The sequence below is a fragment of the Corvus moneduloides genome, chromosome 13, assembly GCF_009650955.1.
Source record: "Corvus moneduloides isolate bCorMon1 chromosome 13, bCorMon1.pri, whole genome shotgun sequence".
NCBI lineage: Eukaryota > Metazoa > Chordata > Aves > Passeriformes > Corvidae > Corvus > Corvus moneduloides.
This window is the reverse complement of record NC_045488.1, coordinates 18,116,801-18,405,158: the sequence shown is the minus strand read 5'-3', so window position 1 is coordinate 18,405,158 and position 288,358 is coordinate 18,116,801. Positions and strand designations below refer to the sequence as shown.

At 43.4% G+C, this 288,358-nt stretch overlaps 2 protein-coding genes and 1 long non-coding RNA gene across 10 annotated transcripts; 2 read left to right on the top strand and 1 right to left on the bottom strand.

The window, feature by feature from the left end:
• Positions 1-123,732: 123,732 nt before the first annotated feature.
• Positions 123,733-163,263, bottom strand: HMG20A (high mobility group 20A). Of its 4 annotated transcripts, none has more exons than XM_032122672.1 (11): positions 163,161-163,263; positions 161,228-161,345; positions 142,252-142,344; positions 140,014-140,161; positions 138,466-138,681; positions 135,241-135,373; positions 134,835-134,866; positions 130,618-130,693; positions 129,558-129,773; positions 128,782-128,925; positions 123,733-126,490 (listed from the first exon to the last, which is right to left on the bottom strand). In XM_032122672.1, exons 3-10 carry the CDS (start codon positions 142,338-142,340, stop codon positions 128,789-128,791), a joined length of 1,047 nt encoding a protein of 348 aa, XP_031978563.1. In that variant the 5' UTR covers positions 142,341-142,344; positions 161,228-161,345; positions 163,161-163,263; the 3' UTR covers positions 123,733-126,490; positions 128,782-128,788. The 4 variants fall into 4 exon arrangements, with proteins under 4 accessions (XP_031978563.1, XP_031978562.1, XP_031978565.1 ...); XM_032122671.1 differs by lacking the exon at positions 163,161-163,263 and adding an exon at positions 162,889-162,992; XM_032122674.1 differs by lacking the exon at positions 161,228-161,345 and having other exon boundaries at positions 163,161-163,248.
• Positions 163,264-163,414: 151 nt separating this feature from the next.
• PEAK1 (pseudopodium enriched atypical kinase 1) lies at positions 163,415-273,679 on the top strand. 5 transcript variants are annotated; one of them, XM_032122511.1, is made up of 9 exons: positions 163,415-163,568; positions 166,111-166,310; positions 211,246-211,394; positions 228,214-228,304; positions 237,763-241,025; positions 247,325-247,441; positions 249,264-249,463; positions 256,680-257,428; positions 266,322-273,679. In XM_032122511.1, exons 5-9 carry the CDS (start codon positions 237,868-237,870, stop codon positions 267,474-267,476), a joined length of 5,379 nt encoding a protein of 1,792 aa, XP_031978402.1. In that variant the 5' UTR covers positions 163,415-163,568; positions 166,111-166,310; positions 211,246-211,394; positions 228,214-228,304; positions 237,763-237,867; the 3' UTR covers positions 267,477-273,679. The 5 variants fall into 5 exon arrangements, with proteins under 5 accessions (XP_031978402.1, XP_031978400.1, XP_031978399.1 ...); XM_032122509.1 differs by lacking the exon at positions 228,214-228,304 and having other exon boundaries at positions 166,111-166,177; positions 266,322-273,674; XM_032122508.1 differs by lacking the exon at positions 228,214-228,304 and having other exon boundaries at positions 266,322-273,674.
• An 8,920-nt stretch (positions 273,680-282,599) lies between these two features.
• On the top strand, positions 282,600-288,133 carry LOC116450274. The gene is made up of 2 exons (XR_004242738.1): positions 282,600-283,066; positions 287,279-288,133. It is a non-coding gene; the product is annotated as an uncharacterized LOC116450274 (long non-coding RNA).
• Positions 288,134-288,358: the final 225 nt, after the last annotated feature.

Here is a 288,358-nt window from a genome sequence, read left to right as displayed (position 1 = left end):
ATGCTCAGGCAGGACCAGCCATGCAGGGTCCCTGCTCTCCCTGGGCAGTGGGGCTGGCATGTGGCATTCATCCAGGCTGAAAATTTGGCAAGAGCAGGCAGGGAGCACCAACTTCCATGTGCAACATGACCACTGACAACCTCTGGCTGCTATTCCAAGTCCACTGAGCTCTTCTTGCCTGTGGAAGGACAAGAACATGACAGCAACATCCTCTCCGTGCTAAACCAGAGGACTCAGAGCAAGGTCACAACAGCCTAAGAGCAGGGTCTGTGTTTTGTACCATCGTCCTGATAACAATCCAGATAATTCTGTAGGGTTTTCAATGACCCATAAAACTATCTCACACCCGAAATGCTCCAACTGAGAGGAAAAATTGCTGATCTAAATACTTTTTTCCTGGAACATGACAGAAACAATTACTCATTTAGGCTTTTATAAAGACTATTGAGTTTGGTAAAATGTCGCCCTAGGGGCAAAATAATGGGGGGAAAAAAGTTTCAAAAACATTTAAAAGCACTACTTTTTTTTTTTTTTTTTTTTTTTAGATAAAGAAACTCTGTTTTTTCTATTTCAGAACAAATCCTTACCCCGAATCTGAGTTTATCTTAAATACAAAGAAACAAACAAAACATTAGGAGAACCTTAACCAAGATGAACAACACCAGAAAGCAAAGTGTTGTAGAACCTTCCATCCCAAGAAAATTTGTCCTTTTATACAGATTCTGGGTGACCAAAGTATTTCAGCAGCTTAAGACATTCCTTACAAAGAAAATCTAATTTCCAGCTGCCTGGAGCCATTATCCCTGCCTGCAATGGGTCTGGTACCGGTCCCTCTCAGAGGGCCAGGGACAGCACCACTGCTCTGGCATGCACTACCCAAGATTCCCCATAAATAAAATCATCGGCATCAGCTCCCGTGTTCATTTCACAGGCGGCTGCTCTGCTGACAGGTTTCACACGCTGCTACTGTGTCTTGTCAGCTTTATACTCTCAGGCCAACGCCAGCTCACCAGCTCTGATGTATATACATAAAAATAAACAGCTCAGAAACCCCAATAAAGTGACAGATAACATAATGGGACCTGGCTTCAGAAAATAAGCTTGTTTATGGAACCTCCGTGCCTCCAAATTTGATTTATGCCACACGGGCTGCCTCTTGGCAAGGGTTTGGGGAGCAGGGCTTGCTCGTGCTCACTTCCCACGGGCAGTGAGGGGACAGTCATTGGTTAAGAGCTGCCTTTAGGGCTCCTGCTCTAAGACTGGCAGCATCAGTGTCGGGAGCAGAGAGCAGAGCTTCCCACAGGATTTGGTTGCTGTGATCTTCCTCCAGCTCCTACAGGTGCTCTGCATTTTTCCCAGAGGCTGCCTCCATCAGGTCCAGTACCTTCCCACCTCAGGGAAGCTCTGCTTATCCTCTCTGACCCTCTTACCTCCCCTCCTTGTGCTTTCTGGGCTTGCCGACGCTGTCTGCAAGATGGAGGTAGCTGGTAAGAGCTCAGGGCTCCAGCAGCTGACAGAGCATATGAAGTTAAACCAGACAGCGCCTAAAGGAGACCATGTGGGCTTCAAAGGGGAGAGCTCCTGATGGCACAAGTAGGTTCTCCTGGTAGCCTCTTTGCTCTGGGCTGCAGATGGTCCTTATTCAATCTCTTTTCTCAAAGAGCTTCCTTGCAAACAGGGATAATCCTTCATTTGATGTTTGCTCCCTTGGATATCGCTGTTCACAGCAAGCACTGGAATTTGTGTTTATTCTTGCCAAGCCATGTTTATTCTTGAGCCGCTTTGATTGTTACAGTGAAGGCTGGGACAGCTCTTTCAGTCAAAGTGCCTGTTTCCAGGGGCCTAATAATGAGAGGCTGTCAGTCTGGAGGCACAAGGGAAAAGATCGCAGCCCCTCCTCTTTCAGCAATCAATCAGCCTCTGCCAGACCCCACGCTTTGCTCTTCTCAGTCTTTGATATGCAGCTGGGACATCCTTCACTCCTGCCTCGAGTGGAGGTGCCAATGGGACGCCAGCCCCAGCACCATTCCTGCAGAGGAGCATGGAGACTCCCAGGAAAAGCCACACAGATGCGGTGTATAAATGCCATGAGACCTGGGGGTTCGGGCAGCCCTGTGCCACATGCCTGGTGTCAGGTGAGCCCAGCAGAACCTGCCTGGTGCAGCTGGACTGCTGGGACATACACACCAGAGCTCCTGGTGATGCCATGATGATTTTTTGCCTTTTCTTTTATACCTTTTTACAACTTCTGTATTCTTAGTGCTTTTTGCCTACATTCTTGGACTTGTCTGTTCAGCTAGGAGACTAAACATTTGAGAAGCTTTGTAGTTAGGGATCAGTGTGCTCCAGACCCCAAGGTCCTCTCCAGAACACATTCTGTAAACTAAGATAGAGCCAGCCAGGGGAAGGTTCGGGGGGGGCAGGGGGGCTCATTCAAGCCTCTCATTGGGGAATCTTTGATAGATGTGCTAATTAGTAAGACCTCTAATGTTATACCAGATCTTTTGGGGTGGGCATTGTGGTGTGCATTTCGGTGCATTCGACCTGGATGTAGTGCACCTAAGGATCCTTAAAATAAATATTAAGGTAAAATCCCTTTTCCCCTTCTAACCATGTTTGACTCTTGATTTTAAGACCAGGGAAAGGCATCACTGGCCCAGCAGAGCATTTCAGAGCAACCCACGGGCACAGAGTTCCCGCTGCAGGGGGTGGGTCATGGTAGTTCACTGCCATGTTCTACCCCACAACTGGTACACCCTGTCACTGCGCTCCTGTCCAGCTCCTAGGCTCCTACATGCAGAGCAAACCCCTGGCTAACTGCTGCCAAGCATGGACCACACCTGGAGAGGAAGAATTCCCCTGCAAGATGCAGGATCACACATACAGATCTGCCACAGCACAGCAAGGGGACCTCTGGCTTGTGTGACAATCACGTGGCTCCCCATCTCCTTGTTCCAATCTCCAGGCCCTCATCCCATTCAGATTTTAATCAAACCTTACATTATTGCTGTCATTTGTCTGGGGCTTACAACTAAGGAGGGCTGTGGGGGAGGCTTCCCCTCAAATTAAATAATTAAAATGTTTTTCTCAGGCTAAATAATTTTAATTTCCCCCCCCAGCAGACCAGTAGCTATAAATATTTAATACATTGCTTGCTTCACTGTATCCAGTGTGTTGCCATTTTAGAAATCATTTTACTGCATGTATGTTTCTTCTTTTAATTACTGTTGCCCAGTATCAGACCACTTCAATAAACAATCAAAGGCAGGGGGGAGATGGGGCAGCCAGGATGCTTCAGGAGAGGTGGGCTGAGCTAACTGCATGGAGAAGTGGGAATGGAAAGAAGGGATGCATCCCGTCCTGGCAGCCACCCTTGCTCCTGCTTGGTGCTGACCCCCACCTCAATGCTACAATCCTGGCAGCTGATTTGGGGTTACTGAAATGTTGCCTCTGGAACAGACACGGTGCTTATCCAGCTCCAGTGCAGAGATCCATCCTGCCAATCCCTCCCTGGCAGGGGCCAGCAGGGAATGCCAGGGGACGGGTGTGAAAGCCGGCCAAGCGTGCACTGATACCTCCCCAGGACGCTCCTCCAGCTGCCGGCAATCTGCGGCTGACGGACTTCCTGAGTTAGGCATCCTATCTCTCCTTTAAAAGCCCTCAATGGATTTATTTTTATTTTCTTCCAGGAATTTCTCTAATTACAAGGATAGCCCGAGCGCTTCTTAACTGTTCTCTGTCCAAACCAGCCACTGATTTCCAGGTAGAAGTGCCCTCCATGCCTGCAGTCATAGGTGAGGTCCTGGTGATGCTGGGTGCAGCAAGGGGGGATATGTGGGAGCAGAGGTCAGAAACCGACCCCCCATGCTATTGGAAGTTGGAAAGCTGGGAGCTCCAGCCCTTCACTGCATGGCCAGATCCTTCTGTCCCCACAGCCACCAGCTCACAGCCCCAGCAGCCTGGCAAGGAGAGAGTTATCAGCTCCCGCAGCCGCCACTGCAGCCAGCCTGGTGAATGGCATTAGCAAAAATGAATAGGAATACAACATGAAGCTAATAGGATCTGAGGGGAGCTCCTTAGACAAGTTGATTTCCAAATTGGACTGACTTTAACCTCACATAAATAAAAATGAACACTTATAAAATATGGTGGAAAAATCCATAAGGGCAGATGAAGGCATTGATGCGTTTTTCTCTCCCTCCTGCACTTGCAGTACAGAGTGGGGCTCTATGTGCTGCTCAGGATCACCCCGAGCCTGCTCCAGATTAGTCCAGGTAGGTTGTGTCTGGGGCCAGACTCGGTCTGCAACAGCAAATGCTGCCCTGAGGTGTACAGGGAGGTTCACCAGCAAGGTTCAGGACCAGGAAAGCTCCCCTGGGCCAGCACCAAGCACAATGGAGCAGACCTCAAGCAAGATGGGGCAGGGGCTCAGCCTGCCTCACATCAGCACTGAGCTGTACAAACCCAGCTTCAATACCCTGGGTGCCAGAAAAGGTCCCTCTCCAGTATCTGGACACTGCTTTTCACTAAATCTGGAAGGACATAACATCTCCACCCAGCCTGCCAAACTCAGCTTGAATTCACCACTGCTTCCGTAACGCATGGCAGCAGGACAGGCACACATCACACAGGCACAAAGCCAGGAGGGTCTCACGAGCTTTCATTTCTTCAGGCAAACACAGCTAAAAAAAGGTCCTGCCCCAAAGGTCTTTAGCCTAAGCAGGTAATGGAAAAACAGCAAGGGAAAACAGGGTCACTGCCTGACAGACAGGTGGTTCCCACACTTGTGCCCAAGCCATTGTCACCAATTTGGGACAGAAGCTGGCAAATGAGGGGTGAAGGGCAGCGACACATTTCTGTGGGGTGCCTCTGGGAGCTCCTCTTGCAGCAAGAGGCACTGGAGCAGAAAGCAGAGAGCTGGGACACAATGGCAAGTGCTGGCAGGGGCTGTCACCGGAGGCTGAGTGACAGTGAGAAACCACGTGTAGAGAGGGACTACGAGGTTAACAGCAAAGAAAGCTGTGAAAGGGCTGGAGAGCAGAGACAGGTAACTGCTGTTTGCCAGCAGGAACCAGCAAAAGCAAGTAAAGCATGGGTGACACGAGCAAAATGACAGGCACAGAAAATGATCCTTGCAGCAGAGCTCTGAACAGGCAGGAGTAGGAGAAGATTGCATTTGTCAAGGCCAGAGAAAAGGATGTTGAAGGAATTGAGCCGTGAGATGATGACACTCTGGATGAGAGTTTTAGCTGTACCTTCGCAACCTGAGGTGAGGGAACGAGGCAGGCCAGCACAGCCCCCTCCACAGGCAACGCTGAACTGGCCATTGGAGCGGGGGAACCCTCAAGTACCCATGGGGTGCTTGCACATGGATGCTGAGATCCCAGTCCAGGCAGAAGATGGGTTCTGGGGAGCCCTTCTGAACCAAATCATCTGCTGGCATTATAAAGGTCTTCAGAAAGACAAGGCAAATGAAGAGATAGACAGAAAACCAGGAAAGACGATCTGGGTTGCCAAGGGAGGGCAGGTCTTCAAGAGGTCTGCAGGATAAGGGAAATGTTTTGCCAGTTTGGAGCTGTTGCCAAGGAGAGCTTATCAGCATCAGGGAAAGCAGGGCACAGGGCCAGCCCTGCGCTGGAACCAGAGGACCAGAAATGGCCAGCAGTCACTGACAGCACATCCAAAAACCTACAGGAATTGGGGGGAAGAGAGGTGTGTGAGAGCTGATGGGGTGTAAGGTAAAAGGGAAACAAAAACAGGCCTGTCTAGGAAGGGAAGATCAAAAGGGAAAGAGGTAGGGAATCCCAATGAATGGAAAAAGTCACTGCATCCCCTCTGGAAGCTCAGCCAAGCCTCCCACAGGGACCAGGTGAGAGGCATCAGGAGCTAAAGCCCTAAACCAGCCAGCTCTGAAATGCTGATTACAGCAGCAGCTCCCCTATAAAAAGAGGTCTGGCATCCTGAATATAATGTGGGCAATAACAAAGAGGAGCAGCCTTAAATATCCATTTCCTCCACATAAATCACACAGTCTGTAACTCTGGCATTACATGCAAATATTTACAGGGCAGAGAATCTACAAAAGATAAACAACTTCTAGGCTGCTTGGGACAGAGACGAGGAGTTCAGAGACAAGCCCCTCTTGCCCAACATAAGCAAGGTTCCTGGAAAAGAGGGATGGGTCCAGGGACTTGGGAAACCAGCTGACACTTGGGGCCACATGCCCCTCTGAAAACACAGGCACTCATTTGGTGCTTGTGAGATCTTTTCTCTGCTGCCACAGGCCAGCTTGAAGCTGGTTGCATGCAGGACCTGATGTTCACAGTGGGCTTTGCTGACAGCCAGGGGGTGACCTCAGCTCCTGCCCAGGAGATAACCTGGAGATGATGGAGGAACCAGGGTCCAGCAGCTGGAGGTCTGTGCTCACCCATGAAAGCCAGGCTTGGTCAACCCACCACCATGCCTATGCCAGCAGGTTTCAGCTGATGGAGAGGGCAAACATCTCAGCTTCACAGGTGTTGCACTGGTTAGGAGTGTCCCTGCCTCCAGCCTCCCTGGCACTACTTGAACACATCTTTGAGAAACACTTCGTTGCCAGACAACACCAACCCCAAGGAACCAGTCTCAAAGCTGTGAGCAGCCCTGGCAGCTGGGAAAACAGGGCTTTCACACAACAGCTGCAGTGTTTCTACGAGAATATAGTGCATGATTCTGGATCCATAAAAAAATGCAAAGCTTTTTGACCCATTTCAGGAGTGAACAAAAACAACAAATCCAGACCCATGTATTAAATCCTCCAAGGTTTCTGTGGCACTGAAATTCAGGCTCAAAGCAACTTTCTAGGAGCAAGGAATTCCCGCTGTGTCCCTCCTCTGCACTCACCGCTCATTATTCTCAGTATGGAAATTTTTCCTAGCATTTCCAGGAGGTGCTTTGAGCTGTTTTCAGCTCAAAACGTTCTGTGCAGTGAATCCAGATTGGACGTGGTAGGCAAGGATAACAGGAGGCTGCAAGCAGGAACAAAAATCCCTCACAACACACATACAGCGTAAAGACTGCTCCAGCCTCAAAGGATTTACCACTTTCAGTCCAGACCTTGCAGCCTTTTTCTGAGCTTTCCTGGTCAAGTTTTATTGAATCTGGCAGTGTGGGCCAGTGCATGATCAGGGCTTTGGGGAGAAACATGTACACCCAGGAGCTCGGGAGCGCTGCAGGACACGGCAGGCGCCCAACTCACCTCTCCTGGAGTGTCGGAGCAGATCAAACACAAACCCACAAGTGGGTTCCTTCTCTGAAAACACTGTCATGGCTGCTCCAGAAACAAAGGATGATTACAAGGGAGGAAGTCTCCTGCTGCCCAGGGGAAATCAGATCGCTGCTTTCATGTTTGGGCTGTTTCCTACCCGTGTGCTGGGAGCCAGCGCCTCCCAAGTCAGTATGGCTGCAGCATGGGATGGATGGCTTGCCCATGGCCCCTCTCAGGGCCTGGACAAGTCCCCGTCCGTAGGGCATGCCATCCTGTAGGACATGAGGTGCAAGAGAAGGACTTAGAGGGGTTTCACAGCAGGCTCAGGCAGGGACAGAGACACAGATGTCCAGGGCAGATTGAGATGAAGGCAAGGGAAATTTTTCATAAAAGCGATGGATTTACCTTTTCTCTTCTCACCTCTCCACCTTAAAATGCAAGTTTCAAATACAAAGACGTACAGGTCATATTTGGAGACAAACTTCAGAAAAAAGAAGTGAAAATGAAAATTTCAGATCTAACTTATTTTCCTGGATGTTTCTAAAATAGAGCACTTTTCACTAAGGCATGAGGCGGCATGCACAAACAAGAAGTAAAATGAAATGACCCCAAACAAATGAAATGGATTTTCATGGTTTGTTTCTTCCTCAGGGTGTGTGTGAGGAGAAAGGGATCACTGTCAGTCTCCCAGAGACATTCTTTTAACTGTTCTACTTCAGACACCACATTGAAAAACTGAATTGTTCAGAGAGCTCTAATTGCAGCTCCGAGGTACCCTTCCCTTCCTTGGTACAGCACCACACTGGGCACAAACTGCTGTTTTTCTACTGCTTTCCCAAGGGATACAGGCTCTACCTAAACCCAGAGATCATCATGTACCTATTGCCAACAGCACGTCACCTTGGGGGAAGAGAGTTTTACAGACAAGTGTGCGCAGGTCTGTACAAGCGCACAGGAACTTAGAGGGATGGGGGGAAGCACAAGAAATAATGAATCCCCCTGCACTCACTAAGTCCAAACAAATAGACTGAACTGGGAGCCTGATTTGCATTGGTTTGATTGAAGATGTAATTTGCTGCTGAATAAATGTGGTTGCATCCAAATCAAACCTTTAGTCCCTCAGACATTATAACTCTTTCCTCTCTTTCCTCGGGCTTTGCCAACGTTTAAAGCTGACCAAGGATGATGTATTACAAGAAGGAATGGACTTAAATAAGAGAAGGACAAGAATAGATTATAAGGAAAGACTTTCCATAAGGAAGAAGGAGACGGTTAAAAACATCTTAGAGGAAAGGTGCCATCACTAGAATGATCCCAGCCAGCCCAGCCCCACATCCCACACAGCATCACCTCAGGATTATGGAGGTAGTAATACACACAGAGCTGGCCCTACATGCCAAGGAGTTGAGGCTCTTTTTCCAGCAGCCTCCTGCTCAGAGCACTTTATATCTACCACAGCTCCCCTTAGTCTGTCCTACAGGTGCCTAGCAGAGTAGGCAGCTCTCCTGGTGCCACCACATCAGCATGGTTGCTCAAAGCAGGGTACATGACATCCTATCCTCAGGGCAGGTGGGAGATGTGCAGGTCTCAGCACACATTGCTAGGATGGGCCTATGATAGAAATGTGAGCCCAAATTTAACGCTATCCAGATTGGGAAGCATTTCCCAGAGCTTTTCAGGAACTTAGAGCCTTGGCCCTACTGCCTCTGTTCCAGTAAAGCCTGGTGAGATTCAGCGCTTTCCTCCTCTGCTTGTATCTCCGTGGCTTATCACAGATGCCCTGCTGCTGGAATTGACACTCAGATGCCTTCCTCAGGCTATCGCTGACTGGGTGAACCTGCTCCCCGTCACACACCCGCTACAAGCTGAGCTCCCTCACTTGTTCTTTCCTCCCAATCCCATATTTATGAGATCACTCCAAGGTCCCTATCAATTGCTCAGGCAGCCTTGGCCACACAGCAGCTATCAGAGCAGTGAGTCAACCTTTCAGGCAGGGAGCGAAGGAGAACCAGGGCCCAGCAAGGACAGATTTACTGGGCAGCAGTGGAGTACGTGGCCCACATCCTCACTAGCCCCATCCCAAGGGACACCACAGTCGTTTTCTCTGCCTGCCCCCAACCCTTCATGCAGCTGTCAGTGCTGAGTAGAGAAAATAGAAGCCAGTACAAAAGAAAGAAGAGTAACAGTACAAAAGATGAAAAACTGGGCATTATAGCCAGGAAGTTACTCACCTGTTACTGAGCAGGTTTTGGCTTTGCCCGGTGCCTGAAGCCCTGGAGACTCACAGCCATGCTATGAACACACACCAGGGACGAGCATCTCCTGGGCATGAATTCTACCCCTGCACAGGCCTCACTGCTCCAACTGCAGCTTCCCAGTGGAATGCATCCCTGGGAAGAGCAAGGATGCTCACAGCCTCAATTTATGTGAGGGAAATCCATCACAAGGCATGAAAGCCTTTCACTGAGGACAATTTGTTGCAGGAGTTATAAACTGAGGTGCTGGGAAGCCAGTTGTCAGGCCAGGAGTGCTGCAGATTGGAAAGGCAGAGAGGACTGCCCCTGCCAAAGGGATGAGAGTTACCTAATGAACACTCACTGGGCAGGTGGGGCTGCAAACAGCATGTCTGGGCATGGGGGAAAGAAGAAGGCAGGAGTGGGCAGCCTCGTCCCTCAGCGCTGTTTGTAGCCTGGAGTCATCACTCAAAAGCAAGGACCATGGTGCAGGCAACACCAAGGCCAGAGGAAGGGAGAGAGGGAAAGATTGATTATCACATAAATCAATCGCCAGGCACTGATTACAAAATAAACCACCAGGGCAAAGGTCAAGTGCTTTGTTATATCACCCAGCCCACAAGATTTATTTACCCCTTGGGCCATCCATTCCTCTTGCCATCTATTACAGGGAGCTGCAGCCTATGGACACAGCCAGCACAGCCCTGCAGGCAGCAGCACAGAGCTTAGAAATCAGATCCAGCTGCCAGGACCAGGCACGTACAGGCACTAATTCTGTAGAACCTACAGAGCCACATCTACAACACTGGGAAAAGTGAAAGCCAAGCAGCCCATCCCTGCTGCAGGCACCAGTGGTGGCTGAGGGTGCTCACCAAGTCCTCTATCACCACCAGCCCCTCTGGAAGCTAATCAGTTCTCCACAGCAGAAAGATCAGAGGGATGTGGTCTCCTCTGGAAAGAGCTACCAGGCCTGGCTGTGGCCACCATGAAGAGACTCCCACGGCCATTGGCCTCAGGGTGCACTTGCCATTTCTTTCTGGGCTCCAGCAAAGACCAAACATTTTGAGAAGACCAGCAACTTCCCAGCAGGCAAGCACGGCCTCACTCCAAATCAGATCTGTACCCAGCCAAGCTTTCCATGCCCACTTTCATCATCTGAGATCTGCATCCTTACAGGGAGAGCTGCAGGGAACATCTCATAGCACTCAACTGGAATTCAGCCTAAAAAACTTTATTTTTTATCCCCCTTCCCTCTCTAACTTTATATTTTAAACACAGGCAGCAATAAGAGAAATTCCTGGGAGTATTGTTCATCTGTTTCCCATAAGCTGCTTGTCACCAACCATGAAAAAATTTTTCAGTCTGGCTCCCAAAATATAAAAACCCTAAAATGGACATTTTTGAGTCCTTCACAGCAACCCAAGGAGAATAACGTCAGAGCCGTATGATGTGTGTGCGTGTGTACTCAGAGGGTGGCAAGAAACCTCCCGGGGAGGAGGCGAGGTGCCAGTCCGTGTGCCGTGGGCAGGGCGCCTTCTCCTGCCTCCGCCCGCACAGCCGGGCACTGCCAGGTGGGCTGTGGGTGCACACAGCCTTGGCCGGGGCATTTCCCCTTAGGGATGTTCCCAAGGCCCCTGAGGCTATCACCCCATCCCCCTGCACTACAGTGCTCTGCCAAAATGGCTGCTGCAGTTGGCACTTGCCTGGGAGTTTATTTTTCTTTCCAAAGTGCTGAATGTTTCGACTCCTATTTTAGCCCATCTGCTGGCAGAGAGTGGAAGCTCCAGCTCACAGGCTCAACCACATGTCCCCACAAGGCACACGGGGGGACACCACCACATGGGGGGGACAGTTAAGGTGATGAATTGCAACACATAAAACTGCAGACTGCTTTGGGTTGGAAAGCACCTTAAGCACAATCTCATTCCAACCCTCTGCCATGCCCAGGGACACCTTTCACTAGACCAGGTTGCTCCAAGCCCTGTCCAGCCTGCCCTTGGACACTTCCATGCTCCAAGCCTGATGCCAGTCAGTGCTGGCACTAGCCAAACCTCAGTGATTTACCCTTGCTGGGCAGAGTCCCCACAGATACCTTCTGCCACAGGGTGGAATTCATCCACCTTTTGTAGGGCGATGGCCCTGCCAGTCCCTGCTCTGCTCCTGCTGATGTCACTCTCACAGGAAACTCAACCACCACTCAACCGTCTCCAGCTTGAAAACACCAGGCACCCTCATTCCCACAAAGCTAAAACTGCCATCTCTGGTTCTCTGAATTGTAAAAACCATCTCTAGTCCTCCAGGACAATCCTATGTCCCAGAAGAATTAGAAAAGCACAAAGGTCCATGGTTATTTCATTGGTCCCTGCTTCCCGGAGGAAAGCAGCACTCCATGGCATAGGAGAAGTCCCAGCAGCGCAGAGATGGGCATCTCTACCAGGAGCTGTGTTGATCTCAGGAATCATGTTTCCCCCTCCATGGCTGGGCTCCTCAGAGGATGGTGCTCATCTCCATTCTCATCCACAACCACCACCTTGACCTCAGTGGGAAGGGTGTTGGAGGTAGCCAGCCCCTCCTGCACTCTTTCAAGGAATCCAACAGCAAAAACATCTTACTCCAAGCACTCATTCCTGGAGGCTTTTGCAAATCCCTTGAAGTCAACAGTATATTACTTTTAGGGCTTGGTATGCCTCTCCTCTCCCTCACGGGTTCTGACCTGCATTGGACATCCATCACTCCTATCACTTGGCCCAGCTCCACATTTTGGACAGCAGTAACAAACTGAGGTCAGAGCAAGGCAGTTATATTCCCAATCCCTCCCTCTGCTCCCTCTTGGCAGATTTAGAAGTTCAGATTTAATCTGAAAGAGGGAAGATGGAGAGGAGCCTCAGCAGCTGCAGTTTCTGTAAATGTCAGGAAAGAAAGGAGATCTTAGCAAGCCTTAATACACTATGCAAATCCTCAGAGCATGACCGTGTGCTACCAGGGCTTTTTAGTCCCCTCCATGGTAATTGGAGAGACAGGGATTAAAAAGAGGAGTTGCCACAGAACTGGCTGGTCCCTCTGGTTTACCAACCATGGTTTAAAGACAATAATGGGACATATAGTCCTCAGGGTCTGGAAAGACCTCCAGGTACAGGTGTTCTCCTAAAGGGCACTGGCCAAAGACTTTTACCTGCATAAGCTATTAGAAAATGTCCAAAGGAGAGCTACAAAGGTGGAGAAGGGTCTAGAAGGGGAAGCCATGAATGGAGTGGCTGAGGTCATTTGGTTTGTTCATCCTGGAGAAAACTGAGGGGAGACCTCATTGGGGTCTGCAGCATCCTCACACGGGGCAGGCACTGATCCCTGCTCTCTGTGACCAGTGACAGAACCAAAGGGAAAGGCTGGAGCTATGCCAGTGGAGGTTTAGGCTGGATAACAGGAAAAAAGGTTCTTCCCCCAGTGGGTGGCTGGCACTGCCCAGGCTCCCCAGGGAATGGGCACAAACCCAAGGCTGCCAGAGCTCCAGGAGCGTTTGGACAATGCTCTGAGGCACAGGGTGGGATTGTTGGGGTGTCTGTGCAGGGCCAGGAGTCAGACTTTGAGGAGCCTTGTGGGTCCCTTCCAACTCAGAATAGGCCTTGATTCCCTACTTTGGAGTATATTTGGTGTATGTGCAGGGGGGTGAGAGATGTGTGCATGCATTTGACTGAAAGTGAAACTGTGCTCCATGGAGACAGGAGGAGGAAGAGGCACTGTGTGGTGTCCAGGTGTGAAGCTCTGTGCTCCTCTTTCTACAACTGCATGTTTACATTGCTTTTTTTCCTTTACATGCTTTTCTTTATAGATCAGGAAAGCTCCATCACTTTCCTTTCCTGTAATGATGTTGACCTGATTAAAATTTTTATTGGATTTTACAAAATAATTTCATACATACTGTTCCCTGGAGCACTGCAGGGTGGAGGGAAGGCGGGGGAGGGAGAAAGAGAGAGGAGAGTATATTAAGAATGAGGTGGAAAAGGAAAATATTTTATTTTACACTGAAATGATGTTTCCTGAATGAATAATAGATTAGAAATCTTTTTTTTTTTTAAATAGTGTTCTTACAAGTGCCCCTGCAACATACAGGCACGAAAAAGTCAGCACTTGAGCATTTTCAACCTATTTCAGTAAAAAAGCTTTGCCTTCCTCCAGCTCCTGACCCTTTCCACCACCTCTCAGCAGTAAGCAAGCCATGATTAAGGGGTTGCCTGCACCTGGGAGACAGGCAGAAGCACAAGGATGGACCCCAACCCTCCTGGATATCCACAGCACTTCCATCAACCAGCCCAGAGCATCCCTCTAGTCTGACTCCTGGTTTGACTTGATGCTTTAATGTAAGACCAAACTATGTGGAAGCACCCCACTATCCCTGTCCTGTGGGGATAATGCTGTGGGGTCACTCCCAGGGACTCCTAAAAGCTTCTCATTGATGAAATCACAGGTCACAAACAGGACGCACACATCAGGCTCCTGTCCCCAGCCTTGGCCAGTGAATGAGCCTGATGTACCTCGGGGAGCTCAGGGAGCAGGGCAGACCATTGGGAAGCCTGAGGCAAACGTGACACTAGTTAAAAAGGAGGGTTTGAAAGCAGTGCTTGTCTTGCTATTTTAGCATTTTACTACTGTTTTCCTTCCTTGCCAAGGCAATGCTCTAGCACTGAGGTTTCAGGCACAGAATTCCCACGAGTCTTTCACTCTGGTCCCAAGAAAGAAATCGGGTCTTCGCTGTATGGGGAATGTCATGAGGATGATTTAGTTACTCAGTTCTATTTTCATATATTTAAATTAGATAGGAAGCCCCTGGCCCAGGCACTCACTGTTGCCTTCCAGAGGACGGCAGGCACTCCTGCCACAGGCAGCTTTGCACTCTAGGTCCCAGTACCACTGGAAAAAAAAAAAAAAAAAAAAAAAAAAAAAAAGGCTTTTCGGGGAACTCAACATTTGCTTCAGTGTCCTTTCAAGAGTACCCCCACAGGGATGGCTTGTTTGGAAATATAGTTTTCCTGGTGGATTCTTATGAAATAAATATTTCAGTGCTGCATCAATGGCTCACCAGAACCCCCCAAGTGGCAATAAGAAGTCTCCAAGCTGAACCTGATGACGGTTTTAGTCTCAGATGACAGCAACAGAGTGAAGTCAAAGCGAGAGATAAAGCATGTTACTCTGCGGGCACTGCTAGTGGCCAGCAGCTGAGACTGTCGGCAAGTCCCTTATTCTCCAGCTGGTTCTCAAGGTCCTATTGCCGGAGGTTTTAAGATTGTCTCGGTAACCCTTAATACGTGTTTTGGAATGAGTCTGCGGGGTGAGGGTTGAATTCTTTCCCAGCACCATATTCCGTAACAAGTGCTGTTTGACATTTCCCCTCAGGCTCTGGTTTTACCCCTGCAGTGACTGTTCTGACAGACTTCAAGTCTGACCACCTCTGCAGCCCCTAAATCCTGCCCTCCTGCTACCTGCCTGCCTGGGACAGGACTGCTGGTTTTACACAGGGAGCAGTGCAAAGTGTCACCTCCCCTCCCCAGAACACAGGCAAAGCTCCTGACCCCCAGCAGTACTGTGGACTACACCTGGGATTTCAGGGTTGGGATTTCACCTGGAATCCACGGTCTGCCCCCATAGCACCATCCCTTCTGCTTCTTCATCTCCCGCTGCGCCACTATCCCAAGGGTAACCATCCATGGGATTTCAGGATCTTTCACCCAGCACACGTGAATCTTGACTTCACCACTCTGTGTTACTCCACTCCCATCTGAGCCCCTCCTGGGCAAGGGCTGGGGGCAGCAAGGGGGGTCACCACAGCCTGGGCAGGCTGTCCCGACCCAGAGACCAGCAGAGCAGAGATCTTGCAGCAGAAAGGGATTTGCAATGTAGTGAATAGCTAACTGATAAATACTACAGTGGAGAAAATTCCAAGCTCTGGATAAAAATGGCTTCTGGCATTAAGCTGTGCCCATCATCCAAGAAATGGAGGGCATCTGTCACCGCTATTATATTGCCCCATACCCAGCACAAACCCCTCATTTGTTCCCCATTGACTTTATTTCAAGTTCCAGACGGTGACAAAGAAAAGAAGAATATAAGGCTTCCCCAAGAGAGAGTGAGCACAGCAATTCCCCAACAGCCCAAGCAGGGCAAGACATGAAATGGCAGCAGCAGGTCCTGCAAGCTGGCAGAGCCAGCTCCTGCCTTGTGCTGCTGCACAGCTGCCTCAGCCCCAGCCCAGGAGGGGACGAGAAATTAGAGACATTAATTTCTACTCTGCGATGGGCAAAAAGACAAGCCCACAGGCTCTAACCAAACCTGAGTCTTTCTGTAACCCAGTAGTCGTTAATCTTTAGAAAGAAGAACTCTCTCCAAATACCCACATTTTCCTCCTCCTGGTTTGTGAGGAGATACAAGGCAGATGCAGCCCCTCTTTGCTGGGTCACCAGATCATGCACAACCCACAGCTCTAGGAATTTCATCCATGATCTGCAGGCTCACTTCCAGTCCTCACAGCTTCACCTCCTCCCATAGGAGCCCCTGGGAAGCCTCCAGGCTTTGAAGCACACATCTGCATATCAGCGGCCTCCATTCAGGCTCCCTGGAGTGCCAGTATCACAGCCAAGGGCAGCCACCAGCTCCCAGACCACTGCCTTGGCTCGTGTCTTGTCCCTAAACCACACATGCAGATGGGTTTAAACACATCAATTGATTTCCTAACCTCACATCTCCCTGGGAGCAGGGGCTGGAGCTGTCACAGCCATGTTACGCATGGCAAACAGGAGAGGCATGAATTTGGGAACGGCTCCCAGACCAGAGAGGAGGGACAGGTCAACATAAGCTCCCACCAACCCTGGCTATTAAAATACATCTTTTTTGGGCATGGATTTGGCAGCCAGTGTGTAAAAGGAGCCTGTAGCCTACACTACAAAACACCATCACCACAAGTAGCATCTCTTGGCCTCCACCGAAGCAGCTGAGCAGTAACTGGGTCCCTCAGCACACAGGGGAGGTTTGTGCTGTTGCTGCTTCACCCTGGAAAACGAGGGCTTTAATCTCCAGGTTTCCCAACTTAGCACCTTGCCAGAACTAGGACTCATTTTTAGTATTAAAAAATAATGCATATTTATCAAACCTAGTCAGGCAGAGGGAGGGGGGAAACAGCTGGCAGCAGCCTCCCTCTCCCCATCTGACATGTGCTTGCCATTTTTCACATTTTCAACAGCTCTCCAGCACTACTCCTTATAATTATGATGAAAAAACCCTCACACTCGGCCATAGTGCCTCACAGCCAAGATGCCAATGTGTTTCCACATAAAAGCCTTGTTGCAAGAAGTCTAAAATTTCTCAGTGTCTCTGCTTTATTCCCATCCTCCCTTACATCATTGTATTCACATGGCGTTCAATTATTTACAAGCATACAAAACACTCCAGCCTGGATTCTCAACTGGTATTAATCAGTGAAATGCCAACTAAATCAACAGAGCTACAAAGACTTGCTCCAGAGAAGGATCTGTCCTGCTGTCCCTGAAGACCCCTTCTTCCCTTCACAGCACACATTGGGAAGAAGAGGATAAAACACAGTTTTAGTAGGTTTTTTTTTCACTCCCTGCATCACACAAACATGTTAATGCCCACACATAGACCGCCTCCCCACTGCTGACCTACTTCCCATTCATGTGCATGTGACACACTCACATGGCATGGCAGTCCCAGGTACTCCTGGAAGCAGCCATCCACACCTTACCCAGAACCCTGTGTCGACACCAGGAGCTCTTCGCACGGGGCAGGCCCCTGGGTGTTAGGATAACACCCTCGACCTTAATGACACATAAGGCTCTCACATCATTCAGCCAAGCCTGGCACTTCCTTGGAGCTAGTGCAGCATCATCTGTCTCCAGCCTGGTTTTTTGGGGCTTTTTCTCCATCCTTTTCAATGGCAACACTTCCAAAGAGGCACACCTTTCCTGGCTGGTGAGAACAGAGGGCTCACAGACAGGATGAGCTCCTTCAGAGATGGTTTAATTTCTAGCTTTACAGCCTCCATCATTTTAATTCAATGAGACCAACAGAGCCCCAGGACAGAGCACAAATCAGAGAGGCCAATACATTGAACAGGCATAGGATATTTCTTCTAAAGCTACGGGACAATCTTTACTCAAATTACATTTTTTAGGAACCCCATAGAAAACTAAGCCTTCCATAAGACCAGGGTGTGCACAAACGATCCTTTGGTAAGTCTCTTTTTCAGGACTTTGTGATCACACAAAAGCAGAAACTGACTTCTGAAAGGCATTTTGTTACTTGAACCTTCACTTTGAATCAGAAAGTGAAGAGTCCACGAAAACATAATATGAACGTAAAGAACAGGTCTGGTCCCTCAAGAGCATTTTTTACAGACTGGAGAATCACGTGTGAAACCCCGGGGCACTGGGCACCTCATTAGAAGACAGGAGATAAATGTACTCCTATTACCCACACGCGTTCACAGTCTGGGGCTTCTCCATTCAAAAGGAGAAGGTCAAGGAATTGCAGGACATGCACACCAGGTTGGGTCTCACTGCACTGAGCACAGCTTACTCATCCCTCGTGTACCACCACCACAGCAGACAGATGTCACAAGGCCTTCATCATGACTGGAATCATAATACCCATGATTCACATGGAACACTTTTTATACAAAGCACCAAGATAAAAATAAAATGAAGAGGGAAAAACTTGACAAGAAACTTGTTTCATTCCCTACAAGATGGATAAACCAAGATGAATGTAAACAGCTCAACTTGACCCAAATATTTTTTCGTTGCTGAGTAACCCCACAAAAAATGTTGTTATCTCACCAGCATCTGGGGAGATTAGATGGTAGGGAATTTTAAACAAACTTTCACTGTCAAGCCTTGTTTGAGGAATTTCAGACTGGACATGAACCTTCAGGACTTGCAGCACCCCAACCCCTTTCAGGAGGGGAAGCATACAGCTGAGGAGCCCAGGAAGCATCTGTTACATCTCCAGCACATGGACATGCTGTTGACATGAAGGTTTACATGAAACATTTGGGTCTACAGCTTTCCAAAACCTTCCAAGGGAAGGACAGGGCTGCTCTGCAAAAGCTCCAAGCAGGAAACACAGGCTCAGGCCATGCCTCCAGCAGGACGTGGGAGCAGTCACAGCAGATGGCTGCGAGCCATTTTGGGTGGCAGCAGGCACCCGCCGAGGGGCTCAGACTTTACAGCCCACACTGGCTGTCATATGTTGTGACAGTGGCTCATCATCACACAGGACCCAATTTATAGCATCCTTCATGGCTGCAAGCACCACACTACCTCACACTGCTCCCCATTAGGACAATCATCTTTCCACCAAGCATCTTTTAGCAGCTAGCTATCTTATTTACTGATTTTTTCATGTTTCTGTAGGTGGAAGGAGATCGTCTGAGAGATTCAGGTATGAGGTGTTAGTCTCATTTGTGCTCTGGAGGACAGGCCTGCTCACTCCTTCACTTTCTCCCAACAAGTAAGTGCTATCTCAACAACACACAGATGCTTCTAGAGATCACCTTGGCCACTGCTAAGCTGTGCAGCATTCCTGCCAAGTGCATCCCAGCAAGCAAGGCTGTGCCTATGACACTGGCAGCTCAGAACAGGGCAGGTGGGAGGTTACAGCTCTGAAAATTGCAGTCCTTCCAGCAATAGCAGGCTTCCTTGGTGAATTTCTCCTGGAGAGACTCAGGCAAATGAGAGCAGCAAGGAAAGAAAGGCCTGGAGGTGGCAGGATGGAAATCAGGCTTCCATCATCCAGGGCTCAGAGGGAGGGGATGCCAGTGGCACCTGGCAACAGGCTGCAATGACATGACATAAATGAGGGGCAGAGCATGAGTGTGCTCCCGTCATACAGCAGCAACATAAACCCCAGGGCTGTGGCATGATGACCCAACGAGCCCCAAAGATGGGCAAAGCAGGATGCCTTCGCCAACCTGAGAGCAGGGCCTTCCACCCTGGGATGGCAAAGTTCTCACAACTCTGTAGGACTCTTCGGGAAGCATGGCAGTCTGCTCAAAATATGTAGCGCCAGTCAGATGCAAGTTCATGGACTGGACTTTCTGCCCTATGAGAGCAATGAATGAGGTCAGTTCACCCCCCTGTCACCAGTAGGAGCAGGGCACCCTGAACCACTGCTCTACATCTCACCCTGGGTCAGCCCAGCCACCAAACTAAAGATTCAGGCAATTTGTTTTGTAAGGGTCCCTAAAATATCAACTCAGCACAAGTATCACGGCTCCCACCAGGGCTCTGAGGGAGGACAGTCATCCACACTTGTGCTAGGCAACTGTGGTTGCATCCCTTAGATTTATGGAGAATCTGGGATATTTTTAACATTTTGTAAAAAACAGCCACTCGGTGTTGGTTATTTTAACTCTGTATAGTCCATTAATTCAGACCAGCCCTACAACTCCATTTGCTGGTGCCCAAGCCTCCAGGGATGGCTCTGGCCCATTCTGCCTCCCAGATCATGGCAGTTGCATTTTATGCCTCAGGTGATGCATCTTCTCAACAGACATGGCCAGGGAGCTTCCTGGAGGAAGCCATTATAGAATTGAACTCACCCAAACAAAAAAATGAACAAACAAACAAAACCCCCACAACAACAACAAGCTGAGATATATGTCAAAGCCTCAATTTTTCTCTCTACTACACCTAGAGTCTGCATCAGACCAAAATGCATCAGCGGGAGCAGACTTTGCTCTTCTTGAGGTGCTGCCTGAGCCTCCACCAGTGCTGGCAGATCTCTGGGCTAGCCCAGAGGCTTCAGTTCACCAAGGAGGTCGGCATAGACCAGTTATCTTATTTAGACTGAATCAACCAGTTCCATAAAGGAAGAGGTACTGGTTACACCAGTGCAGACTGGAGCCTGGGAGCACCATTTTCAGCCCTGGAAAGCAGAGGCTTCTGTCTGCTCAGAGCCTGCTAAAAAGCTTTGTTTTTCTTGCCCTACCTGGCAGCTACACACACAGCCAGCTCCATAATCCCCAGCAAAGCACATCTCAGCTGCAACTTAATCTGAACTTTTACTTCAGCTCTCACCAACAGCTCAAATGAAAATGAAAAACAACTGATAAAAGAAAACCCACAAAATGCAGCAGGTGGTGAGGGGGCCAGAGGCAGGGAATGCGACTGGAAAGAGCAATGCACTGCTAGATCTGCGGTGGCAAACATTAATTGCTTTTTAAGTATTCCAGTGCTTTCCTTCCCCGGTGGCTGGTAACTGCAGAATTTCTGCTCATTCTCCAGTGGCTAAGGAGCAGAGGGAAGCCAAGAGCGTGTCAGCCAAGCAAGCCCAGGGACTGAGCACCCACAAACTGACCCCACAGGGGACAGCAGGAAACTTCAGTGACCCCGAGGCTGCTGACATTTCTTTTGAGCACCATTGCAGGGCAAGTCTACCAGATCACCTCAGCCATCTCTGGGGGAATCTGAATCACTAGTGCTACCTGTGTGAAGACATATCTTGAGTTTCTACTCTATTCAAGTGCACAGTTTGCTCCTGATCAGAGAGATGGGTAGGAAGAAGCATAAACAAGCACAGCCCAGATGTTTTGCTCCAGATTCAGCTACATTTCTGAGGCTCTAAAGAACAAAGGAATGACCTTCTCCTCTGCCCTGCTGCCCCCATACCCTTGGATCCAGTCACTTCCAGCTCCCAGAGGTGGGCCCCACTGCCTGCCAGCACTCCTCGTGCTATCAACAGCCTCCTAACAAAGCCAGCTTTGTGCATCCCTCTGCTGCTTTGTGACCTGGAGAGGCCAGGATTGGTAAAGCAGAGCCACCACCAGGTCCCACATATCAGCTGTATCATCTACAAATGTTCCCATCCCCTCCCTACAACAGTCCTGAGCCAGCAACAGGCTTTAGGTTCAGCCCCTCAAGCCTTCAGCAGATCCCCTCCATGGGAATCTCACCCAGCACCACGCATATGATCCCACAGCAGAAGAGTAAGTAGTAAATAACCTGCCTTGTCTAGACTTTCCTCCAGATGGACAGGAATTGGTGCTGCCATTTCTGCTGGCATTGTCAGGAGTCACTTTCTGGCACTGCAATGTCTTTGATGGGAACTCAGAAGAAAGGGATGAACGAAATCATGCCTCATCCTGCCTTTCCATAGCCAAGCCTCTTCATGAGGGAGGGGAAAAAGCAGCATCTTTAACACAGGAAAAAGGAACTGCTGCTACAGCAGCACAGACAAGCTCGCCTTCCACTTCACACAGTGGGTCAGCACCCAAATGGATGTTGTGGGTGGGATGATCCGAGGGTTGAATGCTGTTGGTGCTCCCAAGCAGACAACCAGGCATGTTGTAAGCAAGAGGGAACTGAATCCCAGACCACTCCTCCAAAGGAAGAGGGAAAAGCAAGTCCCCTGAAGCCTGTGGCAGGGCCACATCTGTGGCCACTGTGCCATCAAGCCACTAGGGTGTGACAAAACACCACCGACGGGACAGAGACAACCACCCACCCCATCACCACGGGGGTGCTGAGGAGCAAAAAGCCATCTGGGGTACAGGAGAGACACTTCAGGGGCAGTGGCCAACAACACAATACACGTATTGCAGAAAGGAAGCTCTTGTACCTTCACACACACTGCCCTGTTTCCACAAAGACCCAATTCCAAGCCCTCCAAAAATCAATGAGATAACAAGGAGATGAGTTGCAGCCAATATGGATTTGTCAAGAGCAAATCACATCACTCCCATCTATCTCCCTCCTCCAAGAGCCTAACAGGCTTTGGGCACTGCACTCCCTGTCAGACACCTCCACTCCAGTAAAGTTTCTGACAGTGCCCAGTGTGCCATTCCCATCAGCAAGGGAAACGTGGTCTTAAGAAAAACAGTGACAGGGCAGGCACAAACCTGCTCAGAGAGCCATGTGTAAAGAGCAGATATCAGCAGTCTCCTCTGCTACAAAGGCATAGCCTATTGACAAACAGGATTTTGTAGGAACCTGTCACACACCTGCCCTCTTCAGAGCTTTCGCTACTGACCTGGATGAAGGAGCAAAAAGGAAACTTATTAAATTCACAGGTAGCATGGAGGTGGGAAGAACTGCAGGTTCTTTTAGAAGACAGGATTAGAAAATGTTGGTATCTCAAGAAATCATCCTCTTTTTTCCAGGGCAGATACAAGGGCCAGATTTTTCTCTCCAGCAGGAATAATCAGCTGTCCAAGAACAAGCGTCCAAATAGAAGAAACAAGTTTTCAGGGTCTTGCTTCACTACTCTTGCACATCAAGGGTTACTGATGCTGTAAGGAACTGAGGCCTCTTGCTCTTAACCCTATGACAGTTCCATGTAGGGTTCAAGGCATGTTGCACTAGGCAGGCATCAGGGATCCCTTCCCCAGCAGCTTGCAAACACAATCAGTATAAAAGCTCAAAGGCCCAGAACAGGATCAGAAAACATGAATTCCCACTCCCAGGCTGCTCTTTATCTCCTGCATCACTGTCACCTCATTGCAACTGGCACGCGGAGCGCCTCTTGCGAGAGCTGCTTTCAGCAGGGAAGGCGTTGCTGTGCCAGCAGCACATCATGCTAATCATGACAGCCAAGCACAGGCTGCATCCAACTGCTGTGCACGCCATACATGTTTCATAAAGTTGTCCCAACTGCCTGCTCAAGCCCTCCCCATAATCAGCTGCACCCAATTCTGCTGGCAAGTGTCCTTCCTCTTCCCCTGTGATAATTCACACCATTTCAACCTGTAGACTCTGCAAGTCTTTTGCAAGACAAGGACTTCCCATCTCCAGTTAGGGTTGCCACTGGAAGCCAGCAAAGCACAACTGCCCCACAAGAATAATGAGCCAGCATTTCCAGATATGGTCTTTTTATGGAAAACCATGGCCAAGCCCTAAATGAGCTACATTTTAAGCCTGAAGGGAAGAGACACTTGCAGCCATTCTTCACATGATCCTTGGGCTTTCCCCTTTGATGGCACATTTGGTTTATCTCATTGTGAGCTGGTGGGGAACTGGACCTTGCAGCCCTGGGAACTTTGATGTTCCAGGTAAATTCATTCACTGCCAGAGTAAGAAAGGAGAGTTTCCAAGTAAGTGACATTTCTTTTCCTTTGGCAGCAATTGCAGGGAAAACTGCAAAGTAGCAGGGGATTGATCTGGCTCCTGGGCAGGTGACTAATGGGAACACAATCCCACAGCTATGGCAAAGGAGTAAATGGCATTGCCCCACACAGCTGCCTTGGTACAGAGACACTTCCCTCACACGTAATGGAGGGAATCCTTGTACCACACTCCCCACCTGTACATCTCCCAGGGACGCATTTTGCCACAGACTCCAAGAACCCAGAAGGGGAAACAAACCCTTGAAATGAAAGGATGAGAATCAGGTCAGGTAAGGGAAGTCAGCATCGCACTTCAGGTTCAGAAGTACCCAGTCAGCTGGCAAAACCCCCTCCACTGGAGCACAGGCTTTTAGCACCCTGTGGAGCATGACTGAATGCAGTCTTATCCCTCCAAAACAAAGTCTGAAACAAAGTGTTGCAGCAAAAATTATACTGAGACCCAGGGTCATCCCAGGGCAAGTCTCTTCATGGTGAGGGTCAAGACAATCCACGTATCAGGAACTTGACCAAATTTAAAGAAAGGTCCAAAGAAGGGACAAAATGGATGAACTGGCTTGTATTTATTACCCACCACAAAAGACAGCAAGAAGATAAAGCCATAAAAGCAGGGCATTAGCACCTCTATGATCAGCATCGATCTGTGAGGACCTGCCATCTCTCTCACCAGTACTTACCGTGATTCCTCTCCTGAAGGATGGGCTGTGCATGTACACATCTGTACACTCTCCTTCAGACTAAAGGCTCATAGCACTGACAACCTTGGCACAGTCAGATGAGGCTCCACAGCCTGCCACTGCATTTTCTCCTTCAGAAGAGACTGGGCATCATTAACATTAACAAAAAGCCTGTGAAGCTTAAAGCAAGATTGTCATCGCTTCTGTCATTCTCAGAGATGCCAACACCACAAGGGTGCCCTAGAATTTACACAAGATCAGCTGGGAACCGAATGGAAGCTACAAGTGATGTAAATTCATCTCAAGAATGGCCCTGAGCACTGGAAGGTAGGGTTAGCGTGCCACTGGCACAGTCAGTTCAGTTCTTGGCTTCCTCACATCCCTTGCTGCCATTAAACTCCATGTCAGAGCACCTGAGATCAACACTATTAACACCAGCATGTCAGCTCATTCCCACCTGAGAACAGCGGTGCAGCCACAGCTATTCATGCCTTTTGCCACCTCTCAGAAAGACCACAGCAATCTGACAGCCCTGAAGTGTGTAAGAAGCTCTATCTGAAATAAGCTCTGGACCCTGAGTGCTCTGTAATCCCATTACCACACTGGGCTGGTCGGTTGCCTCTCAGCTCCAGGAGAAATCTGACTCAAGGCCTTGGCCCTCATGTCCCTGTGGCCTCAGCATCAGAGGCAAGGCTGCTTCCCAGGATGAAGTCAGCATGGAACAACACAGAGTGCCACGGGATGTGGGGGGCTGATCCCATCCATATGCAGCAGAACCTCCTCAGCCCCTGCTGAGCTGTTGCTGCCCAGGGAGCAACCTGCTGCACAGGTTATCTGGTATTTCCGGCTGCAAACAACTGGGTCTCTTTGTACTACCTGGTCTGACAGAAATGCACCATGACACGGATTAAAAGGTAAAATCCTAAAACATGACTTTCCACTGCACGCACTTAACCCCTGGGATGACACTGAAATATCCAGACCCTGACAGATGCAGACACGTTCACTGTCATGCACAACTCAAATATCTCTGATAGACACCCTCAGAGCACAGGAAGCTCTGTCTGCAGCCCACAGTAATGGTGAAGATCTTATAAATTCTCAGTCAGCCTGTTAAGCCACATCAAATTAGCATGGGAGTTGTTTGGTTCCTTTGGAACAGGACTGGGACAGGTTATTCAGAACAGGACAGGTATTAGAGACATAAAAGGGAAAGGTGGGCTCTCCAGTGCAAGCAATGACTATCACAGCATGAAGTGACAGCTATGGTGTCTGTGCCTCTGCTGAGCTCATACAATTCCCCTATGGCTTCACTCCCTCATCTGTAAAGACAAGGATAACTTGGCTCACCTATCAAATTCCTATTTGCATCAGCTAAAAAGAATAGAGGTCTGGTCCCATGAGGTTCTGATTCACTCTGATGAAGGTGCCGTATTCTTTTACGACAAGTTAATGGGAGCTGTGGCACAAAGCAATCCACCTTGTTTGGACGTGCTGGAACAGATGACTTATGAAGAAAGGCAGCCTCAACACCTCACCCTGCAGACTCCCAAACAGTGCTATAGACATTTTCTTTACCTGCCTCTGCCAATTTTCACCATGAGCTGTACTGCTTTATTATCACCTCTCTAAGGCTCCTCCACACTCTCCAAGCTCATCCCAGACTACCTAAACACCAGCCAGGGCAGGCAGAGAGCCATTAGCACTGCGGTGCTGTTATTGCTGCTGCCTGGGCTGGAATTAATGCTGCTCAGCCACGGCGCAGTGAAAATATTGACTTTCCAGCTAATCAAACCAAATTCCATGAAAGCTACAACTTCAAACTTCAAAATAAATCCATCAATGATTCATAAATATTTGAAAGTGCCAGATTGATTGCATCTGGATTACTGCAGCGGAGGGAGCTGAGGTTTGGCTGAGGAGGAGATGAACAAGGCAGCTGCTCAGACCTTGATGTCATGGATCACCCTGCGCTCCCAGGACTGCATGGACCTCCCCAGCCTCAGTCAGGAAGAGCGCTATATCCCAGTGCTGTGTTACCTGTGCTGGTGCAGCCCCACTTCATCCAGAGTGCCCAGCCTGCAGGTAGGATGTACCAATCCAACTGCTGGCAACATGAAGATTAGAAGCCTAATAACCTGGCTGTTTAATTTCTGACTCTGAAATAAAGAAAGTAATATAGATATTCCAACCTCCTCCATCCATTGCCCAACCACTAATGAGGCTGTTGGCATTCCCACAACATGCCAACCTTCAGCTCAGGGAAGCAAGGGGATTTGTTAGCCTGGCCTTCCCTCCACCCAGCCCAGCCCTTCCATCTTCATGCCATTCAGCCAGACAAGGAGGGGTGTTTTATTTTCCCAATAACCTTTCCAAGGGGAACAAATTCCAGGAAATTATGCAAGATACAACAAGTCAAAATGATGTTTTTACTTCATCCCACAGAGAAGCTCCAACTTTTCCCATAAAAAAGAAAATTAATCTGCTATCTAATTCCAACTTGGATGGGGGAAACTTTTTGGAAAGAAACACAATAAAATAGCTTTGGTTGCACTGCAGACAGTCTTTGCTACACAGAAGTTGGTTTGCAAAGCCACTGCAGGCTGCCTTTGTCCTCCAAGTCTCTGGAGCTGCATTTGTACACAAAAGAAGCCAGCACAAAGTCCTTGCCTGTGAAACCATATATCCAGCTCTTGAAATCAAGAGGGGAAACAGAGGCCTACAAATCTTACTCTGAAACACGAAACTCTCCTTCATTAGCAACTGATGTGAGGAGAGAGTCCTTCAGGGCAGGGCAGACAGGTAAGAGAATAGGACCAAGGCAAGTTCAGGGCACTGTGTTCAGCCCCATCTCCTGCGATCACCTCATTCCTCAGTGACTGTCCTGGCAGGAAGCACACTGAAGTCTGACTGACTGAAGTGCTCCTGTGATTTCAGCATTCAGAGTCTCCCCTCCATAATCCTCTCTGTAATCCTGTAAGCTAACACGGTGCAGCTTCCCACTGCAGCCTCTCCCTTGGTGGGAGCACTCACAGCTCCACAGGGTCTGTGGAGAGAGCTGGGCGAGCACGGCCTCTGCACCTGCAAAAGCCTGGTCTTTGTACAAGACAAGCAGTAATCCCCAGAGGCTGGCAGTACTCTGTCTGACGCTCCAAGGGACCCAGCTTTCCCAGGAGCCATGGAAAGGCATGGGCATGAAAACCTTATTTCACCAAGTCAGGTACCTCACATCCATGGTGAGCACACAGAGTGTAGTGCAGACATGCCGATGGCAAGGGCTGTCCCCCACCATAAGGGAGAAATCAAGCTCCCAGAGTCTGCCAGCTGCTTGACCACAGACCCTGACAAGAAGGAAAACATTTCGCTGCCAGCCTTCTCCAATTTCCAATCCCCCCACCAAGCTCAAGATCTGGGCAAAGGGCCTCTCCCTCCCTGGCATTAAACTCCTGGCCAGGGCACCTCAATACTCAGAACACTGCTTGCACTGTTTGATTGCTGGCCGGGTTAAACCACAACACACTGAAATGAGGAAATTAAACCATGCATTTCTTTCTCACCACTGAAAATAAACTGAGGCCCTAAGATAGTGGTTCTAAACACAAGATTAGAAAACATTCCTTGCCCATAAGCTTCCTGGAGCAAGCCTCCCCGCCTTCATTCCAGATAAAGATACCTTTAACACAACTCACTCTACAGCACTGTTGGTTCCTCCCCAAACATCTAAGAATAGTCTCATGCTCTATGTATTTAAAGATTTTTCCCTAATCAGGAAAGAAACAGGATAATCACTTGAAGTAGTTTAGTGAACTAGTTAAGAGTCATGAAAACCTCAACTTTATTTGGCCAGCATGGCACATACCTTGGTCTGACCCTCAGTGCTCATGTAGGGAGTTTGAGGGTAGGGCTGCACCTCAGTTCTGTGCCACTGCAGTGCCAGAGATTGGGGTTCCCATATCATAAACGAGCATCACAACTACCACAATAGCCAGCAAAGCAGCAAACATCCCCATACTGCTCTGCCTGGTTTTCTGCCGCAGCTGCCTTGGCCTGTGACACTGCCTTGTAAGAGACTGCATGAAGAGGAAGAGAAGAGGTCCCTGACAGTCCCCCACAACCAACAGGTCCAGCTGCTTCTCCAGCCCTGCTGCTGCACACGCACATCATTTCTTGCCACCCTCCACATCCTCACTCCCAAGGCTGAAATTGTTTCTTATGAAAATCAGAGGATCTCCAGTTTAAGAATTGATTCCAGTTTAGGTAAAAGCTATTTAAAAAGAAACCTGTCCTTGTGAGTTTGCTCATGGAAATCAATAGCATGCTAGCAGATGTACTAAATATCCCCCAAAGTGCATGTGTCAGTGCATTTCTTCCTTCAGAGATCATTAATGGCTCATGACCAAGGTCAGGAGTCAAGTCTAAGACTCTGCTGCTGATATAGAGGAAGGCATCTTTGCAGGGACACAGGGCACAACCTGCCCAGCTAATAGACTCACAGGAACTCGACTCCCAGACCTCATCCATCCCCTAATTTATAAATAATAAATTGCCATTTTAAAGCTGCTATCTAGGAAGAGTATCCTAAGCCTTTGCCACCCCTTGCAGAGTGCAAACACAACGACAAAACAACCAAAACACACAGCAGATTAAAACAGCCGTAACTAAAATCAGCTTCAAAGCCAGAAAAAAAGCCAAGCACACTACCAAAGTCTTCTGGACGAAGAAAGGTTTTTCGCAGAGAAGGCCTAAAATGGGCAGGCATGGGACCAGCCCCCCCAGCCTCCACAAGGGAGGGCACTCAGTCACCATAGAGACAAAGCACAGGCATGATTGCTCTTGTCCCCACTCTGCAACCTCTGTCTCCTCCGAGGCTCCGGAGCAGATGGCAAGCTGCGAGCAGGGGAAGGAGGATTGGTGAAATGCTGCATGTAAATAAGACAGCCAAACACTTTTGCTGTGCCTCGGCAGCAGCCGAGCAGGGCTATTAAGGGGCTGCTGCAGGCGAGCGGCTCAGCAGCAGTAATGAGCTGGCCACGAGTGACTGATTCCGTGTCAAGGTTGAGCGGTATCGATCAGCTGTGCGGCTGCAGCCCTGCCACTCCGGCAGAGACGCCGGCTAATGGATCGCCTGCAAGGCCACGGCACCAGGGGAAAGCAAGGGAGCACAGCGTCCCAAGAGGGGCCAGGACAGCGCCGGGACTCCGGGCAGGAGCCATCCCAAGAGCTGAGCTTCTGCCTGCTTTCAGAAGCAAATGATGATGTTCCTTTTGTTGCTGTCCTGATAGCCTCAGGAGTATCTTTTCGTCCCAAATTCCTATCTCGGTCTGGAAGCAGGGAACAGAAAAAGATTTACTTTCTTGGAGAGATGTATGATTTGCAGCACAGCAGCCACAGTCCTGTTGGATACTCCTCCCCATGGACAGGGAAGGGAAGGTGAAGAGGCAGATGAACACTGCCATGCTTTGACACAGGACACACTGGGTCCCTGCAGCTGAGACTGTCCCATCACTGCCCCAGCCAAGAAAGAGGTGTTCTTTCAGGAGCCTCACCATGTTTCCCAGGCATTCAGAATATCTGGTACTTTGTTTTTTTCCTTTATACCTGAGGAATTTTTCCATCTTAAAATTATCTCAGGCAAGGAACCTGTGTATCTCCTGGGCTTATCCCCCTCTTTCAAGAGAAGGGAACAGCTCTGCACCTCTCAGAAGGACTGATGCAGCTTCTCAGTGCATGATTGGTACCCAAAGCAGTATCAGTTGGTCCCTCCATACACATGCAAGGCCAAGCCTTCTACACAGCTACATCAGCACACTCCTGCCCAGGGTGAGAGGAGCAGGAACAACATCCACTTGGATTGCATTTTCATTAGCATGACTGCCTTGATGGGTCTGGGATGCAAAGGGCAGCCTAACAGCCCGTGGAGAGCGTCCCTTGGAAGAGAGGAGTATTTCCATTCCTGGTGCTAACTAGTGCACCACACCCCAACTCAGCTTGCAGGGCCTGGGGGTTTGAGATGAAGGGTCTGCCCAGGATCAGTCACTAGGCCGGTCACCAGAGTTATGGATTTCTCTGGGTTTATGCTCTTCCACCTCTCCCTTATACAGCCTAGAAAGGCTAGCAATAGTCACAGTTCAAATACTCTATTTAAAGGCTGCCTCGAGGACTAGAAGTTAATTTTAAAACTAACTGACCTAAGCTCTCTGCCATAGTACCTCAGGAGGAGTCTGGAAGGGTGGGGTTACTGCTAATGCTTGTCTAGAAAGTGTGTGTTTTACCTCCCAGCTCTTATTTCTCATTATTAATGTCAAGGTTTTTTAACAAAATTTGTCTTGGTCAATTAACTCAGACAGGGATGCTTGTAACATTCCAAATAAAGCCAACCACATCCTGCGCTCAGAAAGATGAGTGAGCATGGCTCAGGAAACAAGGGAATGACAAGGGCAAGGCATGACTCACACCTACCCACTCCCACATCCCAGAAAACAACCCACCCCACCAGCCTGGCAAGGGCACTGAGACACCAACAGGCTCCTGCTCTCCCCACAAGAGTTCTCTTTGCTGTCCCACACACCAAGGCTAACAGCTGCCTGTGGCACAGAAGATAAAAAGCCTATTTTGAAGTATATTTACCCGGTGGATCTATCACAATAAAAGCATCACACAGACACTTGCAATGACACTGTTGCACACTAAAAACAGAAAGAGTGATTCCTTTTCATAGGAAGGCGTTACTTGTGCATCAAAATATCTCTTGGTTTGACTTTAATCAAATTCAATTACAGTGCATAGAAATTTAAGGTACAGTCAGACCGACCAGGGCCATGAGGGGCCACCGAGTATCTCTGCAGCTGGGTAAGAATCACACTGGGGAAGCTGGCGCCAATTCCCTTGGCTTTCAGTAGGTACACTCTGCATGGTATTTTTCCCTTGCCTGGATGACCACTCCTGTGGAATTGGAAGGCAGTGACTGGTTGGCACCTAAGAGGGATGCAGGCAGAGCTGTATTAATCCTTGACTGCTGAATGAGTATGCTTCCCTTCCCAAAAACACCCCAGGCTGTTCCCAATCAAAAAACATTGTTTCTGTAGCGAAGCATCCAAGTATTTCCCTAAACTATGTCATATCCAAGAGAAAGGATTAGTTCCAGGGAAACCTGGACAAAAAAGTAATTTAGAACTTCTTCATAGATCTGAAACAAAGTGTTTTGACTATCAGAAATTCATCTGTCAGCTGAAAAAAACCTTTTACCTAACTCCTCTCAAATTTAGGGTGCTCACAGAAGCTGTACTTTCACATAAATAGAAGTCATTGTACAAATAGTGAGGAAGGATTTTTGAAAGCCATCATCTGAACTCGCCACTTTTTCCAGGGAACACATTCACAAGTATATTTTTTGCTACAGGAATTATAACACATGTCATTTCCAACCAGAACATGCACTACCCATCTCAAATCTGAGATATGGACAGAGCAGGCACAAAACCGTGGGTGCCTGGGGCGAGAATCGCCTCCAGCCTCCCCTCAGGCCTTCCTCATCACGTCAACTGCTAATGAAGAGCTCGTAACCACCCATCTTAGGGGAGCAGCCCCCACACGCCACGTGGGCAGGGCAGACTTCACCTCGCCTCAGATTGCCACCTGGAGTGACAGGCACAATGGGACAGGAGAGGGAAGACTCCAGCAAGCATCAAGATCTGCGAGGGATGAGGCTCATGTGGAGAAAAGCAATCTGCTGGTGACCACAATGAGAGCACAGGTAAATGGCTGCTTTAGGCGAGTATTTATTCACACTGCCTCCACAATTTCATATTCCAATCAATGGAACAAGGGCTGCTCTACACATTTTGTTTTTAGGCCAGAGATCACCTAAAAGGTCTCAGTAGACATCAACTCCTGCCAGCCACAGACTAGAAATCCCAGGGCACAAGTCCAGACCATACCACTTTTTGATGCCTTTTCTTGGTCTTAAAATCAAGAGTCATACACGGTTAGAAGGGGAAAAGGGGTTTTACCTTGGTATTTATTTTAAGGATCCTTAGGTGTACACATCTAGGTTATATGCATCGAGATGCACCCCACCGAGTCTATCTCTGTCCACCTCCCCCTCCAACATTGGGTATAACATTATAGGTTATACTAATTAGCATATCTATCAAAGATTCCCCAATGAGAGGCTCAAGTGAGCCCCCCTCCCCAAGGAAGCTTCCCCTGGATGGTTCTATCTTGGTTTACAGAATATGTTCTGGAGAGGACCTTGGGGTCTGGGGCACACTGATCCCTAGCTATGAAGCTTCTAAAATGTTTAGTCTCTTAGCTTGACAAAGAAGTCCAAGAATGTAGGCAAAAAGCACTACGGATACAGAAGTTGTAAAAAGGTATAACAGGGGTATAAAAGAAAAGGCAAAAAATCTTCATGGCATTGTTCTGGCCATGCAAAGCCCACTAAAATTCCCCCCACAACCTCCCTGTTCAATGCCAGCCCCTCCAGCAGCTTGTTCCTGCCCTCATGACAGGTTTGCACAGCTCTCTGTGTTGGTACAGCTACCAGCTTTCAGTGGAACCAAGGGAATCATGTAGGACCTTCTCGAGCCACCTTCACAACAAACCACCACAGGCACACATCCCTGATCAAAACACTTTCGTATGTGCTCCCTGGTTCAGGATTACCAATCCCAGCAGTATTCCATCTTTGCACTGCTCACACCTGCGCAGGCCTGTGCTGACTTCTGGGGTGTCTCTCTGCCACAACACACCTCAGTCAGTCCCTTGCAGGGCCATCTCTGTGACATCCCATCCCAGGAAGCAGCCTGCTCACAACTGAACTGCAAACCACATCAGTTCCATTATCTGCACCAGAACACATGAAAAACCGTAGCTAACAAAATAAATAAATGCCAGTCTCCAGTTCAGGAGTGCAGAAAGATAATTGTTTTGATTTGCAGTACAAACTAGAACCTGAAGGAAAGCAAGACCAGTTTCTTCTACTTAGAATCATAGAGTCCCAGACTGGTTTGGGTTGGAAGAGACCTTCAAGATCATATCATTCCACACACCCTACCACAGGCACCTTCCTCAAGTTGCTCCAAGCCCCATCTGACCTGGCCTTAAACACTTCCAGGGATGGGGCAGCCACAGATTCTCTGGGCAACCTGTGCCATGGCCTCACCAAAATTCTCTCCCTTTTAGCTCACTCAACAGGGATGTGGGAACTACACAGAGCAGAACAGGAGCTGTAGCTGCTGCACAGCTGTGGCAGATAAGCCAAGAAACAGCTGAAGCAGGTTACTGTGCTCATCCAGCAGCCCAAGAAAAGAGTTTTCAGGATACCTTTTCATTAGTGAATCCTGCTTTGGGCTGCACAGCCCACCTGTGCTGGATGGCAGCAGCCAGCTCCCCAAATCCTTCCTCTTGTAACTGAGGGCACAGCATCACATCCCGCCGATGTGATCCATCACAGCCCACCTGACCCAGCACACACAGGCACTGCCTGTGTCTTTCTGCCGGCTGATGCCCAATGCTGCAGATCAGAGGTGGGATCAATACCACACTCCTGCTAAAACCAGTGTTGAGGCCAATGATTTGACACGGACTAGAAACAGAAGTAAAACTGACCTCATCGATTTTCATTTTCCAAGCAAAGGCCACGAGTAAGGAGCAGACTAGCAGTGCCAAGAGCAAAAGACTAATTTGGTGGGGGCTTTCTGTTTTTAATTATTTCACATTTAATATCCATGTTCTTGATCCCACAGAGATTTAAGATTTCTTTGGGCCTACACACTTGCATAAGGTTGTGTGTGCATTTAAACGACTGTAGGATCTAAGCCCAGCTTTTTACTTATCACTAGGTAAGCAAATTTGCTTAATAGGAATTTTAATTTGCCATTATCCATTTAAAAATGTATTTTTTTTCTCTGCTAAATAGTAATAAATTAGCCTAACAGCAATCACTTATATTTCTTTAGCATCTTGGAAGCATCTCAATACATTTTTACCAACCACAGCAGTCCAGTGAAGCTAAATCAACTGCCACATGTAGATCTCGCAGGGCTTGGTTTGAAGATGGGGTCTTTACAGTAGAAAGCTTGGATTTTTCACTATATCACTGAAAAAACATATTTATAATTTCAAGTGGGAGGGAAGATGCACAGGAGCTCCACAAGAGGAGTTTAATCTGGTGAAAGAATAATTCTCTCAGCAGATTTTGTACCCTGCCCACCTACCCACCCTCCCTGCCACCACATATCAGGAAATTCACATACAGCAAGCCCAGCCCTTCCAAGGATGCTGACACAGCCTCCTGCACACCTGGTGCCAGTGCCTGCCCCTGCACCACACCAGATCCATCCCAGCTACAGAGGTGGGCACTTCTCCCAGTGCAGAGATGCAGCAGACTCAGCCCAGGCACAAGAGCCCAGGCCTGCCTGTATCCTTGGTGCTGGTTTCAACAGACAAGGACCAATCCTGAAGAAATCTGTGTTTCACAAGGACTACAAGGTTTTATTTTGAGGCTTGCCTGCTTCCCAAGCTCCCTCCCCAAATGCAGAAGGGTATTATCCCCTGAGAAGAGGCTGGGGAGGTGACAGACACTAACCAGGCAGGCATCTCCAAACTGGAGCCCTAAAATGTCTGTATTTTGGCACTCCTCCTCTCCACCATAACCTGCATGTATCACAACCCATTTCACTCCCAACACTATCCCTGGAGCAACACTACTGCAAAGGCAGGGAGGGGAAAGAACAGCGATGCCTAAAGAGGAATTGAGGCTGATCCAGGGTGGCACAGGAAAAAACATGCTACCACTCCCCAAAACAGCCATGCTGTTGTCCCCTCTCCCCACCAAACTGAGCTGTTCACTTGAGTGCAACTGGATAGTACTGAAGGACCTGGGCAGAAATAGATTTTTTGTTCTGTGGACTGCTGGAGCCAGGGTCATTAGCTATGCACAGCAAGCAGGCAGCAGTCCCTCATTAGCAGGCCACTCGTCGGCTCCAGCCACCTACATTATTGGTTCAAAGGAGTGTGCCCAGCCATTATTGCCCTCTCCAGAAACTCAGCCTAATTGGCTTAGGGAAAGTACAGGTTAAGAGCATGAACGGCTCTGCAGCTAGCACAGTTTTGCCAAGTCATGATTTTATGAGTTCAGGGAACTGCATATCCTCAGGTCCTGGAATCTTCAGCACTACTGACTGCATCACTTTCTGCATCAACTGAAGGGGACAGGATGTTTCTAGTCCTCATGGCTACAGGGGGAAAGAGTGGTCCTTAAATGGCTGCAAACCATATGGAACAAGTTTACAAGTTTTTTCTCTTTATTCTTTGAATTTGCAGGCCATTTCCCAGGGAAGAGTTGGTAATACAGCTTCCACAAACATGGAAAAACAGGCATGCTTGCTCTGAGCCAAGGAAGCAGGCAGCCCCAGAGCCCACTGCCCCAGGCAGTAAAGCTCTCTGTCCCCTGGAGCCACAGCACATGCAGAGCCCCCCAAGGTCACGGAACATCTGTCCCCAGGCACCAGCCAGCACCTGCAGCCCCCAGCCCAAACCCACCAACCCAGCCCTATCTACAGGGCTGGTGTCGTTCCATCCATCATCACAATCCAACTCAAGGGGAGGAATGAGGCCTAGGAGAGCTCCTTCTCCAGCCACAACCGCCACCAAAATACACCTAGCAAAGCATACCTTCAGTTCCTGAGCCATTCCTGCTCAAATGATCAAACATCCATAGTTCTCCTCAGGCTTTTGTAGAGGTTTCTCTCCCCTAAAGCTGAAGCAACACACCAGAACTGTTCCCCCAATTCCTCCCTGCTTACACACCTCTCCCTAGTGCCCAGACTACCTCAGCTCCTCTGGTCAGCAAGGTTTATTACCTCGTTACCAGTTCCAGGTGCTGCAATGCTCACCTGCTGAACCTCCCTGTTGGTGCCACCTGTTTGCAATTACCAGGGATGAGCCGGGGACATTACTGGTGGCCTACCCCTGCCCTGGACTTGCTACCACCTGAAACTTGGGCACTAACACATCTCAGCTACCCACTCCTTTCCAAGCCTCTTGAAATCCTGACTGGATTTCAACGTTGCAGCTCAAATTTACAGAACTGGTGAGGTTTGCCCAGTTTCCTGGAGCCTGTACTCTAGGCAGACACTCGACTTGGTGTTTTTGTTAGGGGTTAGGATTTTTCCTTTTGTTTCTTTCTCTCATGGAATTTTGTCCCATCTGTCGCTAAGAAACCATAACGACCGATACTTAGGAGAGACAAAAGAAGTTGCCACGGGAAGGATGCGGCTGGCTACTCTCTTACCTGAGGGGTTTCTCTTGGAGGGGCAGTGAAATTTGGGCTGGGGAAAAGGGGGCTGGACGCAGCTCCTCGCTCTCTTGCTCTCTCGGCATCGGAGGGGAAGCAGGCTGAGGTCGCTGTGGGGAGAATTTACCACCACTGCGAGGCTCCTTCTCCCACTGCCTTCTCCTACCATGAATGAAGCTCTGCCTGTGGGAGCGGCTGTTGTGCTGGAGCCTTATTAACACCCTGCCTCACTGGGGGGGACCCTTTCACCATCTGCTCAGGTGCCTCAGGGGAAACCCCGGGCCCTTTTCCCCTCCAGGGGAGCCTCTGCTGGCCGTGCTCGGGAGCTGGGCTGCCGCTGCCCAGCCCCGCTGTTTCTCTGCCACTGCTTCGGGCTTTTTGCTACACTTTGGCCACGCACCCCCTGCCTGCCGGGACTCCCCGCGGCTCCTGCCACAGCTGCCGGGTTTCTGCTGCCTCTTGCTTGCTGCCTCTTGCTTGCTGCCCCGGGTGAGCCCGCCCTGCGGTTCCGGTGCTGCTCCAGGGCTCCTGCTGCAGCCCGTTCTCGCCATCCAGCCCGGCCGCCATGAGGGCGTAAGGGTGGCGAAGTCGCGCCACAGCGCCCCCTGCAGGCGCGGGAAGCCTCCCGCCCGGCCGGGAGCCACCAGCGCCCCCGCCGGCTGCGAGCGGAACTGCAGCGAAGGGAAAGGGCCCGAAGGGCGGGGAGGGACGGCCCTGGGCCCGCTGCCCTCGTGCCTTGGTGCTGCCGCGGGTGCTGCTGGTTTGCCTGGTCACACGCACACACACTAGTACAGAACTGTTCCTGCTTTTCACAGAGCTTTGCCTGAAAGCCCCTTAATTTCAACGGTATAATAATTCGGAGGGAAGGGGGCCATATTCTCCATTCCAAGGGAGGTTCCCACCTTCCTTGGCAGACACCTGTCTTTCAAACCAACACAGTGTTAGGGGTTTGTTTGAACCTTCGTAACAACTCCAGGCTGAGCTGATCTGCTGAGAACTCAAGCAGACTGAAATGGATGGGAGAACTAGCACTGTCTAGCTCATCTTGCAGCCTATTTCCTTCTTGCATCATTCTGATAAAATTCCCTGTAAATTGCTAGAAGAAACTTAATGTTTTGCATTGACATATGACGCAGAGGAGTGTTTTTAGGGATTTTTTGATAGCAATGATCACACAAGCTTCCCTTTGCTTCTTGCAATAGCCAATGCCTCACTTTCTAGATAGAGAGCAATTTATAATACAGGCCTTGTCCATCTTTCTACAGCAGATCAGAAATTTTTCATCAACAATTGCTTACCACCAAAATAAAACGATCAATTGTATTCATTTAAATCAACACATCTCAGAAAATACTAATACCACACAGACTGTTCCATAGCCTTTCCACTTAAAAAAAATGAAACAAAGCATTTTAAGCAGTCTAAAACACCTTCTTCAAAATGATTTTTCCAAACAAAATCATTTGGTTGGTATTTTAAAAATACTGGCAAGCTGCAAAGGCTGAAATAGAAATGAAATGTTTAATTTTGGAAGAACATATGCTTCATCAGAATTTTTAACATTCATTTCGGAGTCAAGAGAAAAACTGATGCCACAGACTTTCTTGTCAAAAGGAAAACTCACTTCTTCACTAATCCTAATATTTATCACTTCTGCTCAGTGTTAACAAAATGCAGAAATACTTTTCACTTCCCATGTGAATGAGGGGAGCTCTGTTACACAGCTGCCACACTCCAGCCCAGAGGCAGCTGCACTTCAGCCCTCTGCGAATCCCTCATTCCATGGTAAAGGCTTTGGCTCTGGAGGTGACAGCCCCACGGTGACAGCAGCCCCCTGTCACGACTGGCCAGAGCAGCGAGCAATAGATCAGCGTTGCTGTCACACTGCTGTCAGTGCCTGGCTGTTGGCGGGCAAAGCGATGGATCCGCTGGGGCTGAATTAATTGAATCCCAATCCTACAGGCATCCTCCAGAGACAGGAGCAGGACATAGCTACACATGCCTTTGGCACAGGAGTGCTGCTTTTGTTTGAAAGCACCTCTTTCCCAGAATATGTTTAAAAGTGATTAGCAAATGGCAGGTAAACAAGTGACCAAAGCTTGGTTATGCACTGTAATTCAAATCTGGGGTTAGCACATCTCTGCTCTCCCATCACACACGCTGGAGAGACCAGGGAAAGGGGACACGAAGGCCTGGATGGGTGTGAAGCTGCTCTGCAGTGACAGGGCAAGAGCAAGTAGCAGGAGCACACGTCCTTCCCATCTCCCCTCCAAAATACGGTCCCTGGAATGACCTGGCAAAAGCAGCTCTGGCTGCTGTGCACCACAAGGTTCCTCAGCCTGGAAAAGCACCAATAGGTGATTAGTCCCTGCCTACAGGAGCAGGAGGCACCCACCAATCTCCCACAGCCAGTGCACAGCTGGGGGATGGAGAGGGGGATGCCTCTGCCAGAGGAGATAATAAAATCCATGCCTGATTCTGTACAAGCAGCTCCAGCTTTCTCACCAGACGCAGAGGTAATGAGTTTGCTGTTCATGTCCCAGTGAGCATCAGAGTTGAAAGGCTTTTTGGAAAAGGCGTGTAGAAAGGGGAAAGCTTAAAATGAAGCATGGATAAGAAATCCTTCCCCATCCCTATCATGATCTTGTTGATGATGAAAATGCCAAGTTAATAGAATCATAGAATGGTTTGGGTTGGAAGGGACCTTAAAGATCATCCACTCCCACCCCCTGCCACGGGCAGTGAAACCTTCCACTAGACCAGGTTGCTCCAAGCCCCATCCAATTTGACCTTGAAGGTGTTCCAGGATAGAGGGGTGGGTAAGTGCAATCCCCACCTCCTCTTTCAAGTGCTCCTGCTTCAAAGACGTGTGTTTGAGGTGTGGGCCCTGCAGAAAGGGGCAGCTCCTGCCAGAAAAAGAAGAGCGTACAGTCACCTCATAGTCTAATCAGTCACCTAATATAGACACCTAATAATCAGGTATAGAGTTGACACAACCAGAGTTGACTCACAAGAGCTTGGCATGTACACCACTTTCCTCACACTCCAACAGGGCAGGAAAGGACTGACAGTGTTTGTCTCCTGTGATATTTGCAATTTTCCCTTTTCCTACCACCTCAGAGAAAAGCAAGAGTCATGTTCCAATCCTTACACAACCATCCCCAAGCAGTGCCCATCCCACTGAGACCTGGGCGTTTCTGTCTCTTTTGATAGTGTCTGTATCCCTCAGAAAGACACAAAATGCCCCCAGCACGAAGCAGGCTCTGCAGCAGAGGCAGGAGCTTTGCTCCCAGCAGCTGGTGGCAGACACCAGCCCCTGAAGTTCCGAGCCTGTCTGCAGGCACAGGTACTCACATGCCTCAGAGCAGTGGGGGTCCCCCAAACACCCATGCATCAGCCTGCTCTCGGGGGACGAAAAGCTCCTGAGTCACTGTACAGCCTTTAAACAAGGGCTTTGTGCACTGGGTTATAAAAAGATGGGTAAGAAGTCTTGAAAACACTGATTTTTTTCATCTTTTAGTGAGGTGGCATGGGAAGGGGTGGGGATCGTGTGTCTCAGTGGTGGAGCAATTCATGAGGCCCACGAGCTTCCCTGAAAGGAGGCAAGGCAGCCCTAGAGAGATCAATCGCAATTTTATCTACCCTTTTCAAGTTCTCATTTCTTTTTATCCCATACTGCCAGATAAAAATCTCTGCCGCAAACATGGGTAAGGAGATAGAGCTTTATTATACCATTCCAAAAACATTAGAAGCTGTAGGCTTCACCCTTTTATGAGTTCACTTTGCTGGCACTTCCCTCTCTGCTCCCCCCAAATCTCTTCCCTTTAATATTTTTTCTCTCCAAATCAGAACAACAGGCACAAAACTAATTATGTGATATTTCAGATCCATGTTGTGTTAATGGCACCAGATCGCGTGTGACATTTCCGACTTGTTAGACTATTATTCTCGCTTATTGTTATCTCTGCTGCTCTGAATACAGGCTCAGGGCTTTATATCCCCCCCATGCACCAGGCTCCCCCCTCCCACCCCCCCCCCCCTTCCCTCTCTTGTTCTCATTTATCAGTGTGTGAGGATCTGTGGAATATTAAACTGGCCCATGCTGGATTGCTCACTCTGTTCAGTGTGGGCACTGGTGGAAGGGAAGGTAGAGATGGCAGAGCAGAGAAGGTAGGGAAAAGCAAATGCCAGAAGGGATTTATGGGGAGAAGGCACCATAGCAAGAGTCAGCCGAGGGGAATCACTCTGACTTTAGGCAGAGTTGTGTCGGGCTGTGAGATGTCCTCAGGTGACCTTTCAGCAATGGCTGCCCATCTCACCTGCCTTGTATTCTCCAAGGGTGGGCAGGAATTCATGGGAGACCCTTGTGATGTAGCTTCATCTCCCAAAGGTCTTGCTTGAAGAGACAAAATTGTTCCTTCTGCTTAGACCTGTGGGTGGGGCCTTAGGCAGAGGAGGCAGCAGACTGACCCTGGCCTTGAGCCTCTCAGAGTGACAGCTCATGGGCCATGTCCCACCTACAGCCTCTGCTGCTGACCATAAACCCAGAGAGGGCCTTTAACTCTGGGCATAGAGATGGAGGCTGAGGTCCAGAAGCACCAACAGCCCAGTGAACATCAGCTGCTTTGCAGCTGTAGCACGAGGCAGAACAAATGGCAAGAGCTAATCAAGGGGTGCTGCTGCCACCATACGCCTACCAGGCAAATATCTGCAATGCCACCTCAGAGAATGGACTTCTTAAGGGAATATCACGGTGCAGCTGTTGCCCCTTTAGGGCCAGTTCATGCTCCCAGAGGTCATGGGGAATATGCAATCATTACACATAGTTCTAGCTGCTCCTTCACCTGCCCGAGGAGCTCCCATATCCCGAGGACTGCTGAAGGTATTGGCCCAAATGCTGCCATCCTTTTGTTTCACTTCCTGACTGATTGTGCTCCTGGGTCTCTTTAGTCACACAAACACAGCAGCTGATTTGTCTCCACGCAGCACTCAGTGAGATGGCGGGTGCCAAGTTCTTCCTGCTGATACAGGCAGTGTGATCATGCCAGCACTGGGACTCCGGGAAAAAGACTGAGAGGGTCCTCTTGCCTCCACTCCTGATTGCTGAGGCTTCCTGAGGTGCCACAAATCGCTCTTCCCTCTCCATCCAAATTCCCCCACTCCCTTCCAACCCCACCCTTGCTCCTGCTCCGTATGTGGTGACCCTGTGCTGCCAGGGAGCAGCACTCCAGACAAAGCCCACATGCCTGGCTCCACCCAGTAGGTCCGTGAAACTCCTTTTACCCTGTGAAAGTGCCTCAGGAGAGATCTATATTGGTAACTAAGCCAGGGCCAGAGTGCAGGCTTCAGACATTGTCATGGCCATCCAAGCCAGGACATGTTTCCCTGGCCTGCTCCAGCCAGCACTCTCCCAGAGGATCCTGGACACAGTTCAGGGGATGGCACAAGCCGGGGACTGTCACCAGTGAACTGCATGGGGGAGGCCAAAGCTCAGTTGTATCAGCACAAACCACACCACATCACACCCCCGCAGGACCAGACTGGATCCTGGCTCGTTAACATTTACTAGAATAGATACAGCCTTGGTACAAATGAGCTTTAGAGAGGAGTCTTTGCCAGGAATATAATCTCCAGCTTCGTTCCTCTAGGGCTCAATCCAAGGAGAGTTTGCAATCATGTACTGCTCCCTCTGTGCCAAGGAGCTGGGAGGGGGTGCAATACCAAAACCTGAGCATTTAAGCTAAATTGCTTTGTATAACTGAGTCTCTGTCTTGGTTTAAGCCCCATCCAACTCTAATGCCACCAACACAGCTGGAAGTCACCTGGACTTCTGACCATGGGAACCCTTACAAGAGCCATTAGTGAGGCCACAGACACAGGCAGGGCTCTGTGAGTTGCCAGACAGGACTCAGTTGTCCCTATGAGTTGTCAGCTATTTAGCAGACACACATGGAGACCTGCAATAAACTTCAGCTGGGAATAGGCTGCTTCCAGTAGCATCTGTAGGGATCTGCTGCAGGAACAGCTTGGCAAGCACTGCTCATGGGAACGGTGCTGTGCCACTGCGTTGTGCACTCGGGGGCCCCAGGCAAGCAGCAATTTGTGGGATTTCTGTGCAACAATTCCTGTCCAGAGACACTCTGTCAGCCCTCCTGGTTCATAACTCACTGAAACTCACTCTGAGCTCCAGGTCCATGACTGCATTCTCATGGGCTCTCTATCCCTGTCTTGAAAAGAAGGACTAGGAGAGAAAAAAGAAGACACTGCATGAAAGCTGCCTCACTGCATCCCCAGCCCCTTCACAGTGGGGTCTGTTGCTCTCCTGCTGTAGCCCCTTGCACCCCCTGCCCAAACACCCATCTGTGCTCTCTGCCTGCTCCCAGACCCCTCTGTACCATGCCCTGGTCTCCGTGTCACCGCTTCTCCCTGGAACAGCTGCAGCACAATATGCTCCACAGCTTGTCAAGGGAGATGGGAGAAGGAGCAGCAAGATATAAAAAAATAAAATAAAACACATCTCGCTTAATCCTTTTATCGCTATACTTCTTTCAGTCATTTACAGAGATAATAATCGCCCAGACTCTGCAGGAAGCACTGATGGAAGCAAGCACAGAAATCTCATGGCAGCACACTACTCTCTCATCTGCTGTCACTTGGGTGTGAGGCAAGAAAACAAATCCTTACAGAGAGTCACCCAAGAGCTAGTCCCAGGGGGGCTGGCTAGCAGGTAAGCAGGATCGGGGTCAGCAGGACATGCAAAAGGGAAAAACATGGGAAGCAGAGAAGAATCAGAATCAGAGCTTCTGAAGGAGGGAAAAGGCGAAGAGAGGGAGCAAGCTAAAACAGCACCCTGGTATCAAGGAACAGAGCGAGAGAGGGAAGAGATGATACAGCACACACATCACTTTAAAGCCTGCCAGTAAAATACTGCTTTCCTTGGAGATGGACCAAATGTCAAACCACTGCTCCATGCCAGGGTCTGGAAGCCCTGCCCAGGGCTCCTGCCTGCTCTGTCCCAGGGTATAGGAATGCCCAGAGCAAACTGGATGCCCTGCTGTGCCCCCAGCAGGGACAATGCTCCCCTGGGATGGACCAGGCATCCTGATGGCCACTGGGGTCTCTGCTGCATTCAGCAAGGAAGTGGGAGAGAAAAATGTCCCCCTTGGCAAGGGCAAGAGAATCACAGCAGGTTCCTCCTGAGGGAAGTGGGCTTTGAGCTGGCCTAAAGCCACCCAAACATGGCAGCAGGAAGAGCTCAGAACGTCACCTCTTAGCACGTGGTGACTCAAGTGCTCCCACATAAAATGGCAGCTGTCTCTTCCAGTAAGAGGCTTTAAAGGGCAGTGGATCAAGGTCATTTTTTCCCAAGGTTTAGCCATCTCTTTCCTTTCCCTTCAGATTTGCTAATATGGTACATCAGTCTGCTGGCTCTTCAACACATCTCCTCCAGTCACATCGATTCACACATTGATTTGCTTAAGTGCAGCACCAAATGCTACTCCATTCTTCATGTGTTCTTCCCACCTTGGGGAGTTCCCTAGAAGACCCCAAAGGAGCCTGTCCCTTATGAAGAGCCCCCACCCTCTGGGTGCCAGCCAGGCCTGCGACCTGCAGCACCCAGGAGAAAGGACCCTCCATGCAGGAAACACCAGGTTCCTCTGGGTGTGATTTTTAATTTCCTGCAATACTAAGATCTACAGTGCAACACCAGGAAAGCAAGTTATTATCTGCCTTGGCTTTATCCTGCCATAACCTGTCACCATGGGAAGGCTTAGGGAGCTGTGAGTACAAGGACTGCACATGCTCTGAGGGAAGATCCCTGTATGCAGATCACTGGCTCCTACCCAGGGTTCCCAAGCATTAGCTGGGCTGTGGGGAAGCTGCCTCTGGCTTCTCTCCAAGGGGAAAACCTTCCTGGGAGGGTCAGGCTGAGATTTCCCAGGCAATTCTTGCTGAATGTGTGGGTTTCAGCCTCTTCACTTCCTTCAGGGCCCTTCCACGAGCCCAGTCAACTGCAAGCCTGAGGGGCAGCAGCCCTTCCACATGTCCTGAACAGATCTTTGTGCATCGAGAGTGTTTTCTGAGCAAAAAATGCCAGTGGTTCTTTGTGCCTGTCCCCATAGAGAGAGGCAGTGCCCCAGGAGAGTGACAGGGAAAACAGAGCTGCTTATTCCAACGTGCTCCTACATGGGAGCATTGTCAGTGCTGAGAACATTCCATGGAACCAAAGAACAGCTGAAAACAAAGCAAAAAGCAAATCCCCAGAGAGCAGCTTTCCTGCTCCTGACAAGGACATTCAGTTGATAACCAAACGTCACCTCTGCCTCAACTCTCAGGTCCCTTGGGCTCCTGATTTTATTCCCTAGCTTCGTGAGGAAGCCGTACAGATGGGTTTGGGGAGGAAGTGACAGGGAAAGGCTGCTGTGGCTGGCTCTGTCCCCTGCCTAGCACACTGCCTGCCCTGGCTTTAGGTCCCATGCCAGGGGAGTGACACAGAGCCATGCTGTGTTTCCCCCATGCATTTCCAGGGGACCCCCATAAAATCTGACCTTCATGCTATAAACCTGTGACTGATTGCTGAGTAAGTCATTTCCTCCTGGCTGATTTAGCAGAGACTGTCCACAGAGCTGCAGTTTGTCTGGATTAGAAGAAGAATTCATCAGGCAGCAGCATGGCCCACCTGCCTGTCTCCTCTCATTCCCATTTCCACAGCCATTCCCTGCTCACTGCCCCCAGCAGTCCTGCCCTCTTTCTCCCCAGACAGCCCTGAGCTGTGAGGAGGGGGAGAAGTCAAGCAGGGAAAGAGGTGCTGGGCTGCCTCTGCTCTTTCCCTGTCATGAAGCTCTCAGGGCCAGCTCTGCAGTCGGGGGAATATTATCTCTCCATGCTGCTGTTAAGCTCTTTATGGCATCATTTGACCCTTTCTAACACCCATTGATTTTTGAACTACCCTTTACGGCGACACTTTAGATCCCTTTGGTCTAAATTACTAAGCATCAGTGCCCAGGGCAAAACATGGGAACAAATAAAGCAGTTGGGGAAAGTCCATTCAGTAACTGTGACTTCATTGGTGCTTGTGGGGCCCCTTCTCCCTCCTTTGCTGCCCCTCAGCCACCTCTCTGTGGGCACCCTAGGGATCCTCCTTCCCTCCCTGCCAGCACCCAGAGGCACCTCACCCTGCCACAGCTGTGCTCTGGGAACAGGCAGTAGATGCTGAGCCCACCTGGCTCCATCTCAGATTCGCCAGCTCTGCACTTTCCCCAGGCACTGTCACTCTCAGGTTCTGCCCTTTGCCACCTGTCTCCAAACTCACAATGCCTAAAGTCACATCCAGAGGAAGCTCCTGGCCAAGCCTTGCTAAGGCAGCCTAATAGGGCAACTCAACAAGAGGTGAAGGCTTCTGCTTTTAATTTACTGGAGAAATGACTTCTCATTCCAGATTAATATGTTTTAATTTATTTCTGTTTTCCTGAGCTCAGCCCTGGTCCAGCAGTGACTGTCTCCTTGCCTCATACTTGCTACTTGTCCAAATGAAATACTGAGGTATATTGTCTACTATTATGGTAAAATACACAATATATCACACTGATGCATTCTGTGAGTATGACATAAAAATGACAAATGTGCTCTGGCCAAACACTGAAATGTATTCATCCTGCATTAGTGCAAAATTAATATTAATACGCTAGAAAATGGCTTGGGTGATGAGGGTTTTGTGTCATATTAGAGAGGACACTTCATTCCTTCCTCATTTTTTAGACAGCATCAGCCCTTAGTGCTGACAGGAGCCCCAGGATATCTACCACAGGCATATTTTCACAGAACTCCAGCCAGGACCACAGAGGATGAAATGCTTGGACTCAACGCAAACCTGAGTTCCACAGAACAGATTTAGAAGGCCAAGGTGGTACCAAAATTAAAATGGTCCCAGCCTTCTCTGTGCTGCAGATGCTTCATGATTTATCCCTTGTATATTATCATCTGCTCCCTCAATGTCTTCAGTCACTGACCGTGTCAAAAACCACCATGAGGGAGGAGTAGGATCCATCCCCACGGGTGGTGGGATCAGTTCATCAAATTTGGATTTGGCTGGATTCACCTGCTGAGTGGAAGTCTGTGTCAGATTTTCATAATTACTGCCCTCCTCTATGAGGTGTGGTAGAATAGCTGATGAGTGCAATGCTGAAGATAATAAACTTTACAATAAGGCCATTTAATTATTCCATTGTGTGATTTCCATAACCACAGGCATATCTCTGCAAATTTATTGACCACATACAACAAAATATACCAAGTGAAGAGGAAAAGCAGCAGTTTTAATTTATCAATCATAAAAAATTCTTTCCTCAATTCTCATCTGAATGACTCAAGCCCTTAAAGTGGCTCCAGCTGAGGTCTGTACCCCATGATTAATTGCCCTGCCAGTACCATATACATACATACTATACACATATTATGTAAGTAAGACAAAGTGGGGAGAGGTGAGGGACATTTTCACCTTATCTAACCATATCTTAGGTAATGTTTTCTTACACAATAGCTTAGTTGCTGCATCTTTGCCAGGTTTCCTGGAGTCAACACCCCCCCAAGCCAGACTAACCCAATGTCAGCAGCTGAGTGCAGCTCACCAAGGCTTCATTTGCTGCCAGAGGATGAGCAATTCCAGGGCAGGTCTACCACATCCATTTCTCTCTCTCTGGCCAGGGCTTCAAAGGAAGATGAAACAAATAACTGCTTTGTCATTATGGGTACAAAATTGCAAAACCAGGATGGATCCAGAAACACAGACTTTCAACTCTGGTTCAGTCCCCTGTGCCCCCCTGCCCACAAACCCTCCCTCACAGCCACAAGTTACTGAGCAAAAAAGCCTCCAGAGCAGCCCCAAAGGAACAGTTTGTACCTTGCCTTTCATCTCCAGCACACAGGCCTTTCTACAGCACCATCAATACAGGATGGAGGAGGAATCGTTAGATGTGGCACTTCCATCAATATCTCTGAGAGGAACAGGTGACATGAAAAAAGGTGAACCTGATACCTCTTCAGACTGGAGACAAAGAAATTACAAGGATCTTTTCTTTTCGATGGGTTAGCATTTTGGTTTATATCTATATCTATACCTAATTTATATACCTAGAAATGGAACATCCATTTTTCCTTTGTAAATGGGAAGTGGAGGCTGAAAGCTGCAACCTTTGCCTAGAAGACTAAATGGCCTTTGGAACAGGCTGATAAGTGATAAAAACAACCTGCAAAAGCATGTATCCTTGCATCATTTAAGATGACCTTTGAGAAGGGAGACACAGGAAAAGGGGTAGAAAATGAACAGAGAAAAGGAAAAAATGCTGGGGGAAACAAAATTTTAAAACCAAACATCCACTGCTGGCATTTGAAGCAGCTGCTACTAGAACAAGAAAATAAAAATAAAATGAGATTCGACATTTTATTTCCCCTTATCAAACAATATATCCCAGCTAATGGCAGTAGAATAAAAACTTACCCAATGCAGCCTGCGAGTGAGGCAAGAGAGGAAGAGGGGAGAACAAGGTAGAGGGAGGGGAGAAAGGTTATTATAAATGTGTCAAGCTTGTTTATGGCCCTTTATCAGCAAGTGCAGTGGAAAGAGAGAGGCACCGTTAGCGCATTTTAAAAGTGTTTGGCAGCTTTGTTTGGGAATGTAAATAATCTTTATAGTCAGGAGCATTTATGTTTCATGGAATATGCAGGCACGTGCCGCCTGTGCCGACAGATTTTTGAAGGACCTTCTGACATCCCTGCTGGGCTCTGCCTCCTGGGTCTGCGACATGGGTGCTTCATCTGAAGGTCTGAAACCGCATATGAAGGAAAGGGCTGCTCCGGGAATATAAAAGGATTGAGGGGACGACTTGAAAATCATGGAAAACCTTTCCGTCAAGGTCAGATGCTGGGCTGGTTCACCTCATCCCTGAGCCAGGGGAGTTAGATTCCACTTCTAGTGATGTTGCTACAAATCTGCAGGACAGCAGCTCTGATGCTCCATGCAGAAGACCACAGCTATGCCCAAACTGCAGCCCCCTGGGAGCAGGATGCAGCAGCAGGGGGTCAGTCCAGCAGAGGATCTGGTCACCCCTTGTCCTGCTTCTCCCAGTTTCTACTACAATTAATGTAAGTGATAGGCAAATCACTGCCATTTATTTACATGGAAAATATATTATCAGGAATACCCATGCCCTGAAGGGAGCTGGCATCCCATTTTTCATGGGCAGGAGAGGGAGGGAGAGCCCCGAAGAGCAGCAGTGGCAGAGATAAACCAGGAGACTGCCATGAACACGGAGACAAAGGAGGACACTGTGGTGCCTCTCCCCACTGCTGCGAGGGAGATTCACGCTCCGCAAATTAATTCTGCAGCAGTGTTTAACACATCTTCCTTTGGGGATGAAGGATTTGCCCTGTGTTTCAATGAGACATTCAAAATCACACTCATCACTCTCAGAAATCGCACTCAGTTAAATTGTCACCTCTCAAGCAGTAAAGCATGGCTGCTCAGCCCAGGAGGAGAATGGGGCTGCGGGCCCATGGCAGGGCTGGGCTGGCAGCAGTTGGAAGCAGCAGCACAGGGCCTTGAAACACAAAGTTGAGCAGCTTGAGCCAAGGACTTGAAGTACAGACAGCTCATGGGATGGCCATGGGGCTAGCAGGGAGCTGGGGGATAAAGGGGTAGGTGTGTGGCTGCCAGTACTTGGAGCAGAGGAAAAGAAAAACATCTGGAAAGGGGAAATGGCCAGAGCGCAAGGTTTTCCTTCTTGTGTGGGAAATGCAGACTGGTCAAGCTAAGCCTTCTCTCTGGTCTCATCTTGTATGCTTTCATCTTTTCTGTCTCTTTCCTGCACTTCCTGATAGACAAAAAGATGATAAAATTCAGAGGGAACAAGCAGCTTTGCTGCTCTTGTACATCCTGGACTCCCACAGCCAGCAGAGGAAAAGTGGAACAGACCAGAAGGATCAGCAGATGAAGTGATACCCAAAGACCCAAGTCTACCATGTACCTTGGTGGCCTGCTCCAGTGTCCAGCACACATAAAAAGTGTGAGATGAACAGCCTCAGGAGTGTCTCCTTCAGCACAGAAGGGCAGAGCAGATGCAGTGACAGCACTGGCTGTGCTCTGCTCTTGCTGTAAATCCACTTTGAGCTACAGGGGTGGATCCAAGTCACAAGGCTGGGGTTCTCCACGCCAGTACAACTGGCAGTGGGACAGTAATAAGAGCAATTCCTCATCCACAAGTCTCCAGAACTGCCAGCTGATGAGTGACAACTTCAGTTGCTGCTGACCTGAGGACATCTGATCAAAAATCCAAAAGCCTTTTTTTACCTTCTTATTGATCTTGAGATTATTTACATCTGCTTTATGAAAAGGTATAACTGCATTAAATCGACGATTTGGAAGGTGTGAACCCACTATAAGAGAAAAATGTGGATTTTTAAAAACTCAGCACACCAGCACTTTCCAGGAGGCCCTGGAATACTGTCAAACCTGTGTTCCCCTCCGGATAAGGAGCCAGCAAATTCACTTTTCCATGTGCAGCCAGGTACCTAGAAATCATCATATAAAGGAATTTAAATGTAGATGTGTGATATTTACTGCAAAGCACGACCTGTACACAGACAGGGGAAGGAATGCTTGAGCAGGAGGAGTAAATGACTATCGCAGGCAGAAAACCCACTGCAATTCATGCATCACACAAATGGTTGTGTATATTAAAGCAATGAGGACAAAGGGTATTGATTTAGCACAAGTATCAAGAGTCCCAGGTGCTAAAACCTGAAGAAATACAAACTGTGCTGGGCAGAATAACAACAAAACGAAATGATAAAAGGATATGAGTGTTTGAAAAGACGCGTAGGACGGGCTATAAATTCTAATAATCCATATTTCTCGAAAGCAGCAGCCATTGACTCAAAAACAAAAGAGCAGGCATTGTAATGTAACAAATGTCAGTCGGGATAGCAGCAGGAATTCAATTTGCTCTGGCCATATATCAACTTGAAACTTAATGTAATGGCACATAGTTAAAGCTGCACCCTCACTTAATGGCTATTACCAGTCCTGGGTGGGTTTTCCAGCAAGCATAAAGCAGTGAGTAATTGGCCCCGCTCTGCCTGCATCACTGCTAATGAAAAAAAACATGCTCAAGTCTGGCAGCAGTGGGATAAGGGGAAGGCAGGGAACCCTGGCAGAAGCAGGCGGCACTAGAGCTGCCAAGAGCCTGCTCTGCCAGAATCCCTTGAAAGAGTTTCAGGAGAGACCTCCCAGACTTCAGCTGACCAGCAACTCTTTTGTAGAAGGGTCAGATCCTCAAGGCAGCAGCCTGACATTCTTGTTAGCTTTCTAAGGGAACGGGAAGAAGAGGAGGAGAGACCCTGGCAGTGATCCCTTCCCTAAGCATGGAGTATTTAGGTCTGCTCGGGCAGGGGCTCTGCAGTTGGCCAATTAGAGCCACTGTAATTACTTCTCTTCCGTGACTGACTGCAAACAGTGGAGTTAAACGACAGATTTCCTGCCCCACCGTTACTGTGGCTGCTGGAGTGAAGAAGCAGAAGTGTCAGCATCGCTGAGAATATGCTCTGACCATATGTTAGAGGCAAGAGACACTGAATGGAGGGCAAGGCAGTGGGGAAGAGGGAGGCAGGATGGATGTGGGACAGAAACCTTCGTAGCACAGAACTGTAGAATCACAGAATGGTTTGGGTTGGAAGGGACCTTAAAGACCATCCAATTCCAGCCCCCTGCCATGGTCAGGGACACTTTTCACTAGATCAGGTTGCTCAGAGCTCCATCCAGCCTAGCCTTGAACACTTCATGGGATGGGGCAGCCACAGCTTCTCTGGGGAGCCTGTTCTGGTGCCTCATCACCCTCACAGGGAAGAATTTTTTCCTAATATCTAATTTAAACCTACTCTCTTTTAGTTTTATTCCATTTCCCCTTGTCCTGTCATGCCGGGCTCTCGTAAAAAAGTCCCTCTCCGACTTTTTTTGCAGCTCCTTCAGGTACTGGAAGGCCGCAATTAGGTCACCCCTGAGCCTTCTCTTCAACAACCTCAATTCTCTCAACTTTTTCACATAGCAGAGGTGCTCCATCCCTCTGATCATGTGGAGGCCTCCTCTGGAGTCACTCCAACAAGTCAATGTCCTTCCTGTGCTGGGAATCCCAATGTGAAGCATCCAAAGCAATCAGGGAGGGCAAAGATGTAAAACTGTCCTAATCACCACACTGCAGATAGGCAGGGCTGTTCCCAATAGGCACATTAGACTTAACCAAGAGTAAAGCTTGCAAAATGTTAACTTTCTAGGGATATGCCACTCCAAATTTCAGGACACAATTTTGGAACAATCAAAAATAAATCAGCCCCTGGGAGAAACTCTCTCAGGTTTGTCATTAAGCCTCACATATGGCAGAAAGGGACTCTGGAAGGTCAGTGCTGTGTGAACCTCCCTGCAGCACAAACACAACCAATTTTATTCCGTATCATGAAATATGGAATTGTGGCCTTTGACTTTGCTCTTTCAATGCTTCTCAGGAGGCTATTTAAATACCTTCCACAGCCTTTTATTAAAGCAATAAAGATACTCAGAGCCTGTGACTCAGCTCTGCCTCCTCCCTTACCACGAACCATACCTAGAACTTGCCAAGATGCCCAATGGTGGCACGGATTACCCCAAGTAAAATTTGGCAAGCAGTGTTTTGGGTGGCACAACTGGTTTTCATCATGCCCCAATACCACAAGGTATTGGTTGGGTTTCAGCATAGAAGAGCTGCTGAGCTGTGGGAAGCCTGGCACAGGCTCCCTGGGAACATGAGGTGCCTATTTTGCTGACAATTTCCCAGTTTCTATCCCTGGGTGAGGACACAGCCCAAACACCACACCCCAACGGAGAACAAGGTCAAGCAAGAGCCCAGCTCTCAGTTTACCCGTGCCCTTGGTGTTCAGTGCACACAGGAGGTCAGAAGTAGATTTTGGCATTGACCAGACAGCTGATGAGTGCAAAGGGAGCTCTGGAGGCTGTGTGCTCAGAGGAACCAGACCTTCTGAGTGAGAAGCTGGAAGGGGGAAGGCATGTTGTACAAATCCACATTCCAGATTAAATCTCATCTTTAAGCCCCAAGTTCCGGTAACAGTATCTGTTTTAATGCCCACAGGCCTTGCTTTCCTCAGTAATCTCAGCCATCAGTCTTCCATGACTGACAACGCCAGGAATGAATCTCTTTTGAAGCTGACAAAACTCACTCTGAACTGATTTTCTCTTGAGCTCTGTTTATCCGAGACCGAGACTGAAGAAAGCAGCTCTGAAGCAATCACAGCCTATATTTACCCCCCAGATCTGCACTGATGCAGCAACAGCCACCAAGTGTGGCCAAGGCCAGTCTTGGCAAGTGCAACACCTGCCAGAAGCAGTCCTGTTCATTTTCTGGCCCCCAGGCCCCTTCCCCTCTGGAGGCCAAGGCTGCGTTGACACGTCTTGGCTGATTCCCAAGAGATGTGGGGCAAGCTGCCTGGCAGAGAGGGGACCCCAGCCTGACTCACAACAAAACAGTTGGAAATATTCTGGGCGTCTGTTTACAGCCCCATAAAGATTTTATGCAGTGCATTTAGCCTCATGTCTCTGCATTCATTGTGTTAAATGCTGAACGTTTTACTTTAATACCACAGTGGCTACAAGCAGGAATACTTAACGTCAGTAAATAAGAAGTAATCACATTTTCCCAGTGAATGGATCAAAAATGGCCACTGGGAGTGTTAACCTTCTGAAGTTGAAAGCCAGGAGCTCTTGCTAGGGTTTCCAGCAAACTATAGACCCTGTGGGGCATCTCCAGGAAAAGAAAATAATTAGAAAAATAATGCCATAAATAATAAAGCGTATGCAGCTTTTAATTGAGGAACTGGTCTGTAGACTGGGCATGGTGCACTCATGCCCAAAAGCCAATATTATACATTCAAATGCAGGCAATGGAGGGAAAGAGGGACAGAAGCAGATGGACTAAGACTCTCTGCATTTGTGAGTAAAATCTACCGGAAAAGCACATTAGAGCTCCTTGGAAACTAGAGCATTTCATGGAGAAACACACGCATGCAGAAGAGGGGCTTCTCAAGTGAGCCCAGATTATTACAACAGACTCTCAGGCATGGTTCCTGCAGATCTCTGACTAGCCCTGTCTGGGCTTTGGGCACACTTCTATCTACCTGGGAACTCCAGGCTCCAGCACCAGCTAAATTACCCTGGATGCAATCACTCCTTCCTTGAGGTGGGCACATGGCCAACTCACAGCACCATGCCGCAGCCTTGGGCCTAGATGTCTGCCGTGAGGAAGGGCTCAGTGTCTCACGAGATAACAGCCTCAGTGTGGCAGTAGATTAGCAATATATTAATTATGTTTGAGCTATCGCAAATGAAATGATGCTTAACAAGTCGTCCTGATGAAGAAGGTCAAAATCTAACTGAATATCTCATGGTTTTACCTTAACTCACCTTGCCGTGTTGAAGCTGCCCAGAGAAGCTGTGGCTGCCCCATCCCTGGAAGTGTCCAAGGCCAGGCTGGACAGGGCTTGGAGCAACCTAGTCTAGAGGAAGGGGGTTTGGACAGATGATCTTTAAAGTCCCTCCTATCCAAACCATTCTATGATAGGTTCACATGAGGTAACATTATATTATATTATTTTCTAAACACTCCTCCACTCCCTGCCTTTGAGCTCTCTATTTCAAACTTCTCATGTAAAATTGGCCCTTCCTTGTTTCTCTCCAACATTTTGTTATTATTCTACCAATCAGAAGACCAATTTAACTCATTTGCATCCTAATTTAACCACACTCTCAATCTGTCACTCAACTGTCAGCTGTAATGTTAGGAAACAACACTTCAACACCTTTCACACCACATCACTCCTAAATAAGCTCTCTTAAGTCTGAACTATTGGCTTCTGTTGGTACCTGGTTGCATCACTCTGGTCTAAATCTAGTCCTTGGCCACAGAAAAGACCCCCATAAAGGGGTCTGATCTCCAGGTTACTCTTTCAAGGGCATCGTGGAGCTGATACCAGTGAGCCTGATGCACATTACAACACAACTTCTTGTCCAGCAGACGAGAAGGGTGGGGTAGGCAGAGACAGCACCTAGTAGAAAATAGTACATGTCCCTACCAAAACCATCCTTCCCAGGTTGTTAGATTCTACAAACACAAAGATACTTATACAAAGCTTCTTCAAGGTTCAAGCTATCAGCTCCCCTGAATTGTTCCTGAGAACTTCACTGTGCAGCTCTGGAAGCAAAGACTGACACAGTTGATTTACAGCTATGTTCTACAGCTTCCCCAGTCACAGAGGGGCTGGGAATTAAGCTGTGGCGATAGAAGGTGGGAAGCTCATTTGCTATCTCCATCTCAGTCTTTTTGTCTCTCTTGATAAATTGCCTACAGGAAAATGGCAACTTTGAAGTTGACAGCCAGACACCAGTGCTGTCCCACAACTGGTGGGCCACTGAAGAACATGACAAGATTTTCGATTTCCTTCCGCAATCAGAGAACTTCCAGAAGACCCTTGATGAGAACACCTCAAGTCTACACAATGGTCCACGAGGTCTCTAACTGCTGCTGCTTGCACAACAGCCCCCAGAATACCTTGCGTGTCTCCTTTTGAAGTTGTGACCTGATTACCATAAGCAACGCACTGCAGATGTACCTCTGCAAGCCCAGAAGCACCAGGGGAAATGAATATATTAGTATTTATCATATTAATGCAGATCAAGCTGGGTATTTGTTCTGACATTTCAGTAATAGCTTTTCCTATTTTTTTTTTTAGCAGCAGCTTGTATTTTCTTCTTCTTTAAATAATTCATTGTTACAATAAACTTATTTTAAATTGGGGTCCCTTTTTGACCAAACTAAAACCTTTTTTGGATAGCCAAAGGGGAAAAAAGGTATAAATGAAAACTCCCTCTTTTCTCTCCTCCATTCTTTCACTCCTTTTTTCTCTCTTGTTAAAATCTCTTAATCAAAGTGACAATCTGTCTTTCCCGGGAAGGAAGCTGGCGCCTTTGAACAGTGCTGCTCCGAGAGCTCTGTGCTTTGATGTGGGATTTAACTTCTGCCTTTAGCAATCTCCAGTGTCTGTGCCTCATGCACTGTGCCAGCATGTGCCCATGGTGTGTTTCTGTGTGTCCTTGTGCCCGGACACAGCCTGACCCACCCATGTGGGCAACAAAATTAATAAAATGGGAAGGGGAAACATAGCAAATGCCATGACCACGCAGAAGAGTGATGTGACCCTCATGGAGTTACTACTGAGCACAGCTCAGAGGGTACCTTGTTCTTTGCCTTCCCCCACAGTGACATCATCAAGCACTTCATCTGTTAACATCAGTGCATACAGAACAGCCTGTGACAGGAGGCTGACACCCTGCACAAGGTCAGGTGTGTACTGGGAGCCCCGTTCCCGCAGATAATAGTCCCTGGACCATGGCTACACCCTTCTGGGTGATGGGACACAGTCTGGGATTGTGGTGCTATCATGCTGCTTGCTGTCCTTTCCCTTCCTTTCCTTGGTTGGACTCCAGACTGCCCCTGTTCTAATCACAGTCTCTCTTCTGCTTTGACAATTGTTTCCCTCATCCTTTCTCTAGGCCCTGCTGACCTCAGTCAGCTCTGGGGGACAGCGAGGTTTCTACCTTGTCTCTTCTTTGAGGACACAGCACAATCAGCAGATTTGACCTCAGGAAACACAAGCCCAGGCTTGGGCCAATGGACCACCTCAAGAGCCTGTGCCCACCTTGTTTCCATGGGTCACTACTGCCCTGGTGCCTTGGTCACACATTCTGTTGTGGGATGAATGTCACAGAAAGCAAAACCAGAGCAGAACTACTGACATCTTCCCATTTCACATGAGAGAAACTGCCTATCACATAAGGAAGCACCACTTGCTGCTATGATTTTACAGCACTTATTCATCACATAATTCCCCAAGACCTCCACTCTACTCCTGGCAGGTGCCTTCTGGGATTTCACCCAATCCTTCAGGGATCACCTTTCCCATCAGTGTTGGTACCTTTGTCATCCTTAAGAGAAGTTCTTCACCTGAGTGAATCAGAGCTCTTGGTTTTGTGTACACTGAAGATTTTACAGGTGCTTCTACCTTTCATCCCCAGTGGTTTTCTGTAGCAGCAAGCCAAGTGCACAAATGCTTTACAAAATACTGAACAACACAAACCTCAGAACTACAAATCTCCAAAGCAGCTTCAAGTCAGAGAAAACAAAACCTTGGCAATAACAGAACCCAGCACCGCCTCAAGTTTCTTGTACCAAAAGACAATCCTTAGAGCAAAACTGGCATCCGCTCATAATGCCATCTATCAAGAGTCTGAGGGATTCTGGGAAGTTTAATGTTTCAGGTTTTCCCCACTTTTCTCCTCCTTTAAAAGCTTATACACAAACACACATAGAACTTTCTTCTGCTTTAAGAACAAATACACACAAAGACATATACACAGGAACACATTCATTTTTTCTGGATATTTTCTTTCTTTTATGTGTGTGCCATTCCTCACCTCTTCTCAGTAACAGTGGAATTCTATTGCACATTTCTAGAAGCTGTGGGGATAGCATGGCAGGAAATAAAACTGATTTTCTCCCTACTTGCCTGCTCTGGGAACCTTTGCTAAGCTACTGCAAATTCCTGCACTGCTGGGAAGAGCTCACACCTTGCCCATGGTGACCAAAGAGGAAGATGCCAGAAGAGATCTATCCAATTTCCAGTGTTTGCATTGCAAACAATGGATGATAATCAAGACAGAAAATAATGATAATTACAGAGTAATTGTGCATTTTCAGGCACAATTCCCCAGACCCCATCTAAGCAGTTGCTGCCCCTTTTTGGTTTTTGACAGAGACTCTCTGGCCAATCTGATCTCTGTGCAGGCATGCTTTTCTCATCTCCATGGTACTCTTAGGTTCATCTCCCTCTATTTTGAGAATCTCTGTGTTCTCCTTGGCTTGGATCCTTTCAGTGCCCTCCCAAGGGCATTATCCCATTGAGCATATATTGCTTCCAGAATCTTTTGTTCCCCGACTCCAGATCCCCTTCACTGAATATCTATTCCTGTACATCTTTGATCAGCCAAAACCAAGGGTTATATCCCTTCCATGGAGGAGTGAGGGAACGCAGCAGGTGACAAAAACCAAGGGAGTCTGGAGAGGCCAGTGATGGGCTGCCTACATCCAGGGATTGTGGTAAAGGACACAACATAGGCTTGAGATGGAGACCAAGGACAGACTTCTTGGGGAAGGAGACAGAGAAGGAAGAGACAAAAAGTGAAAAGATAGTGACAGTGAATGGGAAGAACATGAGGAAGATGTTTTACAGTGGACAGGAAGCATTTGTTTCACATGGACCAGGAAGCAGGGAGATCTCCAGGAAGGCTTCCCAGGCATCCATTGTAGCTAAAGCACACACGGGAAATTTCCACCCCCAACTTTTGCAATGTTTGATGTGGGAGGTAAAGTCTGACAGAGGTACAGCTCTGAGATAAAACCTTACCACTTCCCTGTCTGTCCTGACCACTATTGTATGGACAGCTAAGTCCATCCCAACACACTCCCCCTCTAAGCCCCTGCCTTCCGGAGGTACGGAGCATCCATCCGCAGCTCCTCTGAGAACCAGCACGCCTACTGAGACACTCTGTGCAGATGTCTGTGCATGGCTTTGGGAAATGGGGCACAAGATGAGGCTGTGCCGAGTTTTGCTGCCGGTGCCAAGCCCATTCCGCCGGTGCTGTCTCCGGTATCAATGATGCAGCTCTGCCATACAGAGTGTACGTGTGCTGCCCAAGAAAAGAGCCAGGAATAGCATCTCTCTGCAGAATCCCTGTGTCATTTCTAGCAGGCAAGCAAAGCAAAAGGATGGGAGGAGCATTTCCAGGCAAAGAACACCTGTGCAGAGAGCCCTGCCAGTCCAAGGGCACCTCTGTTCCTGCTTGGTGCTGCTCCCTAAATCCGTGCCTGCTGGCTGCAGTCACTGTGCTGCGCTTGCCCTCGTTTCACATGCTTCGTCTCCCTCCTGAGATTTGCCACCAGCTTAATAGAGTGCACGTTGGAGAAGGTCCCCCCGCCCCTACCCTCATGCATACCCAATCAGGCCTCCTGATTATGCAAATTAAATACAGTAACATCATCACTGCCAATACACACCACACACACCTTCCCCCCCTCGCGCTTCTACCCCGCCCCACTCCAGCACAAAAAGGGAGGGGGGTGAAGAAGAGTAACAAACCTTTCATTCATAACCAGAAACATTAATTATATTTATGATGGGCAGTCAACTCCCTGAAGCATTTGCATAATTACTAATGCTAATGGATTCAGAGTGCCTCTCTCCTTCTCGCGGAGGAAATTTAATTGGAAAATGCATAAAAGCATGAGGAGGGAGGAGGGTGCTCTGAGTGGTCTGAAGTGGCACACACAAGGCATAGGAGCTCTCTGGAAATGGAGGAAGAAACCTGGTCACTCCCTCCCGGCTCGTGTGGCCAACCTGCCTTTTCTTCTCTAGCATCACCCCCATTTCTGGGGAGCAGGCAGAGGAGAGATTGAGGCACAGGATTAGACAGCATCCAGGTCAGTCATCTTGATCCCAAGGGGATTATAAAAATAAGATTTAATGAAATTAGGAAATTCTCACCCAGGTGCCTCAAAGACAGCAAGTAATAACACATATCACTTGCTTGGCAGGAGGATTCCTTGTGCCCTCTGGCCCCACAAATCTCCAGTAGCTGTGTCTTTCTCTCTTCCCCTACACATGCTGGTGGCTGCTGAACTTCCCTGAGGCAGAACTTGCTGCTTTCTCCCCAGTGCCTCCAGTTATGCTGGCACAGGCCTCGGCTCCCTTCCCAAGCAAAAGCAACCTCGCAGCAACTGTTGCACAACAGCCAGAGCCAGAACCTCTCCATGCCCTCAAGGAATGTTTTTTCCTCCTTCCTGGCAACCTAATAATGGCTAAAGTAGTGTCAAATCGGGGACTGGGCTACCCTTCTGTGGTCTTCTCAGTCCCCAAACTCACTCCCACAGTTCTCCGGGCCAGCGCATCTCTACAGCCAGGATCTGGGAAGGGGTGAACAAGAGTTCATGTGGCCATGTGTTTGTTCTTCCACCTTTTCCTTGCATTTATTCCCCCTCTCTCTGGAGTTTGGCACTGGGTCTGGATCTGTCCTGCAGTCACACACAGTGCACAGGAGGTCAGCTGTGCACCCACTGCCCTTGCCCTCCTCAAGGGGCTGAGTTCCTGAATGGAGATAAGTTTTGCACTGCACTGCGAGCAGCTGGTGAGGCAGCAGATGGCTGGGAATCTGTAAAAGTTAAAAAAAATTTTTAAAGTGCCACTGTCACAGCCCCAGGTATTGTTCACTTATTCCCAGTGCCACCAGACTCCGAGTGCATATCAAACAGGGTACATGCCCTTGGAATCGTCATCACAGGCAACTGTGCAAAACAGTGACAGAGCCACTCTAATGTCCCCAGCCAGGCGGCTGAAGAGGACACGCTGTGACAATAACAAAGCTCTGCATCATCACAGAGGGACAATCAACCCTTCATCTTGCCCCTTTGCCATCCTTCAGCAGTGGCGCAGCACCCCAAGGGACTGGACACCAGTCATTCCTTTATTGCACTATAAAGCACTGTGCACACCTTTGGCAGTGCATAAATAATGGCAATAATGTGGTCCCTTGAGCAAAGCAGCATTTCATCAGCAAGAAAATTGTACTCTCTCTCTCCCTCTTAACATTCCAGTGGGTACTGCTGGCAGTGCCTTGCGCTGGGAGGGGTTTGCACATCTGCTTTCCTTTGCAACCACCCGTTCAGGGAAGGTCTCGGCTGGTTTTCATCTTTCTCTTGTCAAAAAATTTTGGTTAACTTTTAATACTTGTGAGGACCAGAGCCAGGCAAAAGGCAGCTTTGGCAATGAATCTCTCTAACTCCTGACTTTTCTCAACAGTTACTCCAAGCCTGAGTCCCCATTTTAACACCACCAATAAAACAAAATCCAATTGGCACCCCCACACTCCGGAACCAGTGCCTTAGGCAAGCCTGAGATGGAAAAATGTTTCAACTATCCTTGTCCTCTTTTGTCAGCTCACCAGGGACCTCACTGGAAACCTGCCAAATTCAGTAGAAGCTGCAGGTTTCCAGCACCTCCACAAAACAAATGAACAAAACCCCTCAAGGAGTCCAGCTTATGACATGGACAGCTGAAGGATTGGTGCACACAGAGACAATATTTCTTACTCAGGCATGTTTGAGTGAGTGATTCTTTCTCAGAATATTGTTTTAGCTTTAAGTGATTCAATGATAACAAATTCTGAATTTTACCAGTATACCTTGCTCATTCTAGATCCCCCAAATCCAGGGCAGTTAAACTATTTGCCTTAGGAGAAATCCAAAGTCTAAGCTCTCCGCCTACATTTCCCTTTACTTTGTGGGTTTTTTTGTTTGGGGGTTTTGATTGGGATTTTTTTAATAATGGTACATTTGGATATATAGACATTTTGCCTGGATTACAGAACACTTTGAAATCTGGTGCACATTTGATCCATTTTCCCAATACAGTAGAAATGGACAGAAACCACGGGGTACATTTTCACTCCCTCCAGCTAATCTCAATGCGAAGAGTAGCCCAGCATCACTTCTTTTAGAAAATATCTTTTTTTTATTCATTTATCACTAGAGAAAGGAGAAGATTGAAACAAAGAGAAAAACTGCAAAAAACCCTACTAAGCAGTGTAACTGCTGATTACATCTTGTCTCAGTCAAGAGTTCAACCTGAACATATCTAAAATTTTAGCAAAGTTAATCTACACATTTCCATTGAGAGAAAAACAAAGCTTTTTAATCGTTGTGTGAAGCCTGCACCAGAAACCAGAAATGAGAACCATGAAGGTAGTTTTGCTCAATGCTACCCCAGAGCTCTGCTCTTGGCTTTGTAACCCTCCTAAAGGCGAGAAAGAAAAATTCTGCAGGAGTTTACTAAGACAATATGAAAAGCAAACAACTGCCACAGCAAGTATTATTTCATTTTATTGCACGGATTTAATGCTGTCGTGCAAAATGGGTTTGAGGGCTCTCAAACTTTTTAAATGAAGGCTGCCCCAGAGCCCTGTGACAATATTTGCCCAGTCTCAGCTGCCTCTGCATGGAGGGAAGCTCCATCCCTGTGCCAGGAATTCCTGCCTGTTCCCAGTGCAGCAGGAGAGCTGCCGGTGGCACAGCTGAAATAATGAGCTCTCTTATAGCTCAGGATGAGAAATGGACAGGAGTTTTTGGGGACAAAAGGGAGGAAGATTTCCTCAAAAGCCAGCACAGGCCCTCCCTCCAATCCTGCAGAGAGGATACAGCCTGAGAATGAAGAAAATCAATGAGTACAAGTTGAAGGACTGGAACTGACTGAGAAAGGTACTTCAAATGCTCACTCCCCCAGAGACGGTGTGGAGTGACTCAGGCTGCTTTGCAAAGCCTGCTTCATTTCCCCAGATTTCCTTGTTGTTTGAGATCAAGGGCTGGGTAAGTGATCTCAAACAGCAGTAGTTCATATTTGTACAATATCCTTAAGACCAATAGACCCTAAAAGTCTTCACAGATTTCATACAGAAGTCACCTCAACTATCACAGCAAGACTTTTAAAAGATAAATTCACCCAGATTATCATATTTTCTGAGCCTGTTGATCTCTAAATATTATTTTTGCCCCTATATTTACCATGGTCTGAATCCCAAGTCTCACTATCTGGAGGATTGCTGGTCCATGAACCAGAATAACCCAGAACAAAAAAACAGAGATCTATAATAAAAAATTAATCTGAGAATTATTTCCTTCCCTTTATCTTGCTCGGGTAACAACCTCAATGGCACTGCCAGCAGCACTACAGCAATAACTCAAGACAGATCTCCTGAAGATTTGGTGTTTTCTAAACCGAGTGGAGAAATTATTTTGCATGAATCATTGAAGGTACCTATAATTGTCACAAGACTCATGATAGGTTTTGCAGAAGTTTCTCTGTTCCTTGTGGTGGACTCAGATGAGAGACAGCACACAAACAAAACCTTGTAAAGGTTAGAACAGAACATTTCTGAAATGGATTATTGCCTGCAAATACAGAGTAACAAAGTGGCTTCTGTGAAACCACAAAGGCACACAACATCACTATTTAGTTGCTTGGACAGATCTCTTGAATCAGTAGCAAATTAAATAACGTTGTTCCTACAAGATTAACTTGTAGCTAAAATGCTGCATCTTCATAAGACAAAATCTTTGTCTATTGACAAAAATATATTAACTTTTACAGTACAGGAAATAAAGACATTCTAGAGAAGGACAGTTTTATTTGCTGTCTCTGATGCTACAACTTTGAAAATATAAAAGTATTTTCAATAATCATTTATAACTCCAAAGCTGGATTGGAAGCAACCCATTGTCTTCATGATGACTTTGCAAGCAGCGCTGAAACTTCATTTGGAATATTTTTAGAAGTTAAAGATTTACTGTAATGCAATTATTTCAATATTGGCAAAGTGTCTCCACTTGTAACTGGTAATGTTCATTTGTACATGGAGATGTAATTCCCAAGGCTAATGGAATACAGGAATATATCATATAGCAAGTATCCCATGGATATATCATCCTTTGATCAAGGAGGCTGCATTGCAAAGTTTTAAATCTTTTTTAACTTGCCTCCCAAAGTGATTCAGCTTTCCCACAGGGCCCTTGCACGTGCTACATTTGAAAAGGGGTTTTTTTAATGTTCTTAAGCTGCTGGGAGTGACTTTGGTGCAGGGGAAGAGAATCAGATTGTTCAGCAGCAATTTTTAAGCTCTTTCAGGCTGTCCAACACAGGAAGGCACTTCCAGTACTCCACACTAAGGGTCCTTTCACAGCATGCTAAAAGCTTTTTAATGATAGAGCTTTTAAAATTAAAACAATGGCAAAACACATTAAAGCTAAGTTACAAAAGGGAGTTGAAGAGAAATTATTTGACCATAATGGCAACTTTAATCTCAGAACACACTATATCCAAAAAAAAGGAAAGGAATTGCATTCAGCATTATGCATTAGCTCTCAAATGTCTGCCTTCACATTTCAATTAATTCTAGAGCCTTAATCCAATTCAGCCACTGATAAAAACTGTTTACTTCTCAGGAAATCATGAACATTACTACTCCAAGGCCAAAATTTTACAAAAAGCTCTGTGGAGAGGTACCTTGACCACAGCACATACTGAGAGCGAGCTGAAAACATGAGCACAGGCTTTGAAAATCCTACAGTCACAGCTGGCCAAAGTTCTTTGAACTCTGGGTCTCCAATTCTAGTGGTGCACCTCATGTCCTTCCCTTTGCAGCAACAGAAATAACATCATCTTTGAGAAACGAGCTAGGGTAGATTGCAGAAATAGTGACTCCGTTAAGGCAGAGTTTCAAATTAAAGTCAATTTCAATTATACATGTAAAGAGTTTTGTGAAATCATTTCAAAAAACAAAGTTACATTGAAATGCATTGGGACTGCTAATAAGTATTTTATTTTAGATAAAAATTGACACTTAGGAAAATTGAATTTTGTACTTTCAGGCAATGGAAAAGCAGACTAGAAATGTTAAGGAAAATAGTTCTTTAAAATATCATTTAAAACAATTACCTAAGCAAGGTAGTTGTGCTAATTCTGTGATACTAGGGCCCCAACTGTGTCTAGTTTCCAATCAATGACAGACAAAACTATTGTACAGCATTTCCTCAGCCAAACAGAGCAGAGGACCTTTACACAGGATTTCAGCTCCAGAGAAGCCATTTCCACACCCTCAAATACAGCAGAGACACAGCCCAGGGAACTTTCCTCACCTGGCAAAATGGAATTAGTGGGAAGATCACCTTTCCTCCAGGCCTCCCCAGACCATTCAGGCAGAAGGAAGCTCTGTAGGACAGTTATTTTTCTGGTGGACTCCACTTTCATCACTCGTGGTTCCCATCACAAGTGAACCTGTGCACACTGGAGTGGTTTTAAACCACGTATTTTATCATAACATTTCAACATTTTGCAACAACACTTTAAACATTTCCTTTGATGCAAAATTTGAGGTTTTTAGCTGCTTCTGAACATCAAGGCCCACACAACTAAGCACACCAGCCACAAGACTGTGCTCTTCATCAACCTGAAATCAGAACAATCGATGTCCTTTCTATTTCACAAGTACCGCAGGTTTGTGTAACAGTCAAAACCAGTGAGAGTCAAAGTACAAGCACTACCAACCTCTGCCAGCTTGTTGAAGGCTCTGTCCTTGAGCTGCTTAGAGCTCTGCAATCCAGGTGAGCTGCACATTGGAGCTGCTGTTTGCTCGCAGTGCCTTTATTCCAGCACCCAAAACTCCTCACAGATGTGCTCGGACCAGGAGGTCACGTGCAAATCCAGTCCACAGCCCAGAACTGCACCCAGGCTCACAAACACAAAGGCAGCATTCTCACAGCTGCCTTCCTTAACGAGGAGCCTGGGTTAAATGCTGAAATAAAACCTGGGAAATCTGTATTCCAGGCATGATTCCACCACAGGCTCCCTGTGTGACCTTCGGCAGGTCATTTAAGCTCTCAGTAAAAATAAGACTGATAACACTTCTCCTATCTGCCTTGCCTATTTAGACCTTAAGCTCCTCAGGCAGAGACTGTCTCTCACATGCACTGAGCCTGTAACAGTTGGGGCCTCTCATGGTAATTATCTGCCTTACAGCAGTTAACAGCAACAATGCATGCAGCAGTGACTTGGACAGGGATGCACTACCCCAAAAACATTGCAAAGGGAAATAAGTACAAAGCAGGAGGTTGTGGGTGAGCAGAACAGGGATATTATCGAATGCAAACATATATTTGAGCTCTGTGATCAAACTGGAAGGCAGGTTTTGGGCTGCAACGAAAGAAATCATGTTATTACCCACTTGCACAGCCTGACAGCACAGCCCCATGCCAAATGCATGAAAGCTTTCCCTTTCTATTATGCTTGGGGGCTGTGAGGGAAACTCATTTTTTCTTCTTTTCATAAATAAAACCATTAATGACTAGCAGTCTGGAAAGGCAAAATCTTGCAGGGGGGGAGCTGCTCTCATGTTTTATCAATGAGGAAGCAGAGCACTGGGCATCACGATTTGTCTGTCTGCCTGTTTTCATTATCTTTTTAATGTTAACATTAAAGTCTTCTGGAGACTGTATTTAAAAAACCTGGTGTCAAATGACTATTTGAATAGAGATGAAATGCACCTTTGAGAATAGCAGGTAATAGCAAGGCTTTGCTTCTGCCTGTGGGCTGAGAAATTTGTTGTAATGTCAATGCTGAGGGCTGCTGAAAAATTCTTTCCTGTTCCAGGTTCTCTGTGTCGTCTTGTCTCCTTCCACCTTTGTTCAACAGCAACCAACAGAGAGCTGGGGGCCACAGGATCGCAAACTGCAGCACTTTCTGGCTAAGAATGACCATGAGATGCAGCTGCTCTGACTCACTCAAGGCTGTGAGTGCTGCCCCAACCCCTCACAAGCTGCTTCCAGGTTACCATCCCAGTTCATCCACTGGGAGCTCGAGTGCTCAGGGATGCTCCAAATAAAAGGGAGCTGCAGAGGTAAAAACAGGTCTACTTTTATACCCCCTTCTTATGCCATACAAAGCAGAGCCTGAAACCCTTAGGCCAGCTTTTGTTATGTTGATTTTTTTAACTTTATTCGGTTGTTTTCATTCTTGCTCAGGGTTTTTTTATTGGACATTCAAGTCTTGTCAATCCTGTTTCTCTGCAAGATTTTGTGGATGGGTAGAGAACTAATAGGCTTAGGATATCAGAGGAACCAATAAATTGCAAGAGCCCTACAAAAATCACAAATAGATTTTTATCTAAAATGAGGCAGTTGCTTTAAGGGTACCACAAAGATGCATTTTACTAATGCAACAAATGTTCAGGCCAGCTTTTGCTTAGCAGGACATGCAGACTGTTTAGGAAATTTGCTTCACAGCCCACCCAAAAACACTGAGGCAAGTGCAAAGCCCATGCACATGTGCTTATGTGCACATACACACAGGGATTTTTAAAAAGGAGTAAGAAACTTTCTGCGAATTCCTCTGCTCCTCTTACTGGTTTCTGACAGGCTCTCCCCAATTTCACCAGTGCATCCTGTGCAAGAGCAGCTGATAATTATCCTCTATTGGGCATCAAAACCAGAAATGATGGGTGAGATCACTTATGCCACATGCCCATTTTTCATACACACATATACGTTGCTTATGGCACAATTCAGTCCTTCTGTCACTGCTCTGCTACAGAAATACTGGCAATAGGGAGCAATTATCTGCTTGTGCCCTTCTGTCCCTCCTGATGGAGATGGAAAAAAACATGGAAAAGAGTGAAAAAGATTTACCAAACTCTCTGAAGCAAACCTGCCACCTCTGAGCCTCCTGAAGCAGTTATTCCTACATGTGTAGTGTACAGATGAAGGAAGCTATTTGATTCCAAAATCAAAAACCCGATAAACTCTAAGGAAAGGTAAAAACATCAGAGCCCAGAAAGTGGACCACTAGCTAACTGTGAGTGACAAGACGACTTCATTGCTGTGTTTCTTCCTTGCCTTCTTCATGAAGGCCCATCTACAGACCCAATTCCTATCCAGGAGCAAGGGTGTAGGTTGGACTCCCACCCGACTCCACAGAGGAGCCAGCTGGTTATGGGGGAGCCCGATTCCTTGTGGAATCTGTGATTAAAGATGCTGTACCCCAACTGCACTCGGGCAGGTGCTTATGTGCACAGAGAACTCATTAAGTTGATAGTAAAACTGAAAAGGAAATCATTGGGATCTAAAGTGCAGGACTAAAGATGAGCACAGTCCCCAGTGTGCTCCTGAATCAGGGCCAGGATAAGCAAAGAGCAGAGAAAAGGGAATTATTTCAGCTTTTTTCCCTTCTGGATGCTCCATATGCTCCAGCCAGCTGTTCTGGGTTTGTTCATACTCATTACAGTGGGTATGTGTGACAGACTCTACCTCCCTTCAGAGTGACTCAATCATACAGGGTCTCAAATGGTTTGCTTGAGGTTTTAACGCAGGTTGTGTCCCCCCCAGAGCTCCACATCCCCCATCTCTCCTCCCATCTAAATCCAATGGCTCTAACAAGTCCCACCTTGATAGGTGTGCTTAGAGGAAGGCTGGGTGACTGTTCTGTCTGTTCAGCCAGAGTTTCCTCCTTTACCCACTGCACATCTGCCATCTTATATACATTTTGGCTACCAGAGGGAACATACTTCACTAAAACAACAAGCAAACTTGTTTTGGGGAAGTCAAATTTATAGCTAAGAAGCTGTTCTGAGGAACAAATTCAAAGGCTTGGAGCTTTCATGGCCCCAGAGCCTGACGTGCTCACCAACGCCCAGAAGCATTCCCAGGTAGTTCTGCCTCCACCACTCCAGCCATGTCACTGTCCTCCGTGAGTCCCCAGCTCCCCACAGGATCCCAGAAGGAGCAGAGGCTCAATCAATAACCCAGCATAAGCTTTCCACAGCACAAGGCCAAACCCTGAGCTCTGGGCTGAGGAGGACCTTAAACATACAACAGTGGTTGGCACATCCCAGGATCAGACCCATCATTTATTCCTCTTGTCCCCCCTTAGCAGGCAGTCCCTCTGCTAAGAAGAGTCTTTGGGGTTTAGTATTCTGTCATTTCTTCCAGAAACTGCTGTGCCACTCACCCACAGGGGGTCTGAAACATGATGACAGGAGAATTTGGCTGTTTTCCTGCTACTGTCCCAAACAATCATGTCTCCAAAATGCTTGCAGCCTTCTCAGAGCCTTTCTTTTCTTATTACTTCACCCATTCAAACACCAGAAATCCCTTCCTCATCGTTTTTTCCAGTAGATTTCCCTTCCAGTGGCTCAGAGTGGGTCCTCCCACTGTTCCCCCACATGTTGTCTCTCAGCTTTAATCAAAGTCACTTCCTTATTTCCCATCTGATTACCCAAGCGTTTGCCTGGCCCTCAGCCACCCTCAGAGCTGGCATAAGCAGGTGCAGCTCTGACAAAGTGACATCAATCTGTGTGCACCCTGAATTGGAGTTGTCCTCCTGATGGAGACCTCTTGATCCCAAGCATTTCTGAAAGCACAGTTGCATGGTTTGCACATGTGACTGAAGCACAGGAGAGGAGGCAGTTCTTGCCTCTTTAACCAAGGATCACCAAATGAAGAATCTGCCTCATTCTGTACACCTTCTCCCTCTTCTGCACTCTTTTCAGCTTGGGTGTTGAGTCAGAGGGACTGATGAGGCTGTTGAGAGCTCCTGTGATATCAGCAGAGCCTTCATTTACACTTCTCACAACCAAATCAGTCTTTGTGCTCTCCCTTGTTGTCCCGTTACGATGTTCTCCCATTTGAGTCCCTTCCCAGCCCAAAGGGTACGGTGCTCCCTTCAGCTCCCGGCAAAGGTGTCAACCACACAACAAATATCTGACTTTTCTGCACCACTCTTGCTACAGCACTACACAGACGGTGGAGACAGTCAGACACAGCCTGTCCCTTGCACCTACAGCTTGTACCTGGCAGGAGGCACCTGTGACTCCACTGTTGCAGTAACTGTAACCCAATGAGAAGGGGAAATGAACTGATTCTCCTTTCTAGCCTGGTTCCCAGCTGACTGGAAGAAATGCCTGCCTGCAGATTCATCTTCTGGGAACTCCCAGAGTCCCGGAGCACACGCAGATACAAACCAGAGCCTGGTTTTTAGAAGATATATTTGTGCCAGAAGCCTTGAAAGTATTTCTAAGCTACAAGCAACACTCTGCTGACTCACATTTCCACTGAAAGCCATTCAGTTTTCAGAAGCATCAATGATATCTACCCAGGGACCTTCAGCTCTATGAGTTATTATGTTTGCTTTACTAGAGAAGCCAACACAAAAATCCTGTGTTTTGGACACCAACAGGATTTGAGCAGTGGAACTCCTTGTTTCAGGGGGCTGGATGCTATAAATTCTTGTAAGTTGAAAGAGCAAGTTAATGAATTCAAGGGAGAAAACCCCATCTAGAGCTACTGAATGTAGAAAATGACATTTGGCTAAGATAGTAGTAAATTTCTGGAGATGGAGAGTATATTAAGAGGTGTCACTACATGCTTATCCTGTTCCTACATTCGTCCTCAGGCATCCACTATTTACCACTGCAGGAGAAAGAACACTTGGCTAGATGGATGCTCTTATTTAGGCTAATGCAAGCAAAGCACCCTTGAATACACCTGTACACCTGAACTCACAAAACACAAACCCTCACAAGCCTGTCCACCATCACCGCATTGCACCAGGACTACAACAAAGAGCCACAGTCTCATGATGAATGATTTGCCTCTTGATTCACTTCAGAGAGAGCTCCTGTCTGGGGTTAGAGACCTGCATTTACCTCTATTACCTTAAACACCCAAGGGAGTACAGGAGAATAGTCATCCCAAGCTCATTTTACAACCACCCAGAGTGGAGAGCATGGCCAGAAGGCAAGTGGCCTCAGATGAGCTGATTTCTCTCTCTCCCTGAGAGCAGTGGCTGTGATACCAGCACCAACACACACAGCTGCACTCTTAGTTTATCTGCATTCCTCAGCTTGGATGGGATGAATCCCAACTTCAACAATATACACAGAGAACAGAACCTGCACCTCATTGCCTTGTATGATGAAGTAATGCACTGCTGGAGGCTCAGTCTTCCATCAAAATTGTTTTTGAGGAATTACAGACAGCATCTCTATGACCAGCCTGAGAAGGGTTGTTCTCAAACACTCCTGTGTCTTGGGCCACTGCAGGCAAGTTACCTGATCAGAATCACCCCTGCTTTTGACCAAAGGAAAAGCAAACAACACCACAGTCTCACTGTCATTCTAGGGAGAAGGATGTGCAAAGAAGGCCTCCCAAGGTCATGGCTGAGAAAGCACATGCGCAGCTGCAGCAGCAGCTGTCAGGCTCTGCCAAGATGCCTTTGCTCAGGAGGTCTCTGGGAAATAAAGGACATCACTGAGCACAGGGACTAGGTATGGACAGCATGTTTCAGGCTCCTGTAACCTGGGCACAGAGAATAAGGCTCACCTGCTCATTCCCTGCACACAGAGCTGTGCACCATCCCTTCAGATTCAGGCAATTCAGCCCTCATGCTGGAAAAACAAAGGGAGGTGCTGAAGGCCAGCACTTCTCCTTTTTTCCTTGACAGCTCTGAAACACCAAACATACCACAGCATCTGGCTAAGCAGCCTGGCGTATGCTGTCACTCCCTTGCCAGGGAGACTGACTGACAGATTAGATCAGACACACAGATAATGGGCTGGGACATCTTGAAGCCCCATCTCAAGATGATTCCTGTTTACAGCATTAATCTCCAGTGACAGAGGGCCCCCCAACATGCAGAAACCAGCTGTGCAGCACTGTAAGTAGGACATCATGTCACACATGCTAAGGGGAGCATGAGGGACTTCTGAGGTGCCTTGGTGCATGCTAGCACAGAACACCCCAGTAAGAAACTCTGCCACTGATACGAGGAAAGGCTGAAATGGCTGTTGTGAACAGTGAAGTAGAACAGAGAAGCCCCAGGATACAGACGGGAGGGTTGAAGTCTCCCAAAAGACAGCCTGTATGTAACCCATCGCTAAGCTTCCTATCAGTAGATGTAGGTCAGCACTTTCCTGTCACTGGGAGATCTCAGATCTCTAAAATGAATGCCAAAGAGCAGCCACAAAATTAAACCTTGATCAGGGAGGGTCGATTCCCACACTGCCCACGCTGCATGTGCAGTGATCCATCAGCCCTGTCGCTCATGGCCTGGCTGCAGCCACAGCCTCTCCCTCTATGTTCCAGGTGACCTCTGCCTGATCTCCACTTCAAATGCTCCATCTCTTGCCCCTCTGTCTTCCCTGGCGGCACATCTACCCTCTGCTTCTGCCACAGAGCTATGAATCATAACAGAATAATAAGCTCGTTTATGAGCTGCACACAAGCCCAAAGGACCAAAGAGCGGAATAAATTGCTACAAAGCCCTCTAAGCCGATTTATTCATTCAACAGTTTCTTGCTTTGACTCCAGCCTCCTCTAACCGGTGTCCAAACATTGTGGTAGTACAACAGGAAAAACAGCAACCTTCTTTCAAGAGGTTCATTACTTTTGTCTTTTCGAGATCAAGAGATGAACTGACTTGTACAGGATTTGAAGCCCGGCATGCCAGCTGAACGCATCACTGCTCTGGCTGACTCCCAGGCTTGCAGTGAGGCCTGCAGCCGTGGGTAATATGTAAATGAACTGCTAACACAGGCTTACAGCACACAGCCTGGCCAGGGAAAGATACTGCCTCAACTCCAGGGCCCTGCTGTCCTCAGGATAGTGGATGAGGATTTAATCATGGGCCTCTCTTGGGGCAGAAAGACTTCCAAAGTTGAACACTGCTGTTTGCTGACTGGTGGTACAATATAGTGTCAATAAAGGGGATTTTGCCCTTCTGTCACACCAAGGATCACAACACTGAGCAGATACCAGTCCCCCCAGGTAGAGCTGCATCCATCTGATAGCTGAGAATCACTCACCATGTGTCACAAATAGGAAGCAGAGGCAAGGCAGGTTGAACATACCAATTCAAGTTTGTCTTTCTAGGCAGGTACAGAGCTGGGATAGAAATCTTCAGATCCCTCCTTCCTGTCCCTCACCCTCTTAGCTCCCCTTTCACCTTCTCCCGAAACCTTCATGCCAGAAGCTCAAGTCAGCTTGTCGTTTTTTGCCAGGCCTGTCTGTTTTTCAGGCTTACCCATTCCTGGGCTTTCTCACCCCAGCCTCCCCAGGATGCTGGCAGGAAAGTTGTACTTCTGTAGCTTTTTCAACTTTGTCACAGCTCAGGTGCAGAGAATAGGCAGAACTTGTGGTCACACAGGATCTCCCCTTTGAGCAGCCACTCACAGAAATCCAGGTAAGTATCCAAGCCTGGAGCTGCTCCTTCTCAACCTCATCTCAGAAAGTGTGATCTACTATGACGCACAACCCAGCAATTAGAGATCCCAGACCTGTTTCTCTATCTGCCCTTGAATTACCTGAATGGCTCAGGTAAAAAGGTGTTCTCTCCTGTAATAAATGCTTGCAATTATTCCATAAACTCCTTTTTTTTTTAGGAGGGTGAGAAAAACTGTACAATGACTCAATAATTCAGCCCAGTGGAACATTGATCTGGGATACAGGAAAGGGTCAGGGTCCCATGGCAGACTCCACTGCTGCTCCCTAAGCCTATCTGTGACTGCCAGGTGCTACATGAATGCAGAATATTGCTCTCTTATAGATGATTTGGACAGGAACTACGAGGGGAGAAGCAGCAGGGCACAGCTATAAGAGAAGTAAGCACAAGGTGGCATCTATTAGCAAGCATCCAATTTAGTGACTACCCATAAACCAGGCAGTATGAGTAAGAGACATTAATGGATCTCTCACAGGCCTTTGCTATTACTTTCTCACAAGAGCATCACAGCAAAAAGGAAATCTTAAGAGTAAGCTGAGTCTCTTGATTCATTACTTCCTCTGAAGTCCTAAAAGCCCCATAGCGAGACAGAAAGCACCAAAACAACCTGCAAGCAGCTTTTCCCTGATCCAGAGGATTTTTACCCTTTGGGAGGTAGTTGGCCATTTTTACTGATGTCCTCCATGCCAAATCCACAAGATTTTCTGAAATTCTGCTGCAGAACAGTTGGCTTTCCAGCTGTGCTGCCTTCATGCTGAGAGTATCCCTAATTTATCTCTGTGGGAATCAGAGGAGCCAAGAGAAAGGAGTCCAGTTCTTGTTCAAATGAATCCCCCCTTGCTTTCAAAAGAGCCCGGAATCTCTCAGTTGGCATTTTTGTCCATGACTGAACACTGGTGGAAGGTGCAATACATGGCTTAAAGGAACAGCTCACTATCAACACATAAACAACTGCCAGGCTCACATTGCCTCTGCTTTGCAGGAGGACTCTGGGCTTTGAAAGGCTTTTACAACTTTCTGTCCTCTACATAATTAAAAAGTGATTATTTTTGCGACACAGGATGGAATCATGTTCAACATCCTGTTGATATCAAGAAGCTAAAGCAGGGGAGAGAGGCACATTTTGCAACTAGAGGATAAATGGCCTTCAAAAATTGGTGGAGGAGGAACAGAAATTGCAAGGAAAGGAGAGGCTGTTCAGTTCCTGTAGGGGTGCAAATTTTGGCAAAGTACTTGCTTCAAGATCAGGGTTGAGGTCCATTTAGCAGAGCAGTGGGGGAGAATCTGAAAACCAAATTAGTAAAGACAATGAGTTCTTCCCTGCGCGCTCCGTGCAGGCTCAACTCAGCACCCATTGCAGCTATTGGAAATCTTCCAAATGACTGCACTGACCCTCAAAGCCTGCCAGCAAGGCATGGGCTAGGAACCACTAGCAGCAGCTGTCCAGGGCCCAACCAAACCTGGAGTCTCTGAAGGGATCCCACAGGATCCCTACAGGAATCTCTTCAGCTCTGCGGGGAACAGGCCAAAGCCTTCTGCTGGAGTGCGGGCGAAGCTGCTGATCAAGACAGGAAACTGAAAAAAGCAGGCTGACCTCTCTGACTGCATGACTGGCCATTGTCTTTAGGAAGGACAATACCACATCTTTCTTGCAAAGACGAAGAGCAACTTGCTTGGCAGTTCAGGGAGCAGCAGTGGAGGCTGTTATGGCATAACACGAGCCACAGCTCATGTCTGTCTCATGCTGCCACCCAGCCAGGCACACGTTATCCCAGCACTGTGCTAATGTAGGCTCAACAATGCCTGAGCTGCCCACAGAACAGGCAGAGCCCACTTGTGCTGCCTGTGAGAGCTCCTGCAGCAGTGCCACTACTTGCATGTGAAACAGCCAATTTAAATTTGGCCCTTGCCTGTTTTCAAGAACAGCAGCCTCAGAGCGATCACACTGTACATACAAAAATGTTCCCTTTTTTTTATTTTTTTTTTAAAGCAGCTCTGGCACTGATTTCAAAGTCATGCAGGTAGTGTGGTGCTTTCAAGAATCCCTTGGATTCAAGAATCAAGAACCTGAATGTTTTGGGACACTTATTAAGAGCCCAGAAAATGCTTTTGAACAAGGGACTCAGCCCCTTGAAGACATTTTGTTACTGTGGATCCTATAGCTGGATGGCTTCAAACTGGTTCCATAACACAGAGATTGATTCAACACCTCACTGTATTCAGTTTAGACATTTTTTGCTCATTTTCACAGGCAAAATAACCACTTAAATTTGACTTTGCATCAATAAATTGCCCAAGATAATAGGATAGATGAAAAGAAGAGCTGACTAGCAGGAAAACATAATAGAAAGGTGCTTGACTGTGTGAGTCAGTTCTGGCCTGTGTGTCAGCGGCACAATTAGTCCTCCCCTTGCAGGCCACATGGTTTGGTGTTGTATTTGACAGACAAATCAATCCTCCCCTTCTTCTAAGCACTGTCTAATGAATAAATCAACAAGGTCACTGGTGCTGCTGCTTCGCCCTTTCCCTGCCAGGCGGCTGGAGCTGGACCTGCTGCCTGACTCCATCTGCTGTGCTTCCAACAGGATCCAAGTGTCCTGGGGAGCAAGACGGAACAGTTAAAATACACAACTGGACAGCAAAAGTCCCTGGGTTTACTCCTGACTAGTGTGTTGTCTTGGACAAGTCACACCAACCCTTAGGCCAAACAATGCATTCGCTCAACAGACCTTGTGAGCCAGCTGGGGAAGAGGGGGAAATCAAGGAACAGTGCAGAAAGAAGTACCAAAGGACTGTCACTGGCTGGCATGGGAGCTGCCATGCAGCAGTCAGGGGGGCAGGAGGACATACTGCAACCAACCCAGCCCACCTCAGCCCAGCCCCCTCCTGCCTGGCACAGCCCTGGCATAGCAGGCCCGGGGCTTTGCTGGAGAGCCCTCAATGGTTGCACTATAAACAAATTGCTATGATGAACTGGTCTTGTACGTGCAAAGGGGCCTCGAGCTAGTTGATGCAGTAATAACAACAATAGCAGTCATTTACTCAGCACCAAGTATGTATCAAGTGTTTGCAAAACACACGGGCAGATGAGGCTCATGTCCCAGAGCGCTCACTCTGAATGGAGAAGAGGGAGAGATGGGAAAACACACACAAGGGAACGGGTGAGAATGGCAGCATGTCTGAGGTCTGCAAGCAAAGCTTCTGGCAGACCTATTACAAGCCTGCTGCCCAGCCCTACCCAGCTGTGCTTGTTATTTTTGTTTTACCCAAAGCTGTTCCCATGATGGATTGGCCCCAGAACTCCATACAAGGCCATCATCCCTTCCATTGCTCTCCCAAGTAAAGTATTTCCCACCTCTCCTCTAGCTCCTTCACTCACACATCTGGCTCCATTTAGCACCTCTGAAATTCCAGCAGACCAACAAATAACACAGGACCAAAATGTTTTTGGGGGCCCACAGAAAGTGCTTCCCTCAGCCTGAGCCATAGCGTGGGGTAAGAGGTGAACACGATTTCTGTGGCAGCCACAGGAGTGATTGGGAAAAGGGATGCGAAGGAAGAGCCAGCGGAGAAGGCAGAAGCGAGTGCTGAAGGGGAAAGGGGTGACACAAAACTCACTAGGCCTGAAGTAAAGTGAGGAGAGTGTCATGCTTGTGGACTTCTGACCTTGTGGAGAGGATTCCTTGAGAGAAGAGCACATATCCCCTGCCAGGCCGTCGGCAGCAGTCAGTCAGACATAGGAGAAGCGTGCCTGAGCTGGAAAACGCCCGAGGGCTCCGTGTGACACGACTCCCACCCTCAAAGGGAGGCATTTTCTCATTCATACCCTTTCCCTCATTGCCCCTGACACTGCCAGTCAGTCCCCAGCCCCACCCTGCCCAACACTGGCTGCTCTCCTTCCCAACCTGCTTCCACCCTCCCTTTTCCCTGACAAGCTGACAGGCTGCTTCCAGCACCCAGGGAGCTTTTCCCCTTTCCCAGGCAATGAAGTCCCTGGAGAAAGGCCCTGCCTTCCCTCTGTTAGCTCTGAGAGCCTGTGATGCCATGGGAGCCAGTGGCTGCTCCATCCCTAGCTGTCACCCACACATCCATATGATTTGTGGATGTGCTGGCACACAAACACTTAGGAGAGCTGTAGGAAACTCGTGCAGGGATAACCCAGCAGCCTGGCACAGCAGGAGAGCCCTGAATACAAACAGCTGTGAGGAAAAAAAAAAAGAAAGTAAAACAGAAGGAAGAGCAGAGGCAGGAGGAAGAGACAATGTGGACTTGCAGGAGGAACACAGGAGTGAAGCAGTGCACCTCAGTGCAGGGCAAAGGATGCAGCAGGAAAGAAGCAAGAGGCTGATGAAATCTTTGGAGAAATGATCTCTAAATCAGTCCCATTTCCTTGATATTAAAATGAGAATGAGTTACCTACCACTAACTTTGGCTCCTAGAATGGGCCAGGAAACCCTGGTCCTGAGAGAACATTGTGGCCTGGAGAAGTGTTTGTGTCTTCACCAGACCAACTTGCCCACCAAAGGGAAAGGAGATTCTCCTAGGAAAAACACCAGAACAAACCCTCTGCCTTAGCTGGGCTAGCCAGAGCAAATCTCTAATATTCTCCCTGAGGCATTCATTCAAAGTTCCATTTAGATATGAAGCAAGAAGAGGAACACTGCAATGCCTTCTTTGTCATGCAGCACACTGAAACCACTTCTGCTTGAGCCCAAAAGCTCTCTGAACAGCTGACTGCCCTCACTGGCTGTTAGCCACAACATCAAGGAAAGGCCCTGCCAGCTGAAGAAGAGAGAATGCCCATACAGTAATGAAAGATGACTAACTGTTAGGCCATTGGTACAGTTATTAATTACAAATACAGCTTTCTGCCATGCAGGCATTCTAGTAATCATGTAAACAACAAGTTCAACTGCCTCTTTCCATCAAATTGATGGAATAAGAAGAAGGCAGTCCTCTGGGCTAGTATGAATCACCAAAATGCAGCCACCCCCAGGGTGGGATGCAACTGTGTGCAGTGACAGCACCTAATCTATAAAGGCACAAACAAGCATGACTGTACCAGCCAAAACAGGAGACAGAAGTGAAACAAGGCAGAGAGTGCCAAAATTCCTCCCTGCCACAACTTTCCTAAAATTAGAGGAGAGAAACCAAAAGCAGGTCTCTTGTAATTAACCCTGCCTCTGGCCTTGATGCACAGTGACCCTTCCTTAGTGACTCTGAGGGCTAAAGGCACCTCAGAGGCTAACACCCCATCTTGAAGACACCTGCATTACTAACCATTTGCACCTTCCTCACTGGCATAAGCGTGGCACGGGTTGAAGATGTTGTAAGGACCGAGCAAAGCACCAGAAGATGAAGAGCCTCTTGGACTTGGTATGAGGCATTGCTCCACACACTGCAACTTGTAGCATCCCTTCCACGCCTCAGAAAACAAGAGCACTGTGGGAGGAGAGATGTCTGGCTGCTACTGGCTTGGCTTGGCCTCCCTCCTCACCCCAGCACGGAGGAGTCACCTGTATGTCGACTTCAGGATGCCAAGGTGCACAAAAGCTGCTGCCTTCTGTCCTGTTGGTCTGTTTGACCATGGAACACCTCCCCCTCCCTTCTCCCCTTCACTGTCTTTTATAGCAGTCTGGGTGTACAGGTACTCAGTAGATGCTGAGCTGTAAATCCAGCTCCAAGACAATAAATTCAGCTTGCTGAAAACACACATTCATTGTCAGCGAGCACAGGAACCCAGGGTTTTGCAGCCAGCAAGGCTATTAAATGCTGCTGTCAGAACAGGTTTATTTGACTGCATCAGCTTTTGTAGATATAAGCAAAATGGAATTTAGTCCTGCTTGGGATCACCTCCCAGCACTGCAGTAAGGGAGTGCAGGCAGTGGCCACTGCCTGCCAGTTCACAGTTGCCTGCTCAGGGGCAGAACACACAGCACAGTCATCAAGCCATCAACAGAAGAGCAAAACCAGGCCCCAGGTCCATGAGCAAGACTAAGCTTTACAGCTATTTTTTGTCCATATCTAATTTGAGAGACAGAACTACTCCAAGTTTAAGCTCTCAAAGGAGTGTCAGGAAACAGCAAGGTCCTGCTCTTCCATAAATGCAGACAAGCCTGGAAGCAGAGGTGTGGACAACAACCTCCCCAATAGGATAGAGTCCCACAGCACGTGAGTCAAGCAGTTAAAAACAGGTCTATTAATAAATCATCAGGCAAAAGTAATCCTTGTTGCTCACACAGAACACAGTCACTCGCACCAGTGCCTTCCTCCAAGCCCCACTGAGCTCCTCAGCCAGCACTGCTGTGCCACAAAAGCAACTTTCCAGTGCAGACAGGACAGGCAGGCACCTGTGACACACAGCACCTCTGTGACCCACTGATCCCATTTCCTGCTTCAGTGCTGGGATTAAGAGAAGGGACAACTTTCAGCAGGCAGCATAGTGGGAGGATCTGTCTTAGGACCACAGAGGCAACATCTCCTCTGCTGAATCCCAGGAAGAAATTTTGCTGCAGGCCTTTGGAGAGGTGACCCAGATCCCACAAGGATGCTGAGCAGATGTTCTGTTACAGTGACCAGCTCTTCCTGCAGATAGCTGAAGTTTATTCCTAGCAACTTCCAGGGGAATTTGAAGGAGATTTTCTTGTTTCACACAGCTTACTTCACTAAACTAGAAATAAATTGGCCCTTGTTTTCCTGGAGGATTCAAAACAAAGCCAAATTCCCCACGTGTCCAATGACCATTGCTTCACCTGCTGATCTCCATGCTTAGACTGCAATTTGGGTTCTCTCTGGAAAAAGGATTTACCTTGCAGAAGCAGCCCAGGATCAGTTTCTATCCCAGTGGAAGCCCTACAAAGCCACATCACTGCTTAGTTACACAGTTATCCAGCCCCATGAGACTCACTGCCAGGTCCTCCCAAGCTATAAAAGCCAAGAAGTTATATCAGAGATCTGAGTGTAAGAGGGCAGCATGAACCACTGGACTGAAACGAGTGAGAGCTGAATCAGGCTTTGTATATGGAGGCATCACAACTTTTTAGGGTGTCTACAAAGTAACAGAGCTACAGGCAATGGAGCTGAGCCCACAGGTGGGGGGCACAAGGAAAAAACCAGGGTCAGAGCAAACACTAAGCAACATGGACAATCCTTTTTACTTCAGCCAGGTGCCCGCTAGATAACTCCCTGGCTAAACAGGGCACATCCAGCAAAATTCCTCATTTCTGCTTTTATGAGATTTCCGAAGTTGCTGGGGGAGGATTTCTAAATTCCACTTTAAATTCATGTGAATCAAATATTGAAAACCTTATGGTAACTTGGCAAATCTCTGCTTTAATATAGTCTCCCTGTAATTAATATCAGATTGTGGAGCTCTGGGATATACTGCAAGGTGGTCACTGGAGCATCTCTGGCACTTTCCTGAAGGCCTGAATTCAGGCTGAACAATAAGGAAATTGCATGGGGCAAGCACAGCCGTATTGTGGTTTCAAAAGGACACAGCCCCCCCTCCATATCAGCTTACACAAGGAGGGTTCAGCCCATGTTCCTCATGCCCCTGGGAGCCCAGGAATTACTTTGGAATCATATTAGCAGGCCCACTGTCAGACGTCTGGAACTCATTTTGCAGCATTCAACACCTCACTTAGGAAACCTCACAAGGTGTACCAATCAAAAACTTGAAGGCTGTGGAGGAAGACAGCCTCAGTGCATGCTCCTGCTGCAGCAGCTCTATTATTAACACAGGCCAAGAGCCCAGCCACTCCTCTCCAGCAGAACTGGCTTCATTTCTGTGTCTCCACGCACAGTTATCACAGGATTTAAATGCCCCCATTGACTTGTCAAGACAGTACTGCCAGGGCACAGTGACCCCAGGTCTCTGCACCCAGGGCATCTCCCCAGAGCAGAGCAGCACTCTGAGCTAACCTCACTGCCCCGCCAGCCATCAGCACTGCCAGCCCAAGGGTCCTGCAGAGAGCAAGGTGCCCCCCAAACTGCACTTCAGCCACCCAGTGCAAGCCCACCCCAGAAGTACCACGGCACAGGGAGGCAGGGATATTCCCAAGGCATGAGCCTTTCCTATGGGAAATGGTGTGAGCACAGAACGCTAAGCAAGGCACAAGGTGTGTTGTATAACTGCAGGTTACACTCACCCTAAACAATGGTTGCCTTAACAGAAAATAAGATGCTGAGAAGCAGACAGCAAAACAATGAGAAGTGGATGAGGAGAGACCAGGAAGGAGCTACTTCGAGCTTCTAAATAAATCTGACAGGGAATATTCATCTTAAATCAGGGTTGCCACAAGCTGGTTGGAAATCTGCCTGGCCAATTTTCCTGTCATCTTGCCAGTTGCTGGGGAGACAGATGAATTTGCCAAGAGTGGGTTTTTTTAATATCCAAGAACAGGATTTGCTGCACAAGCCCAGACACACTGTAAATGCCACACTGCACTGACTACCTTGGTTCTGCTCATCTTAAACTGCTCTCCCAGCAGAACCACACAGGTGTTACATCAATTCCCAAGATAGGCCCAAACTTATTTAAGTGGAGTCAGGAGAGCTGTGCAACTAAAGCATGGACACAGTGCACGCTGCACTGCCTCTGACACAGGATTTAGCATAAAATCACCCATTTCACCTCAGACAGCTCTCAGCCCCAGTCTGGACACATTTTTGTTGTGGGTGTGTGCAGAGATGAGATGCCATATATTGCTTCCTCTCCACAGTCCAAATCGCTCCTATCTTGGTAGCCTTCCAAAGCCTTTTCATAGCTTCCTTTCAAGAGACACGTTGTCCCGCAATTGGCCACAAAGCTCCCACAGCATCTCAGCACAGAGAACTATGTAAAAACCCTGAATACACAATACAGCAAGAGAGACCAAACACGAAAGACTCAGGATTGCAGGTGCAATTTCTAGGATGGACACTTTTAGCACAGACAGCTTGACCCAGCCTAAGTACCTCCCAGGCCAAGTAGACAGGCTCTCCCCTCAAAGAACTTTTAACACACGTCAATTAAATTTTGGCAATCACGTGCATAACCTTGTGAAACTAAGGCAGTGGGTGCTTTAAGCCAAGAGAATAGGGCTAACAGTACTTAGAGCGAACCACAGACAGCTAATCTGGGAAGAAAATTATTTTAACTGGTCAGAAACTGATCTTTTTCAGGCAGGAATGAAATTTTTCCAAGGCATTCCACTCCAGCTTTATTTAGCCCCTGGGAAGCCAACATTACAAGCCAGCTTCAGTAGGAACGAATCCAGATAACCTTAACATATCCAGAAGTCCAAGTCATCCCCAAAAACATGCACAGCTCACAGAAAACAAGGGTTAAGAAGAAAACAGCAATTTTCTGCCTGGCATTTGTATAGTTGGATTCTAGCCTGGAAATAAAGAAATATAGAAAAACACTTGTAAAAATACAAACACGATGTGCTCAAATCATGCTTCCATTGACTTTGAACAGTGTTATGCCTGGAGTGAAATGGCTCTGTTGGGCTTAAGCTTGTCCTCAGAAATGCATTGTGAATTCTCAGCAATGCCATGGGAACCACATGGGCATCTCCAAGGGAAGAATTTGGCCAACTCCATTTAACTATTTAAAATTCCAGGGTTATTTGCAGAATACAGGCCAGAGTCCCATAAAAGCAAAACAATTTGAAGAGAAAGATATTCCAGAATGACTGTGAAATGGCAAACTGCACCCTCTTCTCTCATCAAAAGGCATCCGTTTACAAAGTGATCAGCGTGGGTATTGATTCAGGCAAGGAAGCGGCAATATTTACCTAAGCACCTGCACTTATGATGTGTTAGACCCACCAAACAGCCTGCCAGCCCAGCAATCATTTACCATGGGAGAGGAAGTCTCTATCATTTCAGCCTTAAAAGAGCCATGAAGCAGCAGATAGCGTACTCCAAGTGTGCATTTTGGCAGCATGGGAATAAGTCATTCTGTGCTAGAGCCAGAGCCTTCTGGTTTGGGTCACGTGGACTCAGATGAGCTGCTAAAATCCATTCTCAGGTGTTCTTCTCCCTTTTGTCACTGTAGTCCTCTCTTAAAAATCCCTGTGCCTGGGACTTGAGCAGGAATTTCTCTCCCAACTTTCTCATAAGGAATAAAAAGCAAGCACAGAGCTCAGCAGAGAAAGCACAAGAACCATATATGCCTCTTCCCACACTCTTGTCATGTTTCTCCCACGGTCCCCACCTGCTGAAGCCAGCCTGGGTGTTGTGAACAGCAGTGGAGGATGAGCAGGGATTTAAGCTTATCCTGGAAAGTCCCCAGCCCTCCACTCATGTGCTACTCAGTTCAACCCACCCCTACTAACTAAAACCCCCTATTCGCACATTCCAACCTTACAACCAGTTGTTTAGCAGCTACCTCTGGGCATAAAAGAAGAGCAGATGTAAGGAATGCCACTGGGGCTCTCAGAAGAGCAATTTGCAATATCAGGAATCAGTTTAAAAGGCCTGCATCTCCTCCCAAAGCAGATATTGATGTGTCCAGAACACGGTTTCCTGGGCTGTCTTTAATAGCATTTTCCGGAATAACATCACTGCTCTCACGTATGCTCATCAGCTCCAGCATTCTGCACTCCCTGCAAACGTAAGGAGGTGTGTTGGACTTCAAATACCATTAGCCCAGAACAGGGCTCACTTGGAAATGGGGTCCTATTTTTTTGGAAATGCTTTTGTGTTGAATGGCATCTCCTCACCACTGACAAAGCAAATCTAAACCCCAAAGAGCTCTCGGCGCAGGGCAAACAGGTTCCAAAAAGCACACACTGCCCAATGATGATTATTAGGACATTTTACGTGCCACCAGGTAGTGTTTGGAGGTTGACACCAGAAAATGCACACAGGCAATCCAGTACCAGCACCTCCAGCCCCTGTGCTGGCAAAGGAGAAAACCCAGAAAAGAAGATAGCAAAAGCAGATTTAAAATGTTCTCCTATTAGTTCCTTTTTGTCAGTGATTGGAGCAGAAAGGATCTCATCCTGAGAGACAAGCAGCACATTTTCCTGCTCTGCTCACAGAGAACCTTTCAGATTCAGTCCCACCTCAGTTTTGTCACCATATCAGGACTCACACAGACCCATTACAGGACATCCCTAATTTACCACTATCCTGTGACAGAGCTGTCTCCATGACACACAGGACACCCCAGCAGAACAGAACAGAACCAGGCCACAGCTTGCACTCCTTGACAGACAGAGCATTTCAAGGCCCCCCAAAAGAGTCTTAGACTTCATCCCCCCCTCTCAGCACAAGCATAAGCCCTTTTCAGGGAAAAGACTGGGTGTTTCTTTCCTGCCAGTCCTTAGCTGAAATGACCAGGCCCCATCAGCCAGTGGGACAGCTGGGTCACATATAGTGGCACAGAACTGGCACCATAACAATAAAGACTGAGTCATTTCAGTGCCATTTGGTAGCAGGGATGTCTGGGATCCCAGCACAGCTCGGGCAGAGCAGAGTGCCCATGGCTCCCAGGCACAATTTGTAGCAGCAGTGCAATCCCCATCATGACAGGCTTCGTACAGGTGGAGCTGGCAGCACCCTCAGCAGGTACAGCCAGGAGACACTTCTCATTCCCAGGCCATTTCAACACACTCCTGAACAACTATTTCATAATTTCATGTGTTCCCAGAGCTGAAGAGTTTTGAATCATCTCTGAAAAACCTCTTCAGCTGCATGTGAGTTACAGAATGATGAAAAGCACACTTTGGGGGGAAAAAAACCCCCAATAAATCTCAAAAGCCTTCCAGCCAGAAAGCATTGCTGGTGCTTGAGACCTGACACATGGCACCTCAATGAGGAGCCTCTGCTTTCCTAAATTGGAAAAAGTTGGGCTTTGATTTAACAAAGCTGAGTGTATGAAAATTGCATATTTAGCATGCAGTGTAGTAGAAGCCTTTGTGCAGTCTTAACTCTGCATTAGCATATTCTAAGTCATTTAATTAAGTGTTGCAAATTGTTTTTCTGTTAATTATTTCAGTATTGGACATTATTATTTTCCCTTTTGGAAGACAGAATCTATTTCATGAGGGTTAATAATCCTGCTAACTCTCCTTTCCTTAACTGTTCATTGCTGCTGATAAGATTCCACGTGCTTTTGTCAGACTGCAGGCTTCTAGCTCATTTATAATTGGATACATCCTGTACTGAGTATCTCCAGAAGTGCTGATATGATATCCCAGATGGTAATATTCCCTCTTTTCTCTGTGTGTAATTTCACAAAAAGGCCCACTGACAGCTAGTGTTTAAAGGAAATTCGTGTAAGCAGACATGGTAGGTGATCTGATCTGCTTTGTATTAGGGATGGGTAAATCCATTCTGATGAAAAAGAAGCAAAGAAGAGTGAATCAGAGCCAGGGAGCAGCATCTGGGAGTCCTGGGCTTTATTCCCAGCACTGCCACTGATCTGTTACAGAACCATTAAACTGCTCCACCTCAGACTTCCTCATCTAAAATGGGCTTATTATTGACTGTGCCTACCTGGTAGGTGTCTAGTGGGGATTAACTAATATTTGGAAACACTTTGAGATCCTCTGAGGGAAGGTACAATATAAATGCAAAGCAGTTGCACTGCTACTCTATTAACTGTTGACAGCCTGCTCTGCTGCTTTTGAACTATCTGACCACAGACCTGAACCAACAATGAATGCAAAGAATTAAGAGGAGGAACAGTCCCAATCAAAAAGCCATCCAGAGGGGAGTCCCCATGACTTTTCCAAGGAGTGTGTCTCCCATCTTCCTTGCTATTGGTACACAAAAGCAAACCTCTTCATGCAATAAAGGGCTGCTCAGCAAAGCATAAAGAGCTGAAGGCATTATCAGGACTAAACACACACTAAATTCTTCTCCCGTAACTTATTCAAACATTTCACACCTGCAAAGCTGAGCAGATGGGAATCTGGGAATCTCAGAAGAAGGATCTCACCCTCTATCCCATGGTACTCTCATCTACATCTTCTCACAAAAATTTATTTGTGACCTTTTAGCTGATTTCATTCCTGCAACCTGAGACCATTCTAATCCTCTGCAGGAAAAAAAGAACAAAAACCCAGTGAGGACAATATTTCTCAACCTTTAGACAGCAACTGGTCCCTTCCTTCTGTAAAATCATCCACATACCATACACGAGAGCAACAAAGCAGAGGACAGTAAGGCAATAATTTTCCAAAAGGCCTATAGGCTGGCCCTGCCCTGGGAAAGAATAAGAGACATTGGACTAGAAGAACTAATGTATTTTAACCTCAGAGCATCACATAAACATTAAGCCCATCAGCCTGACCTCTAGGATGTGATATTATTCTTTCCATTCTGTAAAACAGTCTAAAAGATGAGGAGTACTTCACTCTGAAATCCACTCCGAGCAGCCTAAAATGGTACTGCCCCTCTTCAGCCTCCTTTCCTCTCTCCTCACCCAAAGGTGTTTATCTTTCTCTTAAACTCACACACATCCCAAAGTAAAATAGAAAGCCAGGGCACCAGGCCGGGCCAAAGGCTAGCACATGAATTTACTGTGCTGTCTTCAGTCTCCCAGAAGCCTTTCCTGAGTCCTAATAAAGATATCTGAAACAAGATGCTAATGCTGGATTATCCAGGTAATCTCCCAGAGTTACTTCCCCGGTTTGCCTGGTTATAAATAATGAATTAGGCCTTTACTTATTATTTCTCTGCCCTTTGGGGTCACTGTGAGGCTGGGGAAGGAATACAAATTTAAGAATATTAGATCCATTTATTAATATCAATTTCTGCCAATCCTGCATGAGAGATATCCCTCACCCTGTGCATGCTACTGATACTCTGAAGCGGCTGGGATGTTAATGGCATGGATCTAATAGCTACGAACTGGCCCAGCCTTACTCACCATTCCCATAAATTGAATTTTTAAAAGGCAGATGGGTGCTTCATAAGTGGAAACAGAATCATGTGCCAGTTTTCATTTCTTTTCTGTTCCTGAGCACTGGTGAAATGAAGTCTCCCCACTGGCTTTGTCCACATAAGCCTGTCGTAACAATTTAGTCCCATTTTAAGAGCCCCTGTTATTCCCACACTGGATTTCTAAAGCACCACCGTAACCCCTTCTCTGCCGTCTTCCTCTGCAGCACCCATTCAGCTGAACACAGCCACAGCAACCACACAGGCTTCCAGGGATCTTTAGGCTGAGAGAACAAGATCTGTCCCACAGCCCCTTTACTTTCTCCCTCTCGACTTACTCCATCTGCTCTTTGACATAAAGGCAATTAATTCCAGCCATGACTATGAGTATGCCTGCAGCACTCACTGTGCTGGAAGTCCCAAGCTGAGCCTTACTCAAGGGACTGGTACTAATTTCAGCTACAGTCTGAATGCTGGTAGACTCCTTAGTCCAGACAGCTTTTACCACCAGGCTCCTCAGCCTGCCCACGGGTCTTCCGCCAGCAACAGCAATCACCAAGAGCTACAACAATGTGCTCACAGGTGTCAGTATTTTCCCAAGAACCCAGACAAAATGCTGCCTCTTGCCTTCTATGCACCAATGTGAACATAGGTGGCCACACGAGCACTCCTGGTAGGCTTCAACCATGCGGTTCACCTAATCACCTTAATTACTTCAAAGGCCCCTCACTAAAGGGACCAGTCACCAGCCACCAGCTGAAGGGAGTAGAAGCCATGGAAGCAAGAGTGTTAAGTTTCTATAACTTGAATATAGAGATGTTTTTGAGACCCTGGCTTGCTCAGAGCTGGGCTGAGCAGGACAGGGTGGGATCACTGCTGACCAGTCTGCACAAGCTCTTGGGCCAGGGAGTAACTGAGACTTCAGCAAGGCCCTCACCAGTCTCCACCTCTTTAGCAACAGGCTCAAAGACCAGGCCAGGAGCCATCCCACCTGTGCTTAAGGCACAGAGATCACTTCTGTGCTGAGGATCTTGAGACAGAATTCAGGTGTTCATCAGGGTTTGTTTCAGTCAAGTCTTGAATTGCAGACACATCCTCAAAAAAGCCAGGCCAGGTCCAGTCACCGTCCCTAGATGTACAGGGAGGGCATCCTTGTGAATACCAACTTCCTCTGGAACCCTCACCTACATGTCCCTCCTGCAACACCCAAGGCTTGCCCAGTGAATGCAGCAGCACACTCCGCCACACTCTCTCTTCAGACTCCAGATTGTGCTCATGTTGCAAAAATAATTGGAAATCTCAGCCAGAATACATGAGGAAAACAGATTCACAGTGCAGAGTTTCTCTAGGTTTCAAAATACTTCTGAAATCTTTGTAGAGTCAAGAAATGTGCTGTTTTCTTCCTTTTCCACTTTGATGGCATTTCATCTACACTTTTGAAATATGGATCTCCTTTTTCAAGCATAAACACAGCTCTTTAAAGATCCCTTATGCTTAAAATGCACCTTTTCAGTATCAGCCACATATTAGAAACAAAATAGAGAGCGTATGGATCCCTGCACTGAAGACTGTTAGCATAGCTGAAGGGTCTAGGCCTGAGTGATATTGCCCAAACAATGGGCAGTTGTTACTGGAGACATTCCCCTGGAGCACATTTCATGGCCCTCAGCAGTTGCAGATGTGTTCCCCTTTGCTTATGGACCCTCTGGAAATCACTGGCAGGTATTAGTGACTTCCTCTCCTACAGAGTGCGTTATCTCATGAGGAAAGACCAGTCTGCCACAGCACTTGAATTAGGACTTGACATTCCCTTTTCTTGCTTGAAGCACAGACCATTTGTTCCCCTTCTCTCTCAGGTGGCATACTTGAGTCCCTTGGGGAATATTGCTAATTGAATGGGAAGTGACTGTCTGAGCCAGCAGAAAAGGCAGATGGCTACAACTGAGGGATAAGTCAGATGCAGTTCTAAATTCTGCTGCCAACTGAAAGCCCATCCCTTGGAGACTGAGGGATTTCAGCGATGGCCTCAGTGTGAAGGTCATATCAGTGGATATTCTCTCTTTTCCATGCCTAGGTGATGACCAGAGAGGAGCTGTCTGGTCACCACACCTGAGGCATAACCCCCTAGGACTGTCTGGAGACATGCTCACCACCTAGCCTGAAGGTTTCTTTGTAGCTTTGATGTATATGGGATTTCATCCCCTTGAAATTGATATGAAATTGTTATCTTGCAGCCTTCAGAATCCCATAGTAAGCTTGGGAAGAAGCAGAGCAGTGTAGGAGACACGGAAGGCAGAACACTGTGCTATTCTGTAGCCCAGAAGAAAGGAAAGTCTTCAGACCAGTTCTACATTTCACTGACAGCCAATATGAACATTTTAAACCTGGTGTTGATCAGCCAGAGCTGGAAAAGAGTAAGAACACACACACAGAGTTGCTGCTGCTTCTGGTGAATTCTGTATGAAATGGGGTGATCTCAGAGGCCTATGAACAACGTATTCAAAGAGCCAATCCCAGACCCTAGAAATGCAGGAGCAAGCAGCTAGATGCCCATCCACTTGGCAAAACAGGAGCAGGCTGAGTCTTGCTATGTTTCTGAGGCAATTAAAAACAAAACAGGCAAAGGGAGAAAGATATTGAGAGAGGGGGGAAAGGAATTTCCTCATTGCACATTCGAAGTACTACACAAAGGTTCAATTTTAAACCCACACACCACAGTGTTTGCCATCATTCTTTGTGGATCACTCGATATCATCCCACCAGCCACAGCATCTGACATCAGCCTCTGTAGAGCAGCCTGTTGCAATACCAGGCTTCCACCTTTTCAGAATCTCAGACATAAGTACAAGAAATATCCCTGTCCAATCCTGGTGGGATGGGCACGGTGGCAGCTGATTATGCCCCTAATTACACTTGTCTGGAGACAGCTCTCAGATGCAGAGGAAAACCCTGACTTCAGCACTTTCACAAGAGATATTTAACTGCATCTTGACTGGTCAAACTCCTCCTGGAGTAACTACATTCAGCTCACACCCATCCTTGTTGCCTCAAACTCGCTGCAACAGCTGTTGGCATGGTCTGGAGAGCAAGGCAGGCCCACAGCACTGCCAGCTCCCACCTCCCTGGGCCAGCCGAAGTGGGATGAAGGGGAGGATTTTCTCCCTTCTCTGCCCTTCAGCCACATCATTCATCTCCTGCCCAAAAGTGGGAATAGTGCAAATTTTCAGGCATGGCTAGAGTTTATCAGTGGCTGCATATGGCTGATGGAGTGATCCTTGCAGGTCTCTGTTCACCATCATAGTACTGTGTCACACACTCCTCTCCTGAGCAGAGGTCAGGTTTTAAACCAGGACAGAGGAAAAGCAAGTTTAGATGCAGAAGATAAGACTGAGGCAGCAGAGATTAGAGCAGCCAGAGGAAAGCTGAAAGTCATACTGTGGCATCCCATTGCCTTCTGTGTGACAGATCTGGCTTTAAAACACCACCCCTTGTGTGTCACTTTGTGCAGTGATTGCTCCATGAATTTATTTACCAAGGCAATCCAAGAAGAAAACAAAGAAAAAAAACCCCAGGAAGTTACTCAGATTACAAGTCGGCACAATTAAAACCTTGATATTTATGGCACTGTAAGACAGAGGCACATTAATAAATAATACTTTGCTCTTTTACAGCACTTTTCCTCTAATGATCTCCAAGCAAATCACAAGTTTTTGCTAGCTGAGCTTCACCAAACCCCTGCAAGGCAAGGAATAGATAAACTGAATCCCTCTGCTCCCAGCCAAAGTTAAGATCTCTGGGAGGGAAGCAATGTAATACACCAAAGCAGCACTGTCAAATGCATACAAGTACAAAAATAAGGCAAGTGTAATATTTTTAACTGTTCAGCAATACCTAAAACACCAGCTCCAGCTGAGGCTTCACCATGCTGGGCACTACCTGACAACACTAATGATATTCCTTGAGCCAAGAGCACAAGACATGCAAAGCATAAAAGAGTGCGGGGTCAAGACAGGCAGGAAACCACCTAAGAAACGTCTTGCGGGCATTGCAGTGCTCTAATCAACACACAGCATGGCCTGGCTGCTTGGAGCTGGCCCTCTGTTGCAGGAAGAACATTGTTTGAACACCTGAGTTATCAGGGTCTGGGCTTCCCTCATCTTTGGCATCCAGGGCCCAGACACAACAGAGGCACAGGGTAGCAGATGGCAGCAGGGCTGGGTGGCAGCCAGCTGGCTGGGTTACACAGAGCTGTTTGGGCAGCTGACCAAGGCCTCCAGATCACGGGAATGTCACCCAGGTGAGGACTGGAGAGCTGAGCAGATTCACATCTAACCAGAGGAGCCAGGAGCTGAAGTGGATGTAAGCTTCAGTCCCTGCATCACTTTGGAGTCCTTCCTTCCACTCCTTTATCCTTGTAAAGTGTGAGATTATCTCATGCACTCTGCAAAAGAAAAGTCCTTCCTCCTGGGAGCAGAAAAAGCTGCTGGGTTAGGACAGGGGGACCCCAAAGGCTTGAGTGCCTTCAGGCCACAATTCCATGACTGATCCCTGTGGGTCTCACACTAACACCACTATGTTCACTAGCTCCTGGGAGCTGAAGAAACCTTCTCTGTCTGTTTTGCCCTTAAAGCTCAAGAGATTGACCTTTGCTTATTCCTTCCCAAGCTTTTTAAAGCCAGGTCCTAAGTGGGCTGACTAATGATGGCAAGGTTTAGTGCAGACCAGGCTGTGCTGCAGTCAGAACAAAGCCTGATGCTTGTCCCATGTGAGGAGGTGTGCAAAAGCAGAGAGATCCGTGAGATTTTTTGCACAGGTTGGCTTCTCCGAGCCCAAAATTGCAGGGCAAGGACAGCAGAGGGGCACTGCACAACTGCTGGGTGGGCTTGCTGCTCACTCTCTGGCCTACTGCCAAAGCCAGCTGATTTACCACCCTGTCAAGAAGAGAAATTAGATGCCTTGCTTAGAGGTTTATATTTATTGGAATAGAAAAAAAAAATCAACAAAAACCTACTCGGTGACTGCTAGAAATATGTGTAAACCAGTTAAACACACTTTATAAAACCTTACAACAATAATACACTTTTACTGAAACAATCACAGGAGCAATTTCACCTGTACTTACTGTCCAGTCATCTGAGCACAAACAGCCCTGAGATTTATGTGCGAGTGGGAACATAATTTCTATTATCTCCGACATTAAACTTGGCAATGGAAAATCCCATGCCTGGACTGCAAAATCAATTTCAATAACCAGAATAGCAAGAAGTCAAAGGCAGGACTTGGAAAGGACATGAGCTTCTCAAATAGCCAGCCAGCTTTCTTTATAATGGGTATGCCACTGGGATGGGATGGGATGGGGTGGGCAATTGGACATTGTGGCTAGATTTTCTCTCTCAGCATGAAATATTGCTGTAGTTACATGAGGCGGGTTCTGGACCACAGTAGTGGCTCTCAAACTTTGTTTTTCCTGTCAAACTCCACATTTGGGGCATACAAGACAGAAGAGAAATGACTGAACTGCAGGATTCAAGACTGCTTTTCACTGTATCCAGGCCTGAAATACAGCTAGTCCAAAATTCTGGCTCTAAAGCAGGACCAGGTGTGTCAGAATGAGATGTGGTAAATCCTGCAGGAGGTAATCTGCCCCCCATCCCAATCCTCACTGCAGCAAAGGCATTGTTTGAGAGGTTTCCTGGATAACAGATTACAGATACAGGTAGAGCTGATCCTGCCTTGGAGAAGGCAGCTGAATTAGGTAACCTGCCAAGATCCATGCCAGGCCAATTTGCTGCAGTTACAAGACATTGCCTTAACCCTGACACACAAGGCTTTATATATCTTCCCTCTGTTGAGGTTTGAGGGTGACAGAGGGGAGTTGCTGTAACAACTCTGAATATTCCTTGTGCCAGCGACATACCAGCACCCCCTCTAATCTCACCCCAAACTGCCATAATCTCCTTTGGAGGCAAAATGCAGACAGCTTGCCGAGCCACAAAGATACAGACACCAGTACCCAGGGTTTGCACCAGCTCACATGTGATGGCATGAGCTCCAGAGGTTCCTGAAGTCATCAAGCAATTCCTAGAAGTAGCGGCTGCAGATGGGGAAAGCTGCAAGTATGGGCTTAGAAGTGATGCCTTCACACACTTGCATTTATGCACTCTTTTAGGACCTATTTGCTGGGGACTACTTTACAGAAAGCTGGAGTGACAGTACTGCTGAACCAAGTACTCAGATCCTCAATGCACCCTTATGCAGACAGCACTTCAGCTGCCCTTTCCTCACTTCCTGTGCTTTCCAGGGAGTCATGCCAGGTTTTAATCTGTTACTCCACCCTCTGGGAACCAAGACAGGCTGGTACTAGGACACCTTTGCCCTGTAAAGGCAAATACTTTGCTCACACATTGCAAACACTGTAGGTTCCCCTCTGCAGTAAATTCAAGATGCACAGAACCAGCATTTCAAGTTTATCAGAAAAGACATAGCACATACAGACACAAAAACCTTCTAAAAGAGGCAGTAAAAAATTAAATGCCATCATCAGTGCAAGAACATTCACAAGTCAAAGAGCTGAGCCTCTGCCATGAACTATAATCAAGAAATGAACCCAAGGCATGAACCTCTCTCCCAGCTCCCCTCACTCATGTCTGTATGATAACCAACAGCCAGTGCTGCGGAAAAGGAGAGAGACTCCTGAGTGATCCTCCCTAATAGATTCGTCTTTTATCATGTTTTCATGACCTTTGTAAAAGGCAATTTAAATTCTAATTGTCCTGTGAGCACCACAGGAATCAATTAGTGACAAGAGATGTTAATTGTGCAGACTGGGAGGAGGCATTGCTGGGCTGCACAGCTCTAACACGGGGTTAAGAGCCCAGGGGAATGCTGGGATGGTTGGGGCTTTAATGAGTCCTCCCTTTCTAATAGTTTCCATGTTGTGCTGCAGTTGTCAAGGTCCATTAGGCTTCTGGAGCACTGAATGAAGCAGTGGCATCCCCTTCACTCCTGCACTCCCCAAGCACATGCACAAAGGATCAGAAGGAACTGTCACTGAGAAAGCAACTACTAAAACCTCACTCTCTTTTTGTTCTTGCTTCCCCTCCCTACAGATCCGGCATAGAAATCAGGTCTTGGGCACTGGCTGTTATAAAGCAAATGCTTAATGTTGGTGGGCTCTAAGGGAGGTGAGCCTGGTCCTGTCACCTAAAGATCCAGCTCGAGCTGTGCATATAAAGGAAACCCTCCTGGTTTTGTACCAGGGCACAGTGTTTCTCCATGAAGACCCTGGCACTGATCACACTGACCCTTGAAATGCCAGACAAAGGGCAGGCTGAATGCCCACTATTTAGACTACACAGGCATGGAAAATTTGTCTGAGCCAGAATGAGAACATTCAGCTCAACAGACTGTCCAGCCTACCCTGGCACAGGTATCTCTCAGTCAGAGGACTTGGCACAAGTAATCAGGTGCACCCTGAGATACACCATTTGTTACCTACCTCCCCTCAGGTGAAAGTAGTGCTACCCTCACGAGTACCCCCTGGCTGGCAGGCAGCTGTGCACAGGAGAGTTACACAGTGGTTCAGGAGTCCTCAGCACCTCCAAGACATGTAGCATAACTTCATGCCAGGAAAGCTTGTGCTGTGCCAAGTCATGCATCTGGGATGGTTAAATCCCCCAGAAGTAATAACCCCACCACTATTTTCTATTAAATACCATCACAGACCACTATCACCACCTAAATCCCTCTATATTACCCACCTGGCCAACCATCAACCTTGGGAGTTTGCCTTGGGTAGGTGCTGTGCCTTAATTACTTCTGTTCTGCCTGAAACAGAGTAAATGCTCTTTTTTTCTTAGCAAATGTCATTTTTGGGAATGCTCTCCCCAAGTACACAGATTGATTCGGTTTTTAATTATATTTTATTTTTTACATGTGTCACGTTCTCTAGCCTCTGGAATAGGTGATAAGCACCATTTTCTAAGGAGCACTAAACGCAATGGGAATGTCCTGTATGACACTCCATCACATATCCTAGTGACATTATTGTCATTTTTAAAACTGAGATTTAGGCACCCCACCCAGAAGAAAGGAGAATAGAGAAGACCTCAGTGTCTGTGAAAGTCTCGGTTCTGATCCTTGGTGGTGGCATCAGAACCTTCCCTTAATTTACGAGCATGAAGGTAAGCATAGCTTTAGCTACCTGTAATTTGGAAGAGATAGTTAACCTGCTTACCAGAGATCTTAATATTTTTATTGCAAATCCCACATGCAGGAAGTTTTCTGAGGGCAGCAAGGCTCGAGCACACTGGGAGGATACTAGATGGAGGATGGCCTAGGTCAGAAAGGTTGCTTAGGGACTAAGTAAACCGCAGGGAGCATGTGGTGTGGCTAGGTTTGATGTGCAAGCCAGAGGGGCAGAAAGGAGCCTGGAATTTGTGTCACTCTGAAATTTCTGAGACATAGCCTCTGCAGGGGACCCAGAGCTTCACACCAGCACAATGGACTCCTGTGGCACAAAAGGGAAGAAAACCTGGCAGGTGTGAAGTGCAATCCCCACATGATGTTCCTCCCATCCCTTGCCAGATAGTCCTCTCCAGCTGCCTGAGCAGTGGAACAAAGCCAGTTTCACTTCCAACAGTACAGAATTAGCGATTTCTTTACTCACCCTCTGCCCACTGCATTACAGAGCCTTTTCTGAATTTCGATTAAAAATAATAATGCATTTCGTTCTGCTTCACAAGGCCCATTGGTCACCTGCCTGTATCTCTTTCAGACTCCACTAGTTCCTCCTTTCTTCCACCAGCATAATCATTTTATGCTCTCATCTTTTCCTTCCATTATTTGGGTGATTGTGGACACGTTTTTACTGCTGAGATTTACAAAACAACTCAGTCAACCCTTACACAGCAGAGCTGTCCCTGCTCTGGAAGTGAGAAGGAGTTATTGTGTGAGTTGATCCCCACACCACACACATGGTTCTTAAGATGCAGCTGATCAGCCTCAAACCTGGGGTTACCTGAGCCCCACATGGCAGAGCCCAGGGCTGGCATGCACAGTGCTACACAGGCTCCCTGGCATAGATGGGAGGGGGGTTGTTCTGGTGCATCCTCTGCAAGGTTTGATGCCTCACACAAAATTAGCGAACAGTGAACCCAATCTTTTCAAACCAAACAGGAAACAAGTGCCTTCTGAAGGACCATGACAGAACTAAGTAAAACAGGCTCATCCATCACAAGATTCCCTGAGGCACCACTTGCCCGTGCCTAGGGACCAGCTGAGCAATGAAACTCCCTCTGGAGGCTGCTAATGCCTTCCTCTGTCTCTGAAAAGGATGACAGAGGCAGGCTCACTCCTTCTTCCTTTCCCACTTCATTCATTCCCCAGCATCTGCATTGCGTGCTGACACAGCCTGCACTATCCCTGAGCATTCAGGGAAGGCGGGAGGAGCTCCAGCCAAACCCACGGCCTCAGCAAAGGCTGCGTTCACAGCCAGCCACTCAGCACAACAGGGAAGCCTCATGTGCAAGCTGCTCCTGCATCGGAGCTGATGGAAAGAGCTGCCAGAGGAAACCTTTTTCTGGGCACGGCAACTTCTAACACTTCCATAAATCCAAGGAATTAGTCTGCATAACATCTAATCTGCTAATAACATGGATATTGTATATTATATGTGCACATGCAATAGATATTAAATACAGAGATGTTAATACAAAAAATGATAACGTGTATCATACACACCTAATTACCAGTCGTTACTCCAGACAGAGCCAGTTTTGCCTATGCCTTTATCTTCAGCATTGAGTGTGCCTTAGGGGTCCCGATTTTCCTAATCCTAATCCTAAATGTAATCTTTAACCTTCCTTTTAACCCTCCAAAATTGCTGCCCTGAAAGCCTCCTGTGATGCTGTTACTTATTCACAGTTAAAGGCAGCATTCTTTCATCAGCCCATCTACCTCTTGCTCTCCTGATTCCCTCTATTCACAAGCAGCTTTGCTTCTTTCCTTTTTCTGTTCACCTGGAATAGCCTGTAATGGCTCCCCCATGGATCCTCACTACCCACCCATCTCAGTCCAGGCAGGACAGCTGGAATCAGGAGCCTTGCTGAGGGCAGGGACTGGTGGTTTTCATGAGCTGAACTGTGCCCAAGGCAGGTGCTAAAGCTTCACCAACTTTTGCTTGCTTTTTCTCTTTTGCTCCTGCAAGACTGGTCCTATACAAAAGGAGAGTGGCCCAAGCACAGGTACCTTAAAAACCACACCAGATTCTACACCTCAGCAACCAAACATCTCTTAAACCAGACACTAAAAGGAAAGAAAGGGAATGAAAAGCAAGCAGCAGTTATGAGAACTGGACTACAGAGAGCAGCCAGCAAGACAAAAATTTCATTTGCCATGTAGGAACTTAAACTGATTGGCTTCTAGTAGCATGCAGTGAATACTGACAAAAATTTGACTTAAAAGCTACCATTATTTTTCAAAACCATTTTCCCCAGCTGCCAGAAAATACAGCCACATTCAAAAGCTATAAAAAAACCATATCAAGTTTCACCAAGTGAATTGCAGCCAAGTTCCCATGATGGCACCTGGCATTGACCACATCAGAACAAAGTCATGGCACTGAGTACTACAAGCCACTGAGTCCAGCAGCAAAAATACTTCTTGTTTATTTTACATATTTTATCTTTGTAGCACCAGCCACACCTGTACCACGTCCATCTAGCCCTGAAGCTACATATATAACTCAGCCTCCTGCTGACAAAAAAAAAAGAGAATTTGGCTCTCTCAGAACCAACTCAGACCATTTGTGTCTGGGCCGGGACTGATGATGGAGCCTGGCACAAAGTCTTTGGCTGGCTCTGATACACTCGTTCCTGTGTCTGGCCTTCAGGATGCTTTGGTGGAGCTGTGTCCACCTTGATGGGAAATATTAACCTCTCCTCAGGAGCTCTGCTAGAAACTGCTGCCCTTTTGTGTTCACTACAGTCTGATGCAGAAGAGAAAACCATTGTGTTCCCTTTATGCTGGGGTGTCTCATTTTTTCCCAATCACAGAATTGTATAGGTTGGAAAAGACCCCTACACTCATCAAGTCCATCCATTTGCCCAGCACAGCCGAGGCCACCACTGACCCATCCCCCAAGTGCCACACAGCTTTTAAATCCCTCCAGGGATGGCGATTCCACTACTTCCCAGGGCAGCCTGTGCCAGGCTTGACAACCCTTTAGATGAAAAAAAATTGCCTACCATCCAATCTAAACTTCCCTTAGTGCATCTTGAAACTGTTTCCTCTTGTCTTATTGCTTGTTACCTGGGAGAAGAGACCGACCCCCACCTGGCTACAACCTCCTCTCAGGTTCTATCTGATACAGGGATATTGTAGTAACTGTTCACCTGCTTTTCCCTGTTTCCTGAAACTGAGTTTTTGCAAGGAAAATGTGACATTGTGGCCAGCAAACAGTATCTGTGCATCACAGGACTTGTCTCAATTCTGTGTTACACAAGCTGATGGTCTTTGGACACTGTCTAAAACAGCCTTTCCAAAGCTGAGACACCCAACCTTTTTCTGGAATCCAAATTGCAAGGAAATTAAAGTACGGGGAGTTGACATGACTGCAAACAGTAGCTGACTTTAAAGGTTCTTTTACTTATATTTGCATAGATACAAGAGCAGAGGAGCTTTCTGTGTTGCTGTCACTTCAGTTGGTGGAACATCCCTGCTAATGTTCTTAAAACTGGCATTCTTTTGTCAGTTTGAGGGTCCCACATTTTGCCAGCAACTCATGAGCTGGGGAGTAGTGCTGGGGCACACAAGCCCTGGCCGAACCAGCTCCATGGGGAGGCACTGGGGTCTCTGTCCCACGGGAAGGAACAGGGCAGGCACCTCTGTGAGCGAGCCTGCCACCTCCCGCTGCCGGCTGCCACGGGGCAGAGATCTGTTCGAGCAGCCAGGGCTGCAATTAAAGTGTTGTTTGTCCGTGGGGGAGGGAGGGGGAATGTGCGCGCAGACCGAGAACATGGAAAAATCGGATGTGAGCTGAAGCTAATGGGAGGAAACAAGATTGTTTTAACAGCGGCAGCCACTGGGTGGTAGAGTCTGCTACCGAGAGAGGTGGCCAAGGAGGTGCCGCTGCCAGGGGCCACAGTGGTCCATGGAGAGTAGGAACTACTAACACAGGGATGCCCTAAAAATCCTGCAGTCAACCAAACCCCAATGGTCCTGCAGCCCCGCTCTCACAGGTCATATCAAATGAAAGCAGAAGGAGCGTGTCTTTCATCAAAAGGAGTGCACAAGGTTACACTGAACCCCCCAATTAAACTGAGGAAAGATGGATAACACAAAAATCAGCTCCAAGATCAATATTTCTATTCATTTACAAGCACAATAAGGTTAGAGAGGTGAGCAGAGTAAATAATTAACTCATTTACAGGATTTTGTTGGTTTTTTTTTTTTTCAAACAGAGTCATTTTATTCTCCTGGGTGATTAGCTATGCAGTTGACATTAATCACAACTGCAGCAATTATTTGAAGTATTTGATTAATCAATCCAGAGGAAAAAAGAGAGCTAGGCCAAACTACCCTTGCTGCACAGCCCTGTTGGTCAATCAGTCAATACACAGGTGCTGGCTTTCAGAAAGGTGACACGTTTCCTGCTGGGTATAACAAGTCCTCTGGCTGGCTGGATACAGCAGTAAGATGGATATAACACTTCAGATGGGGAAGATGCAGACCACGATGCTTTCCAGCTGAATTAAAGAGTATTTATTAATGCTATACTTGCTGAATTGGGATTCTCAGCTTGTGGCCCTGCAGCTACTAAAACACAAATACAATCAAATGCTTGGCCAGACCTGATGATACACCTGAAAAATACCATTACCGAGCAGTGTGTGTCAGCCAACACTGGCAGGTGGCTGAAACTCCTAACTCTTTCCTTCTCATCTATAATATGAGAAGTGATTTCAATTAAGGAATAACAAGAAGCATAGAAAGTGGTCTGAGCATTATTATTATTAAAAGATCAGGTGTATACTTTCTTTTTCTTGCTATTTTTCCTTCTAATAATCATTCCTGGAACTCCTGTTTACAACTCCTACCCCTGGTAGCAGTGATCTTCAAACTTAATTGGAAGAAACTCCAGACTTGGTAAACCACCGGAATCAAATTTCAGCACCTTTTGGACAATTCTCACACCTACCGACAGACAGCTGGTAATGTGCTATATTATAATACATTCTCATCTGGTTTTGCTCTGGATTAAGCTGCTGCTTTCAAAAATGCAAATGTTAACTCCCAGAACAAACTTTGCTTGATGATGTTAAGCTTATGTGTAAACTGAAATGCAGTAGACTTTCATTACAAGAGCTCAACCATTTAAAAAGATGAAAATTACAAGATGGGGCACATTTTTAAAACAAATATTGGAACATTCAACCTGTATTTTATTGATTATGTTTCCCCATCTAACACTTCTACTGCTGCATATAAATGAAACTAATGTTTCTTTAACACAAAAACTGTAAAGGATCAAAAATCTTTTGGACTGCTACAACTCCTGCAGGGAATTTGCCTCATGATCATGGCAATGCAAAGTTCTGCTGTGTGGCAGCACATTGCACTCTCTTCTGGGCACAACCCAGGTGAAAAATAAGCTCTCCTGTGTGCAAACAGGACACCAGACTGCCACGCTCCCAAAGCTTTTGCACACAGGTCCTTCATGCACAAAGCCAAAAGGTTCCCACTCCAGTAGAGGACACACTGCAGGAAGAGAGGCAGGGTCTAGAATAAGGCACTACATACATGCTTTTGGTAAGATCAACCACTCCAACTTTTTCATCTGCTCCTCAAGGAGCATATTTCTTACATCTGGCATGCAAAATACTGTAATAGTGAAGAACGTCCCATTTTGATTTAAATGAATGCATTTATTTCCAAATGGGAGACCGTAAGTTAAACAAACACATTTCTCTCTTTGCACATGAAAGCATTGTTTTGTCACAGATGTACAGTATAATACATTTATTTTCTCAATTGTTTTGTATTTGTAAGGCACTGCCAGTTATTTGGATGGGTTTGTAAGGATGAAGCAAATTGCTCTGTGGGGCTCTATTCAGGGAACATAATATTCCCACAAAAGCACCATAATTCTGCATGCAGCAACACAAACTGCCACGACATTGCAGCAGCTGGCAGAGTGGATAGAGTTAGCATTATCAAAACCAGCACGACAACTCCACTCCAAAAGCCCCTTACATGCATAAATTAATGATGAATGTGCATTGATTAGCCCCCACCCAGACTCCAAGGAACTCTCCCTTCCTGCAATATAATTTGGAACTTCAACACAGTTGCTGTGTCCATTCCCATGGCCTGGGGAGCACTTCGGCTTGTCCTTGGATTGCACTGGCCTTATGCAAAGCTCTGGAGCCCTGCTCACATATGTGCACTGGGGCAGATTAGGGGAACAGCCAACAACACAGAATGCTATCAGCAACATGCCAGGAGGTGCATTTTGGGAGGTCTGCCACACAGAAAGCTGAGAGGAACAAGATCCTGCCAGGGATCAAGTCTATGTTCCAGAAGTTAGATATAAATTTGGCTGCACCTATCCTTCTGACCAAGCAACTCCCTTCTCCAGGCATGCAGAATGACAAAACAAGCTGTCACAGAAACACTTTATGAGACTTTTTCATCACAACTACAAAAACCTGGAAATGTGCACAGCCCCAGTGGACATTGCAGCCCCCAAACTCTAAGGCTTCTCCAGCTATTTGCCAGCTTCCTCCACAGCTCTAACCAGTTCCCACTTGGCACACTCTGGCTTCCTGAAATTTGACCACAAAGGCCTTCCTATCCATCTCTAAGTCCTTCTGGTTACACAAAAATGGGTTTTAAAAACCAAGAAAATGTGTTCTGAATACAGGCTGACTAACCCACATTACGTAATTCAGGTTAAAGCAGGATTAAGAAAAGGCAGGTTGGCCTGGAGGCTCAAGTAGAACATAATGTGGGAATTCACATTTCAAGTCAACTTGTCCTGTGTGATATTGAATCTGAGTGCAAAGCCTTTAGCATGCATAGGTAGACAGGTTTGTACTGAGTATATAAAACAATAATAATGATATAAAGGCAGAGCGAATACCTAGATCTGATATGGAAGCCCCCTGTTCTATGCTATCTCTCCAAAATATCCCTGCATTTTCCTATGTCAGGTGACTTGACCTTTAACTAAAAGCACATCTTTACTACCTGACTAGTTTCTGTGGGTCATTTGTGGAGCTGCTGAAGCCAGGCTTCTCCTTGCATACTAATGACTCCTCTCAGTCTAGGAACATCATTTTGGGTGCTGCTTCTGTTACCATACACAAGCTCAGCTTGAGAGAACCCAGCGCAGCCTAGTTTATATGAGCAGGTGCACTGAAATTGAGCAAGAGAGGAAAATCTGTGTCAGTAGGAAAATCAAGAGAGGAGAAGTGCAGGGGGGCTTTAAAGAAACAACTACCCCTTGCTTTATACACATTGTCTCCTACAGACATGAGAGATGGAAGTTTCATGAAGAGGTCCAACAGTGATTGAGACATTAACTTCAAGGTCTAGTCTCTACTGGAATCCTTTATCCAGAAGTTGTCTGGGATCCCATGGTTCTTCTAAGCCGATCTTTCCATCAGCTCTTTGTATACAGCATCATTAGCAGCTTGTCTTTATGCAGTAACAGCTCATGACCTCAGAAAATTTACTACTTAGAGCACTGACAGATAATAATAAAAATGCAGAAGGGAATTTGGGCAGAAAAGAAATCTCAGCTTTCTCGATTTTTTTGCAGGATAGTTTTAGTTTTGATCAGTCAGCTCTAATGTGGAAGCCAGGAAAGAGCTGACTCAGTGAACACACTAAGTGGTGATTTCACATAGCAACCTAATGATGATGATGTCGTACTAACTTGTATACAGCTACTGAGCATCACTGGGAGAGAAGGAAGAGCCCTGCAATATATTGCTGTGATTCCTAATAGACCAGTAGAATTCCTGTTGTCAGAGTCCTGAAGGAGGTCTTGAACCACTGCCAGAGCTGGGAGGTGGCAGAAAAAGGCAGTATCAGCTGCGTTCTCTAAGCTCTTTGCAAAGGTGAGTCAGACCATTATCCTTGTTTTGCACATCTCTATGTGATTAGCCCAAAGTGACTTACCCAAAATGAGCTACCCTTCAAGATGTCCAGCCCATCTTTTCCAATTCTCAGCCTATCACTCATCAAGCTACAACAACAGATCCATGGAAAACTACAGTCCCTGACCTCTGAAATGGCAGTGACTAAATCTCATAAAGAGCATGAGAGCTGAGATGATTTTCCTGCTGCTGGTTGTTATCTGAGAAAATTCTAGAGAACACTGTTCTCACAAACAGGACAGGAAGGCAGTGCTGCTGCAGAGCCAGGATGTATCCATTGCATGGCTGGGTTGATCCCTCTGGCAGCCACAGTAAAGAGAATAACTACACAGAAATAACTCTGATAGGAGCAAGCAGATCATCTGTGCATTTGCTACCAAATTATCCGGATAGGGGTGTTGCAGAATCACAGAATGGTTTGGGTTGGAAGGGGCCTCAAACTCCATCTCATTCCAAGCCCCTGCCATTGGCAAGGACACCTTCCACTAAACCAGGGCAGCCCATGGCCTCGAACACTTCCAGGGATGGGGCATCCTCAGCTTCACGGGATCTGTAAGACCCCAGTGCCAGAGTCTCACCACTCCCACAGGGAAGAATCAAATCAATTAATGGCATTCACCAAATTCAACCACTCTGGGCTGGTGGGGAGCAAAGGAGAAGAAGCAGCCACTGTGGCTGGTGGAAGCACAAGGGCAGGTCAAATACATTTACAAGGAGTTTGAAGCAGGAACTTCTCAGCATAAGGCAGCAGTTGCAACAAAATACACCAATATCACACAGCAGTCAATGCGGATCGAAAATGTGTCAGCTTTACAAAGCACCTCCCTATTTCCAAGGGGATCGTTAAGAAACGAAAAAAAGGCGCAACTATTCACTGCAGTTAACGCAGATGAAACTGTGTTTTATGTCTAGAGCTGAAGTCATCGCATGACTTCATGTCTGAAATGAGCGAATGGAAAAGGACACACGGAAAAGATCGCTCGGCTCGGGGCTCAGCCCGCTGCTTCCCCCGGTGACCGCCAGGCGTCCCCCGCGCTCAATCCCACCGCGGGGAATTCTGTCCTGGCAGGATGTTTGTCATCCCAACCCATCCCTTCCCCGCCTCGTGCTACCCAACCATCCCACAGCTCCCCGGACACCAGACCACTGACACCTCACAGCTCCTCACCAGGCTGAAACCCAGTGGTTAATGACACATCTCTGGGGTTATGTGCATGTAATCCCACACGCAACCATTCCCAGGCAGGCAGAACAGACAGAGCTGCAGCAATGAATCCATGATTTATCTGCATGGTCACAACATCTGTACCTGCCTGGCACATGGGCCAAACATACCTCATGCTAGAGGCAAACACATCCTTGCTTCTCAGAGGCTGCAAGCATCAGTGTGATATCAGATTTCCTGGGGTGGATTTGAGCCTTACAAGTCCACATGCAAGAATGCCAGTGGTTACAAAGCATGGACTGTAAGTAACCGGTGGGTAATTATGGAGGGATGTGTCTGTGTGGCTCAGCTCCAACATCAACAGAGGGAAGAGCTCTGCCTATTGAGTCATCCAGCAGCATTTCCTTCCAGCCCTTGGGTTTCCCGACAGGTCCCCTCTGAGTTACTGCCCAGACCTACAGTGGCTGAGCTCATAAAAACTGCTGAGCTCACACCCCCAGGAAACAGGGCTCCAGGCCCCTGCAGCCAGGAGGGGTTTGCTGGCCATGACCATGCTTCAAGGACATGGTGCCTCACCAGCCTCCCTTATTACAGCAACTGAACTGAATACCAACAACATCCCAGTCCCAGCAACCACAGAAGCTTCAGAGGTGCCCTGTCAACACCAAACAAGGGCTGCAAGAGTCACACGGGAGTTTTAGTGCCCCATCCCTTTGGTTATCCATGAGTCCCAAACTGTCCATAGACTGAGTGTCCCCATGTAGGAACTAAGACAGCATTTCCTCTATAGAAAAAAGAATTTGGCTTTGAGAGATTAAGTGAAAGGAAGATGTTTCTTAGCCAGAGACCAGACCCCATCAAAGACAACAGAAGTATGCCAGACCTTCACATTATCACAAGGGCAATGAATACACAGGCATTTTTATTTTACCTTCTCGTTGTGCAAGGCTACCTGGATTCTTCTACACTTAGTTATTTTCTGCTATTTGCTATAGACTTTTCATTCACTTTCCAGTTTGTCCTACAGCTTCCTTCTGGTTTTCCTCTTTTTCTATTCCTTTCTCAGTTCCACATTTTGCATTCTATTTCTTCTGTTGTCCCCATCCCTTCCAACAGAGCTGAACAGTGAACATGTGCTGATCTGTCTGCTCCATGTAATTCCCCACTATAATTTTTACTCAACAGATTTGTTAGCCCCATAAAATAGTCACTGAAAGGTTTCCAATGACAAGCAGGACGTAGGACTTGAAAAAACTCATCTCACTGGATCAGGTGCCAGACCACATGAACAAGCTAAAGCAACTGTTTTGATGGAGACCAGAGGGTATCTGCCAGGGTTCTGCAGTAAAGCATCTGCTCTGCTGCCTGTGGGCTTTCCTGTGCTACTGCAGCAGCAGCACCTTTACATCTCTACCAGAGGAGAGTAGAGGTCTGCAGGACATCTGAAGACATTTCTGAAGACCAGATCAGAGAAAGCTGAAAAATTCAGCTTCAGAACTGCATGTAGCTCTGAAACAATAAATGTTTGGAGTGATCAGCATTTCTAGGCAGTGAAACAAATGAGCGTTTCCATTCCCGGGGGAAATGGGAAGCAAGCAAACTCCATTTCTCTGTTCTGTAGTGTACAGGAAATCTGAGTGATTGATGGCAGCAGTAGGGAAATGCACATTCAGCTTATATTTCCAATGTAAATGACTTGCCACCTCACCCCTCTGCTTCCTGCTCCTTCACATAGCCCCCACATTCCGGCTGGTAGTTGTACTATGTGTGAATCGGGGAGGAAAAAGGAAACAGGACTTGTCAGACTGCTTCCCCCCACCCCAATTTAAATGAGAAAGATAACATGCCAAATCAAAGGGCAACCAGCTGTTCAGGCCTGAGCTCTTTTTGCCCACAGACCCAGGGTGGTGACACAGGGATAGACTAAGGAATCCTGCAGCATTGCTCCCAGCCCCCATCTGTGCCAGGTGCAGAAGGCCCCTGCTTACAGAACATCTCCTTGCATTACAGAGGTCAAAGCAGAAGGCAAAGAGGCTTTTTAGGATGCTGCACAGCATCTGTGGGATCTGCCTGGTTTGCAGGGATACTGAGATGCAGCGAAGGCCAAGGCAAGAGAAGGAACTGTGAGGAATGCGGGAACATCCACTGTGGGAGGCGTGTCCCTGTTCTTTCCCAGGCAGCTCACTGAGAGGTGCTTATTTTTACAAAGCAGGCTCTTAGATCTTAAAGAACCAATGTTGTCGTGGTGCCCTAAACCAATGAGTATGTGACCTACTCGTTCCCACTCTGTCCCTTGACCTTTTCCCATAGCATTCTCCAAAAGCATCACATGAAAAATAGCCCTTCTCAGCTCTCCAGAGGCTTTGGAGACAGCATCAAAGCTCTGTGCTTATAAACAATTCCAGCTAGGCCAAAATGCCATTCCAGCATCAGGGGTCCCAGGATTTCTAAGCCTGTCACGAGGAACTGGAGGGAGAGGGGGCAGGGGAGAGGCAGCATGTGTTGCCAAGGGAAGGGGGAAGGGAGGGCCAGGCAGCTGGGGTGTGAGCTGAGCTCCGTGGGCTGAGACGGGATTTGCACACACACCTGAGGCTACACAGGATCCTTCTCCTCCTTGCTTATTGCAAATAGCTCTCTTAGCATAGGCTGAAGGATCATTCACCTCATTGATCCTTCAAACTAATCTTCCCGGTTTTTTCCCCCCTTCTCTCACCTTGCTCATCCACTAACACTCCAGCATCCATTCTGGAGAGGAATTTACAGCCCAGGTGAAGACAAGAACTCAACAGACTGCAGAGGGGCAGTCCTTGAGCATCAAGACTAGTTATTTGTTGACTCTTCAGGCTTTGAATAGCAGCTGTCCAACAAGTACCTACAGGAATCCCTGTCAGCTCCTGCAGGTGTCTCACACCATCCTTGGCACACTCCTCCCTTTTGCTGAGGAAATTTCAACTGTTCCCAGTTTTTTTGGTTCCTGGTGGCTCCAGATCTAACTTCCCTTGGCAATAGCTGCACACACTTCTTGAACACCTTCTAAAAAGCAAATGCCACAGAAGATGCTCCATCATTGAGTGAGACTTTTTCTCAACCATCATCCAATTCCTGTGACTTCCATTTTGCCTAAATTTGTTCTTCCACAGAATATTAAGAGCTGCAAAGGACCCACAAGGATCCTCAAGTCAAAGTCTAAGTGAATGGCCCATGCAGGGTCCAAACCCACAACCTTGGTGTTATTAGCACCATGCTCTAACCAGTTGAGCCGATGATCACAGGGGTTTTGTCCTTTTGTTCCTGCCATTACAGGCAAGGCTTTCAGTTGGGCAATCTACAGCAAAGGCTGCTTGAGGACTAATTACAGCTCAGGGACCATTGTCCCTTGTTTCAGTGCACTACCTTCGTAATGAAAAGCGAAACAAAAAAAGGGGTAAGTTTTTTGTAACCATCTACCAGCACACCACCACCTTGCCCGGCTGCGCTTGGAGCTTCACCAGTCGAGTCTGGGTCACACACTCCACAGTACAGCCCAGCAGCCAAGGAAAACCGTTTTTATGTCTGAATACGTGGACTGGAGCTAGTGGCAGCCAAGCAGGTTTGTGTTTGGGTAGCTCTTATGTGGCAATAGGGACACTGCCCTCTTGCAGGGCAATAATTTCAGTCCCAACAAGGAAACTGGATAATTACAGAGAAAAGCAGCAGGCGCTTCAATCATTCCTACTGCATCAGGTCTTTTAAAATGTCATTGAAAAGAATTGGTGGGATAATGAATGCCTTGACTCACTTTCAAAGCACCTGGCAGGACAGACAAAAGGAAGCAACACAGCTAGGAGCACTCCATCATCCTTCCTGGTTCCTGGGGACTGACCCTAGAGGGTGGGAGGTCTGGGACAGGATGGTGTGATCATAGGATGGCATAAAAATAGGAAAACAGTCATGTGAGTTCTATTGCTGTAGATGTCGCCAGTTTAAGAGCAAACCTCCTGACTTTATTCTGGTTGATCTTGTTCATTCTGTATGTTAGTTGTGGCCCTTCTTCACCATTTTCCCTTTTATATAGCATCAGAAAAGCATTAACTCATGACTTTGTTTCATTCCATTGACATAACTGCTTAAATATCCTTCCTGATGTTTTGACATCTATCACTTGGACAGACATTTAGAAATTTAAACCATGGAAGCTGTGGGACATTTTTTTAAAATTAGAAAATATGTGGACAATTCTTCTGTTATTTTAACAAAATGAAGACTCAACACTTGTATAAGCCTGCCAGCAAATGCAGGGAAATATGTGCTTACCTGGCACAAATACTAAACTGAGCACATAGATTTTTAGAGCCACACATTCACTACACACCATGCACACATGCTGTAACCCCCACACTCACAAAAACACATTTATAGCACATAAGGCAGGCACAGATTATTTTCAGTGCAAAGCACCTTTTTCTATAAGCAACAGGAGCATGTGTACCAAGGGAGCACATGTATACTGAGCATGCAGACAAAACATCCATTCACTCCATGTAACAAAGATTTACGTCTACCAAATGAAGAATTGCACCTGTATATCCATTTAGAAGAAATCTGACATTAGCAAATGCACAATTGCTGTGAAAAGAAATAATACATCTGATGCACTCAAAAAAACACCCTTAATTGTTCAGCCCAGAAAACAGGAAAACAGAACAATCAAATGAAATGCCACACACACAGGTACTGTATGTGCACAGAATGTACACTGGAAAAAGCAGACCATCATAAACAAACACAGTATTCCCAAAAGACTTATCCATACACTTATGTTGTGCTCAAATGCACACAGCCAGATCCTTAGCCACACATTCACCTGCAATATGTATCAGAAGAACAAAAGCCCCTTACACATAATAAGGAGTCAAAAATGCACACTTTAGAAATGAGGAACACCCTACACAAATACCCAACTCATGCATAAATATGTTATATATGTGCTCCACAGAAAATAATTTCTAAGTCTCAAATGCAGGCTGCAGTTAGTAATCCTGGTGCACTGGGGGCTGCATTTTACCCTGTAGTTCAGAGCACAGCACACAGAGCAGTGGGGCTGAGGTCACAGCTGTCCCCACATAGGTTCAATGCTTACAGTTCATGTGTAGAATTTAATCTTCTCCCAGAGTAAGCACCTGCACTGCTGCTTTAATTCCCTAGAGCCATCTTAGAACTATATAAGCTACTGTGTCTGGACTGCCCTGTTGCAGCCAAAATCCATTTGGAGATTCATTGGCAATTTTCCCTTCTTTTTCCCCCCTGTCTAGGGGACCCAACAATTCGATTTTACGGAGGGTAAACTACTGCAAATTTCACATGGGCATCTCAATTAGCCCTGTGCCCTCTTACCTTACTACCGATACAGCTGCAGTGGAGGGCAGCCACTGGTTCCACTATAGCACCAATCACAACCTGAGCAACAAAGGAACTGCTGGAGGTAGAGGATAAAGGCATTTTACTCTCTTTTATTGCCCAGATAAGACCTCTGATAATTTTACAGTCAGACTATCGAATACCTAAACAGAAACAAATGCACCTAATCAAACGCATCAGTGGGCAATGCCAGAGCAGCCAGCCAGGCGTGACTCCAGCATTAATCAAAAGCAGGAGGCAGAACACACTGCTGCATGCCCAAGGCCTACAGACAGCCTTCCAATTCAGAGAGGTTTGCATACAGAGAAACCACTCTTGTTCCACAGTTCCTGTCCACTACAGACTAAATGGGAAACCCCAGTGACCCACTGGGAGACAGATTCTGGCTTGCAGCTTGAACACCAGATTCAGCTTCCGCTGCTCCGCATTCCAGACCTACTCCAGCTGTGGACACACAAGGAAATCCTGTGGCAGGTGATTTATTTCATCTACTGCACATTGTTTATAAGTGCCTGACCTAACCCCATCATAAAGGCTTAGAAACAGCAAGGCACATCCACAGCATGTTTGCTTCTGCTTCCAGAAATGTACATTTCTCTCTGCTGTGATGAAATCTAGACTTGCTTAGATACAGCTGTCCATGTTAAGAGAAACAAAATGCCTTCCACACCTCTCCTTTAGTCCTTTGTCAGGGAAATGGGAATCAACACTGGTCCCTTAGCTCTGCCGAAAGTTGCAGCCTCTCTAAATGCTATAAACTTGCACAGTACTCCACATGGAGAAGAATCTCGTCCTGCTATCACAGCCCAGCCTGATGGCACAGCCACAGAGGAGACAGACAGAACTTGGGGTCTGCCATGTCCCTCCCAAAGGCCTCTGACAAAGGCCTCCACAAAGCTTGTGGAAATTCAGAAAAAATAGGGAGTATCTGTTTTTCCAGGTGCTCTATGCAGTAAGCAGAGCTAACCAAAAGAAAAACAAAACAAATCAGGAGAGACTAATGAATAAAAATAACAGACTCTTTGCTTTTCTCCTTGTAATTTCCCCACCCCAGACAGCTGTAATGTGGAAAGTATTGAAATTTAAATCACACCTCAGCCTAACCTCAGCTGACAGGCTGCCAATGCAATAATCTCAGCCTGGCTATCCTCTCTCAGGGAGAACGACAAACCAACTAAAGCAAAGTGATAAATTTCCAATTTTATTTTAAAATATACCAGATGGGAGATTTTATTGGAGTCATAAATATGTCAAAAGCAATGTTGGCATATGATTGGAGATTGCCCCCACCAAGGGAGCAGCTCTCCTTGTTTAGAAGCGCCATCAGATTCTTAATAAGAGGCTCCAGTTACACTGCAGCAAAATAGTCTGTATATTAAGCCAATTGAATGTCTATTTGCCAGACGTCTTCTTTCTCTTCTCTGCCAGCTCCAGCTTCCATTTCTCCTTCAGGAGAAATGAGGGTGCTGAGGTCACACCTAAGCATCACCAGTTTGGGTTCTCATTTTGTTGTTGAAAAATGGCCGAAAAGTATTTGATTTCTCACCAGTATTTGAAAACAGAATTTCATGTCAGTCAATGGAGCTTCCTTTGATTTCCTAGAACCTCAACCGGCAGGTGTCAACCAAGTTCAGCCTCAGACTTAAAGCAAATCGAATTCAAACCCTTAATCCTAGCCATGGGTCAACCTCAAATTATGGAAATAACGCTTGGCCTCAGTCCCAAAATTTCACATGAGCTAAAACCAGTTCTAAATCCCACCAGCCACATCCAGAAATATGAGCTGCCTTTTGTAGTGTCTGCACCTCTCCTCCTTCTACCACTGGTGCTGTGACAGATGACAGTAGTCTAACAGGAAGAAGCATGATATTTCTGCCTTTTCATTATTTCAAAGGTTTTACAAACTAGCTCTACCAGCTATGTCTCTGAGCATGATTCCAACCTTCCAGCTTACTCAGAAAGTCCTCATATTCTTATACCATTAAATTCAAATCAATCAATTCTACCACCACTGATTCCCATCACCACAGAATCTGGCTCACTGAAACTTTGACACTGAAAACCTAATGCAAAGCAAGAGAAAAATAACATTAATCTGTTATTTTACGTTTTTTCATATAAATGCTTTGCAGACTTAATCTTTCAGCCACAAAACTGTAAAAAGGGGTTAGAGAATTAGTAAGAGAGCAGAAACATAAAATATTACAAAATAATATCCTGCCAATCTAACAGTAACATCACCACAGAGGGCAAGGTAAGAAGGAAACATAAGCAAAAAGTGACATAAATTTGCATAGGTTAGAGGTCTATGGTCTTTTTAGACATTACTTATTCCTCACAGTTAAAGGAGTGCTAGATGCTCTTTCAGTATTCTCTAACAGACTGATCATTTCCTGTAGAAGGATTTTAAAAAGCTCTGTGAACATAAAACACCATCAGGTACATTTATCACAAAATATCATCCTCCTACCCACAGCCTCCAGTCCTGGACATGCCATTCATTGGTCTTGAAGCAGCAGATGCATCAAGACAAGCTGAAGCTTTTAGCAGCTTTTTAATCTGAAGGAGCAGATTGAAATAGAAGAATCATACCCATCAGTCTCAGGCTTAAAATATTTTGACTTAATGTATTACACAGTGAGGCTGGCATTCCTCTGGCTTCTGCAGCGTTTTCGATGGGGACTTGTACAATTCATCATTGACTGGCACAAGGTCAAGGAAATCTGGCGAAGTACAGAACAGCTGGGAAAGAATTCAGCTTGCAGTGTAATGCTTTCAACAAAACAGAAACCCATGCTGGGGACATGAAAGAGGATGGCCTGGCTCTACTCTTCCACCCTCAGGAGGACTCACTGAGAAAGCAGAATTGGCCAGTTCCAACCACACTTGAAGCTATCATTTCCCAAAATTCTGTCTAACAAGCACTGATAATGATGGAAGAGCATGGACAAAGCTGAATTCAGGAACACTGCTGCCTTCACAGGTTAAAAGGTCTGTGAGGCCATTTCCATTACAGAACCCATGGAACTATTTGGGGCACTAATGCCTCTCAGGGTGCTCTAATGGGCTGATGCACAATAGTACAGCCAAGCTGTAAGTCCTCCAGGACAGAGACTGCAGCTTACTGCATGTCTGTGCAGTATTCAGCACAATTGAGCTTCAGCTCTAATAGCAGCCTCTAAGTGTTACCGTGCTACAACAATGGGCAGTGATAACTTAGATAATAAAAATAACATAATGCATCAGGAGTATCTATGGCATAATTACAAGGTTTATTCAAAGCACCTAATCAAATTGTTCAGCAATTTAGCATAAACATGGACATAGAGGCAGATACTCCTAGATTAAGGAGCAAATTATGATTAGCACAGGTATAATTGCCTTGAAACTCCCCACACTTTCAGTCAGGCCAAGGACTGACTAACAGCATGTTCAGGCAAGCACGTATTTCTCCTTGAGAAAGATAAGCCCTGTTTAAAAGCAGTCAGAAAATACAGGGATCCCTGAGTACTGCACCTCTGAGCCCAGCAGGAACCGACCTCATGCAGCTTGGTTAGCTTCAGACTTACTTAAGATGTCTTTAGGGCATTCTCTAGTTAACATGCTGCACTAATGAAGTCTATTTAATTATCTGAATAAACTTTACTATTTAATAAATCACTTAAAGGAATGAACTCGTTTAGGTATTGACTGCTTAACCTACCTAGCAAACGAGTAATATCCAGGCAAGTAGGAATGTTACTTCACCAGGCTCCTCAGTTCCCAGTCCTTCCAGTAATGGGTAAACCTGCTGTCTCACTAGAAAGCTGTCCCATTAAATCATTGCAGCACATAGTAACTACAAAGGTCTCAGAAGACTTTACTACTCTCGTATTTGGTAGCCACATGACATCAGTCCATAGAGAAGACCCTATTATAATCTCAAGAACATAAAATGCTGACATCCAACACCACGGTATCCCATCCAGCACAGGATACCCTCCTTTCCAACATACCACTGAACACCCCTCCAGTGCTGTCAGATGCCACACAAACTCACTTGTGCTCCTGCTATGTGTCTGTCCACCTTCAGGAAAAGCCCAAGCATCAATTCACATGTAGAGCTGGAGGCCTGAAAACACACATCCACCTTTAAATGAATTAGCAGCACCAGGAACAACCCACAGGGTGGGGAATCAGCAAAAAAATCAGGTCAGCTCCCATAGTCCTGCCAGGACCCCTCCTTTTTGTTTCCCTGATCCTCTCTTCCCTTCCTAGCACCACCCTAGGACCTGGACACATGAGCAGATACAGGCTTCCCTCTGATGCAGCAGCTACCGTATAAATTATATAACAAATTAAAATTACTTTATGACAGTGATAACACCATCATCTACAGTGTTCATGGGTTAACGAATTGTGCCCATGAATGAATATGTACTGACTCACTAACTAAGCTGCAAACGAGAGCTGTTCATCTCCTCTGCAGTACCCTGAAAACCAGTGTCCCTCCTCTGCCAGGGAATTCATTTTCCCTGCTTTGGAGAGGGGAGAAGGAGGGAATTACTTCCTCTTGCTGGCTTCCCGCATTAGTAAAGCCCTGGAGGTTATTTAAATGGGAACTTCAAAGGAGGTGTATGATCGGCTGTTCACTGCTGGAGGAGGCTCATTTTACACTCAGATTTAAAAGCCTCTCTGACTCAGAAGCAAACAGCATCACTTACAGGCTTCAAGCCTCTCAGATACAGCCAGCTCAGGAGCAGGGGGCTAGCAGCAATGGGACAGAGAGAGAAAGGATTTTTTTTTTTTTTTAATGTTGGACAGGAAAGATTTTCAGGTTCAGTAGGGAGTGATAGGGAATGGTTCTCCATGAATAGAGAGCCTAAATGCTCCAAATGGGGAGTAAGAGGCTGTTTGGTCTTTAGGACAGTAAGGGAAGGGAATTATGAAAAGCTGTTCTGAAGCACAGGGACAGTTATAGAGGGAAGAAAATCAGAGATTCTCATGTACTGAGCCTCCTGCATCACTTACCCACTGTGTCTTTTCATCAGGTCTTGAGGCTACTATGTATTAGCTACAATTCATTCCTTCCATCACTCTTTCCTCCTGGGGATGGCTGTGGATCAGGCAATGACTTACCTTGGGAAGGCTTATTAAGAAGATTCACTAATACAGAAGGAAGATTAAAAAAAAAAACCCTGCTCCTGGCACTTGGAGTGGAAGCTGCATTTGTGATGTGTCTTTGTTCTCCTAAGCACTGATTTCTCAGTCTGACATTATGGTGGATTTGGAAGGGAGATGAGGTTTAGAGATAAGGTAATTCCCCCACCACCAGATTAGATCCAGCCAGCACAACGAGCAGTCCATGTCATATCAAGGCAGCACAGGTCCTTAGCTACACCCTTTCACAGTTCCACTTAGCTTTGGTCACTGAGAGCCTACCACACATGTGAAATTTAATTGGTTAGTTTTAATCATGTTTGTAAGTGTGGAGTTTGTTGGTTTGTTGGTTTTTTTTTTCATGGAAGCAGAGAAAATCTCCTCACCTCCATCTGTTTAAGCAACCAAGCACATGGAAGAAGCAGGCAAGATCAAAGATACCATCTCCCCAGAGAACCTGTAAGTAGAATTCGTAAATACAGGAGCTGCTGCAGTTAGGCATATGGACTTGCCCCTAAAACTCATGCTGGTCAAACCACAGAACTATGAATTTTCAACTAAATCTATGCATTTCTTTTCCCATGGGCATAACTAAAATGGAATCTTCTGAGAAAAAGCCATTTCGACAAATTTTCTGACACATTCTCCCTAATACTGCCTACAGCAGGAAGCAGCAAGATTAGCATGGTAGAAATATCACCTTGTGGGAGAAATAAGCTCCAGGTAGTGCCAGCACTTACATATGGTTGAATATAACTGCTCCAAGCATATTTCAACTTCTGTCTCCATCAGGCTGGGGAATTATTGCATATATATTCATCTGATACAAAGAAAGTGGGCTCTTGGAAGGATATTTTTTTTCTCCTCTGAAAAATAAAAAAGGGTTGCTTTAATTAGAATCTACTAGCTAAAAGCCTTTTTTTGGAGCAATTGCATCCATTTTGTTCCATTAGCCACCATATGAAGCCGGATCAGGAAATAACTTGATATGTAGTTGAAAAAAGAAAGTAAATGAGAACAGAACAACAAAACCCACTGCCTAGAAGCAATCAAGCACCCAAGAGCATTTGAGGGGTTGATGAATGCATACCCCTATTTATGTATTTCACTCCTTTTCCCGTGATTGCAATGCACATGAAAGCAGAGGAGTGACAGCCATAGATAATGGTGCCAGAAGGTCATGAACCACAGCGTGTATCTCTGCAAGCACAAGTGATAACCCTCCATCCCAGCTGATCCCTGCAGCCCCCAAGCAGACACTCCAAATGCCCTACAGGCATGTGACAGATGTGTTTGCTCTCTCCCAAGTTCACCGAGAACTTTCTGTGCTGAGTACACTGCCCAGACTGCTTTAGTCTCTCGAGGCAAAACTGCATTATTGGTTCCACCTGCACCTGCACTCTCACCAATTACAGTCAATGAATTCAAGGGTGCACAGATCAAACTTTTGCTCAAGTTTTAGATTATTCAGGCTTGCAAGTGACAATGGCTGTGTCTTCAAAGTGTTCTGAAAGAAACTAGCTGGAGGGCACGGACATGTTAAACAAGGCACTGTTTTTGCAAAAACTTTCTGTCAGTTTATTCAGACAGATGGGAAGGCTGTCCTCTGTGAAAGGCCCTGTTCTAGGAGCTCAGAGATGAAAAACAAAATGTAAATTCAACAAGTGAATATTCATAAGATGAAAACTTCACAAGACTATTTTATATTTAGAAGCCTTTGCTTGAGAACATACCTCCCAACACCAGACATTTAAACTAATGAACCATCCAGACTGACACTACCTCTGAACCTTCTCATCACACCAGCTCAGCAAATAATGTCTCTTGGGAGATCTGGAGCTGACAGGAACCTTTCCCTCTAGGGCAGCAACCTAGCCAGCTCTAGATCTACCAGTGAAGCCCAAATCTGATCTGTTCTCTTCTTCAAACATCAGACTAGGCTAATAAAACAAGATTTCTTTAGCTGAAAGCAGCACTCAGTGTTCTTCCCTCCCCAGCTAAACCCCTTGGGTCAGCCTGTCATTTGTTCTAAATCTTCAAAAAACCCAGCAGAAACACATTTCACACTGACTCAAGTGAGGAACAAGACTGAAATTCAGGAGAAATTAAGTAGCCCATGAAGAGAAAATATAGATTGTGGAGACTGGTGAATTTAGGACCCTGAGAAACAAATTTTTTGCAGTGGTTATTATTTACTATGCACAGTCTTGTCTGTAGACAACAAACCCAGTCAGGGCTCATTAGTATGCTAAATAAACAGCTTTTAAGCTGACATGGTTAAATTATGTAAGACTTATATGGATACTGACTTTTATATTGGATCATTTTATTAATGTATCCAGACCAAAATGAAGAATTTTGACATAAATGTATGTCTAGGCAGACTACACCCTTTTGGTTAAAGATGGTGTAAAATTGCACTTTCATTATACTGATAATTTTTGGTGAGGTGAACAATCCCAGGCAGGAGGTTATTTCTGGCTACTGCACTCAGCCATGCCATTCATTTTCTCTTATCCACTATTCTTTCCTGATACATTTTCTGACTACTATGTCATGCAAACAAAACAGGACTGTTTTCAGAAGGCTACACAAGACCTTTGCCACCTCCTTGTATAGATAGCAGTTCCACTTGTGTTCTTAAAGGTCAAAGCTTGAGAAAGAAAAATGAAAATAAGATTCAACTGCAATATTTGCACTATTTCAGGCAGTACAGCTCAAACAGAAAAAAGATATCACAAGTCTACTTTAAATAATAATTTAAAAGCCAACAAGAAACTACTATTTCCAACCCCAAATCCTCTTAATTCATCTACCTCCAATTGGATATGATTAAACAGAACAAAGCCTATAGATTCCTATTCAGATCACAGTGGTAGTTTCTGGACACATATGCTAAGACACAACCCCTTTTTCAGGCAGCTCCGTCTAAATGGATGATGTTTATTCTTTTCATTTGCACAATGAAGAACTGAAGCAGAGCAAAAACAGCCCACTGTCCAAGAACTCTGCCTACATCAGTTCTTTTAACATCCTCATCACTGAACTGAGCATCTTTCACTAATACATTGACTGGAGCACAAAGCAGAAACAGTATCTGTCACACAGAGAGAGCCTATCTGAGAGCCTGGAAAACAAACATAGCTCCTCTGGATCCAGGCTCAGTCCTCCCACCCCACCCTGAGAACAACTTCATTGCATTTGCCATGGCAGTGAAATACTAGATTCAGAGAAATTGCTAGTAGAGAACTTGGGAATCCAACTGAAATTTCCTATCATTAAGAAAAAGTAGCAGCAGTGACAGGAAGTAACAGAAGTGTTTCTTTAAGTGACAGGACTGACATTTTGGTGATGTGAAGCCCTCTCACAGCTAGGATTTTGAAGTGCTGATATTTTATCATCAAATTGGAGCCCAGCTAGTAAGTATCAATAACATGAGAAACACAGCAGAGAAACAGTGACCCCATTATATGTGAAAGAGCACTGCTATTTTAGCTGAAGAAACATATGTTTTGTCAGCCTGGTAATACATTGCAGGAGTTCCTCTTGGATTTTCCTTAGGAAGAACCCCCACGCAGATTTCTCTCTGAAGCTGCAGGATTAGAGACACTGGATGAGTCTAGGAAAAGTTGGAGACACAGTTTCAGCTTCCATATGGACTGATAATCCATAACCACATATATAACTGCAGAAGAAATCCTGGCTCCAGCGAAGTCAATAACTAAATTTTCATTAATTTCATGGGGGCCAAAACCTTTCCACTGAAGCTTTGGCTTTAGAAACCAGTTGATCTAAATGTGAAGTATTTCCTACTAGATAAATATGTCAAAACCACATGACAACAAACTGAACTGAGACAAACCTGATACTTCATATTAGTTCAGGCCAAAGTTGTGCTTCAGAAGAATCTGATGAAGTTACTGCAGTCTGTCCTCCAAAACACCACGCACAAGTGACATTGTGTCTCTCATTCACACTAAACACATACTGCCCAGTAATTTAACATCCAAACGCTTTCTAATGTTCATGAAACTGTTGTCTGTGCTTTTATCACATAGAAGTTGTAAGACCACCTGTGCAAGAGGACTGAACAATTGAGCTTTGTGTCCTAAGGCATCGATGCTGATCTACACCATCCTCCCTCACAAAACAGCTGCATCTGAGAGAAGTCTTTATAAAAGTCTGTCACACTGCACAGTTTGTCCACTTTAAGCTGATTTTTTATCTTTGTCTTTGATTTTTCCTCTTTGTTCTGTTAGTGCTTCAGCATTAGAGGAACCCATTTCTTTAACATTATAAATGTCTTGGACTGTAATTCACTTTAGGTTCTGCTGCAGTATCACCGAACTCAACTACCAAACAGCCTCATTTGTAAAATCTGACTTCAGAATCCATTATTCTTATGCTTGCCTGCACTGCCAAGAACATTTGACACAGATTTGGGAACAGACCAGATGCAGTGCCTACGGATCTATTTCCTCAAAGAAGGGAGATAACCCTCAAACTCAAAGCAGGACTACCAGTAAAATACATGCAAGAGATGGGATGAAGAAAACAGAAACACCAGAATAAGGTGTCCAGGCATCATTGCCAAGCTCAGCAGGTATGTTACAAAGCATACCTTCATTTCATCTGCTTCAAATTGCTCCTTTTGCAGGCAATAAAATTACTGCAGAAATCCCAGGGAATAAACTGAGTTAACACCCCATTAAATACAACAGACTTCCAATCCAAGGTAAGGACGTGCCCAGATTAAGCTACCCCTGTACAAACTGGCCCATGGGTAACATACATCACTTCTACTGACTTATAGTCTGAAAGAAAGAAAGAAAAAAAAAGCTGAGATGAATTTCTACAAGGTAAGAAAGGATTTGTTCTTTGAAGCATGCTTAAATAGTACAATGTATTCTTTCATAAACATTCCTTCTACAGTTGAACGCACATCCCAAGGGAGAAAGCCTGGAATTTGTTATCTTACATATTTTCTTTTATCAGTAACATGATCTTGCCCCTCATCCCCCTCCCCCAGATTAAGCAGCCTTGATTTTATCCCTTCAGTTTGTTTTGTCAGTATCTGGCTTAGAAACTGGTACCAGATAGAAGAGCACTGTTGCTGGGTTGATTTGCTGCCCCTGTTTCTCAAAAGACAAGATAATTTAAAATACTTATTTCCGTAATTTTGCCTTTTCTAAATACTTCAATTGCAGTAGTTGTGAGCCCCTTCTAAATCCACTGTCCTTCCAGTAACATTCATATAAAAGACTTTATAAGAAAAATCTTTCTTGGCAGAGCCACTTAAGTCAATTTTAGCTGAAACAGCTCAGCACAAGGGAAGAGGGCAAGAGAGAGAAAGGAAGGCAGGACAGGAAAATATACAGATAAGGGCAACAGCATGAAGCCAGGAGTTGTATTTTGATTGTCATGTATTTACCGACAGCCCTAGGTGCTGAAAAGGAGATAATTCCCTACAGTCTGCGCTCCCACATCAATTGAGTGTGCAGTTTCATGAAACTAAGAGCCAAAATGCAAGCAGGATACCTCCAGAAAGGAGTTCCTGCTTCTCTTCCTCTCCTCTCTGATCCTCTTGCTCACTTTACAAAAACCCTAGTACTTGCCAGACTTCTACAGGAGCTCAACCAGTTCATAAAATACAGACAACTTCCAACAACAACCAAAAGCTGGGTAGTTTTTTAGTATTTCGATGCACTAGTGAAGCTCAGGGTTGGGTAGGGGTGTTTCTGGCTGGAGTAAGGCCATAGAGAAACAGCTCCCGCCTTCCTGTACACCTGAGAGCTTGGTGGGGCTGATTAAGTGTGAAGCTGCTGCAGGCTTCCAGAAAGAAAACCAGTTCTGCAAAGACACTGAACTGTGTAAATACCAACAGTTGCAAAGCTTCCATTCCAGGGATTTATGTATTCACAGCTCCTGCTAGCTCCAAGTCAGCCGTAGTGATTTTGCCGATCAGCCAACACACAGAGACAGCTTTAGCCAACCAGAAATCTTTATCACAGCCATTCCTTGCTGTCAGAACGATGACCTCAAAGACAAGCAAACGCAGGTCATGTTTTCTATGCTGTTGTCCTTGTAACACAGGAATTCTTGCCGAACCACTTCCACCCTGACCAGCTCCCAAAGCATAGTAGGAAAAGAATAATGTATCTGCATGAAACAAAAATACAGATCTATTTTAAAAACCCAGATACTAAAATCCTACAAAACTGCCATCTACCGAGAACAAAACCAGGAAACTGACTTAAATTTTCACATGCAGAAGCTCTGGCTCTGGCCTCCACTGCCAGGCTTTTTCACTCTCATTCCGAGATACCAAGATGGATCATCAGAGGGCACTGCTTCCCCCAGGAGGAAATGGGTTCTTAAGTGGATAGAGATTTCAGATACCTGGAAATGTGCAGAACCGTGAAGTCCTGAAACTAGGATGCAGCTGGAATTTCATTTTCACATTTTCTACTTTTCGTCCTCAAAAGCACTTCAAGAACGTATGTAATTTGCAGGTCTGAATTCAAACTTACTGAGGCTGAAAACCCAACCATTTCTGTACTGGCAGTAAGTAAACATTAACCTCAAGAATAAAGGCAAACTCTATTCTTGTATCCTCTTCTACCCTTATCATACGAAGTCCCTTCACAGATATTTAATGGGGTGAAGATAGAAGACAATTCTTGACACCTTCATCAAAAAAAAAAAAGAGGATTGTAAACAGAATTTGACTCTGTGCATTTACATTTGCCAGAGCCACTCATCATTAATGCCAGTAAGCAAAAGGACACTTTAACCCTTCCTCCTACACATCAAGTTCATGTATGTGACTGAAAGCCACATGCCACTATACAGCAATTACTCCTTTTACAGGAGCAGAGGCTTTGCTTGGGTAAAAGCAATTTAAGAGAACTGAAATCTTTGGAGGACAATGTCAACACTCTCCATAACCAGTTCTTAAACACAAGGAACACAGCCTGTGTACTGCTGCATGTACAACATTCATGCTAAAAGCACCACAATCCTTTCCGGGAAAGGCGTTAGATTAATTTTCCAGAGCTTTTCACTCTCCCAGACTCAGCCATCCTGCTGGCCTGCACTTTTGATAAACTTCCTGCATCTCTGCCCCCAGCCCAAACAGTTTACTTCTCTTCCTCCAATATTAAAGAAACAAAACCAACATAGGCAGGAATTTGAAGTGTTATTGAGGAAAAGAAACTTCCTCTGAGAAGAATCAAAATACTGATACAGCTGTTAACATCCATTTTGAATGGTGAGGGGTTGAAACACTGCATTTATAGGCCTCAGCTTTCAGCTGGGGATTTCTTCACAAGTGTCTTGGGCTTAAGCAGTATTTCAAATAAATTAGATGAGGGAATTCTCTCTTGATTAACACTAGAACAGATTTAATAAAACTAGAACTGCTGATATGAGACAGAAAGAGAAATCCCACAGGGCTATTACTTCAAAACAAAAACTAGAACTCTCTCCCTGATTTCCAGCCAGTCAGGTATTCAGTGGATGTAACATTGTTCTACTCAATTGAAGGAAACCAGATGGTATCTAGCAGCCAAGGATTTGGACAGGCAGAACTCTTTATACATTAAGTTTTTAGAATCCAAATTTATAAACAAAAAGATCACATGAACTTCAATGCACAGACATATTTCTAGGGAAAAGTGAGAATGCATTCTGCCTTCCAGAGCATACATGACCGTTCAGTAAACACAATACTTAACAGCTTTAGGAGAGGAACCATTTCATCAACAGGAAGAGACGGCAGAGACCCTTACAATTACTTTACATCTTGAAATAACTTGCATTTTTGTATCTTCAGACACACAAACCGTTAGTGTTTGCACAGTAAATGGCAAAAAACCAAATTCCCACAGCATAAGAATTACAGGTTTATTAATAAAACCCATAAATCAGTTTGTATAAATGCTATGCCTTGTATTACATAATGGATGTGGATACTTCACCACACACCAAAATGATATGGTTCATACAAAATCCAGAGATTTTGCAATTAAGACAGCAAATCATGAATACATTAAAAAAAAAAAAAAAGGTAAAGTTTAAAAAAACCTCAATACTATGAGCAATAAAGAAGAAAAAAGCAGCAAAACTCTTCATGGTTCACAAGCAGAAAGATTCTACGGTAGAAGTAAAGGAGAGGCATCAACGTACTCCTGACTTTGAAGGTTTCAACTGAAATGAAGCAGAAAGTTAAAAAGACCCAACTTCAGATTCCAAATGAATCCACATTCCACATTACCAACAGGAACCTGCCTGAGCAAAGAGGAAGTGATCTCTTCCTCTTAAGAGCCCGAAACCCTCATATCCCCCAACTTCCCTTAGACGATAATTAATCACCAGTCCAATTGACCAGCTGCAGAGTAAACAGGGGGGAACAAACAGGAACAAACAGCAGAAGTATTACACTACATTGTCTCAAATTGAGCATGATTTACCACCATCTGCTCCTGGTGCCACAAACAGGACCACAGGTTAGAAAAGAATTAGGTTTTTCTCTTGTTATGAACTCACTGCTGTTTTGCTCTGACTCTTTCCTCCGGGTGTGCACCTGTCTTGCTGTTCCTGTCTCCCACTCCAAACCAGCCAGTGTCACATGGCAGCTAATTCTCCTGTGCAGATTTTCCTTACATTCCTTCTACTTTTAGTATCTTTACCATTTCATAATTAGTATTTTTAAAAAATGTCCAAAGCATTCTAAATCTAAATATAGTCTATCCCAGGAAGAAGATAGTACCAAGCCTGTTGGTATAGACAGACCAGGCATTAATGTGGCAACCAAAATAATGAGATGTGACCACAAAAGTAACATAAAGACATGGTTGCTCACAGCACTGTCACCTCAGAAAGAGCACCAGTAGAGGCAGAAGTCATCCAAACTCTTCCACAGAGCACCTACACCAAGTACAAATGTCATGAGGCTACAGTTTGCTCCATTGTCAGCCAGCAGGAGGGAAGAGACAGGATAAAAATCTAGTAGGGGAAAAGAAAATCAAATGCAGAGCAATAGTTATGATACAGAAGGTTCTCAAAGAAAATCACTATGATGGTGGGAAATTAGGGAGGATAAAGGAAGACAAGGATGTCAAAAAGAGCTGAGTGAGAGATATGACATTGTTAAAGTTAGTTAAGTTGGGGAAGGGCCCTGACAATCATTAGCTATAACCAAGACTCTGAAGTTTTCATCACTATAAATAATAAACTAAATTCCTTTAGTAAGACACTTAGGATGGAAAAGGGGAAGAGGCACATTATTTGCTTTCAAAGGTTAATGTGGAGTTGCCAAAATCTCTGACAAGAGATCAATGTAGCAACAGTTCTTTCATGAAAATGCAGTTAAAATTGAATCAGAATGGATTCAACGTTGAACAATTTTAATGAAGCAAGTGTCAAACAAGCACATCAACTTCTTAAAAACAAAGGAGCTCCAAAGTTTAATTACAAAAACATTGTACAGAAAACTTGGCATCTAAACAATTCCAAACACGTTAATCCAGCAAATGGATTCTGCTTTCATATATTTCTCTTAACATTTCTTTAAGTGACAAAAGCATTTTATTCTGCTCTTCTCCTTGACACCCACTTCATTTTTTTTTTTTTATCAGTCAACACTGAAAACTGTAAACTGAAGTGACACTCTGAAAACACTGGAACGACAAAATCCATTTTTATAGGGTTAATCAACATAAATAAGAAGCTTCTTAATGAGACAAAACATCATCTGTCACATCATCAGTGAGCAAGATCTCAGTCTTCCCCCAGATGCTTCAAGATGGATAATCCACCCCACCTCCTTCCGTGCGGGGAAAAAGCAAGAGATTAGTCAGCCCCCAGCTAATAATACCACCTTAAATTTCCCTATCCTACAACACTTGCATGCTTCTCAGCAGAGATGGATGAGCAGCATCCATGAGCAGATTTCTGTAAGCAGGGCAGCCTGAAGCCACCTGACTTTACTGATGGATTGGATATGTTACAGCCTGGAATAGCATCCTACATTACATGGAATTTCTGGAGTCTTTATGGGATACAACTCCAGGTATTAGGTAGGATGCCATAGAACTTCAGGATTTTGTAAATCAGTTTTGGCTATGCAGTACATTTTGGCCACTTCAACAGAGAGTCAAACATCACCAGTTCTTAAAAACCAAGATACACACAGGAGATGAAGGTGTAGGTGCTTCTTCTGGAGACATTAATAACCTCTAGGATTTACAACATTCATTACAGAACCCATTAAAAAAGTTCATGGCAGCATCAGCTGGTCTCATCCGTACTAAGGAGAGTGGAAGTCAATGCAGCAAACTGAGGTTCCTTTTTGTGAAGTCTTGAAAGCAAAACAGGTAACAAGAGAAAGGAGTTTCCTCCCTGAAGGAAGACTTGATTTACATGAAAATCCTTGCTACTGGGCTACAGCAATAATCCCAGGAGTAAGATGAGACCTGGCATACAAGGTGCTGACCTGAAGATGGCTCCAGGCCAGCATGAAGTCTGTGTGTACAGCGCAGGAACGTATTTGTGTCACAGGTGCGTTAAAGCAATGCTGACAGCAACCCACAACAAAGAAAGCAACCTCCAATTCATAACAGGGAATCTCAACAGATGTCTTAAGCAGGAACAAAGAGATTGTCATGTGGAAGCAAGAGCATTTCAACCACCCCCATAAAGCCCAGAGATGTCAAACAAGTGACGAGCCGAAGTCAGAATCAACAATTTGACAGGAACCAAAGGGCAGTGAAAGTTTTGAATAAGCCAGTGCAGACAGTGGGTGCCTTCAGCTCTGCCAGGAGATGTGGTGTAGCTCAGCAAGAACAGACTCAAACTTGCAGAGCTCTATCCAATGCAAGTGAAAGGCCATTTTGGTCACCTGGAACATAAAATTCTGAATGCTATGGGCTCCATGGGCAGTACTTGAACTGTACAAAAGGTGAGAGCACAAACAAGCTGTAATGCTGAGTTCTGTGGGCTACTATGCGGACCTAGTTACTAATAACCTTCTCCGCTCTATTAATTCATGCAAAAATATATGTGCTGCTTCCAGACATTGCTTCCCAGCACAGTGATTTCAGGAGGGCAGAGGAGGGGAAAAAATGCAATCCCCGTGCCCATTTCTCTTTTTATAGAAAACTGCTTTCCCCATGAAATCATTCTCTCAAAAAACAAGGCAATAACATCAAATTAGACTGAACAATGTATCAGAGGAAGGGCAAGCTTTGTGGGTTTAGTCTAAACCAAAGAATCCCGTTTTCCCTGCTGAGAACTAATGTTTCGCTTTCTATCTTGACTTCCACTGATCTTTGTGATAGTAAAATGCTCCAGCAAACATTTTGAAGAGATAACAGGAGACCTTCACAGAAGAGCAGGATGCAACGTGCAAGAGAGGTACTTGAAGAGAGGGGGGGAGAGAGGAAGTCTGTCTCATAGTAGAATCAAGTCACAAAGCATCAACCACAGCCAGTCTCTAGCAGGGAGCAAACTCACATTGTACGAATTGCAGGCTAACACAAAGAAAACAGGATTCTGCTTAAGAAAAGCTCCTATCAACATAGCAAGAGGCGTAGGACAAGACAGTGCACCAAGGAAAACTCCCTGTTAGAGCAGAGAACACAAGCGCTGCTATCCAGTACTGCAAAAATCAAGGAACAAGATCAAAAGAAGGAAACTAAATTGAAGGAAGGTAACCCCACAGGATAAACATGAAAACAAAATAAAAGACACTAGAAGACATTAGGCAATATAACACATCGAAGTTATTACTACAACATATACGCTGACACCATTTCACAAGCTGAGATTTCATCTCCACAGTCAGCCAGTCCACAGAACGCAGGCACCCTCACGCCCAGCAAAATCCATAAAAAAAATGTAGATTGCACAAAAGTTGCATGCTCTTAAATGATCACACAGAGGACAGTTCCAAATGTTTAGTGGGCGGTGTCCGTGGCTTCTTAAGGTCTCTTAATGCATTGATCTGTTTGTCTCCCTGACAAAACACACAGGCAGGGCCCAGGACAAACCCGCCATCCTGCCTCCCACCCTCGTCTTTCCCTCATGGCTTCTTATTCCACACTGGCCAAAAATATTTTGTAAAGCTTCCCCGGGTCACGAGACCTGCAGACGAAACAGAGAAATAAGGGTTAGAAGACTACAATCTGCCAGGACTTAACAGGCACCGTGACATGATTTTTTGGATGTTTGATCTGAAAACACAATGTTAAGCATAGCAAAGCAGCCTCTAGAGACAGAACTAAACTGAGTTGCTGTTTCCATCCAGTGCTAAATGACAAAACCCTTCCTCTTCTTCCCATATACTGTTTGCACAAAGAAGGTTTTTACCATGCAGTACAACAAAACCAAAATATTCACCAGTATAGTCAAACAATCCCTCAACACAATGTACTAAGCCACCAAAACTCACCTCAGATCTGTGAAAGAGCTGCTTTCAGAAACATCATGATACAGTTTTCTGTGGAATTGATTTGTAATGTGTCTCAACCTCGGACAGACCACTCAGTTGATAGAGATTACATTCAGAATTAATATACTTCACATGCACATTAACAAAGGGACACCGATGATGACAGCTTGTTGATACAGTGTATTATGTGCCAGCTGAACCTTTTATCCAAAGCTTCCTTGTTTTCTACGGAACCTCTACCGTTTTCTAGGTTTGCATCCAACAAAACCCAACCTTCTTCCTTCCAAAATTTTGCCTCAAAATATAATCATTGCCAAGTGAAAGTCAGTGTAATTAACAGTCCCATTAATTACTTGATCCTTATATTCCATTACATGCATGCCATTATACAGTGAAACTATGTGATTATTAATCACATTTTTAATTGCTTCACACTGCTTTGCTGCTGAAAAGAAGGAAGGCATTGGTGGGAAAAGGAAAGAAGGGAAAGGAGTATTATTTTTCAAATAGAGGGTAGAAAGAAGAATTTTAAAGCAAAAATTACTTTTTCTAAATCAATTATAGCCAAATCCAGTTTATCCAAGAAAACTGTATTTGCATGTTTAGGAACACAGAAATTGCCCATCCTTTAGGAAAGATGGAGCCACCTGGCAAGAGAGTGAAAGTCTAGATTTTAGTAGCTTTGAGATACGATTTTTCTGGCAAGATGCTTAAAGGACAAATATCCATTTTTGGGCCTGGCACACCCTTCTAATAACTGATGGATAAGAAACTGCTTTCCCTCTTAGCCATTCTGTAAAACCTCCCCTCCCCCAATTCTCTTTCTAAGCCTGAGAACTAATTGAAAACAGTATACGAAAAGGAGGAGGTTGATGAGCTGCTGAAAAATCCCAGACCTGGATCGACAAGCTGTTCCCTTCACAAATAGCAGCAGTAAAGGCACTTCTTTATTCTGCTGGGAGCTCAGTCATCTCTTAGAACTACAGTCCATTCCATCTGGCTACCCTCCGGAAGGACAATGATCTCCCAGCTAAAGCCACACTATAATGGGAAATGTGTAATTAACTGTTCTACACAGTATCACAAAAGGTCAGAATCAGAAAGGATGAAAAGCTCTGTCTTCATATTTGCAGATGGCACAAGGCAGCTTTATTTGCATTTCTAAACACTATTCAAGACATGTACAGTAGATCTCTACATAATAAATGCCTAAGGAATGAAGGTATGTACTTTGTTAAAATAGTAATAGGCAAACTCCTCATGGCTGCCTAGTGCTGCGCATCATGGGGAAGTGAGAGGTGGGGGACATGCAAAGCAGCACACTAATGCAGAAAGACTGGTATTTACTTCTTTGTTAATTTGTTTTTCCACTCTGTTCTCCATTACAGTTTTCTAAGCTGTTAAACAGCAGCAAAAATACAGAACCATGAGATCAATAATAATCTATGCACAAGCCACATAAACACTAGTCTCAGCAAATGCTATGTATAGCTTAAACCATACCTCAGTGTTCCATTTACATGTAAACCTTTATACTCAGAACAGCTTGACTACAGGTGCTATAGAGCAGAGGTAGGGTATTTTCAGTTTATAACAGGATTGAGTTCACCTGCAACCTCTTGAGACAAATAGAATTTCCCTGTGGCCATTAGTTTCTACAATTACTGCTGAAATTTTCAGATTTACTTCACTCAAGAATGGAACCTTCTTCTAAATTAGTCACCCTGTTACCATTCTGTCAGAACTCTTACTCACCTTACACAAACACAAAAAGATCTTGGAGCTAAAGGGAATTTCAGAACCCTTTAATGCCATGGAGTACTTTCAACCGAATTTGACTTTCAAAGAAACAACCTGCTCCTGCAGCTTTGAGGAAGAAACCTTTTTGATTGTACAATATGGTGATCAGCACATGAATCAGCACCAGAACAGGTGCTAGAGGTACAGAGCAGACACCAAGAGCAGCCAGGGAGAGAACGCTTACCCTGTCACTAACGCTCCAGCCTGTTCACCACATCCCGCACTGTGGCGATGAGGTTCTCGTTCTCCTGTGGGTTGGCCAGGATAATACTGTGCAGTCTGTTCATGTAGGAATCAATAGTTTCCATCGTGGGGGTTTCCCCGCTACCTACAGTGAACATAGTGAAATAAGCCACAAGGTATTTTGATGACCACAGCAATTCCCAAAAGTTCACACTGTGCTAAGGGTAATTTGTGCCAACACACAAACTGCTATAGGAAGTGATTTTGCTACGCGCCACCTCTCGTGACAGATTCTGCAAAACCATGTCTTCCTAACTCCATGAAGTGAGTAGTTCCAAGGATATCAGGACTAAAGAAGCATGGTTCTCTTTGATTGGGGTCTCATAGTTGATTATAACAAACTCTTTCAGCTGGGCGTTCATAGAATCTAAGTGGATTCCCTGGCAGCTGACAATACAGACACAGCCTTTATTTTAATCAAGGAACTTGCAGGTCCTGTCTATTCTATTTAGTAACATTTTCATAAAACAAGTAAAGGAGAGCCAGGACTGAATATGTGTCTCACTTTATCAGGAAGAGTAAGAGCAATAAGAAAATAAATGTCATGTTGAAATAAAGCACTGACTCTACATTTTCCCCTGCATGCATTTTAATATTTCATTATCCAATGCAACGAAAGCTCAGAAACAGCCAAGAGCACAGAACTACAACAGCAGACCATGTGTTCTCAGCTCACAACATCATATAAACATGAGCAGTTAAATTTAACAGTCTCACCTGGCAGTGGGACTCCAGCAAAGCTGCTGGTGAGTGCCTGGCGCAGGGTCTCGAGGTGCTGCTGCAGCACCGTGTTGCGGCTCCGCTCCTGGATCACATCCACCTCCAGCTTCTCCACGGCCGTGCGCATGCTCTCCACGTGTTTCTGCAGGGCAGCGTTCCTCTCCTCAAACTCCATGTTGGATTTGCGCAGCTGCCGCAGCTCCGCTTCACGTGCTGTGGACATCAACCCGTTCCCAGAGAGTCAAAAAACTGCTAAAAACATATCTAGGAGTGGTAGGCAATGAGGCAGAATGTTCTGGAGTGCTCAGCTGATCATTACAAATGGTGCAGTTGTGGTTTATAGACAAAAAGCATCCCATCACAGAGTGACAATAGCACCTACAGTAGCACTTAAATAGAGTTAACTCCTAGAGAGTGAGACAAATCAGAAAACATTCAAAGCATGAGAATGGAAGTGAATGGGGGAATTGATCAGGAAGCAAGACTGCAAGACTGAATTCAAATGCAATCAGAATGAAAAAGCTCAGCAGCAGTGCTAAGAATCCTGCAAACAAGACACCAGTTATAAAAATTATTTTCTATTGACCATGGAAAGTATCTCAATCTTAATTCTGTTCAGTCAAGAAAGTCTTCAGGAAATATGGCAAAAAAACCCCTAAACTCTTGAGACACACAGATATGAAAACCAAACAGAGTAACAGAGTATCAGTGTAATCTTCCACATATTGGGGGGAAATAAAATAGTGCTAACCAGCCTGAATCATCATCATGCTACATCTTAGCCATTTCTTAGTCCTATAGAACAGTAGATACAGCTAGGACTGGCTGGAATAAGCCTCAGAAACACTCTCAAAAAAGGCTAATTTGGGAAGACAGTGTCAGGAAAAACTGCTTTTCAGCCATTGTGTATATACAGAAGTAAGGTAATAGCAGAAACTATACCCAAGTCATTACTTGAGCTGAGACAGGAAGAGTGCAAAGACTCTTCAGCTGGACAGCATTTGCCAAGAACTTTGGAAAAGCAAGGAGGAAAGGGTCCTGCAAAAGTTTAGCTTACCTTTACTATGATTCAGGAACTCTTCTGTGAAGATTGGAATATCAAAGACAGATCTCTCCTTTGTATCTGCTTCTTTCTACAAAAGAAAGAGTAATAACATAGCTAAACAGTTTGTTTTCAGGAATTCATTTAACTGTTTTGATCATGAGAATAAAAGGCCAAGGAGACCTGAGGCAGCAAAAACACTGTACAGATCAAAGACACTTCCAGCTCCTACCAAGAAAAGCCAAAGGATGTGTCAGCTTTTCAAGATATAGCTTTAATAAAACATCATCATTAAGAAATAACACATAACATACTAAAATACACTCTTTCACCCTAATGACAACATATGTGAGAATTACTCCGTTTTAAAAACTATTTGATGCATTTATATTTTCCACCATCAACCAACTGACACATTCTGAAACAGTCTTTACAGAAACATCAACGAACAGGAGACAGAGTGAGCAAAATGCACAGTCAGTTTCATGGTTCTTGGTCTTTCACCACCAAAGCAAAGAACACTTTTAAATCAGGAAATGCTCTACAACTTAGTCAGAAAACTGTACAAAATGTGTTTCGACTCAAGGCAAAAACCCCCTACTATAATATACTTCAGTCACCACTTCTAAATTAACAAGAATTAATGCTTGTTTTAGCACCTGAATCATTATGGACAAAGTCAATGCAAATTTGGTGTGATAAGCTGCAGCAACTACAATCAACCTGTAACTTAACACAGAAACAAAGTTAAGCAGGAAAGAGTGTCCATGGAGAACAAAAGCTTTTCAAAACTCTCAGACACCATGGTTGATAATGTGCCACAAACTTATCATCCAGAAGCGCAGTGTTACACGACTGGTGTCCTCCAGCAGACAACCTAAATGTTTGACAGCTGATAAGGGAATTCTGGTCCCTGAGTTCAGAGTATCACGTTGGTGCCTGCCACACAGAGGGGCTACATGGGGTGAACTGAATGCCATTTGACAGTCAACCAACACAGACAAGACTAGATGGAACTACAGCTACCCTGTCTTTACTTAAGGAGACAGACTGTCCATTGATTGCTTTTAAGGATAAGCTGACTTTTATTGTCTGGCACAATTACAGCTGAGGAGCTCTGTATTTACTGAGTGAGAACTCAAACCTCACTTGGCCTGAATCAACTGAACACACACTAGAATCAGGCAAGACTGGAGGGAAAGGTAACAAACCTTCCCAGCTCTGTGAGGCACAGCAGGGTTTATTTGGGGTTCGTGATCACGCGTGCTTTTCACTGAGGTTTTTGTACATGCTGCTACAGGGCAAATGTCTCAAGAGTATATTTAGAAAGAGAAGTCGTACACAGAAGTGTGAATAATGCATTAATTTTGTCTGAACACTGTCTAGATGACTAAGAATTAATTTGACCCCAAAATCTAGGATCTCAACATTAACATGCACTAAGAAATGCTGGCAGTTATGAAGCTTGGTTAGAACACTTATAGAACATCCATCTTGAACAGTCTAATTCATGCTCACTACTACTACCTATGCGCAAAGAGCCACTGGCTTGGATCACCACTGGCTCCTACAGAATAGATGGTGGAGGAGAGAGTACTGCAAAGAAGATATTCTCTTTGCAACCCTAGGATACAGGTTCTTCAGGTAAAAACCAAAAAATATTAAGGCCTTTAGATGTAACTGTCCAGCTTCCAAAAGGCAAGAAATTCCACTAAGCAGAAGAGTGATCATTAAAACCATCACCACTCTCCCATTACAAAATACATTACTCAGCACATAAAAGATCCTCTTGAGAACCCTCAAGTACTTAAGCCACTCTGAGGTTCACTGAAGATTAAAATCATAAGGCTTTGATTACCTCCTATTGAAAGGGACCCAGTCTGTTCAGCTCATGTATCATTTAGTCATCCCTCAAACCAAAAGAGAATCAAAATTGTTTCTATCATTTGCCTTAAATAAGACTGAAATGCTTCAAGAGTCAACAATCTTATCTGGTCACTAAGACTGAGGCTGAACTTTGAAGATTCTGCAACAAATTAGACTTGAAGTTCATAGAGACTTGGTCAAGTAAGGTAATGAGATAGCTGAGATTTTGCAGGGGTTTAAGCTCACCCTTCCTGCTACCCTCAGGCTGCAGACAATAGAAGGAACAGATATAATAAATATACGATGCCATTAAATGTTCTCAGAGTAGGTGCCACCAGGCAACCCCTGCTCTCCTCAACCTGTGTGCAAAAATCTTTGAAAGCTTTCCACTAACAACTCTAACAGAGTGCACGATGCCAGACCTACTTGCAATCAAGCAGCTTGAGGAAATAAACAATAACAGAACAACAGAGAACAATTATTCAGGGGTTTAGTCACTGCTGATGACAATAGTGCACATTGCTATATGTCATATTTATGAAACTAGAATTTGACGGAAAAAAATGTTCTATTTCATGCCCATAGATGAGCTCATGGGACAATGTGTGCACGTTTTTCAAGGCAATATCTATTAAAAGTTCTCTCTCATCCTTTAGTTACATTTTATTATAATTAGTATTTGAATTGCCCATCACGAAACTCTCTAGAGGTCAACTCTATGTACAATATTTAAAATTACCTCAACACCAACTCACAGAAACTACATCACAAACACTTAACTGAAGCAAGGGAAAGGAAAAAGGTTTCTTTGACCTTATCTTCTTATACTCTCTCAAAAAATAACTTCATCAGCTTGTACCTACTAATCACAAACACAACAACAAAAGTCAGTGCGGACAGGAGAAAGCAGCAAGACGACAAAAAGCTTTAGCCTCACTTCCAGTAACAACTTGATAGACACTTCTAAAAGCAATCTAAGTTTTTTCTGCTTATTCCCAACCTATACAGGATGATAATACTTGGCTTCCCCACACAAAAGATGTGAAAGCACATCAGGTGATAAGCATGTGGGACTTCATAAATACAAAGGTGAAAAACATCAAGCAGTCAAAGACACAGTTTCAGAGTAGGATGCCTGACTGACAGGTTGATGTTCAGCTGTATCTGATGAAGCTTAGAAGTCCCACAGGGTGAGGAGAATTCTTTTTTAACTGCATTTATGATGTGAAAGATCAGCAATGATAACTTGAATTAGAAGGGTAAGAGGGAAGACTCCAAATTTGTAGTTTGTCACCTGTATAACTTAAATGTTATGTAACAGTCAATCAGCCTAGAACTTGAAGACTTCAGTTTTTGTACAATTAAAGACAAACTTGGATTCAGCGACTGTAGAATCAGAAAATGTGGGGACCATGTCCTTCTAAAGGATAATCTCACTGCAAGCACTTCCTTTAGGAGTTAATAAAAGGCATATAAAAACATGCTACCAAAACATTTTCCTGAAAGTGAAACTTACTTTCTGTCAAGTAGACAAGACCAGTAGTTGCCTCTCAGCAGTGCTCAGCCTTGTCACTGATGTAATGAACACATTAGAAGCCAAGTGGATTGCTTTCCCAAGGCAAAAAACCTCACAAAGAAAAACAGATCTTTCAGACAGCCCTACTGCTTACAAGTGAAGAGGCTGTGTATAAACAAGATTTTTTCATTGCTCTTTGTTTGCAATTTATTGGTAACCATGAAAATAACTCTGTGGCCTTAGGTAATACAACTGGAGAAAGCTGCAGCATTTCAAGGGGAGAGAAACCATAGTCAGCCAAGACACACGAGATTCGTGGTAAGATGCCTGTGCTGTAGTTGATGAGCTCTATCTCCAGACATTATCACTCTTTTCCAATATTTACATATGTAGAGGGAGAGGGAAGGCAGGAGGAGCTTTAAGCCAGAGATTTTCCAATTATTTGGTTGCTTTACCTGTTTTCTTCTCAAAGAAAACACAAGCATTTGTGTTACTGCAAAAAATCAGTACTTGAAACAGCCACCTAAAGGTGCTAACTTGGCAGGTTTATTGAGGTCTCACACTATATTTAAGTTCTTAACATTGAAGTACAAAACAGACCTATGTTTTAAGTGTACTCTATGCTACATTTCATCTCAGATCATTTGTACCTGCCCAAGACTTACCAAATTTAGTTTTGTCATACTAATGAGTGTAAGTATACTCAGTGGTTTCTAACTTTTCCAAACCTGCATTAGGAAGAGAAAGAATTCACACTCAAGTTTTGATAAACTGGGTTTTGTCTTCACTAAAAGTTTTTTTTCACCTGAAAGTCTACCCACTGATGTAAGTGTAGAATGAAGAAGTTTACCTCATGGTCATGAGCTGGCTGTCTTGCTCCATCTGAGAAAGAAAAACAAACAACAAGTCTCAAAATAAACAAAACTGGAGAAAATGACCAAAGAATTAAAGTAGTTACACAACCATAATTACACAACAGTTCTAGACAGACTTGTGCAGCTCTCCTAGTAAGTCACAGAGAAGTTGTGTCTAACTTCGATGCTCTTAATGCACATCCTCCAACACAATCTAGATACAGTTAAATTCACATGAGTCTAACTCCCTTTACACGCAGCTGATGTAAATGCCACAGAATGAACACATTCACTTTTTAACAAGCCTTTAAATGAAAGGCTTTAAAGTAGTGCCAGACTACATGACTGGCTGGGAATCTTCTGTTGTTCTAGCTAGGCACATATTTTTGTCCCATTCAATACCTTGTCTGTGTGATTTGCCTTTTTGTCTGTCCTGTGCTTTCCTGCTAAAGACTTTGTAGGCTTCAGTCTTCTGATACTGCTCCAGCTCCCGCATATAACGCTCCTTATCTCTATCTGCTTCATCAAGGTATCGCTGAAACAAAAAAGTCCAAGAGTTTCAGGGAGTTTCCTCCCCTTCGGGAGGAAGGGAAGAAAAACAACTTGTCAGATGAAGTGCTGATCCATTTCACCTCTGCAAACAGGAAAGGAGTGAAGAAACAATGAGATGCAAAGACATAAGATCTCTGGATAAAACTACTGTATTCTGGTGTCCCATTTTTCTCTCAATTTTTTATAATAACTATTCTGTTAACTTTTTTTTTGTTAGGCCTAGGAGTAACTTGCTACTAAGCTACTCTACTCAACTGAATGTTACCTACACTACAGACCAAACACTTCAGAATTCCTGTTCTGTGGCCAGGATTAAGTTCTGCTAAACAATAACATCTTTACAGATGATGCTTTATGGTTCAGACCTGTAACAATGGGGTTCCAAATACACTCTTGTTTTCATGCCCCACAGACAAAAAAGCACCACCACACACTTGGCACATCTGAGAGGTGAACAAAACATCATGGCTATTGCAAAGAACAGCATAAAAATAAAAGAGCCTGGTTTTAATTGACATAATCTATCTGCATTTTGGTTAATAGAAGTCATTTTTTATTAGCCTGAAGGTATTTCACACATCTGCATGACAGAATGAGCTTAGCTGGAAAATTCTTTAGGGGAACTGATTAACTGCAAAACATTTAATGAATGGTCACAATGCTTACTTAATGGGATCCCTTCAAGAAAAAAGTTGCTTTCTCAATTTTTTTCTCCAAATGAGTTTAAAATTCAGTGAATGTCAGAATTAAATCAAAGTGAACCTTAGTCACCTGGTGTTTTCATTAAGTCATCATGACAATACATATAAGTTATGATTTCCTTACATTTGCAACACAGTTTTGACCCTGCTGATGACATTAGACAGACTTGTGCAGCTCCCCCAGTAAGTCTGCTGATGAACACTGACTGACCCAGTGTTAACATTCTGGACTGGGGTGCAAATTTGGTGATGCTGGGTTGCCATTGCTTTTGGACATGTTATTAGTCTGTAAGATATTAATTCTTCTTTTCCATCTCCAGCAATGTGTTGCTGAAAGGGCTCACCAGTCTTCCCTTGACCTGCTCTGTTAGAAGCTTACAGCTTTACTCAAGGACAGATTCCCTGGGGATTGAAAAAGCAGCACACAGAATAGAGATTTGAGCTCAATTTCCTTTTTCCTAGGTTAAAAATCTGCCTCAGACATGATAAGAATATGTTAAAATGCAGGGGACAGAGGGGCTGAATGTCTTTTTACGTTCTCTCCCAGTAGACATTTTCATCAGGAGTATGCTCCCACAAGGCATCCTCTCCATGGATGTATACTTCCAACCTTACTGTTGGGGTTTTAGTTTAGTCTTAGTTTTTTTCTGTTAAAGGAATTTTCTCCCATATGCATGTTGCTAGGGGACAAATAGCTGTACTTAAGAAAGACAAAAAGGGGAGTGGGGCGGGCCTGGCTACTCCTTTGTCTACACCTGGGTGTGGGGGCAGTTCGCTCTGAGCGTCCGGAGAGAGAAGCTGCAGAGAAAGGAGCTGCCGCTTCTTTCTTTTTGGCCGTTCTTTCTTCCTGCTGGAAACAACGCCGGGACCCCAAAAGCCGCTTTCCCTGCCCTGCTGGAGACCGGGCTGTGGCTGCCCTGCCCCGCTGCTGCTTCGAGCTTTCGCTACGCTGTAGCCCTGCTCGCCCTGCCTGCCTGGGCCTCCGTGGGGTTCTCCCATCTGGATACATCTCGCCTGCCACCCGGGATTTGCGTTCGTCCCTGCCGCTCCAGCCTGCCGTTCTAGCCTGCCGCTCCAGCCTGCCGTTCCAGCCTGCCGTTCCTGAGAGTCCGGGATCGGCTGCCCAGGGGTTTGTGAAGCCTTTGTTCCATCCCTTCCCGGGATCCCGGGGCACCAGAGCCGCGGGTTTCCCGAGCTCGCTCCGGAGCGCCCCCTGCAGCCGCGGGGGAACCATCGCACCCACCCTGCTCACCGGGAGCCGCCAGCGCCCCTGCCGGCTGCGAGCGGAACTGCACCCGAGGGGAAAGGGCCCGACAGCCGAGAAGGCTGGCACTGGGTTTGTGTTTGCTGTTACTGCCATAGTTGTTGTTGTTTTGTTTGACTGGATATATACATATATATAGAGAGAGAGTAAAGAACTGTTATTCCTATTTCCCACATCTTTGCCTAAAGGCCCTTGATTTCAAAATATAATAACTTGGAGGGAAAAGGGGTTATATCTGCCACTTCAAGGGGGGCCTCTGCCTTCCTTAGCAGACACCTGTCTTTCAAAACCGAGACACTTACCTAAGAGCAATCCTGACTTTTCTCTAAGCAACATCATTCTCACTATCCCTGACACCAAATCAACTGCTTTGCCTTGCCACACATTTTCCATTATGGTTAAATCACAGTGCCTATGCACCATTTTACATCATCTCTAAGTTGTACTCTACAAGCTTAGTAAAAAGCAACAAAAGGAAATCTTGGTTTTTTGCATCATCCCATTTTTCATTTTACACTTAGAAGTATTTTTCAAAGTTCAAATATCAGGATTAAATTAATGAGAGCATTCAGCTGCACTGTGATTTAGAAACTGCTTTGCAGTAATCTCCAGCTGGCAATCAGGTGTGGACAGTAAGATACCCACTAGCAATTAACCCATTAACAAGGTCCACTCCAGAAGGCCCTAATTAATCAGCCCAAACATGGCCTTGAGCTCCATTTACTTATCAGACAGTGCAAAAGGCCACAGGACTCCCAACTAGGAGACATCACATCCAAAGACTCTGGCCTTATAAGTCTCAGCTCTATCTGAGCTGGTACAGCAGAGTTACATCCAGATGGATCACACAAACTATGGGATGTCTCATTAGAGCAATCCCCCCATTCTGGATGCATTCTTGCATTACCTAGAGGATACAGTTCTCCCCGAGTCACACCTGGAGGAGATGCTACGGCCCTGCCAGGGTTCATCGTTTGAACCTGTGCCCCTTACTTTGAAATATCCTCCCAAACACGATTTCAACCAAAAGCCTGTGCTCCCTTCCTCACTAAGCAACATGCCCATTTAACAGTAACCATACCCAACAAGGACAAGGGAGTGTAGCAGTACCCGTTTCTCCTCAGGAGGCAGTTTGCTCCACTCATTGCCCAGCATCCTGGTGATCTCTGGGAAAGGGACTTCCGGCCTCTTTGCTCGCAGCTGCTCCCTACGCTCGTTCATGAACCGCACGTACCCTGTGAGGGGCGATTTGGGGGCATTGGTGTCCCTAAGGGGTTTCTTCCTCTTTCTCCCTTTGGCCCAGCCTCCTCGTTTGGTTCTCTGCTGCTGCAAAATGAAAACAGAAGACAATTCAGACTGAGTGAAAATAAGCACATCTGGAAGGAATAAACAATTTCATCAGGAGTACATTGCTGCAAATACCTCCTCTCCCATGGATGCAGGTTTCAAACCTTACTTTAGAGCTATCCTGACTTTTGTCTAAACAAAGCCAAACAAGTCTCATTGTGAAAAGCAGTTTACAGTTTCTCCTAGTCCACAGGGACAACAAAATAACATTGGCATCAACTTCTGATTGCAAAATCACAAGGACTGATAATCCTCAACATGATCATCTTAACTAATGCAACTGCAAATATTTTTTTATTACTTGTTTGCTTGGTTTTGGTTATTCTCACCCTCACATACCCTCCACCCAAGTCATTTACTTCAACAGGCTTTTTGGAGAGATCTTGTGCATTAGTTAATAATTGATAACTAGTCATTTTGCACCTTCCAGATCTTTGTCCTTCATGCACAATATGCCCAAAATGTGGGTTTAAGGACAGTATACAGGCTGTCCAACTCTCATCTGTTCAGTAGATTGTCTTTCCCACTAATCACCTCCAATGGAGTAACAAACAAACTCCAAAGGAGGGAATATTTTAAGATGTGCCTGGGGCATACTGTGAGTTCACAGGAATAACATCATTATCACTCATCGTCTTGGCTTCAAGCTATTTCTACAGCAATCTCTGGACAACACTACTTTCTAATGCTATGTACATACAACTATTTTCAGTACTTCTAATGTTTCCCCAGATCAACATGTTCCTGCCATCGCGTTACTTTTTGTTGTCTTCCTGGAATTTTATTACGTAATTTAAAAAGGACATCAGAGCTGAAAACAAACTACAAGGAGGGATACCAAATGCACCTATCAAAAAACCCCCAAAAAACCCCAAAACCACTTCCAAGTCAAACTTCAGGTCCTTCATGATTTAGTCACCAAAAATCAGAGTTGGATGGTACACATAGTTTACAGCATAATGGTTTTAAAGACATCAGTTACTACCAGAACAGTACAATGGTCTCACTCTGCTGGCTCACAAGAGAGAAAATAAGTTGTGGCAGTTGAACATTCAGTCCTGAATGCAGCACCAGCCTGTGGGCCCCTCTGGCTAAGCTGAGACCCATGTGCTGTGCTCTGCACATTCCAACTGCCAGCTGTCTGTGTGCAGCTGTGCAACACAGGAGAAAATTAGGGAATCAGAAGAAGAAAATGGCAAAGGGATAAAAATTTGTGATTCTATTAAAAAAAAGTATGAGCACATAAGACAAATATAATGACAAAATTCCATGCCTTTGCTTCACTGAATAGTTACTATTATTTCATCTCACCTCCTCCTCAGGCTTCTGCTCAGTGGTTTCAGCAGCAGTAGAAGACTCATTTTGCAGCTGCTGAGCCTGTGACAAGTCCTCCACCAAATCTGGGTTATTCACAGGCTGCGAAGTTCCACCACCGAATGAACTCTCCGAATTAGCTAATCTGAAAAAGCACAGAAGAGAACAAAAAATTTAATCATCTTTCCTATATCACTTCCTCCCTAATCTCCTAAAACATGCAAAAATGTTGCAAATATATTCATTCTCACACTAGTAAGAAAAAAGGGGATTTAAAAGTGATTTTTGAAGAACTGGCAGTTCCATCCAAGCAACCACTATAACTACCACAGTGCCTATGGACATTCAGACCCAGTTTGATTTTTAAAGAGGTATTTTGTTTCATTTTTAGTGAAGCATTTGATTACACAACTTTCAGGCAAGTGTATGTTTGGATCAGAATCCATACAGCATGAATCTACCCTTCTTCAAAAATACCATAAGGAATTTGACATTAAAAGTTTCATCATCAACCAAGATACAGCTTTCTGGATGTGTTTAATGTATTTCTCCACAAATACATTTAGAGGTCTGTGGTTGTGTATGATCTTGGATTGAACTTCAGTCCACACAATCTGCTGTTCATACATATGGGTATTTAAACACATGACTAGCTCCCAACAGGCTCCAGAATGGCCATTATTTAATTTTGCTGCAAGAGCTGTATCAATCTACCTTACTCCAAAAAAGGGCGAGATGTCTGGAGGCAAAAAAGAAGACCAAACATGCAGAAATACTTCTGAAGGTACACTTGAGTGATGGACACGCATTTTGGGGCAACAACCCCCTGGACATTTTGAGCACTGTGCTCAGTGGGCAAGTTAATATAAGATTTTTGGACTAATCTCAGATTCTAAACCCTTCTTGAGGCTAAAGATTACTTGCCCTTGCCCAGTTACAGTCATGAAAATTCCTTTAACAGCAGGGTATGCTTGAAGTCTCCTTTGCTCATTTATACCAGTCTAAAGCTACTCATGTCTATGGCAAATTTTAAATATTCAAAATAACTGTTCCTATTGATGTAGAATACAGCTATAAAAATTTGATGTATATTAACAGAATTGTTATTTGAATGCCCATGGGAATATCTGTCTTCAGGGAGAACAGCATATTTTCATTACTCACTACAATCAGCAATTGTGACATAATTACTGGTAAAGACACAACGGCTGGTGAGATCCACGCCTGACTTCGAGACACCAGATTAAGTTCATATTACTGACAATTAGAGAGGGAGCAAGGGAACAAAGCAGACACCCTCCCATAAGTTAATTATATTTGGTGTTTGTCAGAAAGAATAGGAACAGCGCAGCTCTGGATACACTGTTAGGGTTTGAAGAGTATTTCAGTTTTCCTCTCCATTCCCCCTTAGCAGAGAAGCTCTCTAAACTATACCTACAGGAAAAACTTCATGTGATGCAACCGCTTGCAGCAAACACTCATGAAAGCTCAGCCAAAACACTAATACCTCTTAAACACAAGCCTAATTGGAACACGGACTTAATTTGGCACCAACAAGTTTGAAGCCCCAGATAAGTAAATCCAAATTCAGGCCCATTTGAAGTGAAAGTGTCCACATTCATTTTCACAGGGCTTTACCTGACTGCCAAGTCTGAATTTTACTTCTTGGTACTTTACAAAACAGAAAAGAAGTTTCAATTATCAAAACGCAGCAAGAATTTCATGTATTCTTAAAAGAAAACTTCTTTTGGCGTTGTGATTTTAAGAGGCCATTGTTGCAGTCTGCAAAAGCAGAGTCAGACTGACAAAAATGAGACATCAGTCTCAGTGATCAGTTTCAGACATCAGTTTCAGAGATCAGTGATGAACAGTATGTCTTTAATTGAAATCATTTACTTAGCAGGGACCACTATGACCAACAGATGCTTCCTCCCACTCTGTCCCCATAAAGTCACTTGTCTTAAGACCAAAATCCTAGAGATTTACCTTTTAAAGCTAAGAGATACTAAAGAACAGTTTGTGACCACTTCCATCAGCTCAGATGAGTTCAGGTTTCTCCTAAACAGCATCCTGTGAACTTCTATCAAGGCCAAGGGAATGTTGCAAGATTGAATTTTGTCAGGTTTATTTCTCTTTTTAGAAATTACTGAGAATGCCCTCCTCCCACTGAAACAATTTCCCTGATAAGTACAGAGATAGTATCTACCAGCCAAAGGTGAAAAAGGAGTTGCTTACCCAGTTACATTAATTTCACTACCTTCCTTAGATCCATCCTCATCTGTAAAAAGTGGAGGAAGATTGGAGCCAGCTACCAAGTTCTCCATATCTCTGGGGGAAAAAAAAATACAGGTAAAAAAGGTTAACTATGTCATTGTTACCCTTCAGCAGCACTTCAACTCAAACATCATAACGTACCACAAATTTTTTACCCCATGAACCAGTTGGCCAGTCATAGCTGATTGACTTCAGGACAGATCCTGAGGGCAGATGTGCTTAAGGTCAGACCACAAAGACCGTAAATGACACTTCAATTCCAGGTTTCCATTTTAACTGAGCCCTGTGCCAATGCCACAGTGTTGTTGGAAATTCCTGCAATTCTATTTTATCCCTCAAGATAAATCTTCGTTCACCATACTCAGCAGAAAGGTAGGTAGATCCTGCTCTTCCAGTCCACCTGCCTGATTATTCTTCACTGTGCACCCTTCACCACAGGTTTGTGTTGACCCCAGAAAAAAACTGAAACCAAGTCCCCCCTGAAGTTTCAAATTAGGATTGTACTAATAATTCCTTGTCCAGATTTTCACAATTAATCTATGTGTGCAGTTGAGTGCTAAGTAAGAGAACACAGCTATTTAGAGTATTTTACCTTCAATCCCATAGAACAGTTACTGAAGCACTACCAACTGCCCCCAAGTTAGAATTAGTTCCATTTGTAACCTTGTGGCCTGTCACGGGAATTTAATGTGAGAGATGAAACCCAAAGCTTAATCAATCTATTTATCCCCTTCCTTACTAAAATACAAAACTGTTGTATTTTAGTGGTAAAAACCCAAACAAAACCAAAAACCCTTAACAAACTCACTGTACGATTATGAGTCGCCGGTTTAGGCCATTTTGAAGGGCCACTCTACTTAAATTCCTGTTCCTTCAGTTTAGGAGTCACCCTTGATGAGCAGCAGATATTCAACTTGATTACTGCTATCCCTTTCGGCCAGTACACTCGGGCTTTGGGCCTCAAGGGACTGAGGAAAGCTATCATCTTGTACTGCTTTCTCCTGGCTTGGTGTGCTTTCCACTCAGCACTGAAATCCAAGTGATCTGAGACATAAAATCCTGCTCCATGTTTTTAATATTATATGTGTTTTCCCACATCCCACCCCAGGTCCAAACATAGAGGTTTTTTCTACAAAGGTCACTGCTTCTTACATCCTATAGGTTTTGCAGATCTCTATCGCAAGAATGACATGGATGATATTCACCCTTTTTCTCTTCTGTTTTCCAGCTGCTGAGATCCTTAAACCATCCTCAAGGATCCTATCATCCTGACTCCTTATCTAGAAAATAATTAAAGCTAAGCAGATGGTGGTACAGACACTGATCCCTAGCAGAGGAACACCTTTACTTGTGTATAGAAAAGGCTCACCCAGGAGTGAAGAAATCAAATTCCTGTGCTGCCATTACAAACCAGGGACTGAATACAGTTTTGGGGGTTCAGCCTTAGAGCTGTGGCACAGCTGGAGACTGACCAGCAAAGGGCTTCCAGGATGCTCAGGGATCTAAAGCACCTGGCCTGATAAGGAATGGTGAGAAAACTGGGCTTGCTCAGTCTGGCAGAGGGGGCCAAGGGCCAATCTAACAGAGCTTAAAGCTACTGGATGGCAGTGGCAGAGATGGCAGAACCAAATTCTTGCCAGTTATACTGGCTTTGGAGGTTCACGCTGGACACCAGGAAGCGTTCCCAGAGAGGTGGAGTCTATCCTGGTAGATTTTAAATGCTGAAAGCTGTAACTGACCTAAACTAGTGTTGGTAATAGTCCTGCTCTGAGAGGAAGGCTGGACTAAGATGACCTCCTTCCAGATGTCCCTTCCAAGCAACATCTGCAGCTCTATGAATCAGAACTCCACATTACGGGGTTTTTTTTCAAATCCTAGCATCTCTGATAGGAAAAGAAAAACAAATAATATAATGCTGTTAAGAAAAGTAGTGAGATACTCTGGTGAAACAAATATGATTTTAATCCTTAAAGAAGGCAGTGCAAACAATACCTCCTCACACATAGAAAAGAATCTACACACATAGAAAAGAAACTACATCAAGGCTGGGACTTTATGTATCACAAGAAATCTGAAAATTCAACTAATTTGAAAATTAAGCTCTTCACTGATGTCCAGGAAGCTGTTTAAGCACAGCTTCTAAATATACAATATAAATTGCTTCATGCAGTTATCAACTAACAGGGAAATTAAGTTCTGCTTCATGTTACACAGTATTCATCAGTCAAAAATCTTAAATTATGATTTTTAAAAAAGGAAGCCTAAGCAATTATGCCCATTGTGACCTTCTCACCAGGTCCTGATCTGTCTGCTCATATCTGACCCAAGCTCACTTTCAAACTGCAGGGAGGCAGCTAGACACCAACCTTAACAACATATAAACAGAACACAAACACAGGAAGCTGGGAAGACCATACACTTTTTTTATTTATCCCATATGTTTTAGATAGTAACTCTTTCAGATGACACTGACCCACATCCTAAAGAAAAAGTAACATCAGTGAATTTAAAATGGCTTCTAATCAGTTCCAGAGAGCAAGAAAACAAAACAGTTGCCCTAAAGCTCACTGAGAGCAGATGGGAACCTACACAAGTCTTTCAGTCCCATTTCTCAGGGACAGCCCTCCCTGCTTTGCTCCAAAGTCGCTATCCACTTAGTTTCAACCCCACCGCAGAGCTACATGTTTATTGAAACACAGTTAACTAAATTCAGGGCAAAAGAAACAATGTACACTTAGTTTTCTAATGGCTTGCACATCTCCCCTATTTTCATTTTTTAACTATTTCTACCCAAATGCAAAAAGAAAACTGAAACTGCTGTTAAAACTCTAAACCCTACCAGCCCTACAATTCAATGCAAGGAAGCATCTCCTCCAAATAAAACTAATTGAAACTGGAGCAGCTCTGAGTTCACTGTACTGCTACACTACTGGTTGTGTTGGCTCAAGAAAGCAATCAGCTAAGCAGGAATAGAGAGACTGATTTATTCATTAAGAGCAGTATCTGATAGGATTTCAAAGGTTCAACTAACACATACACTAGCATTAGTTACACTTCTTTATGAGCCTAGAGAAGATCCTATGCTATCAAAAATGTGGCTGAATTTATCATTTTCTTTCCCTCTCTTCCCTCATCAATCATGATTTCATGATATAGAAAGTGGACAACAGTATTTCATAACTTTCAGTTCAAGTTTTTCAGCTGGACATTTTGGTTGCATGCCAGAGATCATACCTGTACAAAATTGTACAGAGTGAACCAACATGGTCTGACAGAATTACTCAGGAAATCAAAGAAAAACTTCTACAGCATAAAGATCCAAATGCTACTACACACATCAATACACACAGAAGGATGAAACAGGCGACCTCAGCGTAGCACAGCTGCACTTATCTGTCAGGAGCCAACTCAAGTCAGAGCAGCACAAGTTCATGGCCGCACTGTCCCAACACAAGCTACAGGTAGCCTTTCTTCTCCCCCACCGGGCACTCCTGTCCCGTGGCTGGCCCCACGTGAGATCTCTTCCAGAGCCTAAGCAAAGCAATCACTGCACTGTCCAAAATGTTCACTGCTTCCACAAAACGTAACCTGCTCTGCCTGTGTACAGTCATTCACAACTGAGTGATGTGAGGCTGGGCTCTGCAGTGTCTGCACAGATCTGGCCATGTCATAAGTCACTGTCAAATGCAGACTGACATCCTCCTCATTCCAAGGCCAGGTCGAGTCTTAAGATGCCCCTGAACACTGGGAAAAGGGTGAACAGCCCTTAATGTTGCCTTTTCAATGACTACATTACAACAGATAATCTTAAGAATAAAAAAAAAATAAATTACTAAACTCTTTAGCCATACAATTACAAGGTAAGATTATAAGTACATATTATTTATTACAGTTAAGCGTATTTAAATATGAAGTCAGCATCAGAAATCCAACTTGCAGGCTGATTATAAAACACTGCAGGAGTTCCAATTACCTCATCTCCAGCTCTAGTTTTAGAAACATTACTGCTGAGTGAAGAATTTTTCTCCTGAAGTCTCTCATCCCCCTTTGCCAGAGTAAATAAGTCCAAATTTTACCATTCAGAGGATAACAGATTAAAAAAAAAATCTGCTACATCACAGAAGAGCCACAGTATTCCTTATCTCAGCATCAGAGTCCAAGCACTTCAGAATGCAAACAATCTAAATTCAGATGATTTACTGAGAGAGAAACCCACAGAACCATCACTTCCTCTGCCTTTCCACATGCAGCCAGAACATCAGAAACAAAACTGAAGTAAGTCCATCTTCTATTAAAACCACAATGCTTTTGGAGCAGTCAGAGGAAGTTCAGATTCCCTCTGGCAGAGCATTTTCTTCCATCATGCTGAGCAGAAGCATGTTATCCAACATACTTGGCTGCAGAAAATCACATTTGACTTTTTCCCTACAGGCAACTCATTAGACAAAGGTCTTTGTGACTAGGAAAATTGCAAGCTCAACCCAATGGGATGAAGGTTTTTCTGTCAAACTAGAAAATATATACCAGAGAACAGCCAACTGCTTTTATTTTTACTTCTTGCCAGTAAAAACAAAGAAACACTACAGACCAAAATAGAGACTTGCCGGAAAAAATTCCAGAGTTCCACTGCATTTCCAAGCAGCTTAAGGAAAGAAGGGAAAGATGTAAAGCTTAGGTTTATTTGGGTCTTTGCAGCAAACACTAACAAAGCTGTTCATATTCTGACCTTTGAAACACCTGTCAAACATCTGCAAACATGTACATTAAAAACACAAGTGTTCAGTTCTGCATTCTACCCTCAGTCATATAAAAGCTTTAGGATGAGGCAAATACAAGACATATACGTATATGTAATCCCTGGATACCTAAAAGCAGTAACTGTGGTTACCTCTGGTACCCAGAGGGAAGGCTTTGCTATCTAGCCCTTCACTGCAGGCATTACATACCTATGGATTAGGACAGTTCATTTTATTCTGAATTAACTTTGCTCATGATAGCATCAGTTGCCATTTAAGATAATACCATCAACACATACAATTCTACAAAATTAATTTAATTCTCGTGTTACAGATCTCACTTGAGAAAACAGAAACCATTCCAATCACAAAAAGTAACTCTCAAAATAAATCTTGAGAATTTTTTACTTTTCATTAATCACTCTACCTAAAGTCCAATAGATGACTACCAGGGATGGGACTGGGTTTTGTAATCTGCCCATAAAAACGTCTTCTGAATTTCCAGTTACTATAGGCAATTTAGCCTACTTCTTCACCTACCATTTGAAAATTTCTCTGGGATCTGAGGATCTCATATTTCACAGGACAAAGTTTTCCATCAGGTCCTTCCACATAAACAAGGTAAAAGGGATACCCCATAAAACCCCACAAACCAGCAGCCACGTACCGTCACAAAGGGCGCCTGAAGCACAGACACTTCTCAAACCACAGCGCTTGTAAATCACCCAAGACCTCACCAGAGCCTGGTAACTTCCCCAGCAGTGAGCAGATGGTTACTTCCCAAAACTGAAGTTCCATTCCTCTGATCATTTATGTCTGTAAGACTCAATCACTCACTGTTTGTGCAATGCAAACATAAAAGTGCCATAGGCAAAGCAGTTTATTAAAAAATGTAAATGAACAGACTGAAGTTTTTCATGGTGTTTACCCAGCTCAAACATTTACCAGCATCACACAAGTGAAACAAGAAACAGTATTAATTAATGCTTGAGGAGTACTTTGATTTAAAATACCAAACAAGTATTCTGAACTAGAGATAACTGAATGTCAAGGAATCCTGATTGTGACTGGCCAGTGAAATGCAAAGTTACATATTTGAAAATAAAATAATTGAAGACTGCATACACCTGATGAGATTGAAATAGTTTTAAAGCTATTTTAGCACTTTTGCTCTCCCTCAAAGCTTTATTCATCACAGAAGTTGTAAAGGAGTACAGCATATACTCCAAGCTTACTTATATTCTGCAAGAGGAAACTCTGGCTGCTGCCACAGAGGAATACAGATTGGAATTTTTCATGCACATAGCCACCAAAACAAGTCATTACAGCCATTTTACAGAATATGGGGTCAAATACTTTGGATGTGAGAATATACTGAGAAAGAGATTGAGTATATACTTAAAAGAATGACTCACCACAGGCATCATGACCCAACACAAAAGCATCTACTCTGACCTCAAAAGCCACAAAGACAGCATGGAACTGGGTATTTTAAATGCACTGATACGGGCACAGGGACAAAGGTTAGAGGAAATGAAGTGTGGGAAGAGTCAGTGATTCTCACACAAAACAAGCAACTCATTCTGCCTGTTTTCAGAGAAGATCCATCTTTAGAAAAAAATATGACACATCAGCTTCCATACATTTTTGTTCTTATATTCTTGCTGTTGCCATGCATTATTCCAACATAAAGCCAGTGAGTTTGAGTACTCAAACCTGTCACATAGAAAAAATCACACTTTTTAGATAGCCTTAGATGCGCAAAATAACAGGCATATAAACCTGAACAAAAGAACTGCTATTAGCAAATCCTTTCTAATGGCAAGAATAGTGAAGAACTGGGTTAAGCTGTTTGTTTCTAATCTGGTCTTAAAACTCTCTGGTAATAGTTTAGTATCTATCAGAAATTGAAGTTTGGAGGTACATTGCACAAAGGGCACCAAAACCCCTTTTCAGCCAAGGCTTGCAGTCCCACATGGTACCACTGGCATCACAGGATAAAAATTGCAAAGACCTTGGAAACACATTGATGGAAAAACTAATAAGGAAAGTGAGCACAAAAGAACAGACAAAGGTTCAAGTAAGTATCAATACATCAGTGGACATTGCTTACAAAACCTTGTCTGGATTCCTGAAAAGAAAAGAAACAGAAAAGACAGCCCAGTCCTGCCAAAGCATTCTCTCCAGGAACAGCAGACAGCTCCTTTGACCGCTGTTAACAAGATTTGAAAGCTGTCTGAGTCCACAGACAAAATGTGTTAAAATGGATACTAGAGTAAAAGACTACTTTAAAAATTTAGGGAAATTTAGGGAAATTTAAAAAGACAAACTTTATGCTCTAAACTAGGCACATACCAGGATTCCCCTCTCAGCACCAAAGGGAGAAAACTTTTAAAATCATACAAAACCCACGTACTTCCATGGCTCCATAAAACAGTTAACTTAAATCAACAGCAGAATGTAGACAAGTTAGAATAAAGCTTTCCCTATACTCATCTGCATCCAAAAGCAAGAGGAAATTAGAATATTTAGCATCATGAATGGAAAACAAGGGGAAAAAAGCAACAAAAGTGTTGGGGTCTCCTCCCCTGCCATGGAGCCCTGGGAGAGGGGCCCTGAGGGGAGACACAGGGTCTCCCTGCCCCTGCTCAGCCTCGTTCCCATTGGTTGGTTTGGGTTCCCTGATAACACCAAGGACCCTCGGGTCCAGTGACTGCGGAGTTCCTGAGCTGAGCCCCGGCCATGCAGCTGGAGAAATAAACATCTCTGAAACATCTACCACGAATCTGTCCATATATACTTCGCTTTCCACAGGACTCCTGGTTTGAAATATACTTGTTGCAGTAATCCCCGCTGCGACACAAAAGCATAAACCCACTGGAGTGGTCTGATTGCTCTCCAGCGTTAAGCAATACATAAGAGATCCAGAGATGCATGTGAGGGATGGGAATATGCAGGCAGAGGGCATTTTTGGAACACCTGTAGCATATGTAATGAAAATAGTTCGTTTTGGAGCTGAAGTAGGATTGAGAAAAAAGCATCCATGCCAGCAGTGTGCTTAAATATCCTAGGCTGAGTGCTTGGAACAACAACTAAACATTTGCAATATTGGATCCGATCCTCAAACTGTTTCCAGTAGCCCAAAGAAACTGCTCTGAGGGCAGAGGTTAACTTCTTCCCACCATCTCCTTTACTGACTTTGCAACCTCTTCTTTGTGCATCTCCTATCATATCATAGGCAAGAAGGCAAAAGAAGTGAGGGAAAAACCCTAAGAGTAGAGTATCACTGCCTAGAGCTTGCAGCCAAAGAGCAAAGAAGAACCTGGGAAAAGCACTTCCAGGACTCAATCTGCTCTTCCAACTTCCCTCTTCCACAGCTGCTCCTCATATGCTGGAAACAAGAAACTGCAGGTGGGAAACACACACAAGCTTTGAAAAACAGTGTTGATCTATGCACTAAATAAATTTAACCCTAAAAGAGAATGTAAATCTTTTCAAAGAGGTTGATGATTGAACAGACATGAGGATGGAGGTCTCACACAACACAATGTCTTCAAGCACTTACATTTGAAAAGATTACTAACTTATATTTAGTTACAAGTGTTCTGAAAGGTATCTGGCATTCAGGTTTGAGTATTTACCATATTTAGCAAACAGCAGATTTATACTGCTTTTACATTTCTTTTGCATGATTTCATTTCTATATATATTTGTTAAGTAAATATGGTTCCTCTGAGCTAAAGCAGAAATATTATCCCAACACCCCTATATATGGGTAGAGATGTATAGTGGGTTTAAAGGTCATAAAGGAAATCTCTAAAAGCTAAGAATAAAACCAAACTTCAGAAACAAACTTTGAAGTACTACCAATCTTAACCTTTATTTTGGACATCTCAACTAATTGTTAGTCTTTGCTTGGTTTCAGAGATCTCGAAGTCGCTCTGAGACTCTGACCTGAACACACATCATGCAATTCTTACTGCAAAGAGAAATAAGAACTAAAGTCTTTGTGATCCTTGCAAAAGGTCAGAAACACTCTGGTTTACACAGCATTAAATAGTGGGAAAGTGGAAAAACATTTCTATTTTCAAAAGGGCTACAACATAGATTTCACCTCAGTATAATATCATAACCTGAAGTTCATTGCCTTGAGCAGAAACAGACAAAGCCAACTGCTGGAAAACAAGAGTTCAGGCACCGCTGTCTTTTTTGATTTGTGAAGCCTAAACATTTTACAACAGAAGTGCAAGCACAGAAAACTTACTTTCTTTGATTACCTTTTGCAGTCTGTTAGAAGTAAGCACACAGATTAGCTGAGGATCAAATACCACATTTAATCCCCAAAGTTAGCTCAAGGGCTTTGAGTTAGACAACTGCCTTCTCAGCCACCAGCATTCCCTTTTCATTTAAAAAGACTCCTCTGAAAAAGCACTCATTTATATTTTGCTCCTCTCTACATATCCCAAAACAAAGGAAAAAAAAGCTTAATATTGCTTTATTAGCATTTTATTTTTAAAAATAAAAAGTCTTCAGATTTTATGAAAACTTCAATCATATTTGAGCTTATAGATGTCCCAAGATAAAACATTTATTACAGTAATGGAAGCTTGTTTTTCCTGGTCTTCAACAGTCTCCCAAAACAGCTCATTCCCACCCTGGAACTGTTTCCTGACCTCTAGAAAGGGTCATCTATGTATAACTCTAGACAAAATATGGCCATAGCATTCCAAAGCTCCATGGTAAGATCACCAAAAAGAATTCAGCAGGTTCAGTTCACATCTCAGCTGAGCTTTGTTTTTCATGATAAAACAGACACGCAGAAGAAAGTGTTAAGTAAGTCTTGAGTAAAGCCTTACCTGGCTGCTTTAAGTAACACACACATCCCTCAGCAGTGAGAACACATTCCCAAAACACTCCAATCACCAGTCCTATTGCTGCTTGATCAGTAACAGCAATGAGTAAACCTCAGAGCAGGTTGCACTGTGTAAATAAAGAATCCTGGGAGAGTAGAAATTGCACCAATCTCAACTTAACACCTCCCATCCACAGCACAACAAGCCCAGGTCTTGGAGTTTAGCATGTAAAAATCAAGCAGCTTATTACTTGAAACTGTGCCAAGTAACCAAGCTGAATAGGAAACCCTGTGTGAAATTTCAGTTTGTAAAAATTGTGGCTTTTGACAATTGAAGTGTATTTCATTTACAGCTAACTGTTCAATTAACAAGAAGCAAAAGCATTCATTCACTTCACAATGAAAATTTCTTCTACTCAAGTATCCATGTCTTAATCAGCATGGATTCATTTGTATTGCTATTTAAAATGCCTTTCTCAGTAACACTTGCTGACATCACCCAATAGTTACACATTTTATATATAAATATTTCCTAAGCATACAAAAAAATCTGAAGATTCCAACCAGTTTTGCTGATTAAGATCCACCCAGCAAAGCATGTGTCTAGTCACCACAGTTTCTTTGTTGGCTGCAGGGGAAAAAAAGGAAACAATGTGAGAAAGGTCCACATTTTCTGCTATACTGAATTAAACACACTCCTAGAAGTCAAGAAATACATCTCTGGCATCATTCACATTTCATGATTCCAAGTTTAGACTAGAAGTGACTTCTAGAGGTCATTTGATCCCAACACCTACTCAAAACCAAGGTGAAGATCATCTTTATGGCAGACACCATGTTACACTGTCTGGCTCAAATCCTGATGAACACTGATTTAAATCATCAAATGCCCTCAACTGCTTTGGTTTTTTGATAGGAAGGTTACCAAGACCTAAAGAAATAAGCACTGCTTATTCTCAGGACACAGGCAGTGATGGATGGAAGACAAGACAAAGGCACTTGAAGAAAGCCCTTAAAATGGCCACAGGAACGGAGGTGTATCAGACAACACCTCCCCCAGTCCTGACAAAGCTGGAGGGACAGGAGAGTAAAAGGACACTGGAACAGAGAGAAAGTTTTCACTTTATTCATCTATCGACCAGAAAATCCATCAAGAACAACCTTAGCAAGGAATCCAGGATCTTCTCTTCCCATTAGTGAAGCTAGAGCTGAACTTCCAATACAGCCCCGAATCAAAGATTCCCTCACCCTTCGAATTAAGCTCAGATTTACTCTCAACTCCGAGTACAACAAGCAGTGTTCACCCCAACTCAAACCACTTCAACAAACTAAAAAACAATGACAAGCTGCCATTTCCAAGAGGAGTTCTGTGTTAGGCTCACTTCACAGAATGCAACTTCCAGCAATTTCAAGTAGGTTTAATTCAGTAGCAGCTTTAAGCAGCTTCTTTTTCTTTTCTTCAAATGGAGACCTTAGCTCAGGGCTGCTGTGTTTGCCACTCCACTAACTAGTCCACTTGTTCAATATCTTCTGTCCTTCAAGTGGAGGGCACACCCAAATGAACTGCACGCATTTTTACAAGATTATAGGGACAGATGACTGAGGGACCAAGAAGATATTGTAACATCAAGCCCTTCATCACATATAAGCAGAAGTTCTCATTTTTAGCCTGACAGAGGATATACTGTTATTTGCATAACAAAAGGGCTTTAAATCTTAAAAGAAATAGTCAGCACTACATGAAAAATTGAAGAGACATTCTGTGCCAAAGCTGGATTATGAATCACCAACTAACACTCCTGCCACCAGCAGCATGAAACCAGTGATACTCAAGCCCTACCTGAATAACCACTGCAGTACTTAACACACTTGCAACCCCCCATCTATGTTCAACATCCAAAAAGCAACTGATTTGTCAACTATTTCACTGATTTGACACTTCTGTATTCTTTCAATAAACTGCCATTCTAATTACCTGTCTGGGTTTGCTGATGCTGTCGTGCTTCTTTGCATTTCATTTACCTTTTAAACACTAAATTATTTAGCAGCAGCAAGTCACAGCAAATGCCAGGAAACCCCTTTATCTGATCTGCAAAACCTCCAATTGCTCAAATTTCTGTATTTTTAATTACAATGGTATACAAATACATCCACAGAACTGAGATGCTACCAAGACACTCAAGCCTCAAAACTGCAAATACGACAGATACATTTCCTATTCCACACTGACAACTGATTTGAGTAAAATTTATCTACATGACAGACCTTTTCCAGGTTAACTTTGGGGGAATATATTGCTGCATTACCACAATCCTGACGCATCACTTGCCCAGAATCCCCTACTGATCAGTCACTGATCTACATTCACACATGCTGGAAGGAAAAAACCCAACCATGCATCAGAGCTGAAGACCAGTAGGTCCCTACATTTATATAGCAATACTCAAATGTCTCCATTAAAAGTCAATTATAGACACTTAGCTGACAAACATTAGTGACCTCAGACTAGAGAATAAGAAACTGTGCATCATAAAGAAAAAAAACTTTTCTAATGTAATTCCCAGATGTCTGTAATATAAAGGCACTAAGGTAAAAGCTGAAGTTAATCTTTTAAAAAAAGTTTCCAGCCTTTACTATGGATTTGAGATCTGTCTTCCCACTCTTCCTCACTATAAAAGTGCAAATCCTTTGTGTGTGGTTATTTGAATATCAAGACTCTTCCATGTAACAGCAACGTGAGAACAAAAACTCAAGGAATGTGCTGAAAAGTACCTTGTGATCAGTTATTTTCTATGTGCCTTGCAAACCCCTCCTGATAAATGTCTGTTCTGTAATTCCCTTGAGAAATACTCTGTGGAAATGACTTTGGGACAGAATGTATGTTTTTACAAGTAGTGATAAAATTATATAAATAACTTGCCTAAAAAATTCCAGACATGTAAAGTGTATTTCTATAGAGAAAATGCAAGTAAGCCATCTGTAACAGAGTTCACATTTTTTCATACTTGCAATGAACTTTAAGTTTTTTAAGGTTAAAACAACATTAACAGAAAAGATTTCTCAAGTAAGAAAAGTATCTTTGATATTTGGACAATTTTCACATCACTGCACATTCAAAACAATTCACATAAACTCTCACAGTCCAATACGCAGTTAATAATTCTACAGCTTTTTATATCCAAATGTAAACAGAAGAGCAATCAAATCTCATGTCAAGACAAAGACAACTTGGGTTAGTCTAATACAAATACCTGCAAAGTTTTTGTACTTTCCAAAAATCTCCTGGGCTAGAACCAAAAAAGCTAATTTCCTTATAAAAAAGCTGCAGTACAGGCACAGGCTAGAGGGGATAACTGTGATCACTGTGACCCATTTAACACCAGGCACTACTCTCTGCTAAAAAACAGAAACACAGAGGAATTCAAACCTACATCATGATTATCCAGTCTTGTTTTAAAGACTAACAGTAAGAAGCACCACTGCAGCAGCTGTCCCACATGGCTTTTATGCACACAGTAAATTTGTACAACTTCTTACTGCAGCAGTCACGTAGATTTTGTTATGATTTCACGGGTTAAACCCTGTAAGATAAGAGCCTGTATCAAAAAACTCTGATTAAGTTGTTATTTGATAAATGTATCATTTCAAGAAGTTAAACAAAGCTGCACCTGCATTTATTTTTAGGAGTGAAAATATGCCTTAAACTCATGTTCAAACTGATCCTTTTTCCAGTGTGCTAGCAACCCTTTCTGAATTCCAAAGCAGCTGTAGCAGTGTCAGTGCCAGCTGCAGAAGACACGTGTTATACCTTGCCTGTTAAGATTCCTCTGTACTCTTATTTATACCTAAGGCTTAGCTGCTCAAGCTTCACTAAATGCTAATGTTCCCAAGCTGGATTATCCAGTCACCTCCAACACCTCTTCAAGTCAATGCTCCCAAGGAGGCTTTCCCAGCCTACACCCGTCCTGAGCTATACTAGTTTTAATGTGACCAAATATCAAGTCTGGTTTGCTTGAGTACACTCTTTAAAAGCAAAAAGCTGAACCAGGTTAGTCAACCACAACTACTGAAAAAGCACTTGTCACATTACCTCTCCACAAATAACCAAGAAGTTTTAAATTGATGGCATTTTGTTCAAAACCATCAAATTTCAGCAAGCAGTATGAATCATGCACTATTTGTTACTTGAAATTGACATTTAAGAAGCAGGGATCAAACTAATATGATTCAGAAGCTTTTCTCGCATTTTCTTTTTCCTATACTCAGAGCTTTAAGAAAAAATATTTCTGCTTCTACATTTCAAGTAAATGTTTGGTGTTAGGAACAATTTACAGAATCCTGGTGATGTCACACAATGGTTTATATACTGCTGTCAACTGACACAGAATGGGAAACTGGCAAAATACTGGTTGCATAAGTTGGAAGAGGCCTGAAATTGTATTTCTCTAATACTCAAGCTTTGCATATTTTGATACAACCTAGATTTAAGGATAACTTACAAAGGAGTAACTTGCTGCTGCTAAGAGGGGAAGGCCTTGCTCTCTCCTCCTTTCTCAGCTGGTTACAGCAATCTCCACAGCTTACTGGACATTTTATAGAGCTATTTAACTCCCTAACTCTTCTCTTTGGGAGAATCCTGGGAAAGCGAGGAGGCTGGGTATCTTCAACTAGACATAGCTGAAAGGAAGGGCTCAAAGAAATACCAGAGCTTATTAAAAAAGAATGTGTATGGAAACTCCCACTGCCATGTGTGGTAAAGTCATATTAAGCTTTAAGAGCCACCTCCAATCACCCAAGGTAACTTTTTGGATTCATTCTGCCAGCAGTGGGCTGTAGTTTTCACAAGATATCAAGAGAAGCATCCAGAAAGGTCCTCTGCCTGCATAAAGACAAGCCAGGTGCTGGAAGGTGCAGACAACAGCTGTCCATTGCCTAAGGCTACAGTTTCATTGCAGCCTAAGCCTGCTGAGCTACCAACTACTCCTAGAGCATCATCTTTCAGCCTGGCACCTGTTCCCTGGACAAATCACATGGTGTTTCAGCATGCTGAAGAAACAGAAGAGCATTTAGTTCATTTATCAAATTAGTTTATGCCAAATGAAAGGGTGAAATGGCTCAGCAAAGGATCCAAGAAGCAGCTGGCAGAAGAAAAAGGGATGGAAGTAACGCAGCCAGGAGTTAGTGATGTACATTGCTATAACTCCATAGGCTGCAATTCAACTCCCCCTAAAATTTTACTGCTGCCAGAAATGAAGAACATTTGAAGCTATTCCAGTAACAGAGGGCCCCAAAATAGTCTTAAGTGGGACAAAACACAATTACCAGAAAAAAATTAGGATATCATAAGCCGATATGACTATTTTTCCCCCTTTCCAATCTAAAGCTAAACATTTATTCCCCCGATGAAAGATGAGATTCTTCCCCATAAGTCTGGAAAAAGAACTTCAATTCTACAATCCTGATTCATTTCTTCTTATTATTTATTACACTGGCTTGTCATATCTTACATTAATTGCAGCAATTTCTTATCTCAAACTCAGCAAAGAGTAGTTGGAGTCTATTCTGTCCTGTTTCCCACATATTGAAACAGTGAGGATTCAGTCAAATACTGGTTATCTCGATTTCATTTCAGCAGCAGCATGAGTCATGTGCAATAGCAGCTAAAACATATTGCAGTAAATGCACCCTGAGCCAGCACTCTGCTCCAAAAGATTTTAGTAGGTGACCTATGATAGTTACTGACTAGATGTCAGGGCTGGAAAAAAACACATTCCAATATGCCTGTATTTCAGGTCTTTTGGAGACTCTGAGGATTTGCTCATCTGTTCTAGAAATCCCACAGAATTTGTGATTCTTGAGATATTCCAACAAGATGCTTGCATATTTGAAGAGATGGTAGCTTTAAACAGAACATCCTTCTTTAGGAAGTCTTACATTTTTTATCCTTTAGGTATCAGAAGATATCTTTGTCAATGTTCTGGGTAAGTGAAAATGCAAACAAGGCAGACCATTCTTAAAGTAAGCAGGCGAAAACTGGGACATAAGAGCAGCACCGTACCCACAGAAAATCTCTAGAATGCAAGTAAGACAACAACACCCTTAAAGCTAAACTGTACTCCAGGCTTTCTTCTCTTACCTCTGTGTGCCGTTATCCTGCACTGGGAACACCCCCCTTGCTCCCCAGTTTTCCTGGCAGAAATGCAATGTTAGCAAACTCCAGATTTCCAAGTGTGAAAGAAGATTCACAGTTTACTGCTTCTAGTACTTTGCTCAGTGTTGATCTGTTTTCTCTCCTGTACAGCCTCATACTATTACCAGAACTTGTTTTGCCACAGCTCTCTCTCCATTGCTTTTCCAGACGTGGAGACTGACACTTTCCATATATTGTTAGGCACAGCATATCCTCAAAACTGGTATGGGACACAAACTCCATTACATGAGAAATTCAGCCTTTGATGAACATATAATTATGGCCCAGACACAAGCCTAAGATTACTTCGCCTCTTCTTATACAAGTGATGAAGTCCATTCTCCCAAAACATCCTTCATTTCCATTACTAAATGTTTTGTCAATTACCAGATTTCAGCAAACAATACCCCAAAGTTAAGAAACAACACACCAACTTATGTCCAAGGCTTCAAAGCAGCCAAGGGAACTCCAAGAGGAACAAATGGTTTATTTCTTAAGTAACAAACACAAAAATTCACAAAACCGCCACTAATTCATGCCATACCATTTACCTGAAACAAAAGGAAGTACAGAACAGACACAGCTAAGTCAGATCTGCTTTAACCACCATTTGGTTAAGACTGTCTGAGAACCCCTCCAAATAAAGCCTAGCAAGTTCTGTAGATGACATTTTGAAGGGCAGTTGAAGACAGTTTGTTGAGTTTCTTTTGGCTGCAAACAATCCCTCAGACACCACCGTATAATTAAAGCTATGAATTTATCATCTTTTCATATTTGAACACAATAATAAAACAAAAGTAGACTTTTCCCCTGGTAATTCACTACATTGCCAAGAAATCCTCTGTGTTTTGCACTTGTTAGTGGAAGAGAAAAAATGGAAAAGGGATCTAGAAATAAATCCTGTCAGTCTTACGCCTCTAGAAGTCAACTAATAACCAACACTTTGACTACCCTCATTCTCTTATGCACTTCACACATTTTTATTGTCAGAACAAAGCTTTATGCCACTCAATCTTGTGACTGAAAGATGCTTTGCCATTTTCATGCTATCACAGTATCCTGAACTGCAGGCTAAGGGTGTCCACTGCTTACCTCATGACTTATCCCAGCCATGATGCACAAAAGGCACGTTCCAGTGTCTTAGATTTACATTTCCTTTTACATGAAGAAACAGTATAAACAATCCAAGTCATAAGAATTTCAGACACAGTGAAATATAAGGTTTATTTTGCAATCACTGTATGTAAGAAGTACTGTCCAAAAGACTGAAATCAATCAGCCAAAGTCAGCTGTTGCCACAGTCTCCTGCAAAACAGTGCAGGATTATTTGTTTCTAGGATTAAAACTGTTAATAAGCCGCCTTCAAAGACAACACAGCACAGCTTCCTTTTAACATATTTACTATTGAAACACTCTAGCCAATAACGTGCCTAATGTTTCTGAAAGATAGGTTTTTTTCCAAGTACATCAGAACTTGAAAAAGTAAGGTCAAGGAACAAGAAAGATTTCCTAATAAATTCAGAACTTGGAAGAAATCCAGGTATTCCACACTAAGTGGTTTTGTTTCCCTGTAACACAGAATGAAGATGTCTCCAAATAAACACAGTCACTCAAAGTAGCTGTAGCTGCAATTCATCAAAAGCTGTCCTTGTCAAACTGGTATCAAGTAGACCTTCAGAAACCAAATGTCAGTCTCAGCTTTGCCCCCAACAGCTATGAACAGTGCAAGTTATTCCTTTAATAAGAATTAACCCTCTGTGGGATTAATGCGCATACAAAAAGCTTTAACATATATATCCCAACAATCCCATTATGCAAGAGATTAAAACAGACTAGTCTGGCAATAAAATGCTTATCACCCGACTTGTCCCACTGGCAGTAACACTGGCAGTGCATGGACAAACTCAGATCTGGCTGTTTTGCCCTCAGAATGCAAGATCCAGTATCAGAATACAGGTTTGCACCACAGAATCACAGAATAAGCTGATTTGGTAGGGACCCACAAGGACCACCGAGTCCAGCTCCCAGTAAAAACTACCAGCTGCCATAAGAGCCAACAGCTGTGCTGCTGATGCCACTGGACAGGAAGAAGCCACTCCTGAAGTCAGACAGCAACACTGCAGATCCTGCCAATGGAACCTGACCTGCATCAATAAAGCTTTAATTATCACTTGACTGTGTATTTCAAATATATATTACTAATAAAAGCTTTAGCTACCACTTGACTGTGTATTTCAAACAGCCATCAGCTAGCCTTAGCTGCTTTCATAAACTAATCCCCTGAAAAAAATAGTGGTTTCTGAAAACAAACTACTCTTAGTAATCCATACCTCGTGAACACTTAGTGTTGAAGTGTTTTTATCGATCACTCTTCTTGTCTTAAAATAGCAGAAGTTTAACAGCTCCCATGAACGCAAGAAACATTCCCCCTCTCTTTCTAAGGGAAATAATGGAAGTAAAAAAAACAAAAAAGCTAGAAGGAATGCAGAAAACAACCTCATTTTGGGACTCCCAAGCCAATCAGATTATAGACTGAAACAGCATGTTATTAAAGGCATATGAACAACTGGAAAGAAGAAAAAAGACAACCTTTCTGTATTCACCTACTGTCCTCAAAATTGTTAAAGCATGTTCTCTTGAGTTACTCATCTCTCCCACAGATCACTGTCAAGAGTGTCTCCATTATTTTAAGTGCAGCCTCTTCACCTGTGCTCTAACAGTTTCTCACAGTACATTCCACAACACTTAAGAAAACGAGCACAGCTCTGTGTGCACTGCAGCAATGATGAGCAGGAATACTTAAATTTTTCAACCACAGCCTGGAGAGGGCAGGAAGTACAGCAAGAATTCAGAAACTTGTATGAGCCTGTAAACTTGAGAAAAACGTCATTCAAGAACTGGTCCTAAAACACTTCTTATTTAATCAAGGAGAAGCAATTAGTATGGAAGGCTGAGCCTGCCTTGGCAGGTGAGGAGATACACCTTGCTAATTGGGAACACCTGGATACTGAGTGACCCTTTATTTAAACGCATTGTGAACAGACACACTAACAAAGACTACAAGTTAACCCCAACACATTAGCGTACAATTTTCTCCATTTCTGTGCTCTGACACTTAGAGTAACATTGTAATGTGATATAAGCAAAACCACGGCTCACAGTCAGTGCTTGCATTCAGCAGTCCAGCAGCACCAGGGAAATCAGCACCTCTCCTTAGGTCTCGGGGCAGTCCCGGCCATCAGACACAGGAAGACTGAGCCTGGCCAGGGAAGACACCCTGCAAGAGCAGAAGGTGGAAGACAGTCAGAATCTCCCTCCTCGTGGTCGCTTTATTACGAAGTACCAGAAATTATTATAGTCACCTTCTAACAGTCGGGTACACACAGGAGCTGGACCCAACCCTCAGGTACTAAAGAAGCATCACTAAGAAACATGATTCTCTTCTCCCTTTTCTGAGCCATAGAAGGTGCACCAATTACCTTACCAAGACAGTGTGGTCAGATCACACAATCTCCCATTTTTCTGTTTTGAAAACTGCTGGGATCCTATACAAAAGCTAATTTAGGATTTTAAAGGCTAATTCAAACACTCTGTTTTAGGCACCATTTCTAAGCGAAACTTCTCAGCTTCTATTTCAAGACATGCCAGATTTCTAAGGACAGCACAGGAAAAAAAATTTGTCACTTTCCCTCAATCTCCCAAACTCTGAAGTTACAGTATTTGCCAACAAGTGATATAGTTCTAGAAATACTGAATATCTCTTCTAACAGGTATATGATACCTGCCTGTAGATGATATATGCCTAGGTGTGAGAAAAACCAAGAGAAGATAAAACAGCCAGCACTTCACTATCTTCAAACAGGTTGTGCCCCTACACATATGGCCAGGATCAAAAAAACAAACAAACAAACCCGATAAAAAAAAAAATATTCGTTTTCATCAGCTGTTTATATCTATGTTCTTAAGAAATTAAGAATGATCACTTCAGAATAACATACATGTGCTATAAAAGTGGTCTCTCAAGGGGGTCACACGCAAGGCAATTCACTGAAGGGTGGAAAAACCTTTTTTTATAGCTTTAAGAAAAAACGTTTTAAAATACTATTTCGTTTTTGTCTTATGCTTTCTCAATTTCTATGTCTGAGTATGTTTTATAACGTACATATCGGTACATTAGTACCTGTATATAACTGGTAAATCAATAAATTTACATATATGAGAGGTGCATCATAAAAAGTGTTCTTTATTGATAGGAATGGGCAGCCAAAAAAGCTGGAGACCACTCCCCTAGAGAGCAGAAGCTCTTTTATTTATAAATTTGCCCTGCCCTTCCTCCTTTCCACTCTAGCGCTGGTTTTCCAGAGGATTGGAATGAATGGCGCCTCACAAAGCACGTGGCCCCGGTGTTTTCAACCCCAGGGTCGGGGCTTTTTTCTGCCACCTGGAAAAAAGAGACTTTAGTTCCCCAGGAACAGGCAACTGAATGTGGAAACGTGGACAGAGGTATCAGAAAACCACGCTATGGAAAATCACCTGCTTGACAAGGGAACATTAAGTGCACGTAAAGAAAGAACAAATAAATAGAACTAAGACGCCACGAAACATAATCGTTTTGGGGGAACCGTGGAAAGATATGTAATGGAGAACACCGAAAGCCAAGCACTTAGACCCTCACCCGGTTCTTCCCCCTCACCCCCCGTGAGCTCCGGCGGCTCCCCCAGCCCCCCTCACGGGTGGGCCACAGCACCCACAGCCGCCCGCCGACTCCTTGCCCGCCGCGGCCGAGGAGGGGCGGAGGGCCCGCGGCCATCCCTACTGACCTGCCGGCGGCGGCTCCCGCGCAGGGCCGGGGTCGCCAGGGGTAGCCGCGTCCCCTCAGCCCGCGCAGCCGCCGCGCCTCCCGCACGCGCACAGCCACCTTGGAGCCCCGCCTGCTCGAATCCCTCCGCTCCCGCCTCAGCGCGGCCCTCTCGCCTACCCCAGAGAAGCCCCTCGGGAGAAGGCCCAGCCGAGCCGGGAGCACTCTCGACTCAGCGTCTGCTGTCCCGCTCCCCTCAGCGGCCCAGCGCGGGCTAGAGCTCAAACCACTCACCGGGACTACTTCACCGCCGCAGGCGGAAGCACACACTCTCTCAACACGCGCGCGCTCCCTCACGACGCGTTTTTAAAGGCCCGCGCGCAGGGCACACCGGGAGTTGTAGTTTTCTCACGGCGGCTGCCCTGGCCCCCTGAGGGCTTCGCACCGCCCCGCGGTGGCGCCACGCCCCCTCGCCACCCACAGCCAATGGGCGGGTGAGGGGCGGGGCTTCGCGCCGCGGTGCGCGCGCGGGGGGCGGTGTCCGGAGTTGGTTGTTGCGCGCGGGCGCGGCGGTCGCAGCCCCGTCCCGGGAGCCGCGTCCTCGCCGGGGCCCGGCGGGAGCGGGAGCCGGACCTGGAGCCCTCACGGGGCCTCCTGGGTGCCGCCGCGGGAGGCGCAGCGGGGCTGGGGAGCCCCTGCCAGGTGAGGGGCGATAGGGGGGTGACGGCCCCTCGCGCCGTGAGGGGAGGCCGGGGGGCGGCGGCGATGGTCAGCTTTCCTCAGCGGGGCCGCGGGCGGGGGCCCGGGAGTGGCGTGGGGGGGCGGCGGGGGAGCAGCCGTCGCCTGCTCGTCCCTCCCTCCCTTGGGGTCCCCCCGGCTCCCCTCGCCCCGCCGCGGTCCCGGTCGCAGCGGCGCCCGCAGAGCCCGTCTGGCGCCGGCAGCCGCGCCGGGGCTCCCACGGGGCCGTGCGGCGCCCTCGCCCCCGGTCGCGGCGCTGGGCCCCAGGGTGTTCGCCGGCAGCCCCGGGCGCTTCCCGAGTCCGCACCGCGGCTGGGAGCGTGCGGCGCCATCCCGCGCCCTGCTGGGGAGCGCCTGCCGCCGCCGCGTTGACACCTTCGAGGAATTTCCCGGGATAAAGCCGCTGTGGGTGCCAGGTGGATGCTGTTCCTGCCGGGGCTCCGTCCCTGCTCTGTTATTATTACGAATTACTGACTTGAAAGGCTTTACGTGTTAGCGTGTACGTGTGTAGCTGCATTCCATCCTCCTCTCGGTCCTTCCTTTTCTCTCGAAGGTTATTTTGGACTTGTAGGTGGGTTGGTCTGTTTGCTAGTTTTTATTGCGGCCAGTTTAGGCTGGGCTGGGAAGGCTGGGATTTGCGCTGGGACAGCAAGTGGAACAATGTGAACACTTTGCAGTGGTCGGTTACTTGTGGAACAGCTGATACCTGATGCAGAACGGCCAGGCTGCTCCGAGGTGAGCACAGGGGCGAGGGGGAGCATTGCCTGGTGGATCTCTGACCTCGAATTTAATAGGGGTTCCTTTTCAGAGAACATAATTTCTGTTTACTTTAGGTTTTTGCCATTTACTTTTGTAGAGCTTGGTTTTCCTTCTTCTTTAATTGCTTCATAAGTGCCTCCAAAGTTTTTCCCCTTACTTGCTGTAGCTTAAAGGCTGTCTAATGTCTGCTAAAACACTTTATTCTCGGATATTTACAGAAAAAATAATATACGGAGATATATGAGCAGGAAGGAAAGAACACGTAGTTGTTTTAGGAACCAAGACTTTATGGAATTGCAATAATTAGGTTCTATAGCTAGAAAGTTTACTTTAACTTATTTAAAATTGCTAGCTGAACAGCTACCTTTGTGACAAACTAGATTTACTTCCTACTGCGTGAATTTTGTTTGACTTACAACCTCATCTAGACAGTCTGAATCAAGGTGTGTAGCAAGAGCAGCAAATACTTGTGGAGATTTGATTTGGTCGTTTGGACTAGCTAGAGCTCTTAATCTAGTTTCACACTGGCTTAAAAGGTTGTGTCTGTAAAGTAGCTAAGATGTTTTATCCAGACGAAGCATCTTCCTGGCAGTTACTGCTCAGTGTGTTTTCAGGAAAACCTCATTTTGTTCTCTAAAATACAGAACTATGCAAGAAGGCATTACCAGTTTTTCCATGAGTAACTTTCCATGATTAATCTTATGTATTCATTTCTTGATGGCTTTACCTTATTGCTAGGATATCCCATGTAGATAACTTAATTCACAGACTTCCTAAATTACCTTTTTGGTCAGATCTGTTTGGCTCAACTACACCTTCCTCACCTGAACAGCAGTGGCAGGTGGGGTGTGATTCCTGAGCCTGGGCAGGAGGCACCAGCTGCAGAGCAAGGAGCCAGCAGACTTGGCTGCCTGGCCTGGCTGCAGGTAGGCACTTTCACCCAGCTGCAGTTCATAATGGATGCAATGTTTGCATTTCCTTCGACTTTTGAACATACATATAAAGAAACGTACAGTGAGTTTGAAGGAACAGCATTTCCTATGTATCTGCAAGTTTTATGGTTGTTTTAGTGAAAGAGAGATGAAAGAGGCAAAATACCATTTCAACTTCTTGGGTAATTCGTGTTTCTGACTTTTCAGCTCTTTAGGAAATCTATTTCCAGGCATGTTTACCAAAATACGTATTCTTTTCTGTTTACTTTTCAAGTAAAGGAATTTGTTGGAATCAGCTATTTAATGGAAAAAAAAAAGGGGGGATGCTATTTGGCTAAATGACTCTTAAATGTTGATTTCCCCCCCCCCCCCCCCCCCCCCCAAACAGGATAGTAAACTATTAGGATAACTATTGTAAGCTATTGATTAGGGTCCACAGACATTGACAATTACTGTTAACCTTCTGTATCATGCTAGAAAAAACGTGTGTGAAAAGCTTACTCTAAGTTAACAAGTTGTAACATGTTTTTTTCTACCTTGTTTTGAATTTACACTCCTGTGTGTCTCCTTTCCTTTTCCCTTTTCCTGTTTAGTCTTTGCTCTTAGGCTCCCTTTTCCCTCCAGCTGCTCCTCATCCCAGTTTAGAATCACACTCTCCCATCCCTTCTAGTTGCCCATGTTTTCTTTGCCCTTTTCTCTGAAGGGATCTGCAGCTTTTCTCCTTGTCACTGCTTCTCTTGTTCTGATTGCTTTCTGATGAGATTGGATTTCAGGCGGTGTTAATAGTCCTTTCTCTTTCTTTTTTTGTATGTAAGGCTGTTGGACCCTCTCTTGCCCAGCTCCTGAAAAGAGAGCCCCCAAAGTCCACCCTGGGATTGCTAGGTACGGCTCCGAGATGAGGTCTGTCTGCTGCCAGCTTCCACACTGTTCCCACTTCCTGTGCTGCTGCAGCTCCCGAGGAATCCTGCCGAGCTGCTCCCTCCCGTGTAGTCGGTGTGTCGGAGCTGACATTCGGGTACGGGCAGGGTATTGAAATGCAAATGCCTCGGCTATGACGAGGAGATAGTGCTGCGCTGGTGAAAAGCACTGAGAAGGTTGTGGAATATCTGTGATGTGAAGGGAGATTGTAAAGAAAGTACCTGAGAGGGAAACTGAAAATGTAATTTATAATCTTATCTTTCTGCTATTAACACCTCCAGATGTTTTTAACCTACTTTGAGTACAAAAATAATAATCTGTAGAACATGTTTTGGTTTAGTAGTTGAAGCAAAGTTCAGAGAGAGAATGTCAAGTTATTTGCAGCCATATGTAGCATTTCCTTGCTGTTAGTGGCAGCCAAAAATTGCCAGTGAGGGAAGTTCCACTCTCTATGTATGTAAAGTAACATGGATTTTGGAGAAGGAGATGTGCAGCCCCAGACCCACAGTAAAAGGCTTTGGATTCTCCATGCTGATACCTGGAGGGATGGATGGAGTGTCGTGCCATGTTCTGAGCGTGTTACTTGTGACAGGCTGGTGCAGGGACCTTGTCTGCAGAGCCTTTCTTGGCATTACCAGTCTTCCCACCTTCCTGTGCTCCCACACACAACCGCTGTGTAAGGACTGAGAGTTGCACTGGGGTTTACATTGGCCTAAGGCTGAAATGCTTCCATTGTTTCGTGGATCAGCACAATAATGCAGAATTTCCATTACCATACAGTTTTAAATCTAGAGTGGAAAAATACAGGCTGCAAACTGGAATAAGAGTTGCTAGTTGACTTTCACTGTTTTAAAGCAGGGTAAAGTGAAGCAGTGTACGCTGAGGAGAATGTGACAGCTTTAGAATTTCTTCGACATCAGTGACAAGGATAAATGACTTGTTTTTACTTGGTAACAATTCTAACTAGTTGTCCAATATTTGAGCTGCAATTTCCATAAATTGTGGTTTAGTGCTGTGGGCTCTGTGTTTTCCAAATCATAAGCAGAAATTATCAACCATGTAAGAAATTTTCAGTCTTCCTTTTTCCTGATATAGATAAGTAGCTGAGTGACTCAAGCAATTTCTTTCCCCATGTCTCTCTAAGTGGACTGAGTTGATTTGAGATTGCCTGATAGTGCAAAATGTGGATAGAGGAAAACTACACAGTGAGTGTAACTCTGAGATCACCTTCTTTAAACTGAATTTGTTTTGGGACCCCATCAGCTATTACAAAAGTTACCATGTTAACTCAGCAAGTTACAAAATGGTTTTACCACAAATGTTTTGGGGTTTGTCTGTTCAGATGACAACAAGAACAACAGAATTTTCAAACCCCTGGGAGCCTCATTCATCATTTATCTCCTTTTAGTAATCACATATTGCTGTGCAGGATAAGGACAAAATCAGTTTTAAATCACACCACTTGGAGAAGTGTTTTGTAATCAGTCTGTAATGGATTTCCTTTTTAAAATCTTTGATTCTGGGGAAATGGGGGAAAAAAGTATTTTCTCCATATAAAGTACAAAAAATATAAATAATATCTGGGAAAGGCATTTTTCCATTTGTAGACTTTATCCCACATTTTCCTTAAGAGTAATATTTCAATTTAAAAAGCCTTATATGTGCTTAAACATAAATGCTGAAAAATGCTCAACTGTCTTAATGCAGTCACTGTTGACTGCAGGAGACATTTTTAGCAAAGTTTTTGAAATCACAGTAAACAAATGGATAAAAATCATGCCAGGCTAAACATTGTAGGCTTCTAGCAATACTTGTTTTAGTAACATCTTGTCTGAGATGCCAGTTCAGTGTGGCGCTAAAAAGTAAGATCACTGACTTGATAAAGTTAGTGCTATTTCAGAAAATACTGCTACTAGCACAGAGTTTGCCAAATGCAACGTTATTGGTGTTCAAGCAGATTTGGGTTATTGTATTGTTGGATAGAGGTTCTGTAGGAAGCTGTTTAGTGTTCACAGTTTGACCTTCCATGTTTTTGTAAAACTGATCTCAATACTAAAATGTTCCCTCTTGGATGCATGCCTGTATTTATACAGGCCTCCCTACAAAGCTCACCAGAGGAGGAAGACAGTCTATAATACAGGAGATGTAAATTCTGCATGTATATATTTATATCCAGTCTTCCAGCTCTGAGGGTCTTACTGTCAGAAAAGCCTTCAAACACATTTAAAAGACATTTAAATCTTATGCTATAAACATGAACAAATATAGACATCCTTCCACACGTCATGTATATTCCCTCTTAGTGTAAGTCTCTGTACATATCACAGATGCTCTTATTGTTGTCTCAGCTGCCAAATTTCCTCTCAGTGAGTATCATTGTTCTGGTTTTATACTTGTTGGTGTCCTTTCTGGGGGCTTTTGTGATGCAGCAAGAAGAAGGAAGAACAGTTTTAAAAGTATGTAATCTTCCCCAAATTGGCTGGGAAATTCAGAAGCACGTGTGGCTGAAGGTAATAGAGACACTTAAAATTTCAGTGGCTCTAGAGCTGAAGCTGTCCTTGGGTAACTGTTTTAGCACCTTTTTTATTTTTCCCCCCCCTCAGTTCTGCCTTTCTGTCTACCTTGTTTTAGCCCCAAATAGTCTTCTGCAGAGTGCCCTCTTAGCCTGTTTGGAATCCTGTTAAAATCACTGATTCCTTCTTTAAGGCTCAGAATTGCATCAATATTGCTTTAATAAACTTTGAAGTTTAATGCAAATATATACAAGCTCAGAGAGAATAAATATTAGTCCAGGAGTTTTCCATGGGGGAGTAAGTCATGTTGTGTAATTGTTTTTCCATTTGCTTTAAACTTTGCTAATTGTCCTTCTGGGCCTTCCTCATCTAGATTGGGTAGTTTTCCTTAAAAACAGGTTGCACAATATTCCCCAGTCTCAGACTTTTAAGTCTGTAACTATATGGTTAAGGAGTGTGACTCCTGCCATTTGGAATGATCTTTGGAGGAGATAGTTTATTTAATGACTTTTGTTCTGTAAACTGTAGACATTTTCAGTTTTTAGAAGCAGGGAGACAGCTCCTAGTAAAGATGTAGAGAGTGAGGGGCGCATAAAAGCTGCCAATGTGATCAGTTACACATGCTGTGATTGTGCAACAGCTTGTGGTATGTTGTAGTCAGTGGAAGAATTCAATGAACTTGGTGTTAAACATACATCCAACTCATAAATGCTTACTATTTTAGGACTTTATATATGTAGAATTGTATTTTCATACTGTGAATTTTTTTTTTAATTTGGAATATCATATTATTAGCAAGGAAGTCTCAAACCTGCTCTGCTGCTAATGAAGCTGTCAATAACATACCTTTCAATTTTAACAACAAAAATTTGAAAGTGTTATTGCAGGCCTTGAAGTGAGACAGATTCAGATTTAAAGCACAGTATTTTTGGCTAGAGAAGATTGTTTGGGAAGCGCAAAAAACGAAGGCGTGTTAGGGCAAAGCTTGCTGAGGCTCCTGTGCCTCTGAATTTTGCCTGGTAAGTATTTCTTGTACAGCAAAGGCAGCATCCCTGTGAGAGAAAATGTCAGTACAAGCAGAGCTGAGAGCTTCCCCTGTATTTCATTTACCCTGTGAGCTGTGTCAGTTCCAGCTGCCATATCCTAATTGGCATCTTGCTCCATGAACCTGTTGGCAGGCAGGGTGCTGGGTCATGGTTCCTTACAAGTTAACCCACTTACCTTCTCAGAGCAGCAGCAAATCTCTTCCAAAGGTGATTCTTTTAGTCAAGTTGTTCAGTAACTGGTGCATCAGGAGGAGTGTTGCATTCTGGTACATAAAGTATCTGTTTTTAGCAACTGATAGAGAGACACTGTTAGTAACAGTTGCCATGAAAAACCTCCTGCAACAGCATTAAGGTGAGATTGCAGAGTGGTTTAGATGGAGATTCCTCAACTTCACTGGAGCTTTAGTTATGGTGAGTTCTCCCGTGTTCTGCATAATTCTCCATTGTTCTGCTTGTTGAAGTGTGGGAAGTGTTTGACTGTTTGTTGCTTTCAAAGAGAGAAGCTCAATCAGGTTCCATTCTGATGGGCATCGCCATCAGCATCAGAAGGGGATTCAGTAACTACATTCTTTACACACACAATTGCAAATCATACTGGATTGCATAATGTTGTAAACAGCAAGAAGTGGTGCATAAAAAAGGTGCCCAGTTCTCACCCCTCATCTTTCTTTTTTCCACAAGGCTGTAACTTTTCTCTATAGTATGCAACAGTGATAACATTGCAGGATTTTTTTCTACTCTGTCCTTTGCAGATTGACTTCATTGCTTATGGTTGTACATTATCTTTGTTTATCAGTGTAAATCAACAGTGCTGTTCCTGAACAGTGGAGATAGCAACAGACAGACCTTCTGTAGCCAAATTTGCAGAGCGAGAAACAGTGTTGTATAGAAACATGTTGGAAAAGATAACCAGCACAGGTTATCGGGGAGTTCTGCTCAGTCCCCCCAGAGGGGATGATGGAAATGCTGTGGAATAATGGCATTTTCTAAAATACTCCTACACAACTGCCCTCACAGCTGGAAGGTTCATGCATAATAATAATTCTCAGGGGAAATAACAGTAAACAGGTGATATACCAAAGCAACAGCATTTAAATAAGTGGAATTAGATTTAATACATCAAATGTTACATAATTGGGTTTTTTCCCCCCAGAGTTCAGTTTCTGCAGTTCTTTGCATATTAAATATTGGAGTGTCTACATAGTAAGCTAACTTGAGGTGCTTTCATTGAAAAGTTTTTAAACACCCAAATGGAATGAAATCTGTAGAACACAGGAGGAAATATGAATCCATATAATGAATATTGTTGTCTTCAGCAGCAATCACTGTTTACTGAGGGGGTTATAAGCTCAGTCAATAGTCACTAAATTGTATTGCATGGATAACACATTGAATATTTTTTTGTGTTCTGCTGACTAAAAGAGTTGGTGTACTTTTTCAATTAAGTAATCACAATAGAAGTTTGAAAATATATTGAAAAAATAAGCAGCCAGTACCCAGTTCATAGTTGCAGTGATTGTGCTAGATGCAAATACCTGCATTGTGGATAAAAATTACTGAAAAAGTGAAATAATTGAAAATCAGTCTCAGTTTCTAAACAAAGGTAAGCTCTGCTTTTCCAAAAACGATAGCATTGTCATTAGTGTAGACACTGTAGAGGAGCACAGCTGTCTCTCTACAGCAGATGGATGTGGCGTCTTGAGTTTCTCTTGCTGATAATGAGCAAGATGCTTGTCCATTCAAGTGTTTCAAACTACATGGGAACAGTTATAATTTAAAAACTTTGTTTCCTTCCTACTGTGAATGTGAGGCAATAGCAGGTTTTTTTTTGTAATTTTGATTTGGCTTTCACATACCAGTTTACAAATGTCTCTAAGATATTTTAAAATTCATATATTTCAGCTACTTTTAGTTTAATTCACTTTGCCACACAGGTCAAGGTTTCTTTTCCATCACTATTTTTCCATGACTTCTTGGAGTAATTGTTCTGCAGGCAAGGTAAATGTGTATCAGACATAAAAATGTTCATTGGATGATGCAAAGTAAAATATCTGCCCCAGCTGCATAATCTGCTACAAAGTTCTGGAAATGACAGCCAGAGGACAGCTCAAAGCCTAGGCAGCTCCTGGATCCTTCCTGAGACCAGTGGGAAGGGATTTGTTGTCTCAGAGGTGCACTTGCAGTCATCAGTCTGCACTTGTAAGTTTTTCTTGAACATTCTTGCTGTTTTCTTGGTAGTGGGTGTATGATGGAGGTTAGAAAGGAGAGCTGTCACACCACAAAAAAGACACTCTGTTCATTAATTTGAGAGATGAACTAGACTCAGTTGGTATTCTGAGATCTTAAAAAGTAGGAGAATGGAAAATTGTATCTTCCTGAAGTGCCTTCCTCAGGCTGATAAGGAATGCACTCTGTAAACCATGTGAACTCATCACTTCCATGTCCTTGGGTGCGTGTGACAGTGCCATTTAAGAACAGAATATGCAGAGAACAAAAGGGATGTCAATCTTGAAGTTAATTGTGCTGCACCTGAAAAATCAGAAATCTGGCCTTTAGATAAGGAAAAAATACTGAAATAGAAGTCTGCCTTCTTTATTTTTACCATGAGAGAGGAAAGTGAAGGCATCTCGTGATGAAGGTAATGGTCTTTCTGAATGCTGCTTTGCTAATTGGTGTCACCCTAATGTGTCTGCACTGTTTCACAGCATGTGCCGGGACCTGGGATAAACATTTTCTTTTGGAAAAGCTGTACACAATGTGTAAAGAGAGGGAACATTGTCTCTTCTGCCTCTCTAAGATGTGTTGGAATAAATACGTTGTTTTGAAAGGGTTTTTTCATATTTTTCAGATGAGCAACTCTCTTGAGCTTTGTGCTTTTTATTACATAACATTTAATTTTTTTAAGTTCTGAGCATGACCTCAAGTTTTTATTTTGCATTCACAAAGTATTTGCTGCTTGTAGCCATGTAAAAGCATTTCCCTATATTCTAGCTCTGTAACACCTCTAGTCCCCCACAGTTTGTTTGGGAGGCTTAACTGCAGTGTTTTGAGTAGCAAATATTTTCTTTAGTACTTATAGAATTCTCTCTGTATAAAACTATGACTTTCTGAAGAAATACTGGCACAAACTGTGGAAGCTGTTAGGTTTTGGAACTTGTGTTCAAATTACTCATTTTCTCTGCTTTATTTCTTCTTTCACCTCATAATTAGAGGCTGGTGGACAAAGCAAACTTGGGGCTGAAGGGCCTGCTTTGGAATCTGACAAAAAGGGAGTCACTTAGAAAAAAAGAGTATGTCTTTTGGGTGGAGAAAAAAAAAGTGCTTGAATTGAAGAAACAGTTCTAGGTGCTGTGGTTTATTTTGTTGTTTGGCTTTGCAGACAAGTCAGTTCTGGCATTCCCATGCACCAACTTCCACTGTTACATATCTTATGTGTATAAATGAGTTTAGAGTTCCATAGAAAACAGTTACTGACTGATCCATTTTAGTATTTGTGGAAGTTAAGCTATAAAATTTCTGTCAACAGTTCAAAAGGACTCTTTGTAAATATCTTTGGCCATGAAGATTTGGACAAATGTGATCACTCTACACTATGTTGCTCTGAAATCTACAGCTTAAAAATTATTTCTATCTCAAAATCAACTTTTTAGTGTTATTGGGGAAAAACGTTGTATAAACTTTCATTCAAAGAGGAGGCATTTTCTGTTGTCATCCTGAGAATAGTGTGTGTCTTTGCTCAGATTTATCTGGACGTGTATATGTATATCTTACAGATATATTTGTTTGAAGCAGCTATTAATGTTGAATCTTCTGCTTTATTCATGTTTTGGGAAGAGTCCATTTTTATCTTCAGAGTAGTACACTAGAAGGTAGTGGTGATTTAGAAACATTTCACTGTCTGGGGAGTGTGACTGCAGTGCTCATCTTTCCAGAAATTTGCTGGGGCTTTGGTTTGCTAAAGTATTTTTTCCTTTAAAGTGCTGGTTGAGGAGACTTTTAACGAGCATCCCAGCTGTCTGTGTATTGGAAGCAGAGAGGCAGCAGAGTGAAATGGCTTTTTAAGTCAACTCCTATCAAAATGCAGAACTCCATAAGTTACTGATTTTACAAATAAGAGAAGTAAAAGCTTGGCTTGCCTGAAGTCAATTATTCTAGTGTTTAAAAGAGGACCCAGAACACTCTCATGGTCTTACTCACTTTGCTAACCCAGCCTTTTGAAAACAGCCATGGTAAATATATATTTAGTTGCCATAATACAGTATGGGAATGTCTTCTAACCTCAGCAGTTAGGCTGCTGCTTCTAAGAACTTCAAGTCTTTAGTTTGAATGTTAAAGATTTATGGCTTTACATCACAAATTGTATTTCCAAAGGCTTATCCTGGCACTGCTGTGTTTTGTTTTTGTAACTCTGTTGTATTGTCATCTTTCTTGAACAACTTGCTGTCAAAGCACATGCCAGGTCATGTGTTACAGTCAGTTCAGAGCAAGCGTACATTTTGCCAGTTAAATATTTCTCTCTGTGAGCTCTAAGAGCTGTCTTGCATATCAGAAGCTTGCAGCCCAACCTGTTGATGAGTATTTGCTTTTCTTATGGCCGAATACTTAACATGTAATTTGGGAGTCATCTTTGGAATTAATTTCTGTATTGTTCAGCAATGGGAAAAAACTTGGAAACTGGGATAATGCTTTGTTTGTTGCTCAGTTTTCAGATTATTTAATCCAGGTGTTCTTCTTCCATCTAAAAATTGAAATTTTGGATTAAAACAGATTTTTGCTATTTTTAGAGCATGGAAGATCCTGCCTTTAAACTCCAAGTCAGAGACTGAATAAATACTTGTAAGTAAAGAAGTCTCATTTTTACAATTTTCTTCGTTGACCTCAGGATCACATTTTCCGTCATTTATGACAAGAGATAAAGCAGTCTGCTTGCAAAACAGTAAAATGCATTCAAGTCTTTTGGTATTGTCAGACCATGACAAAAGCTTAATAAGAGGAGAATGATTAGCAAAATGACATGCACTCACAATTTTTTAACTCTTGTGTAAAATATACTGAAATCTAAAATGGGGCATAGTGTTCTCAACAAAATGCTGATGGTGACAAAAGCTTTGACAATGCAAACATTCTCACTTGTGGAGCTGAATCAATTGGAAAGAGCAGCCAAACGGGCAAAGTGGAAATACTGTTGTCTGAAACATTTAGTAGCAATGATCTGCATTAAAATAATTTGGTACAATTAATTGGTGCTTTTTGTCATTTCTTTCGCACAGCGGTTTTCATGTGTACCACAGTCTTATCGTGAAGCGAGAAAATGAGGCTCTTTCTGAGCTGGCTAATGCGTTGTTGCAGAGATTTGTTTCTTAATCTTCACTGGAGATTTTGAAGTACTGGCTGGTTTTTAGCAGGCTGATTTAGTTCTTGTTTGATTTGAGAATATACAAAATAGGACTGCTGTAATCAAAGCTTGGTGGTAGCTTTTGGCAAGTCCTGAGTTATTTGTGCAGTAGCATTGTACTGAGGACACGATGCATTTTAGGGAGGGGAAATCAGAACAATGTGCTGATTTGCTTGTGTGGGCTAATATGACTCATTTAGAATGAACTCCTTTAAAAGTTTTTTTTTAGGAAAAACTGACAGGCTAACCTCAGGTTTCAAATCAGTTTTAAACTGTCTAGCAGGGTGGAAGTCTCCCTTCGATCTGCAAGGCCCCAGTAATTCTCCATGGTTGGGGGTCAGCAGTTTACAAACACTGCCTGGACCAATGATCTGTGAAATCAATCTTTGAGTCTTCCTGCTGCTGCCTTTGAACAGTTTCATTGATGGCAAAGTAGAAATGACTCAGGCTTTGGAATGTGATTATAAAAATTCTAAAGCTTAAAACATACAGAAGACAAAATGTTGATGCTTGGAAAGTTTCTTTACCCTTGGAATGAGAGAGTTTTGGTCCTGACATTTTCTGGAGGTATGTCACAAGATCCTGAACAGGATTACTTTGGTAATGTGGTGCTATTGCATAAATATATTGAAGACATTTTGCCCACCTTTCAAATTGAAACTACTGTATGAATGAGTCAGCTGGCTGGCTGCTTGCATGTTAAAGCTAACATTTTGTGGGTTCAGAGATGCTTAATTGCTTTTATGCTGTGAATGAATAAGATGGATTAATTTATATACAGCACTTCCTAGTTAGAGAGAAGTCAGTAGTTTTAAAGCCCAATGAAGCAGTGGTTATAGGTGCCACACGATCTGCTGCTCTTGCTGAAGACAGTTCTTTAAAGCTGAACTGTCATGGTTCCCTCATATCGAGCTTAGTACCTCCATTAATAAAACATGCTTTCTGTTGTTGCTTCAAGCATCTGTGACAACTGGCTTATTGTTCCAACCCAGTGCCAAGTGGTGTTTCATATTAAGTAAGTTTTTTTCCAAAGCAATTGTTTTGAGTGGAGTTTGTTGCATACTGACTCCAGCTAGCATGCTTCAGTCTGGTAGTGGATTCAGATATCCCTGTGAAGGGTTCACATCTTTGATTCATCTCTCATCTTATGCACTTGTATTTTCTTTGTTTTCTTTCAGCACAGCATATCTATAAAATACTGTGTGTTCTGGCTTGTAGGATTCACCTCAATGTAGGTGAAAACAAAAGTGTTATGAAAATCATAGTTCTGTCTGTGTGTGCTGAAAAATTGCTGGAACCTGTGGCAGAATTGGGTGTTGGCTTTTGCCAGTGCCAGAGGAACTGACGCTTCCAGGTCTGGGGAGGCACAGAGGGTGCCTCCATCGAACTCAAGCTGTGTGTAAGAATAAGAGCAGCTGTTGGAAGTGTCCCAGCGCTCTGGGCCGTGGCCATACAAGGAGCCCTCTCTGTACAAAGCTGGTCTGTCTGATCCATGTGTTCCATGTGTGTTAAAGTTCATGGGGCTCTTTGTCTGGGTGTCAGCCACGGGTGCTTTTCATCCCTGAGGTGCCCAAAAACATCTCTTGATATTATTAGAATGGTAGAAAGGAAGTGAAAATGAGGGAAAACAGACTTAGTGAATATTTCAGCGGGTCTTTGCCAAATCACATTTTGGGATTCATTTCTATTTTAAATACTACAGTGGCTGCCAAAGCTGGCAAACTGTGATCCACTTTGGAAGGGGGAGGAGACTTCATTACTTCTCTGCCAGAGGAGGAACATCACTTCATTTTCTGTTGCTTTGTTTTTTCTTTTGTAGTGAACAAAGAAATGCTGCAAGAGAAAAGTAGAAAAAGCCATTTTTCAAAGCTTTTCCAGAAATTTTACAAAACAACGGGTTTGATTTACACTTTAAATGTGGTTTCCTGTCTTCTCTTACGTCATTTGCATACCTTTAAAAACAGCTTGGTTTAACTTTATTTTATAGGAATCTGTCCTTTCCTCCACTAGTGCTCTTCAGGGTATTGTTTCCTTGATTATTTCTACGTGCATATAAGCAAGAAGTGACCAAATTTAATCACCAAACAATTGGCCAGATTTGCATAGAGAAAAACAGATTAGAATCACCAAAAAACCAGGCTGAACATAGAATAATATCTATGCTTAAATAACTAAATCCCACAGTTTAAGAAGATAAGATGACTGAATAGCAAAGAAAAAGAAAAAACTGAGAGCCAAAAAATATCTGGGTTTTCTTCCTGCTTTTGTCATGCCTCACTTGTAGCCTTGGAAACTGAGACAAAGAGGTTAAGAAACTTGCTCATTCTTAAAATGGAGATAAGATACAGCTTACAGCTTATTTTAGTCTCACGTATTCCTCTGCAAAGTGCTGTAAGTGAACAGTGCTGGATTTTTAACAATATATATCTATATCATGAACTTGTTTATTTAGGACTTGAGCCAGTGAACCCATGTTTAGTTGTGTTTCCTGTGCATACCTGTTAGTGATCCTTTGTTTGAATCTGTCAGTCTTTGCAGGTTATTTCATCATCTCTGTCTGGTGGGTGCTGGATGTTTTGGTGAAACCAGACAGTTCTGGGACTTGGAGCAGGATGCCTGGTGTCCCAGCACTTAGGCACAGTGCAGAGGGGATGGTTGGCTCCATCCTTTTCAAACAAGCTCTCGTTTTCCCTCCAGGCATCTAAACCAGGGATTCAAGATTGAGGGATCAAAACATCGGAAAGGGTTCTTGGCAAATTGATCAATGGTGAAATACTTACAAGCTCTTATTTTTTAAATCTGGAAGTGCCACTTTTTAGTTAAGGTCTGTTCCTAGGGCTTTTGTTTTATAGGCTCTCTGGACATTCACACGCTGTTTATATTAATGCAGCTCATTTGTAGGCAGTGCAGACACTTTTAGAAATTGTAAAACTGTGGAGACATTTAATGGCTGAGGATAAATTGCACAGCTGTGGACACTATTTATACTTTGCTGTATAGAACAGAGTCTGCATCATGAAATAAGCATAGCTCAGTGTTGTCAGTTATTTTTCATGTTTTTTTAATCTTGGAGAGGGCTTGCCAGCTCTTGGGTTTACATGTTAAAAACTGTTAGCATGTCCATATCCTAAGAAGATAAAGTTCATGCTTTTTACCCATTAAGAAGATAGATATTGAAGAAAGGAGAGAGAAGGTGAAATGTTTTAAAATCTGGGTAAATAGTTCTAGAAACACTGCATAAAATTTCTGGGCTTAGAGGAGTAGTTCCTAAATATGCAAAGGGAAACTAAATATGATTAGAAATAACCAGGACTTGATAGAAGGCAAAGTGAACAAGTAACTCATGCAACAAGTTCGTTTACAGGTTAAGGATCTGAAACCTCTGCAAAGCACATATCCCTTCCTAATGAAAGAAATGTCCAAGCCCACAGCTTTCAGTAAAAGAGCAATTTAAAGCAATTTCCAACTTATTTCTCCTTACATATTTTAGTAATTATAACTTTAATAATTAGATCTCAACCAAAGGACACAGAAAGAGCAAGTTGTTTGTTCCTTGTAGATGTGTTAATGATGTAAATCTTTAGAAGTCAACTTTAAAGGACAAAAGGACAAACACAATTATAAGATGTGTAAAATGGAAATTAGGCACTGAGACAGAAACTGAATTGCTTCAAAGACAAGAGGCTAGGATAAATTAAGAACTAGTAGATACCATCTTCGAAATACTGGAATCTAATATCTTTGACAATTACTTTGAAAAAAGTTTGCTGAAAGAAACCATAGGAAACTGCAGACATTGCATAGTTCAGGGCTCCTACTTTTTGTATATTGCACATGGACTGTGACCAATTTCAAGTTGTCCCCGTATTTTATATCTGCAAGGTTCCATAAAATTATTCTGCTGTTTAAAACACCTCTGAGTGTTTCTACATCCTCTAGAGATTTAGTTGCAATGTTGTAGTTTGTTCCCTTTTCTCCCTTAATGCTCTAAAATCCACAGGCTTGTTCTGTCTCAGATTGCTGTCTGTTATGGGAACCAGGGGATAGGGTTAGTGGGTGAATTATGAAGTAATTTGATCAAGGGCTCAGGAGATAGGATCTTTCCTCTCTTTTCTTCCCTTGTAATGTCAACACTGTGGTTTTTAGAAAATAATAACTTGCACGTATGCTTTGAAATTCCAGCTTTGGCTCTGACTTGTCCTAAGCTGTTACCGCTTTGTTGGGGTTGATCTGATTTGACAGCTCTTGTCCCTCTAAGAAACTAATTTCCAAATTATGTATTACAAAAGTTTGATCAAAAGATAAAACTTGAACTAATAAGATGAATAACTTACTGACATCAAAGAGAAAATGGAATGGGGCAGAGCTGAGAGCCTGGAACACTGATAAGTTCCCAAAAATTCCTTGTGGATGAGTTCTGCTGACCGTTGTGAGTGTCTCATTGCCACTACTATTTCTAAAAATGAGGCTATGTACTTACCAAAATAAAAAAAATTTGGTTAACAAAATTTTTTTTAGAATATTTCATACACTGATAATTTTATTTTTGGTTCAGAAGCTTAGGAAGCCCTTAGACCTGCCAGCCACGTTCCTTCAGTTCTGTTCAGCACTCTGTTGATGCAGACTGATAAATTCTTTCTAGATCAAGTTGGAATCCATGAAAGGGATGTTGTCCCTTACCTGTCAGTCATCCCTCAGCTACAGGTTACTGCCCCTACCTGCACGGTGCAGGACAGAGCTGCAATACCTCTTACTAGATTTCAGTACAGAGTGAAGCTGATTAGTTTTCTTAGGAATTTAAACATCTTAAATCTAAGTTGTTTTCCTTTGCACTGCAGTGAGCTTGCACAGGCATTCTTCATATTCTTGCTGAGAGACAGCAGCTTGATAAATCACTCTGTCTGACAAGAGCAACTTTTTACTTCTTGACTGGTACCCTTCAGCCCACTCACAAATGAGGTGGGGTTTTTTTCCATTCTTCAGATGTCTGCTTATGTGAGAAAAGAATATGTGGATGCAGTGGTAAAATGTCAGCCCCACTCCTTAAGACAGAATTTGTTAGGCTGAGGGAGCAGCAGCTGGCTGTGCCCCCCTGGGGGACAGAACCTCTGCTGAATGACCCCAGAAGGGACGTCTGGGCTACGTGTCTTTGGGAAGAATCACTTTAATATGATGCCTTCATTTGAGTGACACTTTCAGGAGCAATTTCTCTGAAACACTTAGATGTGTTTATACATGTGTGTCTCTTCTTTTGCATATTTAGCTTTTTCCATTCTGTGCATTTTAGTCCAAGGATGCGTGTTCAGGGAGATCAGGGCTGATTGCTGGCTGGCTCTGCAGCCTGACGGGGCCCTGCTGTGGAAAACCTGCATCCCCTAGATCCTTCTTAAATTGCACAGTGCTAAGTGATTTGTGATTCCAGGCTGGAAAGCCCTACTGCTACTTTAGACTTCTTGAAAGTGAGACAAACTAATGTTTTTCTTATTGCTGCCATGTTAGAGAACCACTGTATGTACTGTGCTGCAAATGTAGCTCGTGACTTCACAGCAGCAGCTCTTTAAGCCTCACTGTCCTTCAGACACAGGTAACTGTGGCAGGAGCAGTTTGCTTCTGCTTCCTGGGATGACAGAGGAGAGAAGATGCACCAATGGCACAGTACAAGGTAATTAATTTTTTTTTTTAGCGTCTTTTATTACATAAATTATCAGCATTGCCTTGGTGACTGCATAAATACATCAACAGAGTAATGCAGCTGTAGTTGTGAAGCTCTGTGTTATCACATTGCAGTCTGGGCAGCTCTGGCATGCAGAACCTTTCATGATGAGCTCCTGTTTCTTGATTTACTTGCTCTGAAGCAGTAAGTGGGAATATTTGTTTCAGACCTGTAGGTTTTTAAAACATGGGAGGTTTCTATAGAGCATTGGTCACTTTGTGAAAAGACTGTAATACCAAGTGTGCAACAACTGAAAGCCTGCAATGAGTGAGCAAATTTAATAAAACTTGGAACTTGCTAGCAAAGGAAGGGATATCACCTCATACTACACTGGTTTCCCAACTTTAAGGAAGTTGGGTGTGATGTAGCACCAGTTTAATGCAGACTGCAGCGTTTTAAAGGCAGCCGTAGACTGGGCAGTTAGACTTCTACATTCTAAAAACTCTTCATCAAAGGTTTTACAGATCAGTTGGCTTGGAAGAATACCTGATCAGTCTCTCTTGAGGACAAGAGAACTTAGATGTGTTTGGGAGAAAATAAGTTCTTCATAAAAATATTTTTTCGTAATTCTTTTATCAAATTAAGGAAAATAGTAGCATAGTTTTAAAGAGTTTTGTTAACAGGAATTTTTAAAGGAATTTGAATTAAGAATGTAACTAGTGACATCCTTAGAAGTATAATTAAATATTTATGATACTGAAAAATCATACTTTCCATGTGCTTACACAGAGCCAAGTGTTCTTCTTATGTTCCTCTTGTGTATTTCTGTTCTGAGATTCAGGGTTGGGGTAAATGAATGACTCATGTGTGTCCAAGCTCTTAAGCTCTGTTTTACCCTCTTCCTGTTGTGCAGTTTTCCCAGGAATTTGTCAGTCACAGTGGAGTAATGCATTTACTCCCTGAACTTGGGTTAGCCAGGACTCTTGGGGAATTTCATTACGCCCTTCTGGAAGGTGCCTGTAGTGTAATCCTGTACAGTCTGTCAGTATTCCTTGGAATCCCTTACCCCAAGGTAAAAGGCAGTGCAAGAATCGTTTTGAAGAACACATCATGGGGAAAAAACCATATTTTTCTTTAGAAGGATTGTGTAGGCGTTTATACCATCTCAACTTGATGATTTTCATAGGGAAAAATGTGAAAGCTGCATATCTGAAGGAATGGGATCTATACTTGGATTATTACAGTAATATTTGCCATTAGGCTGCCAGACTGGCTAAATCTAGCTCAGGAGCCAAGCCCTTTGCCACGACTTGATAATCCCACTGCACTGATGTTACTGTGGTGGGTTTCAGCTGGGAATGAAAACCCTGCTGGAGCCCAACCAGCCTTTTTACCTGTCTAAAAGTAATAAATTATGTTAGGAGTTAGAAATAGGTTAAGAAGAGTTTCAGTGTGTTATAGTCTGAAGAATCCATAAAAGTCAATGTTGCAAGATGGCAGTAAAACTTCCTTACTGCCTTCATGCTGAGCTCCTACAAGCAGATGCGAAATCAAAGAGGAGCAGGGTTGTTTTTATGGCATGTGACTGTTGCCATGAGATTCTTGGTTGCCATCAGAAAGATAATTTTGCTTAATGGCTGTGATCAGCTACCAGTTGAGACATACAAAAGTGCTGCATTAAAATAGCGTTCTGCCAGTTCCTGTGCACCTCTCATCTTTTATCACAAAGAACTGTTTAGCTACCCAGAGCATCAGAAGCAAGAAAGCAGGGCCTTTCAAGGTTAGAGCTCGTCATGCTTGGGTAATGCAATTCAGAAGAGCCTAAACACAACAAACCAAAATCTGTGAAATGATGCATGGCTTCACGCTTCTGTAATTTTGAAAAAGTACATATAGATTACCATTCTTCCATTCCAAAGAGCCCTTGAAGTATGTCAAGTATTTATAGCTTTGGATGTCTCACTTGTACATGCGAGAGTTAATGACTCACACCTTTCCTAAACAATTGAAGTGCTTCCTGAATAGCAGAGAAAACATTCCCTCCTCTGCTCAGTACTGATTCACATTCTGATTCACATTTGTTTGTTGTCATGTGGCAAACACCATTTGGCATGTTTACTCCTAGGTCTTAATTACCCAGCAGCAGTACTTTTCTCTTTATAGGTCTTATTTCCTTTCCCTCTCTCAACTGTAGCATGGAACAGCACCTAAATTAATCCAAAAATAATGGCTTAGTTCTTCCTCCTATCTTCCTTCCTCTCCCCAGCTGCTTCTGCTTCTTCCCCTGTCACCAGCACCGGTGGGCCCTCCACTGAATTTGAGTTAACTTGTTAAAGCAACAGAGTTACTTCAGTGAAGAAGACAGTTTTGACGCTAGGTTTGCAGTTCAAATTGGCTCAGTGATGAGGCTTGTAACCATCAGGACCAGCACACAGGAGGGGGCCACACTGGCACCAGGAACACGGTAAGGGAGAGGGATCTGTGCAGTATCTCTATATTTAACACAAGGAAATTACAGTAAACTCTTCATTCTGCTTAACCATAACTTTTGTTAAAGATTTGTATTGCTTTTTGTCCCTGAAAGAGCTTATCCTGAGGCATGTGAGAAGGTAACAGAGCATGCTGTGGGGCCAGAAGAGAAGGGAATGGCTCTAGGATCCCTCCCCATGTAATCCTTAATTGTTACCCAAACCCTCAGATCCGAGTAGTGTTTTGGCAGATGTCTTGCACAACCCATTTTAAAGAGCTGCTTGCACCTCCTGTCCTGTCTCTTGGTTTCATGCTACATTAGCACGTGTACTCATGTACCTCTGTCCAGAAATGGGTCCCAGAAAAAATGAGGCAAGTGCTTATTTTGCTGAGTTTCTGTTTACCCAGATGAGTTCAACCTGTGGCCGTACAGAAGGATGTCAGCAGCAGCAGGAATGAGTTATGCCAGACCTTTTTTTTTACAGCCCCTTGGCCATATTGCATTCCATCTGCTTATCACAAATGTGTTGCTCTCTCATTTGTGCAGAAAACAGGTTCATAGGGCTATACTGGAAAGGAGGCCATGGAAGCCTTGTGGGCTTAGCACCTGGACTGGGGAGGTGCCTGTGGACCAGCAGATCTGCAGAACAGCAGCAGCAAGACTGGGAGAGCTGGGTGGGGAGGTGACAGTGTTCCAAGTCCAGTTTGTCACAAAAGAAAATGTTCAGTACCCATACTCCCACATTGTGTACATTTCTGATGCTTTTATTTGAAAAAGTTGGAGGTATAGCCAGTAACTGGTTGTTCAAAAATGCAATGAAACATTTATGGGCTAAACACAGCCTATAGGATGTGGTTAAAATAAAGTTATTTGTAGAACTTGGGCTTAGTGATGCAGCATGCTTTGAATTTTAAGTCTGTGGACTGTTGTAAAGGCTATCTGTTCTCTGCAGAAGAATTTGTAGCAGTTAGAGCAGATCTCTCCAAGATGGTCCTCTTTGCATGGGTTGTTACTCAATCACGATTCATTCTGTTCATTCCTCTGCCCTTTATGCTTTTTCCTGGTTTTCCTCCTCCCTCTTATATGGTTGATTGCATATATATTTCCCTCAATGTATCTCTGCTATTTAAATGTACCAGTGGTACTTGTTCTCCCACTCCCAAACACCACAGATTTGCTTCCCCTTTTGAGAATTTTTGCTGTTGACTGATTACATTGCTGTGTTACTTCTGCTTCATTAACTGCACACGTTAAATTTTTAACAGGTAATCAGTACTATAGAGAGTTTAGCAAAGGAATTTAGCAAAAACACTGGTCGGAAACCAGCAATCATCCTCTGCCCAAATAAACTAATATATAAACCCAAAGTTTCCCCTCCACATCCCACACAAATGTCTATCTTCACACACAAATAAAAATATTTGAAATGTTATGAGATTCCTGTGGGTTCTTTAAATGAAATGACCTTCTCTTGCTATCCCAGGTTTTAAAAAAATAATCATTGGAAACCCAAAATGCTTTCCCTGAACTATTATAACTAGACCACACAGATTGCAGTTTGTGTGTTGTGAGGACAGGGCAGGGTTGTGCTGTAACAGAGCTTATTAGGGAAATCTGGAGTGAAGGCATCCACGGACCAGACGGATTAGGAGAATCACAACTGGAAGCTTTCTTTCTGTCATCCTTCTCTGCAGCATTTGAAAAAGAAATTGAACTAATAGCCCTCATACCTCGAAGCTGTGCCTTCAGGGAGCCATTATGTTCACTCCTCTTTGCATAGAGGATAAATTTATTTTATAATCAAGTGTTGTTAATGCACGGAAGAACATCTGCTTTTTAATGCTGGAAAATGAGCAGAATTTGTCTTCTGAGTATATTGCAAGTGGTGCTGCAGTTCTGGAAAAATCATTTTTGTTCAGGTTTTGCGAGTTTAAAACAATTCAAAATTTTAGGAGTTTCATTTTCATGGAATTAGGAGTACAACAGAAAAGATTTGTTTATTTTTAGAAACTTAGAAAACTGCTTCTTGGGGTACCTTTAACTTGTTCTCCTGTGCTGTCTACAAACAAAAGTAAAACTTGTCAAACTGTAATCCCTGCCTACAAAACCACTCTTTCTCCCAGGTTGCATTGTCCATCAGATGATTTTGATTATGTCTGTAGTCTTGGGAATGGTTCATTGTAACGAGCGAGGCTGTAACTTGTTGCAGTCTCTGGTTGGTTCTTGCTGGGTTTGCATTATTAATGAAAAGCAGAATAAAAAGCCTGTCTGCTTTACCACCACGTTCTCATAGAAGGAGTTCTGTCTCCAAAACATTTTGGCAGGATTATTTAGTGATTTCATTCTGATTTGTCAAATACAGTCACATATCAACAAATAAATTTGGCTAGGATTGTAAATATTTGTTTATGTAATGTAGCACAGCAGTTGTATTTTGGTAACTTGCTATTCTTTTTCTTCCCTTCCTTGGTTCTTAGATATACATAAATAGAAATAGGTTGTCCTTTATCCATATATTGAGAAATTCAGTTTCCACCTGCTTCCAGGTGCTAAATTGTCATTTTCCAGCAAGTTCAGCTTAGCTAATATGGGAGATGGATTTAGTGAATCTCTTACTCTAATAAATGAGTCCAAACTCAGAGCCACATAAAAAAATGCCAATCTGGAATCCTGTGTCTGGTAACGACTGCATCCTTTTTGTGAGAGGCTCGAGGAAAAAGGGACAAAATCTCTCCCCAAAAGAAGAAGGTTTCTTTAGGGACTAGCTGCTGATTTTTGGATTTTGTTCGGGGAACTAATCAAATCTGATCTTCAAAGCTGAAAGCCAACTATTAATGTGGATTCAAGAGACAAGCTCTTGCCAGCCTAAGAAAATTACTTCCATTTTTCTATTCAGGATGAAAAAAAAACCCAAACCAAAGCTGAAGTGACCAATTTAAAACAGTGTGAGCATTTTTTCCAGTGACTTTTACTCTGTGTGTGTAGGAGAGAGGAATTAATGAGGTGATTCTGTCAGAACTTTTTGATTATGTGATCTGCAAACTAATTATTCTTCTATAGATTGATTATATTCTAAGTAAGATGTGGTGATTGAAAACATACCCCAACTTCTTGTGAAATCTGGGAATAATTCTTGCAAGAAATGTGTCCTTGGACCAAACTGCCTAATGAACTTGATGGTGTTTGATAGCCACATGCCAAATGTAGATAAATATTTTATAGTTATGGATCAGTTACCCAATACATTCTACAGTAATGGATCTGGTATCTGCTCAGCTGGAGCTTTTATGCTGTTGATTATCCTTTTGGGACTTGCAGAGAAATGGATGCCCTTGAGGTCAGTGGGAAATTTTCAGTGTTAGGGTGGAAAGATAAGATTTATGGTAGAAATACAAGTCTGTTCGTGTTTGGAAAAGGTGGATAGATGTTTTTGAAGTGGAAAGTGTCAGTTTTATGACCAGAACAATTCACAGAAGTGCATTAATTGTCCTGAGCTACTTTACACTTTTTTCCCCTTTTTTCTCCAAATGAGTTGAAATATATTTTGTTGAACCTGTTGACTTTGGATTATTTTGTGTAGTGGTATCACTTTGTGTAAGCACAACACTGAAAAAAAGCTGTGGAATATCTAATTTCCTTGAAAAAAATGTTTTTACTCCTCTCTGGGGCAGAAAACAAGTTCTTGGAAAACTGGGGTTTGTGGGTGTTTTTTAACCATTTCTGAGTAGAGGAGAGAGCTTAGTTTCCAATACACTTTCCTTTTGGTTCCTCATTTTCCTGTCCTAGTCTGTTCTACCACCACCATCCCCTTGTCACACCAAGTGCATCTGCCAAGGACAGAACTTAAACTGTCAAGCCTTCCTCAGAAGTCTTTGTTTACTAGGTGGTACTTTCCCCCTGCCAAAATCTGCAGAGTTTAAGACCCTCCTTTTATTTGGTTGGCAAATGTTAAGGGAGGGCACATAGCAATAAACTTCATTTTCTTAGAATACCAGTACGGACATGCAATTTATAGGAAATTAGTCCAGTGGAATAAGTGTTAGAGTTTATTGAGAATGTTATGATATCATGCCCAACTCAACTTTTTACCTAAGAATTACTGCAGTTCTGGAAAAGCCTTTCTCTAAATGTGTTTCCATGGTCAGAAATTACTTACCAAAAAAAAAAAAAAAAAAAAAAAAAAAAAAAAAAAAAAAAAGCAATGACATGCTAGGAAATTAGAGTTGCCTCTTGTATATAATCTTGAACTGAAGTAATATGAAAAGCATGGAGCTGAAGTTCCCAATCTGGCTGGAAGTTTTCTTGTGTGGGGGATTAGCTTCCAGCCAGCTTAGGAAGCACATCTATCAGGCTGATTACACAACCCACAAGCACTTTCATCAGCTACAGCTGCCAGGAAGTGCAGGGATAGTCCCTTCGACCAAAAGTGCAGATTTTTATCTTCTTACACAGATTGTAAATCTGCACCTTAAGAAATGTTTTGTTAACATGCAGATGGGCTCAGGATGGCTCAGCTGCTTCCCTACTATTTAAAGAGAAAGACAAAGCTCCAGAAGCTTTGCTTTACATGCCGTTGGGTAGGGAGTAATCGATCATTTTGTGAGTAAACTTACTACTGAGTAAATTTGGATGTTTCGGAGCAGAATACCCTGTAAACATGTCTTGTACCTTAGCAATGTAAAAAGGGCTTTTCTTCATAAAGTCTGGTACACTGCTGTATTCAAACTGCATAAATTTTGCCCAGTTTTTAGCTTCAGATTAAAAGTTCGAGACAGATGTCTAGACTTGTAAAATACTGGAATTAGAGGTGTCAGTGTGACACAGTGAACTGAAATTTGGTGGATTAAGTTGTGATTTTGTTTTCAGGCTTCCTTTTTTGGTTTTGTTTTTTCCTTAAAATAGCTGTACCTTAAGATCTAGTCTGTCATTCTAGATTCTTCACTTCCATTTCAGTTGATTTTTCAGAGACATTTTTGAGGACGTATCTTAGAGGGCATGGGGAGGGAGGTGACAAGATGCTGGTGATAGTGGCACCACTCCAAGAGCTGTGAGTCTGTTTCCTGGTTTGTAAATTTTCAGGATCAGTTTTTTAAAATTGCTTTGGTTTCTGTTCCTCTTTCCTTAGGAAAGCACTGCTTAGGCTGGACTGGCACAGAGTGGTTTTGGCTCAGCTCTTTTCACTGCTTGGCATTTCATCTTGCCAAGGCATGCTCCAGGCTCAGCATTCACTTGCTGCACTGAATATTTGAGCTGATAAAGGTACTGAGCACTTGCTCCATCACGCAGGGGCAGGGCTGTGTGCATATTGCTGTGTGGATGATTGAAAAATGGTTTAAGTTGAGAGATTATGTCCCTTTGTTTCTCAATTCCTTATTTCTTGTTCCCTGTGTAATGAACTTGTCTAATTTCAATGTGAGAAACACTGTCTTCTCCTGTTGAATGTTCGTCAGTGTTTTTCACTGGGGATTACTGCAAAGACGTTTTTAAAATATTTAGCCTACAACAGGTAATTAATCTTCTCTTAGTAATACTGTTTGTATTCTCCAACCCTTTTGAGAAAAGTATCTCATGGGTCTTGAGCGGATGATACAGCAGTGATAATGAATAGTTTGCTTTAATGGAGTTAATTGTGAAATAAATTTTGCCCTCTGAAGTCCAGTCCATTTTTCCCCTGTAGTAGCTGCTCTTCAAGGTGATTTATTTTTTTCCTTGCTTGAGATAGATTTTTAGTGAAAAGTGTCCTGTGGACCATGTCCATGTGCAATCTGCATTGCCATCAGCTGTCATCCTCCTCATCCAGCAAGTCACACTTGAGAGAGCTGATTTGAGATAATATCTAATGCAGAGAGTCTCCAGCCTGTGCTCAGGTTGGACCCTGAACACAGTAATTACACACATTTTTAGCCTCTAGTGAGCATTTGCACTAGGAAAGGAACAGATCAAAACTGAGAGAGCAGGCACATCAAAACTGAGCATCCTTAGGTAAAAGACTTCTAAATTTTTCATATTGCAGAAACAATCATTTAGGTTAATGTTTGAGCATTGATAGTTTGAACACTTGGGAAAGGTGTGTGGCTTGGGGCTGTACCGGAAGGTGCGGATGCTTTTCCTTCCCCTGAAAACACCGGTCCAGGATTTCCCTGTGAGCCTGTGCAAATCACATATCCACAGAGAAATAAATGACTGCTGTATGGAGGGATGAGGATTTAAACAAAGCATTAGTAGCTTATTAAAAATCTCTTCTGCAGAGAGTAGAAGTTTTATGTTTCAGTAGGATTTTTAGGTTATTGGCTGCTGCAGTGCTTCTTGTTTTTACCCCGAAAGGACGAAGAAAATGATGCTGAATTGTGACAGTGTAGCCCAGTTTTTTAAGGATGCCCTGCTTAAGGGAATATTCATAGGGCTTAATAATGTATTATTCAGCTTTGAGGTTTATTTGTGGAGATTTGAATTCAGGAAATGGCATTGTTGTGCAAGAACTGGAGCAGCTAAAAGGAAAGGAGATTAATATGCTAAGATTTGGAAGGGGAAGCTGGGGTTGGAGGATTATGTTAGCTCAGGCACTGATTTTCATATTTAACTAAAACTTTATCTAAAACTTCTTTTTCTTCAGAGCAGAATTGGGATTCAGAATCAAAAAGATGTTACTGATGTATAGAAGGTGAAGATGTTTCTAATCTTTGTGCAGAACTTTTCCCACTGATTCACGAGATCTGGGCATGCTTCACTGTAGGCATTTCTTTCAAGGACTCATTAAAATGAATGCACAAGTAGCATCAGATCATTTTTATTCAACTATGTTATTAACAAAATGGAAAGTTGGCGTGATTAAGCCATGAAACTGTAACTATCCCCTGGGAACAGCTCAACAATTGTGCTTCAGAATGTTTCCTATTTGAATTCAGTGTTTACTTCAACAGAGGAGAGAGGCAGCAGTACAGAGATGAGCTTGTGTGTGTCTACAGTAGACAGACTGGCATTCGCAGAAGAGTTTACATTGTGTTATGTTTAAAATGGAGAAATTAACATTGGATTTTTTTTATCAAGTGGGTATATATTTTATATATTTCATTTTGTTGCTATATACAGTAACTACAAATCATAAAACATAGAAAATTTCAAAGTTCTGTAAGGTTTCATGCCATAAATTATATCACAAGATACAAAATTCTAGTACAAAAAATTTGGTATCTCATATCATTTTCTCTTACTACTGAGAAAAGCACAGCATTGCAGCTTTGATGTTGTATTAGTTTCTCATGGGGAGAGAAAACCTCTTGAACAGAGGAATGAGTTATAAAGGAGTAAGATTAGAGAAAATTAATCTTACAGCAATGAAGTAACTTAAGATCCTCAGGGAATGCATACCTTGTCCTGTTAAGAAAATAAATTAAATCTCCGCAGTTTCAGAAAGGAAAATAAGGATTGTCAATAACTTAATGAAGTATCTAATAAAAAGTTAGTATTGAAAACGACTGACCTGAAGGCCAGTTGAAAGAGTAATTTGTCCATGAAATCCTTCTCACCTGTCTATAAGAAGACCTGGGGCTCCTCAGGCATAACTTACGTCCTGTATTCTGTGTGCCCCTTGTAAGTTAATGTGTTTGTGCTGTAACTTTCAGGACAATAAATGTGCATTGGGAACCCTTTTTCCCACTGCAGCTGGACTCAAAGAGGGGATTCTGGCATTCTCAGCTGGGCAGGTCCTGGAGGGGGGCTGAAAGTGCCATGGCTTTTGTAATACAGCAGCGTCTTAGCAGCCTCCAAAACACCCGAGCTGTCAAGTTGAGCATTTTGTGTGTGGTCTGTAGGCAAAATGTTCTGACCTGTTATGAATGAGAAAGTTGTTCTAAAACTTTAGTGCCTGAGGAGAGGAGCGTGTGTGAAAAATAAGGTTCCCAATGGCACAAATCCCTGCTGAGCAGTGTGCAGGCTGGGAAGGGGCAAGGTGTGAGATACCCTGGTGCATAATTACACCCCGTTCTCAATAAGCAGATATGGTATGTGCATTTCTTGACTGCATGTACCACAAAATACCTGGTGTTTATGGCCTGTCACTATGTTAGGAAATGCCTCACAGGACTGTGTTGCCTTAAGATTTTAAATTAAAAACTTTATAATGGGATGTGCAAATAATATTTACTGAGGACTGAGACTTTGAAGTAGAAACCTCAAAACTTTGGGAAATACTGATTTAGAAAATTCTGGATAACATTCACATGTACAAATATGAATCTTTAAAGTGTTAACATAGATAATCTCCAACTTGTTGGTAGCAGATCTTTAAAGATCTGTGACAAAAAACAAATGGGGAAAGGCAGCACATCTTACTGCCTAATTAAAAAAAAAAAAAAAAAAAGAGAATTTCTGGGCTAAACCTTTGGTAATTGTCATTCCAGGAAAAGCAACAATAATTTTCACTCGTTCAAACTTCACTGCCATTAAAGAATAGTTCTTGGTTTTCTGCTGTTCCTCCTTTAGAAGTGTTTGTTGCTTTTGGCAGGTGAGTACGCAAGAAAGCTCAGGATGGTTTGGTTATTTTGGAGGAGCTGGAACTGTTTGAGAAGACAGGAATTTCTGTTTAGAATGGAAAACTGATCCTAATGGTCTCTTTGGAGACAGAATGGTCTTTCAAAAATTCTTTTAATTCTGGATACTAGAAAAGCACTTTTCTGTGGAAGAAAGATATGTTGGGACTGAAATATGGCACTACTGAACTTATGTCCAGATAAATTACACCAGTTACTGGTTTTAATTTTGATTAAAAGTAACCCTAGAGATGTCTTACTGTTTACAATACCAGTGTTATTCTGGCAACACTTGCTTTTCTTACAGTATTTATTCCTCATCCACTGATCACCCTAACTCTGTATGCTCATCTCAGGAGGTGTGACAGGGTGAGTGCCCCAGCTGAGCAGTCAGGAATGCTGTCAGGAGCCTGGCCCCAGTCACACTGCAGATCATCCAGGGCTGCATCTTTTTCTTTGGAAACAGGGATAATGTTTATTTAGCCAGAACTGTGTAGGTCAGGGAGTGCTATTTATAGGCTGAGACATTTTTGTGTTGGTCTGACAAGTTAATACATACAAATTTTTATTTTGAAGTATTTAAGTTTTTTATATGTAATGAACTTGATGTAACCTCATGAAAGCCAGAAGGAAAAACTGTATTTGTTAACATGCCATCTTTTTATTTTCCTTCCATGAACATATGCTGCTAATATTTAATCTTCAGCATGTTCCAGATCATGCACTGAAATAATAATTTTGCCCTATCAGATCCCCTTTCTTTTAAGATGGGGCTTTTTTTACTGCCTGGAATTAGTTGTTCTGAGTTTAATTAGGTTTAAGCATTAAGGATACACTCTACTTGCAAAAGAAAGTTTGAAAAGATACCACCTCTTCCTTCATCTTTGTGTCCTGTTTCAAAGGAATATGCAATATGAAACCTCAGTAAAAACTCTGTTTACAGGAAGATAACAATTATTCTTTTGATAATTTCTGTCAGCGCTGACTATTTATGGACTGTATAGTTACCCATTCCTTGTTTGAATTAATTCATAGTTCTGTTTTATTTTAAATGCTGTTTTTTCTCCTTGTAGTCCCAAAATGTTATCAAACAGTTGAATACTCCCTGTGATATGGCCCACTGTGGAAAGCCTTCTGGGGAAGGTGTTAATTTGGTAAGGGAGAGCTTTAGGAAAGAACAAGTGTCAGACACACTCAGCCTTGACAAGGCAGCGCAGGGCTGTGCTTCACTGCTTGTAAAGGGGCATTTTATAATAAAGGAAATTGTAATTAGGGAAATAGCATGTTCCTTAATTGCTGTCATTTTGGAATGATCGACAGTAAAATGTTGGTTTGTGTCCTGCTTCATGAGGGAATGTGATAGACATGGGCTTTAAGAAGCACATCTGGTTTTTAAGTGTTTTTATCCTACATCATGTAGCAGTTCTGCATGTTGATTTTGTAGGTGGAAGGGAGAGTTCACTGGTCATGTGGATAGGGAAGGGAAGGTATAGCAGCTCATTTACAATGTCTGGAAAAAATCCCTTCCAAGACCCACATGATCAGCGTAGAGGAAGTGAGAAATGAGGTGGAGCACCTAAAGCTTTCCAGTTCATGTTCCAACACCTGCTTAGCAGAGCCAGGGAAGAACACAGGACCTCCTCCTTTCTCACAGAGTATGACTGGGTGTTGCAGCCAGCTCCTCCAGCATTTAGATTATCTCCTTTAGGAAGACTTCAAAGCAGGCTCACGAATATGGTAGCTGAATGTGGGATCAGGTACAAGAGGACATGTAACTGGAGAGCTTCCTTCTGGAGGCAAACCCTCATAGCTACTGGTGCAGAGAGAAGAGCAGTTTTACAGCAATAAGGTGTTTATTTGTAGTAGGAGACACCAAGAAAATCAAGGAATTGGTGTTAGGGTTGTTTTGTTGGTTTTCAGATATAAACTGCAGATCTGGCTGTCATAAGTAGACCAAACTGCATCATCATAATTCCTTCCCAGATACTCCTACCAATCCCTGTATTGCCTGTGTAACTAATGGCTGGCGGGAATATGGGTTACCTGCTTGGCCAGGTACAGAACTGAGTGTTTAGTCCCAGGACAAGACCATGGGTTGTCTTTTCCCCTGCTCCTGGTTCTCTGTGTTGTGCTGCCAAAGTGAGAGTTTGATGTTGGATGCGAATTCTGTCCCTGGGCACGCTTGACATTTGTAGAGGGCTGGTATTTATTCTATGCAGAACCAGACTAGACCAGTTTTGTCTACTTCAAACAGCAAATTCTAAAGATTTTTAGCATTTGCCATATTGAATAATTTTCAAACCCTTTCAAGCTAATTTTCAGCAGTGCAAGTTTCCTAAGGTTCCTGATGTTGTATCTCTAATAATACAGGCTTTTAGAGACGGATGGGTCTTTGGCTGACAGGTTATTCCACAGAAGAACATTTGGAGAGTATTACTGACTGATAGATCCTAATGGCTTCTGAAATGCTGTGTCTTGGTGTGTTCTGGAAATCTGAGTAGATATCGCATTCTTTTTGTTTGGCTTTTGGGATAAGGTCTGTAAATTTGTAAGCCTTGTAAATTATTAAGGGCTATGCTCTCATCTTCCAGGCCTGCTTTCTCTGAATAGGTGCTGTGTGCTAAAACTGCTCATTAGTAGGTGGACTGATGGCTGCCTGTATGTATTATTGATGACTTGGTGGGAATTTCCCTGTCTGGAAAAGGGTGGTAGGCTGATAGAAATGCTTTGCATAGAAAGGTGATGTTGAAAGATTTGACACTTTGTGCATTTATTTCTGAAGGTGTGTTTGGCCTCATGCCGTGGGGTACCCAGCATGAAAAGTTGTCACTGGGAAGCTGATGGAATCCTGTCTTGCAGTGCTCTCACTGTTCTTACAGACCCATGAGATTTTTGCTATAACTTTGATATAATCTGGAGTGTATTCTTATAAAAGCAATACAGTTTTATTTAGCGTGTCTTCATAAATATATTGCCATTTCTGCTACTGTTTTACCACTCAAAATTGGGCTGTTAAACAAAGCTAAAGCAATGAAGTAGAAAAGATTTCTAAAGTTGAGAGTGGCTACTGTGGTATCCTACCTATTATCAAAACCAGCTTCAAAGTGTTACTGCCAGCCATCAGGCAGAGAAAACGGGCATTATCCTGCCTGAACTCATAATCCTTGAAGTTTGAATCTGCTCTTAAAGATCGAGTGAGACAAAATTTCATTACTATGTATTCCATTAAGAGAATATATTGCCAGTATATGTAGGATAACTTTTCTGCTAATGTACAGATTTAAAATGGTTTAGGGACATAAATCAATACCTTAAAATGAAACCCAAAGCTCAGAATGCCCATTTCCTTTAAGACATGGTTCATTCAGGATGATTAGTAACTCTTAGTGGTACACCTCCACTTAGGCCTGTCTAAATCTGGATTGCCACAACTTTATCTTGAGATATGTCCTGTATCACTCCCACTCCCTCTGGTTCCTCGTGGTGGCACTGGCTTGGTTTCCAGCTCGGTCAGTTTCTAGATCTGCTCTTTGTGGGATCATGTGAGCACAGGAAGGGGCAGAGGCTCAGAAGCCAGTGACAAGGGCAGGGCTATGCCAGCCCAGGTTCAGGCTGATTTAAAGGGTTGTAGATCCACACCCTTTTGAAGCATCACTTGTTTGGAATATATTATCTTTAAGTTTCCGCTGAGCCTGGAAGTTTCTAGTTGAAATGGATTTTAGATTAAGCAGAGAATTTGCAAAACAATAGGAGAGAAAAATGGTAGCATGAGTCATAAGCACGGGACCTTCCCTCTCTGTCTGCTTAGAACTGCTGAGATCCCGAGGATTAGTTCACAGACGAGCTGTAGTTTCCAGCATGCAATCAGCCACTATGTCCATTGTACTTTCAGTTTGCTGGAATAAAAGAACCAGATTAGTCATCAAAACTTAGGGTTAGCATAAAACTCAGTAGTTTATGACCACTTTTTTGGACAACACACCTTAGATGGTATGCTAAATGCTGATGTTTATTCAATGTTTATTGGTTTGATATGTTGGCAAAATGGCTGTGTCTAACAGATGTGGGCATTCGGGTTGGTCTGTGTCTGGTTTTCCTTGTCAGCCATATTTATCATTGTGCAGCTCAGCAGTCAGACATGTTCTGCAAAGCTTCTGCAAGATTGTCATGATGTCCAAATGTCTCATTGGAGTCCCTTTAATGTTCAACTTTAGATGAGACTGTGAAGGATTTCTGCCTAGATTTGTTGCTAGATGATTTCCTAAGCCAAAGTAACTCGTACCTGTTAGCTGTGGGCCACACAGCCCTTCTGAGAAGCAGGGAATTATGGAAATGTTTGACTTCTGAGCTAATGGACAGTTGAGGACTGGGAAGGGTTTTCTTACAGCCTGGCTTCCAGGCAGCTAGCTGTCCCCATCACCCTTCCTGGTGGATGGCAACAGTCACTGGAAACTTGGGAAACCCTTCCCTCACAGGCTGCTGGTATGTAATGGCCTCCAACGGCCTTCACTGCTCCTGGAGCAACTGCCAGGATATTGCTCAGCTCTGCTGTAACTCAGCCAGCACTCTGGCATCCCTAAGAACATTCTTGCAAACACCAAAGCATATTGTCTCCAAAAATACAAAATACTTAAATCCACACCCATCCCCATCTTCTTCCAAAGCCACTTTTTATTGTAAATTAAGGCATTTTCATGAACTCTGGTGTTTACCCAAGTTGATATTTCTTTTCATGGATTTTTGGAATGATACCATTCAGTAATGGCATTATTGACAAAAGAGATATTTCTTTCTGTACATTTGGGAGGATAATGTGGCCAAACTTGGAATTTAACAAAGCCTAGAAATGTTTTTGGGCACTGAGTAGTAAATCATTAGTTTGGGCAACTTCGTATGGCACTGTTCTGAAGACTGATACCAAATAGTATATTTGCATTGGCAAAGTGAAGTGTGTTTAAATTCCCTATGGAACTCAGAACTTGTGTGACTTGTGGGGATGATTAAAAGATATCATCTCAAGATTTAACCATTTAAATACTGCTACTCTAAATCTGCTTCCTACTCGTCATTGCTGTATCCCTCCCTCAGCTTTAGTTTAATATCACTCTTTCCCATCTCTTAATGTTTCTGTAGCTTATCTCATGTGTAGAACAGAAAGCAAATCAAAGCTGGGATTGCATCTGTGGTGGCACACTCAGTAAAGCTTGACTTCTGTTCTTTCCTGGTCATTCCTTTCCCCTCTGTGCTGTCTCCTGTGCCATGCCAGCACATGCTGGTGAACCCAACCAGGGAAGTGATTCAGCTGGAGAAGGAAAATCCTGCCAAAAAGAACAACTGCCAGCATAAATGCATGTGGTCTTGGGTGGTTGGGCTGGCATGGGAACAAACAGCTGGGGGAAAAAAGGTGGGATTTGTTTAAGTTTGTTCTCCTGCTGAAAAAGTTATAATGGAGCCACAGCCTCCACAATTCAGGTTTTGCCTAAAAATAAGTGATATGTAAATGGGACACACACAGCAAAAGAGACAACACCATCAGGGTCTCTTTTTTCAGATCTCTATGTTGGTTTAGCCCAGGTCAGGTCCTTACTAAGATAAATTAAGTCAAAGCATATCACTACGAGTGATGCTGATGAGGCTCAGGCAAATGACTTGACTGCTGAAGTTCCGTGCAATGAGGTTTTTGACACAATTTCTGTGAGCCAGGTTCGCAGCTTGCAGCCTCTTTGAGGAGCAAGGTTAAAGGTGGTACTTGACCTGCAGGTGTTGGTCACTGGTACCCTTTGTGCAGCCCCTGTGGACCAGGACCAGCCCCCTGACCCACACCAGCAGCTTCTGTGTCCCATGTCCATGTGCACATTGCTCCACTGACTCAGCTTTGGGTCTGTCAGGGCAAATGAGGAAGACAAGGATTCCTCATGGATCAAGTATTCCACTTGGTTTTCCCTTTATTTTTCTATAACGCTAGAGACAAACTTGCAGCTGCGCAGTTGTTGGTGTGTATGTACCAGGGTGTGGCTTGTAGCAGTGATCCAGTTAGAGTAGAGCAATTGGGAGAGCATCCTCAAGGTCTCTGTAAGGACATAATCCAATGTAGAACTTGCTGCTGCTAGGGCAGTTGCTGAGCACGCTGCCCTTCTCCTTCCTCCCCACCCACGGTGGTGCTGCCACCTCAGGTCTTTGCAGCCAGTTTAATGCAGTAACTCATGAACAGAACCTGGCAAGGGCAGAGAGTGCCCTGCTGTGTTAGGGAGTGGGTGGGCACGAAGAGGAAGCAGAATGACATGGCTGACAGCAGAGGCAGGGAAAGGAGTGAATCCTGTCTTTCATCTGTCAGGACAGCCTCGTGTGACTTCGCTCTTAGTGGCACAGGTGATGCAGATAAGGAGCGTTGCCTGTGGCATTAGTGCTGTGTGTTGCTCACGCCTTTACTGCTCTGTGTTGGGTATCAGCTCGAGGCTTTTACCTCAGAAGCACAAGCTACACAACCAAGCTGCAGCACAGCCGTAAGCTTGTGCATAGCTCAGAATTCAAAAAGGAAAAATTACTTTTCCTTTAGCTTACAAACCCACAGCTTAAGGGCATTTTGCTGAAGGAGGAGGACCCTGATGCATGTACTGGGTGTTTTTGGTGATTGATTTTTGTGCTGAATCATGAACCTGTAGTTTAAGTGTAACTTCTGAAACTCACCAATAAGTATATGCAATGAGCAGTGAAGTGCAGACACCTGATGCTTTGGTTAGGTGGCTTTGTCACAGTGCTCCAAAGGTGGTTTTTAGGGAAGCATGTTGTGATAGCAGTAGCCATCATGCTGCTCTCATCTGCCTCTCTTCCATCACACAAACAAGAAAAATAAGAGATGTTAAACTTACTATTTGTAAGCCCCGTCACAGCCAACACTTTTCCATTGTCTTCTGTTCTGTTGGTTTCCTACAAGAGGTTCTCAAACTGTAGTCAGCAAAAATATACTAAACGGCTTCTTTTTGACTGCAAGGTTTGAGTGTACGTGGCAGCCTGTGTGGAACCAGTCAGTCTGCACGGGACCGAGTGCCCTGTTAGATTACTTTAAATACACGCTTTAGGAAGCGATCCTATCCAGGTCACGCTCCCTCTCAGCCCTCTGGCATGGAGGAAAGTGCTGACAAGTGTGATGCTTTCATTCAGAGTGGTATCTCCTAGAGGAAAAAACTTCAGTTCAAAATGCATACACAGAATTTTAACTCTTAAGTATCACCTTCCTCAAAGATCAGGGAATAATCAGTTTGCTCCCATTACGTAAGGAAAATTCACTCCAAAATCTCTTAAATTATAAAGGGAAAGAGGATTTACCTTAGTATACATTTCTAAATATTTTTGCTTGTTAGAGAGCTATTTCCACCATAGTACATGCTTTTATGTCTATAGAAAGTTTGTGTAATGCTCAAAATTCTGTGTGGAAAGAGGTCTGAGCCTAAAAGGGAATAAAGGCAATGTCTCTCTGAGCTGTACTTGGGCTCCCAGGATGCTAATGCCTGTGTCAGAGGAGATAAAGTGAAGGGAGACTGCATGAAACCCATCAGAGCTGTTAAGCTGTAGCAATGCAAAGCTGCTGGTATTTTAAATAATGGTTAAAATAAATTCCTGTCGGTTAGTGCTGGACTATTTGAAATTCCCCTAGGTTTGAATAAAAAGGGAGAAGGAATTTTAACCAGCTCATTTGATAGAAAAATGACCTGCAGATGGGGTTTGAGAGAATAATAGGCAGCAGATTACAGTGGGGAAATCATGGCAGAGCATCAGACTTTGATGGGTTTATGCAGAGTGGGCAGTGGGGAGATGGGAAGAATTCCCTCTGCAAACCAGCACAGCACTCGTTTTATTTCCACTGCCTGTAGCTGTTCATAGTAGCATTAAGTCTATGAAGTCATATATGCTGAAGAGTTTTAAAATATCAGAAGTGTTACATGATGTGCAAATATCAGTGGGCTTTCTCCCGTTTATGTGCCTATTTGCAAGTACACTCCTATGTGGAAGACCTTGTGTTTCTTTCAGTCTTATAATCGAGGGCAAATACCCCTTCCCTAGTTTCCAGTGTCCTGAAATGTATTTAGTAAATACTAGATTTTATCAACACTTAAGATGATGTACTGAAAATATAAACAAAGTTGGGTTTTTTCTTCAAACCTTCATAATTCTGCCAAATTAGAAGGATTTTATGAAGAAGGCAAAAATTTTATAGCCACCAAAATTCAATTATAAAGTGAATTTCTAAGCAGGAAAGCTCTTATATACATATATAGAATAGCCCTGGAATACCTTTTTTTCCTTTTCTCTGTCTTAGGAAAACCTAAAATACACTTGGTGTAACTTAACAACAAAAAACTTGAGATTGCTGTGGCAGGCTACAAAAATTTAAGTATTCTCATGAATGACACCTGCAGGGATTTTTTGTTAAATAATGGAAGCCAACATTTTTAATGCTACTTACAGCATTTACAAGCACATTTGTGATCTGGAAAAATATACTCTAAAATTCTTGTGTGGGCTTGTGCAGCCCAGGGATGCAATAACATGGAATGTTTCATGTGTGACTCCTGTGGGATTTTTCTTTTTGCCTTTTTTTTTTTAATAATACTGTTTTTGGTATTCGAGATGCTTACCAGAGATTAGAAGTGGGGTGTTCCTCAAAAATTTTAATAGAACACTTTTTGTGGCAGCAAATAAACAATGTCCATGTCTGGACTGACCAAATCTTCGGAGCAGTTCCAGAGAGGAGCAGGGCTCTGACTGGGTGTGGTTTGAAGCAGTTTTTAATACAAGATGTTTTCCCCAAGGGGAACTGTACTTGCAGTGACCTTACCTGCCCTCAGCTGGGGTTCCCTGACTACTCCTTTAGTAAAGAAATGTTGCCAGGATCTGTTTCCTGCTGTGCCCCCATTGTCCTGATCCAGTGTCCAGCCAGGTAGTGGTAATAAGGTGAGAAAAGCAACTTTACCTGTAACAGCAGCTCCAAAGTGTTTCAGTGGTGCCTGAGGGGAGCCTGACCTGGGTACTGGATCAAAATACTGCTCCAGAGTTTCAGGAATATTTTGTACTTTTGGAAGTGAGTGATGAAGATCCCATTTGGATTTTAACACTGAAAAATAAAAGTTGAGTTCCAGGTATTACTCCTACAACATTAAAAGTGTAAAATGACCAGTAATCATTCTTCAGCCTCCTTTACCACCACCCACTGTCCAGTTTGTTGCAATCTGTTTCACTGCCCTTATTTCTATTCTTTCAATATATCCATACAATTAGAATACAGAGGCTCATTAGTGTCTGTCTCTAGCATGGGTGCCCCTTTTTAGATGAGGTAGGAAGTTACAAACGGCAGTGAAATGCTCATTTGAGGGGGAAACAGACCTCACTGAAATTATTTCAGCTCTGTAAAGCATGAAGGCACAGAAAAATAAGTGATTTCTACTATAAATCTTAGTTTGTTCCCTATTTCATATCTTTTAATAATGCGTGAACAGTTCTGCTTACAAATGTGTAGAATCACAGTGAACCTTCTTTTATTTCCTGAGGTTTTTCCGTAAATAAATTTTCTCTACCATCAAAAATGCCTCTTTGTTCTCACTGCTCTAGAATTCTTTCATCCTCTTCTCAAAAGCTTCTGAATATGACACACAGTCTCACTTGAAAAGAATGCAGAAGAGGAATGCAGGGCGGGGAGTTGGAGGTATGGAGCAGCATTCACTCGGCAGGAATACAGACAACAGGACACTTCCCCCTGCAAGACAGATTGAGGGGGGCCTGTGAAAGAAATCACAAGTCGTTATGGCACAGGAAAAAGTAAATAGAGGTGATAAAGGAACCAAGTTTCTTATCTGTTTTCTTTTTTTTCTGACAAGAACCTGGCAGCTCAAAAAAAAAAAGCACAAAGCTGAGAAGCTGTGGAATGTCCTTCCACAGGATGTTTTGGATACGGGATTGTAAATGGGTTCAAAAGGTAATTGGATAAATTTATGAAGGAAAATTCCATGTGAGACTATGAAGTACAGAGACCCCAGTTCTTTTACAGGAACTCTCTAAGCTGCAAATGGCTGGAGATGGGAGCGAGTTTGGAGAAAGTGGTGCTGTTCATGCCTTGATGCTCTGGGCAGCCTAATGGACACGCTGGATTTGGGGCTCATCTGCCAGGCTGCTGGCATCCTGTAACCACTTTTGTCCTCTCTGGGGCTCTCTTTGGGGTATTTATGATCCTTCTGATCTTCTCAACATCTTTGATATTTGTCAACTTTGCTTAATCTGCAGTTTGTTACCTCTGTTGTTTCAAATGTCAGCAGCTGAATCGAATCCTCCCTTCTCAGATGAAGTCTATAATTTATCCTGCACAGATGTGGAGCACTCCTGCTTTTCCAGGGCAGTTGACTCCTCTGTCCTTAAATTTGTGTTCAGGAGTAAAATATTTGAAAAAGTAACTTGCTGCTTCAGCCTTTTCAGTTTGGAATTTTATTCTGAACTAACATATAAAATCATTTTCCAGAGGAGCATTTAACAGATTCCTCTCTAGCTTTGGTAACTGTTACTGAAGTACAACACTCACTGAGGTCACTGCACCCTGGACAGTTGCTTTAGCACACGGAACCATGTTCCTTTGGCCCTGTGATCTGCACCAACCTGGCAAGTGTCACCATTTGCATTACTCTTCTAATAGTCCTTTACTACCCTCTTTTGATTTTGCCTCATTTTTCTTTAACTGCAGGTTTCAAATAACCATTTTTCTCTGGCAAGTGAGTTTAGAATTAAAGCCTCTCAGTCTCCCTTTCCATACCAATACTTTATCAATGCAAGTGCATAACTCTTACATTGATCTTGAAGATAAATTTCAGTCTTATTGTCTTTCTGTGTGTTTTGTTTTGTTTGTTTTTTTTTAAGCAAATGCTCTGCCCTTGTAGAAGTGAGGCTGCAGCAAGCTCTCTTATGTGTCTAATGACAAGCCAGAACTGGAGCAATGCTTGCAGTGTATTATCCTCTGTCCTTGCCTCTTTCGGATGGATTAGTACCGATTGTTTCCAGTTGCAGCTGTTTTATACAGCTGCCAAAACCACTAATGCCCAACCTGTCTCTAGTAAGAGAGAGTTTAAAGAAATAATCTTCCTTTTCTTCAGTGTTTTGAAAGATGGAAATGCTCTGGGTTATGATGTAGTTTGCCTGGTGCATTCAATCTTATGCTATGGTGGAGTGGGTAAATGGCTGGTGTTGAGCAGTGCAGTGCTATGTATGCAGCTCAGGCAGGAGAATTTCAGATAACTGGGGAAAAAAATCTGGAACCATTGAACACTTGCTGAATTTTGTGCTATTTAAATGCATACTCTGTATCTTAATACTTCAGAAATATTAAGTGCTGCTTGAAGTTCTCTGTTAGAGCTCTAGTTGTTTTCCATCAGTATTTTTAAACTGCAGTCAGAACAAGGGAAAATGCTTTAAGTACTTGAGGGAGAGAAATAGCCTAGGAAGGAATCACAGAGCCTCTTTCCCATCCCCTCAGGCTTTTGCAAGGGAGCACTACTGTCACCCTGAGTGCTGTTTGCCTTAAGGAGGTTTTTCAGCAAATAGTCCTGGTTTTGTTAAATTTGCCAGTGGTCAGTCAGGTTTTATATTTAGAGCACTGTACATTGTGACCTGTCTTCAAGCTCTGCTTATTCTGTTGACTGACCTACAGTTCTGGCCCTTTCACTGATCTCATGGTTGATTTCTGACGTTCTCTCTCACCTTCACCACTTGTTGCCTTTTTTTGCCTTCTGGCTATTTCAACCAGTTCAGTTTGCTTTCTGATGTAGTTTCTTCCTTTAGATTTACATAGTATATGAGTGCCTTTTTCATTGCAAGGTCAAATGGTACTTCATTGAGAAGTCAAAATGTGTGGATTGGCTCTTGTCACAAGCTTAATTTAACCATCATTTATGTTCCTGGAAGTATTCCATTTTTGATCCATTTCGTTTATCTTAATACCTGCTTTTAAGCAAAACTTTGACAAATGATAGCAATATGTGGGAGATATTTTAGCACAGTCTTTTGAAAATCATTTTCCTAATACGTGAATTCTAGTCCAGACCAGACTTAAAATAATAGCATTACAAAATGTCAAACCTGGTAAAACTATTAAAAAAAAAAAAAAAAGGAACTTTGACTAATGGCCCATGTATATGGCTTAACATTTAAGTAAAGATTGCATTTCTGACTTGAGCGATGAGAAGAATTCAGCTAAAGCATTTCTCTGCAGCTTCCTGCTGAAGTAAGTTGTCTTTGTCTGGCTGTAGCTGTGGGAAGAGCTCAGTGCCACACATCTCTGGAATTTTCCAGCTTTGTCTGGGATGCTGTTCCCACTCTGCCTGCGGCCGTGAGCCCTCTCTCCCGGGACATGCTGGCTCTGGACTCCAGCGATGGTTTGTGTTCAAGCTGAGTTGGCTTCCTGGGCTAGATACTTGTGTTTTAGCAGGGGTGGTGTTTGGCAAGCCAGGGAAATGGCAGGATTGTTCTGACAGAGCCATCGAGGTCATTGCTCATAATTGAGAGTACAGAATTGAGGGTCAAGAGATGGATCCTCTGCCTTAGCCCAGGAAGGAACAAGCTGTGGGTGAATGCCAGGACAGGGGTGCAGCCTCATGGCATCCCCCCAAGTTACAGGGGCTGCAGAGGCTGCATTGACGCCCTGCCCTTTGGTAAGTGGTGTGCCCAGGCAGGAGGGGTGGCATTCGTGTTGAGCTTATCTTGGGGCTCTTATTGCAGCTGTGCAGAAGTTTGCAGTCCCGCTGATGCTGGGGCCTCTTGATTTGCCTTTGTCCATGGCATTAAACTGTTCAGCGGCTCACAACAGCCTCTGCTCTCAGGAACTTCATTTTATAGGAACAGATTTCATGAGGAGAATGCCATGCACACATTCAATCTGTCACTTTTTCCTCTAATCCCAAATCAGTACGATTTTCTGATAACCTCTGTTGTATATCTGTTAATGTTTGTTCCTGTGGGGGCGAATATTTGAGGCTGGCAGCCACAGTTTTAGTGTCAGGCTTGTTTGGATGTAGGCCTGGACTTGGAGCAGGAAATCCACTGCCATTTCACAGCTTTATTTTTGAATGGAAACCAGGGAATCGACATCATGCATTCAAGAGCAAGAAAAATAGCATTTACAGCAGGGTGTAAATTTTTTTTTATGATCCCAAGCATTCCTTTGTTTGCAGTTTTAGCTTAGTATATTCATGATACCTTGAAATAGGGATATGCATGGAGATGGGGGTTTGAAATTGCTTTTGTGGTTGTTTCTGGTTTATATAAATGTATATATTCTGTAAAGATCAAAAGTGACTGGGAAAGAGGATTTGGAAGAGATTATTCATGTTTTGTTTTTTTGGTTTTTTTTTTTTTTTGCAATACATTGGAGGGTGGGAAGAGAAATTTCAAACTTGTTCTCTCAGACTTTGGTTTTGTTCAGTTTTCTTACTTTCACAAGATGTAATATTTTTATCAAAATTTCTAGTCACTGGAGTGAAGTATATGCAAAAGTGTTGTTAAGTGTTTCAATAAAAATCTCTCCTGCTAGTTGATCGCTGATGCACAAACTCTGTGGTTACTCCATTAATTCTCCTGTGAGATTCCAGGACACTTTTTCAAGAGCAGATCTACTTTTTTTATACAATTCATTGAAATATATGGATTTTCTTTAAATATTTTCAGGTCTGCATTGTTTTTAATTTTTTATTTGCATATAAAGTTAGATTATGATCATGCTGTTTCCAGTGCTTCTGAAAATACTTTTAAAGTCTGCCTTGCATGATCTGTCAACTCAAATTATTACATTTGCATCTCTTTTTCTACAACCTGTGCAACTAAAACCACTTTAATTTGTCTGTGTTATATGATAAAGTTCAAGGGAGAAGATAAGCCAATTTGTTCATGGCAATTTTGAAATCCTGCTTAATACTTTTATTTAAAATGGTCTATTAGGATTGAAAGGAAAGTGTGGGAAGAAAATGGCATATCCCAATGTAGAAGCTGTAGAAGTCTTGTCAGAGGGCTTGAGAAACTTTAAATGGTCTTGTTTAGTTAAACAAGGAATTAGGAATTTGCTTAGGGAAGATGTGGGCTGGAGGTTGTATAAAACAGAATCAGAAAGGTCATGGGAGATGACAGCAGGGCTTGGATGTGATTGATAGTTGAAGGCAGTTCATGTGCATATGTGGAGAAAGTTATTTCCAGCATTGCTGGAACTCTGGGGAGATTTTAAATCATTCAGTTCATGTCACAGATTCTTCAGATTTGCACATGTACAAACATTATTTGGTGGCAGTTCAATGTTGTCTGTAGTTATTTGTTACCTTTTAAATAGCAGCAACATAAGAAAGAAAGAAATTGTTGGTGCTAATCTAAACTGGACAGTAGGAGTAATGTTCCTTAAGTATTTTGTGTTCATACTTGAGGCGAATTTTCTTTATTAGAAATGTTTTAAGAGATCATTTGGAGAAATCTGGAAGAGAATTCTCTGTTAATCTCCAAAAGCGAAGGTTGGTCCATTCTTGTGCAATGAGGTGAACGCTTCTGCAGAAACAATTTGGAGAAGAAAAATATCGGAACCAGTTAAAGGCCCAGGATTTGTGCCATTTTTCAGCAGTGCTGATGTACCCTGCCCTGTGCTGCAGCAGGAGCTGTCCCATGGGGATGGACAGCTTGGTGACAGTAGGGCTATCTGTACACAGAAGGGAACCAAGATCTTTCAGGAGGGTTACAGAGAAAGATGGAAACTTAAGCAGCACCATGCACAGGCTAACGAAGGGGATTGCAAGCACCTTATATTCAAAAACTTGTAATATTTGAATGACTTTCTTTAAACATGATACAAACTCTACTACTTTACCAACATTCCTCCTTTCCTTAGCACTCCCCTTGCTTATCTTTTGCCAAGAGCTGCTGTAAGGAAATACTTCTCTGCATTTCTGAATGCAGTGAGCCTGAAACTCTTCTGCAGTGGCAACTTGCAGTACTTCAGTAAATTGTGGCTTTTGTCAGATAAATCAAATTGGTAAAATTTTTCTTGATCCCCAAAACCCTCATTTATCTTTCCATTAAAAATACATATATATTCTCCAGCTTCCATTCTTCCCCTTCAATCTGTAAAGCACAGCAGCATATGATGTGGTTTCTGTGTTGATTTTCAAGATAATTTTTAGCCTGTCAAAGACCTTCTGTCTCAACAACTTTGAAACAAAGATTTTTTGAATAGATGAGAAAGTGCAGCTGCCAGATTAACCAACACAAGAAACTGGAAGGGGAGGATCTTGCAGATGGTTCTAATAAAACTGGGCAAACAGCAAACGGGGGTGGGGGAGAATGGGTTGAAATGCAAACTGTAATCCCAGTGCAAGTTTTGGCATTAGTTTGTGAAAGACAGTCGCATAAACAGCCATGTGAGGGTTTGGGATTGGGGACAGTTTATTGCTGCTCTCAGTTTTTCCTGTTGCTACTGCACTGCCAGCTTTTTCCTTCTCCCTGTATCCCTGTGTCCATGCTGCTACCTGAGCTTGTGTTGCTGTGCCAAGAGCCCTCCTCTGGAAAGCCACATTCAAATATTCATAGGATTTTTGTGAATGTGGAATACCATTAAAAGTCAAGGTTTTCAGTAGATGTTGAAAGAAGAAATTGTGCTTGTTAGAGCACAAAGCAGTAAAAATGGAGCAGAGGCTTGTGTGCTTCATTGTTCCTGCCTGCTATCCCATAGCCAAAAGTCCATTTTGGCCAAGCCCTGATAAACCCTGTGTTTGAAGTTTGTAGTACATGATTCATTCATAAGGATGAAGGGTGACTAGTAGTAATTCCTGTCTTTTCTGCTAATTTTCTCCTCTTACTGAGTGGTATTAGGTCTGTAATATTAGGCCGGCAATTGCAGTAGGAGAGATGCGGCTGAGGGCCTGGATAGTCTCTGATGGTCTCAAATTCAATCACTACTTCTTGACATGATAATTTGGGGTTCTTTGGTGGTTCTTCAGGCCAGAAAATCTTACTGACACCTCATTTCCAAAGCCAAAACAATTAAATCTTTATTTTTTTCTTCCTCCTGCTAATCTGTCCCTCCTTCAATGAAAGGAAGAGTGTTTGAGAGCACACAGGCTTTCAGCTTACACAGCAGCCCTTGGGATGTGTCTTCATCTTGCTGTGTCAAAAGCTTTTCAAATCAGTAGTTCGGGAGTAGCAAATCCTTCAAACACATGAGTAACAGATACTTACTTGTTTTATTGAAGAGTCCTTGAGCATGAGCAAGTCATTAAGTACTTCCTTTCTCCCCATGAATCAGTTCTATTTTAAACAGTCATCATGTATTTAATATTTTTAAAAGTATAAGAAGTTTTTACTTCTAAACTTTCTTGGAGTCTCTTGTGTACCTCTATGAATTTGTATTAAAAACGTATCTGTCAAGGGCTGCACATTCCCTGTACTGATGCATTCCCTTTCCCTATCTCCTTCAAGAGTGGATATATTCTGTATGCAGCATTTCTTTGCCCAGTTTTGAAGCGAAGAAGTTACTACTTTGAAAACAGAGCACATCTCTCCACTGCCTGGTCAATGGGTAATGCCACCTCAAAATGCCACCACCTGAGTGGCGTCTCCAGAGCTCAGCAACAACCCCAGAGCAGTGTCCTCACGCTGCCCGGGGGGCCTGGGAATTCCTGTGTGCAGTGTTTTCTGTGCCAGGTGATCCCTGCAGCCTCTTCGGCAAAGCTGTCATGCACACGGTGTGTGGGGAGCCTGTGGAATTCCACTGAAGGGGATCCCGTGGTTTAATGGAATGCTTTGTCGTGGATATTGACCGTGTGATGTTGTCATGCTTTGCTGATTCAGTCGATTTGGAAAAAAATCTGTTCCCCCTCTCTTTACTGTATCATGCAAAAAGGATAACGAACATGAATATTTATAATTAAGTATTTTTGCAGGGGTTCGTGTCCAAGATACAACATGCTGAGACATTAAACAGCACAAGTGTTGCCAGAATCCTACCAGCTTGGCAAATCTGACAGCCAGCTGAAGGCAAAGAGGGGGTTTTATGATAAAATCAGGCCATGTACTGAATGCTAAAGCATCACCAGTTGTTTACAGCTCGGGAAGAGTTCACTTGCAACCAACACGAATAGGAGAAACCTTTCCCAAATGATGCTTTGTTTCCTTGTGGATTTGCTTCCCTTTTTGCCTCCTTACACAGTCAGCAACCATAATTCAGATGGTGGGGTTTGGAACAGTCTTCCTGTTCCTAATCTTGTGAAGAGGTGCCCCTTTATCCCTGGCTGTCGCTCAGACTGACAGGACAGGGAGCTGCTCCCAGCCTTGGCAGTTGCTGCGGCTCGGGATGTTTGCAGCAGTGGCCTGTGATTCATTGGTTCAGCATTCCTCGACCTCTGTGCTGCGAGGACAGCGCGGAGGGACCGAGTCACGGGGCAGCTCTTTTCATCCGGAGCTTCTCCTGCCTGAGCCTCTGCGGAAAGCCAAGGGGAAAACGGACAGGGACTCATCTGCAGCTTCATTTACTCCATCCATGTTAATTGCCTCTTTAGAACGGCAGCTAAAAAGGATTGCACATCATCTCTATCAATTAACTTAAAATGTTTTAAATTCATCTGTAGTACTGGGCACTGGAACAGAAGTGAATATGGAGTGCTTTGAGTCTTTTCTTTTAGAGTGGTAGATTGTGTTTTTTAAGTCCCTGTGCTGCTTGTGAGCACAATGACAACTGTATCTATAATCTCTGTACCACCTGTTGCCTTAGCTACCATTTAATGTGCAATATGATGTTGGAGATAAAATGCTTTCTGTGGCACCTATAAAACACCTCAGTGGTCCTCACGAGCCACAGGAACACCAGATTTATATACAGCTGTGGCAGTGAATCTCTGCTATCTCCAGCTGTGCCAGAGCTGTTGGAGTGCAGCTCCACAAGCAAAGGCAAATGGCAAGCAGAGCCCTTTGCTGGGCAAAGCCTGCAGAATTTTAGGACTAAGTATAAATGCCTGCATGCAGCTAAAATTAAAAAATGAGTGTGACTGTTGGTATTTTATTCTATAGATACACACTGGCAATGTATTCCTGGTTTGTTGTTCCCCACAGAGACGTGCCCAGAGGTGCCCGCAATTTGGGAACAGGCACTGCAGGCTGTTGGAGCCGGGGCCACCTCAAACTTTTGGAAGGGGTTAAAATTTTACACAAACACATCTCCTTATGTAGAGACTTTAAATAATCTTTCAGTGCAGCCATTCCATGCCATGAAGTGTTGGTTGATTTCTCTTTTCTTCAGGGCTATTTCTCTTATTTCAAAGAACTTGATAATATGCAAAAAAAAATTCTGCTTCTCTGTGAGGTTTTTAAAACTGCTAGGGACTGTGGTGTTCTCTCCACATTCTTTCTGGAGGCTTTGCAGGGCTCCATTCTCATTCCTTCTCTTCTCCTGCATCCTATTTCTGGCTAATCCCATCTGCAAAAGCAAATTGGTTGGTAACACCTGGGTTAGGAGAAGATTCAATCTTCTCTGTCCAGAGTAAGCTTTTGACTCATCTCTAATATCTCCATTTAGACAATGAGCCACAAGTTGAAGTCTAATTTAGTGGCTATTCCCTTCCCTGCCTTCATTTCTAGGGTATTCACCCTTCTCATTCAGTCCGTTTCCAAGCACATGATGTGTGTTTTCTGTTAGGATGGTTCTTATTCATCTCACTTGTTGCTACTCATCTGCAAGGCTATTTCAGTATCTTCCTTTCAAATGTCCTAAAAAGTCCTTTTGTGGTGATTATCATTGTCAAGGCGTTTTGGTTGTGCTGCTCAGTCTGTGCCCTCACCAGGCTGTGTTTGCTTTGCACAGAAGTTTAAGTGCTTTGCTCCTTGTTATTTGTGGCTTCCGTTATACAAATAATTTGTGTTTGCTTTCTTTCTGCCAACTTTGTCACCCACAAATGTGTTCACACTTGAAGTCCCAAGAAGCAGAATACCAGAGGAGGGAAAAAACCAACCCCACAAGCAAAACCCCAGAAGAACTGGACAGTGCTGTCTCCTTGAATAACTCTAAAGAGCTCTGCTCCTTTTCCTAGGAAAAGTCCTTAATTCTTCCAGTTGGTTCTACAGGCTGTTCCTCAGCCTGTGCCTCCAGCCCATTATCATTGCAAAGCTGCAGCTTGGCTGTTGGGCAGATAAAACTAAAGGAAGGCTGCAGCAGTGTCCTCCTGGGGAATGGAAAAGAAATGGGAATGTTGAGGACGAGGACAAAAGTCTGGGGTGCCAGCTATGCAGACAGAATTCTGAAGAGAATTCAGGTGTCTTTTTGCACAGCTCTCATAGCATTTAAGAGATCAGAAGGTCACTCAAGAAGGAAAATTTACAATAAATTCGATTTGAAATTTGTTTGAGATAACCTTCTTGTCTGTCTTTCACAGAAAATGTTGCTGCCCTGACCGGCAGTCATGAAGAGAAGGGGGTGAAGAGAATTTGTCTGGAGAAGTGGGAAGTTTTGAAATTTTCAGCAGGAGGTGAAGCCGAGCCAGCCATTGACATGAGAATGAATTCAATGCCTCGGACTTAAGCGGTAACTCGTTTTTCTGTCATCTTTTTATTTCCAATACGATACCATAGGATAATTTGTATTGATTATAGAGGATATTGTTTGACTACTACCAGAGTTTAAATAGAGAAATCTTACAAGAGCCAAACATACGATTTTGTGAGCTTCATTCATTAGCAAAAAGTTGGAATTTTAGTATCTGGTGCTTTATTCAGTAGTTGAAATTTCTTCCAGTGGGTTCATCCCATCTCTTCATCTTTGAAAAACAAAAAGAGATTTTGCTGTTTCTCCACTACTGACTGTCTTCCTACCCAATGCCCAGCAAACTGCAGTTTGGAACAGGTTGTAGAAGCTGTTGTTGTCCCTGTTTTTTGTTACATTTTAAGTACTTCATGTGACTCCTGAAACATGTGGGAAGACGCACTTACATGGCACACTAGGAAGTTTGTTTGTTTCTGCTGACATTGAGTATTTCCTCAAAAATCTTTTTCCATTTTCTTCTTTTCTTTGCTGTTCTTATTTGCTTATGTTTTTCTCTGCCATTCATAACTGGGTATTAAACATCTGAAATACTTTTATGCCTGTCTTCCTAGGGTCAGTTTACTAGTCAGGAATACAAAACTGTGCTACTTTTCAAAGTTAAATTGGGAGCAGAAAGACCCCCAGCTCTTTCTTGCTATCCCATTTTGGGCTCTGTGCCTCTGTAACAATGTAGAACTGGCCACTAAAAACAGAAGCTTTAAGAAGGGTAGAGGGGAATTACCACATCTTTGGTACCACATCAAGATGATGTTTCCATGTCTTTTGAGACAGGAGAGTGAAAGGTGTTCATGCTCTCCTCAAAGCCTCACAGAACCCCAGCAGAATAGAACCTGCCTTAGTTTGAAAACTGTAACGTAACTGCATCTATGAAAAACAGCATCTCACCACATTTCTTTCATTTGCCATGAATAAAACAAAGGAAATCTGTTACGTGTTGTGATTTTGTTAGAAATGCTTCTTTCTTATTCTACCCTCTGTGTTTTAGAGGGAGAGTGAACAGATCTGAGAGTAGTTCTATATGACCAATGGTAGAAAAATTAGACCTGCATTTCTGAACCTTACAAATATACCTGTTCTTATTTACCAGTCCAGGTAAGATATTCATTCCACCCCCGTATCGTAGGCTGCGTTAGAACTTCAATGGGAGAACAGTCAGTGCCCCAGAAGGATTTTGTCCTAATTTCTGTGAGGTTAAGGGTGGGATTTCAGAAAATGGGCAGAATAATGGCGCAGTTCTGTCTGTAATCCACAGTAAGGCTCCTGTGTCTCTTGTGAGAGCACACTCAGGCCAGCACTACCAAGAACTTAGAGCTCAGCCAGTGCATCAGGTGTTCAGAAGGCTGCCAGGTTCTTCCCTCACAGAGTTCCCATCTTTAGGAGTTGTCTGGTTTATTGCCAGAGTTGTTTCTATATTGTGTCAGTGTCTTCTGCTGCATTGGCAGGAAGGGAGGGCTTGCAGATTCCATCTGTCGGCAGTGGTGACAAATGAAGCTCAAAAAGAACTTAAAAGAAAAATGTTTTTCTTCTTTCAAGTTTTCAGATTTACTGTGCTCTTGTTAATGCCTTTTCTCTGTTGTTCCCTGCAGTCCTGCAGTCCTTTCTCTTTGAAGGTGTGCACAGATCCTTAGATCTGATTCACTCATGTGTCTAATGAGAACAAGAAAAAGACAGTTCCAGCTCTCATGTCTGTTTTGCGAAAGTTTTGGAGCTGGAGCACTTCAGTGGGATTTGGGGTTTCTGTAGGCCACTTTAGAGCTAGAAATATGAGCAGCACAAGTTAAAAAGCAGTCCTAGTCACAAACTCTTGCCCATTCTTACTAAGGAAAATGCACCACTTTGGCTTGTCTGTATGCAGCAGGTCAGGAGAAGATACAAACAGGTTGTAACCACTGTTGTTTTAGAGGAAACATTTCTAAAAAATTGGAAAGTGATGTTTTGTTTGTTCCTTGTACATCCCTGCCTGGCAGAGCAACTTCTTCATGCATCCAGCCTTTGACAAAACAGCACCAACTGTAAATTTGCTGGGGACAAGGGCTTCAGCTGAGGAAACAGGTTCCCATAATTGTTTCTGCATTCAAATTACTATTATTTAGCTGATAAAAGTGACAATCAGAGACCCAGGAACAGGGAGAACAATGCTATGGGATAGATTCTCCTGCTGGCACAGGAAGATGTTAATCAGCTGAACATGAAGGGGTTTTTGTAGTTGAGGGAAGCGCTGGGTGAGCTGGGTAGCCTGGGAAGAGCCATGGGTTTCTGCTTTGGGCAGATAGATCTCCTTCCTGCTGGAGATGCTCTGGAGTGGTCTAGGTGGGAACTGACTGAGTGCACTTATTCTTTCTGTTTCTGAGAACAGCTGGAGGATGTTGCCTGGGAGGTGCTCTTGGCTCGGGGATTTTGAATGGGAGGGTTTTCTCTCAGCTTGAGAATACATTTTTTCCGCTTGACTCACTGACTGAAATCTGAATGAGTGATAAAATTTCTAAAAGTAATGTTGAATTGGTTGGAATAATAGAAAATGCATTTATCATCAGGAAGGAAGAGCAAAATAAGGGGAAAGATTCTATGAAGAGGAAGTCGCCACCTTCCCAGGGACAATGGGAGGTTGTGGGCAGCTAACACACCTCAGCCTGCCTGGCTCTGCAGCCACACAGCAAGTTGCCATCACAGAGGATTCTTCTGAAACCCTTCTCAGGCTCGTGTCCCACGTGCAAGACCCACACATATTCCGTGGGATGCTTTCCATTGAAAAGACATCGCACCAGGAACGTGTTTGCATAGGTTGCCTCACCATACAGAACACGATCCTGTGTGTGCATGAAAGGAAACTGCCCACTGACTCCTGCAGAACCCCTTTTTTTCCAGGAACAACACCAGCCTTTGTTGCCTCTCTGGCTTGGCACATAGAACAAGGAAGGAGCAGAAAATACTGGCACTGAAGAGGAGCCTGTTGTGATCTATGGGAGCAGTAGATAAAGCGAGGTATCTGCAGGGGCAGGGAGGGGCTACTGGCTTAGATGGTTCTTTAGGATAATAACCATAATAACATTCTTTTGATGATCTTACATTTCTATAGTGCATTTCCTTTGTGCATTCCTGAACAGTTTTCCAGACTCCAACTGCTGTATCAATTTCTGTGTGCTTGTAGTTTGGAGAAGCATTGGGCACAGAGGACTGTGCTGTGTGTGCTCCCTGTGAGGAACAGGCCAGCTGCCTTCCCTGTCAGGGTTGCAGGAATCAAGGAATTAGAGTGCTAAAACAGGGAACAGATAGGGGAGCATTTTAGCTGCACTTATATGTGTACAAAAGAAAGATGCAAAATTGAGGATATTTATCTCAAAAAAAGCTGATACTGAAGTCTGGATGTGTTTGGGTTGCGGGGTAAGGAAAAAAGACTTCTTTCTTCCTGAGACCTGCCTTGTTCATTTGTCAGGTTCAACCAGACTTCTCCAGCTGAGGTTTTGATGGCTGAAGGCTGATTCAAAATGGAAACATTGACAGACTAAGCAATAATAACTTAATAATATTTATTCCGTGTCCCTATATGCACTTCTTTCCAGAGGGCAGTTCAGATTTTTCATGCTTGTGATAGTCTCTGTTTTCACTTAGACTTATCTCTGAAATCTGCCCATCACAGGTGTGTTAAAAATACTGTCCTTGTCAGTTTAGCTGATAGAAGGCAGCTGATGCTGTGTTTGCTGAACTCATGCTGGTGTGATGGCTGGAAATTTCAACTAAACAGGACAGAATGGAAAAATTGTCTTCTAAGTGTGTGAGGCTCCCGCTCTTCATTTTGGACATGCTCCTGTAAGTTACATCCAAGCAGCTCTGCTGCTGGGTGTCTTGTAGCTCCTTTTGTGATGGGATGGCAGTTGCTTACTGCAGGAGCAGGGAATTTTCAGTGATTGGGAGGTGAGAGGTTTTGCTTATGGTGAGGTCTCCTCTTTTCATTTGCTCCATTTTTGTAACAAATTCACTCTCCCTGAATTTCCATCATGTGCAACTTGTGTATTTTACTCTGTCATTTCTTTTATCAGTTGCTCAGTTGGTGATAATTACATTGTATTTTTTATACTGGGTCCTTTCATTTTTCTCTAGTCTGTTATTATGTGATGTGGCCTTGGCAAGAAACACATTCCCATTCTTCCAAACAAACCACCCACCCCCCCCAAAAAAAAACCCCCACAACCAAAACCTGCATACAGTTCAGATCCTGCTAATTAAGAAAACTATGAACTTCTAGATGAAAAATATAATCAACACTTGAACCTGATGCAGGCAATAATCATTTCCGTGCAGGTAGTCCCACTGTCCCCAGGTTCTGGGCGGTGTTGGATTTCCTTGGGTACTACAGCACCCACCTCATACAGCAAGTTGCTGCAGCAACACTTCTTATGCCCCCTTTAACACAAAATAATTGGAGTTTTGAAGGCTTCTCAGATTCAGAAGGTTTCTTCAATTTATCCAGAATGCAACTCTTCCTCTCAAACATCCATTTCCCTGGAGTTGGACTAGATGACCTCCAGAGACCCCTTCAACCCTAACGATTCTGTGATTCCTTCACTCTCCCCAGGATAACTCAGAAAATGCACTCAGAACCAACTGCTGATGGTGCACAGTCTTTCTTCCTTTGTTCTTCCAAAGCAGGAGTTCTTTGAGCCCAATCATCTCTATCTTAAATATGAACATTAGCATATCTATATTTTAAGCAGAAATACTTCACAGGCAAATAGGCAGGGCTTTAAAGAGACTTCAAAATATTTCCAAAAATACCTGCCTTGCTTTCTTTTTCAGCCTTGTCTTATGGATCGTTCTTTCTATGAGTTAACCTACTTTCTTTGCTAAGCTTTTATTTTTGTTCTGTTGCTTTCCATTTCTGGTGATATAAATTCTGTGTATTCTCTTGGGGAAAACTGCAGGTTACACTTTAACTTGCACTGTGGTGGCAGTGCTTTGTGATTTATATTACAGTGGCATTCCAAAGATATTTCACAAAATTCAGACTTTTCCTACTGAAGGAGTGTGGTAGGCCATGTGCAAACATAACTGGGATTGTTTATTTTTCCATTACTAGATAAGAAGGTGCAAGGACAAATAAAATACAAAATAAAAAGAATCCCTATTCCGGATTCTTTAGATTCCTGCCTCCCCACCCAGATATTTTGAGAGCACTGCTGGCAGCTGAGATGCATGTTGGTTATCTGCTGTATAGCCCTACCCAAGATCCAACAATTACTGATTAGTTATGTTTCTCTTTTATTGTGCCTTTACTGTGCTGTATTGCTGTTCTTATGAACATCTCTACCAGGTTAAAATACTTCAAATTTTTCACAGTGATTTCTTGAATTAGCAACTAAAAATAAAAGTACCACTTGGTAACAAGCAGTGACACCGTGTTTTCTCCTATCAGTGCAGCTGTAAACCAGTCAGAGGGATTGGATCTGTCCAAAAATCCCTGTTTTCAGGGAAAGCACTGCTGAAAGTGGAACTAAGACACACAACTTTCTCTTGTTGGTACTGACTTCCTCTTTCAGGTTTTCTGCTGAAAGCACAGTTCAGGTACCTCACAATTTAAACATGCATTGTTGCATGCAGGAGGATAAGTGCATCAACAGTTCTGACTTACAGACATTTCAGACTTCTTGAGCACTCTCTCTGCTGTCCTCGCCTGTAATAGTTTCAGATATATGCACTGACAGTCAAATAAGGGTATTTGATTTTTGGCATAGTACTGTTTGCTTTCAACATCCATGTAAAGCTTACTGAGGAGGATACACACACCCACCAATTTAAAGATGCCATACTATGAGAAATAAACAGGTATTACTCCAGTAATGCCCACTGGGACAGTTTGGGATTTATTTTATTACATCAGTGTTGTTTCAGTGTATTTAAGTTTAGGCCTTTAAGTGAGTGAATTTACAGGTATTGAATAAATCAAAATTTATGAGGTTGCCTTGTTAATGAAAAAGACATGCAGCTAAAGAAAGATGGCACCAAGCTCATTGAAGGAGAAATAATCCTTGCCTGACTGACTCTGTGTTACTGATTTTCAAGAGTTTAGCTGATAATATCCATTACACTTGATATTGATGATGGATACAAAAATTAACCTTGAATATCTGAGTGGTAGTGACATACTTGAGTCTTGCATCAGTCAGTATTCAGTTAATTATCTAAGTATCAGTGCAAAGAGAGCAGGCTCCAGCTGGCTGTAATTAGGGCTGGATTGTTCCATGCCTTCAAGACAATTTTTACATTCATGGGATCTGCAGCTTTCTGTTGTCCTCATTTCCTGCAACATAAAAGCACTTGTATGTCAAGGAATGAAAGGGGGCAGATAGTGAGAGAGACTGTGCAGATAAATCTCATTAACATCTGTGACAGTCTGGCTGAGAAATAGGCATTGCAAGTTCTAAATAAATTTTAGAAAAAATAAAAAGGGAAAACAACCCCCAGGAGCCATAGACAGAAAGTGTTATTTCAGTTGACTGGAAGAAAAGGTGGATCTTTAGAAAGCACAGTGGGTTCTATAAAAGCTGAAATCGGCTCTGTAAATTTTGGTCTTAATGAGAGACCACCAGCCTGTGCAGGAAGGAAGTTGGATGGCAAATCAGGTGTGTATGTGACAGAACAGTTGATGAGGAGCCATGGGATACAGCACTGCAAGTGCCACAGATCACAGCCCATTTGTTGAATTCAGGCTCTGGGTTTTGCCCTTATGCTGCGGAGTTACCAGCACTGCAGTGCTGGCATTGGATCCTAGGGATGTTCTGGCTTTGGGAGACACTCCTCAGCTCCCTTCAGTTCTCAGGTCATCGTGACCTGTGCAGCCTCTTGTTACCAGCCTCTATTCCAACTCATGAGCAAGACTGGCAAGTTTTCAAATTATTCCTCTATTTGGGGAAGAAACAGCCTTTTGTGTAGTCTCCATGTAAAACTGCATGTTGGCATTTCAGTGGGATCCAGTGTGGAAGGTCTATGCCAAGAACTGGGGGGAAAAAAGGACAGTCAGTGTGAGCCCAAGACCTTTAGAACAGGATCTGTTCAGGCCATGGTGCTACACAAAACCCGCTGCTCCTCACCTGCTGAAACCTCCACTGACAATTCTTGGGGAGCAGAGGGAGACAGAGCTCCGATGGCCTCCCTTGTGGCCTCACAGCCTTGTTCCTCTGGGCTGAGTGTTGGTGCTCACTGCTGATGTTCATCAGCCCTCTCAGCTCCCTGACCTGACAGAAATCGACCCTTCCTCCCCTCCCACAGGTGGATTTGCTGCAGTTTGAAAGCTGGGGCTGTTCAGAGGTGTCAGGAGAAGTGGTGAGGGTACATGAAGGTGAGCACAGCCATCTAATTTTAGCTTACAAATGTCTTATGAGCATAAGTGCCTAAAGGAAGTTAACAAAACAGTAGTTGACAGAGAAAGGTGTACCCGTTAAATTCCTTCTTTATTTAATGCAAATTAAATATTGTCATAAGTAGTAATAGTTGCATGTGTATTTTCCATTCAGGTTGGCTCTATCCAGACAGGCATCTCCAGCAGTGGCTGTGCAGATACCTGAGCTGCATTTAGCAAATGCTTTTGCCATGTGGTCATAGAACTGCAAGTACTGAGCTGTGTCTGAGCCATCATCCTGCAGTGCCCTGGCACTGGGTGAGCACAGACAATCTGTGTGTCAGAGCACTTCAGTGGGGCAAGGCTGAAGTGTGGGATATACACTCAAGAAAATAATTTTATTTTGTGTGCTGAAATAAACTTTGTAAATTTTCTTTTGTGCACTTGATTATTAATAGAGAATCAATATTTTGCTACTTCAACAAGAATGCTTTACTTACTGACCTGCTTCTGTGAAAGTTTATATTCTCTGAGTATAGGATTTAGAATCACAGATTCTGTCTATTGACTGAAACAGTGTCTTAATCCCCTCAGTATCTTGCTAATTTCCTTGAAACTTTCCTATGACAGCTATGCAAAACCAGCTGGACAGATAAGAAACTGATAGCCACTGTGTATGTACAGACGGGCTTCAGCTCTAGCCATACAGCAGAGAAGCACTTAGCCATGGTTTGATGTTATTCAGCCTAGTGACAAGCTATGAGCAAGGGCAATTGGTAAATTCTTCTCCCTCATTATAGAATCAGAAAATTGTTAGGGTTGAAAAAGACCCTTATGATCCTTGAGTCCAACCACTGACCTAGCACTGCCAGGTCTACCACTGACCCATGTCCCCAAGTGCCACATCCACACAGCTTTTAAATCCCCCTGGGGATGGTGACTCTACCACTGCCCGGGGTAGCCTCTGCCAGGGCTGGACAGCCCTATCAGGGAAGAAATCTTCCCTAATACCCAACCTAAGCCTCCCTTGGCACAGCTTGTGGCTCATCACTGTGGTTTCCTCTTGTCCTGGCACTTGTTGCCTGGGAGCAGAGTCCAAACCCCACCTGGCTGTACCCTCCTGTCTTGGAGTTGTGCCCCTGAGCCTCCTTTCCTCCAGGCTGAGCTTCCCCAGCTCTCCCAGCCACTCCTCACCACATTTGTGCTCCAGCTCCTTCCCCAGCTCCATTCCCTCCTCTGGACACGCTCCAGCCCCTCCATGTCTTCCTTGTTGTGAGGGGCCCAAATCTGACCCCAGGACCTGAGGTGTGGCCTCAGCAGTGCCCAGCACAGACAGATGGTCACTGCCCTGGTCCTGCTGCCACACCATTGCTGGAATAGCCCAGGTGCCATCGGCCTTCTTGCCCCCCTGGGCACACCTGGGTTCGCGTTCAGCTGCTGCCCAGGTCCTTTTCTGCTGGGCAGCTTTCTAGTCCCTCTGCCCCCAGCCTTGTAGCACTGCAGGGAGTTGTTGTGACCTGAGGACAGGACCCAGCACTTCACCCTGTTTAACCTCATACAGCTGGCCTTGGCACATGCATCTGGCCCGTCCTGCCCTCCAGCAGATCAACACTCCCACCCAACTTAGTGTTTTCTGTGACCTGACTGAGGGTGCCCTCAATCCCCTCAGGCCAACCCTTCTCCTTCCCTTTAGCCTGGGTTAACACTTAGTAGCCAAAGGAAAGGGAGGCACAGGGAAAGACTGAAGTCCTTTTCTCCCCACAGAAGTTCCCTTCCCTCAGTTTTGATTCCCAGCAGGGAACTTTGCTGCAGGGCCCCATAAGCACCAGTGTTGGCAGCACAGCTGTGCGGTGCCTCTAAGGTTAAACAAATGAGCAGTGGGACTGTGACAGGTTCTACTGTGTTTGTAGGACACACAGCTACAGTCTCCATTTTGCATGTCTATATTTCAGTGGTTTCCAGCCAATCTAAAGATATGTTTTCCAGGAAACTTAAGAGAATTCAGTTATGATGACAAAATGTTAAAGGTACAACTTGCAGCAAAATCCCGGAGCTCTTCAGAACCTCTTCTGCTCTGTTTTGTGGTTCATGAGGTGATTAATCCCAGGGACCCTGCCTTCCCAACTGCCTCACCTCATACAGAAGTTTAAGCCTGTGTCTGTGTTGCAACTTCAGCATAGGGGATAATGGTTCCTAATTGTTGAGTTGCACATTGAGTGCAGTAAATGCTGACCTCTCTTTGCAGCACTGTGCCACAGAAGGAATGGTTTTCATGTTGAAACCCAATTGGAGTTAACTGTAATGCTTCATGCATCATTTTAATGGCACTCTCAAAAAGCCCGGTATCTCGGTATGTCATTATCTCAGACTCTGCAGTTGTTGTTTCTTATTTAAATGTCGTATCTCACTTGAGATTTAATGTAATTAGAACCAGCCTGTGGAAAAATCTTTTTCTATTATGTCTTAGCTATTGTTCCAGTCAAGATGGTAAAGCAAATCAAACAGGATATAATGAAAATGATAAAACCATTTGCGAGAGGCAGTTTTCCTGAGGGAAGCAAAAGGCAGCACCACTTTTCATTTTGCTTTGTAATTCTAAACATGGTATGGGCCTGGAGTGACTCCACTGAGACTGGTCCAATACACCTGAGAGCAGAGACAGGTACAGCTGGCAGGAATCTGCCTTGACTGATACAATAGGGAACCAGAAGCACCATAGCAATAAGCTTTTTCCACTGTAATTGCTGCTGTCCCAGCTTGTTCAGCCAGCTAGGTCTGCTTGCCAGCCAAGGTATGTGTGAAGGAGCTGGGCCTGCAGTAATAAACATCTTACGTTGTTAATTTTTCCTCGAGCTACAGCATCCTGGATGGGAGGTACGTCCAGAGTGTGGTGTCTGCAAAGGCACTCGTACCCAAAGCCTGAGTGTAACACGTGTCTCCAGCAAGAATTGGTGTTCCCAGTGCAGAAGGATAGGGAAAAGAATGTCAGGGGCTTTCTTGGTCTGGCTTGGAGGCCACATCACAAGGCAAGAGCCCTCACTGCTGTCTCTGCTGGGTGATTTCTGAGCAGTTCAGGTGTTGTTGCTCCACATCTCTTTGCTTTTCTCTTAGGTGTATAATTTGATGTCAAAGCTGTTTTGCAATATCTTTTCTCTTTTGTGCACAAGCCACTTGTGAACAGGCTTTTGTATTGTCAGCATGTATTACAGAAATCTATGTTCACTCTCAGCAGTATTGATAAACTTTAGGTCTGAGAGGCTCGATCAAGGGCTGTGTGCAATGGATGGAGCTCAACATGCAGTGCTTGCACAGGATGCTGACAGGGCTTTCAGTCTTGCTATTTTAGTGCCCAGCAGCTGTGAGGGGATGGATCGAGTGTCCAGTGGCACAAAGCCTCTCCAGCCAGGCAGCCATGTTTGGCTCCTGCTCTGGTGTTGGGTTTACCTGGGACAATGGGCTTTGAGGTGCAGAGTGCAGCCAGCTGAATGTCTTCATGCAAATGTCAGAAGCAACAGATCAGTCTTCTTTTTTAAAAGCCAATGATGTAAAAATTCAAAGGATCAAAATTCAAGTAATTCAAATGATGAAAAGAAATCATTAGTTTAATACCTGCAAACTATCGTGTAGCTTTAGATGCAATGAAAACAGAAAATCTACCTGAAAAAATTCTCTTTTATTGTAGGTTTCTGGGTTTGGTGCTGATTAATTTATAGATCACCTGTGCACAAGTTTGCCTTTTCTGTTGCCTTGATCTCTTTGGAATTGAAGAAACAGTAGTTTCTTCCTCTCCCCTTCTCCCTGTTCCTTTCATGTAAAGAAATGATTAAATACTCAGAGTACAAATGCTGCACATGAATATTTATAAGAACTTTCATAACACTTAGCGAGGCAATGCTTCATGACTGTCTCTTTCTGAATGCACATAAGAAAGTACCATAATTTCTTCGAAGCTGCACTGAGTCCTTATTTGCTACTGGGTTGGCAGGAGCTGGAGGCTCCTTGGGGCTGCAGTCATTGACGATGACAAAACACAGAGATCATTGGGGTGTTTCCTACTTTTCTGTTAAAGCACTTGGCTTGTGTTTAATACCTCATAAGAACACATTTTTCATGCATCATTTACATTTAAGTTGCAGAAAATTGCTAGGTAGAAATCTTGTTACTGGCATTGCATAAATACCCTATTCCTGTGTTGATACTTTGGTCTCGGAAGGAACAGAGTTAAATGTCTTCTGCTTGGAATACTGACACTGTGGGACAATTGAGTGGCCCTGGAGCACACTCTGCAAAGCACTTGAAGGGTCCTCCTGTTAATGCAGAAGTGTTTTAGCCTCCACTTCTCTGCGTATTGTCTCTGTGGAGCAGGGCATCCTGTGCATACCTAATTGCCTGTATAATGCCTCAGAGTGTTGTCACACACCCACTTCTAAAAAGCACATGGAAACTAGTAGCTCTTAATAGCAGATTTATCCCCTTGACATCCTGAAAGAATTTAGATCAGATTAAGCACAAGAGGAGAAAGAAGAAAGGCTTTAGGAATAAACAGAAGGGAGAGGGGGTTAGAGTTGTGATTTGTTAAAGCTGAAGATAATTTTAGAACTGGGTTTGGAAGTTCGTTGCTCATAATCTTGTTATAACCTCTCTCCTTCTCCCTTATAAAATAATTGCCATAAATTGCATGTTCTCACGTCCACAAGGTTACTATATGGATTGAAGACTTACAGTGTTTCTTTAAAAGCTGGAGTGCATTATCTGGATTGGAAGTTACCTGTTGGAATTTTGTACATGATATGTGGGTCTGTGTGATGTGGTGACCGTCTCAAACAGGGTGGTGAAATGCCCCCAGTGCTAGGGCTGGTACACCAGACCCACTCAAGGGCAGCGTGGGAATCATTCCCAAAGCCAATGCTGTGGGAAAAGGCCCGTGATCTCCTGTGGAGTCTGCTAGAGCAGGTGTCCAGAAGGGTCTGGCTGGGTGTTAGCACATCCTCCCCAGTAGGTTCTGACAGGTTGCTATGGGATGGCTTTAAACAATCTGGAGTTTAACATCTTTCACTCAAAAAACTGGCTAAGTTTATTCTTCCTGGAATTCATTAATAGTATAATTTTTGTAATCATATTTTCTCAGTTTTAAGTCCCCTTTTATCTGGTCACACTTACTTTAGCTTTCTGCCTGTGATGTGTATGTCTTTTGTAGTTCTCAATCTGAATATCTCAGAATATCCCAACAGATCTAATACTTGTATTTTCTTCCCATTGGGTGTTTGTTTATAAATATGTCTAATATGTACTTCTCTGCTACAGCAGTATGCAAACTATAGAGGTGTATTTTTAAAGAAGGCACTATTTATATGACTTTAACCCCTGAATTACTACTTAACTTTCAGATAGTGATTTTTATCTCCTTCTCAGATTTTTTGGGCACAGTAATTGTTAGAATTATTTTCATAAGTAGCAAAGGACAACTGAAGGAGACTATCAAACAGTTTGGTTTACATTTCAATTAAAGCTGTACACTTGTGGTATTACATTTATCATTCAATATTACAATAATAATATTGAAAGAAAATAATGCTCTCCGTTGTGCTTTAATTGTGCAAAACTGTTGAACCTGATGCATGACCTCTGAGCATGTGAGAGTCAGAACTTGGTTACCTCTGTAGGAAAAGTATGTACTCACCTGAGAACTCTTGGAGTGTGTTTAGCAGCAGGCATGATGCTGGATTTTGGGATAACGCTCCCATGTTTGCATCTACAAGGAAACAAAGGTATTGTCCACGTTGGTGTGGAGCATCTCAACAAATCCACCCAAACAGATTAAAAAACTGTAGTCCTTGGACAATAATAAGTACAAGAGTTTTCAAATCACAGTTTTCATAGGGGAGATCAAAATTTGGTTTTAAAAAAAAAATAGTATTACAGCTCTTCCTAATTTATTTCTTTGCACTGAATTTTTAGTAAAAATGAAGTGTGCACCAGGGAATGCATAAGCATATCAAGTGGTAAAGTTCCAGGGACCTTTAGAGACTTTCATTTGTCTCTGGATCCTGGCATATTAAAGGTTCATGGAGATTTGAGGCAGAATTTATTTTATTACTTCTACAGAGCCTCAGACTGAAATCCTCCATCATACCCTATGAAACAAAGCCCCTCACTCAAGTAGGGAACTTGCTGCTGTAGCTTCATATCTTACTGAAAACCAGTGACTGCAGACACCCCATTGCTGACACGGAGGTACTGGGCAGGGTGAGGGATCTGCCTTTGCCTCCTTTAGCTCAGGCATTAATGATGCTGCTGCCTCACTTCAGCAGGCAGCCATCTCATTATCTTGGTGAAGTCTCCTCTGCCCTTTTCCTTTCCAGTTCTTCTTTCTCCAAGTTTAGCAAGTAATTAAAAGAGTACAGTGGCTGAGGAGTGAAAACGGAATTTTTCCAAATGCTGTTCCTTGTAAAATGTAATATATCGCCCACACATCCCAGGGCAGTGATTGAAGATCTCGTCACATTTGTCTTACTTGAGATTTAAGCAAAATCATCTGCTGAACATTTCAGTCTATCCATGTGCATTACAATTCATCCAGGCTCCCTGAAAAGAAAAATGGGAAAATAAGACATGGTTAATGTAGCGGTCTTTATGTGGAGAGAACAGATTTAACTTAGGACATTAGAGCTATAGGCTCCAGTCTATCTCCTGACTACACAATGCTAATTAGCATTATGGGCCCATCCTTTTGTTAAGTGTGTTGAATTATCTCAGCCTTGGAAGAGCTCTGGGCTGGAGCAGCAGTGCAGTGTGTTGGGGCTGCCTGGTGTTTGGCACTGGCTGGGGCTGGCAGCAGAGCAGGAGCAGCGCTGGGCTGGAGTGTGGCTGCTTGGGCACCTGCGTCCTGACAGGGGAGGGGAGGGGAAGGGGCTTCTCTTGGAACCCAACCAAACCTTGTTTTGGCACAGCCACAGGTGAGTGGAAGTCGTGCAGAACTGCTCCTTACAACCCCTGTCTCTCCACTTTTCTCTTTACTCTTCCTGTTCCTGCAGTACCATAGGGAAGTAAGGAAATTACTTTGCTCTCTCAAGAAAGGAAGGAGAAACAAATATTTTTATGTAGCAAAAATTTTTGTATTAACATGTATTTTGAAGACCTGCACAGCACAGAGCAGATCTGCTTCAGTTTCTCAGCACTGCTGTAGGAAGCAACCAAGAAGGCCAGTCCTATACCTGTATCCAGGCAGCTGATAAATCTCATGTTACTGAATCTTCACCATTTTTGATTTTTTTTTTTTTTTTTACATACTGCATTCTGGCATCCCAACACACGTCTTCTGCCTTTATTGAGTTTGACATACTGCAATTTCTCTCAAAATTAAGGCTTTGGGATCCCTGTTAACATACCAGGTTTCAACAAAAGGCTTTATAAAACAGCTGACTTTAAAAGCTGAGTGATTGTCAGATGAGAAATGATTTGTACTTGAAACAGTCATAGAAGGTGAAGTTAGTAGTGACTCATTTTCTGGTTATGCCAAAAATTATTTCTGCAAATCACTGAAATCCAAAAAATTTAGAATTTAATCTTTATTCAGATTACTCAGACTGGTTTTTCTGTCAAATAACTGCTGGATACTATTGCAAACAAAAGGCTTGCTTTTTAAAACAGCTTTAAAATAAAACACAAATTCATTGTATTTGAAAAACCATGTTTCCTGTCGTCCTTGTGCCTCTACGTCGTCTTTGCAGATGCTGGATTTTTAGTGAGGTATAAATAGGTAACTTGGTTAACAAGTATACAAAAGGCTAAGTTAACTTTTAAATCTAGTATGTTTTAATTTCATTTTTCTGTGTTGTTACTGAGAAACCAAAATGATGAAAATGCAGTGTATGTTCTGTGGGTTAGGCCTGGCTATGGGTGACAGGTCTGAAACTGGTGGTAGGTAGGAGGCTGTTACTGAGCAGGATGCTCTGTATTAATCTTTGTCCTAAAATTAGTCAGGGTTTTTTATGAACAGTCTGAAAGAAAATATAAATAGGGAGAGTAGGAGATTTGAAAGCAGAAAAATGCACTGGCTATACTGGAAAAAAAAGATGGAGGAAATACATATTATTTGTTATGTATGACTGTAAACTGGGAATAGAAGAGTTCAGGCCAGGCTTGCCTGATTGCACCGAGAGAAGTGAAGATCCTCAAAAGCTTGTGGAAGGCATGAGCACACCATTATCATGAGTCCTGGCTAACAGTCTGGACTGAAAAGGACAGTGCCTGGACTCCATGTGTGGAGGGATCTATTTCAGGAGTGGCAGGGTTTGTTCTGTTGTGTTTGTCCCCAGTGTGAAGCTTCAGAAACACTGCATTGTCTTTGAGAGAGCAACAGCCCAAGGATGCTGCTAACAATTCACAAAAGTCACTTGTGGTTAAAGGTTTGGGCAGCTTTCTTTCCAGAGAAGGCTAGAGAGCTCAGTTTATTCATATTTCGATTTTAAAATAGCAAAGTAGAACCAGTAGTGCTTCTGAAGTATGGGGGCAAAAGCGATGAGTAACGGCAGCGTTGATGGCTGTCACAGTCACCATGGCAACCTATTGGCCACTGGTTGGGATCCCATCCCCTGTTTATGTAACCATCACATAACATATGCCACCACGACTAATTAAGCCAAGGTTGAGCCCATAACCTTGAAATCTGCCATTACCTCCTTTTTTTCCTGTATAAATTGCAAGGTTAAGCACTACAGAGAGTGTGGAGTCTCTTCTATGACCATCCTGGGGAGACCCGGCATAAAATTCACCTTTGTTTGCAGAGTGGTGGTGAAGCAGTAGCAAGGAAGCCTGATTTGTATTCCTGAGCAGTTTTCCTTTTGCAGTGGAATATGGTGTTGTCTCCTGAGCAGTCTGTAGAGACCCAGGACCTCAGCAAGGAGCAGTGGGCAGTTTTCCTGGTGCTGTGCAACTTGATGCTGCTGATGTGGCTAATGTCTCAGACTGCTTCTTATTATAAACAATTTACTTCCAAATGCCACAGTGTTGCACATGGCAGGAATAAACCTCCCTCAAGACCCTCCAAGAGAGCAGGTAATAGCAGCCTTTCCCATTTCACTCAGAATGGCAGTGACAAAACGTAATTGCCCTGGGCTTGGTGTGGTTCCTGGTGTGGGCTTATAGCAGCCCTGTTTGCTAATAAAGTATTCTGTCATAAAAATCTCATTTTGAAAGGCAAGGAATTCAGATGAGTGTGGTTCTGCTTTTACCTTCAGACCCCTGTGGACTGGTATTGAGTCATCTCAGCAGTACAAGAGTAGAAAATTCACATTGTGTTTTTTCTGGCTACAAAAAGATTTGCATTCTCAGGATTCTGTCAAGCACAAGTAGCAAAATTTATGTTTGGCAATCAGCTCCTTTAGGAAAACATTTCTATCTGTAAAGAGGAACTAAAGAAAGAGAATTGAATGTTGGTGATGATTTTCTTTCTCTTTGCTTTGCTAGAGCTCATTTGCTGTGCTTCAGCTTTGTTGTTTCCTGCTGTGTCCTGATCCAGGAGTGAGCGCTGGCTGGGCTGCAAGCTTGGCATTCCCAGGTATGATGAGCAGCCTCTTAATTAGTGCCCAGTGTGGGACAGCCTGGCTGGGCAGAGGTGGCAGGACCAGCTGCAGGGGCGTGCCAGGCTGGGCTCTGCTGCTGTGGCTCTGTGATAAGCCACCTCTGGTTTTTAGGTGCCGGATGCAGCTGGCTGCTCCTGCTGCCCACAGAGCAGATGGGCTCCCAGGGCAGGTTCTTCCTGCCTGAATCAGCCTGCTTGGGAGCAGCAAGCAATTCCTGCTTCCCCTTTGCTCCACTTACAGCACTGGCTAAAAATTATAGAGGTTTACACACTTGATAGGTTTAAACATCTGTCTGTGAAAACGCAGGGTATTTCTTCTCTCATGGAGTAAATTGAGCAAATTCCCCAGCTGCAAAAACCAGTCATTGACTGTAAAGATAAAAACTAACACAGGATTTCTGTTGCATTTCCTTTCTGATTCTGTCCTTGATTATATTTAATGATGCCTTCACTGCATAGTTCTTCCGTGTGTGGATTATTTTAAAGTATGGAATCAGATTTTGGGAACTAGAATAAATTACTGGGGTTTTGTTGGGGTTTTTTTCCTGCCCTACATCTTGCCTCTTTTGGTAGCCTTAGAAGCTGGTTACTGACTGTTAGATGTCCTGGGTTTGGCTGTTAGTCCTTTTCTGTCACTGTGAAGGGAAACGGCTGCACACAGAAGCCCCCATGATGTGCCTGGAACACTGGGGTGTTGTGGACTGGCAGGCACAACACTTAATCATCAGAATAAGGAAAAAATCAATTCTCATTATGTATGCTAAAAGCATCCAATGCCAGTACCTCCTAATTCCTTTTCTGAATTTCATCTATGCTGGTGCTTTTTATCCCTAATAACATTCTTATCAGTGGTGGCTTGCCATTTTATGGGGATGGATTTTAGGCAAAGCATAAGGAAAATAAGCAAAGAAATTATCTGCTGTAAACTTCAACACTAGTAAACATTAATATCTTTAACCTTGTGACTTGGAGCTCATCACTCATTTCATTGCTCTGGCTTATGACTGCAGATTAAAATTTCTTACATTCATCTTGCCTGGTGAAGTAGCTTACTGGGATGAATAAATGACATCCTAATTAGAAGAGTAGCCTGAGTGAGAGTAAGCTGTTGGATCCAGCTTTGATGGTCAAAAAATTACCTGTAGCTAGTTTCTCAAGATTATCAAAGAGGCCCTCAAATTAGAATGTGTCTTTGATCATAGATGTGAGGAACAAGGCAAAATGAGTGCACCAAGCAGATGGCAGTGGGAGGAGATGGTTGCTGTGGAATGGGAAACTGGAGATTTTACAAAGATTCAGGCCCTTTCCAGGCATTGCTCTACCACATAGTGAATGAGTTAGCAGTATAGGGCTTATTTTTATTTATATTTTCCACCATAAACTAGTAATGTATGTGTCTTCAAAAGTTAGATTGATGAGGTTAGTTTTAGAGAAAAATCCCTTCTCTATCATTCCTCTGTAACCTTACCCTGATTTTTCTATCCTGTGGTGTGACGAGCTTCAAACTACTAATCTTTCCTAAGACTTCCATCTGGCTTCCTTACCTTGGTAATTACCACTGCCTGCCTTGGGTATTGCTGTGGATTTGTCCAGATCCCTGCAGGACCTGTTGGTGTGACACAGTCCCTTGGCCCAGGTACCTGACAGCCTGAGGCCCCCGCTGCCCAGTATCAAACATGATCATGAAGTCACAAAAGGTAGAAGACAAGGAATGATCCAGGACTGAGTTATAAGTCTGGGACAAGAGTGACAAGGTGTGGGAGGAGGAGAGAAAGGCCCGACCTTACCACTGAGAGATGATGGGATATCAGTGTTCTTGCGCCATTTGGTTGTTTTGCTGTATCAAACTAAACCCACTGGAAGTAAAGAGCAGGATCTGATAAGAGGAGAAGCAGTCAGGCCCAGCCTCCAGCAGTCCCTGCTGCCCAGACTTCTCCAATGGACAGCACGAGAACAATCTGTTAATGAGCAAATCCTCTGCTCCACTGAAATGGTTAATGCTGTTTTTAAGCACTGAAATTGGGAGCTTTGGGTTTACCCCACCTCATAGAACTGTCAGTGGCTCATCCCACGTATAAATGTGTGGTTGTTCCTCTGAATCCATTGACCCCTTGATCTCAGTGCCAGCTTGTTTCAGGAAGCATTTTATGTGGAATCATTTTCTTTTTGGAGATGTAAATATGCTGCATTGAGTTTATTGCCTTTTTTTGAGATAGACACTAAATGGGAACACCCAGTCTGTCTTCTTTATGTGACGGATCATTTAATATACTATTACATTATTTTATTTGTCTCAAATCTGAACTAAACTATCCTAATCTTTTTGTTTCACTGAAGGGATGAAAAGCTTTCCATATTAAAATATTTTTGTGGCTGTTTTATGCAGCATTTCTTCCTGAGATGTCATAAATAGAACTGAGCACAATACTCAGTAAGTCATGTCATTGATTTTCTCACACAGAAAGCATGTAATCTGCTGGTTGCCTGGCGTTTTCTGTGACACCATTTGCATGTCCTGCCTTTAGAAATTGGAGAGAACTTCTTCAAAGCTTAAAATAAAATTGTGCCATTTCTCTTTTGCCCTTTGGTTCATTGTTTGGTAGGAAGAGCAGGTTTCCTTCCCAGAAGTCATGATAAAAAGCATGTCCCTTCACCCTGTGCTGTACTGATGCCTGGTTCTGATAGAGGACTGGATAACTTTGCATAGCTCAGCCACCTGATTCCTGAATTTCTCCACAATTCTTGGCTCTACACAGTCCAGCCTTGCTGTGCTGTTGCTTGTAATTTATCAGTTATTTTTAATACCTCATTTTTTTATAATGCATCATTGTGGTTTATTTTTAAACTTAATTCTGCCAAGTCTTTATTTAGTGACTCCTAAGGCTCCTGGGGGGATTGAGACCACTGGAGGGTGCCCACTGTGCTGTACCCTCCGGGTTGTAGCTGATCTTACCCTGGCTGGGAGCCAGCCCCTCCCTCCTGAGTTCTCTGCCCTGACACCACCAGTGTGTCTTTGGCTACTTTTTAGTCAGTTCTTTCCCATCCTTTCCAATGCCATTTTGTATTTTGCTATCCACAAGTTATTTGTGCAACTGAAATGGATTGGGGGGAGGGGTCAGGTTTGGCACTTGTGGGTTTTGCTGCATCAGATTGTTCAGCACTAAGATCTTTGGAGCCAGGGGCTGCAGTAGTGCAAGGGAGAGAGGTTTAAGCAAACAGAAGTTGCAGAATTGCTGGACTCCACAATCCAGTGATGATCCACACCCTTTTCCTTCTCAAGCTGTGCTCAGCAGAAGGATAACCCCAACTGTTACCAGGTTTCTGACTATAAAAGCACTATAATGTTTCTCAGGTAATTGCTATTTTGTGTGTTGTGAGCACATTCTGGAGAGGTTTGGTAAAGTTCATTCTGCTCCACATGAGTGTTTGCATGTGCTTAAAGAAAAGGAAAAAAAGATCAAAGGGCAGAATTTCAAGTGAGCCCAGGAAGGGTAAATCAAAGATAATTAGATTGGTCAAGAGATAGTCATACAGGTGCACTTTTAAGATGCTGTGAAGGGCTTAATTTTCATCATTTTCCTTAAATAGAGTTGGGAGAAACTGAAATGCACTGGAATTGAGGATATTTTTTTGAAATTATTATTATTGTGCTTTTTCCTGTCAGCTGATACGCTTACCCTTAATTTGCTGCTAGGTCTTAGAATCTTGTACAGCCATTTTTAGAAAGCAAACAATTTATAGTCTGGCTTACCTCACTTTTCATAAAGTAAAAAATAAAAATTCGTTTTCCATGTAAATAAAAAAGTATTCCTAAAGAAGATACTGTACAGCCTTGTCTGAGTGATCATTATTATAAGAATTTATATATGTCTAAATGGACCTTATAAATTTAAAATGTTATTAATGCTAAATGATGATTTTTTTTTTTTTCCCCAAAAGGAAAAAAATTCTCCAGTTAAGAATGTCAAGAATTCTTATTACTGGGACTCAAAAGAGTTCATATTCAAACACCTGCCTTGGCTGGCCCGTTGGGCCCCAGCACCAAAGGGCAGAGCTTGGCCTCATTACAGCTTCATGTGTTCCCTGTGTGATGATGTAGAATCTATTCAGATTACCTGGGCAGATCCCGAGGATATTCCTTGCCTTTTCCTTGCTCTGTGGTATTATCTCTTTGGGTTAGGTAAATTGCAAAGAAATGCCTGTTTTCTTCTAAAGCATCACAGATTGTCTAGCCCTGGGCAGATTTATGCTCCAGTTTGTTGGTTATTTCTATTATTTTTTATCCTTGCAAGTTTTAGTGAAGAAAAAACCCCACATTTAAAGGTTTCCTTCCCTTACTTAGTATTATGAAATATTTATGTCATTTGAACTCTTTTTAAAGGAGAAAAAATACAGTGTGAGACATTAAAACAGGAAAAATAACCCTATCTACAGCAAGATAAAACTTTTCTTTTTTAACAAAAGTGATAATGCCCAGCATTTATGGAAATGTCCATCTGTGAACTCTGCCAGAGTCAGAGCTCTGGCTTGGTACTGCAATGAGCTGATATTTAGCAAATATCCTTCACTTTGGGAATAAAGTTGTGCCAATCCATAATGCTGCTTGCTATTCTTTAGTTTCATGGGTTTTCCTGGCATACCATGAGTGAAGTGAGTGCTTGACACTCTCTGGGAGCATTTCCACAGCCCATTGCCACCCAAGCAGGACCTGCATGAGTCTCAGTTTTTAAAACAGTCTGTGAAAACGTTTATGATTACTTTAAAATTTAAAAGAAACAGAAATCAAATGCTGGCAAAGAATAACATCACTTTCTCCCTGCTATGGGAGATGTGCACTATCGTTTATGATGATCAGTGACTGTCCAGATGCCTGTAAGTGGTTCAGACAAACCACAAAGCCGTGGTGGTTTTGTGGCCTTTGGGCACTCCTGTATAGGAAACCCAGGTTGGATTCCCACTGCTGATTTTTTCAGTCTGAGGACATGCCTGGCAGTGGCAAGAGGTTTGTGGTTGTGCAGCAGCACTTGATTGGACTGGTGCCGAAGAAGGCTGATCAATGCAGTTTATCCTGCAGCATAAAAATCGCAATCCTGTTGTCAGGGACAGCAGCACTAAAGGTAAACGGCTTTTCCCTGGAGGAGGACAAACCAAAGGAAACCTGTGTCAGGACGTGGTGATCCCAGAAAAGACCAGAGGGTGCTGGTTACCAGCTCAGGAAAATCCCAGCTTTTCAGTGGGGGGAGTTTTCCGCAGCACACAGCATTGCAAACACATGTCTAATAGGTGCATTCATTTTCATATGCTCGTTCATTGAGCAGGCCTGATTAATTAGTGCATGTCACCATCTGGTACTTACCAAGACTATTCATTTTTAAAATGTTGAAATTGTAGGGAATGTTGCACACCAATTAAGTTCCTTTTAATTGGATTATTTTAGTATAAAGTAGTACTGGAGAAGGCCTTCATTGTGATTCAGCCAGCATGCATCCAAAGGAGACCTGCCAGCCTGAAATTACCTAGAACAAAGGCAAAATGCCTGAAATGCATGTTTATTACTATCTTCATGCACTCAGCAAAGATGATGTAAACAAATAAAGGAGCCAGAGAAACACTTCTGCATTGCTGTGCAAGCTCCCTGACATGAGGGTATCTCAGCTGATCTCTGCTTCATCTTTGCACTGCAGCTCCGAATCTGTCATCTTCTCCCTCTGATCCAAAAACTAAAATATGCTTTTGCCTTCCTGACTGCTTGATACCAACTCAACCAGGGCCAGGCTTAGCCCTCCTGTGCACAGTTGTGTACCTGCTGGAATGAGGAGCATTAGTCTCATATACACAAAGGATGATTTGGCCTTTAAGGCTGATAAATTATCTGTGCTGATTCAACCATTTAGTGAATGAAGTATCACGATCTGCTGTTGGGAGCAGAAGTTGTCTGTCTGTTCTTGCTCCTGACACTGACTCACTGGGTGAATTTTAGCTCCTTAACGTCACAGCACTGCAGTGGTTCCCTGTATAAATTGTCAATAGTTCTGTTTATCAACTTACATAAAAGGCTTTGAGATACAGGGATGAAACGCAGACTGTTGATGTTACGGATTTGCTATTAATACTTTCTTTACAAGTCTAATGCTGTTTTGTAAGTAACATCTGCAGTTGTCATTGCCTTGCTTTTGCGTAGATTGAGTGTCTTCAAATAAGTTTTGTCATCTGAACTACTCATTTCAGAAGAGCCAGGAGCTCTTCAGGGAGCACATTCCTGTTCCTTAGCAAGTACGTGGAACATCAGTGGAAGCAGGGAAGTTAGGGAAGAAAAGATACTTGGTCACTTGCAGCTGAAGGGATCCGAGGTGTGACTGCCTGGATCTCTCGTTGCCCTGCTTTGTTTTGGAAATAGTGTAGGAATCCAGCAACGAACAATGTCAGGGTGATTTTCTTCTTGTATCTGTGTGCATTTTCAGTCCCTTCGATGGCCTCTGCTGCCCCCTGCCATGCTGCAGCTGCTGGTGACAGCCATGGGAGCAACAGCCTACTGAAAGATTTCATTTCTCTTATCACTCCTAATCACTCTCACCATAATTACCACTCATAATAGGGAATCTGTAGTTGAAAAAGTAAATTTTCTTTTTTAAAGGAGAGGAAAGCAGCAGAAAGATTGCTTTTAGTTGTACAGCAAGGAAGAAACTGACTTTTTTTTTAGAACGCAAATGCTTGCTTCGACATATAAAGGTCACTGTGGGTTTAATTTGAAATAGCGTAGGAGTGCTTCTGATTTCAAAGTACAAAAGTAGCACAGTGTTGGAATTGTTTGGGTTGTTTCCTTAAGATCCATTTCCTCTTGTTGGAAGGTGGTTGTTTCCTCTGTGGTGCAGCTGCAGGCAGTTTCAGGGCAGACGACAGGAACTGCTTGTCCTGCTGTGCCCGAGCCAGTTGGAAACCCAGCTGGGGTTCACAGACCCAGGAAGTCAGTGACTCTTCTGTTCCAGACTGTCACAAATCATCCTAGGGATCAAGGCTGTGTTCAAACCAGTTTTATTGGCTATTGGAGACCAAAAGAGCTAAAATAACTACACATGGCTTACATATATTCTGTGTACAGGTTCCACATCTGCATTTCCACAATCACCAGGTGTGTGACTGTTAAGGTAAATTGCTGCAGGCAGCACTGCTGCTACATGGCAGGGAGTGTTTTAGGATCAAGTACAGAGCTGTATTTGTGACTCCCACTGGAGAACTGTGGTTCTGCTGAGTTTCCTGTAGTTCCCATTCTCATGTTGAGTGTAACCCTCCTTTGGCTTAGAGGAAGTGTCAGCATCAGTGTCAGAGCAAAGGAGAGTGAACAGTGTGTTGTGACACAGCCAGTGGTGACACATCAGGATGTAGCCACAGGAAGGCAGGCAGTGCAGAGCTTTCTCAGTGCTCCCCTGTTCCTAGCAGAAAATGCTTAACCTGGAACACCATAAAGCTGCCTGCCTTGTGATGGGATTCTAGAGCAAGTGCAGCTTATGCAATTTCAGAGAAATAAGATCACATGGGTAAATCTTAAAACCCACACACAAGCACTAACCCTTTTGTTTAAATTGGTTGTTCAGAGCTTTTATGTGATGGAGAAATACATTTTCTAAGAAAGCATTTAGTTTAGATTCCCATTAATGTAACTTTACTCCTTTTATTTGTTAAACACATGAAAAGAGGGAGCTAACCAGAGTATAAAATTCTTGTACATGCTCTTTCTCTGGCTTTAGGAGAACTATTTCTTAATGTAATTTTTCTGCTTACAGTGTATGGCCTTGTAAAGTGTTGAAGCAACAAATCATGAGAGAGATCAAGAAACATACAAAGGCATTTTACTCTGTATATGTAAAACAAAGTCTAAAAGTTTGGGCAGATCTCAGTCTGGCAGACTTTCTATCTCTTAAGTCATACAGAGAAAGCTTTTGGCAGTGGCTTTTTGGCAAAAAGCTTTGTCTGGAAACATATTTAGTCAGCATATGAAATCTGATAGCCCTGGTAGCACGGCTGTGTCTGAAGACACTAATAGAGTTAGGCTTCAGCCCCATCTGCTGTTGGATCGGGATTGCTCTGTTGGTTTGCCAGCACAGGACAGCCCTTGCCAAAACACAGAGTGGGACGTGAGGAGACTGACAAACCCCTTCTGGTGTCAGCTCTCCGAATGATCCTGTTGTTCGCCACACTGATGAAAGCCAGTGGTGCCTGTGGTGAATTCCAGCACAGCCTCCCTGCTGCTGAGCTCCCACCACGGGCTCTGTGGGGAGCTGCATCTGTACCTGCACAGGGTCATCAATGCCCTCGCCGTGTATCTGGGTGAGCAGCAAGGATATTTGCACCCCAAGGCCTGTAAGAATTGAAAATTACTGATTTCCAGTGCCTCTGTTTACAGAAGTAGCAGTGGACATAGAGATTCTTTCACCTCAGTAAAACGTCTCCGATAATTTGAGTTATGCAACAGTGACGAAGAGAACAGACTTGCGGATTTGGCTCAGAAGGTTTAAAATCTTCAGGCATTAATTCATGAAACTCTCAAATCCTGGATACTCCAGTGACTATAAAGCACAGCAGATTCGTGTTTGATTTTTACTTAAGGCTGATTGTTTCAGGAAATAAAAAGATTCACTTCGAAAGAGATTTTCAGTTCTTCTTCAGTTGTTATTTCTGGAGGGGTTAGGTAGGAAAGCTACATGTGAAACAAATCAGGGACTAAAAATCCTTAGCTTTGTTTTGAGTATATCAGAATGGTTTATTGCCGCTGTGGTAAGCAAAAGGAGAAAAAACAATGACTTTCTAGAAAGATTTCCACTGTATTTTTATCTGGCTTTTCCAGGGCATCAGAACAGCCTATCTGTTCAGCCAAAATATCTCTCCAGTTATCATTTGACTCTGATGGAAAAAGTGCTAAAATGGCAGAGTTTGGAATTGCTTGAACATATTTTCTCACTTAAGCTCAGCTTGTTCACATTCAAAGCTAAAACAAATTATCTCAATTGCATTTAGGAGAGTAAACATACTCTTACTTTTCTGTCTCATGTTTGAGTAGTTACGGTGAAAACATAATGTGCGGTAATCTTCGAGTTTATATCCTCTTCCTGCATTTGTTTTATTGGACAAAATTAAAGGTCAATGGTCCTGAACTAGTCAAGAGAATTACTCTAAATTCTCAGTCATTGCCATTTTTCCCTCTCTCTGCTTTCAGTAACATAGGACTTAGCTGCCAAAGTTTTAATTCTTTATGAGAAGAATGATACTGGCAATTTGGGTTTGCATTTCAGTTACATAGTTTCGTAAATTTATATAAAAAAGTGAAGATGTCGGCAAAAGGCTACTTGCTCCTTCCAAGTTGTCCCTAGTGTGGAAAATATAATGATCAAGCAGATTTTTCCCCATTCTCATCCTCTTTCTGTTTTGTGTTCTTCCAGCATGATCACTGCTCAAAGAAGTGTCCATACTATGTGAACAGAGTGGAACCACATGGATGAGACTCTTACCATGCACTGAGCAGCACGGCATCGAGCTCTGGGAAAATGTCTGCTTGCAACACTTTCACTGAGCACGTCTGGAAACCCGGTGAATGTAAGAACTGCTTCAAGCCCAAGAGCTTGCACCAGTTACCCCCGGTGTCGGAAAAAAAGCCCCTCTCGCATGGAAACCTGAAACCCAATGCGAACCAAAGTAACAGCCAGCGTGGGAGAAACACCGGCAGCTTCCGCCCACCTGTGGCCAAGAAGCCCACGATAGCTGTGAAACCCACCATGATGGTGGCAGATGGGCAGGGGCTGTGTGGCGAGCTCACCATGCTGGATCAGTGCGAGAACAAACCCCTGCCTGCGGGGTGGAACCGGAACAAGGCAGTCTTGAACAAAAAACCACTGAACAATAATAATGAGGAGGAGATCGAAGGTTACAGCCATGTTCCTAGGCCTTATGGCAACAGCGAGGGCGTGGGTAAGATACCAAATAACAATAATAATGGACTGACAGAAGTTTTGAAGGAGATTGCAGGTTTGGATACCACACCTCAGCTCACTGGAAATGAAACAAACTCAAGAGAAACCTTCTTGGGAAGGATAAATAATTGTTACAAAAGATCATTAGAAAGGAAGATCCCTCCGAGCTGCATGGTGGGTGGAATGAAGGATTCACAGAGTAAGCATGTTATTCTGAGTGGAAGCACTGAAGTCATAAGTAATGAAGGTGGACGTTTCTGTTATCCAGAGTTCTCTAGTGGAGATGAGAGTGAGGATGACACGTTTTTTGGCAGCATGCAGGAAGAGCATGAGAGCTGGGATGAAAGTGATGAAGAGTTGTTAGCAATGGAAATCCGCATGAGGGGCCAACCTCGCTTTGCTAATTTCAGAGCTAACACCCTGTCTCCTGTTCCATTCTGTGTTGACAAAAAATGGAATACTGTGCCCCTTCGGAACAAGTCTCTCCAGCGGATCTGTGCAGTGGATTATGACGACAGTTATGATGAAATTTTAAATGGTTACGGGGAAGAGACTGTGATTCTTTATGGGCAAGAGAGCATGCAGAGCATGGTATCCTCTGATTCTACATCTCCTGATTCTTCTCTGACAGAAGAGTCTCGTTCTGGGACAACCAGCAGTTCTTCCCAGAAGCTCTGTAATGGAGGGTTATCTCCTAGCACTCCTCAGGACCTCAAAGTGATTGAACCAGAATATGAAAGTCTTTGTGACAATCAACAAGTGAAGGATGTGCCAAAAGCACCCAGAAATGCTCTGAAAAGTCTGGAAACTCACAAGGCAGTCCTTGCGCTTCGCCTGGAGGAGAAGGATGGCAAAATTGCTGTGCAGACTGATACGCCGGAGAATAAAAGTTCTTCAGATGTTGCTGGTCAAGCCGTAACTATTAATTTGGTGCCTGTGGAGGAGCAAGCTAAACCTTACAGGGTGGTGAATATGGAACAACCAGTGTGCAAGCCATACACCGTAGTGGATGTATCAGCTGCCATGACCAGTGAATGTAAAGAGAATCAGACTGAAACCTCAGAAACCAAAAAGGCATCATCTAACCCAAGCTCACCAGTAACCCCAGGCACACCTATTGCATCTTCTGCAGCATCACCTGTACGTGTACATGCTAACCTGAAAAAATCCAGTGCAATCAGATACCAAGAAGTGTGGACTTCTAGTACTAGTCCAAGACAGAAGATACCTAAGGTGGAACTGATTGGAAACAGCTCAGGACCTTCTGTTCCTCCCAGGAAGACAAGCCACAAGTCAGCTCCTACTTCACCTACAGCTACAAACATTTCCTCGAAAACTATCCCAGTTAAGTCTCCTAATTTATCTGAGATAAAATTCAACAGTTACAACAATGCTGGCATGCCACCTTTTCCTATTATCATTCATGATGAGCCCACTTATGCTAAGAGTTCTAAAAATGCTATTAAAGTTCCTATTGTAATCAATCCAAATGCGTATGATAACCTGGCAATCTATAAAAGTTTTCTAGGGACCAGTGGGGAGCTGTCCATCAAAGATAAAACTACTAGTGTGATAAGCCATACCTATGAAGAAATCGAAACTGAAAGTAAAGCGACTGAAGCCATAGGCAGCAAACCCACTGAGTTGTCCCAAGCGAAGGGGGTGGCCAATAGCTCCGAGTGCAGGCTGGGCTCTGTGGCTCAAAAAGTCCAAGAGTTCAACAGCTGCCTCAGTAAAAGCCAGATGTCCCCACAGAGGAGTCACAGTGCTGACCACAGCTCCCCATCCAGAGTTCAAAAGGCAATGCAAGAGCCTGCAGCAAAACCAGATGTAACCCCGGAGGGTTCTGTTGGCAGCAGCGGCGGCAGAGAGAACGCAAGCACGGTGCTCTCACAGATTGTGGCTTCTATCCAGCCTCCACAGTCTCCTCCAGAAACACCTCAGTCTGCTCCCAAGTCCTGTAGTGTAGAAGAACTGTATTCCTTACCCCCTGAGGGAGATGCTACTAAAAGCACCTTGGTACGACCCAAATCTCTGTTTACGTCACAGCCTGAAGTGGAGTCCTCCAAGACGGAAAACACAGCCATTAAAATGCAGAAAGATCCACTTTCACAGGCAGCTGCCACTCCCTCTCCAAAGCCAGCACGAGCCACCCCGAGTGCCACGAGTCCCCAGGCAGAGCAGGCACCGCCATTCCCCCCTCCACGCTCCACCTCCTCTCCCTACCACGCCAGCAACTTGCTGCAAAGGCATTTCAGCAATTGGACCAAACCCAACAGCCCCACCAGGTCGACAGAGGCCGAGTCCATCCTGCACTCGGAGGGACGGCGTCCCGATGCAAAACCCAAACGCTGGATATCGTTCAAGAGCTTCTTCCGACGCAGGAAAGCTGACGATGAGGAAGAAAGAGAGAAAGACAGGGAGAAAGGGAAGTTGGTGGGTCTGGATGGAACTGTTATACACATGCTCCCCCCTCCTCCAGTCCAGCGGCACCACTGGTTCAGCGAGGCTAAGTCGGACTCCAGCGAGAAGCCGTCAATCGTTTTCATGTACAGATGTGAACCAGCACAAGCGGAGCCAAAGGCTGAGCTCCCACTCAAGGGTGGGGTGGAGTCTGCTATTGCAGAGGCACTGGTGAAAGACAAGGGAGAAACACAGGAAAAGCCTCCAGAGAGCTCGGAACAGAACACAGTGAGCCATTCCTCACCACCTCAGGCTCCCAAGAAAATCCCCAGGTACCACTCAGCTTTTTTAGTCACTTACTCAGTTGCAAACTGTCCTGTATATGCTGCTGAAAAGGGAGAGACTAAGGAGTTTTATTATATTAAAGCAATTTTTTCAAAGTACATTTATTTTAGGTAACTTAAAGCGTATTTTAAAATTGTTCTGTTATGTTAGATATCAGAAAAGATGTAAAACATTTACTAGAAGCAGTACCTGATGTTTAGAGTTTGTCTTCCAGAATATGTCACAATAGCCATGTTCCATTGAATTAGATCCATTCTCCTGAATTTCTACTTTAAGAAAGTGTTTCTATGTTATGGGAAACTTCAGAATTTCTCAGCAGAAATAGAAGGCAACTATTGAGAAGTACAACAGAAATTAAAAGATCTGTGACTCATGGAAGGTGCTATGCTAACTTTTACCTCACATGCCTAAGAATATGACAAATGCTAATTAACCACACTGCAACATCACTGCAGCACTCCCAAAATAAACCTTGTTAAAAAGTAATCGCAGAATTAGAGTACCTATACAATAGTCTTATCTCTGTCTTGCAAGGCCTTTGGCAGTGACTGTGCTTTGTCCCCTGACAGTATTGGATCCAGCAGAGCTGGTCGCATCAGTTGAAGTCAGTAACGTGGGCACAGTTAAATTCCCTGTCTGCTGACCACAGCTGTGGATGTGTTAGAATTTGTCTTCCAATATTATTACACATACCAATTCCAAAGTAGCCTCAAACTTGAATTATTTAATTAATTATAACAACAACCTAATGGTAGGAAATTGAAAATTTTGTGAAGTGTGAGCCCCAGAAAATGCATCATGGCAGTGTTTTTTGGTTTTCTTTCTCTATATTCTGTACAAGAAAACTGCAGTGTTTTTTAGCTAAAGCAGTTTTAAGCTAATAGAAATCTCTGTGTGAGCATAGTTAGACGTCACCATAAACAGACTGCCACTTGTCCTAAAGTAAAACAACTTGGTTTTCTTTCTCCATTGTCTATACAAGAAAAGTGCTAGAATAACCCTTGATAGGAGTGCAGTCTCTCTAGATTTACCCTAAATTAATTGGTGAGAAGTAGCTACCTTTAGAGGGCAGGTTAAAGGATTGCAGGAGTTTGTGCTCTCAACCCCCTTTACAGGAGCCTAGTTTTTTGTCCTGTCTCCAGGGGAAGCTGAAGAAGGTGAGGTTGGTTACAGTGCCATCAGGAGATTCTCTTGTTCTAGTGCCCTGCTCTTGTGCTGGCAAGACAGTTCCTGTGCTCTGGTGAACCAGACCAGGGCAGAGATCCAAGTGCGAAAGAACTTCGCAGTCATTGTTCAGCCACATCAGCTGGCTGATGTGACAGGGGCTGGGGCAGGAAGGAGCAGCTGCTTCTCCGGGTGGTGAGAGGGCAGGAACAGCCTGTCAGGGATTCTTGCACTGCCCTGGAGATGGTGCTGTTGGAACGTGTCCTGTTCTTGCACTGCGACTGGGATACCTTCTGCCCTTCCTTTTGAAGGCAATGGGTCACTGTTCTCTCATTCACTTATTCCGAAAAGCATGTTTACTCTTTAGTTTTCTTCAAGTCACAATGATACTGGTTAAAGCCGTATCTCAGAATTTTCCCCAGTGAAAATTGGGATTTTCCAAATGTTAGAATTAGAATTTCTTCTTTCTGACAATATTGTTCCCTGGTTTCTACAAATTTCAAAGAAATTACACGGAGGTGCTGAGTTGTGGGAGCACTAGGCAGTGGGTAGCTTTATGTTTCAGTTCTTATATTCCTGGTGCCTTGAGTTATTTGGGGTTTTAAAATACTTTTTAATGTTGTTAAAGAGACCAAGTGAAACCTTATAGTACCACAAAATTGAAGGGGTTTTTATTCTTGTTTAAGGGGGTTGGCTTTTGTTTTTAATATCCTGGTGGGTGAGAATCAGATTTCCAAATTCCATTTTTGCACAAGCAGGAGGCATGACCCATGAGAAGCTATGCTTGTTTTGTGTTAACCCTCCAGGTATTAATACAAAGTTAGCTGTAATTCAGGCTAAAATATGTGCATGAAGAAGATGTTTAGAATGTTCTAAGCCTGCAGAGGCTTAGAGGAGAATGGAAGACCTGAAGATAGAATCAGTGAATGGGACACTTCTCTGACTCAGAATGCCAAGAAAGCAAGCTCTCTGAAAAAACAAACTGATGACCTGGAAAATAAGATAAGCTTTAAAAATGTCAGATTACTGGGGGGTCTTGAAAGCAAATTAAATGAACATACAGTGTTTCCTTACTTTGCAGTGGATTACAAAGCTGCTAAAGATTGATAACACAACCACGAAACAGCTGAAGGTATTTCAAGTTATCACTAGAAAGGTCAGTTTTCCCTTTGAACAGCACTTGCAAAATAGCCAGTTTTTCAGGAGCTGAAAATTATCTCTCTGTTATACAAAGGAACTTGGTTTTGATTTCTCAGTGTGATTGTTTCTGTTTGATGGCAAGATGCACATATGCTGGTTCAAAAGGAGCTACCAAATAATGATAAATTTACCAAAAATTTGTAGATAGATTAAATTTTGCTAAAAATCAGCAGTCATGTCAGCTTTATCATTAATTAGAATGAGAACACCTGTAGTTCATGAAGCAGCAGTTGTTCTGAGGCAAAACCTAAAATTGACCAAAAGATAACATGATATTTCTGGCCTGAGTCACTGTAACTGATGAACGTGGTACAGCACAGTGTGCAATCAAATCCACTCATCACAAGTTGAATAAAAAGATCCTTCAGAGGCTTTGTTATCTTAGAGATCAGAGCGTTGCTGCTGGAGTTTCACAAGATAAAGGCTTCTCCTCTCCTTCATTGAGACATCACTGCTCATACCCAGCAGCAACTTGTTAGATTGAGACATTTCCTAAAAGCAAAGTGCGGTACAGTGTCCTGCTGCTTCCTTGGCTGTCTTCATAAAGCACATCAGAGCTGAACTAATCTGATCTGGGCACAGCCATCTCCATTTCAGTTACAGTTTAAACTCAAGAGTTTCCTTTCACAGCTGCAAGTCAGCCATAACTTTCCTTTATGGGATCTCTGGGCCAGTCTTGGACAAAGTGAAGATAAAACTCTGTTTTTCCTGAAATACTTCCTTCAGGTAGTGAGGTCTGTATATTTATTTTGTTCTGGTTCAGATAAGGAAGCCTTTCTTCATAGCTAAATTTGTGATTACCAATCTAATTCCTAAGATTGTGTTAATTTTTGCAAAAGCATTTCAGCTCATAATTGATAGATCTGAGCTCTGTATAGAGGAATATGAATATTTTGACAGATCACTCAGTAGAAACAATGGGAATCACTGTTCTTCAAAAATGTAGCCATACATTAAGATCAGGATTTCATCCAGAGACAGGCAGGAATAACCACCACTGCCACATTCCACTTTCACATTGTCACTGATCCAGTCCTGCAGATTCCACAGCTGCTTCAGAAACTGCTTGGGAAGATAACAAAATCTGTCAAATCACAGTAGGGCTCTGTTTAAAACAAAGTCCTTCCGAGTTTGTAGGGCTTCTGATATAACTCTTGGGGTGTGGTTCTCACGTGAATCCAAAACCTTTTAGGGACAGCCCAAGTAAATTGATGAGAATTCAAGGATGTTATAGATGAAAAGAAATTTCTTGCTTGAGCAAGTCTACTGAAATAGGAGAAATTCTCCTGGAAAAGTTAAAGTAGATCAACTCTCCCTTCTTGTCAAATCCATGTTAGGGTTTTTTTAATCTAGGTATCAGCAAGCTTTATCTACCTTACTCAGCAGTGCTTAGCAGTGCTTTTAAAAGTATTAACAAGCTATCTTCTACCATTTCATCAATTAAAAACTTCTGAGATATTTCTCTAGACCATTTTCCAATTCTAACAGATTTGGAAATTCTGCATGTGCATTAAGCAATAAGTTTGGTACCGTTTTATGTGAGAACTTGTAAACACCAAGCACTGTAAAAGATCCAAGTAGAAGGGACTTTACCATTTATTATTTTATAAATTTAGATTAAGAAATGGTAAATCATGTATTATTGTTCTTAACTCCTCTAATACAGTCTGTAAAATGGAAAGACTGAGAACTTAAAATGGATAAAGAAAAATGCATTCTTTATAATGCACAGTTAATCTGTGAAACTCATTGTCATTGAGTTTCAGTGACACTAAAGAGCTTAGCAGGATGTCTTTACTGGATTATCAAGTGTACTCCTGTTATCCGTGCAAACATCACATTATACAAGATCTAAAAAAAAAAATAAAATTCTCATGCTTCAGGACTAAGCCAGCTTCTCAATAATGAGCATTAGGAATGAACGTCATGGCTTAGTTGTTTCAGGTTGTCATTTGAGAAGTTTGTTTCACTTTCCTCTTCAGTGACTATTTGTGGTGGTGAGGAGGGACTGAACTGCAGGAGCCATTGGAATGTTTTCTGTATCCATAGTGCCCTCTGACTGCAACCTGGGCACTGGCTGTCTCTGCTGAGTGTTTTGCAGGAATAAAGTGGTCTGTGTTCTGAGGAGAAGTTCCTGGGTGAGATGGCCTCTGACCTCCCTCCTTCCATTAACCTCTGCATTTTTCCTCAAGCATTATTCAGTCAGTTTAGGCTTTATATTGGCTTTATTAGCTTAAAAGTACAGGGCCTGAGGGCATCTCAAAGCGCTGTCTTTGAAACTAATATAGCTACAAATGACACAGTCGGTTTGTGTGTGTACGAAGTCATCTTCCTTGTCATCTCCAACTATACAGCTGCCATTGATTGCTGCTGATGTCCACTCAGGGAGGAGACCACAGTCTCTGCTGGCTCTAAGGCCACATCAGCTTTTCTCTGTTTCTGTCACTGATTACTGCCACTGGGATTATGTGTTGTCTTGCACAGAATTCTGTTCCCTTACCTTGACCTCTGGATCTGACCTTAATTCAGGAATACACTCTCACAATCACTTCTTATAAGCATTCCACTTTATCTCCCTCATATTCATTGCTGTTTATTAATCACTCTAATTGAGCAGGCGTGCTCTGAATAGAGGAGAACACAGGTCACACAAGAGCTGTGATTCCAGTGTCCTCACCAAAATTAACACGCTACGCAGGCAGCTTTCTGGTTCCTACTGTTCCCAAAAGACCCAGGCAAGTTAGACCGCATCATCTTCTGGCTATCCTCCAGAAACTGTGGAGGAGGAGAGCCTGAAGGAAAGATTTAGAGGCATTTGTCCCTGCAGAAAAAATAACACTTTTTAAACAGTTTTGAGCCTGTGCACACGTGAATGACGGGTCTTGAATTCAGTGGGGTGTTGTCTGAAGGACAGTCATTTTTATGGCAAGTTTTTTTGCTTCACATAATCTCAGCTTCTTAGGAAAACAAACGTTCTCTGCGTGCAGAGGGCTGCTCCCTCCACTAACTGAATAGTTGTTTAGTTTCAGCCACTTGTGCCCGAGGAGCAGAGTTCTCTAAGATAATTAATTTCTATGAAGTTTGTTTTTGTAATAAAAAAGGGAAGAGAAAAAGACTTGGACAGAGGAGGCTGCGCCCACTATGGTAGATGCTAAATATGTGCTCTTATGCAAGGCATCAAAGAATCCATCCTGGCAAAATATCTATAAATATCCCAAATAAGGAGATAGCTTTAAGTATGACTTGCTACCAACAAGCAGATAGAAAGTTATACAAAATCAGGCTTTAATGGTTCTAATCTGAGGGAACTGCCTGTTTATCAGCTGCTCTTCTTCCCTTGAAAAGGGATGTCATTTTTACTGTTTAGTTCATGGAGCAACTGGGGATTTGGTTCTTGTAGCTCCCTGAGTGAGAATGGTTCCCCCTTTTGTTCCTCCTGTGTCCTGCCAATGCCAACGAAGGGGTTGACATTTGCACTGTGTACATAGGCTTGATCTCTTTGTCCTCAGTGTTAAGATACTGGGAAGCATTTCCCCACGGATTTCATGACCTGACCTCTTAATTGCTGTGGTTTAAAATGTATTCTTTTGAGGCACTGAATACAGATTTGAGATACTGTCTTACTCTTAACAATAGGTTAGTGTTATTTCCCAAAACTCCTCTTGAGACTTGAACGTGCTTTTCCTGGAGCAATAGCCATGACTAAGGCCATAGCCGTCATTCCAGAGCAGTGATGCAGCAGCCTGTGCCCTGTGTTCCCTGCAGGAAGGCAGTGCAAGAGTTAAGAAGGCAGGGCTGGATCTGCCTGGCTTCCTGGGGCCTTTGGCAGGGCCCGGCCCCCGAAGGTAAACACTAAGGTGCAGTAGGTGTATCACTCTGTGCAGAGTTCAGCCCTCTTGCTCACAGCTTGCACAACTTGTAGCACACCAGAACACTGTGGAATCAATGGCTCGCCAGAGTTTCAAGACATGATTAAAAGACTCAAGAAGGCCCTGAAAGAATTTCCTTTAATGGGGAATTGTGTGAGTGAGTACAGTGGGTGAGTTGGTATTTTTTTCTTTCTTCCTTTCTAGCTGTTGGTTTACTTTGGCAAAATGCTTCTGAGCTTAGGTTTAGTGTATGTGCTTGCATGTGTCTGGTTTGGAGAATGAGTATGTTCTTACCTCGCCAAGTGATACTAAAAAGTTACTTGAGATGTGATAATTCCTGGTTTGTGGCAATGACAGAACTGTGAAGCTATTAGAATCTATTTCTTCTTAAAGAAAACATTCCTGTTGAGGAATGCAGGTATGTATATTATTTACAGCAACTACAAGTCTTTAGTTAAATTATCTTGAGAGCCTTGTTACTGCTTTAATTTTATGTCTGCTTTACTCTGAAATTACAGAGGTTAACTCTTTAATGTGGATATATTTACGGCACATGGAATGTTCTTCACACCATTCCTATGCATGGTACTAAAATTGAACAAAAAATGTTACGCTGATTAAAGATTACATCTTTTTGAACTTACGCCATTTTTTCTCTTTTACTAACAAGTTCTAATGAGTTTGGTTTGTGTCAGCCTGCAGTTAAAATTCATGAGTCTGAGCAGAAACAGCATGTGCACACTGCACTGTCCTGAGTCTTGTCATGCAGAGCATTGGCATGTTTTAATCTTTGTACTCGGGGATTGCTACAAGATTGTGTCCCAGGATTTTCAGGATTTTGGCTTTGCCATAGACATATACCTATCATTTATGTTAACTCTTTGTGGAAGTTTTAAATCCTTATTACAAAAAATAAGTATCTCTACAGATACATGATGTGCTGATCATTTTTTGATAGCAGTGTGTTACTTCTGTCCCTAATGGAAGTCACAAGTAGTTAAAATTCTTGCTGTTGTATTTGATCAGGCTGTAGTAATGAGAACTAGCAAACAGCACATATGCTCTTAAGATTTGGCCTGTAATGAGTATTTGTTTCTGCAAGTGAGAGAACATAAAGGCATGGAAATATTTTTGCTCTGACATGTTTTTGTGGCATATTATTGATAATTGCTGCTATATTTTCAGTATGATTGGGGGGTTTTATTAAATCTCGGCATTTTTTCATGCATATAATGCATAATTTTAAAATTATACTGCAATAAATATATCCATGGAAACCAACTGAATGCACGATTTTCAGAATTTTGTGCTATAAGTCATCACAGTTTGATTAAAACTTCATAGCTAAGAGCAGGCACAGAGGAATGCCTTCAGTGCCTTTTGCAGTTGGCCTAATGCAGATGGATTTTAATGGTGGAGAATTTTATATGGGAAAGAGATTACTGGCCTAAATGAGGTCTGTTTCCCAGAGTGTCAGTTCCCAAAATCCTACCAGTATATGAAAATGTATCACTAAAGTTTTATGCATTTATTGGGACTTAATCCCCCTTGCTATACCTCCTTATCTTTGTTTGAAACACAATTGTTCGGACTGGTAAAAAGCACCTTAAACTCTGCTGCTGTCCTGAGTCCCATACACTTTACTCAGAATCATGCCTACATATTTATGAGTACAGATGTTGATGATAATCAAGCTGTAAAGCATTTTATTGCACCTTCTATATCAAAGGCATGAACTATTATATAGTATGTATTATTATACTCATGATAATAGTAACTAACATGTTACTATTTCAGTCACAAGTTGTTTCTTCTCATTAGGGAAAATAAAAACTGTAGATAATTGTTCTTGGAAAAGGAGGGTGAAAGAACTTACGTCTTTATCAGTTCATTCCCTTTCCTGAAGATTCTTAGTGCCTAACCTGGCATTTCTGCCAGCAGGATCCAGTACCCAGCTTGGGTCTCCAGGTGATGTTGTTTTGTTTGTTTCAGTCAAGTGCCTGATGACCCGACCCTGGACGAGTTGTCCCCTCGTGTCCCCAGAGCCGTGTTTGTGAAGCAGGACAATGGGGGCAGCGCCTCAGTCATCCCGGTGGTGTCCTCCAGCCGTGGGCCACCGGGGGAGGAAGAAAAAGAAGTAGCTCCAAATTCTCCTGACTTGAATACCTGCAGTGCTACGTACAGCAATTTGGGTGAGTGAACTCTCACAGGAAAACACAGGAACTGGATGAGATCTTGGATACCTTTCCAGGGTGTGAAGAGGCTTTTCTTCTGAACAGCTTAATACATCTTCATAAGGGTAGCTTTTAATGCCTGTTTAATATTGATTTATAGAAAATAAAGATATATTGTCTCATTCAGAGATGACAACCAAGAAAGTGAAGATTCAACAAACTCAAAGGTTTGTTTTCCTGTAATTTAAAACAGTCTTTTAATTGTCCTTAGTGATAAATATCTCAAATGATTTTTAAAAGAAACATTGTTTTATCTTTTTGGAGGAATTTTTGTCAAAGAGCTTTAAAATGCAGAGCAAGCTACCTAATTTCTTTAGAAGGAATAAGTAGAATTCAGTATTTTTCTAAACTTCAACAAAAGACAGAAGTTATTATTTTAGAGTATCAATAACTGCTAAAACATTTGTACCCATCTTTTGTTGGCTGAAACTGTTCTTATCCTAGTCTGAGAGTTTACTTTTGCTCCTTCCCAATGAGATATGAATGTCCTGAAGGTACTATTCAATGATTACTGAATTCCTGCCTCATTAAAGAGATACATGGATGCAGGGCTTCTCTGGAAGATAAGGGAGCAAGACAAAGCAGCATCTCCTGATGCACAGTATCAATATTATCAGCCTAATTTTCTGAAGCATTTCGATTTGAAGTACTGTGAATTCAGGGATACCTACAGCCAGGTCTTTGAGAACAAAATGTCTCATTTATTTATATTCCAGGATATCCGAATACACGTTTTTTGTTAACATCCCAATCCTGTAAACACACCAACGTATTAAGCATTTGGCCAAGAGTAAACTGGTTGTGTTGAGATGGCTCACGAGTACAAGGGGTTTAGCATGTCCACACAGGTTTCAGGGATCAAGGACTAAATTTGAAACCCTCAGGTGCATACATTCCTTAGATATTCAGTGAGAACGTTGCATTTTTTTGCTTAAATGTGAATTAGTGGCAAGCTTATTAGTGCATTCTGCTATTAAAACATTAATGAGGTATTGTTTATAAAGCATAAGGGAGAAAAATATCCCATCCAAGCGTGATGCTAATATCTACCAAGAAACTCTTCCTCTAAGGAGGAAAACTAAAATCTGTATGGTGAATTACTCATAGATCTAATGAATTATTTTCAATTTAGTGAGATACATATCTGTATTTGGTGTATTTAGAAGATAGCAACATTGCAGACAGAATCCAGGCAGTTAAGGTCTAGATACATCAGAACTACTTGTACCATGTTTATCCCATGCAGCAAAATACCATTATAAACACTGGAGCAGGTTGCCCAGAAAAGCTATGGAGTCTCTGTCTGTGGAGATACTGACAGCCTGAACTGGAGATGATCTGGACAACCTGCTTCAGCTGACACTGCCTGACCATCTCAAGAGATCCCTTCCACCAGTCCTGGCCTGTGTTAGTGCTGTTCCTAAGTTTGAATGTTCCTTTTTAAAACCATAAAAGTCAACCCCTTAGCACTTTATTTAAAATCATCTCCTCATTCTTGGTTCACTTTGAGCTTTGCTGTCTCCAAAGTAACCTTTTGGTATGAAGGAGTTAAGTTAGCTCTAGGGCTTGCCTGGCTCTGGCTGGGAGAGCTGCCTGTTGGTAGGAGCAATGCTTCCCTAAATGGCACTGAGCTCCCTGGCTGCCCTTCAAAGGCTTTCTGTTTTATTCAAGCAACCTCACTTTCCAATTCAGATGGCAACAGAGAGATTTCTAGGTAGGGACAGAGAATTATTCCTATTTGTTTTCACATCTTGCATCACCTAGGCAGCAAAATCTTATCTTTGGTAGAATTAACAAATACTGGTATGTGAAACTGGAAGAAAGGATAATATGAGAAGTTACATCACATTTGACTCTTGCCTCAGCTGCAATTAGAGCTACATGCTACAGTTTGTAGTTTGTAAAATACATCATGTGAACATCTCAATTTGCAGCATAATGCATGATGTTCACTTTTTAAACTAATCTGATACATACTCTATGTTTTTTATTAAAAAGCAGATCATATGTCTCTACTTTGATAAACACCTAATCTTCAGTTCTGACATGTCACGTGAAATGTCATGAACAGAAATAACTGCAAGCCTTGGTAAATTTTCATCTGCAGTCAGGTAATAGTTTATATCAGGTACTGCCCTCAAATATATGTGGTTTGGCCTTCCAAGGGACAAGCCCTACAAAACAGAGGGTTCTCCTCCGGGAATCAGTTACAACATAGAAGTGTTGGGTCTTTTATGAGATCCCACCATAATGATAGGATAAGGTATGTTCCTGGCTGTAGAAATAGGAGGAAACTTCAATAGGAGGAGAGAGGTTCTTGATTGCCATAGTCACAGTCAAGCCCTGGTGCCCACAGTTTAAGAAGAACGTTTTAAAAATTGTACAGGCTCTAAAGAAAAGCTTTGCAAATGCCTGGTATTGTGGCAAGCACTTCATAGGGACTAATTCAGAATCTGAATCAGTTTAGCTTATCCGAGTCTGGCATTATCATAGTGTGGGTGCTCATGTGGTGAGCAGAACTGTGATGAGAGATACCTCTGGTATCAACTATTTAACAAACTCCAGAGGCTGCCACTTGAATCAAGATGAAGAAGCAAATGTTCAAATGTGTAAGGTAGGGCCTAGATGTTTCTTTTGTAAGGAGTTCCTTTATTGTTACAGAAGTTAATTCAGGTAAGCCCTGTAGCTGGTGATAAGGAAGACAATTGACCAGATAATGAAAAGCCTTTCTCTTACAAATCCTCAAATTGTTCTGTCTTTGTCTGAATTTGTTGGGGAAATTGACTTGATTGAATTTGCATGGCTGTAAGTAGATTAAGGTATTCTCAATATACTCAGGATAGTATTTTTGCAATTGAAAAAAGAATAGGTTATTTCATTATCAGCTGTTTTCCTCTTTACACCTAAAGAAATGTGGAAAAAAAGGAGACTAAGTTTCCAGGCTTTGTGATTGCTGACATTGGAAAAAAATCCTAATCACAGCATCTGCCATGGGGCATGCCTCAGTCAGTTAGACCAGGGCAGTAAACAGTGCTTTAGCCAGGCTGTAAATAAGGTAATGAGATCATTGTTGAGTAAAACTGACAATTCAGTGACAGACAGGGATTACAGCATCAGTCTGGTGCATCTTGTATAATATATAATTACACAGGTAATGTCTTTAACATGGTATAATAGAGGGTGGGCAGCAGGACCTGTCAAGTCACCAAGCAAACAAGGTGAAGCTTCTCTTTCCTGCATCTTAGAAGAGACCTGTGCCCAGTGTCAAATTATTGCTGAGACACTGGAGGTGCATCACCAATATTACTTAACAAATGTTAGCTTTCCTTTCTGTAACATATATCATCATTCTGGTAAGATTTTTATATATTAAATTAACAATAAATGTGTAAACAATGCAGGATTTAATGCAAATCTGTGTACAGGACAATTTTATAGAATAGTGGTGTACATGGAATTGGGGCTATGAAGCATGCTGGTAGCTTTTGCAGTGGTTGGAAGGTACTTGATGCATTTGTGGGTTTTTTTCATGGTTCAGTTATTTTTATCAGCCAGGATAAGAGTTTATTAAGTGTATTAAGTTTATTAAGATGTCAGATTTGATAGTTTCAGCATCTAACATAAATAGGCTGCAATGCAAAGTCTGATGATAAATCAGTTACCCAGAAAAATTAAATTTAAATGCCTTTCTCAAAGGTCTTTCAAAGTTTCAGAACTCTGCATGGTGCCTGGGGACTTAAGCATTAATATTTAAATAGTGTCGTGAGATTCTATAATGGAAGATTTTATTGAACTGTAGAATTATTTAAAGCTCTCTAGAAATCTGCTGTCTGTAAAGAGTTAAATTTTTTTCTGTCACTGAGCAGTCTGGAATCCACTTCAAAGATCTCTCTAAGTGGTAGCCTAATATTGTCCCTGTTCTTCCTTTTCATTTTGCCTCCCAAAAGTGTGGCTCAGGCTGAACTTGCAATGTTGGAGAGTCTGTGCAGTAGGTAAGGAAACAATGGTTTTAAGCATGCAAGGGGAGAAGGAAAGGATAGGTAAGAAAAAGAAATAAATGCTACGCCAGTATTTCTGTGCAAAAGGACATTCTTGTGCCTTTGACAGGGACAACATTTAAGACAACCTTTTTCTTGCTAGGCAATGAATTTGTAAAAATTGGGCCGTGTAATTTCCTGCCATGCTTGGAGAAAGCTGAGCTGCAAAGACAGGACCAATAGCTATGAAAGAAATGTACAGTGTTAAGAACTCGGCATAGAAACAGTGCAGACACAAAACTTTTCAACTGTGTAATACAGATGGTTAGATTTCAATATGGAAAACTTGTTCTTGGGGGAAGAAACTATACTGTAACATAGCAGATTATACAAACTCATTTTTCTCAGCTGAGAGTACTTGAAACAGTAACTACAGAATGACTTGTACATTCAGTTCTCTGGATCCTGCCACCCCTCCAGACATCTGAAAAAACAACTTCTCGTTACGAAAACCTTCTCCAATTCTGCTTGGATGTCACAGTGCCAGTAGCTATGCAAAAGCAACACTGGTTGCAGTCTCAACACTCTCCTCTGTGTGAATGGCTTTTGAAGGACAGAGCCATTAAAGCAGACAGAAAATAAGAGAATTGAGCAGTAACACTGTTTTAAATCTTACCTTTCTTGGAGAGAGCTCCTGCTGGTGCTCGGGATGTTCATCTTGCTCTAATTTGTTTCCTTGTTTCCCTCTAGTACCTGTGCATCCCTGGGTTAGCAAGTCCCACAAGCAAGGCACGTTAGCAAACTGCCTCCTGAATAGCGTCTCTGTCAAACCCCAGCAGTCAGGCTGTCTTAGAAGAGTGGGGAAGAGGGTGAGGAGGAGAAAATAGGCAAGTGATCTTTAGCACAGAATGTTGCTGGGGAGAAGTACATAGGTCACGGATTTTGTAAGAGTGAGCAGTTGTGGAAGAGGACACGTTTGGATGAGTAAGACAATTGCATACAAAAGAGAAATGAACTTGTCTCAGGATTAAGCAAAAGGCATCTGGATGTGTGTCTGGCATGCAGACATCAATTCTGCTTTTGACTTGGAATCATACCACACTCTACCTCTGCAAAAGGAACCCCCGTGACAGAGTTCCTGTAGTGCCCCGCTGCACCAAAATTCAATGCTGCAGCACAGCAAACACTTGCTGCAATACAAAGGAGCAATAGGGCCCCCTGAGTCCCCCAAGAGTTAAATTTTTTTTAGCAACCTTTGCAACAATTCAGTGTCTTCCCTGAATATCAGGTATGTACAAAACTGATAGAATTTCCTGCTCAAAACTTGGGTTTTTAAACGCTGGAATAGCCAGGCTTATCATTAAATCCATAAGGCTCTTCTGAGGGTTTCTGGAGCTTAAACAAAAGATAGGGATAGAACTTTCATTTGTGATGTTGTCTCCTTGGAATGATTGAAAAGAGAATGATTGTTAAGACAGCAGGGTGCAAGGCTGTTCTGTTTGTGGATACATATAAAAATACTATCCTCTCTGATCTTCTGAAATTAGAAAGTGTATTTCAGCATTCTAACCCTGCATTCGAGGGTTTGGTACATCCTGGCCATGTGGATTTTGGGTTCTGTAGTATTCATAAAAACTGGAACAACATATCTTAAAATGCAAAGGAAGCTAATATTTTTCTCTTTTTGCAAACTGCAAATTCATTAATTATTAATTATGAATTGAAGTGATGTAATCCAGATTGGAATCTTAGATCCCACTAGTCTGGTTCAGCATTCCTGTTTAGTCCTCTCTTTACAAGGATTTGGTGGGCTTGGCAGTGTTAACAGTTGGACTCTGATCTTAAAGGTCTTTTCAGCCTAAATGATTTTATGATTCAGCACGTTATAAATAGTCAAACAGTTACAGTGTCTGTTCCCTTACTAGAAAAGATGCTCAGCTGCAATTATTCAGAGCATCCATTTCAGGTCTGCCATTTTCAACTGTCAGAGTTGGCTTCCTACCTTACTGTGATAGTCAGTGAACCTCCCAGGAGTAGTAGAAAGCTTATAAAATAATTTCTCTGAAAATAGCAGTTGATTATTAGGAGTGGAAAGATCTCATTTTGATATGAGTAACAACAGTTGAATTGTCCCAGAGCAGCAAGTTGGTCATTTGTATTGTGTGTTTATTAGTTTTTATTCTCCATTATATTATTGTCATTTATTTATTCTGCATTTCCAAGGATTCTGGCACTTATAAAACATAATTGCTCTCTATAAAAGCCATCCAAAACACATGACAGGAAGTTTATCTTCCCTGGATTCACACAGAAGTCTGAAACTAGAAATTCCATGCTTGTGTGTGTGTAACCTGCCATTTGGAATCTCTCAAGTTCTGGTTATTTCTGAATGTAATAACTAGGTCTGGTTATCTCTGAATGTAATACTGCCAGCAAAGGTACCCATGGCAAGTAAGGAAGGGAAATGCATTAGAGAAGTTACAGTCAGGGGGAGGGCATGTGAGTTTTAATAGGTAGAAACTATTGCTGTCAAAATATGATCCTACTCTTGATGACAACACACCTGTCAGCTTGAGTGAAAGTTGGCTTAACTTCCTTGATTTCACTGTGTGAATCTCCTGGGGCAATCCTGACTCCCTGATGTGACCACCATCTCATCTGTGTTATTTGTGTCTGGCAGTTTCTGGGTTCCATTCTGAAATAAGATTTTCAGCCTGTCTAGTGCATTTCCCAGTTGTTTTATGGACTATTATCCACCCTTAGTTTTACCACATTTGAATAGAAAGTAAGGAATAATATTACAGTCAGTTGACTGCAGAAGAAGTTACAGGACGCTGGGTGGAATTGCTGAAACTGGACTTGGCCAAAGTGTCAAATTGAGGTTTGGTTTTTGCTTGTAGTTCTTGTCATTGATCTGATAAAATGGCAGCCTTGCTAGCACCGAAACTGATTTCAATATATATGCCAAGGTCAGATCAAGACTGGCTGGATGTAATTAAATATATGTGATGCTGATTTGGTAATTTACTTTCTAATAAGTTCATCTTTTCATAAACGTATCTAGGGTTTTTTGAAATGTTGGGGGGCTCCTAGTCAGGGTTTTGGGGGTTTTTTGCCTTAAACTTCTTTGCAGAGTGCAAACAAGAGTGGCGCATAAAAGTACTTTAACCTTCTCTTACTATTATCTTTATCTACAGGACAGTCCAGAGCAGCCATGATCCCTCCAAAACAGCCAAGGCAACCCAAGGGAGCTTTGGATGATGCCATTGCCTTTGGAGGACTGGCAGACCAGGAGACAGTGAACAACTTGCAGCCAACACCACCTCCACTGCCAAAGAAAACAATTTTGAGAGCTAACACAGAGCCAACTCCCCGAGATCTCCAGAAGCAGGCTCTGGAGAACAACCTGTGCATCATGGCCAATCCCACCTATGACATTGACACCAACTGGGAAGCAAGCAGCGCCTGCTCCTCAGTCAGCCTGGAGCTCAAGGTCCTGGACAACGAGTCAGGAGATTCCTTGGACAGGCCAACAGAGAAGCTAAGGGCAGCCACCTCAGCAACTAACAGTGTTTCCAGCCTAACCACTATCAGTATTAAGGACCGGTGTTCCAACAGCATGGAGTCCCTGACGGGGAGGCGCCTCTCACAGGCCAAGCAGGGCCGAGGCATCCAGAAGCCGCAGAGACAAGCACTTTATCGAGGCATCGAAAACAGAGAGGAGGTGGTGGGGAAAATCCGGAGCCTTCACGCTGATTCGCTGAAGAAGCTGGCACTTAAATGTGAAGACTTGTTCATGGCTGGGCAGAAGGACCAGCTGCGCTTCGGGGTGGACAGCTGGTCAGATTTCAGGCTCACCAGCGACAAGCCGTGCTGCGAGGCGGGCGATGCCGTTTACTACCCAGCGTCTTACGCAAAAGATCCTCTCAACAATTATGCAGTCAAGGTAAGAGGGGCTTGAGAAATGGTGATCTGAGGAATCTGTGACAAAATGTGACAACAGCCATACTTTGCACCACATCCAGTAGTGATAGGGCCTACTGCTGGCAGATGTGTGAGAAGTAGGATTCCCAAGATACAAGCTCTTCCTTCTGTCAAGATCCATGTGTGGCATTGGTATCTGCTGTTTAATTGCATATGTTTTTATTACAGCTCCAAAATAATTGAAAGAAAATCAACACATCTTAGTCTGTACTATGGTCATTGCTTAATGATGTTTTGAAGGAAAAGCTGTATTATTTAACGTGTGTCAGCAGTTTTTTGGAAACTCACAATAACAAAATCCTTTGATTCACCTGCATGCAGAGGAAATTAAATCATCACTCCTAGTTAGGAAAGTTTTCCTAAAAAATGGAAAAGTTCTCCATTTTCAAAGCCATGTAATTTCAAATGTAAATTCTAGGGTAAGTTCTTTTTGTTCCCATACAAGGTCTTGGATTTTCACCAGTGTTCATTACCAACCTTTCAAAATCTCTGCCTAGCCATCAGTGTTTGCCTTATAAATTCTTCAGCTAACACATTAAAGAAATAAGATTTACTAGATTTACTGCTAATATATTAATGCCTAGCTTGCAGCTATCTCACCAGATATTGTTATTTCATGGACTTTTATATAGCCAGTTCTTTCTGAGTGCCGTATCTCTGCACTTCTCGATGCTTATCTGGTAGGAAGATAGTGAGAAGGATGGCTGAGACTCATAGCACTGTCAGGCTTCCTGTGTGACCTTGAGTAAATCACTGAACTTCTGACTCCTCCTTGTTGAAACTGAGATAAACATTTATTGCCTGACACAGATGTATGAGGCCTGAGCTGTTATTCCTTATAGTTGACATTCTCACAAGGGTGGTGCTTTACAGGAACAAAATGTTGTTACCACTCCTGCATGACTGTTTACAATTAAGATATAAAAAACTGAAAGGTAAGATTGGTGCAGCTAATATGTTTTTCTGAGACCTGAAAAGGTATCATTTTAATGCAGATTTCTGGGCCTAACCATTTCTATTTCATTAATTATTAAGGACTTCATATTGGAAAAGATGTGAAATGAAATATGGATGTCTTGGAGCTGCTATGTCCAGTGGTACAAAGCAGCCAAGGAAGAACCAGACCATGAATGTATTTGGCAATCAGCTCTGGTCCAGAATCAGCATCTGCCATTGCTCACTGCTGGCTTGGAGGGTTTTGCTTTAATACAATGATGCAAAATGGTTGCTTCTAGGCCCCAAAGTGGTATTTTTCTATATAGACAGGTTTGAGTTATCACTAATGTGATACCTCTTTGCACATCACAGATGTGCCTTTAAAGTATTCCCTGGCAGGCAAGACCTATGTCATTGTTTTGTTATCCATTTTGTTATCCTGTTCTCCAAAATGTATTTCCCTTGTAGAAAGGCAGAGAGAAGAAAGAACAGCAGTGTAACATGGTCAAATATGTGCTAAATTTTCATTTTTTTGTAATTCAGGTGTCTTAAAAATAGTTCTCAGACTAACAAGGTTTATTGCATTGTAATAGATGTGAGTGAAGTATCCACAAAATATCCTTGAGCTGGAGGTCACCAGGAGCTGTTGTGCTGTTATGATGAGAGGAAAAGTTCCTCTTGAAAATAGCCCCCTGGCACTTAATGTGATAGAGAAAGGTGTTGGCCAACCAAGTTGATCTTTGACTTACAAGCCATTGGCCCAGGATCAGATTTGTCCACAAGCTCATAAGCACAGATTGCTGTTACATTACACAGAGATTTGGGGAATTTCACTTTAACAAACATGCTGGTTTTTACTACCATGGGTGTTTTTCATGTGAGCCAAATTACATAGTAATCTACCTTCAACAAATAACCTATGTCTTCCTGCCACTTTAAATCCCTCGTCCCCAAAACAGGATGGAAAATGTAGTGAGATGAAAATTACTGCTGTGCCTACTGAATCCAAAATACAGTCTCCCTGTTATTTTGGATCAAGTCTTAGAAATACACTTTGAAAGTGTATATGGAGCCATGTGTTTGGATGGTGTAAATTAATGTAGCTCTTTTGAGTTTTGTAGAACTACCTAAGCAACACTGGCTAACAATTCAGACAGTTCTAAGGTTTTATGATTTTAATATTAGATCTGAGAAACAATGTCATAATGAGATTTTTTAAATTATTATTCTCTTCATAGAAAATTAGAGATTCACCCCCAAACAGTGCTAATAGTCTTGATACATAAAATTGGCATTTTAATATTCTATCTCCAAAAATAGAATTACAAAAGCGCTGCTAAAAATTCAGCTTTGACCATTTGACTACTGCTGAATTTAATTTAGAACAATGAATGATTTGTGCACGTGAATGTACCAGCGCACTTTTACATTCTGGTGGCTTCACCAGTAAAGGATGCTCTGATAAATTTGGTGGAGAACGAGCACAACTTGTTCTGTTGGAGTGGATATAAGAGGAAACATTCATAGGGGTGTGTTGTTTCACAGCACTGTATTATGCTTTTTGATTCAACTCTCACCTAATCTGCTACTAAACACTCAGTGCAAAAATAGCTGCAGGAAGCCATGTGGAAATTATTTTGGCTGAAACATTAGAAATAAAACCAGTACACAAGTGGTGATCAGAAAAGTACTTTTTCAAATGGAAAAATGTAAGTTTCCTTTCAAGAAAGGTTTCCATAAAATTCCAGACCCCGAGGTGTTTTTCTTTCACCTAAGTGCAGTACCACCTTCTAAGTAGTTGGTAGATCTGTGGTAATATGGATAAACATTCCCCTGAAACCACAGTCTTATCAGTAATTCCAAATATGTGGTAAAAATGTTACACCAAGTTAACAGCAGCACAGAGCACCAGCTCTTTGTACACAGCAGATTGGATGAGTTCTGTTCTCAGTGTCCTGACACAGACTGAATAAGGCACTGATATGGCAGGGACTTCTTTTATTAAAAAATAAATAAATAAATTAGATTACTCAGAATGAATAACAGGCAATATAACTGTGTCAGTGACATAAACTACTTCCACTTTCAGTATTAAACTCTCAAAGCAAACACTGTCCAGTATCACAGGCTGAATCATAGAAGCCATGAGTCAGAGTCCACATGGAACAATAGGCATAAAACCCAGCTGGCTCTGGCCACGGGCACGTGTTGCAATGCTGGGCAGGTGGGGTTACAGGAATTGCAAAGGTGCAAACAGCTCAAAAGGAGCAGTTCAAATTTATTGCTTTGATTGCTGCAAGGCAGCAGAAGTTCTCCTAGCTGTAAAACCTTAGGATTCCTGGTAAGGTTCGTGTCCCAGGTATAAAGCAGAGCAATGCAGAAGTAGGCAGCACGGGGCTGAACTTGGCTGGCAGTTTCGTACTGCAGCTGACAATTATTTTCTAGTCATGTTTAGTGTGCTAAGGTGTTTTTATTTGGTAATTCAGTTTCCTAGTGGAGCTTCCTGTCAGAAGCGTTATTAAAGGTTGTCCCAAAACTTCATGCTTCAGATCAAAACAAAGCAATGTACATACAACTTCCAGCCCACTCCCAGTTCAGTCACAGCAGAATAGAATTCTGTGTTTTGGCACCTCGTTAAAAAGCCAAAGCTTTATTCCAAGGTCAGATCAAGAAAATGAGGTCAATCAGAGATCAAACTGGCCTCCTTGGAAAACAAGGTTTTGCCAAGAACAAGCTATCAATTTGGGATTAGCAAGCTTTCATTCTACACAATTTCATTTGCAGTTGTCCCTCTGTGCAATACAACAAAGTGGCACAGATGGTACAGTCTTTGTGATCTTCTGTGTTTCTCATTTTCAGCACTTGTAAATTCATTTCCCACAATATTCATCGTGCTTTAAGTTCACTGACGCCCTGTAAAATGCATAGGACAGAGTGGAAATGAGATTCCCTGCTGGGAAAGTGAGAGTCAGCTGATGGCACAGTAAGCTATGGGACTCATAAAGGAAAAAGAAAAGCTAGTGCAGAACATTTTGTAGAAGCTCTGAAATGTTCAAATCTTGCTTCTTGCGCTGGGAGCACTGAGGAAAATTGAAATGGCAGGATATAAAGAAACCTGTCCTGTCCCTGTAAACGTGACAGACGTTTAGTTCCTGCATTAAAGAAAAGATACATGATGACAGTGCGTTCCAGTGAAAAGGAAGATGGATACATTGCATTCCTTCCTGCTTGTACTCTCCTTTTTTCTCATTGCTTTATTGCATCATATGGAAGGGCTTTTCACCAACATTGCTTCATCTTTTGAATAACCAGCTCTTTATCAGCTCATGAAATAAGGCTGGCCTTATCAACACCTTCCTTTCAGCTGTTATCACATACCATATCTTCATAGCTCAGCTGGATGTATTTCATTAAAGCAAATGGTAAATGACTGATTGATCCTACTTTTTGTGTTAGTGTTTTAGTCAAAGTATTTTCACCTTTTCTTCCTGTGCTAAAAAATAGGCATTCAACATACTCTATATGTAAAAGGCAACAGGATTTCCATATTTTTGAGTAGATGACTGGAACAGACAAAAGCTTTAAAAATGCGAAGGAAACTAGGCTGTATCTTTTCTCCCAGCTTTGACACAGAATTAACCACCACAAGCAGAAAAGCAGTTCTGTGTGTACTCCTTTAGCAATTCATCACCAGCAGTTGAAAGTACTTGCTAGGAAGGCCAACAAATTTCACCATTTGTTCCCTAAATTTTTTCAAATCTAAATACTGAGTTTAGTCACATAACTTAGACTCTAACTCAAACCATTTTGAAAGTTTTAAATCTTGGTCATTCAGATGATAGTTTTAGGTGATAGTGGAATTATTCCAGGACAAAATGCTTGGTTGAGAATTATTACCCATTGGTGGTATTGGACACCAGCATTCACTACTCTGTTGCAAAATGGTAGTATGGAATAGAGTCCTGAGCAGAAGCTGCAATGTAAAAGAATCTGAACACTGCAATGTAAAACCCCAGGACTTACCTGAAGAGTAGCCAGACACTTACAGGGACATCAGATTACTGAAAGTCTGTCTTCTAGAAACTGTTTTATGAATTCAGGCAGGTGTCTGCTTTGTTATCACACTCTGAGTTTGGGTGCTGCCTCCAGACAGCACAGCTTTCCCTTCCTCTTGACAATTGCAGAGTGTCCAGTGTACAAATTTTAGTGTTTGTGTACTAGCAATTTAATCAGCCTGAAATAACCCAGCTGCCTCTTCCACTTCTCACTTCATGGTGTTTGTAAACAAAAAGCAAGAAGCAGAAAATACATCTCTAATCAGATCTCAGCTCTCTTGTCTTTGTAGATATTGAATTCAGGTTCATGTACCCATCTACTGCTTTGTATTAAGAGAACTGGAAGTGTCCAAAAGCCATCACTATTGACCATTTGTGGGACTAGAGATCTTTTCCCTATATTGGTTAGATTCCTTAACAGCACAATAAGGAGGGAAAATCTCTTTTAATGAATGCAGTCATTTTGGTATTGGTTTTAATCATGATACTATTTAGTATTTAATGTCTGGTTTGTTGATAATTTAAATTCTGTTTTATTGATATAAAGAGAAGAGTCTGAAACAAAAAAACTAATATGGGGAAAGTTTGGCCCTGGTGTGGCTTCATACTTTAGAATGGACACTGCTCTGAATGTTTTCAAGAACACATGGACTTAATAATGTAACTTGTTCTTCCTGTGAAGTGTTCCAAGGATCTTTATATACAAAGCTCTGTTTTGCTGGATGCTGGAGAGGTCTCCGCTGGAATACTGTATTCATTATAGGGTACCACTCTTCAGAAAGATGTAATACATAGGGAGAATCCAAAAAAGAGCAACAGAAATCAGAGGATTAGGAATAAAGATAGGAGAAGTAAGGGCTGGGTATTTTCAAAATTCAAACAAAGAAGATGGGAAAAGTTAATGTTTTCCCCAGTTGTAAAGGTATAATGTTCAAGGATGAGAATCAGGAATCAATTTTTAGCCAATCAGCAAGGAGAAGTCACTTTAATTTTAAGTAAAATTTACTTAGGATTGAATAGTGGGAAGAAAGACAAAGAAGACAGAGCAGCATAACTGTTTTGGGATGGGTTTAGTAGGCTGGAGGGGCGGTTCTCAGGGATGGCCAAACAGATGAGATTGGCCTTGCAGGCCAGTGCCACTGGCTCAGGAAAAACATCCTCTGCACCAACAGCTGGATGCCTCTGGGTGCAGATGTGCATGGCCAGTCATTTCTAAATTAGAAGGAAGCATTACCACATCCACAGAGCATGGATGAAAGTGTGCTTCTGTACTCTCACAATTCTGGGATTGGCCATGCTTTCTAAAATGAGGGAACCAAAGCTCATTTTGAGAGGTACAGATCCTATCTCCAATTTTAACTGAAATGCCAGTAGTCAATTTGAGAACATTGTCTGAAGTAAGTAGGAAAAAGAGGCTGCCTAGGGCTAAAATTAGAAACAAGGAAAAAGTCTTGATTCCTTTGCTTTTCTTTTTCTGTTGGCAAGGAGAAATCCTTTTCATAAACCTTTTAAAAAGCCTTATATTTACCAAACTGAGAAGTGTATATTGTTTTCAGAGCACATACTTTGTGGATTATATATTCCTAATAGAATATCAGTTTTAGCTGACTGGTGGCACTAGAAATCCTCTGTGGATGAAGAAATAGAGTGCGGTAGCTAAGGCCAAGTGTGGTTCTCAACATTTTTTATCAACAAGTAAACTCGACTTTAATTTTAAACTCTTTCAGAATAAGGCTTGGGGGTTTTTTTATTAGGTCACTTAAGTATTTTTAAAACTAAAGGCTGAATTACAACATGCTGAACCTTTTCTACAGTTGGAATTGAATATTCCCATGGCTGGCTGTGCAAGAAAAAGGCCATGGACTTGAAGGGCGTAGAAGATGGAACAATTTTGTTTTCCTTAATAGCTCTTTGCCCAGTCAGATTTGATACACACACCATGTGTGTACATTCAACACATATATATGGCTCTGTCTGTATAGCTTTTCTAGTTCTGTCTTCTGTGCAGTACTAAGTATTTAATCAATCTGGGGACTTTAGTCTCAAAGACAATCAGCTGGCATTTTCTTTTCCTATATAATTCAAAGGTTATTGCCATATTTTTGCTGTCTTTGTTTAAATTTCTATAACACTTGAGAGAAGGGAACAGGGGGCAACATGTTCCATTGAGAACTCACTTCATCTCTAACAGGGTGAAATACATTTGAAAATTTAAATAAGCAAGAGCCACGTATAAACCAGGTAAGGATCAACATTCCTCTCATAAATAAAATTGACTAGAAAATGCATTTTTCAAATCTGTTTTGCGTGTTCATGGCAGTTATAAACAGGCAGTTTTAGTGTACGTAATGGGTAGGGAAGTGTAAATGGTTGTGAAGTATGGAAATATGCACAGTCTCAAAGACAAGAGGACAATGAAAATGTTGGTACAACTTTTCTCTGAATTCCTGTGGTTATCTGACAATGCACTTTCCTGATGAACTGTCATGAAAGATTAAATCCCCCATTCAATTATATGTTTCTTAACCACAGAAGCATGTAAAATATGAAAAATTTGTGTGTGTGCATTAGTGGAAGGTAGGTTTATAGCTTACCTGCAGAAGTTCTGAGAAGGGGAAAAATGAGAAACAGGAAGAAAAGTCACCTATTGCTTACACTTAGGGCTAGGATGAAATCTGGGTTTCTTGGTGGTGGTGACTGTGTATAACAAGTGCTGACTTGTACTAACCTTAGTTATCTGGCTTTCCTTGATTTCAGAGATGAGCTAAGGAAAGCTGTAACTTCATCTGGAGAGAGATGTCTTCCTCTCTTTTCTTCTCTGAGCTTTGCACTTAAGACCTGTTGGTGCATTACAGCAAGTGAATATTTAGACTCTAAGCATGTAAATGATTAAAACATACACTTAACCTTACATGCTTTGAATGATCTCTCTGAATTTAGTAGAACTAAGGTTAATATGCAAAGGTCAACACAGCTGTGCCTTTTTTAATTTTAGTCAGTAAATGCCTTAGAAAAAGAGGCCCTAATAGGGCTTGTCCAGTGACTTTTGTCAGGGGTTGGAGCTGCCAGTTGTTATGGCAGTGCAAACAATTAATAAGGATAATTACTATGTTGATAATGTATATATCAATAAGATATTTCTGGACATAAATACAGCTTTATGTGGCAAAAAACCAAACCATATGCTTTGGATCTTGACAAATGGTTGAAAGTAATTAAGGTACCATGTTCTAATGATTGTCCATTCATCACCTGAGCCAAGTCTGCCTAGCAGCAGCCTGTGCTATGCATACATACACCCCTTGCTGCAGACACAGTGCTGCAGCTCATGGATTTCAGTTTCCAGTTACAGTGGGCAAGGAGCAAACATCAGCCACCTAACTGACAGGGGTTGTTATGCCATGCTTACTCAGCCATGTGCAAGCATTTGGTCAAATACTTCATGCATATTTCTTTGTATCCCCTATTGCTATTGATTATTTTTATCTTGTTCAAGCTTCACACAAAGCTGAGAGAACTTGCAATAAAATGATATGGATAAACAAGTAACTGTAAATAAGCTTTGCTGTGCATTTACCATATATCAGCTGCTGTTCTGATTAAAAAACAGAATTGTATTTTCCATTGGATCATCTATGCAGAGGGAGAGATGCCCACATGTATTGCTCTGCAGTTGCTTACTAGCCAGTGAAAACTGTTTGGGTGCCTTAAGATAGTCTGCCAAGGTAAGTTCATTAAAAAAATGTTCATTCAAGTGTTTAGGCCTAGACTGTAGATCCCATCAACAAAGTACATATTAAAAAAAGTATCTAGAATTTGGAAATTTAAGAATTATGTCTTTTCTGTTTATTTTTTTTCCCCCAGATTTGCAAGAGCAAGGCTAAGGAATCCCAGCAGTATTATCACAGCCTGTCTATCCGGCAGAGCCTGGCTATCAACTTCAACATCCAACAAGACTGTGGCCATTTCCTTGCTGAAGTGCCAGTTCGTCTCCTTCCATGGGAGGATGACGACACACCAGATGTAGAAGAAGAGCGGGAAGAAGAGGAGAAAGAACCTGAGCAGAAGAACAGAGACACTGCTTCTACCACAGAGGCCTCCCATAAAGAGAGCTCCAGCAGCCAGGGCACCATCAGCAAGCCCCGCAGCCGCGTGGTGGTGATCACACGGGAGGTCCCGCACCTGACAGTGGCCGACTTTGTGCGCGAGTCCGCACCCCGCCACACCAAGAGCCCCGACCTGTATGAGAGACAGGTGTGTCTGCTCCTCTTACAGCTGTGCCTGGGCCTCGAGCACCTGAAACCCTATCACATCACACACTGTGACCTGCGCTTAGAGAACCTGCTGCTGGTTCACTCCAGAGCGGGAGGCAGCCCCCTGAGCCCCGAGGCCACAGAACCCAGCCCCAACACTGCCTGCCCAGCCAGATTAATAGTGAGCAACTTCTCCCAGGCCAAGCAGAAGAGTCATATGGTGGATCCTGAGGTCCTACGGGATCAGTCCCGCCTGGCTCCAGAAATCATCACTGCAACACAGTACAAGAAGTGTGATGAGTTCCAGACTGGCATCCTCATCTATGAAATGCTGCACTTACCCAACCCCTTTGATGAGAATCCAGAGCTGAAAGAGAAGGAGTACACTTGTGCTGATCTCCCCAAGATTCCTTGCCGTTCCCTCTACTCTCAAGGGCTTCAACAACTTGCCAGCTGCCTGCTGAATCCCAATCCTTCGGAGAGGATCTTGATATCAGAAGCCAAAGGAATCCTTCAGTGTTTGCTTTGGGGTCCGCGTGAGGATTTGTTCCATGCTCTAAGTACATCTTCCAACCCCTCACGGAGAGATGCTATACTTCAGAACTGGCTTGATATAAAAAGGACGCTGCTGATGATCAAGTTTGCAGAGAAGTCCTTGGAGAGGGACTGTGGAATTATTCTGGAAGACTGGCTTTGTTGTCAATATCTGGCTTTTGCCACTACAGACTCACTTCATCGCATTGTGAGACTCATGAAGCAGCACTAGTTGTAGAGCCTGTTGCTTTTCATGAAGCATCCCCACCTCTGCCCCAGCCCTCATTCCAGCCTGCACTAGGGCTCACGCTTTGTACAATTGTTACAAAACAGCCTAGATATCAAAGCCAGCAACTCTGAGCAAATAGGTTCTAATTGGAAAATTTCATCCTGTACCAAGTATGACAGAAACTTTACTTTTTTGCCAGGCCTGCTAGAGATTGATCTCGTACACATGACTGCATTTGGATCAGACAGTATGTAACTTGATTCATATCTGGCTGAAAAGGAGAGCAAACTTTGATACCACTATTTCTACCACTGCAGTAAACAAATTGCCCTCCTCTTCTGGGTAGCTTCTGTCATTTCCTATGTAGCATTGGTAGTGAATAGCAGTGACGATAAGCAGAGACAGATTAGCGGTAAATGTGAGATGAATGATCCACCATGCCACAAAACACTCATTTGCTTTCACTCCACATACCACGCATTTCCTCTCAGCATAGTCAGTCCCCCACAAGCAGGCTGTGCTCCTCTTTCCTTTGGTCTCAACTAAACAGGTTCTGATCTTTCTCTTACACTTTACACCATCTGTACTTTCCCACATCCCAAGATGTGGTTTTCCTGCTGAGCATGGCAAAAGTCAGTGAATGGTAAGCACCTGTGTTCAGTCCTCTTCCCTCCTCCTCTGCCTCACTGCCTATCCATATCCTTTCTAACCATGGATCCATGATTTCATCAATGCTGCCTTAATCAGACCATTACCCTTAGCTTGAGACTGGTGCATTAAAAAGCAGAATATGCCCACTTTGTCCATCCTATTTCCTAGGCAACTTTCACCAGTCTGAACTGTTGATGTACTGTAGCCATAACCACATTTATGCAAGAAAATACAACACATGGTGGGCCATTGACATTCCCCTTCCATCACAAAAAGCACTAAAGCCTGACTTGAAATGGATAGGATGTACATAACCCTCTCTGACAATCACTGCTATGAATCAGGGATGAAAATAAAAGCCACCTCTTCTGTTTTGTTTTGGTCTGCTATTGTCACTTGTACCATACTGCAAAGTGAGACTGAAATTGGCTCTGCAGGTTTGTTGGCAGGAGATGGAAATGTTTAGCGCTTGTCTGTGTCTAGATAACAGGCAACATGGAGACACTTTTACTGCAGACACAGTTCTCTGAACGGTAGAAACAAGGGGGGGAAAAACACTTATTTAATTACTGAGGGAGCTGTGAAGTTTGGCATTCATGACCAACAGCATCATGATCCACATTTCCTGCAGCAGTGCTTGGCTGCCCATCTCTTGTCTGTTGTAACCAGTGTTTTCTAATGTTGCTGTAGACAACACCCTAAAAATGGAATGTTGTCAGAAGAGCTCAAAGAGCATCACAGACAGAGTTTTGGACTAGAGCAGGAATTAGTGAGGATTGAAGAGTCAGAATTCTTAAAAACTCAACTTGAAAGAGCTTTTTCACTTTTAGAGGGCACTGCTGACTTCCTTCCATGCCCTAACAGCCGCTTCCCATGGAACCTCTGTACAGACAATATCTTTGCTCAGTATTGCTAGGCTAGGAGTTATTCCCTGAGTTGCTCTGAAGAATGGATCTGGATGCAGGGGAAAAAGCGATTCCGAATATTCTAACCCGGGTGATGGAAAGCAGACAGCCCTAGTTATGAGCCTGTGCTTCTCTCCTATGGATCTATGTGCAATTCTTGTATTATTTTTTAAAGCTGTACATTACAGTGTTCACTTTACACACCAGCCTTTACCCGATGCTAGATCTGCAGTACCTTCCTTTACTTTCCTGGCACATAAATGCACAGATACCCATGTGTTCTTTTTATGGATTGATGTTTCATTTTAATTGTTAAAACTGTGAGGAATCATTCAGCCTTGAAACAAATAGCCACTTTATACAGCATATGCATTCTTGGACCAGATGCATGGAAAACTGAAACAAACAGTCCTGCAGGCTTAAAGTCAGTGAAAGCAGCTCTGGATCCGCGGCCTACATCAAGGGGTTGACATGTCTGCATTATTCTTCTCTGGCACCTCTCAGAGCTAAGCTGAATAGCGTGTGGAAGCCTACATCGATTGTGCCGTAGTATAGACTGTCTTTGTGACCTTTCTAAAGATTTTTTTTGAACTTCTGATGATTATTCTTTTGTTTGATTCACCTGTATCAGTGAAGGATCAGGCAAGGATAAGGATAATATATTTCAATGTGATATGTATATTTTTCTTTCTCTTTCTGGCAAAAAGGTTAGGATGGTGGCATTGATGCAGAAAAACAGGACAGTGCATTAAAAGCCCAAGTGCAATGTATGTAGTTGAAGTATACTTCCACTACATCAGAAAAGAAAGTTTCTACACTACTGCTGAGCAGCTCATAGAAGATCCTTTACAATCTCCTGTTCAGTGCAGCCCTGCTTTATCTGGACACAGGAGGGCAATGCTCCCATAGTTCACATACACCGAGCATGGCAAGTCACTCGTGTACTACCTACTAGCTATTAGTGACAGTGTGCTGAGCTGCGAGTAGGGCTTCTTGTTCTCTATGGTCTGGTTTTGTGTTCGCTCTGTAGTGTGTGTGCACCTGACTTCTCAGCTAACTCATATAGGCATAGGAGTAACTCTTGGACCACTTGTCATTGCAGTGGGGTGATCCCTTGAAGCCTCTGGGTGTTCCCGTGTTTACGGACACGTGTTCCCAGTGTCGCTTTGATGTCAACACGCACATGCAAAGTTGGATTTTGAATGTTGTACAACTGTAGCGTATTAAATGCAGCTGGTCCGACGCCTTTGTATCTCTAGCTATCTAATTTCAGTTTGTATCTTTTGTGATGAACCAATACTCATTCTAGCTCTGCAGTATAATCAAGCATGGATAGGTGTTCACTACCAACCTCTTTCTTGTGCAGCACTGGGTAAACTTTAGCAATTTGTAATGTTGTGTGGTTTTTTTCTTTAAAAAAAAAAGAATGGTCAATGTAGTCGAACCTGATCTGGCCTGAGCTCTTCCTTGAGGAGCTTGAGACTGACTTTGCAGATCTGCCCATAACTGATAATTGCAACTGTGTTTGTGGTGGTTCTCCATCCTGGCACCAGATTGTGCCACGTAAATACACAAGAATGTATGCATTAAACTGATTGTAAACAAATCCTAAGAATGCTACAGCATAATTGCTAAGCAAAAGGAAAAAAACCCGCTCTGTTTGTAACAGGATCCTGTGTATGGCAGGAACAAAACCCCTGGCTGTGCATGTTAGAACTTACTTGAATATGTGCACAGATCTTGAATTTTTTTTTTAGCAATGTCGCACTTTCAGTTGAGCTCAAGAAATAGGAAGAGCTGCAAATCTAAGATAACAGTATTGACTGTAAATATATATTTTTCTATTAATAAAAGCTGTCATTCAAATATTTTTAACATGAACTCTAAAGATTTTTCCAGTGGAAACTATTTCTGGAAAAATCAAATGCTTGTTTGAAGAATTATGATGAGTGGTTTCTGATCCTTTTAGAGCCATTAAAACCCTCTCTAATATCACAGAGGGAGCACAGTGATTGGATTCACAATGTTTAGTGCCTTGTCAAAAACCTGAAATGTAGCTGGTCAGTTGGTGGAAATCTTACTCTTTTCATAACAGCCCTAGAAATAATACTGCCCACGTAAAGATGCAAAAGACTTTACAAAATTAAATGCTGTACTTTATGTGATACTGGGTTGATCTATTCCATAAGATTTGTGTGAATGGATTCCTTTAAGTTGCTTGTAGTACAGCATAAACCTGAAGTAACAAAATTGTGGGCTTTCAAATTTGGGAGAGTAATAGTGGATAACAAGTCAGTTCTTCCAGACTGACCAGGCATCAGGAGAAGCCTATTGCTCTGACAATCTGCTGCAGACACTCCACACTGGGGAGGGGAGGGATTGCGTTAGTCTGGGAGAAGCGCGGAGGGTAAAATGTGCTGCTCCTGCTGTAGGTGGTGGAGGTGCTGCACACCACCTTTGGTCTGTTGTGAGAAATGCAAACCTCTGGTAAAACAGGAGTGTTAAAGGAACTACTCCTGAGATGGTATGGAAAGTGGGTTAGTTTTGTATTTCTTAAATGGGAATTACTTTTTACTAATTATCTGTCAAACCTCAGATCTGATCCAGTCAATATGCATAACCAGGTGAATATAAAGAGACTCTACTAGTGAAAGCTTGCCTACAAATTTTTAGGAATGAGAGAATCCAGAATTTTCTTCTGGAGTCCCTGGAATGTCCCAATATAGAAGCCTGGTCTCATTTCAGTATTCAGACATGATGAAATCAGTAACTCCAGCCAGGATACCATGTTGCTGCCCCACAGACAAGAGTGCAGGTAGCATTTACAAAATGTTCCACCTTAAATCTTTTATGGTCCACACATCCCACCCACAAGGTATGAATGGATGATCTTGACATGTTAACACAAGAGAATTCCCATGTGTTATAGAGAAAAATGTATTATTTAAGTAAATTATGTGTGTTAGGGTTCAGCTACTTGCAGAATTTATTCAGCAGCTTCACACTGTAGGTCCTTAATTTTAACATGTATTTGCTGCTGAAATAAAATGTACCTGTTTCTTAATTCTTGTGCTGAGATTCCCCATCTAAATTAATTTTTATTGTTTGTAATAACAAATCCATATGTAAATATAAATTAAATAGTCCTGTTTTTATTTAAATCAATTTTAAGTTTTCTGAGGGATACAATAGAAACTGAGTCAGACCTTTTAATGCACTTTCTTTTCCCCCTTTCTCCAAATTGGCTGTTTCTCAGTACAAACTGTACTTGACTGCATGGCTAGACCATCAGCTTTATTCTGATTTTTGGAAGTGGTGTTGATTCTCCTAAAACTCCTGTAAAACCTAGAGCACAATCAGAGCCCTTCAGCCAGCGCAGAGCGAGATGTGATTATCATTTAGTTATGCAGTAAGATAACATCAGAGAAGTACAGCATAGAATCTTAAATACCTCTATAAAAATACACCTGTGGAAATATTCTGTAAACAATCATGTGGATTACAAAGACTTCAAGAGAAGAATACACAAAAATACTTTTCAAAAACACTGGGGAGAAATTTCTTTAAGGCACCCTCAACTCCAAAAGAAGGAGCAAGTCTTTTTCCCTGCTGTGTTGCAGAGAATTTCTAGTAGACATTTGTATGGATTTTTTCATTCACCTGGATGCAGTATTAGAAGGATGGTGATTTTGAGTAGGTGTAGAATGTAATTTAAATAATTTCCTGTAAGTCTCCTTGCATTGGTGCTCCACTCAGCATTTACCTGGAAACCACAGAATGCTTTCAGATCAAGCAGAGTTGCCAGTGAGAAATGAAATACTCAACTTACCTGTACATAAGCATTTTACCACTCTACAGAATTTGAGAATTTGGTTTGTAGTTCAGACTATAAAGATTTTTTTTTCCATAAATCCAAGGGGAAGATTTCAGGGATTTAGAAGAGGTTGGAGCTTTTTTAATATGGAAGAAATATTTGTTCATAAATATATATATATATACATACATATATATATGAGTGCATGTGGGCATGTTTTAATATATATATGTATGTATATTAATTTTGTATCCCAAAAGTATTCTTTGCCCCTTTTTGCTTGAAAATATATATATTATATATTGTATATATAATATATATTTAAGAGTGTGTAAATTTTAATATAGTCATTTCATAAATAACACCTCTTCAAAAACGACTCAAAACTTCTGTTTCCTTGTCCTTTGGATTGTTGGTATTAGAAGGTTTTGCGGTTGAAATCCTTGGGTTTTTTTCTTTTAAAACTTAATTATGCTGAGCATTTAAGAATATGTTCTTGTTTTTAATAAAAGGGGGAAATTTATTTTTTAATTAGGGATTCCAAAATCAGTGGACTTTTATAAATGGGATTTCTTTAAATGCCTTGAATAAGGGAATTTTTTTTTTCAGTTCCATTCTTGTGGGTAATTTGTATTTGGAATTCCTGGTTGCATTGCTTTATCTGGTGCTTCATATTGATATTTACACATTTTTATATAAATAAGTATATAAACTTCAAGCCTTCCTTTGTGATCAGGGGCAGTTACACTCTGGTTTGCTGTGGTACTTTGCTGTGTACTCTGTGGCATTCATGTTACTGTGTAAATAAAACTAGTTTTATTACACTCAAAATCAAACTTGCAGTTGCCTAATTTTTCTCCCTTCCTAGGTAATTAGACAAAAACATGTATTTCTGAGGCAAATGCATGCGGCAAGTGCAGCAAAAGATTTTATTCCAAGAACAGCTGGGTTTGCAGCAGCAGTGCACGTGCACACTTGGTCAAGGAGGCTGCCACCGCAGTGGCCGGGCATCCCAGCCGCAGGAATTGCCAGTGCTCCAGACACTGCCCCACCTCCCACCTCTGCATTTTCCCCAGAAGCCTCACTATGGCTGGTACTATTTCAGCTCCATCTGGACAAGTGGCAGCAGCAGCCCAAAAATAAACCGGCCACCAGTGGCTGCTGTTGATTGAACCAGTGTCTTGTAAGGCCTGCTTGGAGAGAAGTGACTTGGCATGTTAATGACAACCGCCACGCTAGGGACAACCCTTGGCATGTAAGGAGCTGAGCCAAAGTTAGAAATTTCCCTAGTGTGGACAGGGCTTAAATGACCTGCTGTGAATAAAATTACTCTTAAGTCAAATTTTTACATGCAGTGACAAAGCAGGAGGATGCCTCCAAGGCAGTTGTCTGCAGTGGAATTCATTGCGTCTGATCCGTTACCTTGAAGCATCCAACCTGATGGAGGGTCTGTGGAAAACAGATGGGATAATATGCATCTTCTGCAATCGTGCAGACACACTTCAGTGGCACTGAGATCAAACAGCTCAATTTTGTACCCAAATTTGACAGGCAGCAATGGTAGCTGCAGATGCTAATTTATTAGCATAGAACAGATGACACCACGTACGTCGGAGCAGCGCCGTGCTTCTGCATGACAATCACACTGCTCACAGATACTCTTGAAAGAAAAAATAAAAACAACCCAAAAAACCAGCCTGCAGGCTCTATTCTACCCACACAGTGGCTTTGCACAGGTATGTCATCAGTTTCAATGATCAGAATTAGTTAAAGTGTAACTACTACCGGCCCTTCACATTTATTCCTTAGACACTGTTTGAAAGCCTTTCAAAAACAGTTTTTGTCCTCATCCCTTTGAAAAATACAAAGCTAGCTGACTCCAAAGGTGTCAGTAAATACACAACACATTTAACAGCCTGACAGATACTTTGGCTTTGCCAGAGTAATCCCTGTTCACTTCAACGAAGTGCCATGGACTTAAGCTAAACAGAGTTCGATTATGCCATTTGTCAGTGGCAATCATCACTCTGCAGGGAAGAGATATGCAAAAACAAACTGAACCCTTGTCAAGACATGATAATTATACTAGTTTAACTAAAATCTGTTTGAAATTAATTTAGTTCTAGTGCAAACTCTCTTGTGGGTATCCTTAAGTGGTCGCAGTCTGGCATTCTCATTTCAGCTTGTGCCAGACATGAACACAAGTGGAACAGATGCCTGGTTTCGGTTGATGCAAAAATGTCTGTATCAGATTTTTCACCAACTCAGAAATTCACCCAATAGTAAAGCTATGTTCTACATGATAAACCGTTCTTTTGTAGAACACATCCCTGCATCACTTGAGCTCTGCAGGCTGCTCCTTTTGCCCCAGTTAATGAGGTTCTGTGGTGCCCCACAGGAATCACACCATCCTCCTTACCCAGAGGTGCTTCTAACCAGGCTCAGATGGAAGTGGTTCCCAAGGCAAACTGCTCAAATGAAATATTTGCCACAACCTACTCTGCAGAGAGAGGCTGTAGTTTCAATTCTGAGCGAAGATTTGTAGCTCTGTGGAGAAAGATACACTTTAAAGTGCTAGTGCAATCTACTGCACTTCCCTTGGTGCTGCTGCTGTCTCAGGAGGCAGCACTAGAGCCTAGTGCTTAGCCCACCCCCATGTAAGATGGGTGCAGGCTTCTTGCCATCAGTTCAGTGCTTTCAAATGAGTGGCAGACACCAGGGGAGTCACTGGGAGAACAGCTTGGAGGCTCTGAGGCAGATTTGCTTATATAAAATCAGAGAGCTCAAAATAATAGCTATTGAAGGTGCATTTTCTATTACATCTCCTGTTCTCACCCTTTGTTTTGCTGTCATTAGGGTGTTATTTTTTGTTACATCACAGCTGGCAGACTCAGGACATGCACAGAAGGAAGCACTGGAAGTAACAGACAATAATGTAAGGTAAAATCACAAAACTCTATTTCTTATCCTCCAAAAAGAGAAGGAATGGGAATAGGGAGGCTTATTGCTAAGGTATTTACCTTTGTCTGCTCTTTTTGGTACCAGCCAGGAGCCCTAGTACAACCAATCCATAGAAAACTCCTTTCTCCAGCTGCCAGGTGCTGGGAGGAGCCCATATTCCCCTGCACAGCACAGTGCTGCCACTGAGAGACAGGATAGCCCCAGGGACAGTACCTGTGTGCACCGGGGCTGGGGGCAGTTACAGATTTCATGTCAGATGCCAGGTTTTGCCTGATTTCATTGGAGTCTTAATGGTCCAGATAAACTGCAGTGAATAGCAGATTAACCTTAAAAAACGTGAAATCCCTGCAGTTTATCTGTAAGAAGCAAGCAATTAACTTTGCACCTCTCCAAAGTGCAGAAGGACATAAATGTTCTTCTAAAGAAAATGAAGAATTAAATCAAGGTAATAAAATTCTCCTGCTTCCTACATGGGCACTAAATTTGAATCAAGTTACTGTTGGAAATGGGCCAGTAGTCCACCACTGTACAACCACCACCGCAATGATCAAAAGAAAAGGAACTTCCCATAACCTGTGAGCCAGTCACGCAGCTTCTCTTGGCCAGGGAAGAAAGTCTCCTTCAAAACTTTTTTCTATTTATATTACTGGGGAAAAAAGTTTTATGTTCTGCCATATTAATATTTCATCTTATGTGTTTGTGTTTGTACAGGAGTTATTGCTAAAGCTGCAATCACAGGACACCAGGGTGTGCTTCAGCTTCAAACAAGAAGGTGCAACAGGAAGTCAGATGATGTTGTGGGATACTACATGACAAATGTTTTTAATGGCGTTAGTTACAAATGTTTTAATACCATCCAGAGCTTCACCATCCCTGGCTCTTTTGCAGCAATGGATTGTTCAAATCATTTCCCTGTGGATGAAGCATTTCTCCCTGTATCGTCACCTTGGAGTCTCAACATCTCCTTCTGTAGGAACTGCAGCACACAGCCCTGCTCTCTTCCCTGCTGTGAGCAAGACCTTTTTTCTTGGAGGTTTTTGAGGTGATTCGGCTCAGGCTGAGGGGCTAGGAGTAAGGGTGTCAGCATTCTGTAGAAATGGCAGAATGTATTTCATCTGCAGCCCATCAGCACCCTATTTGCTTGTCCTGGGCAGACATGTCCATGCCTAGAGTCTTGACTTTTGAAAATTCTGGATGTTCACATAAGAATATTTAGTTTATTTTTTTTACTAGGATATAGTCTGTGTTCATCCAACTCAACATTCCCTTTGGTATTTTTGTCTGTTTTTTTTTTTTTCAAATAATTCAAATCCATCTGGAGTCTTTTACAACTTTCTGCAATTTATGCTAATCTTGAACAGATTTCACTTTGTGATTAATCACTTCTTCCTGCAAATCAGCAATCGGAAACACTGAGCTAAGACTAGTTCTTAGGCACAGTTGTCTGTCTTCCCTAAAGAATTTGTACTTGTTACATTGGTTTTGTTCTCTATTCACAATTAAAAGGGTTTTCTTTTTCTTCACTCACCAGAAGTACCATGAAAATACAGTGCAAGTTTTGTGCTGGTCCCAAAGCACTTTACAAGAAGAGATTAGTTGCTATGCTACAGATCCAGGAACTGATGGACAGCATGGCAAAGGAATATATAAAAAAGACACAGCAAGCCATTTGGGGGGAATAGTATGCAGGAATCCAGGGCCTATTCAACTAAACCATCTCCTACAGTATTTCTGTTTGCATTCTATTCACCACTGACTCACAACTATCCATCATGACTTGACAGCCTCCATCAATTAAATCTATTGCAGAATGATTTTTATAGAATTATCAATTTGTTTTGTCAATTTTAATCATGGTTGCTCAAACACAAAAGTAACAAAATTACGGTCTCAAAAGAAAGGGATTCAAAGCTATACCACTGGAGTACCAGGTGAAGCTGCTCTGACACCCATTTCAGCTTCAATATACATCTAGACTGAGACTATGGTCCTCTCTCACTTCGCCATCCTCTTCTGTCTCCCAGTGAGGTGTCAATACCTCTGGTTTGCAGACAACAACTCTGCTTTGGACCAACTTTCCCACATGGACCAGCCTAGTTCCCAGGCATTGCTGAGCAGCCTTTTTTACAAAGAGGACATTGGGAATGAGCCTCAGTAACATGAATAGGAGTCCAGTGGTCAAATGCCTTGGCACACCATCAGAAATGGATGAAATAGTCACTGCATTTCTTAACTCCCAAATCTGCTGTGTTACTATGCTGATGACTTCAAGCAGTCTCTGCTGGAAGCTTCAAAGGCCCTTGTGTGATGAGCACATCCAGTTCATACCACCCCCAGAGGAGCACGGGTCACTTTCTGACATGGCATGACACCTTTCATCAGCACATCAGTGTAAAATACACTGAACAGAGCTCCAGTGAACCTGGGAACTTGGGCAGAGAGTTACAGGCACATTGGAAAATGCCAGTTCACTGTGGTAAATCTCCCTTTTGCTATTGGGTAACTTGCAAAACAGCAAACTGTGAAGGCACTTTCTCCTGCTGTAGGCAAAAGGTGTTCTCTGTTACAGCTTGGGATTCTTCATGCTGAGCTGCATGCCCTTCTAACACTGCTGCACTGGAAAAATGCCATCTGCTAATGGGCTCCATTCAGCCTGATCACTCAGGCATCAGGAGCAGGGAGAGGGGTAGGCAGGTGGAAAATAACAGTCCAAGTCTCCTTTGGAACTACTGGCTTACTAGAAGGGCTGTCATTACAGCAATACTGCCAATTTGACAAGAAATGATAGTGGACAACAAACTACCTGCTTCAGATGCAGATCCAAGATGGTATTTGTAAAAAAATGAGAGATGCAGCACAGTCCCCTCAAAGCAAGTCCCTGTCAGCATCTGTCAAGCACTGTCAGACCTGGCAGTCCTGCAGCTGGCAGCTCTCAGTCTCCAGAGAACTGGGGACCTTGTGACTTAAGTCAGCTGGTGATGATCAGAGAACTGGCCAGGGAGCCTGACTGGTGACTTTCCCACCAGCTGGTATGAAGCAACTGCAGAGCTGCTCCACGCTGCTCTGTGTACGACCTGGATTTAGCTGTGCATCACAAGTTTTCTTGCCAGCCCTGACAACAAGGGCTTTCCCAACATCTTTCCCATAAAAAGGCTACTGGGCAGGCAAATGGTGTCTACCTACAAAGAGAAAGAGAGGGTTGCAAATGGTGTAGCCAGAGTTCAGTGGAGCTGTGCCTGCCAAATACCACTAAGCATCCAACCTACAAATCCCATTAGTAAGTTTAAATAAGTCTAAGGGGGAAAAAGATGTCAGATTTACCATAAACCTGATGCTGGAGTACTTCCCCTGCTGGGCTGAGCCTGTTGCCCATGGCTGACACCACTGGCTATGCATCTTAGAGGCTTGTACCAGTAACAATCACCAGCAAAAATAACTTTTCCATAATACTTTCTTTAATGTTGCATGCCTTTGTAAGGCTCTCTTCTCTTATCCTTCTTCTTTTTACTTTTTTCTCCTTTGATTATTTTCCAGATTTTCCCTGTTAGTTATTAACTAAATGCCAACTCACCGTGTATTTAGTAATCAGATTATCTGCTAATACCTGCCTAAAGCAGTCCCCATTGATTAAAAGAAAGAGTGGTCATTATGTTATTTTTAATACAAATTATTTAGGTCCTGAGGCCAAGATTGAATTAAAGGAGGGATCAAATTAATGAGGGATTGAATTAAATTAGAAACATCTGATTGCAGTATTTCCTACATCTCCAAATTGCCGAAGGAAGACAGTGGTATGGCTGTGAATTCATGTTATTCCATGAAAAAGTACAAACAGTTTGTTTTAACTGCATCTGAGAAGTGGGCCTTATTGTGGATATGGCTGGGTAAGTGCTCAAAATCCACAGCAATTTTGAAAGAGGATATAATGTAATAGCAAGAACATGAGCCACAAAGTCTCTGCTAATTTCTTATTTCACACAATGTAGGCCAGATTTCCAAGGCGCTCTGTTCACCCACTGGCTCCCACACACAAGTGTACGTGATCACTACGGCAGAGAGCTGCAGGCATGGGTGCACACAGTCCCTGAAAGCAAAGCCCCGTGCCACGTTTTGGATGCAGGCAAATTTAATACACTCATCCAGTTATTAAGATTGCTTTGAATAATTTTATCTTTTCCCCCCCTCCCCAAAGTGTCTTAATGAGGGATATGATGTGAAAGCACTTCACTAGCTTCTAATTTGGATGCATTTATTAGTTCTAAATAGCACAGGGAATGAAGATTTCAAGCTTGCTCTCTACAGGGAGCAATCAGTGGGCTCAGGACGTTTTCTGAACTGAACTGAGCTCCTCAGTTTTAAAAGTGGTCTTTCTAATCCTACTTCTTATCCTACTAATCATCAACAATCCCATTGCTATTCCTGCCCTGAGTCTGACTTCATCACAGCAGTACTTGTGTTGCCCTGCATTTCAGTCACTTCAGTGAGACTCTAAACTGCTTGCGAGAAATGCTTTAACTGACTTGATTGATTGTTTATCTCCTGATCATAAATGCTAATTACAGAGCTGAGAAGATTGGTTTGTCTTTATTGCCATACTTCCACATAGAAATATAGAAAATTAAATTTTTTATTATTTCAATGAATTCCCTTTATACTTTGATCCAGTGAGTGCAGAGGAAAGATTATTCCTTCCAGTGTGAGAGCCTGCTCTAAAAAAGCAATAAACAAATCAAGAGAAAAAGCTTGGCAGTACCAAGTTATGACCTAATTCTATCCTTCACTGCATTTCCTCCTCTCTCCAAAACATCCAAAGTTCAAAACATCTGCCCTTATACAGAACAGTTCTCTCAAGCAGGTCACTTACAGAATAAAGGCCATAACTGCACACAACCCTCTCAAACACAAACCAGCCAGAGTGCTTCCCTGAACCATGCATGGCTGGACTCTGGAATGCTTCACATCTCTGGAAAAGGCCTTCCTTGTGGGAAATGCAGCTGTGTTTTACATCAAAGACAATGACTTTTCCATGCTGATTTTAAAAATCAATTGCAATTACAGTCAGAACAAATGCCCAACTTCAGTGTGCAACTCCCTGGACTCCAGACTCAGAGAATCCCCCTGCATATGGCAGATCCCTGCACAAGGAGGCTCCATTTGGGATGGAGATGTGCATTTTGCAAAGGTGCATCTTTTGGTCTGTGGAGCTCTGAGTGTAAATTAAGAAAGCTCCACTGCAGGCCACAGAGCTAGGCTGGTTCAGGACAGCTGAGCCCTGTTTGTGGCATGCAAAGGAAAGATAGGAAAGGAGCTGCTGTAACATGTTCTTACGTGTGTGCTGTTTATCAAATGGTAAAACAGCATGATCATGAGCCTCAGAACATCTAAACTGTTTGGTAACAACTGTAAAAATTCAGAAGTTAGAAGCTCTTCATAAAAAGGCAGCAGATCCCTGGCAAAGCTACCCTGTGGTGGGAGCCACAGTTGGAGGTACCGAGGTTCAGTGGTTGGACACCCTGCAACCATTTGCCTCATAAATCCACACAATTTGGTCAGGACTTGCCTTATTAGTGTGTTTCAGAGGGACTGTTATTACAGTTAGAAATTTCCAAATTCAATCTTTTGCCTCTCTTTTCACTCGTTTTATTGTTGGGGTTTCTTTGTAACCAAGCTGAATTAATTACAGTAGTGTAGCATGTTCTCCCTATTGTTTATATATAAATACAATTTAAAGGCCTAAACTAATGTATGCCATGTCTTTCACTACAGAGAAGTTCCCAAGGGATTAAACCAACAAAAAATTAAGACTAAAATATGAGTTTTCAAATGATGAAATATGTATACCCTCAATGGTTTACAGAGCTACTTACAGGCTTCTGTATTTACAATGGGGTTCACCCTTATCGAATTAAATCTCAGTACGGAGCTATATTCTAACATTCAGCAAGTCCTCTACCCTTCCAAAATATCCTCCCAGTGTCCTTGCAGGTTTCACAGCCATGCAAGTTCATCAGAAAGCAAAAGTCTTTGGACACTGTGGGAAGGAGATTTGAATGCAGTATCACTGGCAAATGTGTGATCTCTGACCCTCAACCTTCCCTTCCTGCTCAAATACATACACCTGTCTGCTTCAGCAGAACAGGTCATCAGCTAAACTGCTGGCACTTCTCTCTTTCTCACATACAACATTGACTGATTTTGTAACCAGTTCACTGTGCCAAATTATAAAAACCTGTTCTCTGAGGAATCAAAAAAAAAAAAGAGCCTTAGTAGTGAATTTCATTCCTGAAGTATTTGTGTGATTACTGCTGGAGGAAGCGCTTCATATGCTGTATCTAGACTCAGACACGTGATCTTTTTGCTAAGTCCATGGGTTATTCTACCGAAAAAAAGATCTATTTTTTCAATAGTAAGGTGATTCAGAAATCCACAGATGCGAGGTGATTGCCTGAGATATGTGGGATATAGAGGATTATGGGTTGAAAACATGATACTCAAGTCAAGTACCTTGAGTTTAAGATGAAATAGAACTGTACTGAAATCTACAGTACTATGGTATAATTCAGTGGAGAATTAAGCTTCAAATCTTTTTACTTGCTCTAGGCTTACAGGAAAAATAAACCTCTTGAAGTCAAATTGTTTCTGTAACAAGACTGCTCAAAATCCATGTATTCACAAATAGTTAAGGCACCCAAGAACGATGCTTACAACTGGATCATCCAGTTCATTGATATTGTGGAAGTAAACACCGACAACCAGCAGCCTCCACCACCCACACTCCACAGCCAAATGGCCAGGCAGACACATTTCTCCTGGGCTTGTTCTGTAGCAGAGTGACTGTGGCATTACCAGGGACAGCTGCGACAGAGAGGACAGATTGGAACAGTGGGCAGCAGGAGTGAAAGGCACAGACTGAGTGGATGTCTCAGCCAGGCAGGAAGAGGGGCAGCCAAGACAGGCTGGGTGCCAAACAGCCATCTCTGTACTTGCTGCCTGCTCCCAAGTCTAGGACTGTAACCAGTGAGCCTTGCCCCAGGAGCCCTTCCCGGGCAAAAGGAAAGCCTGCCTCTAAAAAGGCATGAGGAGGAGGCCACAGCACCAGAAAACAAGCCCTCCTGCTCCTCTGCACAAATAACGGTGACAACAGCCAAAGCCTGGCCACAGGGATGAAAGTACATTTGTGAGTACGTTGTATGGGGCAGGGAGAACACAAGGAGCAGCTCTGCCGGGGGATATCACTGCCCCGCTGTCTGCAATGTGGCAAGGTAAGTAAATCCCTGCCTTGGGATCCTGCTGTGCACAAGTCACCAGATGGTGCTCTACATACAGACTTGAAAGTTCTTTATCTTAATGTGGGAACTTCTATGGCCTCTGAGGAAACAACACTGTTATTTTTGTGAAAGCTTTCCTTTAAAGTTTCATTTGCATCTTACTCTTTTCATCTCAAATTGTGTTTTTGCTTAAGCTGTTTATTCAGAACAGCTTTGGTGTTGGGATTTTTGAAACAGAATTTACAGACATGAGACTTCCATCCAGGTCTGCTGAAAATATGGGGGTAATATATAAGCTGCAATAAGAAAATATTTAGTCACATAATTTTTACATCACTTCTTTTTCTTGCAATGGGAAATAAATATACACAATCTTCTGTATCACAGTGGATATGACATCACAGAAGTGCTACCATGTAAGAAAAGAAATCTTCTGAGGGTGTGGTGAGGATTAAATAGTAGGTAGAAGGCTTCTCAGATTAAAATAGCTACAGTATAGTAAAGCATTGCTATCTTCTAGAAATATAATCCCAAGTGTATCCAAACCCTACTCATCTTCCCTCTGAAATCCTATAACCATCCTGCTTCAACTAATAAGACAACACAAATACTGAGAATATGGATCCCTCTTTTTCATCACGTCCTCAAAGAGGATCAATCTCATTAAAGTATATATCAGAAGTCACATGCTATACGACTGAATATCAGGACAACAGCAATTTATTAGAGCACGGATTTGATCGTCTCCTTGAAATTTTGGGAACGGCCCAGGAGATGGCAGCAAATGGCACTCCGGGGGTAGGAGCCTCTGGGTGAGCCTGCGGGATGCTCAAACCAGCGCCGCATTACCAATTACACGGGGTTTATCTTCTACCCAGCACGAACCCAACTCATTAATTTTGTTCTTTGCGGAGCGGCAGAGAGGACAAAGCCACATGAGGCTTTCACAATGTTGCACTCAATCGGTGTGTAACATTGTAAAAATATAGTAGCACTTTAAAGTAACTTGTCATTTTCATAAAATTTATAATTACTCGAATCATTTATTTCCCTACATGAAGGCTATTAAAAATAGTTTCAGGGGGAGAGCAATTTGTTATGAAATGAAGGTCAATCTCATTAGATCACTGTAGCAGGGATCCTAATAACATCCTGGCAGAAACGAGGTATCTCATTACAGAAGTTGTATTTTGTTTGAAATATTAGGTCATCATTAACTGAGCACTAAAATACACACAATATTGGATGACATAAATTATTCCCCTGAAAAACTGCCACACACAGAGGTGGTAAAACAATGATGAGGGTATGACACAAATCTTAACATTTTCTATCTTTTCTAGCTGGATTCACCTACCTAATAACAGTTTGGTTTGCTGCTTCTTCTGGATACTGAGCCACAGTTGGGTTGCTAGAGCTATATAGAGAGCTGGTTTCAGACTGTGACACTGCGAACTACAACTAGTAAGAAAGATGTTTAATTTTCCTTGTAACAGCTGAGTAAGCTGCGAACCAGGAAATACCAAAATTTAAAAGGAATTAATTAAAACCAGAGAGAGTCCAGAAGGAAACATTGCTTTTACAAATACAAGAGAAGGAGTTACTTTCCCTTTAATTATCCTTACCCATTTGGAAAGTACCAATTGGTTTTTCCAGGCCTTTCATTCTGCTGGGATCACAGCTGAAGGTATGGATGTGTTTAAACGCTTCTTTGGGGCTATGTCACAGCACTTAACACCTGGCAGGATTATGCTGAGCACCTGCTCCAAGCCAGTCAATAGTAACCAGAAAGGTATCACCCTGATCATTCCTAATGGGATATGCAGATTATCAATGGGAGAGAGCTCAACAGTTACAGGAGTCCTGCTTTCCAGAGGCTTCAGACTTCCATGGTATCAACTAAAGACTCATAATACACCTGTGAGGCACACAAGCAGCCTCAGGAAATTGTGAGGAAAGCAGAAAAAGAGGTTACACTGATTTCCTAGTACTATGAAGTGGATCCAGGGAAGGTTCTCCATCCATGGAGTGTGTGCTTCAACTGCAACACCCTCCTTCCTTTCAGTATAACAGGTTTAACTATTAGTACACGGCAGAGGTTGTGGTTAGAAGGTCTGTACAAACACAGACACTCAAGCCTGGAGCAGCTCACAGCAGCTACAGATGGCACTGAGAGAACATTTTGGTAGTGCTGTTTTGCAGCAGCAAAGGCAGCCCTGCTGCTTTGTGACTAGAGCTGGGATTTTTAAAAAATTCCCAACTGGAAATTGGGATTTATTTTAAAGATATTTATCAAATTTCCAAACAAGATAGAGAAATGCTAGTTACAAGAATTAAATATTTTAATTATATTTTCTGCTGCAGATTATGTAATGAACTCAGACAACAGTGCTTAGCATTTGAGGCGGGGAGGCCCCCAATACCTTACAGAGAGACCCCACGTCCCTGTGCCCCCCAAGCCATGTCCCCAGAGTGTGCCACCACATCAGCAAAACGAAGTCCTATCCATCACGTAAGAGGGACACAAGGATATGCATGTTGGATGATAAGCCCATTATGCAGTGCTTACACGGGCCAAAATGTAAGCAAGTCTGTTTTATTTTTTTTTTTTTACTTTCTGCCTGTCACTGACTTACTATATTTACATCAGCTTTAAATATTGTTTTCTTTCTGTAACACTTTCTTAGTAGGTAAAACACAAATATAAATAGCTACAGTGAGAGAATTGTGAATTGGCTCGAAGTGGGTGCTGCAAAAGGAAAAAGGCAATACAGGAATACAAAGCATGTGCATGGCACTACCTGAAGAGCATAAAAGCTTACAGAAAAAGACCTTAACAACTGAATTTTGAACAAAAAAACATCAAACAAACAGCAAGTGATGATCAGGTACAGTGAAACACTTCAAGGTTCTTGGAGGGCAAAGTCTCAAGAGCATTTCTGCTGAAAGCAAATAAAAGCTCACTGTTCATTTCTGCTTATGTAGGGCCCTGACAGGTAGGCTGGTGCACATTCTCCTAGGGACCATCCAGTGAACAGACTGGATAAAAATCCAGGTTAAAAATACAACCTTCTTTTCCCTGAGTTATTTTTTACCATAATCGGCTTCCTCCACTTGGTCTCCATGGTTACACAAATACTTCTGGTGGTACCTTTGCTACTGTCATGCAAAGAAGGGTTAGGGAGAATGGAGAAGCCAGCAGAAGGCTGCTGAAGCTGACACTGCTGCAGAAAGGGAAATCTAATCACAGGATGCTCTGAGATTTCACAAACGTTTCCTTTCCAGCAGGTCTGATTTAGGAAGTCCCCATCCCAGTCCCCTCTGCAGCAGTGGCCAGCTGTTTGTGAATAAAACAGTGTCATCCTCTCCTCCAACAGTGCCTTGGTGCAGCTGGAGAGGATGTAGGGCAATGCAGACAGGAGGGATTTAGAAGCAGCTTTTCTGCCACGGGAAAAGTCATGGTACACCGAGGCCATTTTCCAGAATCCAGATCCTGAAAACTGAGCTGACTGGAGCTGGCAGAGAGCTCATGCAGAAAATGTAATGGTGCAGGAGTGAGGAGGGAGAAGGCGCTATTTGCAGTTTGGTGTAAAAGACTCCCAAGAACAGAATAGACAGTGCCATGATTTCTCACTTTTTCTTACAACATAAGATGGATGAACTACACGGATTCAGTTCCTCTCCAGCATCAGAGTGGACTTGAAGGCCAATCTACACCTATTTCTTAACAAAAACAATGCTAATGTACCTCTGGGCGAAACTGCCAATGCCCAGTGACATGTTTTCTGAACAGAACTTTTCATATCTTGTTTTTTTCCACTATTGTACCAGTCCTTTTGGATCTATATGCACAATTGTTTTCCGATTCTGTCTAACACCAGACTTTTAGCTTCAAACTGTTTTTCTGTGGTGCTTCTCAAATCTGAAAGGTCTCCCTCCAGCCTGCCAACACTTAGCATAACACAATGACTGCCTATTCAAATATAAATATAGAAATATATATAGAATAGCGCACACAAACATCCTGTATGCCATACAGGGTATTTGAACAAGGATATATTATTACAGAAGCTCGTGAAAATTGTATTTTAATGCAGTGTATATAGGTATTCCTTATTAATTAAAAATTGTATTTCATGTAGGTAAGTCAGATGATAAAGATATAAAGAAAAGATAATCAACTAATCTCAATGACCCTCTCCTCAGTCACGAAGCAGAGTGCTCCTGGTTCCTTTTACATCCCTTCAGTGGCAATAAAATGAACCTTTGCTTCCAACATTTGATCATTACCAAGAAGTTCTCAGTGCTCAAGCCCATCAAAAAGTGAAGAAATGCACAGAGTTGACTCCTATGAGATTCATTTACTCCCAGTGAAGAGCAATTAATGGATTGCAAGTCATGACTGGCATTCCTGGGAACTACAAAATCAGGTGGGTGGGAATCAAAGTGTAAGGAGATCTCTCCTGCTCCAGAACACATGAAAGACTGGATTTCACCATTGCTGCCCTCCCTACTTTACACTGACAGTCCCAATTCCCACCTCTATTCACTGGTTTACAATACTCTGATATGGATGCTCTCATTTCCTAACCAAACTTCCAAATGTTGAAAAGATTAACTAGGAGAATGTTTGTCAGGTAATCTGTCATTTTTACTATGCATCCGCCCGTGTTCATGGACCTTTCCTGGCTATTACACACTTCAAAGAAGCTTATGATTACCTCCTCAGGAGCTGGAGAAAAAGCATGAGATTATTCTTTACTACTTAATTCATTCAAATGGAGTTAACTCCTTTTTATTACATTTCCTAAATTGCTTGTCCAAAAGCAAAAATACACTTTTACTTTTGCAATGCATGCCTGCCAATAAAAATTACCTCTGCTGTGGAATTATCTACAGGCCTCTCTAGATGAGTGATTTATGACAGTCCAGACTCAATTGCACCAACGCAAAGTGCACCGTGTCCACAGAATTTAACTCCTGGTGCTTAAAAAAAGGGAGAGTTGAATCAGGCATAATCAAACTGAAGGTCAAACTACATCGTTATTGTATTTGCTTGAACATTTGTCTCTGCTTTTCTGAATCTGAAAAATAGCTTCTCCAGCCACTTACCTTAACCAGCCATTCAGCCAACCTGCCCAGTGTGTGCCACGATGCACTTAGAGCCAGAGACTGAGCCTCAGGGAGGTCACAAATGTGCAGTGAACATCTTGCTAGCACTCATTCTGCATTTGAGACCTTTAGGCCACTCTTGCCCTGCACCCATCCCAGCCTTTGATCCTCTCA

Bases quoted from the DNA above. Each gene is read 5' to 3' on its own strand.
- HMG20A (XM_032122672.1), bottom strand. From the start codon at position 142,340: ATGGAGAACTTGGTAGCTGGCTCCAATCTTCCTCCACTTTTTACAGAT. The intron at 140,162-142,251 runs GTAAGCAACTCC...GTGCTTTTTCAG, and splicing joins AGTGAAATTAATGTAACTGG to ATTAGCTAATTCGGAGAGTT. The intron at 135,374-138,465 runs GTACTGCTACAC...TTTTTGTTTCAG, and splicing joins TGCCTCCTGAGGAGAAACGG to CGATACCTTGATGAAGCAGA.
- PEAK1 (XM_032122511.1), top strand. From the start codon at position 237,868: ATGTCTGCTTGCAACACTTTCACTGAGCACGTCTGGAAACCCGGTGAA. The intron at 241,026-247,324 runs GTACCACTCAGC...CACAACTTGTAG, and splicing joins GCTCCCAAGAAAATCCCCAG to CACACCAGAACACTGTGGAA. The intron at 257,429-266,321 runs GTAAGAGGGGCT...TTTTTCCCCCAG, and splicing joins TCAACAATTATGCAGTCAAG to ATTTGCAAGAGCAAGGCTAA.